The 288,358-nt window shown below is 37.5% G+C and overlaps 2 protein-coding genes across 4 annotated transcripts; both read right to left on the bottom strand.

Annotated features, from left to right (window-relative positions):
- Positions 1-20,638: 20,638 nt before the first annotated feature.
- LOC131028018 (uncharacterized) lies at positions 20,639-32,802 on the bottom strand. 2 transcript variants are annotated; one of them, XR_009102561.2, is made up of 5 exons: positions 32,560-32,784; positions 22,836-22,943; positions 22,503-22,748; positions 22,056-22,258; positions 20,639-21,374 (listed from the first exon to the last, which is right to left on the bottom strand). XR_009102561.2 is itself a non-coding variant. In XM_057958140.2 (5 exons), exons 2-5 carry the CDS (start codon positions 22,878-22,880, stop codon positions 20,983-20,985), a joined length of 870 nt encoding a protein of 289 aa, XP_057814123.2. In that variant the 5' UTR covers positions 22,881-22,943; positions 32,560-32,802; the 3' UTR covers positions 20,639-20,982. The 2 variants fall into 2 exon arrangements, 1 of the variants encoding a protein (XP_057814123.2); XM_057958140.2 differs by having other exon boundaries at positions 22,056-22,242; positions 32,560-32,802.
- Positions 32,803-104,248: 71,446 nt separating this feature from the next.
- LOC131028019 (zinc finger CCCH domain-containing protein 18) lies at positions 104,249-218,479 on the bottom strand. Of its 2 annotated transcripts, none has more exons than XM_057958141.2 (5): positions 218,326-218,479; positions 218,091-218,227; positions 204,158-204,478; positions 106,176-106,236; positions 104,249-105,566 (listed from the first exon to the last, which is right to left on the bottom strand). In XM_057958141.2, the coding sequence occupies exons 2-5, from the start codon at positions 218,214-218,216 to the stop codon at positions 104,542-104,544; spliced, it is 1,533 nt and encodes a 510-aa protein (XP_057814124.1). In that variant the 5' UTR covers positions 218,217-218,227; positions 218,326-218,479; the 3' UTR covers positions 104,249-104,541. The 2 variants fall into 2 exon arrangements, with proteins under 2 accessions (XP_057814124.1, XP_057814125.1); XM_057958142.2 differs by having other exon boundaries at positions 218,340-218,478.
- Between the last annotated feature and the right edge of the window lie 69,879 nt (positions 218,480-288,358).

Genomic DNA, 288,358 nt, shown 5'->3' on the forward strand with positions numbered 1-288,358 from the left:
ACTATAGGTCTTTTTGGCCAATTTGAAACATGTGGCATCATCCCACGATGTCGCGGTCCATAACCACCTCGCAACTTCCATTGCGAGAATATGGGGACCGTCCGATCTGTTCAATCTTTACCACTTTGCATATTGCATGTCAACTCCTCCAAGACTTAAAAGTCGAGCACCTTTTACCTCAGGACAAAACATCCTCATTCATTCTGAGCACACGCAAATTGATGGGATTGTTAGTAGACCGACCTTTACCGCCTGCGAACCAGTAATACAAAGCTTTCGACTAGTTATGATGCTAACCCTGTCGGTTTCCGCCAATAACACACGGCACAATCTCGCAATGCCACGGTCATTAAAATTATCGTATCTCTGATTGCGGGGAAGCACTAGCCATTGGATCTATCCTTTCTTTAACAGATGGTCGGGATATTTAGCACTTGCCAGACTTAGGAAAATATAAGCGCAGGCATTAAATATTTAGAAGGAGAGCGGTAATAGGGAATTTCATGTGGATGGCTTAGGAGTAGCATATTTCACGAACCAGTTAGCCAACATTTTGCCTAGAGAATGAAAATGGCCCCGCGAACGAAATTAGAACCCTCAGCTTTAAGTGAGAAAAAGGCAACAGTAGAATATAACAGGGACCGAAAACTCACTTTCAAACCACTTTTTAATCATAACAAACACAACCTTTATAGCCTTAAACTCTGATATTCTGACCAAGGGCAAAATAGAACCAGGATGACCAAATTTTGCAAGACACAATTTTAGGTCCTATCATCCTACACACAGAATTACTGGAAACGAAGTTCATCTTGAAACATCAGACAGTCCTACAAACTCAAAATTTTACATACTTGTGACCATAGGCAGTCCTTCCATAGTCCTCATTTACGTCCTTATTATAATCCTTAGAAGTTGCATAGGTCCTCATTTACATTATCGTCCTTAGAAGTTGCATAAGTCCCCATTTACATCCTTGTTATCGTCCTTAGAAGTTGCATAAGTCCTCATTTACGTCCTTATTATCGTCCTTAGAAGTTGCATAGTCCTCATTTACGTCCTTATTATCATCCTCATATACGTCCTTAGATTTGGCCCTTACTAGATTTCATATACATCTGTCTTAGTCTGTCATCATTTGCATAATCATCCTAGAAAGTCATAGCATGCATCTTAATGGGTCTCCTAGGTGATGGTTTGCTCCCCTTCGAGCAACCTAATCTAGTGCCAAACGGCGATCAATGAGAAATCATTGATGGTTTAGGTAACTTGGCCTGGCAATTAAAGAGAAACCCACCTCATTATATAAGAGTCGAGTACAAGCTAAATAGAGATTATAAAATTACCCGTAGAATTGATAGAGAAAATGCTACAGAACTTCTAAGAGAAGAGCTTGAAAAACTTGCGTTGCAAAAATCTCGAAATACTCAACAAGTCTCACGTCAAAATCCTCAATAGAGAGTCTAGTCTAGTGTTGCATACTCCATATTTAGGTCTAGAGTCTTACATTATTGTCGTCTTCCATTAGGTTCTAGACCATCCTCATATAGAAGTCTTAAATGCCCGTCACAAGGTCACAAAAGGCAAAAAGTAAGATGGACCCAAACAACGACCTGTCAATAAATCCAACTCGGAACATGGACATATCAAGTAGTCAACAATCAAATCCTTAGGCAATGCCCACAATACATGAGCTACAACAAAATTTAACATGTGAAGAGATTGAATCAGCTCAACGGGACCCACATGTCCTTATGATCTTAGACGCTCTTATACATAATGATAGGGACAAATATCTCTCATTGTTATTACAAAATAGGGCCAAATTACCTGAAGATTTTGATATCAAAACAATCTTACCACTAGGAAATACTTTAGGTCCAAATAGCAGTCAAATACCACATATGACACAAACGCAAGCGATGACCTCAAGTTTTCCTCAGAATGCACCAACATCATCTATACAAACAAATGTCATTTCAAACGTGACTTCTCAATCAAGTGCATCATCCTCAACAATAAATGTTAGCACACCAACACAGGCTATCCTAGCCTCTCACACAATATCAATAATGTCAAGTGTCTCAGCACCTATTCAAACACAAGTTCCTCATACAATAAGTGCAACTCAACCTCTGGTTTCCTATTCCATAGGATCTACATACAGTCATCAGAATACAAACCTAGGTTTCGCTAATACAGTGAGTACAACCTAGTCAAGCATGGGTTCACATGTCGCTTATTTCACAGTACCTAGCGGAACCCATAACACATGGAATTATAATTATAGTACCTTTCAACAACCTCCTAGTTATACTACCACGAATCCTTTTGTGGGAAATATACAGGCGCAAAGGGTACCCTGACTCAAACAGATATTTTGTCCCAATAGGTACAAAATCTGCAACAACAGATGGCAACTATGCAAACCGGTAACGATAATAAGAGCTACACAATGCAAGACTTATGTCCTTATCCTTTTAATCACACATTATACATGTCGCCTTTCCCACCACATTTTGAAACACCAAAATTCGACAGATACCGAGGGAAAGGTGATCCTAGAGATCACATCAGAGAGTTTTTTACGGCATGTATAGAGGTTGCAACTGAAGACACTTATCTAATGATATTGTTCCCTAAAAGTCCAGGAGGCTCAACCTTGGAGTGGTTTTCACATCTACCACCAACTATCACATCATGGGGTGAATTAGCTGAACACTTCATTGCTAACTTCTCGCATAACATTGAAACCCCAGTCACTTTGATGGACTTATGTGTTGCGAAACAATATGAGAATGAAACATTCACGTCCTTCACACAAAGATGGAGAGCTCTATATAGAAGGTGCGAGACTATTATTCCTGAAATGGAGCAAGTTGACATGTTCATAGAAAACTTAATCCCTAAAATCAAGTACCTGCTACAAATGCAATGTTTGACCACATTTAAACAAATCACTGAAAAAGCCTTAAAGTGTGAAAAAGGACTAGCAAAACAAGGTCTCATAAAATATGGCAATAATAACAACAATGATAAATCCAAATTTTGGTCAAAAAATAAAAATGTGGCCAACGATGGTGTTGTAGATGCTCGTACAGTGAACAGAACTCAACCGATTTTGTCTTTACAAGGCCCAAGTCAATCATTTAGTCCACATACAAAGAATAACACTGAATCGACCAATGTAAACGTTGTGCAAACTATGAACACAAAATTCTCAAGGGTAAATGCTCCAAAAAGGAATTACACATCTCTAGGGGAACCTATTGAATCAGCGTTAAAAAAGTTGATACAAACAAACATGATCACTTTGCCAGAAGTAAGAGTATATGAACCAGGTCATTTCAAACCTACATGGTGGAATGATAGTGATTTTTGTGAATATCGTCGTACTAAAGGTCACAAAACGACAAGCTGCTATAAATTGAAAAACTTAATCCAAGACATGGTCGACCAAGGTGACATCACAATTGACACCAACAAAACTTCAACAAACACGAATCATACCATCTTTAAGGATCCATTTGTCAAACATGATAAAGGGAAGGCATCTACATTGGGAACACAAGATAATACAGCTAACTACACAAAAGTCTCATATCACTATACTATTCATGCCATTAGCTCAGGAGATGTAGTAAATGATGATTTACGAGAAGCACTTGATAATGATGAGCAATATCAAGAGACTTACAACTATGATAACCAAATCAGTATGCTGTCAGAAGCACCAAAATATGATGAAGACAAGAATCTGTCTTATGGACCGGGGGCATGAAGAACCGTTTCATTCGAGATGGTTTAAAGATGAACTTATAGCACATATCATGGATGTCAGACTTGCACATAATGACTATAGGAAGGGATATGAAATGAACCTTGATAACACAGCATATGGTGTAGACAATTCCCTCACAAGAGATGATACAGTGGCTACAATCACGATAACTCCTAGAGACAGAGACTGTGCAGTAGTTACTCGCAGATCTAAAGTAACTTTACAAGGAGTACCATCAAACCCACCGCCAACAGTAGGGACCTATAATGTTGTGGACCAACTCAAGAAAACCCCAGCACAGATATCACTCTTTGAACTATTGTGTATATCACCAACTCATAAAGTTATCCTAGACAAAGCACTTCAAGTTTCAGTAGTTGACAGAGATATAGATGAAAATGCCTTCCAATCCATGGTGGGGAATTTGGCTAATGGTACTCATATTGTATTCAAAGAATAGGATATTCCCAGTGATAGACTTCTCCATAATGACCCGCTACATCTAGAAGCTTACTTACATAAGAGAAGAATCAGAAGAGTACTTATAGATGGAGGAGTTGGTCTCAACATTTGTACATTAAAGTTGGTTAAGGCATTAAGATATTATGAGCTTCACATTGATCCTTCAAAAAGAATAAACATCAAAGCATATGATGATGAAAAGCGTCCTTCAAAAGGTATAGTTATGCTACTAGTGCAAGTAGGACCTATAACAATAGAGGTTACTTTCTAAGTGTTGGACAAAGAACTAGGGTACAACATGTTATTGGACCGCCCATGGATTCATACCATGCAAGCTGTACCATCAACATTTCATCAATGTGTTCAATTCTCGTATAATGGCATTGAAATCACCATAAAGGGTGATCCAAATCCATTCCAGCACTATAATCACTTAAAGGCAAGTGTAGATAACCAGGTACCCATTAATCAAGAAGCACCCCTCACTACACAAATGGAGTCATTGACGATCACAGAAATACAGAAGAATGCGCCTACAACATCTTCTTTGCAGATTAAGGATGTTGGTTGTGGGGAATACTCTATTTCAAGTACCTCAAATGGAAAACAGATATCTCTTTCTCCTAGGTCTTTTGGGAAGCCTCAAAACACAGTAATGAAACAAGACAAAGGAAAAGAAATACTCAGATACTCAAATTCATGCTCTTTCATTAGGTGGGGAGATTTACAAGAAGAATCTCTGAATGAAGATGTTAATCACTAGATATACAGAGAAGAAGATGACATGACAATACCCAGGTTACCTTTAGATCAATATGGCAACAGATTCAAGATGCTACAAAAACATGGGTATGATGGTACCACATGCTTGGGATTACAAAAGCAAGGAAGATGAGAACCCGTTGTACCAAATGAAAACCCAAATAATCAAGGGTTAGGATATAAACATGTACCAAATATAATAGAAGCAAGACAACGTACACTAGATATACTGAACAGACCTAGGCTATTGTCAGAGTACATATCTCAAAGTCAGTTGTCAACACGAGTATTTTCCTCTTCATCTCAAACAAGAAAGAAAGCACCAACATCTCCTAGTACGGAATCATATGGTGAAGATATGAGACAACTTCTACAAGAACCCAGCACTGAGTCACCCAACAATACAGTATCTGAAACATCTGCACAAGCAAATATGGTAACAGACATAGGCTTAGCACCAGTAAATGAGCCTAATCCTTGGTTGTTGTCAATAGTATTGCCAAGAGAAACAACGCAAGCTACACCCAATGAATCAGATGAAGAAAGACTACAATGACTTATACCAGGCTTAAGAAGGGTGACCACTATACAAAGGAGGCTCGCAAATCTACAACAAAATCAGATGCAAGAACAAGAGGAGATAAGCGATACAACCTCAGAAGATGAAACATACATAGAAAGTGAGATAGATTCTCACAACTATGAATTCCTATCTGATCATGGTTCTAGCCCATGAACAATTAACATGATAGAGGATCACAAATCCCCTATAGATGATGAAAATATATCAGATCACTCAAATAACCAGGTATGCATGTTATCAGAATCTGTTACAACAGAAGGGAGCAATGAATTACCCATTGTACACTCACATTTTATCGATTGGGGACGAGAAGGAAAACCAACTCTAGATTGGTTTGAGAACGATGAAGCTATTGCAGAATTCCTTGGTGTTAGAGAAGGGTTTCCACAAGGGGATCACAAGGTAGGATTTGTTGTAGACCTAGATAGAATTACATACTTTGGAGAGGCAAGTGCCTCTGTGACAGAAGATATGGATCAAAGTGATCGCAATGGCAAGAGTGAGTTAGACAACCTCCATATTGAAAAAGAGAATTCAGCATTACTCATGGAAGAAACTAACAGGTCAAAGCTCCTAACAGGGCTCATCATATTAAATCCCTTAACCGGGTGACTCCTAACTGGGTCTTCTCCTAAGAGGGCATATTTGTATCCATGTTTCTTCTTTCTAAGATAGTAAGATAGTAAGAACTATGGTCTATATAGTTGTGAAAATACATGGTGCAATCTAGGCTGATGTAAGGGATTATCCTAATGGTATAAAAACTCATCTTCCCGTCTATGGATAACACAAATAACTTAATAATAAAAAAGAACCATAGCTGATTCAGCTTACTTTAATTAAACGTTTAAGAAACAATTCAGCCATTGGTAGTACCGTTGCTGTTATTAAAGAGTGATATAACTGAACTTAAATATCCAAGTTAAAGAGGGAGTGATAATCAAATAACTGATTTATCTCAAGGTTAAAGCAGACTAACAGACTGCTTTGAAAGCCATATATTTATACGAGCCACCATATTCCAAATTTCTTCATGGCACTTTTGCAACCATTCTAACTGGGAGAATGGCACATCCAAAAAGAAGAATAGAATCATTAATTGTTTTGTTTGAATGAAGGGTCCCTACATATTAAGGATCCAATGGATGAGATTTTTTCTTGGAGTGTAGGCAAATAAAAAGTAAGGAATAATCTGCAAGACATGAGATAAGCTGGTAAAGGGATTCCCTGACACGTATCTAGATGATGATGCTCAGAATTTGAGCATGTACAAAATTATACAGCACCTTTATTAAAATATATGCAAAACTTTTTAAGCTGTGGACCATCATTGCCTTTTTACATTATGGTGGTAACCCACACCAAAATGTTTCATAGCCAGAACTTTTGGGTCAAACAATGGTGTGACTGTGGTTCACCCTAGTCATGGGTAGTTAACATATAAAGAAAGTGGAATTGATTTTACCGCAGAACCCCTAAAAGAGCATCTAGCCATGGGGACCTAAAGGTCCTAAAAAATTGCAGTGGAAAAAAAGTGTAGTTTTTGTATGGTCTAAAATTTTGTTGGATAGCATGTTAGAAACTTGAAAGAACTTAAGCTCTGAAATGAATAGAAAGGGATAGGTACATTCATGTCTGTACGTTTAAACTTAATCTAAGATTTTGGATTTATTATAGAGTGAATGTTAAAAAATAAAATCGTATGATTAAAATTTAGTTGAATGGTATCAAAACATAGAGAATATCAAAATATGGAGATCATCAAAATTACGGTGTTGACTTCAAAAAGTCAAAAGTTTAAAGGGCAAATAAACACAGGCCAACAAAGACCATTTACCACGACTCAAATCAAGGTTGGGTAGAGATTTTGCCGATTATTTATGGAAGAGTTTGGGAAGAGGAGGAAGTCTTGGTGTTGGAAATAAGCCACACCTGGACCGACGATGGACTGGTCCAAGAGGGGCCAATAGCTCAGTGGTAGAGCACTCCAGCAGCGTATGGAAGGTCCTAGGTTCGAGTCCTAGCCGGTCCATGTCTCAACATGGTATCAGAGTCAGGTCCAGGCTAGGAGTCCCAAGCACACGAGAGGTGTGGCTTAAGGGGGGGTATTGGTGTTGGAAATAAGCCACACCCGGACCGACGATGGACTGGTCCAAGAGGGGCCAATAGCTCAGTGGTAGAGCACTCCAGTAGCGTATGGAAGGTCCTAGGTTCGAGTCCTAGCTGGTCCGTGTCTCAACAAGAAGAACGTCCTTCCCTCCTGCACCGAATAACAGTCCATGCAATGCAATCATCTAGAACATCATTACAATAGAAAGCATGAGGGGAAATCGCCCTAGAGGGTCTATCAGCAAAAGGCTGGAGCTGAACAGGAGCACCAAGCAGAGTAGGATCTGGTAGGTCAGAGGAGACCACACGAATGGTATGCTCAAAGCTGAAAAAATTTGAAGTTCGGGAAGGAATAGAAACGAATACATGCATGCATGTTTGTGTGTATGTTTAAACTTTAATCTAAGATTTCAAATTTTACTAATGGTTTTCAATATAATGAAAGTTAACGAGGAGGTGGGTTTGTCTTTTTTGTGTATAGGGGAGAGGATTCAATAGTTTAGCATGTTTCAAATTGTAATAGCATTTATTAATTTAATGCTTAATATTTTTAATAGTATAGCACTAGTAATTATGACTTTAAAGTTGTTTGTGTTGATCATGAGTATTCATAATTGAATGACATATATTTTTTAGATTTAACAAGAAGCAATTCATGTGGAGCCACATAAGTACACAAATAAAACATGATTTAATGCACAACTATCTATCTATTCTTTTTGGGTTCGTTTTGACACCTCAACAAAAAACATGTTGATGTGGAATCATATTTGATGATGTGAATATGAAACCTTATGCGTAAAGGCCTTGTCAAATAAACTAGTGTAAAGGCCTTGTCAAATAAACTAGTGTAACTAATTAAGAGGCCTTGTCAAATAAACTAGTGTAACTAATTGAGAGATTCAAAATTACCGAATATAATTTTGAAATGCATAAAAGTAAGATAAATTATTTCCCCTATTAGGGGAAGAATATAGATCCAGTAACCGTTCACTCCTTGTGCACCTAATCCCCCAATTACTAACTTTAAAGAAACCAAAAGAAATGATAACTAAAAACCCATTAACAAATTTCACATGTACCAATAGCTGCCCATTTTTTAGCAGTTTTGGACAGTAATTGGCCCATTTGTGCACAACTAACTACTGGGGCATTTGTGCATAAGTATTGACAATTTCAAGTGCACAGTTATTGAGGTATTTTTAAGTAGGTATTGGGACATCACTTTGAATGTGTACTTTCTGACCTTTGCAGGTATAATGGGTCTCCCAGTGTGCATCCTTACTACCTTCAAAGCCAGAATAATAATTATAAGCAGTTAAGTTGCATACGGAGACAACAAAAAAAAATCGTCGAAATCCGATGTACCATTTAGAATATGTGAATGCACGAAATTAGCTGTAACAACTACCGATACGCTTCCCCTATGTGCTAATGTGCATAAAAATGTTTTTGAATTGGATATGTGTGAATCTCAAAATCAGATGCATTATATATGGTTGGTATGTATGTCCTGCATCCTACCACAACGCAGGGGGATTTTGTGTCGGTAGATTACATATTTTGTAAGCGGGCAATGTAAATTTTAAAGCGTTCCGACTTTCAGGGTTTATGTTCCAAAAGTTTGATGTCTTTGGGAGACAATGTTGGATGTCAGAGTCTGAGTCAGAGTAAGATGGTTAAAACAAAGATTGTTGAATGATGGGTAGCTTGTGGACGTCACAATCAGGTCACCTTCCCGACGTTGATAAGTCTGCAGTGTGACAAGACAGCATGGATGGTTGCTGTCTTGCATTATGAATATAAAATTTGAGTGGAAAAGAAGTTAGGAAACTTCAACAAAATCCAAAATCCCACTGAACTCTAAGTCGGATTTCTCTTACAACAAATAAGACTTGTCTCCCTTGTGGGACATGGTCCTTCAATTAAAAAAATATACAAGCTACAATTTCAACCATGAACATACAGAAGTCACATCGTTGAAATCTATTGGGCTTGTTTCTTTTCAATTTTCTTACGAGTGAATGAAGGGGTATGGGGTAGGACATACATAGAAGACTTAAATGTCCTTCAAAGGCATCAAAGGTACTTTTCCTTGAAGGTAATAGGTTTCCATTAAGGGCAACTAGTGCAAATCCTTTTCATTAACAGAGGCATTGCTCTCAAATCTGGCTACATCCCACTTTGCCTCTGAATATAGTCCATTCCATCTAGTTAAATTCACATGGGTATGTCTGTCCCACCTATATCTATGCGGACGTAGGCAAGACCCATAGGGCTCGTGAAGGGGAATCGTTGAATGTATTTGGGTTCTATCAACAACCACCCAAAAAAAAAAAAAAAAAGGGGAAAGAAAGAAAGATAAAGACAAGAACCAAACGAAAAGCAGGCTGTAAGCGCTATTAATCACTATTATAAGAGGCTGGGTACATAAGGATGGATTTGCATTTATTTGATGTTTTCATCAACTCCAGATCAACTTTTGCCCATACCACACACACCTTACTACATGTCGTGTATGTGGAGTCTCGGCAACTTAGACGTTTCGATACATTTCACTTCTTGTCGTAGATTCTCATTAATAACATTTTTGTCTTGGTTCAAATTTTTTATGTATTTTACGTAGATCTAACATTGGTGTCAAGGTTGAAAAAGAGTTCAAGTGTATGTTTTATATGATGTGGTGAGACATTGAGATCAAAGTCACGGACTTAAAAAAGATTAAGTTTTATGTTATATATGATGAAGAAATTGAGATCAAGGTCACGGACTTAAAAAAGATTAAGTTTATGTTATATATAATGTAGGGTGGGGCGCAGAGATCAAAGTCATGGACTGATTAAGATTAAGTTTATATTATATATGATGTGGGGTGTGGCACAGAGATCAAAGTCATGGACTCATGGACTGATTAAGATTAAGTTTATATTATATATGATGTGGGGTGTGGCACAGAGATCAAAGTCATGGACTGATTAAGGCAGGCATAGATTTCTTGCAGAAGATTCTGGCTGAACTAGTTGCCTCAGATCTGGTCATGTGTATCAATTTTGCATAGGATTTTAGATGACAATTTAAGGTAGTCTGTTTATATTAAGGAAAAGGATCATGTTTCAATAGTTGTCATTTGTTGATTTAATGTTCAATATTTTTAATAATATTGCTTCAATAGTTGTGACTTTAAAGTTGTTAGTGTTGATGATGACTACCTATAATTGAACGTAATGTATTCCCTAGATCTAAAAAGCAACAAATTATGTGATGCCACAACAGCACACCAATAAAACATGACTTAGCGCACAACTGTCTCGTTTTTTGGGCCATTTTGGACACCTTGACAAAAAGCATACTGATGTGGCATCATATTTGATGATAAGGTCCCGAACCTTAGTTATAAGCAGGGGACTTGCCAAGTAAGCTTCTACATAAGATTTTGAGAATCGTGAAGTTGGGGTGCTCAACTATTAGATCACCCCAACCATTAGATCCTCCCTTATAAGCATCTTATAGTCCAGAAATTGTGTCTCGTTTTTAGCTATCGAGTACTTTAATTGCAAGCTAAGGGGAATTCATTTGGGACATATTATCTTACAATATTCTCATGAAAAAGAAAGGGCAAAACTGGGTCTTTCTACAGAAACTATGCGCATTTTAAATTATGGTGGCAATTTTATTGCATTTGGTCCTGTTGACGTGTATTTTATACACCATCATACACAGAATAAAATACCAATAGGCATCTTATCCTCTCTTGAAAAAAAGCCTCTAACTGCTGAAGATTCGCATAAAGGATCAGTTAGGATGACTCCAAGGTTCTGGTTAGTAGGGTCTCTACGTGTGGACAAGCTTCCAGCGGTATGATGTGATTTGCTGTATCCTTCAAGGGGTCTTACGCTTCCGAAAGTTCAAGATTTTACTAAACTAAAGAAACTTTCAAAAAATAACAAAAGAGTAGGGTTTGAAAGAGGTCTAATCTAATCTAACCCTAAGAATGACTTCGTGTGAACAAGACTTGGCAAGATTCAACCAACTTCAATTTTGCCATAAGATAACAACTTAATTGAAATTGATGCGATCTTCTAAGGTAACAAATGATTTTCAATGCATCAAAGATCAAAGACACTACCACGAAGCTACATATCTAAGATACAATAACGATTGAAGATTAAGGGATTCAAAGTATTCTCCAGTCGACCACGCAAGGCGTTCCTACAATCAGCAAGAAGCTAGTGGTTTGGATTACGAATCCTACCAAAGATCAAGTTTCACACTATGTCCTTCAAACTAACACACTACTTTGATTGAGCATGATTCAAGTAAATTGAACAACCATGAAGATAACCAAGAAAGTTGCAACAAAACACCATAACTTCAATATTTCATTGATTTCCAAGTCATCATATACAACAATTGCTTGAATCCCTTTCCTCAAAACTCAATCTTGCTACAAAATAAAATTGCTTCTAACTTCTAATCTCTTAGCTATCTCTCTCCTCTATTACTCTAGTTCCAAATGAAATGAAAAATGAGGGTATAAATAGCATCCTCAATTACAATGAATGGTCCAGATTGAAAGTAGATCAACGGTCAAGATCATGACACCTAAACCCTAATTAGGGTTTGTTACAAATGGCCTCCTTTTTACTAAACAATATTAAATGCATAGCCAAATATTAAATTTGGCACAAAAACCTAGGAGACATAAACCAATGACAAATAAGATGCCATGTCATCTATAACAACCTATCATCTAGAATCTTATTCCCTTTCCAATTCTCTTTTTTAGCATATGCAATGAATCTGGATACGATTCCTTCGATTTCTGCAATTGGAATCTCGGGAAGATTCTTCATACTCTCTTCCAAGTGGATGACCTGATCGAATGCATCTAGAAGAGCTGTGTCCCAAGTAGGTTCAAGTTCCTTCGTTCTTTCAATCAGGAGCATGGTGGCAAACATCTGATCATATTGCTCATCTGTAACATTAGCGTCCTTGCAAAAGATGACCTTGATTCTATCCTCTAATTCCTGCATATCCACATCTGTCTCGACCTCGATCCTTCTGCCAAGAATGGTACGAAGTACCCCAAATACTCTGTCCTGGATCAGGTTGATCACCTCCTCAACTTGACTGCACCTAGTACTGATGTCCTCGAAGAGAACACTCTTCATATGGAGTAAGGTTGACCACTGAAGCAAACTGTGAGGTCCTCCATCCATGATTTTCTCTTGCGCTAAGACCTTCCTTGATGTGTGTCTAATTACTTTCAAGACAGGAATGACAACATCTTTGGTATGGGCAAATGCGGTTACTGTTATCATCAAATTGTGGATTATCTCAAGAACCTGGATAGCTTGATGAATAATCTTCATCATCCTTGTTACAAATTCTATGGCCACTGTATGAGATTTATCCATCCAATTACTTGTACGCTGGACCATATTCCTGAATCTTTCTGCCTCATTGATTGATTGAAGTGGAAGTGCCTGCACTGGTGATCTAGCTGGATCCTGACGTCCCAAAGGTTCATTGATGTGACTGAAATATGTCCTCCATGCACCGACCTCTCTCTCAAGCTTTCTATTCTTCTCCATTTCTTCTCTAAGCTTGTCCTTCAATGCTTCAAATGAATCGGTGGCATCATCCAATATCTGCTCTGCTGTGGATGGTCCTAGCTCAAATGTCTGTATATCATATTCCTCTGCTAAGATCTCTCCCTCATATTTGTCTACTGCCGGTGTAGCTATCTGCAGTTTTCTGGATCCAGTCTCATCTCGAATCATCTTGGACATCTTGGTAGCCTTTCTCTTCTCTGTTACTTCGTGAGAACGTCCAACAAGGCTCTCTAAATCAATTGCGTTGTCCTCGTCCTCTACTATGATCACCTTGGTTAATCTTTCCTTCAACCAATCTGGGATAGCCGATCTTGTCTCTTGAACTTGAATTTCTTTATGCACTATTTCTTCTTGTCTGGGAGGAGATGTTATTTCATTGTCTTCTTTATCTTCATCTAACTCATAATCTTGGAGAGATCCATCTGGTGACCCTTGCTGTGCCTGCCCTTCTTCCTGCCTGTCATTCTGTACCATCGACTCCATGGATTCTTCCACTTGAAGTGTCCTCTTCTCTGGTCTAGAAGATGTACCGGATGAACGATCTCGGTTGGCCTCTTGTTTCTTCTTGGAAGATTCTCTCTTTCCAGGTCTCTCTTTCCTCTTCGAACCTCTTGGATGGAGATTGCCCTCACTGGCACATCGAAGGTTACCTTCACCTGAATTTCTAGGATTAGGATTGCCTTCACTCACACTAGCTCCACCTTCGGCTGGTTTCTCTTCCAAAGTGAAAGTCATAGCTATGCCTTGCTCTCTCAACTTCTGATGCTGTACGTCAACCCATCTGCGAGTACAAGACAAGACTGGAGCCATCAAAGCATCTAAATCCACAACTTCGGGCTCATTCCAATCTAACCTAATTGATTTGCTTTCTCGATCATAGGATGACTGGATATGTCTGCCACTGTCCTGTGCTTGGTCGGCCACTCTGTAAATCCTGCATTTCCTGATGAAATCCAAAGGTAATCTAGAATGCATTTTTCGTTTCACTTCAAGATCATCTAAGAGATTCATCATAAAATCTTCAATTAGGTACTCATGCTTAAATTTCCTACCGACTGTCTCCTCTAAATGTCCATGTGGATCAAAGCTTTCCCTCAAAGCAAAGGTTGAAAAAGAATACAAGGCTAACTCCTTCTCTGCGTCATCCATGGCTAAAGCATTAGGACATACCTCAACTGAATTGCCCAAAATGATAGGTACTGGAACTCCATTCTGATGCCTGTGTCTGAATGCCTTCGCATATGCTGCCAACTGCCTTGTTACTTCAAGTAACACAATTCTGTCTGTCGGATATCTCGGCAACATGTATGGAGGTAAAGGACATCCATGCACTCTAATATAAGTGAACTTCGGAAACTGAATGAACCAAGCACCGTACCTCTTTATGAATTCCTGTGCATCCTGAGATAATCTGTTGTGAATTCCACCTTGCAACGTCCTTGTGATGTTCATCGTGAAGGTATCATTAACTAACTTGTAGTTGCTTCCTGGCGGATGATGCAAGTAGGCATAGGAATCACAAACTCTGACCTCGCCGGGTCCTCTTCCAATCACTCCTCTGTGAGGTAGTCCTGCGTACTCAAAACTCTTGATCAAGGCATAGATGACGTATGAACTCATGTGAAAGGACTTAGTAGCCTTGAGTCTCCTCAACTGTACGTCTAAGCAATGGCTAATCATCCTAGCCCAATGTATCGTACCCTTTCCCTGAACAATCACCTGGATGAAGTAGAACATCCACTTCTCAAAGTAGAAGGCCTGAGGGGCTCCTGTGACTCGGTTGAGCATCGTGATCAAATCTCTGTACTCCTCCTGGAAATCAATCCTGTGCGGTGTGTTCGGGATCTTGCTCAGACGGGGACGGCTCTTAAGTAACCAGTTCTTATTGATAATGCTTAGACAAGCATCTGGATCATCTTCGTACATTGACCTGGCTCCTTCTATGCTCTTGTATATCATGTCCCTGTGTTCTGGAAGATGGAAAGCTTCACTTATAGCTTCCTCTGAAAGGTACGCCAAAGTGTTTCCCTCATTGGACACGATCGTTCTGGACTGTGGATCATAGTGACGAGCACACTCGATCATCAACTCATGGCACTGAATAGCTGGAGGAAAGCCGGCCGCCTTAATGATGCCACTCTCGATTATTCTCTGGGCGACAGGTGATGGCTTGCCAATGTAAGGGACCTCTCGAAATTTCTTCGTGCTAAAGTTACCCAAGTTGGTATCTCCAATGTTGCTCCACTTAGACACGATCTTGGTCTCCACTTCTTCGGTCTTCTAATCTTCTTTCATGAGAGCTGAACGACTGGTGGATGCTCCCGCCTTTGGGGTTGCCATACCTACACAACATTTCATAATGAGAAACTAGATCTTGCAATATATAATATAGATTAGAGAATATTTTAGGAAACTTCATGATAAGCCTTAGAGTTATCATTTCCTAAAAAACGATTGAGCTAGGAATTCAAAATTCAAAATTCAAAATTTAAGCTATGACGATCTAAAACTTAAAACAATAAAACCAAATCGCCATACCTCACGAGAGAGCTAACTCTAGAATGCAAATGAATAAAATCGCCTAAGTCAAAATTGACGTTAGATCTCTCTTCAACGTGATTTCTTCTTTGAAATATCAACTTCGCCACCTTTGATATGTTCTTGATGTGATCTTCAAAGCAACGTTCCTCTTGTCAATTTCACCACCCTTCAAATCTTTGACGTGATCTCCAAGTTCGCTCAAATGTAAACTTCAAGTTCGCACTCCTTTGAATAATAGTTCGCACCACTTTGCTTGAAATGAAAGCTCGCACTTGAATAGTAAAACAATGATGTAAAAATGAAGGTTTTCACCTCCCTTTATAAGCGCTTACCTCTAATTTGCTTAGGCCGACTTTTGTAAAAATATAGCAATTAAAAAAAACGATTTTAAATCAATAATAAAGGCCGACCTCCATATCTTAGCGCTCCATTTGATTTTTTTTGATTTTTTTGATTTTTTATTTTTTAATAATTAATTATTAAATGCCTTTATTATTTAAATTAATAGATTTCGATTTTTTACAAGGCAAAATAATTAATTAATACCAAGCGCAATATTTAAATGCCATTTAATTGATTTTTCAAAAACCCTTTGAACTTAGCATTTAAAATAAATTAAAAATGTTTATTTAGCGCCAAAAATTTTGAAGATGGGAAATACATACCTCATCGCCCTGGTCCCTGACTGAGGGACAGGAGCGATCCATCACTTTGTCTTGATTCTTGCAATTTTTACGTCCAAGGTCTCTATCTCCACGTTGAATTTGCTATTTTTGTTGGGTCCTTCAAGCTAGATTGACTTGCATGTGTGAATGAGCGCCTTTGGATGTAATATCGCCCTGGTCCCTTGGAGAGGGACAGGAGCGATCTTAATGTTTTCACTTGAAATTCTCCATTCTTGATATCAACTCCCCTTTATTACCTTTCAAACAACGCTTTGAACCCTTTGCAACTTTCTTCGAAGGAAAATAAGTGCTTTGGCAAATATCGCCCTGGTCCCTTGGAGAGGGACAGGAGCGATCCTAGTGTTTTCTCCTTGATCTAGCATCTTTGATCTCAAATTTCCATCACGAGGTGAATAATAACCTTGTTTCTTCATTCCATACTTGTTCCACTTGAATTTTACAAGGCATTTAGACGTTTGGAAGGATCATCGCCCTTGTCCCTTGGAGAGGGATAGGAGCGATCTTGAAGCTCTAGCCAAAATGCGTTATCTTTTAACCTTGGTTCCTCGTTCATTGCCTCTTAAAGGACGTCCTTGATCTTGTGTGAACTTGTCTTGACATGCATTTGAAGGAAAACGAAGGATCCTATGCAAATCGCTCTGGTCCCTTGGAGAGGGACAGGAGTGATATAACCTCTTTGTTCAATTTGGTGATCGTTTAACGTTTGAAGCCTTTGTATATCATCTTCATAAGATGCCTTGGACCTTTTAACACCTTGCAAAACATTGACTTAACGTAATTTTTGCATGAATTGGCCAATATAATCAATATCGCTCTGGTCCCCTCCCAAGGGATAGGAGCGAACTTCAATATTTTGAGCTTGTCCTTGTTTCGACCAACTTGCAATCACTTTTATCGTGCAAAATAAAGTCCCTCGATCCTTCTTAGTCGCTTGATGCTTGATAAATTTTCAAAATTTATGCCTTTATGCAAATTTCGCTCTGGTCCCTTCCTGAGGGACAGGAGCGAACTGGGGTATTTCAGTGCAAATCCTTCGATTTGGACGATCATTGTGACTTTATGCTTGAGTAAGACGCTTCGAAATGCCTTTGCCACCTTGTTCTTCGCCTAGGAGTGTCTTAAATTTGGAGGAACGGCAATATAATCATCATATCGCCCTGGTCCCTTGGAGAGGGACAGGAGCGATATTGGTCCTGCAGGCTTCATTTCATTTTATCACCTTTGAAAATTATCTTCAACGGATCCGTTGTACCTCCTTTCATTCATCCATGCCTTGGGATTGATTGTAACTTAGCAAGAAATTTGTCTAAAACAAAAATCGCTCTGGTCCCTGCCTGAGGGACAAGAGCGAACTTGGGCATTTAGGTCCCTTGTTGACGTTTCATGATCTTCAATTTATCTTCAACGGGTTTAACTCATATCTTTTCTTGCCTTCAAACGTAAAACTTGCTTGATTTTCGCCAAAAACATGCCTTATGAAGAACTTCGCTCTGGTCCCTGGGAGAGGGACGGGAGCTACAAAGAACTTCGCCCTGGTCCCTGACTGAGGGACAGGAGCGATTTTTGCATTTTGGGTCATTCTTCTTCACGACGGCACTTCAAGTTATATTCATTTGGCAAAACACATCTCCCTGGACCTCTTCAAATCGTCAAGCCGTAAAAATCTTGCAAGGACAAAGCAATATTTAATTTTTAGCTCTGGTCCTTCATTGAGGGACAGGAGCGATTTTGCTCCTACAGGCCAAAATATCATGATTTCACAAGTTTAATCAATTCACGAGGCAAAACAAATCATTTCCAATGCCCGGGATCAAAAATCAAAAAAAAGTCAAAATTTGGTCAAAATTACTCAATTGGACAAAATTCATATTTCATCTTCAACACTTAGACAAATTTAAGCTCTGCACTCAAAATTTCCAATTGAAAATAGACCATTTTGGCAAATTTATTTCATTCAAAATTTGCATCCTACGAAAGGAGGCTCAAAAGCTCTCAAAACTGACTGGATTCTGGCCTGAAAAGACGGCAATTAAAACCCTAAGGCTTGACCCTAAATCCAGACAATTGACCGACTAATCAAAACCCTAAAAACGAAGCGAAAGGCGAGCGAAAAACAAGCAAAAAGAGGAGGTCCCCATTTTAAATGGGGCGATGTGTGAAATGGTCACAACAGGTCCCAGGGTTCCAGATAAGTTTAAGCCTATGCCATGTTTTACTAGAGCATTCACGGACAATCAATTTTCATTAAATTGCCTTGTAACAAATGGCAAGTGTTATTATGCAGATTGATCTCACTTAGTGTAACAAGTTCAAGCCGTGCTTATACTTTTATTGCCGTGTGTTCCCAAGTTTATGAGCATCTAGCTTGTACAGCTGAGTTGTGGATTATCAAGACGAAAAATTGTTCATCTCATATCACTAATGTGATACTGATTATTATTCATTTTGTTATTTTTTATTTATCTAATTAAACAGTTATCATTATTTTATACAATACTTTGATACATATTTTCAAGATGACACCACTTTATGGTCTGAATCTATCAAGCAAGTTCTAACAAATTTCAGTCATATGCATCTTTCATACGCTAAAAACATATGCCACATTCTCTATGTTGTACGTGCTAACCTCCTATAAAAACATTTGTGATGTGTCCATCCACAAAAACAGTGTTGCGCCATAGCAGGAGACCCCTTTCTACCACAATGAGAGTTGAGATTCAAGCATGTGGCTCAAATCCATGAGAAGTAAATATAATAAAGCATACTAACAACCATGCATTCCTGTAGTAAATCAATTTTCGGCTCGGTAAGAGATTTAGCCTGTCCTAGGTTGAATATGGATTTCTTCTTTTACAATGGTGCATTAGGGTTCTTGAGAAAATGATGTTGATGGTCAGTGCTCACCACTAAAATCTCCATTATCAATCAAGACCATTTCAACACCAACTTCAATGCCGATTCTACTATCAATTCTAACACTAGCGTTAATGATATGCAACAAATTCAACCTGACTTGGAGTTGGCATGTAACTCCAGACGCCTAAATTCAGCTTCATAATTAATCTCATTTCTATAAGCATCTTCAATTTGGCTCCACTCACCATTAAAGATAAACTGTTCTTGGTTCCACTGATTGCACACATCTTCAATTTGAACAGTCGATGCAAAACCAAATTTGTAACTATTATTTCACTTTCCTATTTGCCATACCTTCTTGACGCACAGCCTACGTATTATATAATAAACAACAAAAGTAGGTCATGTTTTAAATTCGGACCTCTCTAACCATTCATCTCCCCCATTCGTATAGGATTTGCATGCCTCTTCTAGACCCCTCATTGCAAAAGTCATTAAAATGTAAAGACTGGTTATGTAATTCTAAATTCTTATTTATTCGTTGGTCTTGTGCACTCTGAAATTGTACTGTGTTTGTATTCAAGCCTCTGATGCTATAAACATAAGGCACTCTCCTCCACTATATTGTGCTTCAAATATCTCCTAGAATTGGATAGATATTAATCAAATTTTGTGCTAATGTGACTCAGTGTAATATGGTGGAGTTGAAATCCCACAATTCAATAATCAATTGGACGTGCGGGGTGTGCTGGCTTCTAAGTTTAGGCAGGACCATTAATTGGATTTCTGGAGTTCGTCGGTTTCTATGTTAAGGATTATTGTCCTTCAAGATATCGGCCTTCTTTATGGAAGTGATTAAATCTATACAAGAACAAACGAACAACCAATAAGTGGGCAAGCAAACAGGTTTAACCAATACACCTTATAGAACATTGTACAAGGTAAATGTGAAAATGATCCCTTTGAAGGTTCAACAACTAAGGTATCATACAGCAAATTCGCTTCACCTGTGGCAATGACCCAAAAACCTACCTTCACCTATAATGTCACTACTAGATAGACCCTCCTAAATACATCAACGATTTACTTATCCATATGTACTTTGTAATTCTAAATCATTTGATAAATTTTGTTAAAGATCATATTCTTAGGTTTTCATAAATGCAAGATGGTTCTGTGTTCTCTTACTTCATTAGAATAGAGGACAATGCAAAGGAAGAACAGTACAACTGCAGAAAGATATGGAAATGATACTGAATATGAAAGTCACAATTACAAATATGATGGTGATGATAAATCCATATATGGTATTTACAATCAGAAAAAAAAAGCCATGCAAGTGGACTTTTCCAAAAAACAGCATATTGCAGTTTGTCCTTTTACTGGCCTAAGAATAACTTCTTTGAGACCCATTTACATTTTCCTTCATTTCCTGGAATTTTTGGATTCAAATTATATAACCTTCCTTTCTTTTGAAATGTGGAAACAATTAACTCTATCAGTAACCCCAGTAAATGTTAAATGCAAGTACATGCAGCATCCAAACTTTAATCCAGAATCTTATTTTGGGAACAACAATAAATCCTATATGAACAGCCTTGGCACAGCTTGATTCCCTGGATATTCTACATCCAATTGCATTATGGGAAGTTCATGATCTTCATTTTTCAAATACAAATGGCCTAGTCGTTGATTAAAATTATGATTTGATCCTGGCAAGAGCACCAGGAATACTAGCAATGTGTAAACACCTGGCTTTGCTGTCTTGCAAACATGATTCTCTTTACAACAATATCCAATGCTCACACTAGCATTCATTCCAAAAAAATCAGCTTGAGCATGGTTTCTTCGGCAAGATGGTTCCATGCCAGTCTGGAGAATTGATTCTAAGTTTGCAGGTGGTGTCCCATGAAAAACGTACTGGATTACATCTGTTGCATCAATCTGCCGCTTTGATATTATATTCAGAATTTGACCTGCACATCCATAATGAATTTGATGTCACGAGGAACTGCATGGAAATCTCAATGCACATGGTTGGAAAGGGAACCAGAAGTAAAGCTCAAGTTCCCCAATAGGAATGACACTTAGCTTCCCCACTATAAGCTGCATCTACCCTTAGCATCCAAGGGCCTATATTATGTGCAAGCAAATGACTCCACCAGATTAAAAAGCTAAGATAACTAGGACAAACAGAGTACTTTATATAATAACGGGTCTTCGTAAGACCATAAATGAACAAAATTCACATAATACACATCATATGCCAAATAAACAGTTTACAAGAAGGAAGCTCCCAAAAAATGAGACAAGCTTGTGAAAAAACGGCACTCTGATCTGTGTTTAATATATTTTCTCTCATTGCTTTCATAACAACTTTAAATTTCAATTTTCTTTTGCATAGAGGATTAATTCATATGTTGTCTACTACATTCTGACAATCTCATTCATGCAGTACAACCATGACAAACCAGAGATACACATTACAACTTTCTTCAGCCATAAATTGTACATATTAAAATAATTGCATACAATTCTAAATCACAAATTCGACTGAAAGTTCTGAACAACAGTAGTTGAACATTATCACATTGTGGTTCATAAAACTCACACTTATATTTTGCTTGAAAGGGCTCCATAACCATGAAAGTACGTACCCACTAAATTGGAATATTTGTTCATCTCCCTTTGCAAGGTATCTAAGAAAATCTCAAACAACTTGCTCCTCCTCAATGCATAAGGATTCAAGTATTTGTGCAAGATTGTGCAAGGATGCGCCCTTTTATTCAATATATGACTGAAACAATGTTCCTCGCACAGTTCTTCTATTAGCATTGATAACATCTGTAAATTACATTCACTCCAAGTTCCAACACAGCAACCCACAAAATTTAAATTTTCAATTGATAAAGGATAGTCAATGTCACCAGTATCTTTAGATAATTTAGACAAGAACAAAATAAGAAATATATATCTACAAGCAAAAACTGCATTATCTGGTAAATATAGATAGTTCTTCCATGAAGTGATGTTAATGATTCCATTAAAAATAATGAATTAATGACCATAATGGCATAACAAAAATCAGTCTAGACGGTTGTTACCTGTCTCTGTCCCAAAAAACACTCTAATTTGAAGGCAGCAACATGTAATGGCATTTCATCTTTTATAATCCTTATTGAAGGCAAATCTGATGAATGGGAAGGATGAGTTCTTTCAAGCTTGTTTCCTTGTTCCAAGGCTAAAGCCTTAGAAATTTCTTCACTGTATAGTTGTGATTCTCCTTCTTCATTATTATAGTAATAGAAGGTTGGCACCTCATCAAATGTGTCCTCTTCGTCACTATCAACCTAATGATTAAAAATGTTTCAAAATTGATTCAAAAGATTTGTGAAAGATACAAGGAATACTTCATCATTTGTGCAAAAGCCAAATACCTCTGAAAACTCTTCAGCAGATTCAGGTGGCATATTATCAACCATGATGGCAATCTGGATTGCTTGGATCTGTTTCTTCTTTCTAATGCAGAAAATCTATTCTGTGCACTGTTTCAATTTTTACATATCAATTTCAAAATCAAAGTTCCTTTGGTTATAGTTTGAGGCATAAAAAATTGCTTCCATCAGGAATGTACAATAAGATGAACTTGGAATCAAATCATTGCAAACACCTGCTAAGTTTTATAAATATTCAATCACCAAAAACAGCCTTAATAACAACCATAATTAGTCAAGTTCATAAAGAAGACAGCAGCAGGCAGATATAATTTTATATTTCAAATCTTTCTTTTGCAATGGTCTCTATGACATCTATGGTCTAATCCACATCAAACAGCAATTGAGTCTGAGAAAGGATTAAGTAAGGAAAAAAAAATGGAAAAATTCAATATATGTAATCCTTATTTAAAGATAAACGAATAAGAAGCTCCTCATATATGATGTGTTTTATAGGACAAGCTCCTTATTAGAGATACACACATATTACTCCAGAAGACTCCAACTGATATACAGTCCAGAAAAACTCCAGAGCTCAAAAATATTATATAAATTATTTTTTATGTTATTCTGAAATAAGTAATCAACATTATTAATTAATTTATATTTTCTTGCAATTCCGAGCCATCAGATATTTTTATAAATACAAGTGACTTACAGAAAAATTATGTATGTCTAAAAATTGTTAAACACTTAGTTGCAAAACAAAACTTTAATTAGGATTTCAAACCCTAAGAGACAAACACATGCACGCCATGGATAATAAATTTATTAATTTTGGGTTTCTTCTGGATCAAGAATCAACAATCCCTATTTTATCATATTGATTGTCATACCTCTCATGCCCGCTTAAGGGATGGTTCGTTTCATTTAATTTTAAATACACACTCTATAAGAATAAAAAAAGGACCATGTTTCCTGTTAAAGGGATAAGGTACTCAAGGTTTTACAAATTCACATCATCACAGAGCTTATAATGCAGCAGAAAATTTTATTTGCAATTTGTTGAGTGGACCAGAAGCCCCTTATGGCACTTTATACAGGCCTCCCCTCAGAATGGGGAAGGCTTGAGAATTATTTAAATTTTAAATCACCCTAGAGGAATCCTATCTCCTTAGGAATGTTTGGTCCTTTCACCAAAAACCGGTGTGTACTACTTATAAAGGGGATGACAATCAAAGGTAACTGAGGTGTAATATTAATTATTATTTGTGTGGATTGTAGCTAGCGCCTCCATAATAAGAGCTAACACATGGGAAGCAGTAGTTTCATGCAAGGTTGTGGTGGTGTGTCTTGTATGAAATGTTATCGGAGTGAATGCTTGCAGATTGGTTTTGGGCTGCTAGATGTGTGTTCCGAGCATCAGCAAGGTGCTTGTTGATCTCCAAAGTGACATGTAGAGGGCAATTTCTAAAGGCTCATAATCCCTACAGGCAAGGAGTCTCAAATAAGAATTCAAGAGCAATCTTTAATTGTCACAACATGCCTACTCTAAGGTTTGTAAAATCAATAATTGGAGACAGTGGGTTAGGAGTTTCAAGCTCTCTGCACCCCAAATCCACTATACGGGAGGATTTCATCTTAAAGATAACAGAGTTTATCCCCGATGCAGTGCAGTGCTTGTGGCTTCTATGCCTCCTATCACCAGCTCAATTCAGGGAAATGACAGTGTTGAACACTTGTATGGAAGTGCTCATAAATGAGGATCTGAGGTATGTTGGAAATTCAGAGCAAGGGAAGGACTCTCTGCCTATGAAACCTGTTGAAGGCAATGATTTGATGCTGGTGCTTAAGGCCCACCATGAGGATTTTAGGAAGCTGATGGACAGCCTCATGGTGACCCGCGATAATGGGCACCCTGAGATCTGGTGTACATATATGGTTCCTACCTTACGGACAGGTAAATTGTTCAAAGCACAAAGGAGCAAGGAGATATTCCATGGAATAAAGTTTCCATCCTTGGATGCATCAGCACAAGGTACTTCTTCTCTGGTTGGACGGTGTCAGAATGCAGTGATGGTGGGGGATTTGGCTGGCAAGGGTGTGGCTGATAATAAAGGCCTTGGCCATGAGGGTGTCTACTACTTTTTGGGTACTTGTTGATTGATGTTTTTTGCAGGGCTGTTGAATGGTGTTAGTGTTCGGCTAGTTTTTGGCTCAGGTTCTCAACTGCTGACCATTATGGTCAAATTTTCATATTTATGTTATGTTGTATTAGTTATTATTACAGGGTGGGGGGGCCAATAGAATCCCCCATTACTTAATCTAAATAAATTAATATAATGACCATGATTGATTTCTTTAGTTATAATCTGTCATGCAATTAAGATGGTTACTCAACTGTGCTCTGCAGACAAAAATTTAGTGCACTGAGGGTCCAATGTGCTTGAGAAAACATAGAACATTGAGAGGACTGATACTCGTAATTTTGGAAGAACTGGAAAGTTGAACAGACCAATCAAGCATTAATAAGTTGAGCAATGGAATGAAGAACCATTTCTAGAGCTTTTATAAAGATACCCTTGACAAAATTGGGCTCTACATATTGCAGCCCAGGTTTTTTACCATCAAGGAAATAAATGATTCACAGAAATTGAAAAAGACAATGAATCTAAAATTAGAAAGCCTCAAAGTTGCTATCAATTCTTGTTCTCCCATTCATCATTTTTCTCTGAGTTATTCTACCACTCATTTCATCAATAGACCATAGCTGTTTAATCACTATTCCTCCTCCGTGGCATCATTACTCTGCATCAAATTTCATTTGTAATGTCCCCACTTAGGAAGATTCTTCCTTTTGCCCTAAAATCACAAGTTTAAGGCAACAAACTGGTAGAATTTGGTGTAAACCCTGCAATAGTGTTAGCCAACATAGAAAATATAAATCATAAGACCAATTTACTCTATTAGTATTAGGGTTTAATAACAAAGAATTGCATTTATCAGCAATTGCATTAATGATCATTAGTGATAACATTGAAATTTATTAAACTTAATAAATAGGCAACATACTTAAATATGGTAATCAACCATACTGGAGGGTTGAATGAGGAAACATGATAAGGAGCCCAAAACATCCCTCATCTAAGCCCAAGGGTGTGACTTTGCACCCCTTGGCTCCAAGTGGCAGGCACTTTGAACATCCAGCATGGAATGGTCTACTTAGTGGGGGGGGCCGTTTCAACGTTCCCTATTCATGCTACTTCATTAACCCACATAAAAGTGTGTCCACCATCAATCAATGAATAGGTTGGAGAGGACGCCACAATAGGATGCCCAAAACATCTCATCTAAGACTAAGAGCGTGTCTTTGCATCCCTTGGCCCCAAGTGGCAGGCACATTGGACATCTAACATGGGGTGGTCTACTTAGAAGGAGGTTTCATCTCTGCTCTCCGTCTTTGCAATGCCTTACTAACCTTGCGATGATTGATTGCAGCAATAGACTAGATATTATATATTATTGCTTATATCTAATATATGAGAGGTTATGTAAAATATATTATCATGTTGCATACAATAAAGGTAATTAGGATACCAAATCACCTAATAGGATTGCCCATGCTTTTATCCAACTGTTTTCAGATGTGTGCAGATTACATGTAAGATTGCTCGTCTGATTGGATCTTGCTTGTTCTCCTTCGATCTGCATATCCTACCTTCCAAATCTGCTCAATAATATAATCATGTATGTTGTAATAATATATTTTTGTCTGCTGTAATGATATATTTATATCTGCTATAATGATATATTTATGTCTGCTCCGATTCGTATGATCTTCCTCATTCTCCTTTTTTCCTCCCATTTTATCTCCTACTTGTTGACGTGTTTTTTATGACAGCATCAAACACAGAATAAAGTTGCCCAACGGTCACTTTACTCTCTCTTGATCAAAGTACGATTGTATGCTAAGATTGCAGTAAGTTCAAACAATCGACTCCAAGGTTCCAGATGCAACGGATGTGACTCAGTTGGCCTGATGTGATATGCTGTTAATCTGAGGGGCCTTACGTTTGGGTTGTTCTTTCACTTCTTTGTTGTGGCGTGGAACTTCATCGTCAGATATGGCAATTTTGCAATGCTTCTGCTTCAGATGAACTGAACTAGAATCAAATGAAACTAAAGCGAAAAGGGTTTAGAAGGATCTAAATCTACTCCTAAGGGCAGTGATATCAATAGATAATGCTTTAGTGGACAAATCCCAAGTAAACCAAGCTCTGCTTTGCCAAGTTTAACTACAACTCCGCAAGAACCGGTGCAATCTTCTGAGGATGTTAGAGGATTTTCAAATCGAGGAAGTGCATTTGAATACCCAAAATGGCGCAATCCAAACGACTATCCACAATCGATCTTGGCACAAATTTAGGGGGCTCAGACAAACTTTACACTGCAACTTACAATCAGCAAGATGCAAAAAGTATGAACCATGGAAATTCATCGAATACTATTACATTCTCCATTGAAATCAAAGCACTATTCTACTTCTACTCTAAGTGAGGAAGGTGAAACCATGCAAGTTTTGAAAAATAACTTTAGTGGACACCATCAGAGAACAATGTTTCACTGTTATTATCTCAAAAATTTATCGCAACAGTTTCATACAAATCTCCTTTACAAATGAGGGGGCCACCCCTTTATATAGCTTCATGCCTTGGCTACATACAAAACCCTAATTAGGGTTTTCCCTGAAATATTCCCCACACATGATGCAACAAGGTGGGAATCAACAATAAATGCCTATTATGCCCATATACAATTAATTACAATCCTACCAAAAATGGCACCCATAAAGCATTAATTAACCATTACATTCAAAAAGCGCCCACTATGCAATGAATGCACCCTCATTCAAAAGATCGCCCATTGTGCAATAAAGATTCCTCCATGCAAAACTGCCCTATCATGCCATAAATGCACCATCATCTCCACATGCGACGGCAACATGCAAAAGAATCAGCCATGATGCCATAAATGTGGTGGCTACATGCAAAAAGATGCTCCATTAATTCAACATGCGTTGACCCGGCTGCCACTTGGCGAGAAACCCTTGGAGAGAGAAAATTCTTGGAGAGAAAATTTAATTCAGGAAGAATTTTCTTGAAGTTTTGAATTTTCCTTATCTTGGAGGAGATTTTCCATTGATTTTCAACATTTCCTATTTTTTAGAGATTTTTCAAAATTAGGGTTCTAGGGTCCAGGAGAGAATTATCTCACAAATCCAATCTATCATCATTGTGAAATTCGGATGATTTTTGATGACCGAAAATGGATTTTTCAAAATTTATCCCGGGGAAAATTTTCTTGTTCAGTTCATCCTTGATTTCTTCCTTGCCTTAAAAATTATATCTTCAATTCATCCTTGCGTGTGATTTACTCCTTGCTCAGAATTCCGTCTTGAAAGAAGGAATTTCCAACACTATCAAATTTTCACCTTTCCTGTAATTCTATCCTGAAGGAGGGAATTTCCAACACTTAGCCAAATTTTCACCTTTTCCAAGAACTCTGCCCTCAAGGAAGGAATTTCCAACACTTAGCCAATTTTTCACTTTTCCTTGAATTCTGTCATGAAGGAAGGAATTTCCAACACTTAACCAAATTCTCACCTTTTCCTAGAATTTTGTCGTGAAGGAAGGAATTTCCATCACTTAGTCATTTTTTTACCTTTCCTGGAATTGTCTTGGAGGAGGGAATTACTAACACCTAGTCAATTTTTCACCTTTCTTGGAATTTTGTCCTGGAGGAGGGAATTTTCAACACTTAGTCAACTTTTCACCTACCTGGAATTTCTTCTTCTTGGGCGCAATTCTTCCCAAAGGAATATTTTTGAATTTTGAACCTTTCTTCTTGAACCTTGATTTTTACGTCTTGCTTCCAACCTTGGGCACATTTTGGAACTGAAGAAGAAATTTTGGAAATTTATTACTTGAGGAAGGAATTTTTTCATGCTCTTTGAATTCATCATGTCTACAAGAAGCTTTTTGACCAATTTTTCACGTCTACTTTTTAGGGAATTTTCCAAATTAGGGTTCCAGGGCCAAGAGAGAAGAAATTCTCTCACGAATCCAAATCTGAAAAAATAGTGAAATTTGGATGAAATTTGATGCCTGAAAATGGATTTTTCAAAAATTTTCCCGTGTGGAATTTTCTATTCTGATTCATCCTTGACCCTCAATTTCCTTGCCTTGAATAATTTCTTCAATCTTTGACTTGGGCGTGGAATCCATACCTTGGAGGAATTTTCAACTTTTCAAATTTTCCCTTGATAACTTCATTTTGGCGCCCCTTACTTGACTTGGGCTCCACTTCACCTCGTCAAGGAATTTTGCAACTTTTGGATTTTCCATGACTTAGTCATTTTAGCGCTTTCTCCTTGTCCTGGGCGCTATTTTCACATTGTGGAGGAATTTTCCATTTCTTCCATTTTCCATGCCTATCCCATTTTGGCGCCCTTGAGCCACCTTGGGCGCTATTTTGCCTTGGAGGGGGAATTTTGACTTTTTACACTTTTCCATGGCAACCTTCTTTTGGGCGCCCTACCTAGCTCTTGGGTGCTGTTTCCACTATGCCATGAAATTTTTACTTTTTCAAGTTTTCCTTAACAAACTCATTTTAGCGCCCAAGACAGGACCTGGGCGTTGATTCCACTATGTCAAGGAATTTTGGAGTTTTGGATTTCTTCCATGCTTAAATCATTTTGGTGCCCTACCTCGGATATGGGCGCCAAAATCAATTGGTCAAGGAATTCTACTTTCTGCTCATTTTCCATGCTATCTTGATTTTGGCACCCTTCACTCTGACTAGGCACCATTTTGGCATGAGGAAGGAAATCTGACTTGCTCCTTTCCAGGCTAGACCAATTTTGAACATTTCCAGATTGAAATGCCATTTTGGTGAATTGAAGTGGATTTTACCAAACTTCTGGAATGGATGCTCACACTTAGCCATTTTTTAATCAATTTAGCCTGCTTTTTGACTTTTCCGGATTTAGAAAAGATTAGGAATGCTTAATTTTCAGTGTCTACTTGTGAAGAACCTACCACAAATAGACTTTCCAAAAATAGAAAGTGTTTCAGGATGTCAGAGTTAGGGAAAAACAAGACGCAAAGACACTTACTATGAATAGTAAGTTTGATTTTTGGCAAAATTAGACCAATCCGAGAGGTAGTGAAATCCCTAAAAAATAGGAACTTTCTAAAATTAGAAAGTTGCTCAAATTTCACGTGCAGGTTCCTTAAAGGGCCCTAATTCCAATGCAACACTCAATTTTTCAAAAACCCTAAAGGAAAGGCCTGAAATTCGAGTCTGAAGGTCAAACCCCTAAAACAGACAAAGCAAGCTCCAGACTTAGCCAAATTTGTTCAAATGACTTGCAGACTTGATCAAATTGACCCCTAAACACTTGCAAACTAAGAAGACTGATGAGATTGCCGCGAAAAGACCCAACAACCAAAACCAAAAGACCGAGAAGGCCTAAAAGATAGGGGGTCCCCATTTGCAATGGGGCGATGTGTGAAAACGTCACAACACTACTTACACCCTTTCAAAAGCTCAAGAGATGTGACTTTATGTAATATGGCGATTATTCAAGAGAGGTCGGCCATAATATTTAAACTTAATTTATTTTATTCCATTGCACCTTGCTTGGCCTTAAAAAAAGGTAATAGCCTTGGATCTTAGTCAGCCCCTAACAAAGAAGTGATAATATAATTTATTTTTTTATTCTGAGTCTGCCCTATATTAGTCATAAATAATTTACTTATTTCTTGAGTCTGCCCTCTTGTCACTCAATCAATTGCTCATGCTTTATATTTGATATTGTGAGTTGTGTTTATGAAGCCCTAATTTCAAGTGGTGCATGACAGTCCGCCCTTCCCAAAATCGCTTGTCCTCAAGCAATGTCAATTTTATCCAAATCTTTTCAATGTTAGGGTTCCTAAACTAACCCTTGGAGGTTTGTCATCCTTAGGTTTTCCATGGGATATAACTAGCTTCTTTTGTGCAACTTTGATATTAACTCAACTTGCAAATGTAAACCAAGATATGTTGTTGTCTTTGCTGCCAGGTGAGGTGTCCGAATAATTCTCAACAAAGTGAAGAAGAGTTGAGAATAATTCCCAGCTTCTTGTAACTTTGAACCATTTCTTCCTTCTCTCATGTTGACCGTGAGAAACCATATATTATTTTTTTTAAATTGTTTAAAACACAGTCACTAAGGAAGAAGTGGTCCAGGCGTTGTCTCTGTAACTGTAGCCATACCTCTTGGCGACTATATTTAAATGTAAAATGGCTATACTCACACTCTTATTCATGTAAGTTTCCTCCTCATACCCACACTTGTATCCCACATCTCTTGGTTGCTACAATTTAGAATCTTTATAAACTAATATAGCTTGAAAGAAAAGATACCCACTAAGCAATCTTGGAACTTCAGACTTGATCTCCTGAAAAACACATTTTTTTTGCTGATTAATATAACTAGACAATTAACCCCCACACTACAATGGAGTACTAAAGGCCATGATGACCCAAATTCAAACCCAATAACCTTGCCTCTAGTGAAAATTTAAAGTCTAAAGATATAACCAATGTATATTCCTCACTTAGCACTATACTAACAGCTCCTACAAATGTTCATAAGGAAGAGAATACTAGTCTCCAGAGGATGCTGAATCAGTTCAGACATTAGATAATCAGAAGAAAAAAGAATTCTTCTAGATCTAGCACCCACTGAACATCGAAGTCCTGCCATTTATTGGCACTATTTATAGAAAGTTCTGTTACCAGAAAAAATATAATGAAATGAAAGCACATCCAGATAATCAAGCTTATATAGCTATTAGACATTATACTAAACTTACTGCATGTATCCAGCACTACTTATATGCCTAAATAATTTATTTTCCGTATGAAGAAGCAAAATGAATCTCACTTTGCAGGCTAAATGTTGTAATGGTTAAGTTGTGGTGTTGTTATTCTTGTCATCAAGGTTCAAACCCTGCTGGGGTGCTATTGTTGATGTTTAAATAGAAATGAGATCCCATTTGTAACATCACTGATCCATAGCTCCGGATCAAAAACTACCCATCTAATTAACTTTTTGCGTAGATGAAGCAAAATCAAAATTCACTACAAATTTTCTGGCATTTCATACATACCCAACTAATTGATTTCTCACATAGACCAGGCAAAACAACCACCACTCAATCAATGCAGGAATCTTCTGTTATTTATAGTCTCCAGTGAAAAGCTAAACAATTTCCAATCAATACCACAACAAGATCAAGATTATAGAATCACCAGAAATTATACTGCAATATTATGGGTTTCTAGCATTACTAACACCCAAACAATTAGTTCGAAGCAGAATGAAACTCAATAACAAAATTCTGGCATTACTCATGTGCATCTTATAGTTTTTCAACACGGAAGTAGTAGATTTAAACCCCCTAAAAAAATGCAGTATCCTTTAAACCCATCTGACTGGTTTACCACAAATCTGGACCAAAAAGAACCCCACTAAAATTTTCTACCATCACTAATTACCCAAAAAATTGCTTTTCATAGAGATGCTTAGTGGGAAGAGAAAAACAAAAACCTTAAATTTTTACTTTAAATACCAACACAATTACTGAAACAATAATTATAGAGAGAGCTTCAGGGCAACTACCTATATAGCTTTTTGCGGATACTTCGTAGGTCGAAGAACATCAAAATGTGGAATTCAGTATACAAGTGCAAAATACTGAAAGCTTTAACGCGTTAACAGCAACAATTCAAACCATTTCATGAAAATTGTTGTGAAAATTTCATGTGCGAAACAGCGAAGAACATTTACATTGAGCAGGGGATGTGTACCGAAAAGGAAAGATATTTTGTCATTATCTTCAGTAGACTTGCAATGTGATGGTCTCTAGACCGTTTTTTAATTTTTAAAATATTTCTAATAAGCTTATTTTGAATAATTTTTAATATAATTTACAAACTTACTTTACTTTCAATTTTAGTAATACATTTAAGATTTTTATTTTATGCATAAATTTTTAGAGCATTAAAGGTAATTATTGTTTAAAGTTTTATTTTTATATTAATGTATATATTTTATTTTTATTGTAAATTTACAACTAGCATATCTATATTTTAAAAAATGTATGTAAAATATATCAAGGTTGTGGATATAGACATAAATTTTGTAGCCAAACAATTTTAGTATAAAATATTTTATATAAAAAAATTTATAAATTATTTTATTTTTGACAATTTATATTTTTCTGACAATATCAAATGAAAGAGATTTAAATGATCAAGTTATTATAAAAAATTTATATGATAAACAAGAGTAACATAAATCAAATTCCAAATTTGACTACATGTTTTTTTTTCAAATTGTCAAAGACATAATCATGCACTTAATATCTTCTTACAAACATAATTTATCTTATTTCCTCTGCATTATAAATGAGCTTATGTTCTCTCTCTTTTCTTATGTTCTCTCTAAATTGAGAGTAAGGGGAATATAGTTTTAGTTTTAAGTAGTGAATTGTGTTTAGAAAATAGTTTTAAAATTAAGTATGTTTGGATCTAATATAATATATTTTGAACAAGCTGGCATTCAATTATATCATTTTGAATTTATATTTTAGATAGAAAACTTTATTTATTTTAATACATATATTTATCAAATAGATCTCCAATAATTAAGATCATCTAAAAAGTTCAAATATATTATTATTGGTAACCTAGCAAACATAAGATCAACACTCTATAATGAGGGCAAACATAATTGAACCAAACGTGGCATTCATCAAATTGTAAACTCGATAGTTGATAGGGTGAGCATTGATACCAATAGTGTTAAAGAATCTGAGCGATAGCTCATTTAGTGGTCTTTATGTATTTACTTATATTTAAATTGGTTTTGTCAAATGTTATCTTGACTTTAAATTGTTAGAATCTTTTCTTCACTATTTAAATAGTAACTTATTTCTTAAAATTTATTAATATACAAAGTTCTAGTTCAATATTTATAAAGGTTTTCTAAAATGGGGGGTCACAAAGATTAAATTTATATAAATGTCAATTAAATATTTCTTTTGTGAATGATGTGAAAAAGTGGATCATGGATCAGTATAGTGAGAGTAGGAAATGGTGATGAAATGTTAGTAGGATTATATTATGTATGTACTATTGTTGTATAGCGGCGGGAGAGTACCTCCGCCCAAAAATGAAATCGACAGCATTCATTTATATTTATTTGTTGAGGCCAACTCTTCACCAAAAGTCATCTCTTTTTGTTTGTAAAGTCGCCTCATTTTGGAAGAGGGCTGACCTTTCATGAATGGTCACCATGCATGTATATATTCACTCAAGCAAATTCACTCAAGACATATTCGAATTCTCAAAAAAAGGCAAGTTCGTGTGACCTCAGGAAGATCGACTATCTTCATCATATTATCATATTGCTTCAGATCAATATTTTAAGGAGATATCTCAGCTTGTGTATAAATTGCTCCTAGGATAGGTGTTATACTCATTACTTGAGATCGGCCTAGTCTTTGGGCCAATTGTAAAACAGATTTATGTCTTCCTTAATATAACAATAAAATAGATTATTGTTGTTGGGTTTTTCTCCCTCCAGAAGGAGGTTTTTCCCAGGGTATTGACCCAGGGTATTGACTGTGTCTTATTGTTCATTATTGCTTTATCTCTGCTTAACTAAATTTTGATCATAAAATCAACATGTGTACAGTTCTGGTGGATATAGGTGTTTGGATCCTTTTGTAGTATTAGATGGTTAGAATGATGAAACTTTTAGCTCTTTTATGTAATTGAGATAAACTCTGAGTCTATTTTTGAAGTGTTTTAGTGGCAGCCTTTTGGCTAATATCTAACATTATGATCTAATTTTTGTATCATTTTATGAACTATCTTTAATATAAAAAAAAGTGAATCGAAATAATGAAAACAATACAATGTAAAATTCAAATTCACAATCCACACAACACACGAGATGGAATCTAAGATCTATGCATAAAATCAAAAGATAAACAATAATGCCATTGCAAAGACCTTAGGAGACTCCATTTCTACTTGAGATTTGTTTGAATGCTTTGGTATGTGGGTTCCTCTTCAAAATAGCTTAACCATGATTGCTCAATGAAGGATAGATGCTTCATAAATGTTTGATCGATGCTAGCTCTTGATCGAGAATCTTTCATAGATGCTAGTGATAATTTGACTATAGTGTAAGTACTCAAAAGCGCTAGATAGAAAATGAGGGGTTGAAGGTTTTATTTATATGTCCCACCTACATTTGATCAATGGTAGAGATTAAGTGGCAAAATCAACAATTGAAAAAATGTTGAGAGAGAGTATGACCTATAACACACATGGATTGATAAGGTGAGGTGTAAATGCATAGAGAAAATAAACAAAATATTGATTTTATTTATCTAAGGTAAAAAATTAAATAAACTATTTGAATTTATTTAAATTTTAGAGGGAAATATTAAATTTTATGGAGGGTAGGATCTAAAATGCACATGAATTGATAAGGTGGAAGGATAAGGTGATATGTAAATGCATAGAGAAAATAAATAAAATATTAATTTTATTTATTTGAGGTGAAAAATTAAATAAATTATTTGAATATATTTAATTTGAGAGGAAAGTGCTAAATTTTATGGAGAGTGGGATCTATCTAATGTCAAAATTCAGATTTGAGTACGAGGGTGATTTTGAGGTTATTGCAAAATGACTCTATGACATTAGGTGTATGTTCAAAAATATTTCTTTGTTGCAACCATGCATTTTCCTATGCCACATTTTTTGGCATAAGTATAATTTTGGGCCAAATGATTGTAATAGTGTTATGAAAACTTTGTAAGCATTGCAACCATCTCTCTCATTTTATACATGAATATATGCAGGTATGTTGTGACTTGCTACATACGGTTGTGTAAATGAGACTTTGTAATGTCCCATTTTATTTGACCTTAAAATTATAATTAAATGATTAAAAGTATGTTGTCAAGAATAAGTGAATTTAATGACGACTTATATTAATTACTCAAAAGGGTCATAAAAATAATTAATTGATTAAAAATTAAATATTTCTAAGTTTTTGGGGATTGTTCATATTTAATTAATTCAGTATTGAACCATGGTTGTTTATTAAGTGACTTATTTTATGTGAATGAAAAATAATAAGAGGGTCATTTTATGATTCCCATGGGGCTAAAGTTAAATATTAAAAGTGCAATAAATTTGGAATATCTTCTAGAAACTTCTTTGAAATGTAATACAAGGCAAGAGGCACATCTTGATTATGCTTGGTTTATTATTTTCTCTTAAAGAGCTCTAAGAGTTTATGGGTTTTGGTTCAACAAACCCTAGGACAGTAACTTTTGTTTTTTATGGATTGGATGAAAACCCAATTCCATCTTTGGGGTTGAATTCTTTATAGGATTCATAATTGCACTTCATTGTTAAATTTTCATCCAGAAATCTTATAGAGGATTCCATAGAGAAACATGATAATTATATTTTATTGTTAATGAGAACCTATGTATTGAAAAGTGAAGAATCAAACATGGTGCATGACTTTAATGAGGACCAAGTTGCTTGTTTGGGCGTGAATATTTTTCCTATGCTAGACATCAAAGGAGGGAAATGACCATTTCATTTCAATGCTCAAAGATAATATATGGGTGAATAGCTTATTGTAAAGCCACAGTTGGAAGAGGTAAGAGAAGAGTCATGGATCATTAATGTTAGCACCTTTTGTTTGACCTTAAAATATAGTTAAATGATTAAAATTATGTTGTAGAGAATAAGTGAAATTAATGATGACTAATATTAATTTTTTAGAAGGGTCATAAAAATAATTAATTAAATAAATATTAAATATTCTTAAGTTTTTTGGGATTATTGCTATTTAATTAATTTAGTACTCGATCATGGTTGTTTATTAAGTAATTTATTTTGTGTCAATAGAAAATTGTAAAGAGGGTCATTTTATTATTCTCCTAGGAATAAAATTATATATTAAAAATGCATTAAATTTGGAATATTTTCTAGAAGCTTCTCGCTTTTGGTTAATCAAGCCTTAGGATGGAAACCCTTGGGTTTTGGTGGATTGGACGAAAACTCAATTCCATCTTTTGGGGCTAATTGATTACAGGATTCACAGTTGCACTTCATTGTTCAGTTGTTGGAGGTTTCATCCAAAAATTTCACAAATAATTCTACATATAAGTTTATCAAATTTGTGTCCTATTTCATAACAAATTTTCAAAATGAAATATTAATTTATATTTTGATATTTTTTTGGTATTTATTTCTTGACACCATAAAAATATAATATTTCAATATGAACGATTTAATATTAATCTTGCTTCATTATTGAGTTGGATGTATAGAAACATGAGTATTATTATATTTTATTGTTAATGAAAACCTATGTATCAGAAAGTGATGCATGAGCATCCCTAGTTTTTGGCAATCTTGAATCAACCAAAAATATTTCCTTTATGTTTTGCTTTCTATTTTGCAGTTTTAGCATTTCATTCTGCATTTTCTGGCATTGGCTCATCGGATCTTGAGGAGCTGGATTTTGCTTGAGGACTTGATCATCTACCTTATTCCCAAACCGTGAAGCATTTGGATCATTTTCCGGCAAGTTATCACTACTGGTTTTCGAGACGGTTTTCTGGTACTAGTTGCCTGGACCTATTTGCATTAGTGATCTACCAGATCCCTTCCATAGCTTGCGAAGCCCTGAGCGTTGATTCTGATGTTCCTTGGTGTGTGGCTGACATTCCCTTTGATCTACACTTCATCCTTTGGATTTTCCAAATGGATTTCTTTGGCGGAGGCCGACCTTGTTGTTTTTACACGTTAGGTTTTGTTCTTCAGCATTTGATCCCTCTTTGGGCCGACTGGATCCCTTGGATCGTATAAATCATTGTAATTAAGCATTAGAATGCAGATTGAAGGTGGTAGACAAAACATATAAGCTAGATCTTAAGATTTGAGGTCCTGGTTGTGGCATGTTCTGTAATTGAGCATGTTTTAGTAGGCCAGTGAGTCAGTTTTTGTAACCTGGATGTTACTGGTTGATTGTAATCAATTTTCATGATATAATTCATTTTGTTCTGCATTGCCTCCATCATATCCTTGTGTTTTCGTTGTGCTTACTCTTGTTGACTGGTCTGAATTGATCTCTTTGAGGTCCCTCCTAACTGGTGACTGCACCAAGTGGTATCAGAGAAGACTTCATTTCGGAGATTGCGTGGTCCTGAGAATTTTGTTGTGGGGTGGTGGATTATGGATGTGACCTGTAGATGCAGAGGACTGGCGATAAGATGGCACGAAGAGGAAATAGGAATGGTGGAGCGCATGGGAATACAGACCCGGTTGTGATGGAAATGTTGAGAGGAATTGCAGCCCGGTTGGAAGTCGTTGAGACATCTCAGAGAAGGCCGACATATTGAAGATGTGAGTGAAGATGAAACAGAAGAAGTGTCGGTAGAACAAGAAAATCCATTAGCGATTTATCTGGATGAAGAGAAGTTCTTGAGGGTTTTGAGTAGGGCAAATACTAAACCTCATTTTACCCCACTAAAATATGATGGAAAGTTGGACTCAAATGAATTGATGGATTGGATCTCGGAGATGGAGAAATATTTTAATTTTGAGAACACTGTAGAGGAAAGGAAGGTGAAATATGCTTGTACCTAATTGAAAGGACATGCATCTCTTTGGTGGGAGCATTTGCAGGTTGATAGATAGAGAAGAGTTAAAGAGAAGATCAATACATGGGATCGGATGGTTGCTAAGTTGAAATCAAAATTTATGCTAGTTGATTACCAAGTGAATCTGTTCCGGAAGTTGCAGAATTTGAAGTAGAAGGAATCTAGTGTGAAGGAGTACACCGAAGCATTTTACAAGTTGAAAAACAGATCCAGACATGTTGATGATGAAGTTGAACAAGTTGCAAGATAATTGAATGGATTGCAGATGTCTATACAAGATGAACTCGGTTTGATCAAGTTGCTAAGTGTTGAAGAGGCTTATCAGTATGCCCTGAAAGCATAAGAGAAGCTAAACAAAAGGCATGAGCAGAGACAGAGAGGTAGAGGTGGAAGGTTTTCCAGAGGAAGATTTCAAGGAGGAAGAGGATATACAGGAGGTAAAGGGACCTGTACAGATCATAACAAGGACAAGAAAGTAAGAAAAGATGGTGGTTCATACCGAAAGGATGATAGAAATTTCTATCGAAGAAGAGAACCTGATGGTTACTGGAATGAGAATTTTGAAAAGGATGACAAAAGACAAGACAAGAGAGTGTTCAGAGGAACTTGCTTTAAGTGTGGAGAAGAAGGACATCATGCTTTCGAGTGTAAGAAGGCAGAGAATATCGGGAGAACAACAGTGGTGGAAGAAAGCCCCACCAGATCAACTAATAAACCGGAAGATGAAGAACTGTTGATGATGAGGAGAGCTTTAAACCGGAAGATGAAGAACTGTTGATGATGAGGAGAGCTTTGTGTCATACGGGAGGAGATGAAGAGCCCTTGCAGAGGAAGAATTTGTTCAAGACCAGATGTAAGGTATCTGGTAAGTGCTGTAAAGTTGTTATTGATAGTGGTAGTTCAGATAACCTTTTTTCAGAAGAGATGGTGACTAAGTTGAATTTGGAAAGATTGAAACACCCTAAGTCTTATTAGATAGCATGGATGCAAGATGAACATTGTTGGTAAGTGAGCAAGGTCTGGTAAAATTGAAAATTGGGAATTATCATGATGAAGTCTTGTGTGATATTATGCCTATGGATATTTGTCACCTTGTGTTGGGTGGACCTTGGTAGTTTGATAGATAGGCAATACATGATGGGAGAAAGAATATATACACTATTGTGGCCAATGGGATGAAGCAAACCTTGTTTCCCTTGGAGGAGCCTTTGAAGAGTGAAGTCTATACGAATGCTAGAATCTGTTTGGTGGATGGAAGGAAATTCCTAGATGGGATGAGACATGAGAATGTGTGTTTTGCCTTAGTTCCTAAGAAGACTAAGAATCCGCAGCATGAAGAAGAACAACCAAAAGAGATAAAAGAGTTGCTGACAGAGTATGAAGACATCATATCAGATAATGTGCCTGATGGATTACCACCTGTGAGAAGTATTAGTTATTGCATGGACCTGATTCCCGGAGCTAGTTTGTCTAACATAGTTGCACACCGAATGACACCAGTAGAGAATGAAGAGTTGAATAGACAAGTGCAAGAGTTGTTGAAGAAAGGTTTGATCAGAGAAAGTTTGAGTCCTTGTGTAGTATTAGTAGTATTAGCACCTAAGAAGAATGGAGAATGGAGGATGTGTACCGATTCTAGAGCAATAAACAAGATCACATTGAAATACCGATTTCCTTTGCCTAGGATGGATGACATAATGGATTGCTTGAGTGGAACCAAATACTTTACAAAGATAGACTTGAAGAGTGGATATCATCAGATCAGGATCAAAGAAGGAGATGAGTGGAAGACAATATTCAAGACAAATGAAGGACTGTATGAGTGGTTGGTGATGCCTTTCAGATTGACTAATGTACCGAGTACTTGCATGAGGCTAATGAATGAAGTATTGAAGAAATTATTGGGTAAGTTTGTTATTGTATATTTGGATGGCATTTTGATTTTTTAGTAAGACAAAAGAGGAGCATTTGTTGCATTTAAGAAAAGTTTTGCAGAGGTTGAGAGAAGAAAAGTTGTTGATAAACCTTAAGAAGCGTACTTTCATCAAGGAAGAGTTAGTCTATTTGGGATTTGTGATATCTGAGGATGGTTTGAAGATGGACCCTGAGAAAATAAAATCAATTGTTGAATGGCCTACACCGGAAAGCATTGGAGAGGTAAGATCATTACATGAATTGGCTAGTTTCTACCGGAAGTTTATCAGAAATTTTAGTTCTGTTTGTAGTCCTTTGACTAAGACAATGAGGGGAGATAGGAAGGAGTTCAAGTGGACCACCGAAGCAAACAAAATTTTTGAACAGTTGAAGCAGAAAGTGACTGAGCAGTCTGTGTTAGCTTTATCGGATTTCAACAAAGTATTTCAAGTGGATTGTGATGCAAGTGGAACAACAATTGGAGCAGTCTTGAGTCAGGAAGGGAGAGCAGTAGCTTATTTCAGTGAGAAATTGAATGATGCCCAAAGAAGATATTCAGTGTATGATCAAGAATTTTATGCCATAGTTCAAGCCTTGAAGAAGTGGAGACAATACTTGTTGCCTAAGGAGTTTGTGTTTTATACGGATCATCAAGCTTTGCAGTATTTGAACAGTCATAGTAAGTTAAATCAAAGACATATGAGATGGGTAGAATTTTTGCAAAGTTAAACCTTTGTGTTGAAGCATAGAAGTGGGAAATCTAACAAAGTTGTTGATGCATTCAGTAGAAGGAATTTGCTGACAGAGATCTGAGAGTGACGGTATTAGGATTTGAGGAGTTGAAGACCTTGTATCATCTGACTCGAATTTTGCAGATGCTTGGAGAGCATGTAGAGAACCGGTTACGATGGATAGAAGCAAGTGGTTGGATTACTTCATTCGGGATGGGATGTTATTCAGAGGAGTTCAGTTGTGCATACCTAAGATTTTTATGAGGGAGAATCTGATAAAGGAGAAACATGGTGGAGGATTAGCCAAACACTTTGGTGTTTATAAAACAATAGCATTGGTGAGTGAGCATTACTTTTGGCCCCAGATTCATAAGGATGTTAGGAAATTTGTGCAAAGTTGTAGAGTTTGTCAAGTTGCAAAGGGTAGTAGTCAGAATGTAGGATTGTAGAAACTTTTGATAGTGCTAGAGAGACCTTGGGAAGATATAAGCATGGATTTCATACTAGGACTGCTTAAAACATAGAGAGGAAATGATTCTATATTTGTGGTGGTGGATAGATTCTCAAAGATGGCTCATTTCATACCTTGTAAGAAAACATTAGATGCAGTGCATATAGCTAACCTATTTTTCAAGGAAGTGGTGAGATTGCATGGATTACCTAAGAGCATAGTTTCAGACACATATACTAAGTTTGTTGGTTATTTTTGGAGAACATTTTGGAAGAAGATGAAAATAAATTTGGAATTCAGTTCTACTTTTCACCCACAGACTGATGGATAGACAGAGGTAGTAAACCGAAGCTTGGGAAATTTGTTAAGATGCTTGGTTAGAGACAAAATCGGAAGGACACCTTTTGAGATTGTTACCGGAGCACACCCTAGAGGTATAAGAGAATTGAGAGATATCAACAGTAAAGACTTAAGAAGTTTAGAAGCAGAAGAATTTGTAAATCACATAAATGACTTACATATTCAGGTTAAGAAACATTTGGAGGATATGAACAACAAGTATAAGGAGAAAGTGGGTGAGAAGAGGAGACATAAGATATTTGAAATTGGCGATGAAGTGATGGTGTATCTAAGAAAAGAAAGATTTCCATAAGTTGCAGATGAGGAAGTTTGGACCTTGCAAGATTTTGAGAAAGTTCAATTCCGGAAATGCATATGAAGTGGAGTTACCAGATAGTTTGAGTATTTCACTTATATTCAACATTGCAGATCTACATCAGAATCATGAACCAGAATTCAGTAAGGACAATATTGCAAACTTGGAAAAACAGTTGCCCCAGAAGGAACCGGATCAGATTGAAGATATTTTGGACAGTAGATTGGGCGTAGTACCCGGAGCAGTCAGTATAAGGAGTATCTAGTGAAGTGGAAGGGCAAACCATTTGAAGACTCATCTTAGATTTCTCAGGCTGAGGTAGACCTCCTTGGTTTTCCTCTAACTCCAACAAAGTGAGAGACTCACTTTTTTTCAGCAACCCTAGATGTCTGATGTAGGAGCATCCTTGGTTCTTGGAAATCTTGCATCAACCAAAAATATTTCCTTCTTGTTTTGCTTTTTGTTATGCAGTTTCAACATTTCATTTTGCATTTTATGGCATTGTCTCACCAGATCTTGAGGAATTGGATTTTTCTTGAGGACTTGATCATCTACCTTATTCCCAAACTGTGAAGCATTTGGATCATTTTCTGGCAAGTTATCGCTATCGGTTTCCGAGACAGTTTTCTGGTACCGTTTGCCTAGACCTATTTGCATTAGTGATCTATCGGATCCCTTTCGTAGCTTGCGGAGCCCTGAGCATTGATTCTGATGTTCATTGGTGTGTGGCTGACTTTCCCTTTGATCTACACTTCATCCTTTGGATTTTTTGGAGGAATTTCTTTGGTAGAGGCCGACCTTGTTGTTTTTACACGTTAGGTCTTCTTCTTTGGCATTTGATCCCTTTTTGGGTTGACCGGATCCCTTGGATCATATAAATCATTGTAATTAAGCATTAGAATGCAGGTTGAAGGTGGTAGACAAAACATAGAAGCTAGATCTTAAGATTTGAGGTCTCGATTGTGGCATGTTCTTTCATTGAGCATGTTTTAGTAGGCCAGTGAGTCGGTTTCTATAACCCAGATGTTACTGATTGATTGTAATCATTTTTCATGATATAATTCATTATGTTTTGCATTGCATCCATCATATCCTATTACTACTTATCAAGTTGCCATTAGTTTTATATTCAAAGTCATACTATACATTCTAGTTGGTTAGCACTACCGAATCATGCAGTCGGTATATACACAGAGAAGTCGGTATGCACAGTCTAGTCGGTTACATAAGAAAGTAGTTACAAAATGCAGTACACACCGAGCTGTCTACCGAGTATCTTTTTAAGACTACCGAGCAGTAAAGATGACACACCGAGTTGACATACACAGAGTGAAACGTGTTACCAGATACATTGAACCTGGACATGCATATGAAAATGTGTTACAAGATCGAGGCACATCTAACCATTATTACATTGGAAATTGCACCAGAAGATTGTGTATGATTACAAGGACAATTTAACCAATGAAATATCTTGTTTAGTTATTCATTCGAGGAATCTTGTTTGTAAGATTGAAGCAATGAATTAGATCACCGTTTTAAGAGATCTATTTATACAACATGAGTTAAGAGCAAGGTATGTGCATGTATGAATGAAGGAAGACTGTTACAGAGACACAGAGGTCACCAAGAAGGTTTTCAGAGAACAGTCAAAGAATAGAGTAAACAGAAGGGTTTACCGAATTACTATATGGGTTACCGAGGTATGCTATAAGCAAGGTAATCTTATTCTGAGCACATAGAATCTGCTATAACATTTCAGATGTAAAGTTGCAGATATTTGAAATGATTTTATTGTAATATTGTGAAGATTGAAAGAGAAACCTTTAACAGGGTAAAAGACTCTAATCAAGTCTATAAATTGTAAAGCCTCTAACCAGGTGCAGCATTTAGAATAAATGTTGTAAAATCCTTTAGCAAGGTAGATCTAACAGATCTTGTTACTCATAACAGGGTAAGCTATCAGAAATAGCTAAATGTAGCTCTAACCGAGCATTCTTTATTATTGCAGTAGTGAAGTTGTGGGTGTCATCCCCACCACAGTTTTTCTCTCTAACCAAGAGTTTCTGCGTAACCAAAATATATGTGTTATGGAGTGAATCATGTATGATTGTTATCTATTTGTTTTAACTTTATTTTATGTTACTGCACTATTTTGTTTATGCATAACAGTAAGGTTATCATTGAAGAAAAGTTTTGGAGTATTGATTCACCCTCCCCTCTCAGTACATTAGCTTTCCATATTGGGCCTAACATATCCTTGTGTTTTTGTTTTGCTTACTCTTGCTGACCGGTCTAGATTGATCTCTTTGAGGTCCCCCCTAACTGGTGACTACACTAGAAAGTAAAGAATGAATCAAGGTGTGTGAGAACCTATGTATGAGAAGATAAAAAATGAAGCACGATGTGTGACTTTAATGAGGATTTGAGTTCTTGTTTGGTCATCAATAATCTCCTATGCTAGACCCTAAAGGAGGGAAATGTGCATTATTTTCAATGCTCAAAGATAATATATGGGCGAGGTATCAGCAGGGTCATGGATCATTAATGCTACCACCTTTCCTTGTTTGGTGACGCTAAGTTTATTGGAGGTTGAATCGTGAGGAAAATAGTAGAGAATGAACAATGGTGTGAGTTTGGGGGTCGTGAGATTTCATGTTGCTCAATGTGCCATTAAACTGGCCTATGTATCTCAAATTTGTTCAAGTGATACTGATTTTCAATTCAAGTCAAAATATCAAACAATTTTAGTATATTTCTCTTATTCACTGATGGGATTTCATGATATGTAATTGTCATACAATCCACATACATTTATTCTTAATTCTTATTTTATACTCAAGCAAAAATGCTATCAATTACTCTTGCAATATGAAGCAAACAATCAACTATCAATCAAATTGAATCACATAAAAAGAAAACGGTGACAATTTAGGCTAAAACTAGCAGGGACTTTACAAATTTTGGTTTTGGTTCTTGGAAGTGGAGCAACATTTTTAGAGCCAACATATTACTCTTGCAATATGAAGCAAACAATCAACTATCAATCAAATTGAATCACATAGAAAGAAAACGATGACAATTTCGGCTAAAACTAGCAGGGACTTTACAGATTTTGGTTTTGGTTCTTGGAAGTGGAGAAACATTTTTAAGAGCCAACATGGCTTATTATTTCAATATTTCATGGGCCTATCTTAGGGCTTGGTGACTTGTTGAATGTTTGTAGATTAATTTTTAAGGTTGAATTCTATATTAGAAGCTCTATAATTATTGGGGCGGTAGGAGTGGAAAAAATCTTTCTTAAGAAAAGTTGTGTATCACCTACCTTAATCACATAGGTTGGGTACTGAAGTATTTTATTTTTATATTTAAATTTAAGTAATTTATTCTTTAAGTGTAGGTTAGTAAAGAATATATCTAGCTTTGGGTAGTGTAGGAGTAGCAGTGTTTGGCATAATAGTTGATTGTTGTTGCAAAGGTTATGGCTACACCATGAATAGTTTCCCTTCCATTGTTGCTACCATTCATTATCTAGTGCTTTCAAGTACTAATTACAAAATTTTGATTGGTTTGGTTAGTTTTTTTATCCTCCTTATTGGGTGTCTGATTGAGTGGCATTGATTTTAGCAAGCTTGAGGAGGCATATAGTTTAATGGTGTATTATACTAGTTGTCAAAACTTAAAATTGAATTAAAAAATAGAGTATCAAAATATAAAGTATCTTGAGACATACCTTTTCATGATGGCTATTATCTATTTTATGCTTTGAATTCCTTCCTCTCATGCCAATCTTCTACAATGTTATCTACCCATTTTTGTTTTCAATCAATTTGTTTTGTTGACAATTGGAGAAATATTCAACTAATGTTGTCTCCACTTCTTGTTTGTTCCTTTTGAATGTAGTGTATCAATGTGAGTTGCCATGTGATTTATAATATCATGTTTAATGTATTTAATAAGGATGTTGAGATCTACTCTAGAAATTTTTATAGTAGTCTTTGTATAGGACTAAGTTATATGGTTGGGGGTCTCCTTCATAGTGGACCTTGAAGAGTTCTTACAAATTTTATAGACATTATCATACAACACCTTAGAAATTTCTCCACTACCAATCAAGTCCTCCAACATATCTACACATTCCTCATTGAAATCCCTCAACAATATAAATTTAAGTGAGTTCAGGGGCAACATGTTGTATTATACTTTTTTTTGACATAATAGAAACTAATTTACATAACTACCTAAAGCCTCATCCTATTTCCATATCACTCTAAATATTTCATCTCCCCTCATATAATAGTCTTGATATTTTATAAAAACTTATCTTTCATGGTTCTTCAATTTACTATTGCATTTCTACCTAATCCCATGAACCACCTTATGGTTGCATCCATAAGGGGTTTCGAGGAAAAGCTTCCTTTGTTGTGCATCAATGGTATAGTCATAACTTGGACAAAGGACATTGAATTCAAATAGGAATGTGTTTGGGTCCTCTATAATTAGGTCATAAATTTTGGTAAGGCAAAAAGTAAAATATTTTTCATGGCATCACATCTTGCTTGATTATAAAAAGGGAATTCAAAAGTAGAGGGTTCAATAAAATCTTCTGCTAATGCATTAGCCATTACGACTCAAACAAAAAATGTAGTTAGAGATTTCCTTGTTGAATGTTCTCCAGATGATTCTTTAGGGATTCAATTAGTGAGGTTATGGACTTTAGGAAAAAACTTATGGGGGTGTGCACTCCACTCTTAGTTAATGACAATTTATGGGAGGATTGGTGGAAACTATTACTTTAATGTGATAGGTTTTCTCTTTTTCCCTACTGCTACTATTATAACTTCTTGGCTATAGTGTCTTTCACAATTGTAAGTAATTCTCCATGGGTGGTTTTCATTGGATCATAATTGTGCTTTGGAAGGAACATTCTCATCGGGTCTCTTCTTTGTCACATACATTGTACCAAAGTTAATAGGTCATTCTTTCCTACATGATATTATTGGATATTTTTTTGCAAAAAATTTGGTTACTAATCCTAAGTTATATGAAGTAAATTTCAATCTAAGAAAAACAATAAAATCTAATTCAAAACTAAAAATTTCTAAAATCTTGATACCATCACTAGCAATGATGCCAATAATGATAAGTGTAGTCAATTCAAATTTGAACCTATGCAACTAAGGCTCACACACAATTTGAGGAATATGTTTGTCCATTTATCACTCCTCCTTTTGGTTCATGTTGCTACTTAAATTATATTTCAACCCAAGAACATATCTTTTGGCATAGTATTCTAGTATATATACAAAAATAGGTTCTTAAAGGTTTGAATTTAAAAATTTTTATACAATGGAAAGAAGTCAAACTTGTAAAATAATAGAATAGATGCTACTATTCAAAAAGGAAATCTATTATTATGCTTCTTCAGAATAAACTAGGAATTACATAGTAGATGTTATGGGTCGATACATATGCTAAAGTTAACAAAACTGACTAAGTCACTACAACAAAACATACTTAAACTAGAAATGCAAAAATCTAGGCTAACCAAGATAAAAGCTTAGTTACAGTCCACCTTAAGTGAACCCCTATTTGAATATATTCACCTTCCTTTCTTCCTTAGATAATATGTGTAATAGGGAATTTGAGCATAAGATTCATAACCTATATTAGCTAACCACAAAAACTAACAGGCTATGAAAGAAATCCCAATACATTCAATAAAGCTATGAGGACAAAGCACTTAAAACAAATATGAAAACCATAACGAAGTACTTCCTCCATGATTCTCCATTGTTTCTCTTTTTCCTCCAAATATGTGGTGCTTCACCTACAAAATGCAAGTGTGAGAAAGAGAGCAAGATTGCAAATGAGTTCGACAACATGAGGATATTCGAGAAGTGGTTCGACAAATGAATGAGAAATGAATCCAATTTATATAAGAATTAGGATTGATTGGATGGCCAAGATTGAATTGAGACTGAAAATAATCAACGGACAAGATTGAGTGCACAACAAAGCTGCCATTCAGGAAAGGATGAAAATAGAAGAAAGCAAATGAGAAGATATTATGAAAATAAATAATAAAATCTTTAATTATCTTCTCATAAATACCAAATTAGCAAGTTGAAAATATCAAGAAGATTTTAATAATTAAAAATTATTAAATATCTTCATTCGAAAAGATAAATAGAAGAATTAAAAATAAATAAAATATCCTATCACAAAAAACAGATTGTTGAAGATGCATACCTCATTTTTTAATTTAAAAATTAAGATTAATGAGATATTGCCAAAAAGATTGATTTTTGAAAATCAAAGAAAGATATTAGTTTCCAAATTTGAAAATTAGGAGGATTTATGAGAAGATTTAATAATTAAAAATTATTAAATATCTCCACATAAGAGGACAAAATGGAAGAATAAAAAATTAAGAAAAGCACGAAATAAAGATGAATTAATAAATAAAATTTATTAACTATCTTTATTTTGGAGGAAGATAAATATGATAAATTAATAAAAATGATTTATTAATTTATTACTCATATTTATGAATTAGTTAATTAAATAAAATGAATTCATTTAATTAATGGACAAAGGGCACATTTATTTAGGACTTAGAAGAATTGTTAGTAAAAGAGGGTTTAATTAATTAATTAAACCTAAGAGGCACTATGCGCATGCTATGTTAAAAATAGGAGACACATGTGTTGACCATTTTTTAGTGTCTAGATTTTGCCCCTCTTTGAGACAATGCAATTTTGAGCATTGTTTCAAAGAAAACTAAAAAAATGATCATGCCCCAACAAACTAAGGAATGGAGGTAGGATGTCCCCTCGAGAGATTGTTTATGTATGAAAGAAATATATGATCTCTCGAAAGAAGAGAAGAATGGATAGACAAAAGTGAAGAATGTTAATTGATTGTAGACAAGGGGTGAGTGATACCAAATGAAGAAATTCTTGATTGATCAAAGAGAATAGAGAGCATGATAATGATTGACTTGACGAAAAAAAAAAAGGATTCATGGGATAGAGAAAATGTTAGCCAGAAGAAATGCAAGCGAGAAGTGAAGAATGATTAATGTGATGAAATCTTTCTTTCACAAAAGCAACTAGTAGGTGAGATCTTTTATTTCATATGGCAAAACAGATGCAGCACACCATGACAATGAAGGCTAGGGTGATAATGCAATCCCTTTGCGTAAGACAAACATGTTCACAAACATGGAATGGTTAAAAAATCCTAAGACATACTTGCCCTAGAATGTTATGAAACACTCCACAAATAGAAGACAAAAATAATAAAGGACCATGAGCCATCCTGACCACTCTAAATCACTTAGTGACATCATCGAGCAACATAGGAACATGGTCGAAGCCAAAAATAAATCAATAAAAAGACAAGACTCGCAAATTCAAACAAGTCAAACAAACATTCTGATCTCCGTTGCCAAAGTGATAAAAGGACAATCATATCGTCTAGTTTCAGGGAATGCAGTACCCTGTCTAAGACAGGACACAGTCTGGTTTCGAGTATACCACACCCTATATAAGACCCATGATAATATTGACAAGGACAAATGATATTGATGTTGATTGATTGACATGACAATTTTGATCAATTTGAATGTCTGGTTTGATTGAAAATTTCATCTGTTAATGCATTATTTGTTAAGCGCAGTGTTGTAACATGTTATCTATTTGTCTATGTACAAAAGGGATAGTTTATTTGTGAAATAAAACAAAAGCAATTGTTTTTGAATTTTTAATGTTTTGAAATTTTTAGGGTTTTTGGACATTTTGATTTTTAGGGCTTTTTTTCAAGACATTTAATGAATGTTTTTGAATTATTTCGAGACATTTTTTCGATGTTTTTGGATTATTTCAGGACATTTTCCATTTTTTTAAAGATTTTTTTTAGGACTTTATTTTATTTTTTTGGATTTTTATTATTTTGCTCCCAGTGTCTAGCAAGGCAAGGAATATGACAGGTGAATAAATAGGCTTGCTAAAATGTTGGTAGATAGAGGGAAGACGAAGGCCTTTTATTATGGAGACAATACAGATACAATTTTCAAGGGCTATTGCGTGATGGGACAAGAGATTGGATATGACAATGTAAAGCAGTGACATGGCATGAGGGATATGTCAAGAGGTTTTAAAAAAAAAAAATTGCATTTCATTTCCTTATGTCAGATCAAGATCAAGGGACATAAAGAGTGTATGGATGATGATAGGATATGGACAAGATAAGAAAGATAAAAAATGGATAAAGGATATGAATAGGATAAGGATGTGATAGACTAAGGGATAATGACAAAAGGTTACAATAAGCCAAGGAATATGGACAAAGGGTTGGTGATAAGCCAATGGAATATGGATGAAAAGTTGTAATAAGCCAATAAATAAATGACCAAAAGCTATGATAGACTGAAAGCTGTGAATAGAAAAGGGGATATGTACATGAGGGACAATAGGATATGAAGGGTAATGACAGGGGTGCGATAGGATAATGGAACAATGAAGGACAAAAGGATATGATAGGATAAAACATGTCCCCAAGTATGGTATTCAAGAAGTTCATAGATTAAGCATGACACCTATTTGCCACATTTTCATTATGGTACTTGCCCAAGGCGTCTATTTGCTAGGTTTTCACCAGTGGATGAATTATTTTTGCTTTACTTTTTTTCTTTTTTCTTTGTTTCTCACTTTTTTTTTGTATTTTGACTTTTTCAATAGAAGATGGACACATGATAGGGGATGGAAGAAGGACTCAAGCATCTTTTTTTTTGGATAGTAGCCTTGAAAATAATAGACCATGACCTTTAAAAGTATGCTCAAAGACGTTGGTAGGATAAGGACATGGAAAATGAGATGAAACTAAGGCAAGGATTTATGCAAAGGATGGGATCAAATGGATCAAAGGATGGAAAATATGCATTGGATAATGGATAGGGTATTGGAAGAATTATGCTTGAGTGGATAAAAATGTTGGCAAGATCTACATTGGCACACACCTTGAGGGGTGATGGACTGATGGAGGAAAAAAGTATTTTGGATATTGAAATTTTGACGGAGGAAAGGCTATGGATTTTGGGACATAAGGGCCCAAAACAGATGAAGAAGCTGATGCAGGAATAGACTTGGAAAGTTTAGATGGAGGAATAGAAATTTTAGATATCAATCTGGGTTTTTCTTTTTATGCTTCAAGGAGCCTCTTGGGAATCCACATGGTTTTTGATGTTTCATTTTTTTATAGTTCCTTAGAGTGCATTGCTTGCATAAGGGATTTAGGAACCCATATAGATTTTGACTTTCCTTTATTTTTCTCAGTGGGCCTTTGTGGCCTTTTGGATATTTCTTTTTCTTTATAGATCATATTGTTCTTTGTTTTGACATGTCGATTATATTGGACTTGTTGATCCTTGAATACATGTGGATTGCTAGACTTATGACTTTTATACTTGGCATACAAATTGCTTGGAGGGGGAAAGGAATTCATGGATGGATATGAATGAAATGGAGTTATTTTGGATTGATGAAATTTACTCAAGGATGTGTGCCTTTGCTGACCTTGCATAGAGGAGGAAGGTATATAAGGACCTAAGATAGATGGAAAGTATGACGGGGAAGGTGTATGTTTTGATTTTGATGGAGGGATACCAACGTCTTGAGAGTGAGTTGTGTAGACATGACCCTTAAGATCTTCTTTGATATGGAGGGGTTCTTTCTCATGAAGATCTACCCCTTTGCCTTTATGAATATTTTGACTTGTTGGATACTTTGTGATTTTAGAGGAAGATGCAAGTCCATTATTAGGTGGACATGACATGAGAGAAATAATGAGATCATAAAGTGGATCGGAATTGACCAAAGTGGAAGAACCCATTGTGCATGTAGGGGGTTCATGAACATCTTGCACTAACATGTTAGAATCATGAGGGGGATCATGACCACTAGGGGGATCAGGATCACGAGGGGAACTAGGATTGTGTGGTGGACATGGATCAATGACAGGCTCTTCAAGAGATGGAATGGGATAAATAATGGGATCATCAAAAGAAATGAGATCTTGGAGTGTATATAGAGGATTAAGACAAGGAGATGGAGGAACAAAAGGATCTTGTGGAGGATTTAAAGGAATAATTTGATCTTGACAAGGAGGAAGATCATTGGAATCCTCTTTAAAGGTGCTTTGCTCTTGACTTCCAATGGGATCATCGGAAAGGATGGAAGGGATATCTTGATCTTTCTTAGGAAGTGGAATGTCAATGGGATTTGAAAGGACATTTTTTTCATGAAATTGAAGGGGGTCGTTTGGGATTGGATGGACTAGGATATCTTTATCTTGCTTAGGGAATGGAGTGTAAATAGGACTTTGGATAGGATGGACAAGAATAGAGGAATCATCATGAGTTTCTGGGAAGATGGGATCCTGGTCAACAATTGGATGGGATGATAAGGTTTCAGGATCTTGATCTTGATCTATTTCAAGACACATTTCTTCATGCTCTAAATTATCCTCTTGATATGGGGTTGGACTTTGGATATGCATGGGGAATTTTGGCAAGGGATCAATGCTTTGGTACAAGGGGGATGGACTTTGAATGGGACTCTCTAAAAGAGAAGCATTTGATGGCATTAAATCTTGCATTTCCAAATAGTACAAGGGATTTGTATAAAGGCATTGATTAGTATGTAATTTTGTGGCAAACAACCCTTGTGAGGATGCATTATTTGATGTATCATTTGGAGGCGATGGTGTAAATTACTCTTGTGAAACTTCAAAATATGATGGAATGGGAGGGCAAGTGGAGGCCACTTGAGGATCAAATTCTTGATGGATCGATGAGCCATTGCTAGACAATGGTGTATGATTTTGATCATCCTCAGGAAAATCACTTAGGACTCTCTTTAAGATTTGTCTAATAAGGCCACCTTTCTTTGGAGATGCATTTGAATCCTTGCAAGGTTTTGGCATGATTGGATTTGTATTTTGAACTTGCTTGGCAAGAATTTGGTCTTGGTTTGATGTCACGTTTTGATATTAGACTTGGTTCAATTGTTCTGACATGTTTGAAACTTGGGTTGGTGTGTGTTGCAACCTTTGTTTTTGAATGTTTGGTTATGGTTGTTGACATTGATATGTTGATTGAGCTTGTTGATATCCCACCATTCGTTGAACCATTTTTTGATGTTGTATAGTTGGTTGGACATATTGTTGAAATTGGACCATTGGTTGTGTTGGTTGTATATGTTGGACCATTGGTTGTGTCTGTTGGAAATGTTAGAATTGTTGAACAATTGGTTGTGATGGTTGAAAATGTGATTGATAGTAAACACCTTCTTTTTCTTGTTGTGGAGGCACATAATGTTGTTCTCTCTTTTCTTGAAATTGTTTCATCGTCTCTATTTGTGAGAGGAGAGCTGGTATGTTTGATCGTTTGATAAGAGATCTTACATCAATTGGCTCAATATTTGGATTTTGACTTGGAAATTTTTGAAACATTTTGGATATTTGTGATCTATTCTTCTCAATGTTTTTCACTTTTAGTTCCAATACCTCCTTTTCTTGAGCTATTTTATCCTCTAGTTTTTGTATTTGGACATTTAAATCATCATGATAAGTTTGATCCAAGTTCTGAGACATGTAGAAATTGGATTGACATGATTGATTGCTCAATTGTGATGGCATGACTTCATAAGAAGGTTGAGACCTCATTTCAACAAACATGTCACTATGCAATGCAACTAATGGGATTGACAAATGCAGCCTAAAAGGATGACAATGCAACTTATGTTTTTGGACTTTTGGAATTTTTAGAATGACAACTAGATGCAACTAAATGCAATGAAAATGTGACCTTGCTTTGGACCTTTGAATTTTTATGGTTTGATAATGCTATGCAACTAAGTGCAACCTATTTTTTTGTTATTATTTCAAGAATTTTTTGAAATGATATGCAATCTTAAGCAATGGTAATGCAACCTATGTTTTTGTTGTTTTTGAGGTTTTGACAAACCTTTGAAATGCAACCCTAGAGACGTGACCCTTGGGATATTGAAATGAAGTCTAGACCTTAAAGGACAAAAGACAAAATGACAATAGGATAAATGACATTGTCCCACCTATATGCTCGGATAGTAATCTAGGTTTGACAAAATGATGTTGACAGAATAAAAATGTTGGACAAGGTCAAGACTTCCTAACAATAACTTAGGGTTTAATCTAAAGAATTGAATCCTCAAGTACGAAAAAAACCTAATTTTTACACTAAATGCAAAAGGACAATGATCTAAGGTGAAAGCCTACAATATGATATGATAATGACCTAAGTTATGAAGAGAGACCTAGGGTATGCAAATGTGACCTTATATGATGATATAGACAAAAGCTGATTATGATACAATGATATGGCACTAAAGATGTAAATGAAAATTTATGATAATGTTAACCTAAGACCAAACTTAGGGTTAGACTATGAAATGATATTACCCTACGTGCAAAAGGACATATGCAAGGAATGAATTTTTGATATGCAAAGAATATGACCTAGTTGAAACTTAACTTTGGTATTTGACAATGATTATGAAAAATACAAACCTAATGTTGGTATGCAAAATGACACCTAAGAGAGGACCTAATTTTGGTATGCAAAATGACACGTAGGAGAAGACATAATAATGATATACAAGAGGACACCTAAGATAGGACCTAATAATGACATGCAAAAGGACACCTAAGAGAGGACCTAATAATGACATGCAAAACTTAGGAAAATGGTGTTAAACCTACATTCAAAATTAGGACACCTAACAATATTAGACTCAATCACTCGATCCAAATGTGGGTTCATCAAGAAATGCACCACCACAATATGAGACAGTACAATTGGGACCACCTCCATATTATGAACCCATATTTATGCTAATGAAACTAGGATTTGGAAGTGTTCCACCAACACCATCAGGGAGTGCACCATTCGATTTCAATCAATTAAATGAACAATATGACACGTAACCTCCAATTTCATATGAGGAATAAAACCTTATACAAGGATTTGGATTAAACCAAGACCTTCAAAAAGAAATTGATCCAAATAACCCATCAGATTCTGATGATTCGGATGATCTTGAAATGTTTATTAACAATCCAAAAATTGAAAAGAAAATGAACAAGTTCTTCAGTAAAGTATCTATATTGTTTCCCAACAAGTATAGAAGCATGCTTGAAGCCGCTACAACCTTGAATGATCAAACTAATGTACAAACACAACATGAATGCGGTAATATTTTGAGTTTTGAATCTCATCTAGATGAAACAAATGCACAACAGGAAGTACCAAGCACACCACTTGAGAAGAGTATCTCTAAATCCTTGGGTGTGAGTGATCCACTAAAATCAACCTTTGATACAATTAATAATCCATTGTTCAACACTACATCATTTCCACAAGATCAAATGGTGATGGTGAAATCATTTACAAACACAACATATCCAAAGACATCACAAGTTCTCCAAAGTGGATCACAAACACAAATGCAAGAGAATTTTACGACTGGAATGCCAAACATTACAGATGTCCAAACCAATCCAAGGATACAACAAAGTTCTTATGTTCACTCAAGTTTAGTACATGAGATAAATACACATTCACAAATGACACAAATTTTATCGACATAACCTTCCATTGTGAAAACAAAAGGAACAAATAGTGGCACACAAACGCAACAAATATTGCAACAATTTAAAAATGCACAACAAGCACCATCGAATATGCAAACATGTAATGCACAACAACAATATTATACTCAACAACATACAATAGTGCCTTCCATGCCACTACATATAATTACAAACTTGCAACAACAACAATCATTCAGACAAAATTCACAGGAAGTAAATGCAAGTGCCATTCCGCATGTAAAAGTGAAACAACCTAAGGTACATAAGCAAAGCTTCTTGAAATTAATGGGGTTTACGTCAGGACAACAACAAATGGCACAAAAGAAACAAACTCCAATTCAAAGTCAACAACATCAATATCAACAACGTGTGCCTCAATATGCACAACAAGGGCAAGCAAGCTATTACATACCTCAACAACAACAACAACAACAACAACCAAATGTGCATTACCAACCAAAAATGCAATTTCAACATCCCAAAGTACAATATCAACCACAGATGCAGATGTCAATTCCATCACAATGGGCACAACAAAATACTCAATACCAAAACATAGCAGTACCTCAACAACATGAGCAATTCCAAAATGAATATATGCCAGATACACCAAAGGCAGTGATTTCTGAACGTCAACAACCATTTGGAAGTACTATATGTAGTCACATAAATCTGTCCACTTAATTAAATGAATACTTAGTATTTATTTGATTATTTAACCATCAATTAATAATTAATTAAATTAATATTTAATTAATTCATCTTAACCCTCTTCTCCTATTAATTAAATAAATTATTCAATTTATTTGATTTAATTCACTTAACCAAATTCAGACCATTAATTAAATAAATAAATCATATTTATTTAATTAAATCTTCTCTCACATTTAAATAAATTAATATTTATTTAAATTCCCCCAAAATCCCACCTCTCACATTTAAATAAATTAACATTTATTTAAATCACCTTTATCCTCCACCCACTTGTATTTTCCTACAAATGCAAGTTGCACAATTATTTTAAATAAATAATTTATTTAAATCACCTTTATCCTCCACCCACTTGTATTTTCCTACAAATGCAAGTTGCACAATTATTTTAAATAAATAATTTATTTAAATCACCTTTATCCTCCACCCACTTGTATTTTCCTACAAAAGCAAGTTGCACAACTATTTTAAATAAATTATTTATTTAAAATCCTATTTATCCTCACCCACTTGAAGCCTTTAATGGTTTCCCTTAAAGTCTTCAAACTTGATGGCTTTAAAGTCTTCAAACTTAATAGCTTCCCTTAAAGTCTTCTTAAGACTTTAATGGTTTTCCTTAAAGTCTTCAAGCCTTTAATGGTTTCCCTCAAAGTCTTCAAGCATTTTAATGCTTTATCTTCCTTTTTCTCATTTAAATAAATTAATATTTATTTGAATATTTATCCAAATGCAAATTACACCATTTAATTGAAATAAATGATTTTATTTTAATTGAAAATACCAAAATTTCTCCCACTTGCATTTTCCTACAAAATCCACTTGCATGCCTAAACCCCTTCTAGATTCTTCTAAACCCTTCCTAATTAACCTAATCCATCCCCTAAATATTGTCACATTCCTAAGCAAATTGGAGTCACTTCTCAAAGACTTCAAAGTCTTTGAAAAGCAATTAATGCTTTGTGTGTTCAACAAATTAACCTCTAAAGTCTTCCAAACCACTTATGGCTCTTACATGACCATTAATGGTTAATTCCACTTGCACCCATGGTTAAGGACTTTGACCCCTAACTTAACCCTCATGTAACCCATGTGTCTCTTCAAAGCATTTATTTCTTTGACTAGGGTAACCATCATGTCCCCTCAAGCATTTAATGCTCCTTATCACTCCTCTCAAGCCTCCTCATGGTGACACTTGTCAACATGGAATTGGGTTGAAAGTCTTACATGGATTGAATATCTTTCAATCCTAACCCTTGTTAAGATTACTCGATCTTAACCCTTCATTTCTCCATTTTTTCTATAAATAGAACCCTTCTCCTCAAGCAAAAAAGAAAAGCATTAGAGTATTGTTGTTATACTGGCATTAGCATAGAGCTTTCTCATAGCATCACTACCTACACTTGCATAGCATTTGCTTATCATATTCAACTATCTTGAATCTCCATATGGCATCCATGGCTAGTGCTAAAAGCTGAGAGCTACACTCATTTGGGACTTGGAGAGGAGAGGAACAAGGGAGGAGCAACTATGAGCATCTTGATTAGCTATTTTATTCTATGTTTATATGCTTTCTATTTCATGCTTAATATCTCTCTTGATATGCCTATTTAGGATAATTTTTTGTTGCTAACACTAACGTTTGTTTCTTGTGCTCTTGTGTGTGTTGCCATCAAACAGATTTTCTAATCCTTTTTGCAGAGCATCATTTGGTGAACCCGACGTGAATCCAAACACCAAAAAGATCAACTTTTTTTTTTTAACCAATAACATGTTTGAATGTTGAAAATGTCACACAGGTTGCACTTTTGACGCTGTTTTGGCACATTTGACATTGTTTTGGCGCTATTCACCCTGTTTCAGCGCTTTTGCCTTCTTTGTCTTTCCCTTTCTTTTAGCGTGTTTGTGTTAAATAGTGCCTCTGTTCAAACGCAGACTAGCGCTATTGTAACAGAACGTTGTACAAATCACCTTGTAACCAAAAAAAAATAAAAATTAGGCTTGTAGAAGCCCACCAAATAGGCGGATTTTACTAACTATTTTTCTCTTTTGTGCAGATTTAAATTAGATTAAAAAGTAGATTTATATTTTTTACTAACTTGTTTTTGAAGTTGGTTTTAAAAATGAATTCACTTTTAATTTTGGTTTAAAATTAACTTCACATTTCAAATTTGGGCTTTTAAAAAAAAGAATCACACATTTGTTTGGGGCTCTTAAAAAGAATTTCATTGTTCCGAGGTAAAAAGAGCCACAAACTTATACAAAACAACTTTATTTCTTGCAAGTTAGGAAACAAACTTCGTTTTGGTGCTTAAAATCAACAAAACAAAATTTATTTTCTTGCATCAACTTAAAAGAAATTTACAATCAACACTTTGTTTTGGGCAATCTAAAAAGAACAAGTCATTTTTCCTTCAAGCTCAAAAACAATTTTACTTCAAGCAAGACGTGTTTTCAATTCAGTTGACTAGGATTTCAAAGTTCCTAGTTTACAAAATATTTTGCCTTTGAAGTTAAAAAGAACACCATGACTGTTGGAGCAACATCTCCAAATAGTTAGATCACATTGCAATGACAGATTAAAAAGAACAAGTGTTTTTCATGCTTGGCACACTTATGCAAAGAGTTGGTCGAGTGGTCCTACTTCTAACACACACTATCCTCTCCCTTGGCTTTCGTGGTCCTAGGTGCAAGAGAAAAGTGTTAGTAACACTCAATTTTATCTTTTTAAGAGAGGCCTGCCAAGGGATCGATACTCTTGGGAACGACCACAAGCGGTAAATCCTTTGAGCCGCTATAGAAATCAGGTGTGAGCGAAAGTTGTAGCCTTGGGTATAGTTGTTCCTATAGTATAACTGGCCGAAAGGACAAATGGGCCCCACCACCAGTTACAAGGCTCTTAAGTGAGTCATTGCAGAATGAACTTATGTCCAAAAACATCGAACATGACTGAACACCTTTAAGGAGTAGCCCACCCGTTCTATTGATTGAGGATATTTGCGATATAATTTAGTGCAAGAGCATAGATGGTTTTGCTCCCAAGATACTCACCATACATATTTCCTTGAGTAGAAACATAGCTTTTTGAAAAGTCACTGGTGGCTTGATAAAAGTGGTGACTCCCCCATCATAGGGATCATCTATTTGTTATGCTCGTGCAAGACTTAGTATATCACATCCTTACCTGCCACAGCGGGATTCATAAGGTATGTAATACCAAAGTCAAAGAAATATCAAGATGTGGGCTAAATTTATCACAACTGGCCATTTGACCTTAGGGATAAAAAGTGTTTGAAGTGTGTTCGTTTTAAAGACCAAGTACAAATTGAGCCGACTTCAGGCTTTGGAAATACACCTTAAAATACATTTAAAGGAAGGGTCATATACAAGTCCAAGGATTGGGTTGATCTAGACCCATACTCATTTGTGCCTTTTAGGCAACATTCTTGTGTTTGTGTGCTTGCTTTGTTTTCTTGTCAAAGAAAAATCAGAAAATCACTTCCCAAAAACAAAGTATTCATCCAACCAAACATCTATCAAAACAACCAAAAATATCAAAAACAAGGTACAAACAACAAAGAGTCAAATTTTATGACCATTCTTCACATCTTGCGAAAGAAGAAGCGTCATCAGAATATCAACTTGAAAAGAAGACCATTGAGCTCAAAGGCTTTGATCAAAAGGAGGAAATTCTTCTATATAAATAGACAAATCTTTGTCTCAAATAGTCTTTCTGCATCACATGTGTCTCTACCTTCAAGGGAAAACAAACGAATTTGACTCTGAATCATTGAACCGCAGAGCTTTTATGCAATATAGAGCTCTGAGTTATCACAAAAACCAAGGAGGAAAGATTAATCCCAACTTCTTCCCAAACGTCTACATCACCTACAACACAGCTCAAGAAATACCTCCAACACCTGAAAGGGAAGAGGTAGAGTTTGTCCCATTTGTGACGCAAAGTTTTTATTGAAGTTGAAAACATTTTCATCCATCATCTCACTCATACATCATCACTTCATCATCAATCCGTCTCAACTCTCAAAACATTAAGAGGTTCTTGTCCCAAGTTCTCTTTTAGATATTGCTTGAAATCAAACACATCACATCACTTTTTAGATTGTTTCTACATCTAGGATAAGCTCATCCTAAGAGACACATCTACACAGGTTAAAACTAGTTCATGAGTGAATCCTCTCATTACTAGGTAGTTAAATCTGTAACACATCTCAGATTTCTCTACACCTTATCACATCAAAACTTATCAAACAAACAAGCAATTCAAAGAAGGAATTTCGGTTACATCCACCTTAAAGGTGCTAGAGATCCATGTGCAACACAATTCACCAACCATCAATCTTTCATTTCATCAAAAACTCATCATCATTTTCACACAACTTCAACAAAAGCTTGTAAACAAAATGGCCCAAACCCGATCATGGTCAAGGCAACGAGAAATAGAAATGGAAGAAGAAGAAGAGGAAAATCTCAATGAATTTCAAGAAGCACTTGGAGGAAATGCAGATGATGAAAACCCAAGTACTCCCACTCCTGCAACAATAGAAAGGGCTCAGCATAACCCTCTCTTTAACAGACTTTTTGATGAAATACTGAGGAGCAATGCAGATGCTCACTTCTTAAGACTCGCTCAAGAAGGAGCGAAACTCCCCTCTGACTTTGATCTTGCCCAATTAAGACAAGCATCAGAAAGACAAAGTCGCCATGAAGAGGAAAGAGGTAGAGATCCCATCAGATATAACATTCCTCGAGGTAACCCACCACCTCCTCCTCCAAATGAAATGGAGATGTTGCGGCAACAAGTCGAGAATCTCACCCAACAGCTTCATAGTGGTGTCAAGACTAACCAATTCTCACTCAATGACATCTGTCCCTATCCTTTTGATAGGAATATTTACATGCCACCATTTCCACGAGGATTTGAAACACCCAAATTTGAAAAATATAGAGGAAAGGGGGATCCCCGCGATCATGTCCGAGAATTTCATTCCGCTTGTCTTGAAGTGGCATATGAAGACACCTACCTAATGCGCCTTTTTCCCCAAAGCTTGGGAGGAACAACCACATCATGGTTTTCCCGACTACCAGGTGGCATTAGAACATTTGAGGAACTCATCCAGAAGTTCCTAGCTCGTTACTCTCATAACATTGAACGCGACATCACCATGGCTGATCTGTGCAACACCAAACAAAAACCAAGTGAACAATTCTCAGTATTCCTGCAATGATGGCGTCAAATGTCTAGCAGACGTTCTCTTCAGTTACCTGAACGAGAACTAGTGGAAATATTCATTTCCAACTTAAACAAAGAAATGGAATTTCACCTGGATGTCAAAGACACAGAATCTTTTAATGATATGATCACCAAGGGTTTGAAATGTGAAAGGGCACTCATCAAGAAAGGACTCATCAAAATCTTTAATGAACCAAAAGATGGTCCTCGTCCACGCTTCAACAGCGATAAACCAAACTTCTAGAATAAAAACAAAAATATCGTCAATGATGGGGTTGTGGATGCCAGGACTATACAAAATGCACAACCTGTGGTTCGATTTGCTGGACAAAATCCTCCACCTCAAAACAACACAAATGTTCCTTCTAATCAAGGTCGCATCACATCTCAGGATGAACCTAGACCTCGTCAGCAAAAACAGAAACGCACATACACTCCCTTAGGGGAACCCATTGAAATAGTATTGCGACAACTCATTTCTCAAAATTTGGTCACTCTACCTAAACTATCAAACTATGAGCCTCAGGTCAAACCGGCCTGGTGGAGAGATATTGAACACTGTGAATTCCATCAAGGAAGAGGGCACAAGACAAGTAATTGTCACCGATTGAAAGATCTCATTCAGGATCTTATTGATCGAGGAGAAATTGAAATTGAAGGACATGACCCAAAAACAGCAAATAATGATCATCTGATGTTCAAAAATCCACTTCCATCACAAGATCAAAGGGGTCCTTCCACTTCCCGGCGAGGCACTCATACCACTGATTATACACAAGCTGCGTATAATTACACTGTAAATCATCTGTATGATGCCAATGAACAAGTTGCAACTATAACCTTCAAAAATCCCAACTCAAATTGCAATGTTGTTACGCGTCGCAGCAAAGCTACCATCAAGGCAGCTCCACAAGGCACCACCTCCATCCCAAAGCAGTACAATCTTGTGGAACAATTAGACAAAACCCCTGCACTTGTATCCATTTTAGAGCTTCTGCGCCTATCACCCTCTCATAAAACTATCTTGGATCAAGCACTCCAAGAGGCGTCAATCCCTGCAAATCTGAATACAGACCAATTTCAAGCCATGGTTGGAAGTCTAAAGTCATCACCTTGTCTCACTTTTTCCGAAAGTGACAACTCTTCCTTCCAGCAACCGCATAACACCTCACTCCACATCGAAGGATTTATTAACCAGCATCGGATCAAGCGAGTCTTGATCAATAATGGAGTAGGCCTAAACATTTGTACACTGCAGTTGGTCACAGCATTGGGATATGCGATCGAATCAGTGGATCCTCGTCAGAAGATCACAATCAAAGCCTATGATGATGCGGAGCGTTCATCCAAAGGAGCTGTGGTACTACCAATCTGAGTGGGCCCCATGGTAAAGCACATCATTTGTCAGGTTTTGGACCTTCCTCTGCCATACAATCTATTGTTAGGAAGACCTTGGATACATGCCATGCAAGCCGTTCCATCTACCTACCATCAATGTATCAAGTTCCCACATAACGGTGTAGAGATCACAATCCTGGGTGACGCAAATCCCTTTGCATATTGCCATAATATCAACCATCAACCAGAGATTACCGTTCCTAATAATAGAGAAGCCATTTCCTCCACATCATATATAAGTCCCGCCTCTCTTGCCCGTTCAAACACCACTATACCCAAGCAAGAAAAGATTAAGATGAAGATCGCAGAGGAAGGTCCTGGGGAATACAACTTGAGTCAACTCTTTTGTGTGGGACAAATGCCCACTTCTCCCAGAACACATGGTAAACCACAACAGGTACTCCAACAACCACTAAACATACCAGCATGTGCTTTGACGCGCTTCGTTCTTGGAAAGAGTCAAGAGGAAGAAACACAAGATGAGGACCTAGCGGAATGGATCTATAAAGATCCCATCACCACTGATATACCGCGAGTTACACTTCCTACGGAACAGTATGGCAAAGGTCTCCTCATTATGCAACGAATGGGGTATGATGGTCAGAGTGCTTTGGGATATTGCAAACAAGGACGACATGAACCCCTGCTGCCAGAATTCAAGCCCAAAGGTAATACAGGCCTCGGCTTTGAAAAAGAGATCTTTCCTAAACTCAAGTTCAAAGGAAAACCCAGCCAACAATTTTGTCCACCTACAGCAAAAAAGACGCCTTTTATCATTAAAGCAGCCTCAAGCACCATCCCAACTGCCCCACTGAGGCTCAATACGCCAACACAGCCATCACCAATGCCACTCATCCCATCAAACGAACCAGTAATCCCATCAGCAACACCATTAGCAGCAACAACTGTATCAGAACCTGCAGCAGCATCTATGGCACCAGTAGTTCTAGCAGAAGCCACTGAGTCAACATTACCAATACTCCCCATACCAGATCCTTTAATCCCCATCGACCTTCCTACAGCACCGATCATTACAAAGGTACATCAACCAATCACACCTGCAGTATTTAACTCAAAGGACATCCCAGTACAGCACCGATCATTACAAAGGTACATCATGTCAGATTTATGCAACACAAAGCAAAAGCCAAGAGAACCATTAATGACTTTCTTACAAAGATGGCGAGGCCTAGTTAGTCGATGTTCCATCGATATCTCGAAGGAACAACAAGTCAACTTATTTATTCAAAACTTGATACCAGAGATGATGTATGAGCTTAAATTGAAAGGTCCTAGTACTATTGCAAAGCTCATTAAAAAAGGAATGGGCATTGAGGATGATCTTATTGCTAAGGGGGTTATTAAAGTGAACAAGGACAACAATAATCCGACCAACTTGGGTGATAGGAATAAGTTTTGGTCCAAAAATAAGAATGTCACTAATGATGGTGTAGTTGACGCAAGAACTGTAAGCACTAGTCAACCAAAGTTTGTTATAAGAGGACCAAGTGCATTGAATTTTCCAACTTTCCAACATAATCAACAAACACAAAATCAAACAAGTAATGCTATCCAACAACCACAAAATCAACAATGTAATCAACAACAAGAAGATCAGAAACATAGAGCTTTCAGATCAAGAGATGGGCATCCTCATCAATTTACACCATTGGGAGAGCCTATTGAATCGGTAATGAAACAGTTGATTCAAGCTAATTTCATTAAGTTGCCAAATATCAAGGAGGAGCCACTAGTGAAACCCCATTGGTGGAATGATAATGCATATTGTGAATATCATCGGTCTAAGGGACATAAAACTACATCATGTTTTCATTTAAAACACCTTATTTAGGATTTGCTCGATCAGGGTGTGATTGAGGTAGATTCATCCGCTGGAACTTCTAACGTTGATCATAAAAATTTTAAGACTCCCTTACTTGATCATGAAAAGGAAAAAGCCTCCTCTTCAAATTCAAATCAACAAGGCAATTTGAATTATACCAACGCAAGTCATAACAATATCGTTAATTGCTTTCATGCATCAAATGAGTGTGTGTCAACCATAAGAATAAAAGAACAAGATTCCTCATGTGCAGTGACCACCCGCCGATCCAAAATAGTTTTAAAAGGAGAATGTTGTAATCCTTCTAAGCTAACATCAACAAACCAGTACAATCTCCTTGACCATTTGGGAAAAACCCCTGTGCAAATTTCAATCCTTGAGTTATTAAAAATGTCTCCCATGCATCGTGTTGTTTTAGACAAAGCCCTGACCGAGTCAACGGTACCTACTGATATTGATGTTGACAAATTTCAAGCTAGGATAGGACACCTTGCAACTTCCCAACATGTTTCCTTTTTAGACAAAGATATACCTTACAATAACACCCATCATAATGATCCCCTCCATCTTGAAGTGTTCATCCATAATTACAAAATCAGACGAGTTTTGATAGACGGTGGAGCAGGCCTGAATATATGCACTATGAGAGTCATAATTGGCCTTGGTTACTCTGAAAATGACATAGATCCTTCAAGGAAGATAACAATAAAAACCTATGATGATGTTGAACGCCCATCTAAAGGAGTGATTGTTTTTCCTACCAGAGTAGGTCCAGCAATAGAGAACACTTTGCTACAAGTGCTAGATTTGGATCTCCCTTACAATATGATCCTAGGTCATCCATGGATTCATGCATTGAAAGCAGTTCCTTTGACCTATAACTAGTGTTTGAAATATTCATACAATGGAACTGAGATAACAATTCCTGGAGATCCTAATCCATTTCAATTTTGTGTTAACCTGAAGGATGCTTTGCAACAACAAGTGCCAATAAATAGAGCAACGTCCTTGCCTAATTATGTGGATCCCAATACACTGTTAGAATCTATCAAGGGTAAGATGAAAATACAAGATCAAGGATGCGGAGAGTATTCCATGTCCCAAATATTCCTTATTGGCAAGTTGCCCCTGTCACCAAAATCACATGGAAAATCACTTTTGTTGCAAAAGGAATCCAAACAAATCATCCAATATCAACCTCCCACCGTATTTACAAAGTGGGGCGAACTGAACAAAGAAACTTTGGATGATGACGTATCAAGATGGCTCTATAAAGATGAAGAAGATGCAACAGACACTCCACCTATCAAATTGCTACTAGAACAATATGGCAAAGGATTTACTGTAATGCATAAAAAGGGATATGATGGATGCAGTGGTTTGGGACCTAACAAAAAAGGACGATTAAAGCCTATCATCTCTGAGATGAGACATAAAACTTTGGGGTTAGGTTTTGTACAATTGAGAATCGAAAACTCATCTACCAAAGTGACTACATGTGAAAAAGGGCGTGATTTAGATGATGAAACGACACCTAAGGACACCCATCCTAAAACTGACTCTAATGAATGGGAGTGGGACTCTTATTCCTCAAGCTCCCATGCCATTGATAATGTCTTCATTGAACCTGATGATTTGCCTATGGAAGACAAACATGAAATTCCTCCTCTCGTAAAAACATGTCCTAAAGCTTGGATAGAATCATTTTGGAATCCTCGCACTAAATCTGACACAAGTAGCTCAGATAGTGATACCACTTACATTCATATCTTTACTATCTTGATCCAAACCTTTACTGAAATCGATGATGGCATGCCCCTTGTATACCCACAACTTATCCAATGCAACCAACAAGGACCACTTCAGTTAGATTGCTTTGAAAATGATGAGGCAATAGAAGAGTTCCTTGAGCTTAGAGAAGGCATACCACAGGGTGATCACAAGGCTGGATTTGCAATTGATTTAGATTCCACAACATATTTTGGGGAGTCAACTCCATCTTCCAGTCACAAAAGTGAAAATGAAAATAAAAAATACAAAAATCAAAAGAATAGGTCTCTGGGTGAAAACTGCAAGGCACCCTCTGACCACAAAAAAGTAAAAACAAAGGACGTACTTGTGGATGAAAACCTCTCTGAGGTGCCCAAAGGTGGAAGATTGGACATAACCCCATCAAGTCAGGACAAATCAACACTTCTTGTACAAATGACGGAGGAGATAAATTTGGGTACAGTTGACAATCTTAAGGTCATTCATTTTGCTACTTCATTGTCGCAAGAAGAAAGAATAGATTTTGTCAACTTTTTCCTTAAGAAGAGGATCAATTTTGCATGGTCTTACGCAGACATTCCTGATCTTGATCCAAAAATAGTCCTTCATCATATGCCGTTGAAACCAGGTGCCAAGCCCGTCAAACAAAAATTGAGAAAAATGCATCTGCAAGTGGCCCTACTAGTCAAAGTTGAACTCAAGAAATTGTTGTATGTGGGCTTTATTAGACCAATTGATTATGTAGAGTGGATCTCTAACTTAGTGCCGACTAGCAAAGCAACTAGGGGCATCAGAATTTGCACTGATTTTAGAGACTTAAACAGAGCATGCCCTAAAGAGGACTTTCCTTTGCCAAATATTGATATCATAGTGGACATGACTACTGGTTGTGAGATGTTATCATTGATGGATGGCTTTTCTGGGTACAATCAGATCTGAATATCTCTCGAAGACTAGCATAAGACTGCCTTTACATGTTCTTGGGGAACCTACTGTTGGAATGTGATGTCATTTGGCCTAAAAAATGCAAGAGCAACATATCAAAGAGCCATGACAACAATTTTCATGATTACATGCACACTTTGATAGAAGATTATGTTGATGAACTCCTATGCAAATAAGTTAATAGAGATAGTCATCTGGCTATTTTAGGACCAATCTTTGATCGGATGGAAAAATACAAGCTCAGACTAAATCCAAAAAAATGTGTGTTTGGTGTTACCTCTGGCAAATTATTGGGCTACATTATTTCTCGAAGAGGTATTGAATTTGACCCTATAAAGGTCAAAGAAATCCTAGATATGCCTCCTCCTACCAATCTTAGTCAACTAAGAAGCCTCCAGGGCAAGTTACAATCAATTCGGTGATTCATAGTTCAATTGGCAGACAATTGTCACCCCTTCCAACATCTGTTGCATAAAGGGGTGATTTTTAAATGGAATGATGAGTGTCAATAGACATTCCAACCTTTAAAAGATTATCTTCTATCCCCACCTATTTTTATGCCTCCCATAGATGGAAAGCCCTTCATTTTGTATATCTTTGCAACAAATACATCATTAGGAGCTCTTTTGGCCAACAAGATGAACAAGGAAAAGAGCGGGCTATTTATTATATTAGTTGGACATTAGTGGGATATGAATTAAACTATTCTACTATTGAGCGAGCGTGCTTGGCAGTCATATTTGCAGCTCAAAAGCTCTGACATTATATGCTAAATCATAAGACCTTGTTGGTAGCCATGATTGATCCATTGAAATATTTGCTTAGTAAAGAAGCTCTGACATGAAGATTAGCAAAATGGGTCATGATTTTAAGCGAGTTTGATATTGAATACACTGAAAGAAAAGCAATAAAAAGACAAGTCATAGTTGATCAGCTTGTTGATGCACCTATCCAAGATGATCATCCAATGTTGATTGATTTTCTAGATGAATTAGTCTTTACTGTCACCTCTTCTAATGAATGGAAATTATATTTTGATGGATCCCATACTAAATTTGACTTAGGGGAAGGTATTTTATTTGTAACCCCTCAAGGTGATGCTATTCCCAAATCCTATAGAATAAATTTTGATTGCACCAATAATATTGCAGAATATAAGGCTTTGGTTACTAGACTCAGAATAGCAATTCAGTGGCATATTACACATCTTCACATCTATGATGATTCTCAATTAGTCATTCACCAAGTAAATGATGACTATGAAACAAAAGATGAAAAGATTCTTCCTTATAAACACATGGTAGAACATTTCAAGACAAAATTCACTGTTATCCAATTTAATCAAATCTGTCATCTTCAAAACGGATCAACAGATGCTATGGCGACTATTGCCTCTATGTTGGATATGCCTTAGAATATGGACAAATGTGAATTTCTGGTAGAGCAGTTGTTGGTCCCATCTTTTGAAATTCCGACATCAAATCTGGTGTGTGTCCTTGTTGGTCCTAACTCCTCGTGGTACAAAGAAATCTATGAATACCTAAAATCCCATTCCATACCTCCAAACCTTTCTACCAACCAATGTCGAGCATTTATTACACAAACTGCCAAATATGTCATCATCGGTGATACCCTCTACCGTCGATCCTTTGACCAAACCCTCCTCAGGTGTTTGGATTCTGACGAAGCACAAACGGCTTTACACGAAGTTCATGATGGTATATGTGGGGGCCATTTCAATGGTCTTAGCCTAGCTAAAAATTTATTCCGAGCTGGATACTATTGGTCGACAATGGAAATAGAAGCCCATGATTTTGCTAAGAAGTTTCACAAATGCTAAATGCATGGAGATTATATTCACGCGCTAGCACAAGAACTTCAGCCTATCATATCTCCATGGCCCTTTTCTCAATGGGGGCTTGATCTCATTGGAAAGATCCACCTGACATCAACAAACGGACATAAGTTTATCATAACAGCCACATAATACTTTACAAAATGGATTGAGGCTATACCCATGACCTATATCACTGATACACAGATTTCTAAGTTTATTCTAAATTAAATCATATGTCACTGTGGAGTTCCTCTTTCTATAGTCACAGACAATGGTCGTCCATTTAAAAATAAAGATGTTCGTGAACTCTATGAGAAGTTTCAAATTCAGCATCGCTTCTCAACCCCATATTATCCACAACGTAATGACCAAGCTGAGGCATCCAATAAAACCATTATCAAGATACTCAAAAAGGTTGTCAATGATGTTGGTTGAGATTGGCATGTGTAGTTAAATCCAGCTTTATGGGCCTATCGCACTTCTATCCGCACCCCTACTGGAGCAATACCTTACTCTCTGGTGTATGGTGTGGAAGCTATCTTACCTTTGGAGGTTGAGATTCCATCCTTGTGAGTCTCCTTACAACACCTGATAAATGATGAAGCATACAGAGTTTCTAGGTTGCATCAACTTGAGATGCTAGGTGAAAGACGCTAGACAAATTTGACACATTCGCAAGCATATCAAAACCATCTTCATCGCACCTATAATAAGAAAGTCAAAGGGCGACATGTCAAAGTGGGAGACTTGGTCCTGAAAGCCAACCCTAAGAATTCACAATCTACTGAGATCATCAAAGGAAAATTCGAACCTAATTGGGTTGGCCCTTTCATCATAACTGCAACATATGGTTCAAGTGCTTATCAGATTGCAACCTTGGAAGGAGAACCACTATCAAATCCTGTGAATAGCATGCACCTCCAGAAATATTATACATAGATTTCTTTTAGCAGTTCTTCAATATGATCCTGAAAAAAAGAAAGAAAAAAAAAGAAAGAAAAAAAAAAGAAAGAAAAAAAAAAGTGAGAAAGAAGAAAACATATCAAAAATAGTAAAGAAAAAGCATTCGCCCTCTAGTGAAAACCTGGCAAACAGGCGCTTTGGGCAAGTACCGTGGTGAAAACCTGGCAAACAGGCGCTTTGTGTAGCAAGTTCATCGCTTCACCATCTATCATGATTCCCTCTGTACATAGCACAAAGTTTTATCATGGCCATCCATTTTGATTTGATCGAGTGTCCTTCTCCAAGCTCGTGATTGGTCAGCATCAATGTCAATTTCTGTCAATTGCTAATCCTTGTACATATGTTTTTTAGCCTGGTCATTGTACATATTTTGGACCTCACTTGAGGGCAAATCCCTTGTCATGATCAATTGATGAAGTTATCATAATGAACAGCTCAGAGGCTACAACATGTACATAACTTTTAAAGTCCTAAAAAAATCCATAAAAATCAAATAAAGTCCTAAAAAAAAATTCCATAACAATATCAAATAAAGTCCTGAAAAAATCACTAAAAAAAAAAAATCATAAAATGTCCTGAAATAATTACAAAAATAAATAAATTCATAAATGTTCTGAAGTAATCCAAAAATGCCATAAAATGTCCTGAAAAAAGCACAAAAAATAAAAAATAAAATCGAAAGGTTCAAAACCCAAAAAACTTGAAAACATAAACAATCCAAAAACAATCTTTCATTTCATTTCGCCAATAAACTGTCCCATTTGTATATCAACAAATATTTTGAACAAATGTCAAATAGAAACACAATAAAACATTGTGCTTAACAAATCACGCATTAACAAATGAACTATTCATCCAATCAAGCATTCAAACTGATCAAAGTTGTCCTATCAATCAACAATATCAACATTATCGGTCCTTTTGTCCATATTATCACGGGTCTTATGCAGGGTGTGGTATACCCATAAACTAGATTGTGTCATGTCTTAGATGGGGTACTGCGTTCCCTGAAACAAGACAACATTATCGTCCTTTTAGTACAACATTAACACCTTTTAACAATGAAGATCAGAATGTTTATTTGACTTGCTTGGATTTGTGAGTCTTATCTTTCATTGATTTATCTTTGATCATGTTCCTATGTCACTAGATGATGTCACAAAGTGAGTTAGAGTGGCTAGGATGGCTTATGATGTTTATTTTTTTTGTTTTGTTTTCTGTTTGCGGAATGTTTCATAAATTTCTGGGGCACATATGTCTTGGGTGTCTATGATAAGTATGTTCGCTTTGTGAACGCCACACATACCTCGAGCTTTGAGATACATATTGTCTTAAGCAGTTTTTTACTCATTCCTTGTCTGCAATGTCTCTGTTTTATGCAAAGGGATTGCATTATCGCTTTGGCCTTCAATGCCATAATGCGCTGCATCCGTTTTGCAATATTAAATAAAGGTTCTCACCTACTCTTTGTGCATTTGTGAAAGCAAGATTTTTCTTCACCAATAACTCTTCTCCATCTAATTTCCTCTACCTAATATTTCTTTTGTTAGTCATTGTAGTCATCTTGGTCTAGTCCTTGTATTATTTTTGATAAATTGGCCTCTTTTCTAGATTTTTCCGGCCAATTCCTTGAGGGGGAATCCATATATGTTGTCATTATTTGGGGCATATTTCTTGATATTTCTTTGAAACAACACTCATAATCACATTGTCTCAAAGAGGGGCAAAATGTAGGCATCTAAAAATGGTCAACGCTTGTGGTGGCATACTTTAACATGTCTGTGTGACCTTATTTTAGGGTTTTCGCATCCTCAATTAGGTCTTGTCAACATTATCATTATCAATTGTGATCTTTGATCATTATCAATATTATCGTGTCAATAGAACATCGTCAACCCTTCTCAATGTCGAATTAGGCTTTTGTCTTGATCAATCATCAAATTTATCATTTCTTGTCAATTTGGCTCGATTAGTCATTGGTCCTCGTCAATTGGCGCCTATCAATTGCAATCCTTGTCAATTTTGATCAAATAGTCATTGATCATATCAACCCTACATCAATTATCTTTTGTCAAGACTGAATTGTTGTTCTTGCATTTCTAATTCATCTCCTCGGATTTTCTAATTTAATCATTTAATCATTTAATCCTTTTGTCATTATCCTTCTAGGTCCCTTTGTCACAATTAAATATTCTTATTTAATTGGCTGACTATGAATTAATGAATAAGGAATATTTATTTATTGATTCTTTCTAATTTCCTTTTTTCAAAACTTTCTAATTCTTAATTTCTTCTCATTTTCCTAATTTTTAATTCATCAATATCCAACTAGTTCCTCAACTTTCTATTTTGATTTTGCCAGCTAATATCCTTCCTAAAATCCTATTTTATGGATTTTTTGGAAGATATTACTCTATAATTTTCAAATTCAAGGATTTGGAAATCTTATCTTGGCATGATGCCTGTTTGTCAGGTTTTCATCATGGTACTTGCCCAAGGCGCCTATTTGCCAGGTTTTTACCAATCGACAAATTATTTTTGCTTTACTTTTTTTCTTTTTTCTTTTTTTTCTCACTTTTTTTTTTGTATTTTGACTTTTTCAATTGAAGATGGACACATGATAGGGGATGGAAGAAGGACTCAAGAATCTTTTTTTTTTGGATAGTAGCCTTGAAAAAAATGGACCATGACCTTTAAAAGTATGCTCAAAGACGTTGGTAGGATAAGGACATGGAAAATGAGATGAAACTAAGGCAAGGATTTATGCAAAAGATGGGATCAAAGGGATCGAAGGATGGAAAATATGCATTGGATAATGGATAGGGTATTGGAAGAATTGTGCATGAGTGGATAGAAATGTTGGCAAGATCGACATTGGCACACACCTTGAGGGGTGATGGACTGATGGAGGAAAAATGTATTTTGGATATTGAGATTTTGACAGAGGAAAGGCTATGGATTTTGGTACATACGGGCCCAAAACAGATGAAGAAGGTGATGGAGAAATAGACTTGGAAATTTTAGATGGAGGAATAGCGATTTCAGATATCAATCTGGGTTTTTCTTTGTGTGCTTCAAGGAGCCTCTTGGGAATCCACATGGTTTTTGATGTTTCATTTTTTTGTAGTTCCTTAGAGTGCATTGCTTGCATAAGGGATTTAGGAACCCATATAGATTTTGACTTTCCTTTCTTTTTCTCAGTGGGACTTTGTGGCCTTTTGGATATTTCTTTTTCTTTATAGATTGTATTTTTCTTTGTTTTGACATGTTGATTATATTGGACATGTTGATCCTCGACTGTATGTGGATTGTTGGACTTAGAACTTTTATGCTTGGCATCCAAATTGATTGGAGGGGGAAAGGAATGTATGGATGGATAAGAATGATATGGAGGTCTTTTGGATGGGTAAAAGGTGCTCGAAGATGTGTGCCTTTGTTGATCTTGAATATGGGATAAAGGGATATAGGGACCTAAAATGGATGGAAGGGATAATGGGGAAGGCGTATGTTTGGATTTTGATGGAGGGATACCAATGTCTTGAGGAATGTCATTGAGGCCATGACAATTAATATTTTCTTTAACATGAAGGGGTTATTTCTTGTGGAGGTCTACCCCTTTGCCTTTATGAATATCTTTACTTGTAGGATACTCTTTGCTTTGGAAATAAGACGTGAGTCCATTATGAGGTGGATATGATATGAGAGAAATAATCAGATCATGAAGTGGATCGGAATGGACCAAAGTGGACAATAATAATACCCTAAAAATGGTCATCTAAACCATGGGCCCCTAATCTTGACAACATCACCAAGGTCCTAACCAAAGGCAATTAAATAAATCTTGAGCACACAATTAATTCTTTAATCATCAAATGTCACATGGAAAATTAATCACTCAATATTAATTAAATATTTATTTAATTAATTAATCATTCCAAGTAACTCATTTTAAACAATTATCTTATTTATTTTATTAAATATCCTAGCATATTTAATTAAATAAATCAATTTGCTATTAAATCATCAAAAAGAGGAATTAATTCAAAAAATAAATACAAATTGTCATAAATATTCAAATAAGGAAACAAATCAAGAAACAAGAATTGGAAATTATGAGCACAAATCTTCAAAAAAGGAAATAAATCAAAAAAGGAATTAATTGACAAAAAAAGAATTAAAATTTGAGAAAAGAAATTAATTGGAGATAATCTTGAAAAAACAAATTAAAAATTGATAAATAATCTCAAAGAAAGCAATTAAAACAATTAAATATTAAAATTGAATGAAATAGAGAATAAATTAGTTGTTTTCTTGATTTTATCTTAATTTTAGTTCAATTTCCTTTAAAACTGAGAAAAGCATCCAATCACATCAATTCACCTGGATTGTGCTTCCTCTTGGAAAATCTTGACCGCTCATCATCATTTGATCTCAGCCATTGGTTTCTTTCTGAATTTTCTATAAATTTAGGCTCTCATCTCTCATTCAAAAAATCTTGGAGAATATATTGTTATTATGTTGTTTTTGCTCTAGGTTCATAGAGAATTTGCATTGAGATATTGCATATTAGCTATTTCATATTGCTTAAATCATTTAGCTTAAATATTCATATATTGTTTAAATCATGTTAGATTAATCTTGCATATCTAGCTTAAATCTTGAATCCATTTAGCTCATATTCATGCTCATATAGATTAAAAATCCTTCGTTTAGGTGTTGTCTAGTCACTGGATAGCTTAGAAATCTGAGAGCAATCTAAATTCGCATCTACTAGAAGGCAATGGGTCACTTTATAATGGTTTATTATTCATTGATTATTGATTTACTAACCATGCATCTAATGACTTAATTGAAGTGTTGTGTATTCAAGATATAGATACAGGTCCACTTTTCACACACACAGACGATTCATGAATATCTTGCTCCAAAATGTTAGCTTCATGAGGGGGATCGGGATCAATGACGAACTCTTCATGAGATAGAAAGGGAGAAATAATGGGATCATCAAAGGAAATAATATCTTGGAGCGTATATGGAGGATTAGGACATGGAGATGCAGGAACAAAAGGATCTCGTGGAGGATTTAAAGGAACGATGGGGTCTTGTGGTGGACATGAATTTGGAATGATACGTTGATCTTGACAAGGAGGAAGATCATTAGATTCCTCTTTAAAGGTGCTCAGCTCTTGGATTTCAATAGGATCATTAGAAATGATGGAGGGGATATCTTGACCTTTCTCAGGATGTGGAATGCCAATGAGATTTGAAAGGGTGTTGTGTTCTTGGATAGAATGGACAGGAATAAGGGAATCATTGCGAGTGTATGGAGAAATGGGATCTTGGTCAACAATTGGATGGGATGATAAGGTTTAAAGATCTTGATCTTGATTTTCATTAGGAATCATTTTTTCATGCTCTAAATTGTCCTCTTGACATGGGGTTGGACTTTGGATATGCATGGGGGATTTTGGCAAGGGATCAATGCTTTGACATGAGGGAGATGGACTTCGAATGGGACTCTCTAAAAGAGAAGCATTTGATGGCATTAAATCTTGCATTTCCAAATAGTACAAGGGATTTGTATAAAGACATTGATAAGCATCTATGGCAGACAACCCTCGAGAGGATGCATTATTTGATGTATCATTTGGAGATGATGGTGGAAATTTCTCTTGTGAAGCTTTAGGACATGGCATAGGAGGTTCTTGAGAAGCTTCAAAAGGTGTGGGAATAGACGCCACTAAAGAGTCAATATGTAAATGAGGGGATGAGCCATTGCTAGACATGAGCATATGATTTTTATCTTTTTTCAGAAAAATCACTTAGGACTTTCTTTAGGAGCTTTGTAACAGAGCCACCTTTCTTTAGAGATTCATTTAAATCCTTGCGAGATTTTGACATGGTTGGGTTTTTATTTTGGACTCGTTTGAAGGTGATTTGGTTTTGGTTTGGTGTTACGCTTTGATCTTGAACTGGTTTTTGGTTGAATTGGTTTAACATGTTTGAAATTTGTCTTACTGTGAGTTGCAACTTTTGTTTTTGAATTGGTGGTTGTAGTTGTTGATATTGACTTGTTGAATGATATTTTTTTTTTGGTATTGACAGTTGGTTGAACCAATTTTTGATATTGTATGTTTGGTTGAGCATAATATTGAAATTGTGCTATTGATTGTGTTGGTTGGATATGTTGGACCATTGGTTGTGTTGGTTGGAAATGTTGGACTATTGGTTGTTGTTTTGGGATATGTTGAACCATTAGTTGTTGTTGGATAATTGGTTGGTGTTGGATAGTTGGTTGTTGATTCAACATTTGATTGAACATAATTTTGTCAAATGAATTTTGACTTGGGACTTGGTTCAAATTTGTGTTTGTTTCTTGAAATTGTTTCATCGTGTCTATTTGTGCGAGGAGAGCTGGTATGTCTGATCATTCGATAAGAGCTTTTACATCAATTATCTCAATATTTGGATTTGGACCTGGAAATTTTTGAAACGTTTTGGACATCTATGATCTATTCTTCTCATGTTTTTTCACTTTTTGTTCCAAGATCTCTTTTTCTCGAGCTAGTTTCTCCTCTAGTTTTTGTATTTGGACATTTAAATCATCATGATAAGTTTGACCGATATTGCCTTGTTGTTGGGTTGGATATAATTGTGATTGCCTTGGATTAAAATTGGATTGCATTGTGTTATTCATTGGATCAATCATCGATTGATATGTCAAACTTGGTTGCATCATTGGAGCTTGGAATCTTGTTTCAATAGACATGTCACTATGCAATATTTTTGGGATTTTTGAATTTAGGAATGATTTATACGACTAATGCAACCTAGGTGATTGAAAATGTAACTAAATGTTTTTGTACCTTTTGAATTTTTGGAATGACAACTAGATGCAACTAAATGCAATGAAAATATGACCTTGCTTTGGACCTTTGAATTTTTATGGTTTGATAATGTTATGCAACTAAGTGCAACCTATTTTTTTGTTCTTATTTCAAGAATTTTTGGAAATGATATGCAATCTTAAGCAATGGTAATGAAACCTATGTTTTTGTTGTTTTTGAGGTTTCGACAAACCTTTGAAATGCAACCCTAAAGACGCGGCCCTTGGGATATTGAAATGAAGTCTAGACCTTAAAAGTACAAAGGACAAATGACAATAGGACAAATGACAATGTCTCACCTATATGCTTGGATATTAAGCTAGGTTTGGCAAAATGATGTTGAAAGAATAAAAATGTTGGACAAGGTCAAGACTTCCTAACAACAACCTAGGGTTTAATTTAAAGAATTGAATCCTCAAGTATGACATAAACCTAATTTTTACATTATATGAAAAAGGACAATGATCTAAGGTGCAAGCCTACAATATGATATGATAATGACCTAAGTTATGAAGAGAGACCTAGGGTATGGAAATGTGAACTAAGAAAGGACCGCAAAATGACACCTAAGAAAGGACCTAAGGATGGTATGCAAAATGGCCCCTAAGAAAGGACCTAATGATGGTATGAACAAAATTTGACTATGACACTAAAAATGTAGGTGCAAATGTATGATAATGATAACCTAAGACCAAACTTAGGGTTAGACTATGAAATGATATTACCCTACGTGCAAAATGACATATGCAAAGGAATGACTTTTTGATATGCAAGGAATATGGCCTAGGTGAAACCTAACTTTGGTATTTAACAATGATTATGAAAAATGAAAACCTAGAAAGGACCTAATGTTGGTATGCAAAATGACACCTAAGAGAGGACCTAATTTTGGTATGCAAAATGACACCTAGGAGAAGATATAATAATGATATGCAAAAGCACACCTAAGATAGGACCTAATAATGACATGCAAAAGGACACCTAAGATAGGACCTAATAATGTCATGCAAAAGGACACCTAAGAAAGGACTTAATAATGACATGCAAAACTTAGGAAAATGGTGTTAAACCTACGTTCAAAAGAAGGACACCTGACAACGAAATGGATTGAATGGAGTGCAATGACTATGTCCTAAAACCTAAGTATGGACTATGAAGGACCAAAACCCAAGTGACATAAATGTTGAGACAAATTTTTTCAATGTGTTTGAAAGCCATGTTTTGAAAATGTTTTGAACTTTGTTGGATGAATGCTCTTGTTTTTTTAACCTTGTTTGGACAATGTTTGGACTTGTTTGACAAATGATGTTTTGTGACAATTGTATATGATTCAACTTTTGACAATCACAAAAGACAAGATGTTTGGACTTAGACCCAAGACAATCATGCTCATTCACAATATATCATATGGCTGGTTGAGGCAATATCTGTTGAATCCTCTAACCATAAAATACAACAATCATTTGGATAGCTAGACGCTTGGTAGCACTAGCTCCCCCTTACAATGCACTCACATCTCGGGCATACCAAGCTTCGAGTTCAAAGGGGCATCACTTCCCAAGAACTTTCTATCTCTAACTGAGGAGCACATGAGAGGTGTCTTCAGTATGTGCATATCACAACGCCTGAGCCAACAGATAGAAGGTTTTTGGTCTCTACAAACAAAGGGTTCTAATTAAGGCATTCGTTCGGGTGGGTATTGATCCGGAAAATAAATCATCCCAATACCATTCCAGCACCCATTGTCTACAACTTTCATTGCATCCACAGTTATTTAGAGTGGTTTGGAAGGGGTTCATCTTCAACCCTGTCACCACTTAGGGTTGTTCCCTCTCACAAATTGGGGGAGGCAGGCCCACTATCTAAAGGCTAAAAACGCAAAAGCAAAATAAAAGAAGACATTACAAGCATTGATATAAATGAAATGAGTATATTGATCCATTTGCATCCTAATTAAGATTAGATGAGGTTAATTCCACATTAATTTGAAAAATATTTGATCAATTTAAGCCATGATTAAATGCAATTTGTTCATTTTAAACCCTTTGCATGCATGAAACATAAAATTTGTTGTTGTTCTTTGATCCAAATCCTAATTAAAACTATGTGAGAATTGTAGGATTCATTCAAACCTCCTAATTAGGCTATGTGAAGAGTTGTTGTTCATTAAAACTTTCTAATTAGGCTATGTGAAAAAATGTTGTTCATTAAATCCCTCTAATTAAACTATGTGAAGATTTGTTGTTCATTGCATGTTAATAAATTCTCCATAAATCATTATTTATACTCCATAAAACCCACATGCAATAATTGATCTCTCTCATAAAACCTGCATGCAACAACATATTAGTGCAAAAAACCTGCATGCAACAATGGATTAGTCCAAAAAACACACATGCAACAATGGATCCTCACATAAAACCTGCATGCAACAACAAATTAGTTTTAAAAACCTACATGCAACAATATATTAGGACAAAAAGCCTATATGCAACAATGGATTAGTCCAAAAAGCCTGCATGCAACAATAGATTAACACCAAAAACATGCATGCAAAAAGAAATCCACACATAAAACCTGCATGCAAATATTAGACTCACAAAATTGTCAGATTTATGTGTTCACATCGGGTTCACCAGAAAATGTAATAGAGAATTTGAGCATAAGATTCATAACCTATATTAGCTAACCACAAAAACTAACATGCTATGAAAGAAATCCCAATACATTCAATAGAGCTATGAAGACAAAGCACATAAAACAAATATGCAAACCATAATGAAGTACTTCCTCCATGATTCTTCATTGTTTCTCTTTTTCCTCCAAATATGTGGGCTTCACCTACAAAATGCAAGTGAGAGAAAGAGAACAAGATTGCAAATGAGTTCGACAACATGATGATATTCAAGAAGTGGTTCGACAAATGAATGAGATATGAATCCAATTTATAGATGAATTGGGATTGATTGAATGGCCAAGTTGAATTGAGACAGAAAATAATCAACGGACAAGATTGAGTGCACAACAAAGCTGTCATTCAGGAAAGGATGAAAATAGAAGAAAGCAAATGAGAAGATATTATGAAATAAATAATAAAATCTTTAATTATCTTCTCATAAATACCAAATTAGCAAGTTGAAAATATCATGAAGATTTTAATAATTAAAAATTATTAAATATCTTCATTCGAAAAGATAAATAGAAGAATTAAAAATAAATAAAATATCCTATCACAAAAAACAGATTTTTGAAGATGCACACCTCATTTTTTAATTTAAAAATTAAGATTAATGAGATATTGCCAAAAAGTGATTTTTGAAAATCAAAGAAAGATATTAGTTTCCAAATTTGAAAATTAGGAGGATTTATGAGAAGATTTAATAATTAAAAATTATTAAATATCTCCACATAAGAGGATAAAATGGAAGAATAAAAAATTAAGAAAAGCACGAAATAAAGATGAATTAATAAATAAAAAAATTTAATTATCTTTATTTTGGAGGAAGATAAATATGATAAATTAATAAAAATGATTTATTAATTTATTACTCATATTTATAAATTAGTTAATTAAATAAAATGAATTGATTTAATTAATGGACAAAGAGGACATTTATTTAGGACTTAGAAGAATTGTTAGTAAAAGGGGGTTTAATTAATTAATTAATTAATTAAACCTAATAGTCACTATGCGCATGATATGTTAAAAATAGGAGACACATTTGTTGACCATTTTTTAGTGTCTACAATATGTTGACTAAATTAGAATGTTGCGATTCTCATAACACAAAAATAATAAAAAGAATCATATGATCAAAGGCTCAATCTTATATATATTAAATAGATCTACATTACATTCTCACAATATATATCTCTTTTGTGTATCCTAGATTACATGGTATATTTTCGTTTACTTTTGTACATTCATTATCCTTCTACAACTAATTCTGCATATGTCTAATTACTTCCTATTAAATAAGAGGAGGACATCTCATTTTAACAGTTACAATGAAACTAGGAAACCAAGTCTTGAACAATTAGGCCAAACATTCCTATTAGTACAATACATCATGTGTATGAGAAGTTCATTGAGGAAAATAAGGATGAGTGACTCGATGTTTTAATTCTATGAAAAATCCATATGCTCTGTTGGAAACTCAATGCTCTACCACCTATTTAGGGATTCTTGTTGTTAGTGTGATTCTTCTTTGGTTGCATGGAAGAAGATGTCATGACTATAGGTGGGATATTATCACAATTACATGCGGAACAACTTAAATTAAACACAATAAGCTTACACTTCTAAACTTAAAAGTGTTAAACACTCAAAATTAGCTGACATTTTCTTTGCTTAATATCTTGCTTAAGGTGTGTGGACACACTAAGAATACACTTCTAGGCTTAAAAGTGTTAAAAACTCAAAATTGGCTAACATTCTCTAAACTTAATATGTTGCTTAATGTATATTATTTGCACGTTATAGTAGGTTAACCTTCATTCTTGTAAGGAATGGTTATTAATATTGACGCCTCAAAATTTTGTGTTCTTTATTTTGTGCTTCATAAGTTGCTCACCTTACTTTTGCTTATGGTCTATCAATGATATCTTATTCGACATAACAAGTGGCCAAAGACCAAACACTGTTGATATGCTCAATAATGTGTCTTCCACCTTGATAGACATTGTGGATGCCATGAATGTTTTGGTTTCAATCCAAAACACTGCACAAGGAATTTGAATGTTCGTATAGAAGCAATGCACATACTGTAGTTATTGTCTGCAAGCATGATACCATTAGAAACATTCTCCAAATCATTGATATTGTGAGCGATTTTTTCTTGCAATGCAATCAAATTCAGAATCTTGCAATGCTTGATATGATTAACTCGCAGAGGTGTCCTATCATTCTTTCTACGATCGTTCAATTTTGAATTTGTTTGCCTTTCTAGGTATAGTAATATGAAATTTTAATGACCTAACCATGTCCCACAAATTTGTAATATGGCCATTTTAAACCATTGTAGCCTAATTATTCAATAGAAAAATCAATCTTAGTTTGAATGTCTCCTTGAATGTGTAGATTAGTTTTTGCCATATGTTGTTAAGTTTCTCTTTGTAAATTCTATGTAATGATATTATATGGTGTCTTTTTAATATATTTACAAAGTCTATTTGTATAGTTGAGGATCAATAAGTAGATTCATTTATTGATCCGAATTATGGATTCGGATGACAACACCTGAGTGAGAACCTGCGGTATTGTAAATTCTGTTTACAAGAACCAGAAATCATCGAATTGAAGCAAGCCAAAAAGTAATCTATTTCATTCGAAAATCCAACATATAGAACTTCATGAGATTCCAAGGGTCACAGAGACCTCTTGAGAATCGAAGCCCAACAGTCACATTTGTTTATTACATAATAAAATCTAAAAACTACGAAATTTTCAAAAAACTATATGAAAATTTATCCTAACTTCAACTAGACATAACTTTCTGCTCGGGACTCAAAACTTCAAGCCGTTGATCTCGTTGGAAAGCTCTCTAAGAGATGTAGACCTAAATTTGAAAGAGGATAGCTTTCAAGGGCTAAAAATACCCTTAAGAACTTCAAAATTGCAAAATACTAACATATAGATAAACTAAACTAAAAAAAATATACAATTCAAAAATTCTTCTAATCATTACTTCCCCCTTGGAAAGAAATGGGCCCCATTGCATCAACACTTTGAATGAGATGAGGAAAACGTTCTTGAAGATGCTCTTTGGTAAACCACTTTCCTTGTTGAGCAATCTGCCCCGCTCGAACCACTTTGTACAAGTAAATCTGTTGTTGTTTGAGTGTTTTCACCATGGTGTCCACAATCTGATCGCATTGGAATGGGGCAGCTGCATTTGGATTCAATTCTGTAGTGGAGATTGGTTCTGCCACATCTGCAACATCTAATAGTGGAGGAAAATATGGCTTCAAGAGTTCCACATTGAAGACTGGATGAAGACCCAAAAATGGAGGTAAATTAAGCTCAAAAGCATTAGCGCCAACTTGCTTGATGATGGTGTATGGCCCATAACGCAGAGGATGAAGCTTCCTATTGGCACCCTGCAATCGTTCCTTCTGAATATGCAACCACACCTTGTCCCCAACTTGAAAATTATGAGTACGATGCTCATCATGTCTTGCCTTATACTTCTTATTGGTGTGTTCCAAAATTTCGTGAACTTGTTGTTGTAAATAATGAATTTTACCGATGAACTGGGTTGTCTTATCTTCCTCCTTACCAACATGTGGAACTAGATCAGGTTGAATAAGTGGTATGGCAATGTCCATGGGTGCAAGTGGCTGATAACCAAGACAAACCTCAAATGGGCTGCGACCAGTTGAACTGTGAATTGCCCTGTTGTAGCTATGTTGAACATATGAAAGACTTTCATCCCGTGTGTGGGGATGTTTTGAGTGATACATTCGTAGGATGTGTATGATCATCTAGTTCACTACCTCTGTTTGGCCATCTGTTTGAGGGTGGAAAGCAGTAGACTTTATCAATTTTGTGTCCATCTTTTCCCATAGTGTAGACCAAAACTTACTAAGAAATATGTTGTCTCTATCCGAGATAATGGTATTCGGTAGACCAAAATGAACCCAAATGTATTCAAAGAATAGCTTTGCAGTGTCCTCTGCATAAATGGTTTTTTTACATGCCACTATTACTGCCATTTTCGAGAACCTATCTACCACAACATACACACAATCATGGCCTCTTTTGGTGGTAGGAAGACCAAACATAAAGTCCATAGAAACTGAGTGCCAAGGTTTTTCAGGAACAGGAAGTGGTGAGTACAACCCAAGTTTACGATTGGCAGGCTTAGCAATAACACATGCAGTACAGGCTTGAATATATGAAATAAAATCATTCTGTAATTTTGGCCAATAGAAATACTTCTGAAGTATAGCAGTAGTCTTACCTATACCAAAGTGACCAGCAACCTTAATATAGTGAGCTTCCCATATCAACTTTTTGTGTTCTGCATTGGGCACAGAGATTTGGCCAAGGTGACAAAGCATTCCATCCTGCAAATAGAAATCATTCACTTGTTGTCCCCTCACTAATTGATTATAAACATCTGCAAATTCAACATCGATCTCATACAAACAAGCCTAGGCTTCAGTTTGATGACCACACGAGTTCAAAACCATTCTTATGGCTACAATTGGAGGCCTTCTCAAACAGTCTGCTACTTTATTAGTGCTTCCCTTCTTGTGGCAAATATTGAGGTGAAATTGTTGAAGATATGCTGACCATCATTGATGTCGATCATTCTACAACTTCCCTTGTGTTTGCAAAAATTGAAGGGGTTTGTGATCTGTGTGGATGACAGTCTCCTTACCCAGAATGTAATGTTTCCACTACTTACAGGCTTGAACAATAGCATACAGTTCCTTGTCATAAGTAGCATATCGACACACTGTATCAGAAAAGGTCTGACTATGATATGCAATTGGATGACCATGTTGCATGAGGACTTCCCCTAGAGCATATTCTGATGCATCTGTTTGTTTTTCAAATGGTTGTTGTAGGTCAGGAAGAGATAAAACTGGTGCAGAACATAACCTTCATATTAGCCCCTCAAATGCTTCTAGTTGAGATCTTGTCCATTTAAAATTTTCTTGTATCCCCCCCTCAATGATTGATTTAGAGGCCAAGACAGATGGGAAAATCCCAACACAAACTTGTGATAAAAGTTTGCTAACCCAAGGAAACTTCGTAACTCTGTGAGATTTCTAGGAGACGGCCAGTCCTTAATCACCTGTATCTTCTCTAGATCAACATGGACACCCTCACTGTCAATAACATATCCTAAGTATCTGATACTCTGTATACTGAAGGAGCACTTTTCTTTGTTTGCATAAAGCCCATGTTCTTGTAAGGTTGAGAGAATTTTTTCCACATGTTGCAAATGTTCCTCCCAAGTTCTGCTGAAGATGAGTATGTCATCCAGATATACCACCATGAAGGAATCAATGAATGGTCTAAGTATATCATTCATCATTCTCATGAATGTCGCTAGAGCATTTGTTAGACCGAAAGGCATCACTAGCCATTCAAACAATCCCTCTTTAGATTTGAATGTTGTCTTCCACACATCTGCTAATTCAATTGGTACTTGATGGTACCCTGATTTCAAATCAATTTTGGTAAAGAATCGGTCCCCTCTAAGCTGGTCCAAGAGGTCATCTATCTGGGGAAGTGGATACCTATTTTTTACTGAAATTTTATTCAAGGCCCTATAGTCAATACAAAGTCTCCAGGTTCCATCCTTTTTCTTTGCTAGAACAATGGGGCTTCCACAGGGTGATGCACTTGGACAAATATGTCCCTTCTCAATCAATTCTTGTATTTTCCTCTTAATCTCATTATTCTCTAATACTGACCTATGGTAGACTGGTTCATTAGGTAATGGAGTTCCTGGTATCAAATCAATAGTATGTCGCACTTGGCAGTGTGTAGGTACCCCAATTGGTAACTTAAACAGATTGTCATATGTCATCAAAATTTGATCCATTGATTTTTTTTGCAGTGTTGTGGTGTTTGTGATGGTGTGGGAATTATAAACAGATTTCCTTTCTTCTTCAGAATGAATCATCAATAAAATGAATGTTCCCGTTTTGGCAACTAACATCTTACATTGCTTGGCACTAATCAAAGATGTAGTGTATGTAGGGCTTACCTTTGGTATTCGGTATTTCTGCTCACGTAATCTGATGGTCACGCTGCGAGGCCTAGACTCATAAACACCATGTCGCTGGTACATATATGGTTGTCCCAACAGAACATCACAAACATCTAAGGGATCCACATCACAAATTACCTCATCTTTGAAAGGCCTTATGGAGTATGAAAGGCGACATTGTTGGTGCACCTGGATATCTCTTCCTTGACTAACCCATCCCATTGAATAGGGTTGTGGGTGGGTTGTTGTTTTCAGATTCAGTCTCTTCATAGTCTCTGTTGATATTAGGTTCTTTTGACTTCTGCTATCAACAATAAAGTGCAGAGCTTTTCCTCCGACCCACATTTGCGAATGGAACAATCTCTCCTCATCCTCCCGGGGCAATATCCTTGTAGTAGCTACCGTGGCATATGGATCAGCCTCAATGACCTGTTCGTGATTTCCTTTTGTGCATGTTTCTGCCACCTTAGATTTTGCCTTGTCTTCATGCATCTCCATCATTAAGCTTTTGATGGTTCTGCAATCTTTTGTATTATGTGAGGGACTCTTATGGAATTCACATCACATACCATTTTCTTGTGTCTTCTTCATACTCCATTTTTTTTTTGTGGGTGAATTGGGAGAGGGTTCCTTAGAGGTTTGTTTCCATGTAGTTTTGCCACCTTCACTCTTCCATCTGTTGTTTGTGAAATTATCTCTCCTTCCTTTCTGTTTTAATTTCTACTCAATTTTGGTAGCAAATTTATATGCACTAGGTAAAGTCTCTATGTTCAGGAATTCCATTTCGGTTTGGATGTACCTGTGGAGTCCACTCTGATATTTTAAAACTCGGTGCTTCTTAGAATCTCTGATGCCAAGCTTTGTTGTTAAGGCATGAAACATATTAATATATTCCTGAACAGTTTGGTCCTTCTTCTGTTGAAGCAATTGCCACTGCATATATTTTTGTTCATATGTGTCAATAGGAAAATATTCTTCCTTTATGTGCTCCATGAATTCTCCCCATGTGGGTTTTTGGTCAAAAATAAAAGTGCTGCCATTTTTTGTCGCCTTGGATGCTAACTTTGCTTCCCACGAATCTTTCACATGGTTTTCATCTTTCAGGAGGGCGAAAGTTGTCTTCTCTTCATCTGAAAATTGATTGACAGAGAAATATCTTTCCAGTTTTGAAACCCAATCATTAACAGCATTTGCATCAATCTTTCCTTGGAATGTGGGTATATTGAAATTTACTTGCACCTTGAATGGTGTATGCCCTATGAATGGTGGGTTTTCTTGTGACCCATGACTTTCTAGCATTTGCTTGAACTGCTCCATCATTTCTTCACGTTGTTTTGCTAGTGCATCTTCAACTAATGTTTTAATGTCATCATCTGTCTACAACTTAGCCATCTATGATCGCGTGCGTCTCAAAAGAAGGTAGTTTGAAGGATTCCTTATTTCCAAGCCCAATATTTGATATGTTGATCGTGTGTGATATGACATACAGGAGAGAACTTGCTCTGATACCACTGATCTGAATTATGGATTCGGATGACAACACCTGAGTGAGAACCTGCGGTATTGTAAATTTTGTTTACAAGAACCAGAAATCATCGAATTGAAGCAAGCCAAAAAGTAATCTATTTCATTCAAAAATCCAACATATAGAAGTTCATGAGATTCCAAGGGTCACAAAGACCTCTTGAGAATCGAAGCCCAACAGTCACATTTGTTTATTACATAATAAAATCTAAAAACTACGAAATTTTTTAAAAAACTATATGAAAATTTATCCTAACTTCAACTAGACATAACTTTTTGCTCGAGACTCGAAACTACGAGCCGTTGATCTCATTGGAAAGGTCTCCAAGAGATGTAGACCTGAATTTGAAAGAGGATAGCTGATTTCAAGGGCTAAAAATTCCCTTAAGACCTTCAAAATTGCAAAATACTGACATATAGATAAACTAAACTAAAAAAAATTATACAATTCAAAAATTCTTCTGATCACTTATTATTCGAAAACTAATTGTTTTCTTGAATGTATGTGTAAAGCCTAACATTCTTGTATGTTCAGAACAACATAGTCTTCTGTGATAACTTGATTAAGGTGTCATCACGGTTCTGTTGTTACATGTTTTATGAGATTTTAGAGATTTTGTTGCCCAACTTGATATAGGCACCAGTCTTCTACCTATTTCTCTCCACCCCATTCCTCAACACACTCAAAAAATCCATCAAATCAAACATCTTAATAGTTTTATTACTTTAGTGTTTTACTGCCATGTCTAAAATTGCATAACAGTGTAAGGGGTTATCATAAAAGGCATTTTTAGATGTTCATACGACAAGATATCTATTTATTAGATGCTTGTCCTCACATGTTCAAACTAGCACATAGATATAAAGTGATGCTAGTATTGGGATAAATTATGCTCCAAGTATAGTTTGCACTAAGGGAGTCTTCAAGCTATTTATTATTAGTCTAGCATCTTAGGGGACCCCCTTGGTCTTGCAAAGACCATAATGAAGAAGGTCTTAGCCACCTTAATCATTGATCCTTAGTTTACCAATCTAAAGAAAGATCTTTGGTAATTCTCTAAGGTTTGAAACCCCCTGGCACTTGAGAAATTACCAAGCCTTAGGGATTTGGGACTCACAACTCAAGTCACCAACATGGGGTAGATTAGGGGTAGAGTTGACCTCTCCCTTCACCATGGATTAGGCAATGTGCATAAGATAGGGGTAGATTGTGATTAAATTAAGAAGTTAGATTAGAGGCAACTGGGAAAATTTGGAGGATGTGACAAGAGGAGAGAGAAAAAGGAGCAATTACATAATTGTTTATTTAATTTATATGGGGAGTGAGATAAATGACTTAAGATAAACAAATATTAATTTATTGGAAGAAGATGGGTGATATAAAGATAAATAATTAGAATAAATTAATTACCTTAGGTTAAGGCCTAGGAGAATAGGCAAAAATAGGAAATATTAATTAAATAATAAAATATTATTTCATCAATATAAGCAAGGGGAATTGGATGAAATATGAATAAACTGACCAAATTTAAATGGTGTCTATAGAGACAAAGCTATCCAACCAATAATTTGGAGTCCCTGGATCTAAATAATGATGTTTACCATCTAGCTTAAAATCAAAACATCTAATTATTTTCTCACACTTTTTCTTTCTATTCATCTTCACAACCATTTAGCATATTATTATGTTGTTGATATGAAGTTAGCATATATTTTTGAAATAAAACCTGTCTAGGCCATGGTTAGGCAACTATAGCATAAAGAGAAAAAGTATTCATCCAATGGGGAGAGAAAAATTTTGGTTATAGGATTCCAAGTAGCTTGAGAAAATGATATCTATACTACATGCCCATTAATAGGGTGTATACTTTCTTCCATGTCATAGTAGGAGGGTTGTGCAAAATTATTATTTTTTTCACATAATTTTGTCAAATACTTGATAGAAAATGATTTGGTAACACAATAACCACTGTTAAAAGAAAAATTGAACTATAATAACCATGCTTAGGGGTAACATATTTATAACTCACATTCTAATCGACATTGACATCTCTATGCCTCTCCCTAGGGACGTGGTTCTTATTGTTGGGGATAGGCCATGGACTCAATCACTAGATTGTGAGGGCCTCACCTTTCATTGTCATAGATGCTTCGCAACTAGTCACTTAGCTACTGATTGTTCTATCTTGTGTCGTAAAGGTACTATTACTTGGTGGAACAATGTGCATGTTGATCATTTGATTGTCTATGCTTCTGATTCAAATGACTCTTCACATGCTCTTGATGACTCCTCCGGAGATGAGGTTGTGCCTCTTACTACTCTTATGGCCTCCATTGCCCCCTCAATCCTAAACCTGCTAATGTGGCCTCCTCTTACCCAGAGGTTTTTACTCTTGTTTCTCATGTTCTGCAACAATAGTTTGCCCCTATTCTGCAATAATAGTTTGCTCCAAGTGCTAACAAACACTCTAAGGGGATTTCCCTCTTTGATCCCACTTGTAATGATGTTCAGGTAATAGTAGTATTGCCTGAACTACTGTTTGTCGTAGGCAAAAAAGTAATTCTCCCCCCCCCCCCTCAAACTCTTTCGAGTTGAGTTGTGGGTGATTCCTCCCACTCTTGAGTTGGGATCCTAGCTTTCTGATAGTGTGTTGTTGATCATGGTTTATTTGGCCTTTGTTTTGTTAACAGTGGTTTTCCCACATGTTGTTAAGGACCTGTTCGACTTGAGTTTGTAATGGGTAAGCACCCTTGATTGGTTACCTTTCTTTTATGTTGCTTACGGGCTATTTGTATACAAGGTCAACACCCTTGTTTTGTTGCTTTTAATATCAGAAACAATTCCAATAGTATTAAATGAATCTATAAATTTAAATGGGGTTTTTTGAAATTGATATTAAAAAACATGAAGATCTATTTTAGAACATTGCAGCAAAACCATTGAACAAACCTATGTGTTCACTAGTCATTGATAAAGAAGAAGTCATAAAAATGAAACAAATTATGAAAAAATTGCATTCAACATGTACAAAGCTAGCTAGATTTTGTACATTTCTGAAAGAATTATATTATGATGAACAATATGAACATGGCATGATGCCCTTCATATTATTAAATAATTTAAAATCTACTTAAACCATATATAGTATTATAGTATATTTCAATAACTCTTATGTATATTCTTTCTCAAATGCCTCTTATGTATATTCCTTATTAGACATCTCTTATGTATAATCATTCTCATATATGTCAATTGAAAGGACAACAAAATAGTCATATACTTCTTATGTATATTCCTTATCAAATATCTCATTTGCACATTCCTTCTCATATATGTAAATTGAAAGTACGATGAGATAGTTTTGTATGATATGTTTTATTTATTTCCTATACCACATATATGTCAAAAATAAATGAAAATAGTTTTCAATTAAGAAAGCAGCAAGAACAAGGGTGTTGGCCCTTAATACAACAACCCACTGGCAATAAGAGAAAAACTAACCATGGGAGCAAGCCCCAAAACAACAAGGTCGGACAGGTGAACAAGAAAATGTTGGCATATGATGAATTGGTATGAGTATGATGATATGATGATAATGTATGTTGTCATTGATGTCAATAAGTACAGGTGAACCATTATGAAGATTGAAAGAAGTTGTTATTGATGTTAAAGTTGGAGAACTGGTATGAAGAGATGTAGTGAACCGGTGTCAGGGTTTCACTAAGTGTGACTACCGGTTGGTAGTCTCAATTCTAGGGTTTCCGGTTTGGCAATCTAGCTTGTGCGATGCAACCGGTGACATTCTATAATGAGTTAGCTAAGAGATGAGGATGAGAATGAGATGCCACGTCAGTTTTGTGCACGTGAAGGATTTCCTTGAGGATCTTGCATGTGAAGATCGATTGCATTAAATGTCTACCTCGGGAATGAACATTCTTCTTAGCGGTATGTGAAGAGAGCGTGATGGGTTACTGATTCCCATGTGCGGTGAAGAATGGACGATGCAGAATGACTTGTGATCTGTTTCAGATTGTTTTATTCTATGCAAAGTGTTTGAATGGTTAGGATTGGACCGCTTGTAATTGTAAACCTAAAATGTTTAGGGTTTAGGGTTTATGCTACTGACCTAATTGTTGTCTATAAGGTCGATGAGTTTTTGATATTTTAAGTTGTTGGCAAATGTTTTTTGTATCCGAGTGATGAGATACTTTCCAGACCAATGAGTGGAAAACTGCAGAGTGTGATTGCAGAGTAGAGGAGCTGAAAGGGATCTGCCTTAGCATATAGTGTTGTTATCAGATCAGAGCTTTACCTGTTGTCTTCTAACCATTTCAACAGTAGGAAAATCCCTTTATCGGGTAGCTTTAACAGGCTTATTGTAAATCCTCTAACCAAGTGAGTCAAGATCATTGAGTTCTTCAAATCCTCTAGCAAGGTAACCTTTAACAGGGTTTCAACCTTTAACAGGGTATATAGCCATCCCTTAATCGGGTGATCTTTAACAGGATCAGTTCCTAACATAACCTTATTGTAAAGTCTTTAACCGGACTAGGCTCCTAACAGAGCGAGCTTCAAAAGAGTTCAAAAACAAGCTTGTGGGTATTCATCCCCACCGTGGTTTTTCCCATTTGGGTTTCCACGTGAAAAATCTGTGTCATGAGTTGTGAATTTTTCATGTGATGATTGAGCAGACTTTGTTTAGGTGAATATGCATGCAAAGGTAATGGTTATGGTTTTACTGATTTAACACATGCATATGTATATGGTGAAGTAGTTATCAAGTGTTGAATGTTATTTGAAGTATTCAGTTTTACTGGTTTAGATGTATGAAGTCTTACTGTGTTTAACCGGTATTGCCATGGTTAAGTTCGGTAATGAAGACAACCGGTTATGATTGTTTTATTGATAAGTTGTTGAGAAGTTTTTGTCTGTACTGATTCACCCCCCCCCCTCTCAGTACTAGTTAGGGTATTTGTTGTTCATCATTATTCATCAATTGGTATCAAAGCAACTCTAGGTCCTCAGTGATATAAACTTAACTGCTTGAGCTAAAAGATCTTACTTTAATGATGTAGAGGGAAGGTCCTAAGTTCAATAGAGATAACTTCAAAATATGGAAGGACATAATGAAGATTTATATCAAGATTTTGGGTGCTCAACACTGGAGCTATGTTGAGAATGCCTATGTGATCCCCACTAGCACTCTAACCGATGATCAGAATAGAGAGATTCAAGAAAATGGGCAAGTCATGGAAGCCCTTATTAGCAGCCTGTCCGATATTGAGTTCATTAATGTACAAGATAAGGACACTCCTAAGGATTTATGGGACACATTGGAAACCATTTATGGCAGTGATGAGCATGTCAAGCAGGCTAAGGAAGAAAGCCTTATAGGAAAATTTGAAGACATGAGGATGGTTGAAGGAGAGACTATTCAGCAATATGGCATAAGGATCAAGACTATGGTTGGAGATATCAAGAGCACTGGTGGAACAATTGATGATGCCACCGTTGTTAGTAAAGTTTTGAGATCATTGTTATCGATCTATGCAATCAGACTTGCTGCTATTCAGGAGCTAAGGTCTATCGACAAAACCAAGGTATCCTTAGACTCTATCATTGCAAAGTTGACAACATATGAGCTGAATAGCTATGATGGCAGTGTTCAGAAGACTAAGTCGGCCTTTAGAGCATCTGCTACACCAACCAAAAAAGGAAAAGAAGTAAGTACCAGTTATGAATCCAGACAATGCATAGATATGGATGATGAAGAGATTCTGATGGAGTTTGAAGCTCTTCTTGCCAAGAGATCCAGACAATGCATAGATATGGATGATGAAGAGATTCTGATGGAGTTTGAAGCTCTTCTTGCCAAGAGACTTCCAAAAGGCACCGGAAAATAAGAAGAAGAAGAAGAAGAAGACCCACTTGATAGCAGTCAAGAGGATTTTTAGATACCTAAAAGGAACATTGATAGCAGTCAAGAGGATTTTTAGATACCTAAAAGGAACAGTTGATTATGGATTGTGGTATCCATACAATGGTGATTTTAATCTTAAAGTATTTACCGATGCAGATTGGGCAGGTAATGTGGACAATCGGAAGAGAACAACCAGTGGAGAATTCTTTTTTGGTGGAAGACTAGTCTCATGGACGAGTAAGAAGCAGAGTTGTACTTCCCACTCTACAGCTAAAGTGGAGTATGTGGCAACATTTATGAACTACACTCAAGCAATCTGGATGCAACATGTATTAGATGGTTTCAAAGTACCTATATCTAAACCAAACAGTATACTTTGTGACAACACAAGTGCAATCGATATTTCCAAGAATTTGATATTGCATGCTAGAATAAAGCACATTGAGCTCAAGTATCATTTCTTGAGAGAGAAGGTTCAAAACAAAGAGGTTGTATTAGAACATGTTTCTAGTAAGGAGCAGCTAGCAGACATATTCACTAAGCCCTTACCGAAGACTACATTTACCTATTTGAGAGGTGAATTAGGGGTTTTACCCCTTCATGAAGTGAATTAAAGTTGTGTGCTCCATATCAGTCAGGTACTACAATGTCAAATCTTTCAGGATTGATGTATTGAAGGATGCTACTCCATAGGGGGAGCAACATAGTGGAGAATGGGAGCTTGTGCCTCCACTTTGGCATTGTTGTCAAAGGGGGAGAAGATATCTGATGATGTTTGATATGGGAGAAGATATCTAATGATGAAGATATATGTTATAGTTGCACTGGTCTATGTTGTTTATAGTTGCAATGCTACACTGAGTATTGCCATCAATGCCAAAGGGGGAGATTGTTGGCATATGATGAACGGGTATGAGTATGATGATATAATGATAATGTATGTTGTCATTGATGTCAATAAGTACAAGTGAACCGGTATGAAGATTGAAAGAAGTTTCTATTGATATTCAAGTTGGAGAACCGGTATGAAGAGATGTAGTGAACCAATGTCACGGTTTCACTAAGTGTCACTACCAGTTGGTAGTCTCAACTCTAGGGTTTCCGGTTTGGCAATCTAGCTTGTGCGATGCAACTGGTGATATTATGTGATGAGTTATCTAAGAGATGAGGATGAGATTAAGATGCCATGTCAGTTTTGTGCAAGTGAAAGATTTCCTTGAGGATCTTGCATGTGAAGATCGATTGCATTAAATGTCTACCTCGGGAATGAACATTCTTCTTAGCGGTATGTGAAGAGAGCCTGATGGGTTACCGATTCCCATGTGCGGTGAAGAATGGACGATGCAGAATGACTTGTGATCTGTTTGAGATTGTTTTATTCTATGCAAAGTGTTTGAACGGTCAGGATTGGACTGCTTGTAATTGTAAACCTAAAATGTTTAGGGTTTAGGGTTTATCCTATCGACCTAATTGTTGTCTATAAGGTCGATGAGTTTTGATATTGTAAGTTGTTGGCAAATGTTGTGTTTTGTATTCGAGTGATGAGATACTTGCCAGACCAGTGAGTGGAAAACTGTAGAGTGTGATTGCAGAGTAGAGGAGCTAAAAGGGATTTGCCTTAGCATATAGTGTTGTTATCAAATCAGAACTTTACCTGTTGTCTTCTAACCATTTCAACAGTAGGAAAATCCCTTTACCAGGTAGCTTTAACAGGCTTATTGTAAATCCTCTAACTAGGTGACTCAAGATCATTGAGTTCTTCAAATCCTCTAGCAAGGTAACCTTTAACATGGTTTCAACCTTTAATAGGGTATATAGCCATCCCTTAATTGGGTGATCTTTAACAAGATTGGTTCCTAACAAAACCTTATTGTAAAGTCTTTAACCGGACAAGGCTCCTAATAGAGCGAGCTTCAAAAGAGTTCAAAAACAAGCTTGTGGGTATTCATCCCCACTGTGGTTTTTCCCATTTGGGTTTCCACGTGAAAATTTTATGTGTCATGAGTTGTGCATTTTTCATGTGATGATTGAGCAGACTTTGTTTAGGTGAATATGCATACAAAGTTAATGGTTATGGTATTACTGATACAACACATGCATATGTATATTGGTGAGGTAGTTATCAAGTCTTGAATGATATTTGAAGTATTCAATTTTACTGGTTTAGATTCCTGAAGTCTTACTGTGTTTAACCGGTATTGCCATGGTTAAGTTCAGTGATGAAGACAACCGATTACCATTGTTTTAACTTGATAAGTTGTTGAGAAGTTTTTGTTTGTACTGATTCACCCCCCCCCCCCCCTCTCAGTACCAGCTACGTTATTTGTTGTTCATCATTATTCATAAGAAAAAATCATGTCAAACCATTAACAACCTAGACCCAACTCAAGGAGGGGTAAAGACATCCAAGCCTTGCAAAGGAGGGGTTTGGGGGAGGGGGGAGGACTTCCCCTTCCACCTACAACAAACCATAGTCCAAGCGATACTATCATTAGGACCATCAAGAGAGAGATCAAGCGGGAAGGATCGCGTAGGGTTACAATCAATACCAGCATTAGAGTGTTGCTACAAAGGATGAACATCAAGAGCAGAACCAGTAGGAGTAGAACGGAGTTGCGAATCCTTGGGGATGGAAGGAGATACAACAATGACATTAATAGTAGCATCAACAATAAGAGGCACATCATCGCAGGAGGACAACTCATCCTCCTAAGAGGAGCCAAGCGAATCAGAATCAAAAGCATAGATAGTCAAGTGATCAGTTGTAGCATCCTTCCACCAAGTAGCAGTACCCTTGTGATGTGAAATAGAGAAATTCAAATCTAAATGACCTGTTGAGAAGCATTTCCGACAATGAAAGGTGAGGCCCTCAAAATCCAACAGTTGTATCCAAGGCCTATCCTCGACCATGAGAACCACATCCCTCGAGAGAGGTGAAGAGATGTAAATATCGAATAAGATGGGGGCAAAGGTGGAGTGGCCCATTGAGGCCATTGGTAACTCTATTGGCCGCTTCTTGAAGGTTGATGATGCCACGTATATTGACCATAGATTATTTTAACTATGTTGACAAAAGGAATATATTATGTTGCATGCCAACCAATTTGGAGAGTAATATTGTAGTTTGTATGTGTAAATTATTTATTATTAGTGATTATCAGTGAGCTTTGGGTTGGAGACAAATTTTTAGAATAAGTATTACAAAATGGATTATATTTTTATAGGTTACACCATGGCTCCAAAAACTATTTTCATACTTATTTTAGCTTTTTCTATGGTTTCTTTTGTACCTCAATGTACTATATTAAACAAGTTTTCCTACATTTTGATGACCCAAACATGAATCCTACCAATAATCCACATGATTGTACTACAAGAATCATTCCTATTCGAGCATGGCATCCTTAACAAGGTAGATGGACAATAAAGGCTAGAGTTACTACATAGGGTCAACTTTTTCATTTCAACAACACAAAAGGAGATATTTTTTTTTAATTTTGAACAGGTTGATTCTGATGATGGTGAAACAAGAGTAAAATATTTCAATGCTATTGCAAAATAATTCTATGATCACATAGAAATTGAGAGTGTTTACCATCTCAAAAGGGATCCTCGAACCTTAAAAAAAAAAGAATTTTAACCATTTAATGAACGAATGGAAATTATTTTTAGAAAGTAATTCCATAGTTGAGTTATGTTTGGAGGAGGATAACTTGATACCTCAAAGCAACACTTCAATATTAGACTAATAGGTGAACTTGTAATGATGGTCCTAACAATAGTATTGCTTGGAATTTTGTTTGTCGTAACCGAAAAGGTAATTCTCCCTCCCCCCCACTAATACTCTTCCTTGAGTTGTGGGTATTTCTTTCCACTCTTGAGTAGGGTTCCTAGTTGTACTAATAGTGTGTTGTTGAAGGTCTATTTGGCCTTTGTTTTACACAGTGGTCTTGTGACCTATTGTTAATGGCATGTTTGACCTAACTTTGTATAGGGTCAACACCCTTGTTTTGTTGATTATTTTTAAGTTGCATATGGGTTGTTTGTACACATGGTCAACACCCTTGTTTTATTGCTTTTAATATAAAAAACATTTCAATTATTCACATAACATAATTTTATTGTGAAGAACAATTTAGTCAACCACATAACAATATTCTATAGGCAAACTTGGTTATTTCTATATAAATGGATCACCTTGAAAACAATGACAAACAAAATTGGCATGCAATCTATCATTCTGTGTTAACATGAGAATTATAGATGACTTCCAAAAAATTGTTCACCCCTTACAATCTAACATTGTTCGTAATGTGTTTGCCCTGTGATGCTTTTTTATGTTATGTTAGGTTCTCTTTGGATGACCCTTGTCACTTCGTTGGTGCAAGGTAATACAAAGGTTGAATATGTTTTGACATTCTCCTATTTGTATCTCAATTCTTCTATTTGTTGTCCCTTGTGTTGTCTACTTGGGGAAGATGCAAAGCATTGAGATCTCTTTGGTCTCTTCGATGTTGACTCGATAGACACATGTTCCCTTCTTCCATTATGCTTGTGGTTCCACTACTTTTGGGGGATGGGGTCAATTCAATAAAAATATTTCATGATATACCTTATTTATCATAAGACCATATTGACCCCAGAGTTAGTGGATCACTTATGTGTTTTATGTTTTGTGGTCATTATCCTTTGATTTGTCCTTTCTTGGGGGCATATCATTGTGGTAATGTGCTTATCTTTTGGATGCATGCTACCTTAAAGAAATTGCTCCCGATAAGGCGTATGCAATCACTTTAACGTGGGGGTATACACTCCGCTCAATGTTTCACTTTATGCACACACTTTCACTTATCTCGATAGTCAAGTTACTTTACAAATTGAGCCTTTTGCTTTGTAATTTGGTATTTTTCTTTTTCATGACTAATGGTAAGTGAACCTTACTAGGCTAGTATTCATGATTCTCTCTCTCTTACCTCTTTCTTATGATGTCCCTTTTATCTTGATGTTGAAGTAGTAAGATCCTAAAGTCCCTTGGGGGCTTGGTGTATCTTGCCTCTTTGATGACTTGATCGAAGTTTTCAATGCAAACCTATGTACTTTACCGAGAGTATTCTTAGTCTCATACTCCTGCTAAAGTGAGGGCTAAATGTAGCGTCCTAAATTGTACTCCCTTACAATTGTGTCCTCATTTGGGCCCGCACCTTGGCGTTCGTCTCCTGAGACCTAATTGGAGCCCCGATTCTGCTCACACCATGCACCAAACTCAATAATTTCAACACCTGCGCTTTCTCCCCCAAAATTCTAAGTCCCTGATTGCTTAGGACCAGAGCACCCACACCATGGTCCTCAAGGACTAGAGCTCCCTCGCTCTAGTCCTCCCAATTAGGGCCCATTTTAGGGCCTCACAACGGTAGCTTGAAATGGGTGGGAACCTGGATCCTATGCTGGCTCATGTCGAAAAATTAAATTGTTTTACGATCAAGCATGTATAAAAGGAGGTCTACCCCTCTCATTTTGACATCTGATAATACATTCAATCAATTCAACATCCAATCAATCAAGCATTCATTCAAATTCAAATCAGTCTTCTTTCAAGCATTGGAGCAGAAGTAAAGTCAACATTCAAGCATTAGAGATGACATTCATGTTCTATGTTTTATGAAGACTACATGAAATCTAATTCCTTCTGAAGACAAACAAAACTTCATAAAAAGGTATATCATTAGTGTTTCGGACATTTTTCCGCATTTCCCTCAAAAGGAAATCATTTCCATTACAACAATTCATTTACATTTCAATTCTATTTCATTGTTAATTCCATTTAACCCGATTTTGGAATTAACCATAAAATGCACCTATTCCCAATAAATTTCCCTTCTCTATTTGTGTGCAGGACAGGTGCAAAGCTGCAATTTTCAAGATCGACATTATTCACAGAGACGAACATGTTCCCCTTTGGACATCAAAAAGTTCAAATGACCAAAGCAACAAGCATTATGGCCTTGACAATTTAGGATGACCTTTTGGGAATAGATCCGAACACTCACATATTGCTCAAATCCAAGTTTGTGGCTCTGTTTGACGATTATAGCTCACTGTTTATGCATAATTGCTTAAATTTCAACACATTTACCCTAATTTCAACTTTTTTACAATTCAAACTTAAAAAGAGGGAATCAAACTCCAACCAGTGAATCTAATCAAAATTCTCAACCCTACCTTAGTTGGATTGAGGCTAGATCTTTTGGATTTACCCCTCTTTAATGTAATGGTCACTAAACAAAAATAAGGTGTTTTACTAAATCATTGGGTGAAACCCTAATTTTTCACCATCACACCTCTACAACTCTTTTTAGCTCTTTCCAATTATTTCTCTTGTTTATCTTGTTCCCATTGAATCCTTAGTTGCTCCTTTTTTTGTTCCTTCTCTCTCCTTTGTTGAATTCTTTGTAGGTCAATTGGTTGTTGTTGAAGCTCTTTTTCCATTCTCTTGTTGTAATTCTTTCACGCTTCCTCTAGATTCCATCTATTTTCTCTTCCTAACATTCAACTCTTGAATTTCCTACCTTTGGTGGTGATGAGGTAAGCTTTGAAAATGTGTCCATAGTCAATCCATGCCAGAAAACACCTCAACTAATACTTTGAATGTGTTTGTGTATTCCTATATATAAATCTTAAACAACACCCTATAGTTTGTAATGATATGTGCTATTTATTTTAGATTTCAAAAAACCTTTACCTAGTAGTATAACATGCTCATTTAGTTGCATGTATAAAATGTAAACAATAACGATGTATTAAAATCATATTTCAATTCACTTCTACCATTAATTTCAAATGTGTTCCAATTTAAACATTCTTACATCATCTCTCAAATAAGGTTGCTACTTGCTCTGAAATGTATGTGTACTAATATTTCTAAAAGAAAGCATGACAAATATGAATCATAAACATATATGCAACCATTTAATCAATTTTATTCTATTATAAAACTTTGTCATGCACTTGAATGAAGCATATAAATTCATGTAATCAACGTAACATAAATATATATGCATCAATAAAACTTAGTCACACACTTGTATATATTAAATGATTACAAATATGCATACTTTGGAAGCTACAAAGGTGTGTTTGAAGTTGCAATAGTAGTAAAAAACTATGAGATGTGCAATGTAGATAGTTTTTGCATTTATTGCTAGTGTGAATATGGTTATTTCCGTTATACTTATTAGTTGGAACCTATTCACATGTTGAGTTTACTTAGATCCTAGCTTGCATCTTAAGTATCATTATCCTAAGTTATCCTTAGATCCCAGGTGGGGTTCTAGAAGTTTTCCTATAATGGGTTCATGTCTCATTATTTAGTTTTAGACATGGATCATTTAATATTTTCTTTAGGCATTTATTATTATGCATTGAGTATTTAGTGTGTGTATCAAGGGTAGTTGTCATCCTACCTCATCACCTTGCCTATATAAGAAAGGCCTATTGTACATTTGTGTTCATATTCAACCATTATCAATCTATGCATTATTGGTGCAACATATCTTGTCATTCTCTCTCGTGGAAGCTATTTTCCTCTAGCAAGGATCATTGGGGGTGTTGAGGAGTCACCTATCTACTCGTACATGGTATCGTTACAGTTTGTCACTCATACTTGCTTGGCTTGTGGAATCATCGTCTTACTTGGACAAGGAGACACATAAGCACTATTCATAGACATTATTAGCATTCTTGCATTCATCCTTGGTTTTGTTTCTTATGATGGGAGACAAGTTGTTTGTATGCATGGCATTACGTTTTACACATTTACCATTCTTGTGGGAGATTATTCATTATGGGGGGGCTACATAGTCTCTCTCTTTCCCTCTTATTGGGGTGGGTGCGGGCAGGTTATCATTCAGATTCTTGTAGTGGATGTAGTTCTTGGGGGGAATTGATATTGAAACCTCCATACATCACACCACTTCTATCACTTGTACATGATTTGCATCCTCTTTTTTAGAGAGGAGTTTTGTCCCACTAGATTTTCTCCTTTCTCTGTTTGTGAGAGATAAGTTGCAGGGTTAGTTGTAGATACATAACTAACATGGCTTAGTTGTTGGGACCCACATTGCATCATTATTTAGTCATGAATCGTTTGTATAATAATTTCACTCCCTAAGTTGCACTTAAGGTGGGTGTTAGTGTGAATATGGTTATTTCCTATCTACTTAGTAGTGGGAACCTATTCACATGTTTACTTAGGTCCTAGGTTACATCTTCACTTGTGTCTCATTATCCTAAGTTAGTTATCCTTATATCCTAGGTGGCATTTTAGAAGTTTTCTTATAATAGGACCATGTCTCATTATTTACTTTTAGACACATAGGTCATTTAATATTTTCTTTAGCCATTTATTATTATGCATTGAGCATTTAGTGTTTGTATCAAGGGTCGTTGTCATCCTACCTTATCACCTACCTATATAAGCAAGGCCTATTGTACATTTGTATTCAAAATCAACCATTATCAAATTATCTTGCCATTCTCTCTTGTGGAAGCTATTTTGTTCTAGCAGGGATCCTTGGGTGTGTTGAGGAGTCACCTATCTACTAGATTTATAGGTATTAAAAGCTTTCAAGTATCCAATTTGTTGTTTGAACTGTATTTACATTTTGTTCACTTGATCTATGTGCTTGCTTCTCATTTGTTGATATTCAAATTATAGGCATTTGATTGGGTAATATGTGGAGCAATGTGGAAGAATTTGAATTCATGAAGGAAATTCCTATTAGGCATAATTGAAATTAATGGTAGAAGTGATTTGAAAACTATTTTAAATGGGGTTGGCAATATTAATGTTTATATGAAGCTTGGCTCAGTAGCATTTATAAGTCTGATATGAAAGGTGTTGTAAAAATATTTCAAAAACAAAAAATAAATAGCACGTCATTATGAATTTAGAGGTCTTGGTTATAATGTTTTTTATTACTATTATGTTGTAAAACAATTCTTAATGGTGAGCATGAGAACTTTCTTTAGTTATTGCAAGGATTTGTCTGAAGAATTAGGGAGTGGATGGGCATTGTGGAACAAGAAGATGTTCAAGCAAGATTGAAAATTAATACACTTTTATTTGTAATATGATGCAAACTAGACGCATTTTGTTAATAATAGAAGAAATGTAGACTCCATTTGTTCATGTCATATCACTATTTTTATAAAAACATATATTATAATGAAAATATAAATATCTATTAGAAAATGGATAGTAAAACCCAAACATTGATTGAACCTTTGCTCTTTTTTAATTGAACCTTTACTTGACTTAGTAGATACTTTTGTTTGCATATTATAAGAAAAAGAAAAAAGACCAAAAAAAAGATCTATTTTATGATTAGCATTAAATATTATTCTGTTAAGTGGGGCCCAAGCTATCAACTCCTATCCTCACACTAGGAGCCCGCACCACCATCGACCCCTCTCCCCTATTTCACACCCCCAAAAAATGTTATGAAGCAGATTGAATTGGTTTCGGAACTTCACATTTTGCTATTTCACACCAACAATATTTTATAAATTAAAAGATTTCCAAATTAATACTATTGAACCAACAGGCTGAAGCATTTTCAAGCAATTAAAGAAAATATTTGAAGAGAATGAATATTTTTAACTTAAATACATTCATCTAAAATATATTGAGAGTATCAATTTGAAGCTACTTAAATGTTGAATAATTTTATTTACTATATACATGAACACAAAATTTTATTTACCATATACATGTAAACAAATTTTCTTGTGTTCTACATTGTTTAGTTTTTTAGTTTAGTTAATTATTTAAAGTATTTCTTCATTCAGTTTGTGCCCATCAAATTTTCAACTATAATTAATAAATTAAAAAATATCTCAAATCAACAAATTTAAAATATGAGCTTATGGGACTTTCTTTTCATATACGTAAAAAATCTTACAGGCCTTTCCTTTCTCTCTCTCACAAACATTACATTACTTATTTTGTAAAATATTATGTTTATGATTAGATATTAATATTTTGATATGTAAATTCTTGTTGTAGAAAGTCTCTCAACATTAATTAATTCAACACAAAATCCAACCCAAGCAGCCATTTTGAGTAACTATTTAAATCCTTTCTTAATCGGATGTAAAAAAATACCATATACAAAGGCCACCAATAAGACACATGATAAGATAATTCTGATGACAGAACTGCACCACAAATTGAATGATAAGATTATGTAGGAAAAACATACAGATGCACCAAACTTCATGTATATTGTAATTCCAAAAATACCCAGAACAAACAGCTTCCCCAACAGAGAAATAGTTCAAAGCATAACCATCACATATGCCAATAATCTCAAGCTATGTGAAATTAATTCAGGAACACAAAAATGAATTGAGTAATATTATATCAAATAGCAATCTACAGAGAACCTCTATTGCTACAAGGTATACTATTTCCTCGCATGTGGCAATAACATTCAATCTGATGAAGTGTTGCTTGCCTGTTTAACATTCAAAAATATGGCAACATCCAAAATAAATCCCTTGCAAAGTTTAAATACCCTTTCACCAATAGTAGTTGTGTATGAGCTGCCTCAACATCCTACACGAACTTACATTACAAGACAAGGCTGCATAATTAAATTATTACCGCATAATTAAATTATTAGAACTTCAACCATTTCTTCTCTCTTTCTTTGCTGTGCACAGCATTAGTAGCAGATACATGAGCTGTTTCAGCTTCTTTCAGGGCTTTGTGTGCCTCGTCCAATTTACGACAAACAGCGGCATAAACAATCTTTTCTTTGCGGTTACGCTGAGCCATTTCCTCCAATTTTTCAATCTTTTTCCTCAACTCCTTTACTTCATCCTCATGTGCAATAAGGGAGCGTCGACTTTCACTTGAGATCTTTTCCTTCGCCAGAACTTGACCTTTATATTCCCCCCTGTCAAACCGTTTATTCCCTTCAAGACTCTGTTCCGCTTCTCTTTGCATAGCAAGTTGATTGTTTATAAATCCAAATACGTCAGGCTGCCTCTCTTCCTCCTCTTTAGCAGCACGAACAGCTGCAGCAAACTTTTTGTCACGCTTTCTTTTACCCCCTCTGCTCTTTTTCTTAACAGTTTTGGCTTCATCTTTCCCATGTAGAGAATCTCCAATATAATCAAGAGACTGTTTTGAAGGTAGTACTTTTACTTGAACAGGATCAACAATTCCCTGTCCTGATTTACCCAGTCCCATTCCTTCACGATAACCCATATTAGCCATCATCTTTGAAGCAATTCCTCGAGTGTGCTGCTCCCATTTTGCAAATGTTACTGTTTGACTATGTTGTCCTGTTCCTAGTGCATTCAGGTTATTAAAACTTACTGCATGTGAACTTGAATCAGAATCTTCAAGTTCCTCCTCATCATCACTACTTGCAGATTCATTACCACTGGCATTGTCAGCATCACTTACTTCCGCATACTCTGATAATGACAATGCCTCAATCCCAAGCGCTAGCTGGCTTCCATCGTCCATAAATACAACGCAGCCATGCTGAAGTTTTTCATCCCAAGATTCAAGCTCGGCATGCCTCCAAATTCCATTATCTTGGTCAGAGGTTGCAAGAATACTTGACCCAGCTAATGATTGTTGCCATATTGTTGGAATATACTGCTTCAATGCCTCAACTGGCACACTAATACCTAATATCATAAACAGCACATATTTGAAATGTTGGGTTTCACATTAAAAACTTATATAAACACAAAAGTAGCTGCTTTAATAAACTGAACTTGAGAATCAGAAAAGAACCCAATTCAGAAATGCAAGTCTCAATTCCAACATCAAATATTTTTTCTGACACATAAACAAGCTATTTAAAAGCAAAGATTCTCTAAAAAATCAAACAGTAAATATATATTAATATTTTAAAAAAGGAAGCCAGCAGCTATACCCTAGAAAATGTATCCACCAGCAATCTCTCATAACAAACAAATAAACTGTACGACTCACAATCAAGATCTCCCTTAATACCATCTTATATATATCAGGAGATAAGTCCATTCAAATCCTTTTATAAATGGTTGTCTCGTGATTCCAGTCCCCATGTACCATATTTTAATTATAAAAGACTAAGTGGGAATAGTGCAGAATGAAGTCATACCAATTTCAAGACCAAAGACAAACCGAAAAGAATTTTATTTGCGTTGCCTGATACTAACTAAAAATATCAATTTGAGATATTGCATAGTTACTACAAATTTGCCCAGTGCTAATTGTCACATCTCAATAGCACCAACAAGGACACATACCATGTGACATGCGGCAGTTACTACCAAACCGGCAACGCTGCTGCAGATAGAATTTGCAAATCTGCACTTGGGTGGATTAATGTCAGTGTACAGCTAAGGGACAAATGTTTCAAAAGAGGTTTAAACCGGAATTATTAATATCTTACAACTATAAACAAGGGAGACACCCCAATAGGTTAGCTACTTAATTCTGAATACAAGATAGCAAAAAACATTTAATGGTTACCTACCTTTTTAAATTCTACCAGAGTTGACAAGCCACAGAAAATTTCTGCAGCTAGTTAAACATTTAGTGAAAATAAAATCTCATCATTAATTTGAGCCAACGTGCTTCCAAAGAGTGCAACAGGGCCTAGCTAAGACAAATAATTAACTGTTTGTACATATTATTCACCTTATTTACTTTGCATCTCCAGCTGGCTCTCACATGACCAAATGTTTCAAAATCATTACCCAAAGAAAAAACATATCTCATATGCAAAAGCATCCAATCTTGGTTCTATTCCAAAGGTAAAGCAAGTGCCATCAGAATTAATAACAAATATTCGTACACAGAACAAAATGTTACTGGAATTAACGAGAGCATAAATATCAGAGCAATTCCAAGCATGAAAATGAACAGTTCTCTAATACATTGCCAAATGAACGGAACTTTGTGAAAGAGAATACCCAGACAGATTTATTTATGAGACAGATGCATATATGTTTGTGTGTTGACACACACATGTATATACACACATAAATGCATGAATGTGAGTATATACACACATAAATGCATGCATGTGGATATACAAATAGAGTTACAATTAGACCAAAGTGTTCCTTTAGGTTTGAAAGATATCTACATACTGGCATGCAAACAGTATGCCACAAGTCCCACAATTTGTGGTCATAGTCCTCAGCATATAGAAGTTTGTTAATTCTCAATCATAGCTAAATATATAGAGCACTGTTGGAACACTTGAAAATTTTCTTTGAGCTTTTCTTTAAGTATTAAAGTCCAATATTGATAGATATACTATTTAATTAAACACCAAATAAACAAGTATTAAAACAGAAATATGGTTCTTTTGGGGATAGGTTGTCTCGTGATTTTGATTCTTTTGAGCGGTGGTGACCGTACTGTTGATGTGTTCGCTAGGCACATGCAAACTCAGAATAAAATACCAAAGTATCTTACCTTCTCTTGAACAAAATCTTTTGGATTCTGAAGATTTGCTTAAGGTTCATCCAAGAAAGATTCCAAGGTTTCGAATGTAAGATCTCTACGTGTGGATAAGCCTAGTTGGTCGTTGTAATTACTGTTTCATCAAAGGGCATTTATGATTCTAAAAGACTCAACAATTGATTAACAGATGGTATGCAGCAAGGATTTTCCCTAATACTACTAAATGATTTTCAAAAATGGGCAAAAGGTGAGGGTTTAAAGGGAATTCTAAACTACTCTAACATGAATGGATGAAGAAACGATATGTGAAACTCAACTAGTTATAGCATCGCCATACATGAACAACTTTGCTAGAACTAATGCAATCGTCTAGGGATGCTTTAAGGTTTTCAAATCACTGTCAACCATAGACACCATCAATTGAATGCATATCAAGGGTTAAACAATAATCGAACTTAAACACTTTTAAATGCTCCAGTTGACCACACAAGGCTCGCTTACAACCAGCAAGGAAGCTAGTGGTATGGATAACGAGCTTCACAATGTATCAAATATGACATTCCATCATGAACTCTAAGTACTGAAATTGAATTCAAAAGATTAAGCTTGAGAAGATAGAAGAACCATGCAATGAGCTTCAAGGATTGAGAAAAAACACCATAAACACCATAACTTCAATGTTTTATTAATCCAATGGCTAAACAACAACAATTCTTCAAGTCTCACTCTTGCTTCTAATGCTCTTTCATTACTCACTATTGTCTCTTCTATTCTCTTATTCTATTCTCATTTCTATTAACCTTACAAATGAAAATGAGTGGATCTTATATAGAACTTCGAAATACAATGAAGGGCCGAGATCGAATGGAGATCAAGGGCCATGATCTTGCCACCTAAACCCTAATTAGGGTTTGACATAAATGAAAACCCTATCTAGAAAATCATCACCATGAATCAACCAATAAGAAGGCAACATGTGCTAACACAAAAATCGAGGAAGCAACCTTGGTGCACGGCACCCATCTTGCCAAGTCACCCAGTGAGGCCTAAACCCTTCAAAATAGTGCAGCATTGGAAACCCCACTTGTACGGATAACCCAGATGCACTTTTCCAGTATTGTCTGTAACTTCCAAAAGGGTACTCGAATCCATGATTTATTTCTAGCCTTGTTTGGGAATTTTACAAGCTAAGACCCTAAAACCGCCAAGGGAGGGCTAATGCAATTAGGCCTATTTTGGAACCGGTAGAGACCTAGGAAGGGTAGGAAGCCCAAGCGATGGGTTTGATGACCCAAAAGGCTCAAAATGCTTTAAAGCCACCTGGTAGAAGCATTGGGAACCCATTGGAAGTGGTAGTGTGTTGAGATCCTTGCAGCCTTGCAGGAGTGGTTGGAGCCCTGGAGTGAAGTGTGTGAGATTGAGGTGGCAACCTCAAGGGGGTGGAGTTGATTGTCCAAAAACCATTGGCTATACCTAGGAGGCAAGCCAAAGAGGTTCAAACCTTGGAGGTCTCATTAGCATAACCCCTACTAAGTGCCAATGGATGGACTTGAGTAGTTGAAGGGTTGAGTAGGACAAGTCACTCAAGAAGGTGTATTGAACCAAGCTCCAAGACTCTCTGCATCAATCCTCCAAGAGAAACGCAAGATGCTACGTGGGATCATAACAATCTGTCTTCTAAAATCTGGTTCCCTTTCTCACGTTCATTCCTAGCATATTCGATGAATCTAGACACCATTTCTTCTATCTCCCTAATTGGAATCTCTGGTAGAGACTTGAGCTGCTCTTCCATGTGCATTACTTCATCGAAAGCTTTGACAATGGAGTTCTCCCATTTAGGTTCGAATTGATGAACCTTGCTTGTCAAAATCACATACTCGAGAATTTCATCTATTTGCTCTTTGGTTGCCATATCATCTTCATTGTTCCTGGATCAATCTTTCTTCTCAAGACATCTTGCGCTACTCCCACTATCTTATCATGAATATGATGCATTTCATCTTGAACTTGTTCACATCCTTTTCCAATATCTTCAAAAATAATCCTCTTTGTGTGAAGCAAACTACTCCACTGTAGAAGATTGGGCATTGTTCCTTCCTTTCTCACCTTTTCCTTGGATAAAATATCTCTCAGTGTCTTCCTTATTACTTGAAGTACCAGGATGATTACATCTCTAGCATGGTTGAATGCTTCGGAAGCCTCTATGAGCACATGAGTTCTTCCAAGAACTCTTATAACTATACCAAGGGTTTGCATAATATTTTTCATGAATTTGCTCACTTTCTTGTACGAATTTTCTATCCATGTATCCATCAATTGAGCTGAATTCCTTATTTTCTTTATATGATCCACCGATTCTGCAGGAAGCAAAGGAGGTGGTGTAGCTGTCGGGCCTTGTTGTGCTTAAGGCTGCTGAAATTGCTGAACATAACTTCTCCATACATCTATTTCCTTTTCCAATTTTCTATTCTTCTCAATCTTAGCCCTTAACATATCATGAACAACTTTTACTGAATCAGTTGCTTCGCCAATAGCTTGCTCGGATGTGAGTGGACCCAAGTCAATAGTCTCCATGTCATATTCATCATCGTGATCTCACCTTGATACTTCTCAACTCTTGGAGTAGCTATTTGTAATTTTCTTGATCCTGATTCATCTCTGATTACCTTTGACATCTTCGTAGCTTTCTTCTTCTCAATGACTTCTTGAGTCTGAGTCTGAAGGTTTGCTATGTCATATTTTTGTTCTTCTTCCTCTGCTATTATTACTTCTTGAGCGAGTCTCTCTTTAAGTAGCCATTCGGGAATAGAAGATCTTCCTTCTTCAATTTGTGCTCCTTCTACCATTTGTTCATCTCTTGGTGGCGAAGTAGCCTCATCATCATTCTCACATCTATCCTCAATCTCTTGAATAAGACGAGTGGAGTCTTCTTGCTCTTGTCATACTTTCTCTTTAGCTTTCGTATTATGCATTGTAGATTCAGCTGATTCATTAGCCCCTTGACTCAATTCCTTTTCAATTCTTAACTTTGGATGATCTGCACTTGATTAGTGTTTCTTCTTTACGGGCTCCTTCTCACCATGATCTTCTTTTCTCTTGGATCCTCTTGAATGAGATGGTTGTGCACTACCACTTGCACTAGCTTCATTATCTTCCATCTCCTCTAAGTGGAGTGTTGGAATTATGCCTTGCTCTTTCAATTTCTGGTGCTGCACATCTACCCATACGCGAGTGTATTCCAAGACTGGTTTCATCAACTCCTTCAAATGTTCAATTTCCAAATCTGCCCATTTGAATTTGATCTCCTTATCTTCTTTGGCATACACTCCTTGGAGATATTTACCACTGTCTTGAACTTGATCAGCTACATGGAATAGTTTGCCTTCTCTAATGAAATTGAGGGGTAGTTTGGAAAACATCTTCTTCTTCACCTCTATATCATTTGGAATATTGACCCAATAATCTTCTAAATGCCATAGGTGTCCACAACTTTTCCCCAAAAGTTCTCTTATTGTGAATAGCTTGAGTGAGTGACATGCTAATTCCTGCTCGACATCTTTTGCTGCATGAATAGATGGGCATGACTCAACGGAATCTCCAAGTGCGATAGGAAAAGGAATCCATGCTCCATGTCTGTCTATACGCTCTGACATATGCTAGTAACTGTCTTACTACTTCGAGCAACACCACTCTGTCTGTGGGGTATCGTGGCAACATGTAGGGAGGAATAGGAGACCCCTGAATTCTGATGTAGGTAAATTTCAGAAACTGTATAAACCATGCACCACATTGCTCTATCAAAGCTTGTGCCTCTGGAGAAAGTCTTTGTTGTGATCCACCTCGAAATATCCTCGTGACATGCATAGTGAATACATCATTCACCCTCTTGTAGTGTTGTTTCGGTGGATGTTTGAGCTAGGGATAGCAATCATACACTTTGATTTCTCCAGGTCTTCTTCCTACTACCCTTGTATACATGAGTCCTGAATATTGAAAATTTCTTGCTATAGAATACATGACATAAGAACTCATATAGAACGCTTTGGTGCGCATCAGTCTCCTTAATTGCTTATCAATATTATTGCTGATAACCCTTGCCTAATTGATCACCTTCTTATCTCGAGTGATAGTCTCAATGTAGTAAAACATCCATTCTTCAAAGTAGAAAGCCTCAAGTGCTCCAATTACTCGATGAAGTAAGGTGATGAAGTCTCTGTATTCATCATGAAAGTCAATTCTATGCAATTTATCCGGCCATCTACTTCTCCCTCTACTTTTTTTTAACCAAAATTTATCAATGATCTTCGCACAGGCCTGGGAATCATCTTCGTAGGCTGATTTAGCACCTTCTAGAGTTATGTAAGTCATCTCCTTGGATTTGGGTAGATGAAATGTCTCGCTAATAGCTGTCTCCGAGTGATAGGCAAGCACCTTCCTGTTGTGACATATTCACACATCGCCCCATTGCAAATGGGGACCTGTTGTGACCATTTCACACATCGCCCCATTTAAAATGGGGGCCCCCTCTTTTTGCTCGTTTTTGCTCGCCTTTCGCTTTGCTTTTTAGGGTTTTGGTAGTTCGTCAGTTGTCTGGATTTAGGATCAAGCCTTGGGGTTTCTGTTACTGTCTTTTCAGGCCAGAGTCCAGTCAGTCTTGAGAGCTTTTTGAGCTTCCTTTTGTAGGATGCAATTTTGAATGAAATGAATTCGCCAAAATGGTCTATTTTCAATTGGAATTTTGAGTGCAAAGTCTTAATTTGTCTAAGTGTTGATGATGAAAATGTGAATTTTATTCAATTGAGTAATTTTGACCTAAATTTTGAGTTTTTTGATATTTGGTCCTGGGCATGAGGAATGATTTGTTTTTGCCTTGAGAAGTGATTAAACTTGTGAAATCATGATATTTTGGCCTGTAGGAGCAAAATCGCTCCTGTCCCTCAGTGAAGGACCGGAGCTCGTTTTCAAAAATCTTACTATCTCTGCAGGATCAAGATGATTTTTCGAATGGAAGTAGTAAAGAAAGGCGTGTTCTTTCTGTTGAATATAAATTGAAGAATTTCACGAACACAGAAATGCCTCAGGAAGCAAAATCGCTCCTGTCCCTCAGTGAAGGACCAGAGCTTAAAATCAAACATCACCTCGTCCTTGCAGGATTTTAACAACTTGACGATTTGGAGAGATCCAAGGGAGTGCATTTTACCAGATGAATATAATTTGGAGGCCAAACATGAAGAAAAGTGGACTAGAATGCCAAGATCGCTCCTGTCCCTCAGTCAGGGACCAGGGCGAAATCCATTGTAGCTCCCGTCCCTCTCCCAGGGACCAGAGCGAAATTCTTCATAAGGCATGTCTTAGGCAAAGATCAAGCAAGTTTTAAGTTTGATGGCAAGAAAGGAGGTGAATTGAACCCGTTGAAGACAAATTGAAGATTACAAAACATCTACAAAGGACCCAAATGCCTAAGTTCGCTCCTGTCCCTCAGTCAGGGACCAGAGCAATTTTTACCTTAGACAAATTTCTTGCCAAGTAAGAGCAAATTCCAAGGCATGGATGAGTGAAACGGAGCATTACAAGACCATTGAAGATAATTTTTGAAGTTAGCAAAGTGAGATGAAGCCTACAAGAGCAAGATCGCTCCTGTCCCTCAATCAGGGACCAGGGCGATATGATAATTGAAAGTGGCATCATTAAGGCGGCCAGCTTCCCTCCAGCAGTACAGTGTCATGAGTTGATGATCGAGTGTGCTCGTCATTATGATCCTCAATCCAGAACGATCGTGTCCAAGGAAGGAAACACTTTGGCGTATCTTTCAGAGGAAGCTATAAGTGAGGCTTTCCATCTTCCAGAGCACAGAGATATGATTTACAAGAGCATAGAAGGAGCCAGGTCAATGTATGAAGATGATCCAGATGCTTGCCTAAGCATCATTAACAAGAACTGGTTACTCAAGAGTCGTCCTCGCCTGAGTAAGGTACCGAACACACCACACAGGATTGATTTCCAGGAGGAGTACAGAGATTTGATTACAATGCTCAACCGAGTCACAGGTGCACCTCAAGCTTTTTACTTTGAAAAGTGGATGTTCTACTTCATTCAGGTGATAGTTCAGGGTAAAGGAACAATTCATTGGGCTAGAATAATTAGCCATTGCTTGGACGTACAGTTGAGGAGACTCAAAGCTACCAAGTCCTTCCACATGAGTTCATACGTCATCTATGCCTTGATCAGGAGCTTCGAGTACGCAGGACTACCTCACAGAGGAGTGATTGGAAGAGGACCCGGCGAGGTCAGAGTTTGTGATTCCTATGTCCACTTGCATCATCCGCCAGGAAGCAACTACAAGTTAGTTAATGATACCTTAACGATGAACATCACAAGGACGTTGCAAGGTGGGATTCACAACAGATTATCTCAGGATGCACAGGAACTAGTAAAGAGGTATGGTGCTTGGTTTATCCAATTTCCGAAGTTTACTTATATCAGAGTTCATGGATGTCCTTCACCTCCATACATGTTGCCAAGATATCCGACAGACAGAATTGTGTTAGACAGTTGGCAGCTTATGCGAAGGCATTTAGACACAGACATGGAAATGGAGTCCCGGTACCTATCATATTGGGCAATTCAGTTGAGGTATGTCCTAATGCTTTAGCCATGGATGACGCAGAGAAGGAGTTAGCCTTGTATTCTTTTTCATCCTTTGCTTTGAGGGAGAGTTTTGATCCACATGGATATATAGAGGAGACAGTCGGTAGGAAGTTTAAGCATGAGTTCCAGATAGAAGATTTTATGATGAATCTCTTGGATGATCTTGAAGTAAAAAGGAAGATACATTCTAGATTGCCTTTGGATTTCATCAGGAAATGCAAGATTTACAGAGTGGCCGACCAAGCTCAGGACAGTGGCAGACATCTCCAGTCATCCTATGATCGAGAAAGCAAATCAGTAAGGTTAGATTGGAATGAGCCCGAGGTCGTGGATCTAGATGCTTTGATGGCTCCAATCTTGTCTTGTACTCGCAGATGGGTTGATGTGCAGCATCAGAAGTTGAGAGAGCAAGGCATAGCTATGACTTTCACTTTGGAAGAGAAACCAGCCGAAGGTGGAGCTAGTGTGAGCGAAGGTACTCCTAATCCCAGAAATGCAAATGAAGGCAACTTTCGAAGTGCAAGTGAAGGCGATATCCATCCAAGAGGCTCGAAGAGGAAAGAGAGACCTGGAAAGAGAGAATCTTCCAAGAAGAAACAGGAGGCCAGTCGAGATCGTTCATCCGGTACATCTTCTCGACAAGAGAAAAGGACACTTGAAGTGGAAGAGTCTATGGAGTCGATGGTTCAGAATGATAAAGAAGGACAAGTACCTCAAGGGTCGCCAAGTGGATCTCTCCAAGATTATGAGTTACATGAAGACAAGAATAATGACGAAGTAACATCTCCTCACAGAGAAGAAGAAATATTGCATAAGGAGATACAGGTTAGAGAAACAAGATCAGCCATTCCAGATTGGTTGAAGGAAAGATTAACGAAGGTGATTGTGATCGAGGACGAGGACAATGTGATTGATTTAGAGAGCCTTGTTGGACATTCCCAGGAAGTGACAGAGAAGAGAAAGGCTACCAAGATGTCCAAGATGATTAGAGATGAGACTGGATCCAGAAAATTACAGATAGCTACATCGGCAGTAGACAAGTATGAAGGTGAGATCTTAGCAGAGGAATATGATATAGAGACATTTGAGCTAGGTCCATCTACAGCCGAGCAGACACTAGATGATGCCACCGATTCCTTTGAGGCATTGAAGGACAAGCTTAGAGAAGAAATGGAGAAGAGTAGAAAGCTTGAGAGGGAGGTCGGTGCATGGAGAACGTATTTCAGCCATCTCAATCAGCCTTTGGGACGTCAGGATCCAACAAGATCACCTATACAGGCACTTCCCCTTCAATCAATTGGTGAGGCAGAGAGATTCAGGAGTATGGTCCAGCGTATGAGTACTTGGATGGATAAATCTCATACAGTTGCCGTAGAATTTGCAACAAGGATGATGAAGACTGTTCATAGGGCTATTCAGGTTCTTGAGATCATCCACAATTTGATGATAACGGTAGCTGCTTTTGCTCATACCAAGGATGTTATCATTCCTGTCTTGAAAGTAATTAGACAAACATCGAGGAAGGTCCTAGCGCAGGAAAAGATTATGGATGGAGGACCTCACAGTTTACTTCAGTGGTCAACCTTACTCCAGATGAAGGAAGTTCTCTTTGAGGACATCAGTACTAGGTGCAGTGATGTTGAGGAGGTGATCAACCCGATCCAGGACAGAGTATTTGAGGTACTACGTACCATTCTTGGCAGGAGGATCGAAGTTGAGACAGATGTGGATTTGCAAGAATTGGAGGATAGGATCAAGGTCATCTTTTGCAAGGACGTCAATATCACAGATGAGCAACAGGACCAGATGTTTGCTACCATGCTCTTGATTGAAAAGACTAAAGAACTTGAACTTACATGGGACGCAGCTCTTCTAGATGCATTTGATCAGGTCATCCACTTGGAAGAAAGAATGAAGAATCTTCCCGAGATTCCAATTGTTGAGATCGAGGGAATCGTATCAAGATTCATTGCATATGCTAAAAAGGAGCATTGGAAAGGGAATAAGATTCTAGATGAGAGGTTGTTATAGATGACATGGCACCCTAATTGTCATTGGTCTATGTCTCCTAGATTTTCGTGCCAAATTTATAATTGGCTATGCATTTAATGTTGTGCAATAAAAGGGGAACTTTTGTAACAAACCCTAATTAGGGTTTAGGTGTCATGATCTTGACCGTTGATCTGCTTTCAATCTGGACCATTCATTGTAATTGAGGATGCTATTTATACCCTCATTTTTCATTTCATTTGTAATAGAGATAGTTAAGAGATTAGAGAGAAAGTTTGATGTATTAGAGAGATTAGAGTTAGAAGCAATTTTACTTTTGTAGCAAGATTGAGTTTGAGGAAAGGAATTCAAACAATTGTTGTATATGATGACTTTGAAATCAATGAAATATTGAAGTTATGGTGTTTTGTTGCAACTTTCTTGGTTATCTTCATGGTTGTTCAATTTACTTGAATCATGCTCAATCAAAGTAGTGTGTTAATTCGAAGGACATAGTGTGAGACTTAATCTTTGGTAGGATTCGCTTTCCATACCACTAGCTTCTTGCTGATTGTAGGAACGCCTTGCGTGGTCAACTAGAGATATTTGAATCACTTAACCTTCAATCATTATTGTATCTTGGATATGTACCTTCGTGGTAGTGTCTTTGACCTTTGATGCATTGAAAATCATTTGTTACCTTAGAAGATCGCATCAATTTCAATTGAGTTGTTATTTTATGGCGAAATTGAAGTTGGTAGAATCTTGCCAAGTCTTGTCCACATGAAGTCATTCTTAGGGTTAGATTAGATTAGACCTCTTGCAAACCCTATCCTTTTGTTATTGTTTGAAAAGCTTCTTTAGTTTAGTAAGACTTTCGGAGTGTAAGGCCCCTTGAGGACACAGCAAATCACATCATACCGCTGGAGCTTATCCACACGTAGAGACCCTACTAACCAGAACATTGGAGTCATCCTAACTGATCCTTCATGCGAATCTTCAGCAGTTAGAGAATTTATTCAAGAGAGGATAAGATGCCCTTAGGTATTTTATTCTGTGTATGATTGTGTATGAAATACACGTCAACAGGACCCCTGCTTTTGCTTTCTAGGGTTTGTTTTCTAGGTCTTTTAGGGTTTTGTTTGTTAGCTTTTGCAGGATGAGTGCTGTCAAGGGGATCGTTGGATTACAGGCTTTGCTTGAGCTAGGGTGAGTCCACAGGGCCCCAGAATTAGGGTTTCTTTGAGAGTCTTAATTAGGGCCTGGTTTTGCTCTCGTTGCTCATTGTATCTTGCTTTGTGAGTGGATACCATTCTTGAAGGTCCGAGCTAGGTCGAGTTGGTGAGTGATGAAGTCTGAAATGTCATCCTGATCTTCAAATGCCCTGAAATTTGGCTAAGTCTGGAATGTCCTGATCCTGAAATTTGGCTAAGTCTAGAATGTCCTGATTCTGAAATTTGACTAAGTCTAGAAAACTGAAGAATCCTCCAAAAACTAGATTTTGCAATATAACTCCTGGAGGTCCGAAACCACTCTCAAACATCCTGAAAGTATATATGGAATATAACTTAAAGTATAAGTGATTATACTTAAATGTTATATTCCATAAAATGATCCTGACGGAGAGTCCAAAATGTCAAATTTTGCTCCTGACCCTTCCAAAGGGTCCAAAGCAAATTTCGCTCCTGACCCTTCCAAAGGGTCCAGAGCGAAATTCTCCATAAGACATTCTACTTTGACCAAAACCTAGAACTAATGCATTCCTAGGCTTGAATGAAGGTAAAAACGCTTGTTTGAATGAAGAAATGTGACAATGAAGTCAGGATCTTAGCCAAGATTAGGAATTTCGCTCCTGACCCTTCCAAAGGGTCCAGAGCGAAATTCCTAAAAGCTCTTATTTTTGCAATGAAGAAGATCAAGTTTTGATTTGTTATGATGTAGATGGAAGAGAAATAACTTGTCTTTGCCTCTTGAGGTCGTTTTGAAAGGGAGAAATGAAGAATCTAGCCCAAATTAAGATTTTCGCTCTGGACCAGAGCGAAATTCCTAAAAGCTCTTATTTTTGCAATGAAGAAGATCAAGTTTTGATTTGTTATGATGTAGATGGAAGACAAATAACTTGTCTTTGCCTCTTGAGGTCGTTTTGAAAGGGAGAAATGAAGAATCTAGCCCAAATTAAGATTTTCGCTTCTGACCCTTCCAAAGGGTCCAGAGCGAAAATCTCTCTAAGAGGCATTTCTTTCCTTATTTAACCAAATCTTGATGACCAAGACATGATGAGAAGAAGAATGAGCATGAATTAGCCTTTGAGAATGTTTGGAAGTTATGAAAATGAAGGATTCTAGCCAGGAAAGTGAATTTCGCTCCTGACCCTTCCAAAGGGTCCAGAGCGAAATTCGTTATTAGCCTACTTTTTTGACCTTTCTTGGACATGAAACCTTGTTCCTAGGGCAATGAAAGATGAAATCCTACCTTGCAAAGAAGTTTCAAGTTGAAAAAATAATGATTTTTGGTCAAGAATGAAAATTTCGCTCCTGACCCTTCCAAAGGGTCCAGAGCGAATTTTCTCTAAATCACCTTTTTTCCCAATTTTGTGCCAAGCCAAGTGCTGACTAGGGCGAGTTTTGATGGGAGAGGTCCTCAAGAATGACTTTGACTTAACAATGATTATCAAACTTGAAGGAATTGAGCCAAAAGTGATTTTCGCTCCTGACCCTTCCAAAGGGTCCAGAGCGAAAATCTTAAAACCACCTATTTTCCTTGCAAGTCTAGTCAAACGTTAGGTTTTCATGGCTTGGATGGGTGCGAGGAGAAATGTTCTTGCCTTTTGAAGTTAGTTGGTGTTGAAAATGATGGAAATTAGCCCAAACCAAGGATTTCACTCCTGACCCTTCCAAAGGGTCCAGAGCGAAAATCCTAGGATCACCTACTTTCTTTGCAAGACAAGTTGAAATTTTGATTTTTATGGCCTAGTTAGGAGTGAGGCAATGTGTCCTTAGTCTTGGAGATGAATTCAAGTTGAAATGATGGAGGAATGAGCCTAAAACAAGATTTTCGCTCCTGACCCTTCCAAAGGGTCCAGAGCGAAAATCCTCAAAACCCATCATTTTCTCCAAAATTTGTGCCAAGCCAAGCCTAGACCTAGGTAAGATAAGCCCTTAAGATTGCCCTTGAATGGATTTTGGCCACCAAAAATGTCGATTTTGAGCTAAGACAAGGATTTCGCTCCTGACCCTTCCAAAGGGTCCAGAGCGAAATCCTAGAGAGGTTCTGTCCCTGGCCATGATTTTGAGCAAATTTTCCCTTTTAGGCCTTCCGGGCATCAAGCAAATGTTGTCAAGTTGAAAGATAGATCCAATTGAGGGAGTCAAGGGGAGACAAAGTGAGAAGAATGGAATTGAGTGAGGGAAGACAAGTTAGGAATGAAAATTGCTCCTGACCCTTCCAAAGGGTCCAAGGCAAAATTCTTATGAAGCCTGTCCCTGGAAAGAATCTTGAGCAAAACTTCATTTGGATGTCTTCTTGTTGATGATTTAAGTTGAAAATGCTATGTTGAAATGAATTTATCATGTGTCCTTAATCATCTTTTGGTTTATTTTGGCAGATGAAAGAAGACCAGGCCAGGACAAGGACGACCTTCTCCAGCCCAGCATCAACAAGGACGACCTTCTCCAACCCAGCCTCATCAAGGACGACCTCTTCCAGTCCAAGATTTGAAGGAAAGGCAAGGTGGCATCCCAATCATCACTCCTCCAGTAGGGTTGGTCCACTTCAGCATGTCCAGATTCAATGTACCTAACTCATCAAAGATGGCACAAACTTCGATGTACCTACCCCGGTTATCCATTGGTCGAATATTCCAGAGAAGACATGTGTCCAAATAATGCAATTATTTCATTGGCCAGAATTGAGTTTGTTGTAACAAAGCCTAATTAGGGTTTCATTGTAAAATCTTGGCCATTGATCTCAAATTGATCTAAGCCATTGAATTATATTGTGGGCACTATATAAGCCTTGGCTCCTCATTTGTAAAGGCTAATAGTTAGTCAATGGTTAGCTAATAGACAATAGTTAGTCAATAGTTGATAGTAGGTGAATAGTTAGCTAATAGTGAATAGTCAGTTGATAGAATAGCAATTAGAGTAGGATAGTAAAAAAAGGCAAAGATTGTTGCCAAGATGTTGGTGTAAAAGACTTGTAAAACTTCATTGAAGAAATGGTGAAATCTATGGGTCGATTCAACAATTTGCACGGTCTTTATACTTCTCAGATTTGATTTCATGTTATTAGATGAGTGGAAGAAATGTGTTTGATTGATGGTGAAATTTGTATATCCATACTACTAGCAGTTTGTTGATTGCAGACTTGCCTTGTGTAGTCAACTGGAATCATTCAACTTAAGCTTAACTTCAATTGTCGCTTCTTCATTGATATGCATCAGCCTGATGGTGTCTATGCCTGTAGCGATGATTTGAACATCATAAAGCTTTCCTTCGAAGATCGCACTAACCTTGTGGAGATGGTCCTGGGATGTCAAGACAAGACTTAGTTAGAATTTCATCAAAGGTCATTCATTGCTCCTACATTCTTAGTATCAAAATTAGATCCTTCCCTCACCCTCATCCTTTTTTCCTTTTTTAAAAAAATCTAGGCTAGTGAAATCCTGTGTTCCAGCAATGTTCAAAGCAAATCAGACGTTTAGTCATCAAGTGTAAGTCCCCTTGTGATTCCAGCAAAATCACATCATACCACAAAGAGCTTATCCACGAGTAGAGAACCTACATACAAGAACCTTGGAGTTGCCTCGACTGATCCTTCAGCGAGATCTTCAGCTGTCAGGAAACTTTGCTCAAGAGAGGATAAGATACCTCTGGTTATTTTATTATGTGTTTGGTCATGTACAAAATACACATCAACACTTCCCATCTTTTGTAACGATTCTCCTCAACTCTGAGTCATAGTGTTGAGCACATTCCACGATGAGTTCATAGAATTGCACTCCAGGGGGGAAGGCGGCTGCGTTGATCAGTCCACTTTCAATCATCTTCTTGGCTGTGGCTGTAGGTTTGTGTTGTGACCATTTCACACATCGCCCCATTAAAATGGGGACCCCCTCTTTTTGCTCGTTTTTGCTCGCCTTTCTCTCTGCTTTTTTAGGGTTTTGGGTTAGTGAGTCAGTCGTCTGGACTAGGGTCAAGCCTTAGGGTTCCCGTTTTAGTATTTTCAGCCCAGGATCCAGTCTATCTTGAGAGCTTTTTGAGCTTCCTCCCGTAGGATGCAATTTTGAATAAGGTGAATTCGTCAGGTGGTCAAGTGAGTTGGTCTAGGTTCAGTCGGAATTTTGATGTAGAGTCCAATTTTTGCCTAAGTGTTGATGATGAGTTATGGAATCTTGTATGATTGAATGATTTTGACCAAATTTTGGAATTTTGATGATTGATCCCAGGTATTGGAAATGACCTAACTTTGCCTTGTGAAGTGATTAAACCCTTGAAATCGTGATATTTTGGCCTGTGGAAGACAAATCGCTCCTGTCCCTCACTGAAGGACCGGAGCTTGTTTTTCAAAATTTTATTTTCCTTGCAGGATCAAGATGATTTTCGGATTGGAGGAGATAAAGGGAGGCATGTTCTTTCCGTTGAATATAATTTGAAGAATTTCGCGAACATGGAAATGCGCCAGGAGCAAAAATCGCTCCTGTCCCTCACTGAAGGACCAGAGCTTAAAATCTAACATTGCCTTGTCCTTGCAAGATTTCAACAATTTCGCGATTTGAGGAGAACCAAGGAAGTACATCCTGTCAGTTGAATATAACTTGGAAATGTCATCATAAGGAAAATTAGTCTTAGAAGTAAATTCGCTCCTGTCCCTCAGCCAGGGACCAGGGCGAAATTTGATGATAGCTCCTGTCCCTCTCCCAGGGACCAGAGCGAAATTCCTTATAGGGCAAAAATTTGGGCGAAGATCAAGTGAAGATTAAGTTTGAAGCAAGCAAAGAAGGTGTAACGGACCCATTGAAGACAAATTGAAGATTGCAAGACACCGAAGCAAGGCCCATATTTGCCTAGGCGCTCCTGTCCCTCAGTCAGGGACCAGAGCGATTTCTTCCTTAGATCAAATTCGCAACAAGATAAAACGAATGCCATGCCAAGGATAAGTGAAAGGGGGCACAACGAATCCGTTGAAGATAAATTTGGAAGTTAGCAAAAGCACGATTGAGCCTACAAGTGTAAATTCGCTCCTGTCCCTCAGCCAGGGACCAGGGCGAAATATTAGTTATGTGGCTTTTTCTCCAAGTTTTAAATCACTCCAAGTCAGGGTACAAGGAAGCAATGATGTCTGGATCACCTCGACAAAGAATGAAGTTACAAAGATCGCCAAAGATGAAGGATTTGCACTATATGCCCAAGTTCGCTCCTGTCCCTCTCCAAGGGACCAGAGCGAAATGTTTAAATGTGTCCAAATTTAAGTTGCCACTCACATTTCAAGTGTTCGAAAGGGAGTAAAGAACATCATTTTGTGCCTCAAAGACAATTGCAAGTCAATATGATGAAGGATTTACACGATATGCCCAAAGTTCACTCCTGTCCCTCAGTCAGGGACCAGAGCGAAATCTCTATGGGGGTTCAAGTTTCGAATGTTAATCACATTTCATACGTTCACAAAGGATCAAAGGACATTGTTTTACATTGTGAAGGCAATTAAGAGTTGATAGGAACAAGGATGAGCCCAAGACAACAAGGATCGCTCCTGTCCTTCAGGCAAGGACCAGGGCGATATTCACCACACTAGCCAGTTCTTTCAAAAATCACGTCAAGGCAAGGACGTACAAGGTTGCACAAGGGCAAAAGTGTTCTTGAGAAGGTGACATGCCAGAAATCAAACGTCAAAAAGTGATCAACTTGAGCAAGGAGACAAAATCGCTCCTGTCCTTCAGTCAAGGACCAGGGCGATATTCACTAAATCTATCATTCGTCCCACAAGATCACGTCAAGCAAAGGTACACAAGATCGAATATGTCATTTGAAAGGTCATGAACGAGAAGTTAAGGTTAAAAAATGACGAGTTTTGGCTAGAACACAAGGATCGCTCCTGTCCCTCACCAAGGGACCAAGGCGAAAATCATTCAAACATCAAATGTGCCTTGTGAAAGACAAGTAAATTATGCGTGCTATGAAGGGATAACGTTGTTACTTGCCTCGTGATGAAGATTGGTGATCGAAGAAACGAGGATCAAGGAGAAACACAAAGTTCGCTCCTGTCCCTCACCAAGGGACCAGGGCGATATTTACCTTAAGAGGCATTTATCCACAAAGTTGAGACGATCAAGCTCGAGGTACCCAACGAAGATGCTAGTTTGCACGTGGAGAAGGTAGTTTTGAACGCAAAAGGACGTGAAAATCAAGAGCAAAATGAAGTTCGCTCCTGTCCCTCTCCCAGGGACCAGAGCGATATGGTTTGTATTTTTCATCTCCCAAATTTTGGCGCTAATGACATTTTTCAAATTATATTAAATGCTAAGATCGATGAAAATTAAAATATTTAATTAAAATTGGCATTTAAAATTGTGCATGAACATTTATTAATTATTTGTTGCCTTTAAAAAATCCAATTAATTAAAAAACGAAGGCATTAAATGAATTAATTATTATTTTAAATAAAAAATTGGGGCGCTTGGGTTTTATTTGCTTTATTTTATAAAGTCGGCCCTTAATTTTATTTAAAATTTGTTTTTTACCTTATTTTACCAAGTCGGCCTGGAGGTAATTGAAAGGGTGAGCGCCTATAAAGGGGAGGTAAATTATTTCATTTTCAAATCATCATTCAACCTTCATTTGCATGCGATTTGGAGAAGACAAGGAAGTGCGAAATTATCATTAGAGAGGAGTGCGAATTTCATCAAGGATACAAGGTGCGAACATCATCAAAAGGAGTGCGAAGTTTGGTTGGAGTTGAGCGAACTTGCCATCAAGACATTGAAGACCCCCCAAAGGTGGCGGAGTTGCTAAGGAGGACGTTCGTTTGAGGGAGATAACTTTGAAGTCATCAAGCATTGATTTTTGCCTAGGCGAATTTCTTTATTTTGCTTTTTTAGAGTTAGCTCTCAAGTAAGGTATGGCGATGTAATTCCTTGTCTTGAATTTTGAATTTTGATCGTCATAGCCTTAAATTTTGAAATTTTGAAATTTTAAATTTCAGTAGCTCGATCATATTTAGGAAATGATAACTCAAAGACTTATCATGAAGTTTCCTAAATTTAATCTCTAATCTATAGTTATGCCTTGCAAAATTTAGTTACTTATTGTGAAATGTTGTGTAGGTGTTACAATGGCGACCCCGAAGGCGGGAGCATCCACCAGTCGTCCAGCTCTTATGAAAGAAGATCAAAAGACCGAAGAACTGGAGACCAAGATCGTGTCTAAGTGGAGCAACATTGGAGATACCAACTTGGGCAACTTCAGTACGAAGAAGTTTCGAGAGGTCCCTTATATTGGCAAGCCATCACCTGTCGCCAGGAGGATAATTGAAAGTGGCATCATTAAGGCGGCCGGCTTCCCTCCAGCAGTCCAGTGCCATAAGTTGATGATCGAGTGTGCTCGCCATTATGATCCTCAATCCAGAACGATCGTGTCCAAGGAAGGAGACACTTTTGCTTATCTTTCAGAGGAGGCTATAAGTGAAGCTTTTCACTTACCAGAACATAAAGATATGATTTATAAAAGCTTAGAAGGAGCCAAGTCCATGTACGAAGATGATCCAGATGCTTGCCTAAGCATCATCAACAAGAACTGGTTACTTAAGAGTCGTCCTCGCCTGAGCAAGATCCCGAACACACCACACAGGATCGATTTCCAGGAGGAGTACAGAGATTTGATAACAATGCTCAACCGAGTCACAGGAGCCCCTCAAGCCTTCTATTTCGAGAAGTGGATGTTTTACTTCATCCAAGTGATAGTTCAGGGAAAAGGAACAATTCATTGGGCTAGAATGATTAGCCATTGCTTGGACGTACAGTTGAGGAGATTAAAAGCTACCAAGTCTTTCCACATGAGTTCTTACGTCATATATGCCTTAATCAGGAGCTTTGAGTACGCAGGACTACCGCACAGGAAAAGATAATGGATGGAGGACCTCATAGTTTGCTTCAGTGGTCAACCTTACTCCAGATGAAGGAAGTTCTCTTCGAGGACATCAATACTAGGTGCAATCATGTTGAGGAGGTTATCCACCCGATCCAGGACAGAGTATTTGAGGTACTGCGTACCATTCTTGGCAGGAGGATCGAAGTTGAGACAAATGTGGATTTGCAGGAATTGGAGGATAAAGTCAAAATCATCTTTTGCAAGGATGCTAATGTTATCACAGACGAGCAACGGGACCGGATGTTTGCTACCATGCTCTTGATTGAGAAGACTAAGGAACTTGAACCTGATTGGGACGCTGCTCTTCTCCAGGCATTTGATCAGGTCATCCACTTGGAAGAGAGAATGAAGAATCTTCCCGAGATTCCAATTGCTGAGATCGAAGGAATCGTGTCTAGATTCATTGCATATGCTAAAAAGGAGCATTGGAAAGGGAATAAGATTCTAGATGAGAGATTGTTATAGATGACATGGCACCTTAATTGTCATTGGTTTATGTCTCCTAGATTTTCGTGCCAAATTTAATAATTGGCTATGCATTTAATGTTGTGCAATAAAAGGGGAACTTTTGTAATAAAACCCTAATTAGGGTTTAGGTGTCATAATCTTGGCCATTGATCTTCTTTCGATTTGGACCGTTCATTGTAATTGAGGATGCTATATATACCCTCATTTCTTTTCATTTTGTAAGAATTAGAAACTAGAACTAGAAAAAATTAGAGATTAAGGAGAAATAAGAGAGTTTAGAAGCAATTTACTTTTGTAGCAAGATTGAGCTTTGAGAAAGGAATTCAAACAATTGTTGTACATGATGGCTTTGAGATCAATGAAATATTGAAGTTATGGTGTTTTGTTGCAATTCTCTTGGTTATCTTCATGGTTGTTCTTGAATCACTCTCAATCAAAGTAGTGTGTTAATTCGAAGGACAAAGTGTTGGACTTGATCTTTGGTAGGATTCGCTTTCCAAACCACTAGCTTCTTGCTGATTGTAGGAACGCCTTGCGTGGTCGACTGGAGATATTTGAATCGTTTAAACCTTCAATCATTGTTGTATCTTGGATATGTACCTTCGTGATAGTGTCCTTGATCTTTGATGTATTGAAAAATCATTTATTACCTTAGAAGATCGCATCAATTTCAATTGAGTTGTTAATTTATGGCAATATTGAAGTTGGTAGAATCTCACAAAGCCTTGTCCACATTAAGTCATTCTTAGGGTTAGATTAGATTAGACCTCTCGCAAACCCTACTCTTTTGGCATTTGTTTTGAAAGTTTGTTTAGTTTAGGAAAAATCTTCGGCGACGTAAGGCCCCTTGATGACACAGCAATCACAACGACCACTGGTGCTTATCCACACGTAGAGACCCTACTAAAAAGAACATTGGAGTCATCCTAACTGATCCTTCTTGCGATATCTTCAGCAGTTAGCAACTTTATTCAAGAGAGGATAAGATGCCTTTGGGTATTTTATTCTGTGTATGATTGTGTACAAAATACACGTCAACAGTTCGTTGGTGAATGATGGGTGATGAAACTTCTTCATGTCAAACTTGCCAATACGAGTGTCTGCAATTTTACTCCAACTTGACGTGATTCTACTCTCGAACACGCTCCCTTTCATATCTTCCTTGATGAGTGCTTGACGGGAAAGAGTCTTGTTTTGCTTGGGAGCCGCCATCTTCCTCCTACAAGAAGCGTTTAAGTTAGATTGCAGGTAGAATTCAGTTTTCACATCAATCTTCCTTGATGAATACAATTCTAATAATTAAAAAAAAGATTAATTTTTACGTTTAATATAGGCCTAATCCAATGAAATTCAACCTAATTTTAATTATGAGCAGATCTGAAATAAGTCAAAATTCCATAATTTCACCTCAGATTTTAATGCTTACACCCTATTTGGAGACAAAATGATAAACAGATTTGTAAAAAAATCAAGTGCAGATGACTAAATTCATCTCCAAAGAATGTATTTGCTGATCCTGTTGTGCATTGCACACGCTCCCTGTCGCCGACAGGGTCCCCCTTTCCAATTTTGAGTTTTTTTTTATCGTTATCCCGAGGATCCAAGCAGAGTTTCTCGTCTCTCCTCGAGCGAGTTCGTGACCAGTCCATAAGCTGATCGACGTTGGAATAATGAACCAATGAGTCCTCCTGACTGATCTGGCTTTTGGGCGTAAATGCCGAAAGCTTTGTTCCAAAATTTCAAGTTTAACATGATGCATCTCCTTTTCGGACCCCACGTCCGAACTTCGGCGAAAGTGTAAAGTTTATAACATTATGCAAACACATTTCGGACCCCAGGTCCGAACAAAACGCGAAGGCAAAGCTTAAAAAACCTAATGCGCTCCTTTTCGGACCCCACGTCCGAACTTCGGCGAAAGTGTAAAGTTTAAAACATTATGCAAACACATTTCGGACCCCGGGTCCGAACAAAACGCGAAGGCAAAGCTTAAAAAACCTAATGCGCTCCTTTTCGGACCCCAGGTCCGAACTTCGGCGAAAGTGTAAAGTTTAAAACATTATGCAAACACATTTCGGACCCCAGGTCCGAACAAAACGCGAAGGCAAAGCTTAAAAAACCTAATGCGCTCCTTTTCGGACCCCAGGTCCGAACTTCGGCGAAAGTGTAAAGTTTAAAACATTATGCAAACACATTTCGGACCCCAGGTCCGAACAAAACGCGAAGGCAAAGCTTAAAAAAAAAAACCTAAGGCGCTCCTTACTTCCAATTTACACTCCGAAGTTTTAACGCAGAGAGCAAAGAGGAAACACAAGGAAAAACGCGAAGCCAGTTTTAACGCAGAAGCACGAAGGAAAACGCGGAGGTAGAAGTGAGGCACGTTGATGAAGTCCGAGTTTCGGACCATTTAAAAACGCCAAACACCCATCTTCGGACCCCTGAAGATTAGGTTGCGGAGCTCACATTTCCAACCCCAGCTCCGAAGTCCGCAAAACTTTTTACCGCAAAACCCAGCCTTCAGCGCAAAACGCAATTTTAAACCACGGAACCGAAGACCGAGTAAAGCCAGGTTAAATCCGAAGCCTTCAATTTTGTCAAAATTCAAAGTTAAAAGGAATGCAATTCAAAATTTGAAAGGGCTCTCAAATCCGAAAAACAAGGAGGTAAGACGCCACATTATCCTCCCATCAACCATTTAAAATTCAGATTGCTAGGCATAGAACCATGTGAAATTGATAAATCCTCTTTCATCCTCCAAACCACGAAAATTTAAATGGGAAGGATAACCGTTGGGACTCAAATTTTGCAGGATCGTCCGTTCGCCTCGCGCAACCAGGTTGGGCAATCTCTCGTCATTCGCTCCCATCAGGTAAGTACCCTTTAACGCGTATGGTCATTTAAAATGTGTAAATCAAATAGGCAAATGCGCAAAGTTTGACATGCTTGGAGTCTGCATCTCCTTTTTATAAAACGTTATTCGAACATCCGAAATTTAGGATTCATTTCCGAGGTTTAGCCAGAAACTGCATCTCTTTTCAAATTCAAACTTCTCATGTTTTGCCCTTTGTTGAAAATTAATCCAAAAAAAAAAAAAATTCGGAAATGAGAATGCATAGTCATGAATCTTCAGGGATATGATGCTCAAATTGTTAGCCAAAATGATATTTAAACTAATCCCGGTCTGTTGAAGCACTTCTGTTATTATCTAACCCGCATTATCGTTCTTGTATCACCTTGTAATCCGTGTCTGGCTGTGCAGGATAAATGCCTAAATCGGCGGCAGAATCATCAAAAACACCCGCTGCAGCCGAAACCTCACGAGCATCCAAATCAGACATCTCGCGGAAAGTTGAAAGAATGAAGTATCAGTATCAGAGGGGAGGATTAAGGGAGTCAAAGGTCCAGAGCGTCTGGGACAACATTGGTGACACCGACCTTGGCCACATTGATATTCAGGATTTCAAGGATCGGGTCTTCTCACCCAACGCATATGGCAGGCCTAGGCAAATGGTGGAAAGTGGCATCGCCCAAGCAGCAGGTTTTCCTCCAGCAATCCAGAACTATGAATTAGTAGTGGAGGCTGCTCGGCATTACGAACCAAAGTCCAGATTAGTGCTTCTGGAAGATATAACTATCGCCGACTTCTCCCCTGAGGCTATTGGTGATGCATTTGATATCCCCTTTCCAAATAATCCCATAGCTACAACAATGGACGAGGCACAAGGGGCATATGATATGAACCCGGCCCGATGCAGGGCATTGATTAACGAAGAATGGTTCAAGGAGAAAAGGCCTTCAAGCACCAGGATTGTGAAAAAGACCCCCAGGAGTGACTTTCATAATGAACATGGGGACATGGTCACCTTACTTAGCCGAGTCATGGGACTTCCTAAGTCCAACTACTTTGAAGAATGGATGTTCTATTTTACAGAACAGGTCTTTGCCGGAAAGTCTAAGTTTGACTGGGCCCAGATCATAAGTGATAACATCCACGCTCAGCTAATTGAACTCGAGACAAAGAAGTATTTCACCATGACCTCCTATTTGGTCTATATGTTCGCAAAGAACCAGCCACTGCCAGGGTTAATAATGAAAGGTGAGATCGGGAATGGGCCTGGTCAAGTAAAGGTTTATGACTGCTACCCGCAGCTGCACTACCAGGATATAGCTCAAAGGGAAAAGAGCAGCCCGGCTTACGCGGTTGGTCAGTACGAACGCGTCAACGACGCCTTCACAATGCGCCTAGTCAGGCTAATGCAGGGAGGGTTACACATAAGGCTCTCGGAGCAAGCTACCATTTTAGTGCAGAGGTATGGGGCCTGGTTCATTCAGTTCCCAAGGTTCTCCTACATCCGAATAGCTGGTTTCGAAGGTGCCCCCCTTCGACTTCCGCGGTACCCAACCGATAAAGTAGTCCTCATGGAGGTGGCAAGACAATCACGCCCTGCCGGCATATTATTACGAGAGAGCAAGCAGGCTGGATTCGCATTTCCAATGATCATAGGCAGCCATGATGTCCAATTGAGAACCCCCACCCTAGCAGAGGAGTCCCTTGCAGAGCTAGCCTCTTATGGCCTACAGGAACATTTCCCAAGGAAATGTTTTGATCATGACAATTTGGCAAAGAGAGCTTATGGTAGGCGCTACAGAGCAAAGGAGTCAATTGAAGATTATTGGAAAAATTGCTCCGATGACTACGAAGTCAGGCGACGGGAATATTCTAGATTGAGTGTGCAGCAAATGCGACTCTTTGAGTACCGTCAGGTCCCGGATCAGCTCACAGACTCGGGGAACTGTCTCCGAGTCCGAGAATTCGAAGCAGTAAGACACCTCTTGCCAGGCGTTGATTGGTCTCAAGACCCAATCACGGATTTCGAAGCAGTCATGGCAGCCCCGGCAAGATACACAGATCAATGGTTACATCACCAGATCGAGAGGCTAGTCCATGAGGGGGTCCAGTTTACTTACCATCTAATGGGCAATTTCGACTCTCAGTCTTCCGAAGACGAAAGGTCATCAGCTGAAAAACCAGAGAAAAGGAAGAAAGCTAAGGCTTGCAGAGGGACTCGGACGTCCAAGAGAACAAGAAGGGAGAAGATTCCCATAAGGAGGCCAGAGACCACTTCATCTTCAAAGGACCCCAGTTCGTCCGACGACGCCATAGATTTGGATTGCATACCTCCCCCGCCTTCCCAGAGCGACATAGAGGCATTCCAAGCCAATAATCCTCCTGCTCCAGATATGCCGGACACCGAGCAAAAGGGCCCCAATTCGACCAAGCTGGGTGACCAAATAGAGGAAGGAGAAATCCCATCCACCCAGGAGATCGAAGTGCATGAACTTACCCAGCAGAGCCGTCATGAATTGCTACTCCTCCATGCAGCCAAGGACGACTCGACTGTCGAAGGGGAACAAAGAACAGACGAGATTCATGAGCTCGAGGGAACCAAGGAGCCACCGTCACAGGAGGATGTCAGACAATTGTTCAGTGAGATAGGGGAGAACTCAGATGCAAACAAGGAGCTTCCTCCTTCTTTCACCCCTCCGATGGCGGGACAGCTGCTAATTTGTGATCAGCCGGTTGAAAGCATGGGAGAACAAGGTGCTAACTTAACCCTATCCTCAACCCAGACAGTGCCTCAAGAGTGGCTGATCGCCAGAGCTCAGCGCAGGGCCGCCACCAAGGCACCCATCGATCTAGAGGACATCTTCTCACGAATGGATCAAGCAAAAGCGAAAGGGAAGAAGAAACCAAGAACATATTCTAAGGTAACCAGGGATGAGCAAAGGAACCGCACTCTTCATATTGCCACCCCGCCCGCGAACAAGCCAGCAGATCAAATAACACTGGCAGATTATAGCATCACGACTGTCCCCATCGGACGAGCTACAAAAGAGCAAGAAAAGGAGGAATTTAAGGACTCAGTGCAGAACATACTTAGACAGCTCGAGGAAATCACTGCCGAAAAGGATATGTATCGGGCCCGTGCTGAACAGGCCGAGGGATACATCGATAACCTCCTACGGCCATTACACAACCCCTCTGAATCCCATATTCCCCCAATGGCATTGGCGCAAAGGACCACAACTGAATTTGAAGGAATTCGGGATACCGCAAAGGCCGTCAAGGAATGGGTGCAGGACATCAAGAAAAAGGGAGAACAGATCCTCAAAGAAGTAAAGGAAATGGCTCTCCATCGAGAGCTCACTCTGGTCAGGTTGTTGGAAGTAAAGAGGGAATCCCTTCACATGTATGAAGTAGCGGCCTCTACCCTTCCCCTCCTAAGAGCTCTTTTTTGGACACATACACAGATTCCCACACTGCCTGACATCCTAGATCCCCATGGCATCAGTGTTCTCAAGGAATGGTACTGGACCGTCACCATGAAGAATGACGCCCAGGAAATTATTGACAAAGAAAATGACGCATGTGAGGCAATTCTGGGGAACATGCAAGAACTAGGCAAGACCATCCTCCGATCAATGGTTTCGGGGTGGATAAATGACCTATCCGACAGTGCAATCCGGCCGGATTGGGAGGAAAGGTTGGGAGCAGATAAGGTTTCTTATTCCATTGAAGACTTGAGTTTTGCTGGTCAGTTCCATTCAGACATATTGTGCTTCGAGCGTAATCGCTCCAGCTGGAAGGACGGTTTAAGGCACGTGGACCAGTATCTCGAAGGCATGCAGTACAAAATTCGCCACCCTCCCATGCCACCTTTTAGTCCCCTCTTCCAATTATGTATCAAGTTTCAGGAATATGTCCGCAAGGAACGAACAGCAGGTCGCGATTTATGGCGAGAATACCTGCACGGCGAAGACCAATTTCTACAGAAAGAATGTGAAACCAGAATAGAGAAAGTAGTTTCTCAAAAATGTCTTTTTCCCTCCAAATCTTAAAAGGTGCACTTTTGTCCCAAAAGGTGACAGTTGACTTCTGGTCAACATATTGTAAAAGTTTTTGTACACCTCCTTTTTTGGATTATTCCAATTGTTGTAATTATCCTTTTGGTAGTTATTGCTCCCTTTGGGGTGGTTGTAGATATTTACCCCCATTTATGGGTGTGGGTCCCTCTTTTTGTAAGGATGAATCTGGGCCACTTGTCTAGATTAGATCTTGGCCATTCATCCATTTTTGGAAACCTATTTAAGGGGACTGGTTTTCCCTCATAAAAGAGGAAGTTCTTGGATTGTTGCGAAAGCTCTGAAGGAATTTTGCAGGAATTAATACAATGGATTAAAATTACTTTCAAATTTCCCTGTGAGTGCATGGTCTCCTTCTTCATTTAATTTAGAAAGCTTTTAATTATGTCTACTTATTTTGCACAGCAGTTCTTACCAAGCATCTGATAGAACCTTCACAGTCCATACCATTAGAGGATAGCTGATTGCTTTTTTTCCTTTCTGCATGGTTAATCTGGGCTATTTTATGATTCAGTTCGATTATCAAATATATACATATCATGAATGTAGAAGTTCTAATATTGTATTTGGTAATATGAAAATCTGGTTTCTCCTTTGAAGATTGCACTAAGTTTACGCAAACATTGTGTCTGAATGACTGATGATGCTTAATTTGGTTTCCTGGAGGTGTCTGTCTGCTTGAGTGAATCTGCTGTCCTAGTTAGAATTTACAGTTCTCTTTCTCCCTATCCTTCCTTTCTTTCCTCCCAATTTTATCCCCTTTTTTAGAAATCTGCAGTCCTGCTAAATCAGCTTCAAATTAACCAACGTAACTTGAAAGAAAACCGTAAAAAGTCCCCGGGAATTTATACATGGAATTGCCAATCAAACGTAAGTCCCCTTGTGTTTCCAGCATAAACACATAAAGCCACTGAGAGATCCCACAGTCAAGACCTGACAAAAGAAACCTTGAGGTAGTCTCCTTTGATCAAACTTAGAAAACAGCATTAGAGACTTCCTTATCTCAAGAGAGAGTAGGATAATCAGTCGGCTATTCTATTCTGCGTTGGCCGTATGGAGTTTGCAGCAATGCGATTTCAGACTCGTCAACAGATCCTTATGTGAATTTTGCCTTGATAAAGAGGCTGCTATCAGCAAATTCGATCTGTGTTTATGAAGTTCGCTGATTGAAATTTGCCAATTGTTGATAAACTTTGCTTACAAAAGAAGGGATAATTTGTTTGTTTTGATGTTTGAAATGATTGCTTTGACCCTCCTTTATAGGCGATGAAGTGAAAGGTCATGTCTTTTCCCTGAAGGCTGACTTTCGATTTGTTTTATTGGTCTCACATACTTTGTTTAGGCATGTTTGGGAATAGGAATCGTTCTTAATGTCAGATCACTCCCTCACATCTCATATCGCTTTCATCGTTCAACTTACGAAATTGACATATGCTAAATTCAAGGTGATAACTGCCTTAGTGAAGTTGGTAATTTCACTTACCGCTATTCAACTTGTCTCATGAAGTTTATGCATCGCTTTCCTCTCTCAACTCGCAAAGTAGTTTCATCGCTCACCTTCTCTAATACATGAAGTAAAGTCATCGCTTGGTTCCCTTGATACATGAAGTTAAAAAATTTCGCTCCCTTCTCTTAATACACGAAGTTGATTCATCGCTCACCTACCTCAATTCATGTATCACCTACCTTCTTGATAACTCTTCAATTCTCGAAGTTGGAAACCACTTACATCTCTTAATTCATGAAGCAAGTTTATCGCTCAGCTCTTGTTGTCCATGAAGTAGTTCATATCACTCCAAAACCTCAACTCAGGAAGTAGATCGCATCGCTCCTCTCCTATAGAAGGTGAACTTAGCACATCGCTCTTCTCTCTTTGTGCACGAAGTAGATCATATCGCTCTCCTCACCCCAAACATGAAGTAAGGTCATCGCTCTTCTCTCCTCGAACATGAAGTTGGGCTTCGCTCATCTTCTCTTGTGCACGAAGTAAGTGTTCCGCTCAGTTCTTGTTGTGCACAAAGCAGATCTCATCGCTCATATTCGTTAAAAGATGAAGCTCTCTTTTCGCTAACTTTAGAGAGAACATAAAATTGAATTCATTACTCTTAGCTCGTTGTAGTTGAAGGTTGCATCTTTTCGCTTATCTCTCTTAGAATATGAAATCGATGAGTCGTTCATATACCTTGAAACACAAAGATCGCTCTTCATCTTATCAACATGAAGTAAAGTCATTGCTGATATTGCTCTCAACCTGAAGTTGAAGTAGGATCATCGCTTATCTTCCTCAACTCATGTAGTTGAATTCACCGCTCACCTTCCTTTGAAATTGAAGTATGCATTTGGCTCACCTCCTCTAACTCATGAAGTTGATGCAATCTGCACTTTTAGGATCATTTTTCTTCACTTACATTATGAATTTCACTTCTCATTGCAGATCGCTCTCTTTCTCTTATACATGAAGATGTGAATTCGGTCTTCAACTTAACAATTCAGAATTCAGGGCAAACTTACACATTCGAAGGCTCAAATTCCTACTAATTCAATCAATTCTCAAACAAGAGACTCAAGACAAACCAACTCGACCTAAGAAAATGGTGAATTGACTAACCTCCAAGCTGGATCCCTGATCAACCTGACCTGAAATATAAACTCAAAAAACTCACTCAAATCAATTGAAAGCAGAAAGAGACAAGGCAAGAAGAGACCAAAAAAAAGGGCGGGGGAGGGGGGGTCCCCATTTTGATGGGGCGATGTGTGATGTAATCACAACACGTACATTTTCATTGGCCTAAATGTATCCATAATTAAATGGAAAATAGCACAAGATCCCACACTAATTATATGAAAGAAGAAATCAGAATAAGTTCAGCAGCAAAACAGAATAGACAACACAAAATTTACCCTTAGAAAACCCTTCCAGAAAAATCCAGCATCAAAAGCACATTCAATGTATTATTAATTTCAAATACACGGTAACAATACAATGCTGAGATCGGTGCTTCAAATAGAGATTTTCAACACTGAATCTGAAGTCAAAATGACAGATGCAACTACAATAAAAATCTCATACAATCTTCTTCCCAAGCCTTCACTTTACAGACTAAGGAAATCAAGGAAACTATTAATAGATTCCCAAAACCACTGGTTTAAAATCTAAGCGGAGGTTCCTTTCCAAGCTGAAAACTCAACATGATCAAGCCATAATCGATAATGGAAGATGGATTCATTGGTCCAACAATTTTCCTTGTATACTTTTTGGAAGATTTGTGTCAAGTATATAGCTTCATTCGGATTGAAGCAAGTAATATATAACCACATTGAACGAAGGGTCATGTCCCTGTAGGGTCATGACTCTACGTGGCATAAGCAACGTAGAAGTCATGCCCCTACGTGGACATGACTCTTCATCCTTTTATTTATAGGCATTGAAACTTGCTATGAACTGAAACCAATAACTGTGGCAGTTTCACAAACCAGCAAGCTGTCGATATTATCATAGAAGATTAATAGTTAGAGTTATATATATATATATATATATATATACACATCGGAGGTAAAACATATTCATTGCAGTGATCTTATTAAAGTCTATCCTCACTACATATTACCAGACTATTGTATTCTCTATCTCTAATCTAAATTCCTTAACATGGTATCAGAGCCACGTTGGTAGAGAAATAATAAAATAGTGACACCTCTTTTCTATAAAAAATTCAGACTTGCACTTAGAATCAAAGGAAAATCAATCATGGTGAACAGTGTTAGAGTGGAGGATAGACTCGAAGGCACATCCAACTTCGTCTCATGGAGAATTTGAATAACAACAATTCTTCAAGAACTCGAACTAGATGCATACATAGAAGAAGATACTAAGATGCCCGAAGACGAGCCAAAGAAAACCTGCTGGAAAAGACACAATAACAAGGCTAAGAAAATCATAATTGATGTTGTTAAAGATCACATTCTCCCAACCATCTCAAAACTAACTACAGCTTATGATCTGTTCAAGACCATTCAAAACTCATATGAAATAAATAATGCAAGCAGATTGCTCACTTTTAAACAACAATTAATGCATATCTACATGAACAAAGGAGAAACAATCACATCCTATTTCACGAGGATTTCAGTATTAAAAGACCAATTGCCAACTATTGGGAATAATATAGATGATATGGAGCTATCTCTAATAGCACTTAATGGATTACCATCTAGTTGGGAATCCTTTATTCAAGGCATTAGTGCTCGTCCGACACTACCAAAATTCGATCAACTCAAGAATGATTTTACTCAAGAAGAATCTCGCCTAATCACAAGAGGATTGGGTCCAAACAAAGGGGGAGAAATTCAAGCACTACATGCTAACACAAGCAACAAAGGGAAGAAAAGGAAGTTCAAATGGAAGAGAGGAAATAATCACAAAAGCAAAGACTTCTCTAAGATTCAATGCTACAAGTGTGATAAATTTGGACACACTCACAGGTTTTGCCCAGAAAGAAAGAAAGCTCAAGCAACCATAGTTGCAGTCAAGGAAGTAGAGAATCTTCTATTTTTCTTAGCCTTATCATGAGAACTAAACTCAAACAAACATATGTGGATAATCGACAGTGGAGCATCTCGACACATAACCGGTTTTAGAGATTAATTCGAAACCTTTCAAGGCCACTCAACTGAAGAAGTTACAATAGGAGACAATTCTACCTATCCAGTTAAAGGAATTGGGACCTGCTCAATTCAATTAAGAACAGGAGTTACATTACAATTGAAAGATGTTCTCTTTGTACCAGATATCAAAATGAATTTGGTCTCTATTTCAGGACTAGCTGATCAAGGATATCGTGTCACCTTCCATGAAGATAAAGTTCTACTTTGGCCTAAAAACTCTAACATGAAGAATGCTATTCCTATAGGATCTAGAGATGGTAGTTTATACAAATTATGTAATACTCAAAAACAAGCACTAAATCATGAAGTATCAAACTCTAACGAAATTTGGCATAGAAGATTAGGACATCTTCGATTTAGTGCCCTACCTTCTATAGGAAAAATTACCACAGGATTACCCAATCTAAAATCTGATCATGTTGGAACTTGTAAAGGATGTTCTCTAGGGAAGAACTCAAAAGGGTCCTTTCCCTCAAGTGAACACAAATCAAAAGTTGTACTAGAACTTGTCCACACCGATTTGTGTGGTCCAATGTCATTACCATCACTAGGGGGATTCTTGTATTAAGTGATATTTGTTGATGATTACTCTAGGAAAACTTGGATCTATTTCATAAAACTCAATGAATCAAATGAAGTGCTATTGAAATTTAAAGAATTTAAGGCCCTAGTGGAAAATCAAACTGGGAAGAAAATAAAGACTCTAAGATCAGATAATAGGGGTGAATATATCTCTGAAAATTTTAAAGAATTCTGCATTTTTGTTGGGATTAAGAGGGAGTGTACTGTACCTTATAATCCTGAACAAAATGGAGTTGCAGAAAGAAAAAATAGAACCATCATCAAAGCTGCTAAAGCCATGATGCGTGATCAAAATCTACATATCTCATTTTGGGTTGAAGCCTCAAATACAGCTCTGTACATTCAAAACAAATGCCCTCATTCAATCCTAGAGAACATAACACCTGAAGAAGCCTTTACAGGAAATAAACCAGATTTAAGCCATCTAAGAATCTTTGGTTGCCACGTGTATATTCACGTTACTAAAGAAAAGAGAACCAAACTAGAACACTCCGAGAAGAAAGGCATATTTGTTGGCTACAGTGAAACCACTAAAGGATACAGAGTCTATATTCTAGGACGAAGATCCATTGAAATCAGTAGAGATGTCAAATTTGAAGAAGATGTTGCTTATAAACTATCTCTAAGTGCAGAAGATGATCTAACCGCAGAATCAAATGAAAATCCTCCAATTGAAATCAGAGGGAGAATAGCATAGAAAATCATGTACTTCAATCACCTAATTTCGAGAATGCTGAAAATCCTAACAAGAAGAAAAGACCACTATGGGCAAGAAAGATGATTGAAGAAAATAATGTGGAACCCGATGAAATCTTCAAAGAGAATAAGAAAACAAGAAGTTAATCATGCTATGTTGCCCTTATGACCGAACTTACAAAATCTGAACCATCAAATGTTGAAGAGGCTTTAACATGTCAAGCTTGGAAAGATGCAATGATTGAGGAATACCAATCTATCTTAAAAAATGATGTCTGGGACATTGTACCTAGACCAAAAGACAAATCAGTTGTCTCATCAAAGTGGTTATTCAAAATCAAATATGCACCAGATGGTAGTATTGAAAAACACAAAGCCAGATTCGTTGCCAGGGGGTTCTCTCAAAAGGCTGAAATTGATTACGAAGAGACATTTGCTCCAGTTGCTCGATATACTTTTGTAAGAACCATCATTGCCATTGTAGCTTCCAAAGGGTGGAAGATACACCAAATGGACGTGAAGACCGCATTATTGAATGGTGTTATTGAGGAAGAAGTATATATAGAACAACCTGAAGGCTTTGCTACACATGATAGAAATATTTGTGTGTAAACTAAAAAAAGCTCTCTACAGCCTTAAGAAAACTCCCAGGGCATGGTACGGAAGGATAGATAGTTATCTCTCCAAACTAGGATATTCCAAAAATGAAGCAGACTCTAACATATACTTCAAAATATCGGATGGTGACATGTTAATACTTGTTCTCTATGTTGATGACTTGTTGATAACAGGAGAAGATCACCTCATTGCAAAATGCAAACAAGATCTTGTGGCTGAATTCGATATGAAGGATCTAGGTCTACTGCACTATTTTCTGGGCCTAGAAGTATGGCAAAAAGATAATTATATTTTCCTAAATCAAGGAAAATACACCACTGATATCCTAACCAGATTTGGTATCATAGTTTGTAAGCCTCTATCCATTCCAATGGAAACAAATCTTCATAAGCTCAAAAGTGAAGCAGTAGATTCAGAACCTACAGATCCTACATACTATAGACAAATTATTGGATCTCTTATGTACCTGGTAAACACTCGCCCTGATATTTGTTACGCTACAAATGTGTTAAGTCATTTCATGTGCGAACCTAAGAAGATTCACCTAATGGCTGCTAAGCATATTCTGAGATACTTGCTTGGCACTATTGGACTTGGCCTGAAGTATAAAAATGTTGAGATACAACTCCAAGGGTATTCTGATTCCAACTGGGTAGGAAGTTCCATTGATCGTAAAAGTACAACGAGATGTTGCTGTAGTCTTGGATCAGCTATGATATCTTGGTTTAGCAGAAAACAGTCAGCAGTTGCTAAGAGTTCCATTGAAGCCGAATATATGGCTGCCTCCATGGGAGCACGTGAGGCAGTATGGTTAAGGAAATTGCTAGTTGGACTATTTGGGAAGCCCCTAAACCCCACTGTGATTCACTGTGATAATCAAAGTTGCATCAAACTTTCTGTAAATCCAGATTTTCATAATCGATCCAAGCATATAGAAATCCCATACCATTACATAAGAGATATAGTAGACAGAGATGTCATCAAATTGACCTACATCAGCACTGAAGAGAAAAGTGCCGACATATTCACCAAACCTCTTGCAAAGTTGAAAGAGGAGTACTTTAGAAGTAAACTTGGTATGACTAAATTATAATGGAAATTTCTGATATTAATCTTAATCATATGTAATTGATATATTCATGAATATCTTGAATGCAATATTGCATGTATGTGTTATGTCATGGAAGGTGATGATCTTTCATGTGATGTAATAGTAAGATCGCTATTGTAAGGTGACGACTTTCACAATAGCTTGATCTATTATCAAGATTGACTACATTAAGTTGTTGTCCCGAAATGTGCCAGAAATCTTGATACTAAATTTGTTATGATGAGTTATTGAATTGTTATCATTAAATGATTGTTCCGAAATATGTCGGAAATTATGATAACCATTATATCATGATTGACTACATTAATTTGCTGTCCCGGAATGTGCCGGATATCATGATACTAAAATTATTTCACCTGTGATAATGACATTGTTACAATTGTCAATAGAATCAAGGTTGTAATCTGATAAGACTTCAAGTAGTTGTTGTCCCAGAGTGCTGGTTATCAGATAATCCATATCTCTCTGAGATAGAGATATGAAGTATTTCACTAGAAAGTGTTGTTACCAAGTGAATGATCATGTCAAATGAATGTGTATATCTAGAATGTTGTTCCTTAAAACTTAATTATGAAATTCAATCCTCTTTTGCTAAGAGGGAGTGTTCAGGATATAGCTTCATTCGGATTGAAGCAAGTAATATATAACGACATTGAATGAAGGGTCATGTCCACGTAGGGTCATGACTCTGCGTGGCATAAGCAACGTAGAAGTCATGCCCCTACGTGGACATGACTCTTCATCCTTTTATTTATAGGCATCGACACTTGCTGTGAACTGAAACCAATACCTGTGGCAATTTCACGAACCAGCAAGCTATCGATATTATCATAGAAGATTAATAGTTAGAGTTATATATATATATACACATCGGAGGTAAAACATATTCATTGCAGTGATCTTATTAAAGTCTATCCTCACTACATATTACAAGACTATTGTATTCTCTATCTCTGATCTAAATTCCTTAACAATTTGAAGGTGTAATTATCTGTGTATCTGTTTTATCATTTTATGCTTAGCAGCTTATTTGAAGTTTCAGCTATTTTGTGCAATTGTCGCAATGTTCAGAAATATTTTTTTCTGCTGTTAAATAAGTTTGTATTTGATCTATTTAACTAGAGAGACATTAGGACAGCAGTCACCTGGAGTTGGAAATTCTTCATGATATCAGAGCTAACGCAAGAGAAAAATCGTGCAACCTTGAAGAAGGAATTTTGAGAATTTTTCTTTCTGAAAATCACACAGGATTTCCTTGTAAAACTTGAGCAAGATTTTTTACCAAAAATTGCACTGACAGAGGACCAATGAAATCACCAACCATTTTTAGTCAGACATCACAGGATCTTATTTTATGAAACCCTGGTTTCTTTTTTATGTAAATTGCACGCAGTATTTTTGAGGAAATCACAAGGTTGTTTGATCCAAAGTCTTGAGCCGTTTTTATGATAAATCATGGGGAATTTTATTCCCCTGAAAGATTACACACCAGATAGGAGAAACTGCAATGAGATAAAATCATGAATTGATTTTTGAACCACTTTTTCAAGAATGGCTAGGCAAACAACACAGTCAAATTCTAGAGAAATCAATGGTAGATTTTGCAATCTAATTTTAGGACATTATTGTTAAAAGGTTAACAAAATCACTATTGCTTAGGTGTTTTAAAAATGTTTTGAACACAAAATTTACTAGGGTTTGCATGTGGATTTGAACCATAGCTACGATTTAACTGCAGCGACTAGGAGTGTGAAGTATTCAAACAAAACCTAGGGCTTAAAACAAGAAATTTTGAGCAATTTTTTTATTATTTTTGAGATATAGAAGTTTGTTGAAAGAAAAAAATATCTTTGAAGGCATTAGCTAGCCTCAAATTCAAGAACAAACTAGATGGTGCATTGAATCTACTACCTTTTGTGACCTTTCCACACATCGCCCCATCACAAATGGGAACCCCTAGGGTTCTTAGCCGCCAATTTCTTTGAGAGTTTGGAGTTACCGATTCAATCTAATCTATTATAATAATAATAAGCAGAGTTTTCCCTTTATTGCTTGCTTGTCTATGGGCGGGTGAACTTATGGTTTTGGGACCCAGTATGGGGAATGACAGACACATGCTCGAATTCGGTTAGACCGAAGAAGCCTAACTTCTATAGGGGGGGACCATCCCCAAACTGTTTCTCATGCTATTGCCTGGGGCTGAGGGATGGATGGGCCCTCTAACCGGAGGTGTGGGAAGGACCCCCGATAGCTATAGTTTATCCCAACGTTCGAACGAGGAGTTAAGCAGCCAGTTGCCTTCCACTTCGACTACTCTCTCCATACCTTCATCTTCTTCTCGCTACCCAATTAGAAAGTCCTATTTCGAAAGCCGTTTCTCAACAATCTCCTCCGGCAGTTCGTTCGGAAGCTAGACTACCTATTCTAATCTCGCTGAAGGCTTGGGCTCGGTTGAGTGTTAAATAGAATAAGGCGGCTCGGCTGAGTCCCAACAGACGAAGTTTTCAAGAGGTCATCCAGGTCAGTCAAGGAAATCATGCTCAGAACAGTGTCTAGACATATCATCAAAGTGTTTAGAAGGCCCGAGGAACGAAAAACGCAACTGCTTCGGGTCAATTCTGACACCTTCCTATTTTTGTGGGATTCTGTTTTTTTGCTTTTTGCTTTTTGGCACTTTGGGACCAATCCAGGAAGCAGCTTTTTCACCTGCTTTTTTTTGCTTTTTGCTTTTTTTTATTTTTTCAGCTTTTTTGAAAGTTGACCTAGGATTGGGTCACTCAAGTCATGGCAACAAGGTTCCTATCTTCGAAACCAAAAATTTGTGTCTCCAAGTGCAAAAAGCAAGGGGAAATCTCCAGACAGGGTATTGATCTAGATGTTCCAGACAAACATGAATTATTGATCAAGAAAATTCATCCAAAGTTCATGGTGAAAATGGACAGGACCACGTCTCAGGCTAAGATGAACTCCGCCATGGATAAGTTGGACGTAGCTTGGGCAATGGCAAGTCCGACATGATTGAAAATGTCCTGCCAAGGCTAAAGTCCCCCATGCCAAGTTAGCAAAATCAGTGAAGCATTAATCGTTTGGGGAATTAATCGGCAAAACAGAAGTATAAGATTTTTTGAAAAAATCGTGGAAAAATTGGATTTACAAAAAAAAGTAAAAAATTGCAGAAAAACAATCAAAAAATACTTTTTTTATATATTTAAGGGCATTTCCATAGCATAGAGATATTGTAGGCAAATAAAATAGACACTTCAACACATGAATTGTAGAAAATAGATTTTCGTTGTTTATATTCATATTGATGAATATCTTTATATTCATAACTTATTCTACCCTACTTTGTTGACTACAGAGAGTTTTAGTCAAGTTTATCACTAGGTAGTTTGGCGACAACCTAAAATGAATTGCATAAGCTAGAAGTCATTGTCTTCTGTCACCTTGGGATATGCCCCTACTTGTATTTAGGGTATGATTCCCTTCAACCACACTCTGAAGTTTAATTTTAGTCTTCCACTTGACTTTTAAGCTTAATTTTCCTATCTAGTCTATTTCTTTTACCATGCGTTTGATATTGGTCCAAACAAGGGATTTTATTCCAAGTTGTGGACATATAACTGTAATATATCATATGACTGTATGCATTTTTTAAATAATACAGTATTATTTTAGATACTGTAATGTATCATACGACTGTATTCTCTATCTATATTACTGCATTTTATTTACAGACATCTATTAATAGATTAACAGATGACTATCTAAATAAAATAAAAAATCTATCTATTACAGTCATATATTACTGTATTATTGTAATAGATGACTATCTAAATAAATAAAATATAGTAATATATGAGGTAATTTAGTCTATCTAATATGACAGTAATATATGACTGTATTGTGAATTGTCTATTACAATAATTTAGATAGACAATATAGTCATAATTTAGTCTATCTATATTACAGTAAGATAATACAGTCTATATTTGTGATAGACTATCTATATTAATTTTTTGTAATATATGTATTATCTATTATATTGATAATGATACTGTAATAGATAATACATATATTACAGAAAACTAATTTAGTCTATCACAAATAAAATATATTAATTTGTAATAAATATAACTAATTTGTGATAGACTAGATTCATTTTCTGTAATGTTACAAAAAATGTGATAGACTATATTACAAAAAAAGAATTTAGTCTGTAATATAGGGTAACCCGGCAAATAAATCGCAGCTTGCAGTCAGCTCTAGTAAATTCATGGATCCCTGCGTCTGCCCTTGACTTACACAAAGAAATTTCCATATGCCCTCGAGTTCGTTAAATGAAAAACAAGCGTCGTATAGGGCTTTTGCACCGTTTAGGTTATGTGTTTTTTTCCACGATTTTTTATGCGTTTAAATCGCATTTTTTCACCTTTTTATCAGAAAATTTGTTGACCAAGGTTGACTGATTAATTCCGATTTTTTGGGGGAAAAAATTGGCAAAACCCCCGACTCCCGATTAATCGGGTATAATTGCGGCTTTTTTCCAGATGTTTGCTTCTTTGAGAAAAATGGCTATCCAAGGTTGAAGTCCACCAAGGAAGGAGGCAAGAGGAGATGGCATGGCAATGGCCAAGTCCACCCTAGAGCGTCCAAGCCAAGATGAAGTCCGCCCAAGGTAAAATGCAAGTTTGTCTTGCTAAGCATGAAGTCTGCCCTCCTAAGCAAGTAATGTCCAATGACTCATGAACTCCGGCCAAGCTTGGCAAAACAATGTCAAAGTCCGCCAAGGAGAAAGTACAGATGGCTGGCCAATGATAAAGTCCGCCACCTCTAAGGCACAAAATGGCACATGAAGTGCAAACTTCGCTCAAGAATGGCATGAAGTTGGTGAACTCCGCCCTAGCACAAAGGCAATGTCCAAGACAAGTTGAAGTCCGCCATGGCATGAGGGAGATGTCCAACAAGATGCAAAGTCCACCCTCCATTGGAAGAACGTCCAAAACAAAGTGAAGTCCTCCATGGTTTATGGCCTAACAATGCTGAAGCCTCCCATGCCATGTATGGCAAATGGCTTGGAAACTATTGGCATGATGATGTGCCAAGTCCGCCAAAACATGAGAAATTGTCTCAACACATGAATAAATCCACCATAGATGAGGTTGGTCAAGTTTGAAAGGGTTAGAAAATTTATCCTACAATAAGAACAATTTCTCAAAACATGTGCCATTGTGAAATTGGCATGATGATGTGCCAAGTCCGCCAAAACATGAGAAATTGTCTCAACAAATGAATAAATCCACCATAGATGAGGTTGGTCAAGTTTGAAAGGGTTAGAAAATTCATCCTACACTCAGAACAATTTTCAAAATTCAACACTTAAGAAAAGAATTTATCATAAGATGAATCTAGAGGATTCCATGCCAACTCATTCGAAGGGAAGATATTTTGGCTAAGTGAAAGATGGCGCCCAAACAAGAATCGAAACTTTCTAAGTCATACATGGATGAGGTTGAAGTGGCACTAAGTAAAAAATAGAAGTTTTCTTTCGAACTCTTTTGTGGAGATTAAGTTGTCATTTTAAAGGAAATAAAAGAGTCTAAGTTCGCCCAAACAAGAGGTCCGCCTAGGTGAAATTGGCATGATGATGTGCCAAGTCCGCCAAAACATGAGAAATTGTCTCAACACATGAATAAATCCACCATAGATGAGGTTGGTCAAGTTTGAAAGGGTTAGAAAATTCATCCTACACTCAGAACAATTTTCAAAATTCAACACTTAAGAAAAGAATTTAACATAAGATGAATCTAGAGGATTCCATGCCAACTCATTCGAAGGGAAGATATTTTGGCTAAGTGAAAGATGGCGCCCAAACAAGAATCGAAACTTTCTAAGTCATACATGGATGAGGTTGAAGTGGCACTAAGTAAAAAATAGAAGTTTTCTTTCGAACTCTTTTGTGGAGATTAAGTTGTCATTTTAAAGGAAATAAAAGAGTCTAAGTTCGACGAATCTAAGGAAAAAACATGGAGTTGCCAAAAGGATCGATTTTCTCCAGCCTTATATCAATTCGACTTGTCATTTTCATTTCATTCTTCTTCAAAGTTCGAAATTGAAGAGCTCTCTCTCTCAAGGTTAAAGAAGATAAAATTTTGAAGGAGGATTTTTGAAAGATAAAGTAAATTTTCCGAGTAAAGAAGAAATTTACCAAGAATTTCCAAAAGTAAAGGCAGATTTTTTGTCACGATATCCAATCAAAAGTATAATTTCGAAGGTTCAAAATCTGAGTTTGACTGATTTCTTTCATCCTTCTTCTGTCTTAATCACTTATTCTCACAAAATTTGCTTCAAGTGTTAGGCCAAATTCTTCCATTTTCAGTCTGATTTTTCCAGAGTATCAAAACTCGTCGCGAGTCAGGTGAGTTTCCCGAGTTGGCAAGTCGAGTGAAGCTCGGCAAGTTTTGGTAGCTCATGGCTCGGACTCGGCGATTTTTTCACATAACTCGCACGACTCGCGAATCAAGCGAGTTATGGACAAACTCGCCGAGTCTGAGCTCCAGGACTCGCGTCGCGGCAGGTCACGTTTTGACTTGCAAAAAAAAAAAAAAAGTTTTTGACATGTATTTTTTTTGTATTTATTTTCCATTTAACCCTTAAAGGTCTTCTAATTGCTAGTTGTGAGAAGAAGAGTGGAAAAGTGAGAGAGAGGAAGGACAACAAGAGGCCATAGGTTTGCAACCAGCAAGGAATAGGAGCATCAAGGAGACCACAAATCACATTGGGGAGGCCATAGGCTTGCATTGAGAGCATCAAGGAGTACATAGCAAGACTTCTCAAATCATTTGAAAGAGGCGAGTGTTAAACTTTGTAGATTTTGTTGGTTTTTTTTGGTACGCTAATGGATTTTTTCATTTGTTTGTTAATTTTTTTTAGTTTAACAGTTAACTTTCCAAATCTTGTGTTTTTAATTTTTTAGTTTAACTTCGATAAGAGAAGTAGAATAATAGCAAAGTGCAAACCCTACATTTTTTTAGAAAAAAATTGTAAACATGTATTTACAATTTTTTCTTAGAAAAAGTAGGGTTTGCTGATTTTTTCTATTAGTTTATAACTTTATAAAATTTTCTTCTTGCAGCAGCCTTCACATTTTAAAATCATTCATTTTTCACAATGCCCAAAAAGGATGAGGCAGACAAAACAATCAAACAAATTTTTTTTTTGTAAAGAAATTAATTTTGGTGGCATCAATAGATTTAAAAACCATATTGCCAGCATACTTGGCCATGATATTGAGGTATGTAAAAAACAAACTGCTGAGGCAAAACGTTTCTGTTATGTCCAATTAGAAACACATGAACAATAAAAGTTAACTAAGAAGAGGCAATCCAAAGAGTTAAGTGCTATTGGCTCCCATGCACCCGCATCCGCATCCACATCCACATCCACATCCACATCCACATCCGCAGGCTATGTTGGAGAGGGTTCTTCCATGCCTCCCTTTCGTCCTAGTGCTTCTACTAGTGCTAGTGCTTCTACTTCTACTCCTCCTAGTGGCACTATTACCTTTGGCCCTAGAGTCCGGAAATCTAGGTTGGATAGTTATTTTGTGCCACGCAGTACTCCTGAAGCACAACCCTCGCTTGAGAGCATGGTTTGGAACAAGGAGGTTCATGATGCTGCAAGAAACAAATTTGCAAGTTTTGGTACTTTTGCAACATTCCATTTATTGTAGCTAAGTAATTCTTTTTTATTTGATTGCTTTAAGTTTAAAAGTAAATTTATAGTTTGAAGTTGAACTCTACTTTGGCTACTCAGTCATCCAGGACCTGCCTTAGACGCCTTTGTAGGAGGCAGACAGACTACTTTGAGGCTGAGGTTGAGGATGGGCTAGAGCCTGAGCCATAGACTTGTTTTGTTTACAGTTACATATATGTTTGGGAACATTTGATGTCATGGATTTTATATACATTTGACAACATTTATAACTCTATATATCTATGTTTTCTATTTCCTTCAGCTACAACTTACATTTCTACGCATGTGATGGATGTATGTTTATGTATGTGATCAAATTAGCTTCTATTTGATGATGTTATAGTGTCTTTAGGCTTTATTCAATAATGGGTGCATGAAACAAGTTTTAAATCGTTAAAAAACTCTAAATTTCAAGGGTTTTTTTATTTTGCCGAGTCATAGCCGAGTCACGAGTCGAGTCGGCCTTGCCGAGTCCGAATCTAGGAAATTTGGATTTTTCAAAAAAATTTAGCTTTTTGACAAGCTGAAGGTAAAAAATTGGGACAAAAGGTCCATAATCAGAGTTAAAACCTTAAATTTTCTTGAAAGTTATGTTAAATTTTTCATGTTTATTGCAAGTTGATGACCACTAAAGGAGGACTTTCAAGAAAAGTCCAGATGAAGTTCGCTAACAAAGGGTTGCAGCCTAAGTCAAAGATCAATTCCAAGTGGAAAAATGTTAGAGACACCAACCTTGGTCACGTAGACTTCAAGGGTTTTAAAAAAAGAATGTACGAGCAAGATGGATTCCTACCCACACCGATTGCTCGTTGAATGATGATGAATGGCCTTGTCCAGGCAGCTAGATTTCCACTAGCTATGGAATGTGTTAAGTTAATGGTTGAGTGTGCTATACATTGCAATGATCAAGAAAGGCAAATTGTTGCGCCAAATGGGAGAGTATTGGCTCATCTCGTAGAGTTAGCCATTCAGGAAGCATTCGGAATTCCAAGTTACAACCGAGCTTCATATAAAACTAAGGAAGAAACCAAAAGACTTTACGAGGACCAACACAAGCTTTGCACAACAAATGACAATAAGTTGTGGTTGGAGAAGCTAAGGCCTACCCTCAAGAAAGTGCCAAAAACATTGCTTTGCACTGACTTCAAAGAGGACTATGGTGATATCATTTTACTGCTGAACAGAGTAATGGGCAGCCCTCAGAGTGCGCCATTTGAAACATGGATGTACTATTTTATTGACGAGATCACCTCAGGTGTCAAAATGTTCAATTGGTCTCGAATAATCAGCAACAACCTTAATGAACAATTGAAAATTTTGGTAAAAACGAAGTCCTTTTACATGAGCTCCTACATTGTTTACCTACTGGCAAGAAACTACAGATATACAAGACTGATTTGCAAGGGCATAGTAGGCAATGGCAAGAATGAATTTAAGTACTATGACTGTTATCCACAGCTGCAGCTTAGCGAAAAGGCCCACTTTAAAAGGGTAAATGATGCATTTTTTATGTAAATCACCAAGTCATTGGAGGGAGGAACTCATCAGAGGCTCACTTGAGAGGCCAAGAGCTTGATAAGCAAGTATGGATCGTGGTTTATCCAGTATTCAAGATTCACATACATAAGAGTCCAAAGATTTACCGGATGTCCTTATCAGCTTCCGATTTATCCCACTAATAAAATGATCTTGTTTGAAGTCCTCAGACAATTGGAAACATATCAAGGCTGCCAAAGAACAAAGCAAAAGGCAGCCATTTCCTTTCCATTTTTCATTGGAAATATGTTGAGTCTTGCCCAATGACATAGGCAGCTAAGAGTGCCAGGTTGGAAATGCAGTGGTATCCATTCACATTTTACCGGTCCTGAGCTAATTTCGATCCTCACAACCATATTGGATCGGTGAATGGAGAGAAGTACAGGCATAGGGTTGATCTGGAGGTTTTTTGGGCAAATGTTGTGGACGAGTTTGATATCAGGAAAAGACTGTGGTCTAGATTGCCAGTAGGCTTGATCAGAACGACCAAGCTTTTTCGTGTGCTTGATCAGTTAGAGGATGATGGAGAGAACACTCAGCCGCGCTTTGATGAGAATTGGCCTCTTCCTTCTGTGAAATGGTTAGAACCAGAGCTCACAGATTTAACCACCTTAATGCAGCCAATTGTCAAATATTCACAATGGTGGGTTGATCAGCAAGTCCAAGTGTTAAGGCAAAGAAATTTGACTCTCACTTATAACTTATGGGCGAAATGGAATCATATTCTTCGAATGCAAGAGCGTCCCAAAGTGTCGAGCCAATTGAAAGCGTTAATTCCAAGAAAAGGAAGGAGGCAGTTGAGGGCTCTTCAAGGTCAAAAGGGAAGAAAGTTGTGAATGAGGAACCTGCTCAGAAGAAGCAGAGATCAAAGCCATCCCATTCTACCACGTCCAAGAATGTGAACGATGTATTAACTGAGGATGAGTCATTGGTTGAAATGAAGATTTTTTTCTCCAATCCATGAGGGAAATGTGGAGTCGATCCAATAGGAAGACAAAGAACCCCCATCTCCTACAGGCACAGAGATACTTGAATCAAAAAATGAGATGGATATTTTGGGCGAGGAATTTCAAGAGGGAATGATTTTCGCTCTTCGAGGAGTTCAGGATATTACATGTGAAGAAGGTAATCAAGAAGAGGGTGGCATTGAACAGCCTACGATTCGTGATTGGTTGAAAGAAAGATTGAAAATAAAAGTACCTATGGAAGTCCAGGAAGAAGATGACACGACCAATTTCTTGACCAGATTAGGGAAGGATGCTGCAAAGAAGCCAGCCAAGAGGTTTTCCACAATTCAGAGAGATAAAATGGGTTGTCATATAGTTCAGATTGCTATGCCGAAAGTGGACAAGGCGAAGGAGGATATTACTCCTCAGGAGTATGAAATTACTACAATCGACTTGGGACCAACTACAATAGTTCAAGAGGTTGAGGACTTGGACAATTCGGTCACTTCTATGAAGGCGAGATTGGAAAAGGAGATAGGAAAGAAAAGAAATTGAGCACCTGAAGGAATATATTCAGCACTTGACTAAGCCTCTTAATCAAGGCGATCCAGTGGCTCCTCCATTTTTGAATCCTTCACAAGAAAAATCAAAGATTTTGAAGAAGAAAAAGGTGAAAGCCAGAAAGTGGATGGCGAGCAAAAGTGAAGAAGCAGCCACATTTGTGGGAAGATTAATGTTGGCATATGGACAGACTTCCTTTTTGCTTTCCAAAATTGCGAACATGGCGAAAGAATGGGATGACTTTCATGATGTTCAGGACAGAATTATCCCATGCCTTAGGGTGTTGAAAAGAATTCCTAAGCAAAAATTGATTGGTGGAAAGGTAATCGCAGCAAGGGCTGCATATGATTTCAACACATGGTACTAGGCATTGGTTGCACGAAGTGAATAACTAGAAAAAGTGAAGGCTGAGGAGCAGATTGGAGAGATTCCAAAAAAGATTTTCCTTGTAACGGCTGATGTACTTGAGAAGGAGACCATCCGAGAAAATGATATGCAGGTGGAAAATCTAAAGCTCAGAACTCGAGATTTTCTTTGCCATCACTGGACTAGTCCTGAAGGAAAATTTGACTTAAGGCATTGAGTTTACTATCCATCTGGGATGCCTTCCAAAATCAAGAGTTGGAATGGGAGATTGCTTTTGCCACATGTGCAAATGACTTGGATGGAGTGAAATTCAAGGTGAATATGCTGCCACATGTCACGATGGAGGAGGTCAGCCCGATCGTGTCTAGGTTCTTTGAACATACCGCCACTCAAGAGGATAAGGATGCACCTTCCTAGGAGATAGCTCCTTGCACCACTTGTCCTCCATGCATTCGTCCTTGATGTTATTTTGGGAAATCCTAATTAGGGTTGTTATGTTTTAATCTCGACCGTTGATCTTAGATTGATCTTGGCCTTTCATTTGTTTTCCGTAATTCTATATAAACTCCTATTCTCTCATTTTGTTGTGTGGAGAGATTTATGAAATTGTTGCTAAGACCTACTTTGGTAATATAAGTTTATTTGCAATTTGCTTTGAAGCCTTATTGTTATCACATGGTTGCATATTTCCTTCAACATAGAATAGATTTGCTTTTAGAGTAAATTTGCTTTTTCAAAGTTGTTAGATGAATGAAGGATTTGATAGTATAGATTGGTGAAACAATTGCTCATACTTTCCTTGAATAAATGATTTTTGTTCAATGTGTAAAGTTAGCCTGAGCTTATATCATGGATGCTTTAACTTCTACTTTGGATAAATATTGTTCGTTGGATGGTATTATTCGCAGTATGAAAATCTCAAGCACAACCCTAGAAGATTGCACTTACTTTGTGTAATTGTCCTTAGTGTGGCGAAGCAGAGTATTGTTATTGGTTTCACCTAAACTTTACCATCTCTTGAGTTCTTAGGAGTAGCATAGAACTTCTAAACCCTTATCCTTTTTATCCTTTTTTGAAGTCCAAAACTGAAAATCCAAAAAGAAAGAGAGCATTTACTGTCAAATTCGTCGAAGTCCTAACTTGTGAATGATATTAGTTGAGTGTAAGTCCCCCTTGTATTTTAGCATACATCACCAAGGAAGCTATCCAACATAAAGTCGCTCGTTCGCACATATAAACCTTGGAGTCGCCGTATGGTCTTCATGCAATCTTGGCATATGTAATGATTTTGTTCAAGAGACGGTAGAGAATCCTTGACATTTTATTCTAATGTTCGGTGAATGATAAAACGTACACCAACACTACCTTGAAAAGTCAAGGTGACTTTGTTGTTGGAGGAAAATGATCTTTGAGAACTCATCAAGGATGTGATTCCTACACCTACAAATGCTTAGTAGTTAGCAACTGACTCACAAGAAGAAAGAGATAAAGGCCAAGTGGATGATCATGGATGCAATGTAAAATCATTTAATTCCACTTGTTTAAAACCAAAAACAAGAAGATGTTTGATGCTCCAACTAGTCTTATCCAAAGTGCAAACATAAACGGGAAGATGATATTGAGAACAAACTCAAATCCATAAAGATAACTAAATCAAACACAATTACCAATTACCTGATGAAGGTCACACAACTTCATGACCAACATCAACAATTGGAGAGAAGATTGAAGATGCAGAACTAGTGAACTTAGCTTTGAATGGGTTCTCATCTTCATGGCAAGCTTTTGTTCAAAGTAAAAACTATGGGATGACTCTATCCAGGAGTAAACTAGAATGGAGTCAAAAGCCAACAAAAAGGGTGATGACAATAATTTAGCCCTCTTTGAACAAATAGAGGGAAATTAAGGAAAAGAGCAAAGCAAGGGTAAGGGAAAGCATGAGAATTCATTTTAACAACTAGAGAAGAAAGAATTGAGTAAAAATTAAAATCATGTGCTTTATTTGTCATAAGTATGCTCATTATGGATCTCAATGTCCAAAAAAGAAAAACTAAGGAAAGCAGCAATAGAATGAAGTAGCAACCTCTGCATAAACTCAAATGAACAAGTTAGCTGCCATGTTTGAGGAGTTCTCAATGTTTTCTTCTCTTTCTACCAACACAATTCCAAGGAATGCTTGGTATGTGGTGTTGACATGTTTTTTAGGACAGGTCTAACATAGAATAAAGTTCCCAACGGTCAATTCACTCTCTCTTGATCAAAGTTACACTGTATGCTAAGATTGCAATAAGATCAAACGGCTAACTCCAAGGTTCCTTCATGCAATGGATGTGACTCTGTCGGCTGATGTGTTTTACTGGTAATCCAAGGGGCCTTACGTATTCTCCAAGAAGATTCTGACAAATTTGCGGGTTCAAGGACAACTTTGCGAATGATTTGCAATAAAGGTTCTCTTCTTTTTTTGGATTTTGGATAAAATATGCAGAAAGTAAAGAGAAAGGGTTGAGAGATGCTATTCTAATCTAATCTAAACCTAAGAACAAGGAGACAGGGACTGCTTAGGTGAAAACCCAAACAACACTCTGCTTCGCCACTAGGATACAACTACATAGAGGCAATGCAATCTTCGAAGGTTGTGAAACAGTTTTTCATATCACCAATGGTAGCCATCAATTTGAACAACATTCACCTGATGATCGAAGTTAAGTATCTATGTAGAAAAGCTCAAACTAACCTTGCACAGTTGATAACAATCAGCTACCAACCAAAGGTATGAGCAAGGTTATGCACCATAAACAATCTCATCAATCCAGTTCATCTATTGACTTGAAAGCAAATCTAACCTAATGAAGAGAGCAAGACCATGCAGATTGGTAAAATAGAACAAGAATACACCATCAAATTAAACAATGTATTAAGTTTGCTACTTCAACAATCTTGTCGCAACAATCTCAGAAAACAATCTCTCCTCCTTACAAATGAGGGGTGTCACCCCTTTATATAGGCCTCAAATCCTGAGGGCATGCAAACCCTAATTAGGGTTTTCCCCAAAAGATTCTCCACTCAAGATGCAACAAGGTGGGAATCAACAATTAATGCCCATTAACCCCATATACCATTAATCCAAACATGTCCAAAATAGTACCCATTTGTGCATTAAATGCACTTCATCAAGTTTGTCCTTCATGCAATGAATATTCCCCATGCAAAGAATGTTCCTAAATGTCCACCACTCCATGCGATGACAACATGTGCAAGGAATCTGTCATAAAATCATAAATATGGCGGCTGCATGCAAAAGATGCTCCATAAATTTGCCATGCATTGACCGGTCCACCACTTGGTCAAAATATTCCTATAAAGTGTGCCACCACTACTCGGTCAAAAGATTCTCGTCCAAGAATGGATGTCCGTTGTCACGTTCATTAATTGCATATGTGATGAACTTGGAGATGACGACTTCCAATTCACCCACAGCGACACTTGGCACACTCTCAATCTGGTACTCCATCAAGGTGATTTCCTCTTCCCCCTTGGAGAAAAAGTTCTCCCGCTCTACTACCATTTCTTGTGCTTTGTTCATAGTGATGGAAAATGAAGAAACATTTTCAAAGTGTTGTTTGGAAAATGATCCGACAAAGAAGAATTCATGCAATTGAGCCCTCAAGAAATTCACCGTCACTTCGTTCTCATTCAGCGTCTTTGCGAACAACACTTCAATCGCGCTAATGATTTCCTCTTGCACCCTTTTAATTGAGTCTTTCAAAGTTAAAGACTCCATGTTGAATCTTTCAAAGATAATCTTTCTGGAGCAAACAGTGCAAAACCACCACAGGAAGTCGTAGATTTCATTCTCCTGGATTACTTTCCCATCAATCAATGTTTGCTTTGGAATCTTTATCAAAGCTTTGAATCGCGGAATGGTGAGGTCTTGATAGATATGAACATCCTCCCAAAGACCATCTGGTACTTCCAATTTGTTCAGAAGGGCAACAAGTCTGGAATGAAGATGAGACAAGTCCTCAATGAACTTCCTAGCGGCAGCAAAGACATCTTCTACTCATTCCTTAGCGTCATGGGCTATTTTCCTAATTGTGTCGGCTTCATCAACGTCCTCTTGAGGAGGAGAAGGAGGAATGAATGAAGGATCAACTTCACTGAGTGGTTGTTTAAAACCCTTGACATAGTCGCACAATGCCCTATTTTTAGTTTTCAACCTTTTACATTTTTCCTTCAGTTTCTGTATTTTCTCCCTCATTGCCAAGGAAGACCCTTCAAATTCTTCCACAACCTGCGTTGTGGAGGCGTGCCCTAAGTCAATTTCTCTTATCACATAGTCACTTGGCACAATTTCATTCTTGTCTTTATTTGCCACGGGCTTAGCCAAATGTAGAGTCTTGGATCTGGACTCATTCCTCATGACTTTGGAAAATTTTCGAGCAGCCTTCTTCTCTGCTGGCTGATCCATCCTTTTAAGGAGTTCCTCTAATTCTCGTGTCGGATCAGTTTCTTTCTCTGTTTCCTTCCTCAACCTGTCCCTTACCCAATCTGGAGCAACTATCGGTAGATTTTGAATCTCCATGTGTCCGGGCTCCTGTGATGTTTCCTCCATTTCTCCGAGGATTGTTTCTATGAAACCATCTTGGCGAGGTTCTTCCTGATGGGGAGGAATTTCTTGTCTTTGATTTCCTGGCTGATTGGGTCTATGTGAAGCACTGGCGCTAAGAACATCCTGTGCTGGAGCACTGTCAAGAAGATTGCCTTAAGGTAGATTTACTAGATTTTCCTGTGTAAACATTTCTACCTCGTGCACACTGGAAGAGCTGGTTGGTGATTGCATCCCGTCCACTCTTGCTCTTTTCTGCGCGGGTTCTTCCTATGGGATTTCTTGCTGAGTACTCAGTTGAGTATCTTTCCTCTTTATTGTTCTTGGCCTTTTTGGAGCACTCCTTCCTTTACTAAGCTCAACTTCCTTTTGTCGAATTTCTCCTTCCTCAACCTAAGCCTTTGAAGATCCTTCAATAGCTTCACTATGGGAATCTAGACTTCCCATCAACTGGTAGGTCAGGTGGACATTTCCTTCTTTCAACCTCCTAATATGCCGATCTACCCAATGTTTGGTGAATTTCAAAAACAGTCTAGCCAAAATATCTAGATCATCAATCTCTAGTTCCGACCAATCTGGGAGCTGATCAAGTTGCACCAAGTCTGAATCCTCCTTTACTTGATCCGGCACCTACATTATTTCACCTATCCTGATCATATCAAGAGGCAGCCTAGAAAACATTTTCTTCCTGGCCTCAAGATCATCCTTGGCACCTGCCCAATAATCCTCTAGGTGAAACTTATGTACAAATTTTACAGCAACCGCTCTGATCTTACGATATGGATCGTAGTGAGATCTGGAGGTGTAGAATGCAAAACGGTAGAATGCCAACTCCTCCAATGCCTTCTCAGTTGTTGCCAAGTTTGGGCACACGTCCACATAGTCCTCGAGGACAACTGGGAATTCAATAGATAGCTTCTTTTTCTTCTTTTGAATTTGATCATATGCCATCAACTGTCTCATAAGCTCCAGCAGCACTAGTTTATCGGATGGATACCACGGTAATTTATATGGCTGGAAAGCGAATCCCTATGTGTTGATATATGTAAACTTTGGAAATTGTATGAATGTGGCCCCAAATTTCTGCACTATAGCTCTGGCTTCTGGCAACACTCTTGTATGAAGTTGATTCTGCATCATCCTGGGGAGGCACATAGTAAAAGTATCATTTGCTAGTTTGAGAGAATTGGTATTGTAGAGGTGAGGCTGAGGATAACATTCGTGCACTTTCAGCTGTGCCAGTCCGCAGCCCATGACTCCTTTTCTCGGCAAACCGTCGAAACCACCCATCCTTGCAAGCATATAAATTACATAGGAGCTCATGTAGAAGGATTGTGACTTCCTTTCTTTCAAGTCTGTCAACTGTCCATGCACATTGTGGCTGATTAATCTGGCCCAGTCCACAAACCCATTGGCATTCATGATTTTGCCAATGTAGAAAAACATCCATGGCTCGAAAGTTATGGCATATGGACACCCCATTATCCTGCTTAACATCATTATTAGGTCCACATACTCTTGCTTGAATTCGAAAATGGTGAGTGTCTTAGGCATTTTAGAGATGTGTGGTCTAGGCTTCTACAACCAATGCTTGTTGATCATATTTGCACATCTGTCAGGACCAGTTTCATACACTGCCTTAGCTCCATTCATGGTCATGTAGATCATGGAATGATGAGTGGGGATTCCAAAGGCTTCCTCGATTGTTTCCAGAGTCAAGGTGGCCAAAAGCTTGCCATCTGATGTTGAAATTGTCCTCTCTGGATTTTAATGTTTCGCACATTCCAGGATCAAGTCTGGACACTGAATAGAAGAGGGAAAACCAGCTGCCACAACAATTCCACTTCTGTCAATTCTGGCAACGGTAGGAGATGGACTATGCCCTGCTATACCAAACATCCTGATTTTGAAGGCAGCCATGTTGAATGTTCCTAGATTTGTATCATTGATCTCCTTCCACATGGGCACCATCTTGGATTTTGAAAGGAATCCCTTCATCTCATCTTTTATCTGTGTCTGTCTGGTGATAGTTGCCACCTTGCTTGAATCTACCATTTCAGGAATAAATTAGCGCTTTCTGTGAACACAGCCTCCTGAAAAGAATAAAATATTATGCAAGTCTAACTTCTTTTCACTTACTCTCCAACTCTTCTTTCTCCAAATTCGCACGTGAAGAATGAATTGCGCTTGTGCGTTTATATAGAATTCTTCCAACACGCTGCTAATTTGGCAAAGGTCAATTTAGGCAATTGTTTTCATGACGCGTCATACATTCCTTCCCAACACGCCATGCAAATGGGCTCCACCATCGTAGTTAAGTTCTAAAATGAAATTTTCTCTTAATGCATCAAGTTGTGCGTCATGATTTGGAATATTCTCTCGCCAACCTTCCATTTTTTGAATTTTGGAGGGATTTTGGAAGATTCACTCGAGATTCTCCTTATCCATCCACTTGGCAGAAAACTTCAGGAGAGAATCTTTGACTCGAGAAGACTTTCCTTGAAGTTTTTTCAACTTTTCACACCTTGAAGGAGATTTTCAACGTTTTTCCACCATCTCCTATTTTTTAGTAACTTTCTTAAAATTTAGGTCACAGGTTCAGGAGAGAGAGAATTATCTCATGATTCCAAATCCGCAAAAATTTTGAAATTCTAATGAGATTTGGTGTCTAAAAATGGAATTTTCTAAAAATTTCCTGAGGGGATTTTCTACTTTTTCATTCCATTCCTAACCCTCAACTTGCCCTTTGCCTCGGAAAATTTCTTGAATTTCTGACTTAGGCGTGGAATTTTGACCTTGATGGAGGAAATTTCATCTTGAAGCACATTCTCCTTGCCTAGGTGATTTTGGAGCTCCTCTACTTCCTTAGGCGCTATTTCCACTTGGAGAAGGAATTCGTCAAATTTGGAGTTCTCCATGACCCCTCTCCTTTAGCACCCTAACTCTTCCTTGGGCGCATTTTTGACTTCATGAAGGAATTTTAAGTTTTTGGAGTTTTCCAAGGTCAATTCACTTTGGCGCCCTTTCCTGTGCATGGGCATTGATTTACTTTGGTCAGGGAATTTGACGACTTTAACATTTTCCATGCTTGCCTTGTTTTGGCGCCATTCATCCATGTTGGGCGTTGTTTCATGCTGATGAAGGAATTCAACGTTTTTCATATTTTCCATGGAGACTTCATTTTAGCACCCTACCTGACTCCAAGGTGCCAATTTCACTTCATGAAGGATTTTGCTCATTTTTCACCTTTCCATGACCATATGGATTTGGCACCTTCAATGCCTCTTTGGGCGCTAGAAACACTTCATGGTGGAATTTTGCCATTTGAGGATTTTCCTTGAAGACATCATTTTAGCGCCCTTCACTCATCATGGGTGCATTTTTGATAGGGGCATGAATTTCAACTTTTTAACTTTTTTCCATGAAGACTTTATTGTGGCGCCCTTCCTCCTAGCGGACGAATTTGATCATTTCTTAGTTTTCCTTGCCTTGGGCATTTTAGCGCCCTCCTACTTCCCTAGGCGCTATTTTCATGCTGGCAAGGAATTCACATCTCTTTCTCCAGACTTAGCCAATTTGGAGATTTCCAGATTCAGGATGCCATTTTAGGAATTGAGGTGGATTTTCCAGACTTAGATTATTTTCTTCAACGTTTCCACTTCTAAAAAGAATGCCCACACCTAGCCATTTTTTATCAACTTTGCCTGCTTTTGACTTTCCAGATTTAGACAAACCTTCAGGAACGCTCAATCTTCACTGTCTACCTGCGAGGAACCTGCCACAAATGAACTTTACAAAAGTAGAAAGTGTTTCGAAACATTAATGTGAGGGCAAAACAAGACATAGGGAAACTTTCTAAAAATAGAAACTTACTAAAAATAGAAATTGCTAAAAATAGTAAGTTTTATTTTTGGTAAAATGAAGACATTCTAGGAGGCAGTGAAATCCCTAAAAAATAGGAACTTTCTAAAAATAGAAAGTTGCTCAGAATTTGCTCAAATTTCACGTGTCAGTTCCTTAGAGAATCTTGACTCCATTGCAACTTTCAGTTTTAAAAAACCCTAAAATCTAGGACTAAAGGAAAAAACCCTAAAACTGACAAAACAAGCCCTAGACTTGGCCAAAATTGCTCAAAGGAGTTGCAATCTTGATCAAATTAACCCCACTCACTTGCAAACTCAGAGACCCCGATGAGACTGTCGCAAAAAGACCTAAAAAACCAAAATCAAAAAATCGAGAGGGCCTAAAAAGTAGGGGGTCCCCATTTGGGATGGGGTGATGTGTGATTAGGTCACAACATCTGGCCAATGGGGCTTCTAAGCATATGACATTAACACAACATTTTACCAACTTAACAAAGCATAACTCTAGAGTTCAATTTGATCTCAATGATGGTGCCAAGTATCCAATAGTAGGAGTTGATGCAGTTCCCTTTCGACTTCAATCAAATAACTCTTTAGAGTTTGATAATGTTTTGTTTGTTCATTAGCAAGTTCTTATCAAACCAAAAGGATCTAACCTGAATACAACATAGGTTATGGGGGTTAGAGAAGACAATTTGTACAATTTATAGGGTGAACATTTTCGAGTAGCAGTGATGAGTAACATCATGGATTTAGAGCCTTCCAACTTCTGGGGACCTATAGACTAGCAGGTTTGGTGGGATGCCATGGTGGAGCACACTTTCATCATGAATGTATGGTACATTGTGCAAAGACTACAAAGGAAATTAGTTGTGAGTTCTAGGTGGCTCTACAAAAACAAGCATGTTGTAGATAGCAACATCGAGAAGTTCACCGTGACGTTTGTGGGGAGAGGGTTCTCTCAAAAAGAGCGAGTAGACTATCACGAGACGTTTGCTCCAATCCTTACATAGACTCATATCAAAACAGTTATGTTTTAGTTTTGTGAGATTTTGCCAAGATCAAGAGCTCAATAAAAAGTACAAATAGAGACAAAATATAGGACAAGAATAAACTGTATTCTCATCAATAGATAAATGATCAAAGTTGTTATATACAATGTAGATGAGCCTGCATATATAGGCAAGGCTATATGGATATGTGAGCACACAAACATGACATGTGGCTCAATAAGAAATAAGGGTAGGTATGAAATAGGTGTGGTAGGTAGGAGAAACAATAAAATATTCCACATGAGGTGGATCACCCACCAAAGGTGGAATTATCACTCCACAATAAGTGGATATGATAGAGTAGTAACAAGATCACACACCATAAAAGGTGGAAATTCTCCTACACACACTATCCCAATGTGGCACAAACACCCAAGTGTCTCATACCCAAACTACTATGAAATGCATTTCCTAAGTAAACTTAAGTAAGGTGTAATAATATCCAAGATGAATAATTATTTACACCAACAAGTTTCATGTATGGGATGGAAGATATATCAAATGGATGTTAAGACATCTTTTCTTAAAGTTATCATTGAGCAATAAGTATATATCAAGCAGCCTCAAGACTTTGAGGTAACTAGAAAGGAATCCCATGTTTGCAAGCTTAAGAAAGCCTTGTATGGACTCAAACAAGCACCGAGAGCTTGGTATTGAAGGATCAATAAATACCTACTAAGTATGGGCTTTACCAAGAGTGAGGCAAATCCTAATCTATATCATATAGTTGTTTGATCTAATCTGCTCATTTTGGTATTGTGTGTATATAATTTGTCCATTACAGGAGCGAAAAAACTCATTGCAGGGTGTAAAGAAGATTTTACCGCTGAGTTTGAGATGAGAGACATTGGCCTAATGCATTACTTTTTGTATTTGAAAGTTTGGGAAAGAGCCAAAGACCAATGGAGATTTTCCTTGGGCAAGGTAAGTATGCAATTGGGATAATGAAGCAATTATAGATAATGACCACAACTATGATCACTAATTTGAAGAAGGTGACATCTTCAAATTCAAAGTTGATTGATCCCACATTGTATAGGCAACTAATAGGTTCCTTAATGTAATTGGTCAACACTAGGCCAAATATTTGTTTTGTATTGAAAGCCTTGAGCCAATTCATGGTGAAGGTAAAAAAGAAACATTGGGTAGAAACAAAATATGTGCTCAGATATTTGAGGGGCACAATGGAGCATGCTTTGAGATATCTTGGAGATGATGAAGTTGTAGGGGTATACACTCAAATTAGGTAGGTAGTGCAACACATAGGAAGAGCACCCCAAGGTGTTGCTTCAGCTTGAGTACAACATTGATATCCTAGTTCAATAGGAAGCAGACTTAATTGGCACTTAGCTCGACAAAAGTAAAATATGTGGCAGCTAGCACCACCAATTGCGAGGCCATTTGGCTTCGCAAGTTACAAGATTAGTTGATCAAGAGTTAGATCCCACAATCATTAACTGTGATAATCAGAGTTGTGCCAAACTCTCAAAGAATCCAGTGTTTCATGACAGATTCAAACAGGAGTAAAGAAGCTCCACTACATTTCCACAAATCACCATAGCTAACATTCTAAGCAAGTCCTTAGCAAAAGGTAAGTTTTTAATTTTCATGCACAAACTTGGATTGGTACAGATTTCCTTCCTTCCTTACTAAGAGGGAGTGTTGAGTTTTAAGCTCGAGTAGAAACTTCCTCACAAGTTCAGTTTGAATCTGTTAGAAAGTAGTTCATGTGGTTCAAGTTATTATATTTTGTATTTCACTTTTAAGGATTAAAGTGGAAGTCTTTTATTTAGCTAATCGAGTCTAATAAAGCGTAGATAAACACTAATGACTTGAGCATATCTTCCAACTCATCTCTTGTAAGAAATAAGGATGCTTTTTGGAAGGTTAGATTTTTAGTTGAATAATATAAGGATAGGAGCAAAATAGAAGAATGTAATATACAATGAATTTCTGTACAGCTGTGAAATGTATGATTTGTAGAGGTTTGTAAGTTTTTTAAAGGAATGAAAAACCAATTTGCAGATGTAATTATCTGTGTATCTATTGCCAGAGAAACGAAAAATCGCCAAACTCGGCGAGTCCGAGTCCGAGACAAGCTCGCCTAGTCTCTGGGACTCGAACTCGAACTCATCTGAGTCTGGCAAGCAACTCGCCGAGTTGGCGAGTTTGGCAAAAACTCGCCAAACTCGGCAAGTCCAGTGCCTGAAACTCAGCTACTGGCTGGGTTACATAAATTGACAAAAAAAAAACATTTTAAAATTTTTTTTTTAAAATAAATGGTCTTGTCTTTGTTCACTACAACCTCTGCTTGAGAATGAGAAAAATTAGAGTTATAACATGTCAGCCAATAGAAAAATAACACCCAACGCCTTTATTAAATAATAAGTTTAGCTACATTTTCAGAGTTTCTTTACTAAATTGTAGCTGAAGGAAATGTCAACTCTAAGTTTAGCTCCAGATACAAATTGTAGCTGAAGGAAATAACAACTCTAAGTTTAGTATACATCTATGTTTGTTAGTTCCTTCAGCTACAATTTGCGTTTATGCTTATGTGATTGATGTATACTTGTGTATGTAATCAAATGAGCCGAGTTTGATGATGTTATTGTGTCTTTAAGGTGTATTCAATAAAGGGTGCCTGAAACAAGTTTTAAATCTTTAAAAATCTCTAAATTTCTTGAGTTTTTCACTTTCCCGAGTCCAGCCGAGTCTGACTCCGAGTCCCGAGTCCGAGTCCGATTCGGCCTTGCCGAGTCCAAGCTGAGTCCGAGTCCCGTTTCTTTGATCTATTCTATGCTTCTGCATTTGAAGTTTCAGCTATTTTATGTGATTTTTGCTATGTTCATAAATTGTGTTTCTTCTGTTAAAGAATTTCTGGTTTGAGTTGTTTAATTAGAGAGACATTAGGATAGCAGTCACTTGGGATCAGAAATTCCTCACATCAATCCTGGGGCGACGCTCTAAAGCCTCTTAATAGCTTTTGCAAGGAAGCTTTTGAACCACCTCACATGTATATATCAAGGCATGTAGGAAGAGGTCAAAAAGTTTTCATTGATCCGTATGAGAAGCACTAGTGGATGAGTATAGAACTTACCTCCACTAGGTCAAGAAATTAGCCATTAACTCGTTGTCATGATTAAAGGATTCCTTGGCCCCTATTGCATCTTAATGTTGCATGCTCCACACCACTGGAGGCAAGACCAATCCTCCATGCCAAATGAATTTGTCATCAAGCAGATAGGGTAAGGACTCATTAACAAGTATGGACAACTAAGCGCACATTCATAGGAGTGGATGAACTCTCCTTCTCTAGGCTCTACTAGGCTGGGGGGTATTCCTTAAGGCCATCAAACAAGACAATGGACGATGAACACACACTAGGCCCTTCACAACTACATCCAATGCACTTTGAACTCCAAAATATGTCACTTAGCTCATGTCAATGTTGGCTGCAACTAGACCATTAAGACCTCCAATAAGCAAGTAAAAATCATCCGTGCACCTACACCAAGAAATAAAAACAATTTGCATTCCTAAATGTAAATCCCCATATACAAGCATATGTGCAAGAAGATGGCAAAAATATCACCATGGTTCTCTAACAATTGATATGTTTCAACTTACAAAGGATGTGGCATAAATTATATTTCTAAACCATGAAAGCATGCAAGCAGCAAGACATACTCTAATTCCTAAGTTACCATATCAGCCATTCCCTCCACCTAGTCCAAGTATGATACATCCCAGAATTGGATACAGTTAAAAAAACCTCTTGCAAAATTGCCTATGGTTCACATCTGTGCAACCTGAAATGTTTTTTGATCCATGACAAGATTTTGACCCATTTTAGGTGTTGATGTGATGTCCCCTTTTTGTTGACATCAGATAGTCAATAAGATTAGCCTATTACTGACCCTCATATGCTAATAAGATTGAATAGAGGGTCCTTTGAAGAATGCAGCTTCTCCAGTGGATAGAGTTTTGCAAGGTTGGCTTTCGTTTGGCTTCATTCGGACTCCGTATGCTCAACTTACTATTTATAGTAAGTCAAGATTTGATAGAGAGGGACCCTTACTAATTTTAGCAAGGCGTTTGGTCATGTGAAGCTTCATCTGCTTAGTCCCCAGTTCAGACGACGTTCAGTGTTATTGAGTAATTATGGAGATATTAATGTTTATTTGGTCAAAATAAACATTAATGGTTTTAAAGGATCATATTATAAAGTTATAATGTAACTTTATTTCATAACTTATTTGAGGGTCAAATCATCATTAAAGGGGGGGGGGGGAGGGAAATTAAATGATTAATTATTGGGTGCCAACTCCAAAGTATTTAATGAAGTTTTTAAAGTGCACATGTTATATCTATTTAATTTTATTAAATGCAATTTAATGGCTTCATGAGAAATCGAAATATCTAGGAAAAGTATATAAGGCTTTTGGAAAAAGGGAGAAGAGGGAATTATGTGATTGGAGATTTTGATTGAAGTTTCTCTGGAGCATTGAAGTTTAGAATACCAAGGGTTTCTGCAGGATTCAAGGCTTGTCGGCATTGGAGAGCGTGGCTTCTTCATTGTAACAGCATATAGAGGGTGTGCAATATCATCTTATTATGCTTGTGAGAGTTGGCTTCATTCAGGAGTCAATATTGAGCTGATTGGAGGGTTTATTTCAGAGTTTGTTTGCAGATTGAATGAGACTACAGTGCCGTGAACAGTATGCATGAACAATGCGCTAGAGTAGTTCGAATTCTATAGAAGGGGATTTAGAAAGGTGAAAAGCTATATATATTTGACAAGGGCTTTGCATATGAGTAGAATCAAACCAATATATCAAGGCAGCCATTGAAATTCCAGGTTTTCTATCTATGGTCATTGTACTAGATAATCATTACTTCATTGCATCATTTGCTATTATGATTATATCATGAAATACTTGGAGGTTGCATATGTTTAATGGAGATATAAGTTGCATATTCCACATTCATGGTAACATTCAACATTGATCAGCCACTTAGCTTTCATGCCAAATGTTGCTTAAATGCCTAATGGCTGTAGGTATACATTGGGATGCATGACAAGTGTTTGTCTTAATGTCCACTAGCTGTACTAGTTAATTTCAGTCATTACATGTGTCTGTAAAGGTCTAAAACAGATAGTAAATCATGTCTATAACAACCTTGCATTGTTAGAAGCTTTCCATAACTTTATTTGCAACCTACAAACCCAAAGAAGACAATAAAAAATTCATAACAGCGGCTGCAAACATTTTATGCCAAGTGTTTGACAATATTCCTTGGGGTTCAAATAAGCGAAACAGGGTCAGATTAGCCTAGGGTTACTACAGTGGTATCAAAGCGGTTTCCTGCCAACCTATTGGGTGGATTGATTCAGCTAGTTAATCATGGTTACTTCGGGTACCCAGAATCAGTGGGACCAGAATATGAAGCAAGTGTATTGCTCATTGGAAAAGCTAAAACAAAGCCAGAAGAAGCTGGATGAATTGATTTCAGACTCTCCAAAACTTGATAGAATTGCTCGGAATATGACATCTCTTTTTAAGGGGAAGGAGAAACAAGAGGTCTCTACAGGGCAAGTATCTAGAAACCTCTGTAATGAATTTTTAGCAACCCGTGACCAGCATACAGCTGAACCTATGGCGAGCAAAAATCAGACTTACATGGAGGAAGATGTTGGGCACAAGACACTTCATGATGACTCCAAGAGTGAGGAGGCACATGTGTAGGAAGTGAGGGTCAGATTTGAAGAGAATGTTGACACTGATAGCACTTTAGAAGTCGTTATTAGTCATGATAACAATTCTGATTTTTGCAACAGCAGTCATATTTCATTGCCTAATCGTGAGTTAGCAGCCAGCTCAGGTGAGATTGATGGTTGTGTGGAGGCACCTAATGCAAACAATCAAGTTACGAGTGATGTTGAGGCCATAGGTGTTGTGGATTCAAACCACAACAAGTCTGATTTTTCCAAACAGACCATGGAAAACAAATCAGAAAATTTGCCTAATGGTGATGGTTTCGAGGATTGTTTGACCGATGTGCACACATCTATATGGATAGGGGACGTGAGCATTGATATTGGCGGTTCAGCAGTCTCTAACATGTTATTCGAGCCATCCCAAGAGGTACATGACATCGGTACACTTGTTGAGGATGTGTGCGAAGTAGATAGCACACATGATGATGCTTACCACTTAGTGAGAGATGACGCCTCCGCCTCTTACCAAAGTGTAGATTTCAAACTAGGAAATTTGAATGGAAGTGAGAAGTTCCAAGATTTTCACCATTTAGTAGGGCAACTGAAGGTGAACGAAAGTATGATAACTTCAGCCTTAGAACACTTCAATGTTGTGCAGCAATTGGTGGCACATTGTTGCTGGACTCCTAGTATATGTGAGCACTTGGATGGTGGGCTTACCCTTGCAGAGTTTCAGTCACTCAGAGATGTCGTTGGAGTAATGCGGAATCATTACCTACAGATATTATCAGATAGAGATCATTTCCTTATGCTTGACAGTATCTTTTATGATGCATTGAGGAGGAAGGAAGAGGAGGTTGACGAGCTCACTCACGAGCTCGAGGTGACTTCGGACTCGTTGGAGAGCACTCAATTGGCCCTTCAGGAGTCGCAAGCACGGGTTGATAATCTTACTGTGGAGTTGAGTAGAGCTCACTCTTCACCAGTTACATATACAGTACAGTCTCCTACAGTGGCAGTTGGTAATGGTCTTATATCCATGGATCATGGATGTGGTGATGGATATGTTAAGGATGTTGTTGTCTCCATCACTGAGTCAGGTGCAGTTGATTCAGATGGGATGAGCATCTTGGTTGAGAGTAGTGGAGAACCACATGTTGCACCAGGTTCTTCAGTGATTGGTGCTACGACAGGTGATGCAGGTCAAATTGTTGATAGTGCCAGTATGGCAGTGATGGGTTCTCCAAAGAGTTGTGAGTTGGTGCACCGTGATACTCCCTCATATACACAAGTGACTGGTAGAGCGTTAACTGGTTGGGAGTATGGCTCTAACACTGATTTGTTTCCCTCTCCTGGAACCAAATATGTTTCCTCATCCCATGCAGTTGATCTGGGTGGACAGTGTGTTGCGACTCAGAGTCAAGAGTCATTAGCTGCAGGTTTCTGGAGATAAGATTGACTCAATCTTATTTCATTTTTACGGCGCCAACTTATTTGTTCAACACTTACTTGAGAGTTCCGAGTTTCAAGATGGTCTGTATGGAGCTACCGAGGATACTCTCATTCGAGGTTCTCATGCCATCAGGCGTCTTGTGGGAGCAATTGTTGACACTTTGGCTACAATGCTTCCAAATAGAGATTTTGCAATTAGGTTCGTTGAGTAGGTTGCCAGAGGCCCTACCCAATCCGCTTTCCGGGGCCAAAGTTTGGAGTCATCTTTTCATTCCAGAGCTATTAGTGATGAGTCATTGATCAAGGTTGGAGCCTACTACAGGAATTACATTGTGAGGAGTACTCACCACTTTTCCTTTGATCCACATGTGGAGGACTTGGTGATGCATCAATGTGGATTGGCTTCGAGGGTATACCATCCATTGTGGGATGGAGAGTTACTATCTTCCGTAGATGGAATTAGCAGTCGCAAGTACCCGACTCAGTTGTTTGTTGGGGGCTACTTACTGGATCAGTGTTATGAGTTGCCTCCACTTGAGACTCTCACTCCAGTAACACCAGATGGCAATGATCAGTTGATTCAGCAGGTTTAGCTTGATGTGTCAGGGATACAAGAGTCATTTGTTGATAGCAAGGACATTGCGCAGGTCTTCACTTGGGATCCAGGTGGAGGGGTCTATTTGCCGTCGAGATTGCTTGGGGACAGACAATTTCAGGAGGGGCGGACTGTGATGTCCCCTTTTTGTTGACATCAGATATTCAAGGAGATTAGCCTATTACTGACCCTCGTAGGCTAATAAGATTGAATAGAGGGTCCTTTGAGGGATGCAGCTTCTCCAGTGGATAGAGTTTTGCAGGGTTGGCTTCCATTTGGCTTCATTCGGACTCCCTATGCTCAACTTACTATTTATAGTAAGTCAGGATTTGATAGAGAGGGACCCTTACTAATTTTAGTAAGGTGTTTGGTCATGTGTAGCTTCATCTGCTTAGTCCCCAGTTCAGATGACGTTCAGTGTTATTGAGTAATTATGGAGATATTAATGTTTATTTGATCAAAATAAACATTAATGATTTTAAAGGTGTTGGCATTATAACAGACAAGAAGAAGGTTGCAATTCCAATTACAATGAGAGATTGTTGGCATTTCAATAAGGATATTGAGAAGGTTGTTGATGACTATGGATATAACTGATTAAGGATGAATTACTGTCTTAATATTATTATTTTGTCATTGATGTCAAGAAATTGATTTTCTAATTCAGTATGATGTTGCCATATCTTAAGAAGTATAATTTGATGAATATAAAGATGTCGGTAAAAGACACAGAAAGAATATGATGAATAAGGGGATAAGTTATTTAATGGGCAACTATTACCGAGTTAGACAATGATGAGATCATGATGTTTAGATTGTTTTGATATCCTACATATGCTATTATTTGAAAGGTTGATACTATACTATGTTACCGAGCAAAGAACCTAGTCGGTAAACCCTAAGGTTATCGCTATCGGTTAATGAAGGCAAAATGTCTACCGAGTGAAGTTTAGTATTCATCGAGTTGTTACCGAGTTACAACCGAGCTATAACAGAATGCATTAAATGTTTACATGTGATATTTAATGAAGGAAGCTGATGAGCTGGAGCGGATTAAATGATTGGTAAGCCGTGTATGAAGATTGTTAAAGAATCTATGGTAAAGAAAGATCGGCAGGAAGATCTACAGCTCAGATTGAACCGCAATACCCTAACACAAGTTCCAAGGTGAAAATGCAAGTTCCAAGGTGAAAATAAACATTTTCAGATCGAAGGATACATTGAACCTAGACAAGATTGAAGATCTGATGGCTATGATTGATCATGCGAAATGTGATCAAGGAGATTAAGCGGTTGGAAGATTGTTTATAAATAGGAAACTGTTGATAAACAATGTATGCGGGCAAGTGTATGCACAGGGATGCTACATAGTGATTACCAAGCACAGAAGCTTAAAGACCTGTCTTGATAACAGAGTATAGAGCCCAGCAGAGGGACAAGATAGGTCTTATGAATTGATTGTATTGAGCAAATAAGAATCTGCTTAAGCATTTTAGATGTGAAGTTGCAGACATATTTTTATTACTGTTATTTTGAGAAGTAGAAGAAAATCTCTTAACCGAGCGGACTTAACAGTCTTATTTGTAAAATCCTCTAGCAAGGTGACATTCTTATTGAGTGTTTGAAATCCTTTAACAAGGTCACTTCTAAGTTCTAACAAGGTAAAGATCCTAACAGATCTGAAGGAAATCCCTTAACCGGTTCACATCTAGCAATGTGTTTGTAATCTTTAACAGGATTTGCTTTTAACCGAGCATACTCTAGAAGAGTATATTTCTTAGTGGGTCCGGAATCCCACAGTGGTATTTCCCTATTTGGGTTTCCACATTAAATCTGGTGTTGCGAGGTTTATATTGTTCATATGCTTTTGAGTTTGCATGTTTGACAGTTTTGGTTATATGACTGATATATATGTTACCGAGGTTGAATCTGATGTTTTTATGGATGATTAAGTTTGTATGATTCACCCCCGCCCCCCCCCCCTCTCATCTTGTTGGCTATTGGATCTGTACTTATATTAAGTATCAGAACTATCAATTGGTATCAGAGCTTTGGACTCCGGAAGAGAAAAGTTTCAAGGCATTTGAGTTAAAGATCCAAAAGATGTATAAGAGGGATGCACCGAATCTGAATAAGTCAAGTTTCTCTACATGGCAGAAAAGGATGAAGCTGCATCTATCAGGAATTGGAGAATATGTTGTCTATTATCTGGAGAATGATTTCATCACACCGAGCACCTATCCATTGACAATGGAAGAGATAAAGGCGAAGCAAGAACATATTCAAGCAATGATTGAAATAACATCTGCATTGACTAATTCAGAGTTTAATGATCTAGAAGGATGTACTGATGCAAAGGCAATGTGGAATAAGCTCATATCTGTATATGGAGGAGATGAACATGTTCAAAGAGAAAAAGTGGATAGTCTAAGAGGGCAACTTGAATCTATGAGGATGAATGAAGGTGAGAACCTAACCCAGTATAGTACAAGACTAAAGGAGATTGTAAATCAAATCAAAGGAGCAGGAGGAACTATTGAAATCTAATGATTACAATGAAAGAAAGTATAAGTACTCTGAAGGAGATCACAGTGGAGCAAGTGAAAGATTTTGGAAGAACATGGAAGTAGTGCACAAACTGTATGAAGAAATCAGTAAGCAAGAAGAGTTTGAAGCACTATTGGCCAAAAGGTTACCGAGAGGCAAAGGTAAGTATAAAGTTAAACTACCTTTGAAATGTTTCAATTGTGATAAGATTGGACATATGGCTTCTAACTGTCCTGACAAAGATTTTACTGAAAAGAGATATTACCGAGATGACAGACAGAAAGATAATCATTACAGAGGACACCGAGACTTCAGGAGAAGAGATAAAAAGACATGCCTAATAGCTGATGAGGAATCTAATGATGATAAATCAGATGAAACTGATACAGAGGAAGTTGTTTATGTGGCTATCAAAGATGGATCAGATGAAGAAAGGTATGAAGAAAAAGCTTTAATATCTCATATAAATATTAATGATTCTTGGATCATAGATAGTGGTTGCTCACATCACATGACAGGTGATAAACACAAGTTTATTAAATTAGATGATTATGATGGAGGCTATGTAAGATTTGGTAATGATGCACCATTTCCGGTAAGAGATAAAAGATCCATAACACTTCTTGACAATGCTAAATGTAATGATGTTTATTGGGTTGAAGGTTTGAAATACAATTTGTTGAGTGTAGCACAGCTAAACAACATAGGTTACCGAATAGAGTTTGAAAAAGGAATTGTCAAAGTTCATGACAAGCATGGAAAGTTAGCTGCTACCGAGACACAAACAAGAGGTAATACATTTCATCTTGACTCAACTCGGAATAAATGTCTATATGCAAGGATAGATGATACCTGGTTATGGCATAAAAGGTTTTGTCATGTTAATTTTGATAATCTGATCAAAATAAGTAAGAAGCACCAAGTAAGAGGTCTACCGAGTCTTGAAAAACCTAAGAATGCTATGTGTCGAGGATGCCAGATGGGTAAGATGACAAGATCAAGCTTTACAAGTAAGTCCTACACTTCTAAGGGAATTTTAGATCTTGTGCATACTGATCTTTGTGGTCCTATGAAGTTCAGAGCTATTATGGTGATAAATATTTCATATTATTTGTGGATGATTACTCAAGGATGATGTCAGTAATGTTTTTAAAAGAAAAATCAGAAGCTTTTCAAATGTTTAAATGGTACAAGGCTAGAGTTGAAAATGAAACAGGAAGACAACTGAAATGTCTCAGATCAGATAGAGGAGAGTTTACTTCTGATGAGTTCAACTTATTTTGCAATGATCATGGTATAAAAAGACAAGTCTCTGCACCGAGAACTCCACAGCAGAATGGGATAGCAGAGAGAAGGAACACATCTATTGTGGATTGTGTCAGAACCTTGATGATTGAAAATAAAGTTCTACAAACATTTTGCAGAGAAGTAATAAGCAAAGTTGTTTACACCTTGAACCGAGTTCAATTGAAGAAAGGAACTTTGAAGACACCTTATGAAATCTGGTATGACAAGAAACCTAATGTAAGTTATTTTAAAATCTTTGGGAGTAGATGCTATGTTCACAAAGATGATAGAAATGGTAAGTTTGATCAGAAAAGTGAAGAAGGAACATTTCTAGGTTATTCTTCTAGAAGCAAAGCATTTAAATGTCTGATCAAATCATCTAACAAAATAGTAGAAAGTGCAAATGTGAAAATTGATGAATTTGCAGAAAGAAATGATGAAGGAAACTCTAAAGAACCAGGAGATTATGAAGGATTTGTCTACGTTCAACAGAGAAGTCCTACCGAGAAGACTGCTAAAGAAAATGAAGAGAATATCCAGTTACCGAGTGACGAAAAAGATCATACAGAGCCTACCGACCCTGTATTAGCCAAGTATGTCAGAAGGAATCATGCACCAAGTCAGATTATAGGAGATAAGAATGATCTAGTGATGACAAGGAACAAACTAAGACAGAACACATGTCTAATATCTGAATTTGAACCGAGAATAGTGAAAGAGGCATTTAACAGTGAAGATTGGATAAATGCTATGACAAAAGAGATTGATCAAATCAAGAAGAATGACACATGGACACTGGTCCCAAGACCGAAGGACAAAAATGTAATCGGTACAAAGTGGATCTTCAGAAACAAGCTAAATGAAAAAGGTGAGGTCATTCGAAATAAAGCAAGACTAGTTTGCAAAGGTTATGCCCAAGAAGAAGGAATTGATTATGGTGAGACTTTTGCACCTGTGGCAAGACTTGAAGGAGTAAGAACATTGTTGGCATATGCTGCTTACAAGAATTTCAAGGTATATCAAATGGATGTCAAATCTGCATTTCTGAATGGTATATTAGAAGAAGAAGTTTTCATTGAACAACCTGAAGGATTTGTTGAAGGAGAAAATAATGATCAGGTATGTAAATTGAACAAAGCTTTATATGGTCTGAAACAAGCACCTAGAGCATGGTATGAGAGATTGCACTCATATTTGATCAAAATTGGTTTTATAAGAACAAGTGAAAACAGCAATATGTACATGAAGAATGATGAAAATGGAATACTGATCTCAGCCATATTTGTTGATGATATTATCTTTAGTGGAAATGACTCTCTATGCAAGAACTTTTGAAATGAAATCAGTAAAGAATTTGAGATGTCATTAATCGGTGAGATAAAATATTTCATTTGTCTGCAGATACTGCAAATGAAAGATGAGATTTTCATTACCCAATCCAAGTACATAAAGGAAATCTTGAAGAAATTTGGAATGGAGGATTCAAAACCAGTAAGTACTCCTATGACTACCAACTGTAAACTATCAAAGAATGATGAATCTGCATCTGTTGATGAGACACTTTACCGATCTATGATCGGAAAGTTGCAATATGTTGTTCACAGCAGGCCAGATATAGCACATGCAGTAGGTATTGTTGCAAGATTTTCTGCAGATCCTAAGGAAACACACATGACGGCAATCAAAAGAATTTTCAGATACTTAAAAGGCACTGAAGATTATGGCTTAGTATATCGGAAAGGAAATGTTTTTGATTTAAAAGTTTATACTGATGCTGATTGGGCAGGCAACATTGATGACAGGAAAAGTACAAGTGGAGGAGCTTTCTTTTTAAGAGAAAGACTAGTGAGTTGGCTTAGCAAGAAACAAGGTTGTGTTTCTCAGTCAACAGCAGAAGCTGAATATGTTGCTGCAGCACTGAATTGCACCAATATAGCATGGATCAAACAACTGTTGGAAGGTATAAATGAGAAAGTTACCGAGCCAGTAACTATATTATGTGATAACACTAGTGCCATTAACAGTTCAAAGAATCCTGTTATGCACTCTAAGACAAAGCACATCTCTATCAAATATCATCATCTTAGAGAAGAAATTCAAGAGAAGAAAGTGGTTTTGGACTATGTTAGCACAAAGGAACAAATTGCAGACATCTTCACCAAGCCACTGCCAAAGGACACTTTTGAGTATCTCAAAAGTCAGTTAGGGGTCCTACCCCTATCTTCCATTCACTGACCGAGTTTGGTGAAAGCATCAATTCAATGACTCTACAGAATATCTTTTAGGAGTTGATGTTGATTTACACACTTTAGGAGGTTTTCTAAAGGGGTGCAGGAAACAGGAATTGAAGACAAACTGCTCTGACCAAGACTGAATTGATACATAACAACATAGAATTCACTTCTCAGAGGAAGAAATTATGTTTTTAGTTCTTTTCATTTTTGGCATTGTTGTCAAAGGGGGAGAAGACTAATGTATGGGGGAGAAGTCTACTGACCGAAGGAGAAGACTACATTTCAGAACTGGGGAGAAGACTAATGACAGAGGGAGAGCATTTCAGAATTTCACAGCAATCTGAATCCGAATCAATAAAGTCAAATCAATTGGTTTTGCCATCAATGCCAAAGGGGGAGATTGTTGGCATTGTAACAGACAAGAAGAAGGTTGGCATTCCAATTACAATGAGAGATTGTTGGCATTTCAATAAGGATATTGAGAAGGTTGTTGATGACTATGGATATAACTGATTAAGGATGAATTACTGTCTTAATATTATTATTTTGTCATTGATGTCAAGAAATTGATTTTCTAATTCAGTATGATGTTACCATATCTTAAGAAGTATGATTTGATGAATATAAAGATGTCGGTAAAAGACACAGAAAGAATATGATGAATAAGGGGATAAGTTATTCAAATGCTATTGTTTGAAAGGTTAATACTATACTAAGTTATCAAGCAAAGAACCTAGTCGGTAAACCCTAAGGTTATCGCTATCGGTTAATGAAGGTAGAATGTCTACCGAGTGAAGTTTAGTATTCACCGAGTTGTTACCAAGTTACAACCGAGCTATAACAGAATGCATTAAATGTTAACAAGTGATATTTAATAAAGGAAGCTGATGAGCTAGAGCGGATTAAATGATTGGTAAGCCGTGTATGAAGATTGTTAAAGAATCTATGGTAAAAAAAGATCGGCAAGAAGATCTACAGCTCAGATTGAACCGCAATACCCTAACACAAGTTCCAAGGTGAAAATGCAAGTTCCAAGGCGGGGTAAAACGTTTTCAGATCGAAGGATACATTGAAACTGGACAAGATTGAAGATCTGATGGCTATGATTGATCATGGGAAATGTGATCAAGGAGATTAAGCGATTGGAAGATTGTTTATAAATAGGAAACCGTTGATAAACAATGTATGCGGGCAAGTATATGCACAGGGATGCTACATAGTGATTACCGAGCACAGAAGCTTGAAGACCTGTTTTGATAACAGAGTATAGAGCCCAGCAGAGGGACAAGATGAGTCCTATGAATTGATTGTATTGAGCAAATAAGAATCTGCTTAAGCATTTTAGATGTGAAGTTGCAAACATATTTTTATTTCCCAAAGTTTCTATTTTTGGAAAGTTTATTTTTGACAGGACCATTCAGGCAAGCAATGAAGATTCAACAGTCACGACTATTTCTAAATTTGGAAAGTCAGAAAGCAGACAAAGTGAGCAAAAAGTGGCTAAATGTTGGCATCCATTCTTGAAGTGGAAAGTCATCAAAAATCACCCAAGGCACAAAAATCCACCTCATATCCTCAAAATGGCATTTCAACCCGCAGAGCATCCCAAATTGGTTGAGTCAGGAAAGTAAGGAGGAAAATCCTTCACCAAACTTAAAATGTCCCTGTTTGGAGGAGTTTTGCATCAAGGATGGAAATGTTGAAATTCCTTCCACAATGCAAAATTGCACCCATGAAGGGAACAAGGTGCCAAAGTGGAGGGTCCTTGGAATTCAAGAGAGTGATGGAATTCCATCTCCAACTCAAAATTCTGCCCTAGTCTTGGATAGGGCGCCAAAAGAGACATTCCATGGAGAATGTGAAAAGTTCAAAATTCCACGCCTAAGATGAAAATGCGCCCAAGGAGTGCACAAGGCACCAAAACCCCATGATCATGGAGAATGCTCAACAAGATGAATTCCCTCACTAAGTCAAAATTTCGCCCTAGAAAGGAATAGGTCGCCAAAACCACTCTACCATGGAATTCATGAAAAGTGTGAAATTCCCTCTCCAGGCCAATCTAGCGCCCTAGACTACATGAGGACGCTAAACTAAAGCACTGATGAAAAAATTTGAAAATCATGAATTCCATGCCTATGGCAAATTTGCGCCCATGCCAAGTTAGGGCCGCCAAAGTGAAGGTGACATGAAAAATTTCAAGATGGTTGAATTCCTTTGTAGATGGGAAATTGCGCCCTAGACTATTGGATGACACCAAAGCTAGTTGATAAGGAAAACGCCAAATGTAACAAAATCCTTGCCTAAGTCAAAATTGTGCCTTGGAAGGATGAATTTCCTCCATCAAAGTCAAAATTCCACGCCTAAGTTGGAAAACTGAAAAATTGTCTAAGACATGAAAATCCAAAGGTCAAGGAGGAATGAAAAGCATAAATCCCCTCGGAAAATTTTTTGAAATTTCCATTTCTAGGCATCAATTTTTACATATTTGGACTCGTGAGAGACTTCTCTCTCTACTGGACCCTGGTCCTAAATTTTAGGAAAATTCCTAAAAAATAAGAGATGGTCAAAAGGCGTGGAAAATTCCTTCCAAGGCAAGAAAAGTCAAGCCAGGCGGATAAATCAGGTGAATCTTGAAGAATATTCCAATTTCGCTCCAAAATTTGAAAGAATGGAAAGTTGGTGAGTTGGCAAGGAATATTCTAAGTATGACACATGACTTAGTGCATTAAGAGAAATTTCCAAATTTGAACTCAACAACAAGGAAGATTCCATGTGCATGGCGAGATGAATGGGAAAGTATGACGCATAATGAATACAATTGCCAAATTGATGCTTCCCAACTTAGTAGCACGATTTGAGAAATTCTATATAAGCATGGAGACACATTTCATTTCTCACGTGCGAGTTTCAAGCAAGAAGAGTTGGAGAAGAAGTAAAAGGTCATACTTAGTGGATTTTTCATCATTTTCAAGGAGCTTTTCAGGATGGCGGAATCAATCAAGATGGCTACCATCACCAAGCAGGCACAGATAAAAGCGGAGATGAAGGGCTTTCTTCCGGTTTCCCAGACAAATTCCAGGTGGAAGGAGATCAACGATACAAATTTGGACACATTCAACCTGCCTGCCTTCAAGATTAGAATGTTTGGAACAGCAGCACATAATCCATCCCCAACATTTGTCAAGTTTGTCAAGAGCGGAATTGTTGCGGCAGCTGGTTTTCCTCTTGCTATTCAGAGTCCAGATTTGATTTTGGAATGTGCAAAGCATTACAATCCGGAGAGGAAGACAATTTCAACATCAGATGGCACACTACTGGCGACTTTGACTCCAGAAGCAATCATCGAGGCTTTCGGAATTCCTTCACACAATTCCATGACATACAGGACCATTAGCGGAGCTCAAGTAGTGTATGATGTGGGTCCTGCTAGATGTCTGGATATAATCAACAAACAGTGGTTACTAAAGCCTAGGCCACATATCTCCAAAATGCCAAAGACTCTCACTATCATCGAATTCAAACAAGAATATGTGGACCTAATAAAGATGCTAAGCAGGGTAATGGTATGTTCACATACCATGAATTTTGAAACATGGACGTTCTTCTACATTGGCGAGATCATGAATGAAAATGGGTTAGTAGATTGGGCTAGATTGATCAACCATTACTTGCACGAACAGTTGAGGGATTTGAAAGAAAGGAAGTCCCAATACTTCTTCATGAGCTCCTAAGTAATTTATATGCTTGCAAGAAGAGGAGGATTTGATGGTCTGCCAGCAAAAGGAATCATGGGTTGCTGACCAGCACAGCTGAAAGTGCATGAGTGTTATCCTCAGCTCATCTTCACAATGTTAATTCTTACAAGCTCGCGAACGACACCTTCACTATGTACTCGGCAAGACTTATGCAGAAAGAATTGCATACAAGGGTGTCGCCACAAGCTAGGGCCCTTGTTCAGAAGTATGGAGCCACGTTCTTACAGTTTCCGAAATTCGCCTATATAAAGACACAGGGATTCGCACTCCAATCATACAAGTTGCCGAGGTATCCAACTGACAAACTAGTACTTTTGGAACTCATGAAGCAATTGACAGCTTATGATCAAATGCAGAAAAGGAAGAAGCGGTCTATTGAATTCCCAGTTATCCTATGTCATGTCCCCTAATAAGTGATTACGAATGTATAGAATATTAATTATTTTATATAAAGTTCCCATTCACTTATATAAATAATTAATATTTATAAGACATATGTTGCAACTATATGTAATTCTTTTTAGCCGTAATTAGTCTAACTATTACGGGAATTCTCAACCAACTCTTGTCAATAAAGGATGGGCTCACGATACGAAGAGCATCGGATTATATACAAAGTTTGAAGTGAAAATTGATTTCTCTGTGAGATATCAAGCGTTTGAAGGGATTCCTTTTGCCTGCTATACTGGCCTAATGGAATTGTGAAACAATGTGAAGTCTATGGCTTGAGTGTTGATGAAATCATTGCCACCCGTATTATTACACACAAACTGGAGATAAAACACCAGACGTATCAGCACGAAGACTACAGAGGCACGTAAATTATATCCTACCTACCTGTTGATGTGTCTTTTGTACACGACCAAACACAGAATAAAATACCTAAAGGTACCTTATCCTCTCTTGAACAAAGTTTCCCGACTGCTGAAGATCTCGCCAAAGGATCAGTCGAGGCAACTCCAAGGTTCTTGTATGTAGGTTCTCTACTCGTGGATAAGCTCTCTGTGGTATGATGTGATTTTGCTGGAATCACAAGGGGACTTACACTTGATGACTGAACGTCTGATTTGCTTTGAATGTTACTGGAACACAGGATTTCACTAGTCTAGATTTTGAAAAAAAAGAAAAAGGATTAGGGCGAGGAAAGGATCTAATTCTGACACTAAGAATGTAGGAGCAATGAATAACCTTTGATGAAATTCTAAGAATGAATGTAGGAGCAATGAATAACCTTTGATGAAATTCTAACTAAGTCTTGTTTTGACATCCCAAGACCATCTCCACAAGGTTAGTGAGATCTTCGGAGGAAAAGCTTTATGATGTTCAGATCATCGCTACAGGCATAGACACCATCAGGTTGATGCATATCAGTGAAGAAGCGACAATTGAAGTTAAGCTTAAGCTGAACGATTCCAGTTGACTACACAAGGCAAGTCTGCAATCAACAAATTGCTAGTAGTATGGATATACAAATTTCACCATCAATCAAACACATTTCTTCCACTCATCTAATAACATGAAATCAAATCTAAGAAGTATAGAGACCATGCAAATTGTTGAATCGACCCATAGATTTCACCATTTCCTTAATGAAGTTTACAAGTCTTTTACAACAACATCTTGGCAACAATCTTTGCCTTCTCTTTCAATTCTACTTGTTGTGACGTTTTCACACATCGCCCCATTGCAAATGGGGACCCTTGCTTTTTTTGCTTTTTAGGGTTTGTTCTTTAGGTTTTTTTAGGGTTTTGTTAGTTGGCCTTTGCATTTTGAGCGTCGCCCAGGGGATCACATGGATAAGTAAGTCCGGCTTGAGTAAGGTCCTGATCCTGAAATTTGGCTAAGTCTGGAATGTCCTGATCCTGAATTTGACTAAGTCTGGAAACTGAAAAACCTCCAAAAACTAGATTTTGCAATATAACTCCTGGAGGTCTGAAACCACTCTCAAACATCCTGAAAGTATATATGGAATATAACTTAAAGTATAAGAAAGAAGAAACATAGAAGGAAATGCCACTTATACTTAAATGTTATATTCCATAAAAATTATCCTGATAGAGAGATCGAAAAGTCAAATTTCGCTCGTGTCCTTCACCAAGGGTCCAGAGCGAAAATGCTTAGTTGAGCCATTCCTGACCTTGTTTGGACGAATGGAGACATCAAAGGCATGGTGAAGGACGAAATGAGCATGATAGAACATCCAGACTTGATCAAAAAACAATGAAATGATGAAGTTTTCGCCTAGAGGGTCAATTTCGCTCCTGTCCCTCACTGAAGGACCAGAGCGAAATTCTTCATAAGGTACGATCTGGGCAAAGATCAAGCAAGTTTTATGTTTGAAGGCAAGGAAGGAGGTGAAATGAACTCATTGAAGACAAATTGAAGATTACCAAATGCCAACAAAGGACCAAAATGCTTAAGTTCGCTCCTGTCCCTCAGGAAGGGACCAAAGCGATTTTTGTCTAAGACAAATTTCTTGCTAAGTTACAATCAAACCCAAGGCATGGATGAATGGAATGGAACATTACGAGACCGTTGAAGATAAATTTGGAAGCTGGCGAAGTGTGATGGAGACTACAAGTACAAATTCGCTCCTGTCCCTCTCCAAGGGACCAGGGCAATATCTTAGTTATGTTGCCTTTTCCTCCAAATTCAAGACACTTCAAGGCGAAGTACAAGGTGGCAAAGACATTTTAAGACATCTCCATCAAGCGCAAAGCATCAAAAATCGCCAAAATGAAGGATTTGCACTTAAAAACCTAGGTTCGCTCCTGTCCCTCTCCAAGGGACCAGAGCGAAATCCTCATGAAGCTCTAAATTTTGAAAGTTTATCAAACATCAAGTATCCAAGGGGATCAAAGGGACTTCATTCTACGCGATGAAAGTGATGGCAAGTTGATGGAAGCAAGGACAAGCTCAAAAACTTGAAGTTCGCTCCTGTCCCTCTCCAAGGGACCAGAGCGATGTTGAAGGTATTGACCGATTCATGCAAAAATCACGTTAAGACAAGGCTTCACAAGGTCATACAAGGTTCAAGGCGTCTTTTGAAAGTAATATATCAAAGTTTGGAACGTCCAAATGTTATCAATTAAGCTAAGGAGTCTATATCGCTCCTGTCCTTTGGACAAGGACCAAAGCGATTTCATCAAAAACACTCATGCTCCTTCAAAATCAAGACAATGCAAGGATTGGCGAAGTAAAGGACGTCCTTTGGAAGACAATGAACGAAGAACGAAGATCAAGTGTTTGCAAATTTGAGCCAAGATACATGGATCGCTCTTGTCCCTCTCCAAGGGACAAGGGCGATGATCCTTCCAACGATTAAATGTCTTGTGGAATTCAAGCGAAATGAGCGTGGAATGAAAGAATAGTATTGTTTGTCCTTCACAAAGATGATTGAGGCTCGAAGTTATAAAGGTCAAGGAGAAATTATGAGGATCGCTCCTGTCCCTCTCCAAGGGACCAGGGCGATATTGGTTAGAACACTCGTTATCCTTCCAAGATCACGTCTAAACAAAGTTGCACAAAATTTAAAACATCATTTGGAAGGCGATACAAAGGGAGATGGACGTTAAATATTACCAATTTGTGCTTGAAATGGAGAAAACACAAATTCGCTCCTGTCCCTCTCTAAGGGACCAGGGCGATATCACCACAAAAGGACATTCAATCGCAAGGAAAGTCAATCAAACTTGAAGGACCCAGCAAAAATGTCGATTTGAACGTGGAGATGAAGACTTTGGACGTCGAAATTGCAAGAATCAAGACCAAATTGATGGATCGCTCCTGTCCCTCAGTCAGGGACCAGGGCGATGAGGTACGTATTTTTCATCTTCAAAATTTGGCGTTCAAACAAGTTTTTTTTTGAATTTATTTTAAATGCTAAAATTCGATATGTTTTGAAAATTCAATTAAATGGCATTTAAATATTGCACTTAATATTAATTAATTGTTTTTGCCTTCTAAAAAATCGAAATTGTTAAATCAAAAAACGTTGGCAAATAATAATTAATTATTTTAATTAAAATTGAATGAAGCGCTTGGTATTTTAAAGGTCGGCTTTGTTATTTGTTTTAAAATCGTTCAAATTGCCTTATTAATTACCAAGTCGGCCTTAATGAATTGATGGTGTAAGCGCTTATATAAGGAGGGTGAAAGATTTCATTTTTACATCACCATTTTATCATTCAAATGCGATTAAAGGGAGAAGTGCGAGGTTGTATTCAAGGGAGCGAATTTTGTTTCAAAGCAAGGTGGTGCGAACTTAAGGTTTTCATTTGAGCGAATTTGCCAAGGCTTGAAGATCACGTCAAAGACATATCAAAGGTGACGAAATTGCTATTTTGAAAAAGGGGATCACGTTGAAGAGAGATCTAACGTCAATTTTGCCTAGGCGATTTTGTTATTTTGCATTTTAGAGTTAAGCTCTCAAATAAGGTATGGCAAGATCTCTTGTTTTAATTTCGAATTTTTGATCATCATTGCCTTAATTTTGAATTCATAGCTCAATAGTCGTTTTTAGGAAATGATTAATAAAGGACTTATCATTAAGTTTCCTAAAATTTGCTCTCTAATTTATGTTATGTATTGCAAAATCATGGTACTAATTTTGAAATGTTGTGTAGGCATCAAATGGAGATCTCTTCAAGGAAAATCAAGCCGGATCAAGGACGGTCTTCGCCAGGACGGTCTTCGCCAGGACGATCAAGTAAGGACAAGGGCGACCTCTTTCAATCCAGCGTTCCAAGGCGAGGTACATCATCTTCCTGCACATCAAGGACACAAGGAGTTAGAATAAAGGGCTCGTTGAAGAAGCAAATAATTCCAGATGAATTAATTAAAGTAAGCTTCTCAACAACATCAAGTTGAATATCTACCAAGTTACAAGTGTCAAATGAGGTGGCGTCCTAGTCATCATTTCTCCAATCAGTGAGGTCCATCTCAGCATGTCCAGATTCAATGTACTTAACTCATGGAAGGTGGCACAAACTCCGATGTACCTACCCCGGCTACCCATTGGTCGATTTTTCTAGAAGGGACATGTGTCCAAGCAATACAATTTTGTCATTGGTCAAGCATTAAATGTTATGTAATGGTTGTAACAAACCCTAATTAGGGTTTTCATTGTAAAATCTTGGCCATTGATCTTGAATTGATCTAAGCCATCAAATTGTATTGTGGGCACTATATAAGCCCAGGCATTTCATTTGTAAAGGATAATTAGCAATTGTTAGAGATAGTATGTAAATAGTTAAGATAGTTAGAGAATAGTTGGAAGTAATTAGAGTAGAATAGGAGGACAAGGCAAGAAATTGTTGCCATTGATTGTAAACAAACTCCATTTTCATTGAAGTAATGGTGAAGTGTGTCGTTTCTTGCAATTTGCATGGTTTCTTGTTGAGTCTTCAATCCTAGATGGTAGATGATTAGATGAATGGAGGAAATGTGATTAATTGATGGTGGAATTCGTATATCCATGCTACTAGCAGTTTGTTGATTGCAGACTTGCCTTGTGTAGTCAACTGGAATCGTTCAGCTTAAGCTCAATTTCAATTTGTTGCCTCTTCATTGATATGCATCAACTTGGATGGTGTCTATGTCTGCGGTGATAATTTGAACATCATAAAGCTCCCCTTAGAAGATCGCACTAGTCTTGTGTAGATGTTCCATTGATGTCAAAACAAGATCTAGTTAGAGTTTTGTCAAAGATCAATCATTGCTCCTACATTCTTAGTATTAGGATTAGATCTTCTCTTCGCCCTTATCCTTTTTCCATTTTTTCCAAGTCTAAGTTAGTCAGAGCCTGTGTCCAGCAAAGCAGATCGGAAGTTCAATCACCAAATGTAAGTCCCCTTGTGATTCCAGCAAATCACATCATACCACGGAGAGCTTATCCACACGTAGAGACCCTACCAAAAGAACCTTGGAGTCTACCTAACTGATCCTTTATGCGAATCTTCAGCAGTTAGAGACTATTTTCTCAAGAGAGGATAAGATGCCTATTGGTATTTTATTCTGTGTATGATGGTGTACAAAATACACGTCAACACTACTCTAATTGCTATTCTATCAATTGACTATTCACTATTAGCTAACTATTCACCTTTTAACTACTAACTAACTATTCTCTGACTATTGACTAACTATTAGCCTTTACAAATGAGGAGCCAGGGCTTATATAGTGCCCACAATACAATTCAATGGCTTAGATCAATTTGAGATCAATGGCCAAGATTTTACAATGAAAACCCTAATTAGGGTTTGTTACAACAAACTTAATTCTGACCAATGAAATAATTGCATTATTTGGACAGGTCTTCTCAGGAATATTCAACCAATGGAGAACCGAGGTAGGTACATTGAAGTTTGTGTCATCTTTGATGAGTCAGGTACATTGAATCTGGACATGTTGAAGTGGACCAACCCAACTGGAGGAGTGATGAGTGGGATGCCACCTTGTCTTTTCTTCAAATGTTGGACTGGAAGAGGTCGTCCTTGATGAGGCTGGGCAGGAGAAGGTCGTCCTTGTTGATGCTGGGCTGGAGAAGGCCATCCTTGTCCTGGCCTGGGCTGGAGAAGGTCGCCTTTTAACTGCAAGACAAACAAAAAGATGATTAAGGACACATGATAAATTCATTTCAACATAGCATTTTCAACTAAAATCATCCACGAAAAGATATCAACATGAAACTTGCCCAAGATTTTCTCCAGGAACAGACCCTATAAGAATTTCGCCCTGGACCCTTTGGAAGGGTCAAGAGCGAAATTCCAACTTTAACTCAAAATTCACATTTTTTGAAGGTCAAACATCTTTCCAAGGCATTCCAAATAGCTTTTCTCACCCTAGTCCGTCACTCTCAGGGGCAACTTCTCCTTGAATTTACCTTAGCCCACACTTGATCTAGCAAAAAATTGATAGCAAAGAGAGGTTTTGAGAAAATTCGCTCTGGACCCTTTGGAAGGGTCAGGAGCGAAAATCTCATTCTTGACCCAAAATCATCATTCTTTCAACTTGAAACTTCTTTGCAAGGCAGAATCTCATCCTTCATTGCCCTAGGAACAAGGTTTCATGTCCAAGAAAGGTTAAAAAGTAGGCTTATAAGGAATTTCGCTCTGGACCCTTTGGAAGGGTCAGGAGCGAAATTCCAACTTCTTGGCTAGAATCCTTCATTTTTTCAAAGCTTTCAAACATTTCCAACGTCCAAACATGTCTACTCTTCCCTTCAAAATGCTTTGCAAATCAAAATTTGGTCAAATAAGGCCAGAAATGAATCTTAGGTTGATTTTCGCTCTGGACCCTTTGGAAGGGTTAGGAGCGAAAATCTTGATTTAGGCTTTAATTGCTCATTTTTCAAACTTCAATCTTCTCCTGGAGGCAAATATAGATTGTTTTCCACTTGAGGAACCAGGTTTTAAGCCCATTCAAGGTAGCAAATGAGGATTATAGTGAATTTCGCTCTGGACCCTTTGGAAGGGTCAGGAGCGAAATTCCTAATCTTGACCAAAATCCTTCACATTTCTACGTTCCATCACCTCAAAAGGCAGAGACATGTTATTTCCTTCCCAAATTCGCCCATGGAACAAGGTTGGTATCCAAAACAAGGGAGCAAATGAGGCTTATGAAGAATTTCGCTCTGGACCCTTTGGAAGAGTCAAGAGCGAAATTCCTATTTTTGGACAAGATCCTCACTTTTCAAAACACTTCTCAAGGCAAGAACACATCAAGACTCACACACAATGCCTAATGAACCAACGCCCATCCAAAACAAGGAAGGAAAATCAGAGTTATAAGGATTTTTGCTCTGGACCCTTTGGAAGGGTCAGGAGCGAAATTCCTCTCCCAGGCTAGAATCCATCATCCCAAGGTCTAAAATCTCCTCTCCAAGGCAAAGTTGCATCAAACCTTCTCAATTATGCCTCAAAAGTCTACAAACTTGGTCAAGCTAAGGAGAAAAATAGAGGAAACATGAATTTCGCTCTGGAACCTTTGGAAGGGTCAAGAGCGAAATTCACCCTAGGCCATGATCCTGACTTCATTTTTTCGCATTTCTTCATTCAAACCAGTGCTTTTGCCTTCATTCAAGCCTAGGAATGCGTTAGTTCTAGGTTTTGGTCAAAGTAGAATGTCTTATGGAGAATTTCGCTCTGGACCCTTTGGAAGGGTCAGGAGCGAAATTTGACATTTTGGACTCTCCGTCAGGATCATTTTATGGAATATAACATTTAAGTATAACTTATACTTTAAGTTATATTCCATATATACTTTCAGGATGTTTGAGAATGGTTTCGAACCTCCAGGAGTTATATTGCAAAATCTAGTTTTTGGAGGATACTTAGCCAAATTTCAGGATCAGGACATTCCAGACTTAGCCAAATTTCAGGGCATTTGAAGATCAGGATGACATTCCAGACTTCATCACTCACCAACTCGACCTAACTCGGACCTTCAAGAATGATACCTACTCACAAAGCAAGACACAATTAGCAACAAGAGCAAAACCAGGCCCTAAGGAAGACTCTCAAAGAAACCCTAATTTTGGGGCCCTGTGGACTCACCCTAGCTCAAGCAAAGCCGGTAATCCAACGATCCCCTCGACGGCACTCATCCTGCAAAGGCTAACAGACAAAACCCTAAAAGACCTAGAAAACAAACCCTAGAAAGCAAAAAGCAGGGGTCCCCATTTGCAATGGGGTGATGTGTGAATACGTCACAACACTACCGCATCAAGAAACCCGATATCGGGTGTGGTATGAAACGAACATTTTGTTCGTTCAACGTTAAGACAGAGGATTGACATCGGGTGTATTACCGTCCCGATCAAGCATTCACGAAGACCAGCGGAATGAGCAGAAGTAACGCAGACATTGGTTCAACGGAGGTATTCCGCGGAAGTGGCATAGCAGAGTGGAATTGACAGGCGTGTCTTCGTCCAACAAACCTGATATCAGGTCTACCCTTGTTCGTTCTATACTCATGAAGACGTTGTGCATAGCATATGCCGTGAAAATATATTTGTATAAACCTGACTAGCTGTGTGAGGTGGATTGCGGAGAAGTGATCCAGACAAATCATTGTTTCGTGAGGGTGAGAGCAGAACGATCACCAGTGCATTCAAAGAAGATCTTCCGATAGCAGACATCCACGTGGTTGGCATCAACAGCCATTGCAACTTCAACAGGTGCATCATGATTTTTATGGTATTGAATGTTATGAAATACTGTTTAAAAATTGCTATGTAACTCATAAACATGAAGTATAATTAGAGAACAGCACGAGTTATATTTCAAAAAGACATTTATAGGCCTTTAATGTTCAACTGGTAATCAAGTACTATATAAACTGGAAAAATACATCTAACTGCAGTCAGTCCTAGTAAGGAATTTTACAGTGGTATCAGAGCTTTGAATCCTGCCAGCCTGTAGGGTATTTTCAGGAAAACTTAATGCACAGTTGAGTATGCACCAGGGAAATTACAATTTCCTGAGTACTAGGGCCCGTCAAAACAGATTTCCAAACTCTCCTTTAGCACAGAGTAGTTCATCTATTCTGTTTGAAATTGAGGATAGCCACACAGAAACTGACAAGGAATTTATCTTTGAAACCAACATGGGAGACCCAGATAACAATAGGGATCTATTGGCTGCACTAATCAGAAGTCAGCAAGATATGCAAGATAACGTTAACAGAATGACCAACTTGATGACCCAGTTTATGGCCAATAATATAAATCAGCACCAAAATAATGGAAGGCAAAATAATCAACATCAAAATAATGGGGGAAACAATGGGGGTAGAGATGAACAGTCAGTTAATAATCAACCAGAAAGAACAGAAACAGCTAGACCATTTATGCCTACATTCACTGCTAGAAACCAGCCACCTGAAAATGAACCTACAATAAGAGAAATACAGGAAGAAATACATCAGGACTGGTTAGGTTCCGATGAAGAATTCAGATCATCAATGACATTTAGAGAATATTTAGATGTCAGAATGAAACATAGGCCAAGAGGACAGCGAGGAAATAACAGTGAATTGCAAAGAAAAATTGGGAAAATGTTCATTCCTTATTTTGATGGTTCAGGTAAGACAGCTGCTCGGGCTTGGGTGCAAAAATTAGATACATACTTCCAATTAATTCCTATGTTGGAAGAAGAGGCAATTAAATATGTTGTGTTACATCTTGACGGTGTAGCACATGAATGGTGGCATCATGGGCAAATAACCTTGGGTCATAATTTGATAGGCACTTATGTTGAGTTCACTGAGAAACTTATTGATAGGTTTGATTCTAAAGATCCTGAATTACATCTTAAAGATTTGACTCAGCTTAAGCAAACTGGAACTGTTGAACAATATATTTCTGAATTTGAAAAATTGGCTGTCTTAGTTACTGAAATTTCAAAAAGACACAAGATTGTGATCTTTATAGATGGATTGTCTGATTCCCTCAAAGGGTGGGTTAAATCCTTAAACCCCCTTACTTTACAAACAACTGTCAAAAGAGCAAGAGAATTAGAACCATCTTCAAAAGGAAAAAAATTTAACAAAGGACCACCTCCTAAACCGGAAAAAGACAAACAACCTTTCAACAAAGATGATTTCCCTAAAAACAGGCTAGATAAAGAGGAAAGAAAAGAGCTCAGAAGGAAAAAACTATGTTTCAGTTGTAGGGAAGCATGGCAGCCTGGACATAGATGTTTAGGGAAGGGGAAAATTCATTATATTGAGGTTATGTCGGACAATGAGGATGAAGAGAATGTTGACCCTAACATAGAACGAACACCTCAAAACACTGAGTCAGAAACAGGTACCAAACAAGGAGAAGGAGTAATAGCATCCATGACAGGAACCCCACATTATAATATTTTCAAAGTTAGAGGAGTTTTGAATGGACAGCATGTAATTGTTATGCTTGATAGTGGTTCTACACATAATTTTATAGATGCAGCACTTGTGGAAAGGCGTGGCTTGCAGACTGAAAAACATGAGGGATTTGATGTTAGAGTAGCAGGAGGAACTAATTTATCTAGCACTCATAAAGTTTCTAAATTGAATATCACTCTTGGCAATTACACTGTTACTGATGATTTTTATGTGATTGATTTGGCTGACACTAATGTTGTTTTGGGCATACAGTGGATGGAGACATTAGATGAATATACACAGAGTTTTAAAAGAATGGAATTCTCTTTTAAAATTGATGATAAGAAGGTAGTTCTTCGTGGTATGTCTAACAGTGGTCCCAGGATCGTCAGTGCTAAACGAATGGAGGCTATTTTCAGACATGGAGATGTGGCGTGGTCAGCACAATGTTTAATCTCCAACAAGGTATCGGGCTTTGAATCCAAATCTTATCAGAATGATTTGTTAACAGCATTAGATTCACATCATTTGGTTTTCAGTGATATTCCTCCAGGAGTCCCACCTGATAGAGGATTTGAACATACTATTGAATTAGAAGAGGGTGCTAAACCAGTTATGACTACTCCTTATAGACACCCTAAAACATTCAGGGATGAAATAGAAAAAGCAATTAAAGAATTATTGGATATGGGACACATCAGACCTAGTTCTAGTTCTTTTGCATCATCTGTAGTGTTGGTCAAAAAGAAGGATGGAACTCTTCGAATGTGTATTGATTACAGAGCTCTTAACAAGAAAACAATCAAAAACAGGTATCCAATTCCTCGAATTGATGAATTGTTAGATGAATTACATGGTGCTATTTATTTTTCTAAAATTGATTTGAGATCAAGGTATCATCAAATTAAGTTAAGAGAACAAGACATTCATAAAACTGCTTTCTGTTGTCATTATGGTCATTATGAATTCTTGGTTATGCCATTTGGTCTAAAAAATGCTCCGGCAACATTTCAGTCCTGTATGAATCATATTTTTAACAAACAATTAAGGAAATTTTTGCTAGCATTCTTTGATGATATATTGATTTATAGCAAAACTTGGGAAGAGCATTTGAAACATATTGATATAGTCCTTGGTATTATGGAATCACAATCATTGTATGCAAAGGCGTCTAAATGTGAATTCGGAATGACTGAAATTTTGTATTTAGGGCATATGATCAGTGCAACAGGGGTACAGGTTCATCAAGAAAAGATAAGGGCCATTTTGGATTGGCCACCACCACGGAACCTTACAGAATTAAGGGGATTCTTTGGTTTGTGCAGTTATTACAGGAGGTTTGTCAAATGTTTTTCACAGCTTGGGGCACCCTTGACAGATCTTACCAAAAAGGGGGCATTCAGATGGACTGAGGAAGCTCAACGGGTATTTGAGAAACTTAGAGAGGTAATGAGTTCTTGTCCAATACTTGCTCTTCCAAATTTTAATCAGCCTTTTGTGTTGGAATGTGATGCTTCTCGTGATGGAATAGGGGCAGTTTTAATGCAAAACAAACATCCTATAGTTTATGAAAGCAAGAAACTTAATAAACTTGAGAAATTATATTCTCTCTATGATAAAGAAATGTTGGCAATCATGCATGCATTGACAAAATTTAGACAGTATTTGGTTGGTAGCAGATTTGTGGTAAAAACTGACCATAACAATCTGAGATATTTCTTGGGACAAAAAGATTTAAATGACAAGCAACAGAAGTGGATAAGTAAAATTCAAGCTTATGACTTTGAGATTGAATATGTAAAAGGTAAAAATAATGTTGTTGTTGATGCTTTATCTAGAAGGCCTGAAATCAATGCGTTACCTGTTGTAACAGCTGATTGGAAATCTTTATTGCTGGTCGAGTATTCAAAGGATTCTTTTGCATGTGATTTGCTAGATGGTAATATACAGGATGATAAATATAAAATTGTTAATGATGTTATTTATTACAAGGACAGGATTTATTTAACTCCAGGATCGAAGTTAAAAGAAAAAATTCTCCAATCTATGCATGATATTCCTCTAGCAGGGCATCATGGATACTTCAAGACGTATCGTCAAATAAGAGAAAGGTTCACTTGGAAAGGCTTAAAAAACGATGTCCTACGCTATGTCAAGGAATGCACCACCTACCAGCAAAATAAAGCAGAACAAACATATCCTGTCGGTTTATTACAGCCACTACCTATACCAGATCAGAAATGGGAAAGTATATCCATGGATTTCATCACAGGTTTACCGAAATCCCAAGGATAAAGATTGTATATTTGTTGTGGTTGATAGATTAACTAAATTTGCACACTTCTTTTCTATCACTACAGAATTTACAACAGTTCAGATTGCAGAGTTATTCGTCAGAGAGGTTTTCCGATTACATGGTTTACCAAAGACTATAATCAGTGATAGAGATAGCAGATTTTTGAGCATATTTTGGGGGGAGCTTTTCAGATTGACAGGTACAGAGTTGAATCATAGCACCAGTTATCATCCGCAAACCGATGGCAGACGGAAATAGTGAACAAGTGGATTGAAGGTTATCTTCGTAACTATGTAGCTGGTCATCAGAAGGCTTGGGTTTGTTGGTTATATTTGGGTGAATATTGTTATTATACTATCTTTCATATGTCAATTGGTATGTCTCCTTTCAAAGTATTATATGGCTATGATGTACTCTCCTTTCTTGACCTTGCTTTTGAACAGAGCAATGTACCTAGAACTCGTGATTGGGTTCAAGAAAGTCGAGACATTGTGTCAGCTCTTAAGAAGAATTTGCAATGTGCTCAGAATCAACAGAAAATCTATGCAGATAAAAAGCGAGTTGAACGCCATTTCGAAGTGGGATATTTGGTATTCCTCAGGTTGCAACCTTATCGGCAATCTTCTCTCAAACGTAGTGGATCCGAAAAACTAAAGCCTCAGTTTTATGGTCCCTATCAGGTAGTACGGAAGGTCGGTACAGTTGCGTATGAACTTGATTTACCGGTAGATAGCAAAATACATAATGTATTTCATGTATTTTATCTCAAGAAAGCTCTGGGGCAGCAGGTGTCAATATTCGAAGACTTACCTCCCTTGACTGATGAAGGGAAACTTGAAATGATACCAGAAGTAATTTTGGAAACACGGGACAAGAAACTGCGGAACATGACTATCCGGGAATATCTCATTAAATGGAAAAATCTGCCTCAGGATGATGCCACTTGGGAAAATGAAAGAGTTTTGGAGTTGCTTGAGGCCAAGCAACACGAGGCAGAGGAGACTGTCATGTCCCCTAATAAGTGATTACGAATGTATAGAATATTAATTATTTTATATAAAGTTCCCATTCACTTATATAAATAATTAATATTTATAAGACATGTTGCAATTATATGTAATTTTGTTTAGCCGTAATTAGTCTAACTATTACGGGAATTCTCAACCAACTCTTGTCAATAAAAGATGGGCTCATGATAGGAAGAGCATCGGATTATATACAAAGTTTGAAGTGAAGATTGATTTCTCTGTGAGATATCAAGCATTTGAAGGGATTCCTTTCGCCTGCTATACTGGCCTAATGGAATTGTGAAACAATGCGAAGTCTACGGCTTGAGTGTTGATGAAATCATTGCCACCCGTATTCTTACATACAAACCGGAGATAAAACACCAGACGTATCAGCACGAAGACTACAAAGGCACGTAAATTATATCCTACCTACCGCATCAGGAAACCCGATATCGGGTGTGGTATGAATACGAACATTTTGTTCGTTCAACGTGAAGACGGAGGATTGACATCGGGTGTATTACCGTCCTGATCAGGCATTCACGAAGACCAGCGGAATGAGCAGAAGTAATGCAGACATTGGTTCAACGGAGGTATTCCGCGGAAGTGGCATAGCAGAGTGGAATTGACAAGCGTGTCTTCGTCCAACAAACCCGATATTGGGTCTACCCTTGTTCGTTCTATATTCATGAAGACATTGTTGTGCATAGCATATGCTGTGAAAATATATTTGTATAAACCTGACTAGCCGTGTGAGGTGGACTGCGGAGAAGTGATCCAGACGAATCATCGTTCCGTGAGGGTGAGAGCAGAACGATCACCAGTGCATTCAAAGAAGATCCCGATAGCAGACAACCATGTGGTTGGCATCAACAGCTACTGCAACTTCAACAGGTGCATCATGATTTTTATGGTATTGAATGTTATGAATAACTGTTTAAAAATTGCTATGTAACTCATAAACATGAAGTATAATTAGAGAATAGCACGAGTTATATTTTAGAAAGACATTTATAGGCCTTTAATGTTCAACTGGTAATCAAGTACTATATAAACTAGAAAAATACATCTAACTACAGTTAGTCCTAGTAAGGAATTTTACATCCTAGGTGATTTTGTGTAAGTGTGCCCAGGTTTGGAAGCGGCTGAGAAAGCAGCAGAGGAACTAGCATTCTATCGCCTGGCATATTATACATCCAGAGCTCAATATGATCCTTATCGCCAAATCAAAAAGGTTGCTCGAGTGAAGTTCATACACAAATTCCACTTAGAGGATTATTGGGCAAGTGCTAAGGATGACCTTGAAGCTCGGAAGAAAATGTATTCCAGACTGCCCCTTGACACCATCAAGATAAGTGAAATTATCCAGGTGTCGGACCAAGTAAAAGAAAATTCGGACTTGACACAACCTAAATTCGAGAAAGTGAAAGATCAGCCCATCCAACTGCCAAACTGGTCGAAGCCCGAAATTGATGATTTGGGTATCGTGGCTAGACCTATGTTGAAATTCACTAAACACTGGGTTGATCAGCAGATAAGGAAGTTGAAAGAAGGAAATGTTAACTTGACCTATCAGTTGATGGGAAGTTAGATTCCCATAGTAAAGCAACTGAAGGATCTTCACAAGCCCAGGTAGAAGGAGAAGGTTGGCTTGATAAAGGGAAAAATGCTCCAAAGAGGCCAAGGACGGCAAGGAAGAAGGATGTTCAGCAGGAAGTTCATCATGAAGCCCAACAGGAAATCCATCAAGAAGTTTATCAGGAAGTTCAACAACAAATGCAACAGAAAGAACCTCTGCAAAAGACAGCAAGGGTAGAAAGGGTGCAGTCACCAGCAAGTTCTTCCAGTGTACGGGAGGTAGAGATGTTCGCGCAGGAAAATCCAGCGGATGCACCTCCAGGCAATACTCCAACACCGGATATACTCAGCATCAGTGCTTTACACAGACCCAATCAGCCAAGAAGTCAAAGACAGGAAAGTCCTCCGCACCAGGAAGAAACTTGTCAGGATAGTTTCATATAAGCCATCCTTGGTGAAATGGAGGAAGAATCGCGGGAGAAAGAGCAAATGGAAATCGATAATCACTCCATTCCCACTCAAGATTGGCTGATGGATAGACTAAGAAGGGAGCCGGAAAAGGAAATTGATCCAGCCCGAGAATTAGAAGAGTTGTTGAAGAGGATAGATCAGTCGGCAAAAAAGAAGGCTCCTCGGAAATTTTCCAAGGTCGTGAGGGATGAATCTGGATCCCGAACCTTGCAAATAGCTGAGCCTGCAGTAGATAAGGACAAGAATGAAATAAGGTCGGAAGATTATGTTATCAGACAAGTTGATCTTGGTCATGCTTCCACGAGACAAGTAATTGGAGACTTTGAAGGCCATGAAGGAAAAGATGCAGAAAACAAAGGCAAAATGTAAGAGGTTGAGGGAAGAAAATAGAGCCTTATGCGAATACATTAAAGTCTTAAGCGGCCGCTCAAGGAAGCAAGTCCCTCATTCATTCCTCCTTCCCTCCTGTTGACGTGTTTTTTATGACCACATCTAACACAGAATAAAGTTGCCTAACGGTCACTTCACTCTCTCTTGATCAAAGTACGATTGCATACTAAGATTGCAAGAAGTTCAAACAATCGACTCCAAGGTTCCTTCAATGCGTGGAGGTGACTCAGTTGGCTGATGTGATTGCTGGTAATCCAAGGGGCCTTACGTGTGCATCCTTCTTTCACTTCTTTGCTGTGGCTGGAACTCCATCATCGGGTATGGCAATTCTGCGATGCTATTGCTTCGAATGGACTAAAATGAACTGAAAGTAAAAGGGAAAGGGTTCAAAAGGATCTAAATCTATTCCTAAGGGCCATGATATCAACGATTAATGCTTTGGTGGACAAATTTCAAACAAACCAAGCTCTACTTCGCCAAAATCAACTACAACTCCGCAAGAACCGGTGCAATCTTCTGGGGATGCTAGAGGATTTTCAAATCGAGAAAGTACATTTGAATACCCAAAACGGCGCAATCCAAACGACTATCCACAATCAAACTCAACACAATTTTAGGGGGCTCAGACTAACTTTACACTGCAACTTACAATCAGCAAGACGCAAAAAGTATGAACCATGGAAATTCATCAGACACCATTACATTCTCCATTGAAATCAAAGCACTTCACTATTTCTAATCTAAGTGAGGAAGGTGAAACCATGCAAGCTTTGAAAAAATAATTTAAGTGGACACCATCAAAGAACAATGTTTCAATATTATTTTCTCAAAAACTTATCGCAACAATTTCATACAAAACTCCCCCCTTTTTCAAATGAGGGGGGTCACCCCTTATATAGGCTTCAAGCCCTGGCTACATGCAAAACCCTAATTAGGGTTTGCCCAAAAGATTCTCCACACATGATGCAACAAGGTGGGAATCTCCAATTAATAACCCATCATGCCCATATACAATTAATTCAAAAGTACCCAAAATAGCATCCATTGTGCATTAAATGCACCACCTCCTTCAAATTCGTCCAACATGCGTTTAATATTCATCCATGCAAAAATCACCCCACTATGTCATAAATGATCCATCATTTCCACATGCGGCGACTGCATGCAAAAGGAATCTGCCATAAATTCAACATGCAATGACTGGGTCGCCATTTGGTCAAATATTCTGGTAATGAATGCACCACTCTACTGCCACGTGTTCAATAGATCCTCGCCATGCAAGTGGACCCCGCCGTCGTATATCCGCTGCTGCACATCTGGAATTGTTGGAGAGGGAAAATTCGATTCAGGAAGAATTTTCTTTAAGTCTCTTCAACTTTCCTTGCTTAGAGAAGGTTTTTCATCAATTCTGCACATTTCCTATTTTTTAGGAAAATTTCCAAATTAGGGTTCTGCGGTCCAGAGGGAGAAAATTCTCCTACGAATCCAAATCTGTAAAACTTTTGAAATTTGGATGTGATTTGATGCCCGAGCATGGATTTTTCAAATTTTTCCCTGGAGGGGAAATTTCTTGTTTAGTTCATCCCTGATTCCTTCCTTGCCTTAAAAATTTTATGTTCGATTCATCCTTGGGTGTATTTCTTCCTTGCTTGGAATTTTGTCCCGAAGGAAGGAATTTCCAATACTTAGCCAAATTTTCATCTTTCCTGGAATTCTATCCTGAAGGAAGGAATTTCCAACACTTAGCCAAATTTTCACATTTCCAAGAATTCCATCGTAAAGGAATTTCCAACACTTAGCCAAATTTTAACGTTTTTCAGGAACTCTGTCATGAAGGAAGGAATTTCCAACACTTAGTCAATTTTTCACCTTTCCTGGAATTATGTCCTGAAGGAAGGAATTTCCATTACTTTGTGAATTGTCCATGTCTCTTTTTCAACATCCCTATTTTTTAGGGATCAACCTAGAATTTAGGAGCCAGGTTCATTGGATGAAGAATTTCACCCCAATTCTGAATCTATAAAATTTTCCATATTTGGTCGGAATTTGGTGTCTAAAAATAGGATAATCGAAAATTTGATCAAGGGAAATTCTACTTTTTATTCCTCCTTGACTCCTTGGATTCCGTGCCTTAGGCAAAATTTCAATTTTTAGCTTGTGTGAAATTTTCACCATGCCAAGGATTCATGGATTTCCCTCCTGTGAATGCCTTCTTGAATGCAGCGCCCCAGCCTAGTCTTGGGCGCATTTTGGCCATGTCCATGGACTAGTGGATTTTTCCACTTATGAATGCATTTTTGAAATTAGCGCCCCAGCCCAGTCTTGGGCGCATTTTGGCCCTGTCCATGGACTAGTGGATTTTTCCACTTGTGAATGCATTTTTGAAATTAGCGCCCCAGCCCAATCTTGGGCACATTTTCACCATGTTCATGGATTCATGGATTTTTCCATCATTTCAGGCTCTTCGTCAAGATATATATATGAAATATAACATTTAAGTATAAGTTTCTTATACTTAAGTTATATTTCATATATATTGTCAGGATGTTTGAGAGTGGTTTCAGGTCCATAGGAATCATAATGCAAATTCTGGATTTTGGAAGATCTTCCAAATTTCCAGACTTAGTCAAATTTCAGGCCATTTTCGGATCAGGATGACATTGGTGGATTGATGTGAATTTCTGGACTTGGATGATTTTGCATGCTTTCCTCTTCTGGAATAGGAGTTCCAAACTTAACCATTTTTTATCCAACTTGTCTGCCTTCTGACTTTTCCGGATTTAGAAATGGTCTTCAGGAACGTTCAGTCTTCAGCGTCTTCGGAGATATTCAGCTTTCAGTGTTTTCCTATGAAGATCCTGCCAAAAATAGATAAGTGTTTCAAAATGTCAAGGTTTGGGCAAAATAGGTCAAAAAAGCACTTACTAAAAATAGAAACTTACTAAAAATAGTAAGTTTGATTTTTGGCAAAATTAGACCAATCCGGGACTCAGTAAAATCCCTAAAAAATAGGAACTTTCTAAAAATAGAAAGTTGCTCCGTTTTGGCTCAAATTTTACTGGGAGGTTCCTTGAAGGGTCCTAATTCCAGTCGTATGTTCAGTTTTTTCAAAACCCTAACAGAAACCCCCTAAAATCTAGGACAGAAGGCAGAAACCCTAAAAAGGGACAAAACATGCGCTAGACTTCACCAAACTCGCTCAAACGAAAAGCAGACTTGATCAATCTGACCCCCGAACACTTGCAAAGCAGAGAGACTGCAGAGACTGTTGCGAAAAGACCCAAAAAACAAAGCCAAAAGACCGGCAAGGCCTAAAAAGAAGGAGGTCCCCATTTGCAATGGGGTGATGTGTGAAAACGTCACAACACCTCCCTAAGGAAGTTGTTAATGACACGAAGGTAATCAAAGCAATGGCACAAAGTTCCAAGGAATGGGTAGAGGATGTCTACACTACAGCAGGAAAAATTAATTGAGGACTTGGCTCAGCTTCATTCTAAGTTCGTGGCCCTTCTGAACAGATTGGACGTAGCGGAAGGACTGTGGGAAGATGTTCACATATATCAGGCTTTAACCATTCCGGGCTCTAATGAAGATTCCGAAGGAAACACTGATTGATGGGAAAGTAATTCAAGAGAACAAGGTTTATGACTTTCCTCAATGATTCTGCGCAGTTTGCTCAGGAAAGAATACCTACCTTTAACAAATTCAGCATGGAGTCTTTAACTTTGAAAGACTCAATCAGAAGGGTGCAGCAAGAGGTCATCAATGTAATTGAAGCGTTGTTCGCAAAGAAGCTCAACGAGGATGGAGTAACAGTGAACTTCCTAAAATCCCAGTTACACGAGTTCTTCTTCGTAGGTTCATTCACTAGGGAACATTTTGCAAATGTTTCTTCATTTTCCAGTACAATGAAGAAGACACAGGAAGTCATGATGGAGTGGGAAAGCTTCTTTTCCAAGAGCGAGGAGGAAATTACCTTGATGGAATTTGATATTGAAAGTGTGCCCAGTGTCTACATCGGGGAGTTGGAAGTCATCATCAGTAAATTGATTGTGTATGCAATTAATGAGCGGGAGAATGGTCGTCCATTCCTGGATGAGAACCTTTTGGCTGAGTAGTGGCGGCACATTTACTACTAGTATATTTTGACATAGCGACAGCCTGGTCAACGAATGTTGAATGCATGAAGAATCTTTTTACATGCAACCGTTTTATTAATGGTTTTATGACAGATTCTCTACGCATGTAGCCGTCGCATGGGGGAATGATGGGCATTTATTTCTTGCATGGGAATATTTGTTGTATTTTGGGCAAGTTTGACATAATGGGGTGCATTTAATGCACAAATGGATGCCATTTTTGGGCTTATTTGAATTAATTGTATATGGGCTTAATGGGTATTAAATGCTGATTCCCACCTTGTTACATCTTGAGTGGAGAATCTTTTAGAGGAAACCCTAATTAGGGTTTGCATGTACCCAAGGCCAAAAGCCTATATAAAGGGGTGACCCCCCTCATTTGTAAAGGAGGAGAGATTGTTGTCAGAGATTGTTGCTAAGAATTTTTTGAAGCAAACACTTAATACATTGTTCTATTGTTGGTGTGTTCTTGTGTTGTTTTGAAGCTCGCATTGTTCTATTGTTGGTGTGTTCTTGTGTTGTTTTGAAGCTCGCATGGTCTCACTCTCTTCGTATAGATTAGATTTGCTTTCATATTGTTAGCTTAACTGGATTTGATAGGGTTGCTTGTTGCAAAGTCCGTGCCCACACTTTTGGTGTGCAGCTGATTGCTGCATACTGTGCAAAGTTAGCCTGAGCCTCCGTTATATGTGTATGCTTAACTTTGATTATCAATGGAGATTGTTCAATTTGATGGTTTCCATTGGTGATTTGAAAATCTTTAACACACCCTCTGAAGATTGTGCCGCCTTCGTGTAGTTGTGCTCTCCTGGCGAAGCGAAGCGTGGTTGGATTTCGCCTAAGTAATCTCGTCTCTTTGTTCATAGGATTAGATTAGTCTTAGCCTAGTTTTCTAAACCCTTCACTCATTTACTTTCCCCATATTTCAAACCCAAAATTCAAAAAATCTAAAAATCAAGCTTTCATTGCAAATCATTCGCGTAGAAATCCTTGAACCTGTAAGTTTGTTAAGATCTTTTGTGAGCATACGTAAGGCCCCTTAAGTTAACAGCAAACCCATCAACTAACTGAGTCACGTCCATGCACAAAAAGAACCTTGAGATTAGCCATTTGATCTTTCTTTGCAATCTTATCATATGGTCTAATTTTAAACAAGAGAGAGAGTGAAGTGACCGTTGGAAACTTTATTTTGTGTTCGGTGTAGTCCTAAAAAACACGTCAACACTACCAAGTATATTTTTATTAAGTATTTTAATAAATATTTCATTTTTATGTGCATACTTGTATATATTTGTGATTTTTATATGTGTTTTGTTTGGCGGTACCCAAACGTACCCAGGCCCCCAAAACAATTGATAGTCCAAGGTAATGTAGTCATGTACCATAACCGTACCAGTAACAGCAACATAGTCTAATCCTAAGCTACAAGAGAGAAGGATGATTGAATTGAAATATGTTTGGCCTTTCACCTTCTAGACTAGGACCTACTCCAATAGGCAACTGAGTCAGAGTCTGCAAAGGGGAAAAAGAGCATACCCGCAAACCACCAATGGAACTAGACTTGCATGGACATACAAGCCAGAAAATGAAAGACATCTGCACTTAAAAAATGTTTCATGTTATCCATCTCATAAAATCAGCAATCCATATGCATGAGAAAGACCACCACAGGACATTTCATAATGCATTAGAATACTGTCACACTAATATCTAACTCTCATTTCACCAGACCAGCAAATGCTGCAAGGAAGAGCTAGTAGCTGGGCTCAAGGACTCCCATAAAAAGTTGCAGACTGCCATGGAGATATTTACTTACAAAAATTCCTTCCTTGACTAACCCTTCCAATGATTTACAAAGTATGCACTAAGCTCTCACAGAATTTGAAGTGAGCTTTTTGTTACCTTAGACTAACTTGAGACACTCTACAGCCAGAAAATTAGTTCCAGGACCAACCCATAATACATCTTATAATCATGCATATGTAGAAATAAATTTTACAGCTAGCCTCTTGGGTGCAGGAATTCGATCAAATCATGCACATTACATCCTCGCCCAGCCTCAGCAACATTTGTCATGATTAGCTCATGCTGCAGAAAGTAGGTTTGCACTTGGATGGAAGAAAAACCCTATCTTGGCTCACAAGTAGGTACTTAGGATGGAGTAGAAAATCTGTTACAACTGCACAAGTCATTCGCAATCAAAAATTAGGGCTGCAAGAGTACAAATCAGTGTGCTTTTGTACTAAATTCAGTCCACACAGCCCTTTGTAGTCCTGCTGGCAAATCACAGCAGCAATAAGTAATCCATAAATGGAAGCAGCTCAATCAGCCCTGAGAGCACCACATTTGGCATATTGAATGCATTTATGCAAAGGAGTAGGCCCCAAATAAATGCCTACACACTTGCAGACCGTTCTTGAGAAGAGATGGAGCCACATGTAGCAAAGACACAGCCCACATGAGTTATAACTTATAATACATTTGCATGCACATACATGCACATCCAGCAAAGAAAACCAGAACATGACGAAGGCCAACTTGGATACTCATGTTATTGAACAAGCTAGGACAAGCTCTCACCAAGGATACTCATGTTATTGAACAAGCTAGGACAAGCTCTCACCAAGGAACTTCATCATTGGGACCTCTTACCCTCTAGCATATCATTGGCTACATTTGATTTTTTGAAACTTTGTACTTAGTTTATAGGTTGACTTTGTACAAAGTCACAAACTATACCGTAATTGACATTTTGACAACTATCACCATATAGTTATCATTTATATTGTTGTGGTATGTTTTGTGCAATGTAATCAGTGATATGAATATAAACAACAAAAACCTATTTTCTACAATTCATAGGTTCAACTCTCTATTTTATTTGCTCTCAATATCTCTATGCTATGGAAATGCCCTTAAATTTAAACAAAAAAGTAGTTTTTGACTGTTTTCTTCATTTTTTTACGGTTTTTTTATAAATCTGATTTTTCAAAAAATCTAATACTTTGGTTTGCCATTTTTTACGAAAACAATTTTTGGTGCAATGGCACGTACAAATGGTTGACCTTGGAAGAACAAGGAATACTAACTGGTATTGGAAGACAAACTATTAAAACAACTGTTAGTATTTTTGTTTACTCAGATGCACATTCTCTTATCTTAACTTTACGAAGCAGGGGTTCAAATATTTATTAATTTGTTTGTGACCGACATCTCGGGCTTGGTAGAGAGTGGAGGAAACAATGAGGGTGGATTGGTGGAGGATGTTCATTGTAATAAATTTTCATAAATGTTTGTGAGTTTCTGCTGATTGCTGTAAGGAATTTCTAAAAATTAATCTACTAGAATTAAGAAAACAGAGGAGAAAATAAATAAAAAGATTCAAGAATGACGATATCCCTGTCTTCAACTGCACAGCCCTTCTCATTTAGATTAGTCAGATTCTCTAGCTTCACCGTAAGTTCTCTAAAGAATGAAGATTTGATCAGAAATAGTGAGGAATTGGTGTCGAAGAAAATATAATGATAAAATTACAAATAGAGTCTGACATAAAGGTTTGTGTGGTTTCAAACACCTTAATTTGAGGTTGGTGGCAGGGGCTCTGCCCCTGAATTCCTCCCTGTATCACAACAGGGAATGCACCAGAGGCGCTGCCCCCCAACCTCATTGGGGGCATCACTCTCAGACCCCACTCTAACTTTTAATCATATAATATATAGATGTATAGATATTTGCATCACCAGTCATTCTCACCCTGCATCTGCAAATTTGGGTCCATGGTCCCCATATGTCTGAAACCCATCCCGTCTTCTAGCCCCAAACCCCATGGAACATAGGTGAAAACCCCAGAAGAAACACAAAACTTTTGAATCTATTCAATCAATAATGCAGTCTTTGAGTCATTCGGTAGAATTTAGTACAATTCAAATATTGCCAGATATTAGTTCATTTGCATATTCAAATCAGACCGTGCCTTGGCAGTGATAACATTAGAAAGTTTACGCATCTACAGGAACCAAATGAAAGAAAATGAGATCAAACTACTGAAATATGAAACAAAAAGCATGTTATCAATGATTTACGAATTTTTTGTCAATTATTTATCATCTTAAATCTAATTGCAAAATAAATAGATGAGAACTGGGCTAATATGATGCTTCTATAATGATTGTAATGTTATATTCAATTACATGTAAAATAATATCTTCCAGTGTCAATAGGCTGCTTTAGTTCTAGGACATAAAAAAGCAACCTAGGATTTAGAGTAACTAATTAGAACATATCAACGATGAAAAACTCTTACTCAGCAATAAATCTTTTGGCCCAAAATTTTTGAAAACTCGGGACTCGGAAAAAAACCGGAAAAAAATCGGCAAATTTATTGAACATTTGAAATATATAATTCTTTAAATATTCTTGAAAAACACACATATACACTGAATTTGTAGAACATATTACTGATTTCCATAATATATAAATCACAGTTTGAGTTAAATACATATCATATACCAAAAAATAAGTGCAATCTCCCTGATTTTTTTCAAAAAACTCGCCCAAGATTTTTTTGCAGATAAAATCGTGGTCATCAATGACTCGTGAAAAAACGGGAGTTTAAAGATTTTTTGCAGATTTTTTCATCTATGGAACATATTATACAGGTGATGAGAACAGAAAAAAATCACTAGAATGTTTATACAATCCTGATCCGAAAAATGGGACTATATACAGAAAAATTTAGAGGTATCGTAATTGATCGATGGTATAGAAATCAAATATTACAATAAACGCAAATTTCAAGCCATCAAATGCCTTAATATATTCATATAGAGATAAAAACTTAAAAGTAGCTTTGCAACTTTGACTAAGGCACATTAAAATTGTGAACTCAAGAATTAACTGTAAGTTGAAATGCTGAGACAACAAAAATATTTTATCAAATGTACCAACCTGCATGCTCTCAGATGTCGGAGTCAAGAATGAAACCCTAGCCAACTTGTCATGTTCCATTTCAAACACTCTACCATTATACCACCGGCCATCTATGTACCGAAATCGACATTTGGAGCCAACTGCAAGTGGAAACATATCTACAGGCTCTGCTTCGTCCACTGGTTCTGATGGCTCAACTCTGGCGTCTTCAGACTCCAACATGGAGCCAGTTGTTCCCGTATCCCTCATATTGTCAACTTCTCTAAGGAGTCGTGCACGCTTCAAGTGTAAAAGGCCTTCCTCTGCAGCCTTGAGAGCAACAACAAGCTCCTCTCGCACCTTCAAAAGCAACATACAAAATAAGTATTTCTACAGCATATATGCAAGACCACTTTGGCTAAGTTGCCAATTTGGGTTCAGGTCTGGATTTTGGGTATGCAAGTTTGACATATTTTTAAGACATGTTCAGTATGGCTGGGTACATCCAATGTAATTAAAAAAAAAGGCATAGTTTGCACAAAAAATACAAAATTCTATACAGAAAACTGCTGACAATTGATAATTCAATGCCAAATGGTAAACATTAATTAAAATGGTTTACGTATGTTCAAAATACAGCAATACTCAGCGGTTAATTAAGTAGTTGGTTTTAGGGTTGGTATTATGTGCATCTAGCCCAGGTCTGTACCCAAAATGTATCCAAGGTGTACCCAGCCAGGACCTATACCCAATACAGGTACACCTTGGGTACTTTTCAAAACAAGTAATAGAAGACTTTGGACTAGTCATCCCTTTGGTATAAAATAAAATGGAAAAACAAATTCCATATTTTGGAGCTCTCCATTTCTGTAATGATGTTGATGGAGCAGAGAATGATTGAGCAGCTTAAAATCTCCATGCACATTAATGCAATAAGAAGCTTTAAGCATCCTATAATTATAGCTCACTGATCTTAATAGTCAGTGTAATGTCCCATTCCCAAATTAAGATTAGTTCTCATGAGCATTACCCGCTGAGATCATTCAAATTCGAGAAGTTTCCCATGGAGACGAATTTGTAAGTAAGATTTGCTACATCAATCGTAAAGGGAGAAGATCAAATCATGTGTGAAGGACATCATTAACAGAATAAAAGAGACGAAGGGCACATCCATATCAAGAAGATCGACCACCCCTGCAAGACAGAAGATGATTGCAAGCAGCAATTAACGATCTCATAAAGATAATCATAATCAAATGATACACCATTCTGGAATACGTAGAGCAACCCCATGCATCCAATAACAATCTTACTTAAAGACATATTATTCACTTAGCATTCATTATATTGATAAGAAACGATACGAGGGATGTGTTGTGATGTATTCACACATCGCCCCATTGCAAATGGGGACCCCTGCTTTTTCGCTTTCTAGGTTGGTTTTCTTGCCTTGCTCGTTTGGTTCTTGGCTATTGATCGTTGCATTCGAATTGCCAAAGAGCTTGCTTGAATAGGATGCTCTCATTAGGTTGAGATGAACCAATGGGTGGCCCGGGTCAGAGTCTCTTTGAAAGCCCTCTTTAGGTCTGGCCTTGGTCTAGTTTTGAGGTTAAGTCTTAATTAGGATGATGAAGTAAAGATCAAGTGCAATCATGAAGGAGGGAATGGAGGAAGTTAAAGATTTCTTCACTTAGTTTGATGAAGTCCTTTTACTTCTAGGCTTTGATTGGCATGGAACTGACCTATTTGCCCTTAGAAAATGCCTAATGATCAAGTCTAGACTTGAAAGTTTGACAAGATGAAGAGAAATTTGAGCTAGAAAGCCAAATTCGCTCTTGACCCTTCCAAAGGTACAGCAGCGAATTCCTCCTAAACTCCCTTTGCCCTCCTAATTTGGACGAAACCCCACTCTAGAATGATTAATTGAGAGAGATTGGCATGAATTCACCCTTGGGGATGCCTTTAGATAAACTTTGACTTGGTAATTTGGAGAGAAAGTCAAGAATTTGAGCATTATTGCAAAATTCGCTCCTAACCTTTCCAAAGGAACAGGAGCGAATTCCCTTAGACTCTTCTCTTGCCCCAATTTCGATCATGAACCTTCTTCCCATGGTTTAAGTGAGAGAGAAAATGATCTATCCATGCCTTTGAAGGTGAGTTGATAGGAAGTTGAGCAACGAAATGTGAAGAATTTGAGCTCTAAAGTCAAATTCGCTCAGGACCCTTCCAAAGGGTCAAGAGCGAATTTTCTTAAAACACCTATTTGCTCCTTGTTTGGGTCAAAATCTTTGTTACTATGGAATGATCGAAGGAGGATTGATGTGTACATGCCTTGAGAATGAATTGGAAACAAGATTGAATGATAAAGGTTAAGAATTTGAGCTCAAATGCTAAATTCGCTCCTAACCCTTCCAAAGGGATAGGAGCGAATTTCCTTTAGATAATCTTGCCCCCATGACGTAAATGAAAGAATGTTAATGCATTGAAAGTGAATTGAAGAAGTTAAATGCACTTGGAACATGAAGAAATTGAGAATTTGAGGCTTACAGGTCAAATTTGCTCCTGACCCTTCCAAAGGGTCCAGAGCAAATTTTCTCAAAGGGTCATGTAACTTCCAAAGGTACCAAAGCGAATTTCTCCAAGAGCACCTTCTTGCCCCTTATTTGGATCAAATTCATGATTTTATGCCTTGAGTGAAGGGGACTTGATTCGTACATGCCCTTGAAGTGAATTCAAACAAGGTGAAGTGATGAAATATGGAGAATTTGTGCAAACTTGACAAATTCGCTCTTGGACCTTCCAAAGGGTCCAGAGCGAATTTTCTTAGAGGGTCATGTACCTTTCAAAGGGTCTAGAGCAAATTTCTTCAAGAGACCTTGTACCTTGCTCAAACCCTTGAACCAACCTATTCCTAAGCAATTTTAGAGGCAAATGACTTGATTTTGATGAGGAAAAGGTTGAGAGATAAAGTTTTATGAAGGAAAAATTGAGCAAAATGCCAAATTCGCTTCTGACCCTTCCAAAGGGTCCAAAGCGAATTTTCTTAGAGGACCATGTACCTTTCAAAGGGTCCAGAGCGAAAATTCCATTTTAGGGCCTGTCCTTGGAAAGGGTCCAGAGCGAAAATTTCATTATAGGTCCTGTCCTTCCAAAGGGTCCAGAGCGAATTTTCATTATAGGTCATGTCCTTCCAAAGGGTCCAAAGCGAAATTTTATTATAGGTCCTGTCCTTCCAAAGGGTCCAGAGCGAAAATTTCATTATAGGTCTTGTCCTTCCAAAGGGTCCAGAGCGAAATTTCATTATAGGTCCTGTCCTTCCAAAGGGTCCAGAGCGAAAATTTCATTATAGGTCCTGTCCTTCCAAAGGGTCCAGAGCAAATTTTCATTATAGGTCCTGTCCCTCCAAAGGATCCAAAGCAAAATTCCTTAGGAGAGAGGGTTTAGCTAATGAAATTGTGTTGAAGGTCTTCTTAAAGGTGATTTTAGTGTTCAAGCAATCTTAAGAACTATGAATTTGAGAGCGCTTTCATTTGAAAAGTTGAGACAACTCCTAATTCGCTCATGTACCTTCCAAAGGGTCCAGAGCGAATTGATCCTAGTGCCTTCTTGTTGATGGTTTGAAGTGTGAAATACCATGTTAGGATGAATATATCATATGTGCTTGACACCATCTTTTGTTTTGCAGGTCAACAAGATCCAATTGGAGGGAGATTAGGCCAAGACAAGAAGGACAGCCTCTTCAAACCTCATCATCATTAAGGACACCTTAAATGCATGGAGGAAGACTCAAAGTGCTTCTAAGTTGAAGGACTTCAAGTGTTCAAGGGATTGCAAGCAATAGAACAAGTTATCCTCAAGATCTTCATTCTACCACATTAAGAGATCACAAAATGTCAAAGGAGGGATCATACAAACATTTCAAGGCAAGATGAGCTACTAGAGAAGGTGACTTGACCATGACTTCCTATCACCATTATGCAAAATCAAGAGGAGGCTTCATCAAACACAAGAGAGTCAAGGAAGGGTACATCATTCATCAGGTACATCAAGGAAGAAGAAGGATCAACCAAGGTCAGTGCAAGGGAACGTTGAAGAAGCAGATAGTTTCAGAAGAGTTAATCAAAGTTAGCTTCTCATCATCATGACATTGAATATCAAGAGATACAACATTCCTTGACCAAGCGAGTACCAGACAAGGTGGCATCCTAGTCACTATTCCTCCAATCAGAAGAGTCCACATCAGCATGTCCAGATTCGGTGAACCAGGCTCATGCATGAAGGCACAAACTCCGATGTACCTACCCTTGGCATCTATTGGTTCATAAATATTGAATGTAATTATTTCATTGGCTAAAGGAGTTTGTTGTAGCAAACCCTAATTAGGGTTTTGTTGATTTGTTTTTTATGCACATGCGAACACAGAATAAAATACCAAGGTATCTTATCCTCTCTTGAACAAAGTTTCCCCAAATGCTGAAGATTTTGCCTAAGGATCAATCAAGGCAACTCCAAGGTTCTTATGTGTAGGGTCTCTACGTGTGGATAAGCTCTTGTGGTATGATGTGATTATGCTGGAATCACAAGGGGACTTACGTTTGATTGCCTGAGCGTTTAATCTGTTGGAGCCTGAGTCTTATCTAATCATCGGGAAGAATAAAGAAATAGCAAAAAGTGAAGGGCTCAGAAAGTCTACTCTAAGAATGTGAGAAGATAAATGAACAACTAGGTGGAGTCCTACCGGGTTGGGTCTCACCATCAGGTTGAACAATCTGACACCAACTCAGTGCGATCTTCTAAGGGATGTTTTGAATATATTCAAATCGTTACACCATCAGACACTGATCACCATTCAAGTTAATGAATGAACAATAGACACGTAACGACTCGAGATTAAGCTCATTCTATGCCAGTTGACCACGCAGGGCGCACTTATAGTCAATAAGAGGCTAGTGGTTTGGACTAGGCGGATTCCACACGAGTGCATTCAATAACTTCTTTCATTCAATCTACTTGTTTACCATCTAAAACAAAGATTCAACAAGAAACCATGCATATTGCAAAGAAATAACACACTTCACCATAATTTCAATGAAAATGGAGTTCATTTACAATTTAGGCAACAATTTCTTACCTTTTCCTCCTATTCTATTCTAATTGCTATTCTATTTTACTGACTATTAGCTATTCTAACCTCTATTAACCAACTATTCACTATTAACCCCTACAAATGAAGAGCCAGAGCCTTATATAGAGAGCTCTTTACATTTCAATGGCTATGATTGATTTAGAATGAATAGCTAGGATTACAAGATGAAAACCCTAATTAGGGTTTGTTACAACATACTCCTCTAGCCAATGATAAAATTACATTTAATGCTTGTGAACCAATAGGAAACCGAGGTAGGTACATCAAAGTTTGTACCATCACTGGTGAGTCAGGCACATTGAATCTGGACATGCTGAGGTGGACCTATCTGACTAGAGGAACAGTGACTGGGATGCCACCTTGTCTTGCGTTTGTGCTTGGTCAAGGAACTTTGTATCTCTTGATATTCGATGAGAAGCTTAACTTTGATTAACTCTTCTGAAACTATCTGCCTCTTCAACGTACCCTTGCACTGACTTTGGTTGATCCTCCTCCGTCCTTGATGTACCTCCCTCGACTCTCCTGTGTTTGATGAAGCCTCCTCTTGATTTTTGCATAATGGTGATAGGAAGTCATGGTCAAGTCACCTTCTCTAGTGGCTCATCTTGCCTTGAAATGTTTTTCTTCTGATATATTGTGATCTCTTTGAGGATAGTTATAATACTTGAAGTCCTTTGATTTTAGCAACACCCTGGGTACTTTCCCATGCATCTAAATGTCCCTGATGATGATGAAACTTGAAGAGGTCACCCTTGTCCTAGCCTGATCTCCCTCCAACTTGATTTGATTGACCTGCAAAACAAACAAAAGATGATTAAGAATACATGATATATTCATTCTAACATAGCATTTCTTACTTCAAACCATTAACAAGAAGGCATTAGGATCAATTTGCTCTGGACCCTCTGGAAGGACAAGCCCTATAATGAAATTTGCTCTGGACCCTCTGGAAGGGTCAAGAGCGAAATTTGACAAGGTTGCTTAATTTACCTTACATAGACTTCATTTCAACCTTACCTTACCAAGATCAAATCATTCGCCTTCAAAAATGCATAAGAATAGGTTTCGCTCAAGGGCCTAGGCAAAACATTAGACCTCCTAGGAATTTCGCTCTGGACCCTCTAGAAGGACAGGACCTAAAGAGGAATTTCGCTCTGGACCCTTTGGAAGGGTCAGGAGCGAAATTTGCTTCTTTGCACAAATTCTTCACTTTTTGTGACGACAACTCATTCAAATGCATGCCTAAGGATGCTTCTAAGTTCAATCCACCTCAATCAACACTAGGCTTGATACAAAATTGGGAGCAAAAGAAGATTTCAAGAAAATTCGCACTGGACCCTCTGGAAGGACAGGAGCTTAAGTGAAATTCGCACTGGACCCTCTGGAAGGACAGGAGCTTAAGTGAAATTCGCTCTGGACCCTTTGGAAGGGTCAAGAGCGAAATTTGTGATTGAGTCTCAATTCTATCATTTCCTTTGCTCCAAATCACTTCTCAAGGCAAGTATACACCAACCCTCTCTCAACCACTCCATAGGAACAAAGATCTTGGTCTTCAAACAAGAAGTAAATAGAGGTTTAGGAAATTTCGCTCTGGACCCTTTGGAAGGGTCAGGAGAGAAATTCTTCCTTAGGCTCAATTCACACTTCTTTTCTTTCAAAACACCTTAAACTTGACTTATCAAACCTCCTTCCATCATGATTATGCAACTAGCCTCCATCCTAGCTCGAAACAAGGTAAAATAGGGAGTCCTAAGGATTTCGCTCTGGACCCTTTAGAAGGGTCAGGAGCTTAGAAAAATTTTGCTCTGGACCCTTTGGAAGGGTCAAGAGCGAAATTCTTCCTTCGGCTCAATTCACACTTCTTTTTCTCCTTTCTTTGCTTTGAATTTGTCAAACCCTCCTTCTTATCATACTCAAGCCAACTTGCTCTCAAAGTGGTGTCTACTCAATACTTTTGGTGAGGAAATAAGTCTTTCCAAGGATTTTGCTCTGGACCCTATGGAAGGGTCAGGAGCTTAGAAAAAAAAAATCGCTCTAGACCCTTTGGAAGGGTCAGGAGCGAAATTTGGAAAATAGAGCTTGTCCTTGATAAAGTTTTCTCTTAGCTTGCTTGTTTAGCTTCAAACCATCTTAGGAAAATACCTTGAGGGGAATTTGCTTTAAAATTGTAAGGAAAATACATGCTTTTGAGAAATTCGCTTTGGACCCTTTGGAAGGGTCAGGAGGGAATTTGTTTCTCTAGACCCAATTCTTCCTTCTTTTCACTCATCTGGCTTTAGACTTGTCTTTTTGAATCCTTTCCTTGCCATGTATGTCCACCATTTGATGTCCCTAGTGAAGAAATAAGTCTTTTGGAGGATTTCGCTCTGGACCCTTTGAAAGGGTCAGGAGCGAAATTTGCAATTAGGCTCAAATCCTTCACTTTCCATCACTTCACTTTGTTTCACACATCAATACTCTCTCAATAACGCCACAGGGACAAGGCTTATGAGGCAAGTTAGGACCAAGAAGGTAGATATAAGGAAATTCGCTCTGGACCCTTTGGAAGGATCAGGAGCAAATTTGAGGAATTAGTCTTAGACACCATCCAAACACTCAGACTTCACCCTCTATCACATTGTTCTCACCTTAGGACACGCCAACAAATCACCTTAAGGAAGTGCCTAGTCAAAACGTTGAATGAAAAGTGCATCTTAACAATTTCGCTTAGGTACCTTCGGAAGGACAAGAACTATCTAGGAATTTCGCTCTGGACCCTTTGGAAGGGTTAGGAGCGAAATTTCTCTTTTTGCACAAATTCCTCACATTTTCATCATCCAGTCTTGTTTGAATATGCTCACGAGGCATAAATAGGTCATTCCTCATTCAATCAAGGTGTAGGAGCAAGGATTTGAGGTCTTAACTGGGGCAAGAGAGGAGTTTAAGGAAATTTGCTCTCGACCCTTTGGAAGGGTCAGGAGCAGATTTTGCATAAATGCTCAAATTCTTGACCTTTCTCCAAATTTTCAAGTCTAGGCTTGGTCGTTAGGCATTTCTAAGGGCAAAATAGGTCAATTTTATACCAATCAATGCCTAGAGGACAAGAACTCATCATCCATTGACTTGACCAACTCAAACCTTTAAAGGGAAAATCCTTGATGATACTCACTCACAAACCTTCATTCACTTCCTTAACTCAAAGACATAGGTCTCAAAAGGCAAGACTCCTAGCAGGATATAAGGACTTCCTCAAACTCAATCAAGACTTAACCTAGAAACAAGAGCAAGGCCTGACCTAGAGAAGGCTTTCAAAGAGACCCTCACCTGGACCACCTACTGACCCACCTCAACTCAAGCAAACCCTGCTATCCTAATGATCTCTCTGGCAACTCTCCAATGCAAAGGCTAATAGCTAAGAACGTAAAAGACCAAGAAAACTAACCCTAGAAAGCAAAAAGTAGGGGTCCCCATTTGCAATGGGGCAATGTGTGAATACCTCACAACAGGTTTACATCTTGAAATCCTAGCCATTGGTTATAAATCAATCTGAGCCATTGAAATGTAAAGAGCTCTCTATTTAAAGCTTTGGCTCTTCATTTGTAAAGGTTAATGGTTGGTTATCGTGAATAGTTTGTGAATAGGATAGAAGAATAGAAGCTTAGATAGTAATTAGAATAGAGTAGGAAGAGAAGGCAAGAAATTGTTGCCTTGGTTGTAAAAGACTCCATTTTCATTGAAGATATGGTGAAATATGTTGTTTCTTTGCAATGTGCATGGTTTCTTGTTGAATATTCATATTAGATGGTAAATGATTAGATTGAATAGAGAAAGTTGTTGAATACACTCGTGTGGAATCTGCCTAGTCCATACCACTAGCCTCTTACTGATTGTAAGTGCGCCCTGCGTGGTCAACTGGCATTGAATGAGCTTAATCTTGAATTCTTATACATACATTGTCCATGCATTAACTTGAATGGTGATCAGTGTCTGATGGTGCAACAATTTGAACATATTCGAAGCGTCCCTTAGAAGATTGCACTGAGCTGGTGTCAAATTGTTCAGTTTGATGGTGAGACCTAGCCCAGTAGGACTCCACCTAGTCGTTCATCTATCTTCTTCCATTCTAGGTCTTAGATTATACTCTATAAACCCTACACCTTTCGCTATTTCTTTATCTCAAAGTGAGTAGTAGATAGGACTTAAGTTCCAGCAAATCAAACACTCAAGCATTCGAATGTAAGTCCCTTTGTGAATCCAGCATAATCACATCATACCACAAGAGTTTATCCACACGTAGAGACCCTACATACAAGAACCTTGGAGTTATTTTGATTGATCCTTAGGCAAATCTTCATCATTCGAGTAACTTTGTTCAAGAGAGGATAAGATACTTAAGGTATTTTATTCTGTGTTCGCATGTGCATGAAAAACACATCAACAGGATGGAAGACTTAGTCAATCATATTATCATTGAGGAAGATCGATCACATATGCAGATGCAAGAATATCGATTAGAGCAAGACTTGTATAATATTAAGCAATATCGGGTTGAGGGAGTAGATGATGATTGATTAGATCATTAAGAATGATAACAGACATATAAACAACAATTAACATCCCTTAATCATATTGTCAATAACAATCAAGTATATCTAATCAATGATTAGAGAAAACATAAGAATAATCGATATTAGGGACAGCGATTTTAATTTTATCAATTGGGTTATGAATGTTGAGACATGGACCAGCTAGGACTCGAACCTAGGACCTTCCATACGCTGCTGGAGTGCTCTACCACTAAGCTACTGGCCCCTCTTGGACCAGTCCATCGTCAATCCGGGTGTGGCTTATTTCCAACACCAACACCCCCCCTTAAGCCACACCTTTCGTGTGCTTGGGGCTCCTAGCCTGGACCTGGCTCTGATAACATGTTGAGACATGGACCAGCTAGGACTCGAACCTAGGACCTTCCATATGCTGCTAGAGTGCTCTACCACTGAGCTACTGGCCCCTCTTGGACCAGTCCATTGTCGGTCCGAGTGTGCCTTAAGATAGCAGCGATTATGGCAAACCAATGGTCGTGAAGAAGTCTGATTAGAAGAGAGGTGTCGCATCAAATTCCAAAGGATGCCATCCTTTCGGTTTAGGAGGTATAAGGACATGTTCAAACACATTCAATCCTGCATCGATCAGTGGATCTTTTATTCTTTTATCCATTTTGGATTTGCTCTTCTAAGAGCAGTTGCCTTTGGCATTTCGATTGCATAAGGAACACCGTCATACATCAGAGACAACACCATCTTAAGCTGCAAGCACATAAGTCTACATCAGGAGCAGCAAAGAATCACCATAAAGTGACACTACTATCTATAACCTGCATATTTCTTCAGTGGATCAGATATACCAGAAAAGCCAAGGAGGATCATTGCATAAGCCACATCGACATATCAAAAGAGCACATAAAACTATTCATCTTATTGCAGATCGGAATATCATCAATTGGCATAGTTCACAGGATCATATCAGGCGCAACGTTATCTTGTCATTCAATCTGTATCCCTTATCAATATAGGTGAAAGGGAAAGTTTATTGACATACTGTTCACTCAGTATATTAATTGTATAAATCAGAATATCATCAATTGGCATAGTTCACAGGATCATATCAGACGCAACGTTATCTTGTCATTCAATCTGTATCCCTTATCAATATAGGTGAAAGAGAAAGTTTATTGGCATATTGTTCACTTAGTATATATTATTTGTCATTATATTATCAATTATATATGTCACAAGCAAAATCGGATTTTGTAATTCATAATAATTATAAGGAGTTCAAGTGACTGTCCCATAATTCTAAGATATCCTAAAAGGGGACATTACAGTCAGTCCTACTGACCAACTTCAGTCACTTATGGAGCATACAGTTTAATGACATTTCAAATAATTGCAAAATGTCTCAATCAAAATGATGAGCTAGATGACATTAGTTTCTAGAACCCTTCATCTGCAGCAAATAACATTGTGGTGTAATCCCTTTCTATGGAAAATCAAAACTAGTAGAATTGAAAATCATCTTTTCCAAAGAAATCTTTGCACTTCTGATTTTTTTTTCATTTTGAGCACTTCACACATATGAAGGATGCAATTTCCATCCATTGTTGGGAAATGCATAGAAATTATAGGTATTATCTCTTCGTTTAAGAAAATGAATTATGATACAAATTTCATATAAAAAAGAGATGCAAAACCTACTCCATTTTTCTTTTCATGGTGCATGGAGTTATGATTATAAGTTTAATCTGTTCATCTCTGCATAGATTAGAACTTCACTCACAAGTGTCAGCACAATAAAGAATCATCATGTGAGTTTCAAACCAATCCATATCTTTTCTGACAGGATCTCAGTGCTTAATTCTGTGAACATCAAAACTGAATTCACACCATGCTTGTTCAAACAAAGGCCCCCAGCAAAAATAATGGCCAGCTTAGTGAGGACAAAGTGGGGCCAGTTTGATCATTGATGTGATGGACTTCCATCAGCTGGATATGACCATAATTCTGTGGGATTTAGGAGATTATTGAGTAGTTTCCAACTATTCTCAAGGAGTTCCCAAAGTTTTAAGCACTAAAATTCTAACATGGAGCATTCCTGTGTCCAGACATGCCCAGCCATACCGCACCCAAGGGAAAAAAATTGTTGTACTGGCATACCATAACCCTATACCCACCCCCATACCAGAACCAGCAACTTGGGTATATATGATATATGCATATGTATATGTGTGTTTGTGTGTCTGATTATCTGATATAATGAACAGTCATCTAACCAGGCCCCATACAATCCATCCAGCTTGAAAACGATGACAATAAGTTATCATATGAATGAATTTACAGTGATGATAATTTCTTGTTCCACTAAATCTGTTCATAACTTCAGTCGTGTGCATGGTATTTTATGTCTAAATTTTTGCTTTTTTCCTTTCTTGCAAATTCTGATGTGAATCAAATTTTTTCAACAAATTCTGCCATCACAGGATGATTGAAATGTCAATGGCACTTCTAAATATAAACCATAGTAACCATGTTCAATAAAAAGAAAAAGAAATGAATTCAAGCAAAGAGATTTAAGGCAAATGCATGAAAAAATGATGTTTAGAATTATTTTAAAGTAAAAATTACAGAGCATATGAAACTTCCTTAAAACAGAATTTGTTATTTAATGCCAATCAGCATCTGTGAAAGTGGGTCAATGCTGAACCCACATTGAATGAAACTCACCAAATAAAACAAGCATTTTTACATACGATTGAAAAATAGAAAAAAAAACAGAATGGGCGTTTTTTCAATTCGTAGGTTATCGGCTCCTACAATGCTAGCACAAGCCCCACATAAACTAGTCGGAATGTTTCTCCAATAGGTACTTCTTGCAAGATATCACCTTCGTGTCTTTCACTATTCTTTAAAAATTACTGAAGCCAAGCAAAATTGAGAAAATTAGGATTTGTCGAATTCGATACATATAATAACCTATGCAAAAACCTGAAATACAATAATGAATAAGGGCTAAGAAAACAGATACATTTCTTCAAAAAATTTAGATTTGGGAGATTGCCCAACTTAACTTTGAGAGTGGCCTCCACGATTATTCAATTTGACGAGGTGAAAGTAAAGTATCTTGGAGTTATTCAAATCTAAATCAATAGAAGAAGAAAGGAACAATATTGTTCTCAATGTTCGGTGTCAAACTCTTTTGGCAGTTGCATAATTAGAACCATTTCATTTCATAAAGCCAAAAGCCCACCTACTCTGTGCGAAACAATGTTCAAAACCAATAAGAGATTTCTACAATCTATAATATCAAGAGAATGTTGTTTCTAGATTCAATTGTGGTCATGATTCCTTTGACTCTCTTCATCCTGATGATGGCTTCATCTGAGTGTGATCTAAAACATTGATGCAAAAATCTTGAGCACAATTGAATTCAGAAACAGCATTCTTTTAATGTTCAAAACATCAAAAGAATGTAATAAACTGACTAGCAGTAGACAAAGGCCATTTATGAGCAAAAGACCTAGGTTCAAAACCCAGATGACTCAGCACTCATTACTTAAGAAATAAAAGCTCAGCACCCATTACGTAAGACATAAAAGCTCGGACCCTCTAATTAACAAAAAGAATAACAAAGGAACACATGTCCTTCAAGTTTCCACCAGAGCTGAATTTCATAAACCAAGCCCAGGCTAATTTCAGAGAGTAAATATCCCTCAATCGTTGGAACCAACAGCTAGGACACAAACTATCCATACACCCAATACAAGGATGATAATTTTCCTCCAGTTAGGGGAAAACAACGATTGACCCTAATTTACATTCAAACTGCTTAAAGTGGCCTAAACAACTGGCGTACGGAAATGTGCAGATTCATTTCAAGACGTTTAAATTCCACAAACCCGGCCTAGGCTAACTTAAAAGGGTAAATGAGCCTCAACCATTGCAATATCTAGGACATCAATTACCCAAACACCCACTACTAGGATACTGTTTTCCCTCCAGTTGGGGGGAAAAAGCCATTAACCCTAATTTATATTCAAACTAAGTGGCGTACGAAAATCTTTAGATTCATTCCAATCCCAAACAGCTTAGTATCAATCCATTCAGCCCCTACCCATTTTTTTGGAGTCACTTTAATGATTACTATTTACAGTCATCGTACTGGTCATAAATCTTAAATATACAAGGTTCACATATTCCATCTTTTTAAAACAGTTATATCCAGAAGCTTTTGTCCTCAAAATCTTCAAACATTAATGTACGATGGAAGTTTACAAGCCTTTAATTTATGTACCATCAAAAGCTCAGAATTGGCGGGGTCTTCCACTAGGGCTTCGTCCACGCCAGCGAGAGAGTCTGTCTGCTCTACCAGCTGAGCTTCCAGCTGCTGCTCCAGATCAGCCTCCTCTTCTTCCGCCATTATTATTCTTTCTAAATACAAAACCCTAAAATTAATTGGGCGTATGAATCCTAGGCCAAATTGGCCGAATACGTGCTTAAATTGAATGCAAAGTAAGGAGAATTCTTGCCTCTGGTTTCTTACTATTAGAAACGGTTTTTAATATTAATCTGGCATAAATTTGGTCAGAACTCAACAGAGAGCGTAGATTGTTAGAAAGCACGTATTAATTAAGGACCATAGTTCCGACTGTGAGTTTTTTCTATTCATTTGGGTAGAGCTCTAACCATACAAAAATTTATCTAAACGTATTCAGGAGTGTTAATTTCATTTAAGTTATATACATAATGTTGTGGTGTTTTATATTTATTTATTAGTATAGTTATATTTTTAAAAAGTCTACGTAAAATATGTGGAGAGATATCCTTTTTCAATGGTGTATATTTAACATATAAAATAGAAAATAAAATTAGTGATTCATTTTAATTTTTTAACATTATTTAATAATTGATAGTTGATGATATATATAAGTATCTCAATGTGGAATCATTATGTCATTAAGGGATACATTCTCTTGCTTAATCTACATATATATGTGAGTAGAATTGAAAAACGTACTAGTCTGAATATGTGATCTTGGCCAGAGGACAACAATTTTTATATTAATAAAAAAATGTGGGCATCTAGCTATCTCAACATCCTTGGAAGTTGGAACAAAGGGTTTAGTTTGGACATATCCCTTAAATTGTGCATGATAGGAAAGAGCATGTACACGATATGGGGGTTGGATAGAAGACGTGTCCCCATTTAACATAGCCATAAATAGATAATTTTTATAAGCATCAACATATGCTAGCTTACTAGAGATGAACCTTACATTCTTTTTAATAATAATATATGATTTTTTTTAAAAGCACCAAAAACATACAAACATGGTACAACCATACAACAATAATGACTTTCTTGTGCATGTTCCACATTTTGTGAGAAAGAAATTGATGCAGAGCCAGGCAACAAACTAGGTGATAACCTTCTCTCACCCACAACTACTATGTCCAAATCAAGTTCTTTAGTTTGTTCAAGTTGCCAACAACACACATACCAAGTACTCAACTCACACAACAATTTATGTGACCGGATCCATACCGATTTAGTATCTTCTGGTACCCATGAAATGAAAACACTCTACCCTTGTGTGAATAGCAAACAATCTTCCAATACCGGTGGGATGAAAACACTCTACCCTTGTGTGAATGGCAGACAATCTTCTGGTACCAGTGGGATGGAAACCTATTGGATATTGTCTATTGGTGGTCCAACCAACACAAAACACCCATAAGATCTAACTATCCAATGGGTTAGGGGGTACTTGTCTCACAATTGTCCTATTTGTCTAGTAGCCCTATCGGTAGACTAGTAGCCCTATCGGTTAAGTTCTCCATACACAACTTAATAAAATTCCCAAGGACAAGGCAAACTAAGGGATGATTCAAATACCCTTTATCAAGTTACACAAGTCCCCAAAGGCTTAGACTCTAACCACAAGTTTGAAAGGTCTATACCCTTACTGTCCTTCCAGACCTAATTAAGCTAATTAGGCCTAATTTACAAAGCAAGTACCCCTTGTATTAGTCCCTCGGCTAAACCAACACTTCTACAAGGTGGGGTAAGGTGTCAAACCACCAAATCCAAGATTTTTGGACTTGATCCCATCTTCTTTGTCTACTGCAAGGGATTTTTACTTCTACAATTCAGGCGGCCACATAGAGATGCCTGTCTAGGGTCAATTCAATCTCTTCGGGCTTGGAGCCTCACTGCAAACCAACACCAAAATATTATGGTACAACGGCCCCTCTAACATTTTCCTGGAGGTTGTTTGGTCCTCTGGTGAAAATGTCAGATTAAGGGCATCTTTACTGTGAAACCCTAAGTGTCGGTAGGGTTTGTGACCAATCCGGTTAGATTTTGATGGATCTCTACAACTCGATTGTTACAAGACCTCAAACTTGATTCAAATGAAAGGTAAGAGACTTCCCTAACTCATCTAATTGGTTTCAATCATCCACCAATCCTTACCGGTCAGAAATGAACATCAAAAACGAAAAAAATTCAGGAAACTCCAAATATATTTATTGCTCCAAACTCCAAAACATTACCAATTTCAACAACTTCAACAACAATACCAACAACAGCCTTGGGATCGATCCAAGTTTGACATAATATAGCCTCCCTAACGGTTTCCAACCATTTTTCAAACTTTGGAACCATTGGAGGATTAGTTACCCCTTTTTTACAACATTTTGCAATGACAACGAAAGTTGTCAACTTGCACTTTCAAATTTGGCGACTCCAAGGTGTATTCGGCCTATTCTAAGGATTGGTCTGATGTTTCTAAGACCAATATTTATTTGTCTGACTCATGCCTAGACTCCTACTAACTCACATGGTCATTTGTCCATGGTGGCTTATAAAATGCAACCATGACAATGCCTTATATCAATTGGGTCTTATTGACTCACAAACCTATCAACCTACTACATATGATCATTTTCACCTCATGGGTGATATTAGACTCTTTTAGGCTTCATTTGTGTCTTTGAGTGCTCCTGCACCAGAAATAACAACATTTCCCTTCTATCATGTATAGAGCTTGCAACCAATGGAGTTATGACCCTCTAGAAGTATGGTGTTTACCCAATTCAACCCACAAACAATAAGAAACACTTCACAATATCCTTAAATAAAAGGATAAACATCATCCTAATAAATCTAACACAAGAAGGAATATGCAACATGTCAAACAACAAAGAGATGGTTGTATGATCCTAATGTTTGGCCTCGTAAAAGAAATGTAGGTCATCTCCATTTGCCATTCATACAAACATAATTGTTGCAAGACACTCAATCCATTAGAATGCCACCATATGGTTAGCAATTATCTAATAATATTACAACTAAAAAATATGTTAAAAATGAAATTCATTTAAAAAATTGTTAGAATCTTACAAAATAATAACTTATTAATTAATTGGCAAGCTTCAACCCGCACGGGTAGTAGAGTTGACTTGGGTCATGGGTTTTCTCCCCATTGTTTCTGAGTTTGACTTTGAGGCCTAGGCTTACCAGATGCATGTGATTTGTGAGCTATTGTGTGCATCCCCAGGAGATTAGTCTAACCCCAACTCGCCCCTTCCTAACCCCAACTTGGCAATAAGTAAGACCAAGGTAAGGATGGTAGGGTGTTGGCCTGGGTCATGAGGATGCCCCTGCGGTTACCAAAAAAAAAAATAATAATAATTGGCAAGCTTCAATGAATATCTAAAATATATGATTCCTTAATTGGAACCCAATAAGCAGATCATTTTCTATGGAAAACAACAATATGTAATAGCTTGCTAGGGATAAACCTTACAAGTTTCAAATAAACATATGAATTTATACTAGTATGTTAAATTATAGTCTCAGTCGTAACACTCAGAAAACTAAATTTGTTTCTCTAATTGTATCAGCGCACATAATACTAATTCTGTTATTTACGATTTAATTGAGATTGGAATTTAGTTAGTGTTAACTAACAAATTAGTTTTGCAAACATTTAGTTTGGTTAAAGTAATGAACGTCGGTGTAGAGGATCGTTGCTCCACACAGGGGTCACGGCCCTATGTGGAACCACGTGGTTCCACATAGGATCGCGAACCTCTGTGGGGGCAGGATTCCATGAAGACAATCGCATATATACGCCATCCTCCCTATTGAACTTGGTGTTCGAATTGAATAATAAAAACAGATAGAGATCTGTGACCTATATATACATTTGCCTTCATACCTATAGAGGCAAATCGATAAGAGACATAATCGATTTTCATTTCTTCGATCTGACCCTAACATACCAGATTTTGAAGCTACAACAAATCTGATTGCACAGAAACAATAACAGTCTATTTTACATTTACATGGTATCAGAGCCTAACTATTTAAAGATCCGAATAGATTAAAAGCGAAGTTTACAAATTAAAATCGAAGATTTCTAAAATGGCGAACACAATCAGATTCAAGGACATACTCGAAGGAGCAGCAAATTTTGTGGCTTGGAAAGTCAGAATTATGATAGTATTAAAAGAGAACAAAGTAATCAAATTCATAAAAGAAGACAAGCCCGAACCTAAAGACGAACATGAGAAAATTGTATGGAATGAAGGAAATGATAAAGCTATAAAAATCATGATAGATGCAGTAAGGGATCACATAATACCACTTATATTAAAATATGACAACGCATATGAAATGTACAAAACCCTTGAAAGGACGTATGAGATAAACAATCCGAGCAAAACCCTAGCTCTAAAAAGATAGTTGAACCACATAAGTATAAATAAAGGTGAATCAATAAACTCATACTTCACGAGGATAGGTTCACTCAGAGATCAACTGCAAAAACTTGATTATCATGTTGAGAAGCAAGAACTATCAATGATTACCCTAGACGGATTACTTGAATCCTAGGAATCATTCAAACAAGGCATAAATGCAAGGGATAAATTCACAAAATTTGATCAACTAAGGGATGACTGTCTCCTTGAAGAATCAGGGCAAATGAAAGGGGGAAATCACAAAACCAAAGATGAGGACCTCCACATTCTGAATACCGACTCCCGTAAGAAAGGCAAGAAGAGAAACTTCAAGAAAAGAAAATCCCACCATGGGAAAAGCTTTCATAAGAAAGACATGTCAAAAATCAAATGTCACAGATGTGATCAGTACGAACATATGTCATTTAATTGTCTTGACAAATTAAAACAGCTGGCATCATTCGCCAAAGTAGAGAGGAACACAGAACTTGAATCTGAGAAGTTTGTATTATATTCAGCACTATCAAGTCAAGCTTCAAACAAGTCTAATACTTGGGTGATAGATAGTGGATTGTCAAGACATGTCACCGGATTCAGAGAATTATTAGACTCAATGGAAGAGGGATCAAATGAAGAGGTAACAATAGGGGATGACTATGCACATCTAGTAAAAGGTGTCAAGACATGTACAATCATACTAAAGTCTAGAATCTCAATTCAACTCACCGGAGTACTATTTGTACCGGGTATCAAAAGGAACCTAGTCTCTATCTCTGCACTTGAGGATGATGGATACAGAGTCTCGTTCATAGATGGAAAAGTAATGGCATGGCCAAAAACATCCACCTTCAAAAGAGCACAAGTGATTGGTTACAGACAAGGACACCTATATGAATTGTGTAATGAGCCAAATCAAACCTTACTTCATGAAGTCACAGATCAAACAAAAATTTGGCATAGAAGACTAGGGCACTTACACTTTCGTGCTCTACCCTCTATGGAGAAATTAGTCACGAGACTACCTAAACTAAAGCCAATTCATTCAAGTGTTTGTAAAGGATGTGCACTAGGGAAAAACACTAAAAGTTCTTTTCCCTGCAGCTCTAGAAAAACTAAAGGAGTACTAGAACTAGTTCACTCTGACTTATGTGGGCCTATGTCTGAACCATCACTAGGAAACATTTTATACTATGTAATCTTTGTAGACGATTTCTCTAGGAAAACTTGGATTTATTTTCTTAAAAGGAATCTGAAGATATTCTTAGGAAATTTAAAGAGTTCAAATCTATTACAGAAAATCACTCTAGTAGGGAAATCACTCTATTACTGACAATGGTAGGGAATACACATCAGATGTATTTAAAGAGTTTTGTAAAGATGCTGGGATTAAGAGGGAGTTCACTGTACCCTACAATCCTCAACAAAACGAGGTTGCTGAAAGAAAGAATAGAACAATAGTAGAAGCGGCAAGGGCTATGTTGTTGGATCAAAACCTAGAAACTGCATTGGGGAGAATCCACTAATACCGTTGTATACATTCAAAACAGATGTCCCCACTCTCATGCTGGTAACAAAACTCCTGAAGAAGTCTTTACTGGAATTAAACCTGATATTAGCCATCTCAAAATATTTGGATGTCCTGTTTATATTCATGTACCTAAGGAGAAAAGAACTAAACTAGAACCTATTGGGCAGAAAGGGATTTTTGTAGGATATAGTGAAACATCTAAAGCCTGCCGAATATTCATCCCTGGACAAAGACAAATAGAATTAAGTAGAGATGTCATATTTGAAGAAGATGTAGCCATTAACAAAACAAGGAGTTCCATCACACCTAAGATCCCAACTAATTCCATGAATTTGGAAGAAGATTCTCTTTCTGAAACTTAGAGGGAGCATCCTGAGGAAAACACCTTGGAACATGAGAACACTACAACAAAGAATCCCAGGAAAAGACCACTATGGGCTGCCAAAACAGTATAGGAAGCAGAATCCTATGCAACACCAAGAGGAACATTTAGAGAAAGCAAAAGACCTTCAAAATTTTCTAGCTATGTTATTCCAATAACAGATCTCATAAATGTTGAACCCTCAAGTGTCAGAGAGGCTCTTAAACAACAAGTATGGAAGGATGCCATGATAGAGGAATATCAATCTATCTTAAAGAATGATGTATGGAAAATTGTGCCTAGACCTAAAGGAAAATCAGTTGTATCTTCTAAATGGCTCTTTAAAATCAAGCATGTTGTTGATGCCAGTATAGAAAAACATAAGGCAAGATTTGTTGCTCGAGGCTTCTCACATAAGGAAGGAATCGACTATGAAGAAACATTTGCACTTGTTGCACGATACACTTCTGTCAAAACAATCTTGGCTATAGTAGCATCTAAAGGATGGAAAGTTCATCAAATGGACGTAAAAACTGCATTTTTGAATGGACCAATTGAAGAAGTATATCTAGAGCAACTTGAGGGATTTGAGGTAAATAATGCAAAAACAAATGTATGCAAGTTAGAGAAATCACTGTATGGGTTAAAACAGGCTCCCAGAGCATGGTATGAAAGAATTGATAGTTACTTATTAGGGACAGGTTTCACTAAGAACATTGTTGATCCAAATATGTATTTCAAAACAATCAAAGGTGAAAAGTTGATACTGATATTACATGTAGATGACTTATTAATTACAGGCGAAGATCATCTCATTGCAAAATGCAAACAGGAACTAGCTTCAGAGTTTGAGATGAAGGATTTAGGTCTACTCCATTATTTCCTTGGATTAGAAGTATGACAAAGATCAGATGGTATTTATCTAAATCAAGGTAAATACACCATTGACATTCTGAAGAGATTTGGAATGATGAATTGCAAGCCAATGTCATCTCCTATGGAAACAAACCTTCATAAACTAAAAGAAGCTATAGCAGATTCCAAATTTGCATATCCAACATTATACAGATAGATTATTGGATCACTAATGTACCTAGTCAATACCAGACCTGATATATGTTATGCAATAAATGCACTCAGTCAACACATGGTTGAACCCAAAGAAATACATTTGGTTGCAGTAAAGCATATATTGAGATATCTACAAGGTACCTTGGACTATGGACTTCATTACGAACACACTACATTGAACTTACATGGATAATCTGATTCAGACTGGGCTGCAAGCGTGATAGACCGGATGAGCACTTCAGGATGCTATTTCAGCTTAGGATCAGCTATGGTATCTTGGATCAACAAAAACCAATCATCTGTAGCTCAGAGCTCCACAAAAGCTGAATATATAGCTGCATCCATGGCAGCTAAGGAAGCTGTATGGTTGAGGAAACTGATAGTAGGACTATTTGGTGAAAGTCTGAAGCCTACAATCATTCATTGTGACAATCAGAGCTGCATTAAACTTTCAGTGAATCCAGTTTTCCATGATAGATCCAAGCACATTGAGATCCCATATCACTATGTGAGAGATATGACAGAGAGAAAGGTAATAAGATTGGAATATGTCAATATAGGAGATCAGACAACTGACATTCTCACCAAACCCCTAGCAAGAGTGAAAATTGATCACTTAGGAGGTATCTTGGTATGGTTAAAATATAATTGATACATATAAAGATGTTTAAAATTATGTAAACTTCTTGGTCATATAATTAAGTATATGAAGTATGCAACCTTTCTCTGTGTACATTTCTAAAGGATGACGATTCCTTAGTTAATGAACACTTGTATTTAAACATTGTAAGGTGACGATCTTATAAATGTTTGGAAGATCATATAAACTGAAAATCAGACAATTTGAATATCAGTAATATGATAAGTTATAGTAGACATTATGTAAGCGGATTAATGTTAGTGCACATACTATAACAGGGATATCAAAGTGAGTATATTCTTAGTATCACAGGCTGATACTTAAACAGGGATATCAAAGTGAGTATATCCTTAGTATCACAGGCTGATACTTAAACTTGGATATCAAAGTGAGTATATCCTTAGTATCATACGTTGATACTTCACACCTAGGTGATGTGATTCTCATGAGATTAGTGATGAGCTCAATTAAAGTTTTAGGCCTATACTCCTAAGACTAAGAGGGAGTGTTAAATTATAGTCTTAGTCGTAACACTAAGAAAACTAAATCTGTTTCTCTAATTGTATCAGTTCACAAAATACTAATTTTGTTATTTACTATTTAATTAAGATTGGAATTTAGTTAGTGTTAACTAACAAATTAGTTTTGCAAACATTTAGTTTGGTTAAAGTAATGAACGTTGGTGTAGAGGATCATGGCTCCACACAGGGGTCATGACCCTATGTGGAACCACGTGGTTCCACATAGGATCGCGACCCCCTGTGGGGGCATGATTCCATGAAGACAATCGCATATATACGCCATCCTCCCTATTGAACTTGGTGTTCGAATTGAATAATAAAAACAGACAGAGATCGGTGACCTATATATACATTTGCCTTCGTACCAACAGAGGCAAATCGATAAGAGACATAATCGATTTTCATTTCTTTGATCTGACCCTAACATACCTGATTTTGAAGCTACAACAAATCTGATTGCACAGAAACAATAACAGTCTATTTTACATTTACATAGTAGCTCACTAACTAGCCTATCCATATTGATTATTAAGTACCTTGACAAGGATTTCTAACTAGGCCTTGATATGGACAACTTAACATGCATTAATCAAGATTTTTCCTCATAAGAAACTTTGTCGGACTTAAAACATTGATTTGAGATAGCATTACAACATCCCATGTACATCTAGGGAATATATTATTTTAAATCATGACTAAAGGCTAACGACAAATGAAAGACTTGTGATCAACATCATAAGTATACATTGGGGTCAAAATTCATGATACTTGTCGATCCATTCTCGGCTAGTGGTACGGTACCCCACTTGCCTTATGATTATAAGTATTCCAAAACTTGCACACCACCATCTGATAATCCAAGTGTGAATTGATTTGGTTCATAAGGATGTGCTCTAGTAACAAGTGGGTGTACACTAGAGCTACAAAATAAAATGAGACCAAACAAAGTAAAAAATTAGATCACAACTCAAATGATCCATGACAATACCATCTCTTTTGAAACTAAAACACAAAACCATGGCATCTCGTATCCCAAAATGCACAAGAAAACAAACTACTAAAGCTAATCTGCAATTAAATGTCTAATATACACTAGAAGTAAATGATTCTTGCAAAAATTATTGATATTTGGTACAATGGATAATTGTAAAGGTGAAAATATATATTTGTAAAAATTATTGATATTTTGGTACTATAGATAAGTGTAAGGTGATGAAATATATCTTTGTATGTGTCTTCTAACTTGTGTTAGTAATACAAGTCTACAAGATTTTATTGGTCATGAAAGATGCTTTAAATTTTTCCTATTAATTTTTAGAGATGTCCCTATTGCCCCTTCTACCACACCATCTAGACTTATAACATGTTTGGCCCCACAATATTTTTGTTAGAGCATATTTATCTATTAATTGTTTTTTTACAACTAGTTATATTTTTTGTTGTTGTTTTGTTTAAGTTCACTTAGGAGTGTTTATTTTAGGTGTGCATCTAATTTAGCTTTTATGCATCTAGTTTAACTAGAGTTGAACTTTATTTTGCTCCTCATGCTTGCACTTTAGTTCCCTTTAATTTAGCTATGTGCTTTCTTTATAAGCACCTTATTGTATAATTGTAAATTATTTTGTATTCTTTGTTTTTTAGTTATATAGCATTCTTTTATGTAGCTCTCTTTTGGGGAAATTGTTTGTGTTTGTCGTTTGATCTTGCAAGTGCTTGTGTTCCAAAATTTAACATGGTATTAGAGCTCAATCTTTTCTCCAACGTGGTACTAGAGCATGAATTTGGCAAGCCCCTTCTCAAGTTTTGAGGGTTTTCTTTGCTCAGAAGCATTGCAGGGTCACACATTTGTTTTTTTAATGTATCTAGAGGTGGGCAAACTTTTATCAGTTTTGGAGCAAAATGGACATCACCATCGCATTTGCAGCATTAAATTTGTTTTTTTATAGATCCAAAGGTGGGCAAACATTTTATCAGTATTAGAACAAAACGGGCATCACCATCGCATTTGCAACATTAAAAAACCCAAAGATTGATTGTTATTTCATCAAAATTCGAGCAGTTGAAATTTGGGGTCAAATTTGTTGTTGGCATGAAATACGAGGCAAAATCTAAGGGTAGGTAAAAAAAATTGGCAATTTGGAGCAAAATAGAGGTCACCATCGTGTTCAGGAGGCCCGAGCACCCTAAAATTACCTATTAATTTATCAAAATCAAAGATTGAGGAATTCTTTGCAAAAATTTTAAGAAAGTTTCCATTTCCGAAATTTTCCATTTTTGGAAAGTTTTTGTTTTCGACAAGTTTCCATTTTTAGAAAATTTTCATTTTTCGAAAATTTTATATTTTTGGAAACTTTCTATTTTCAAAAAATTTCTATTTTTGGAAACTTTCTATTTTCAAAAAAATTGTTTTTGGAAAGTTTTTATTTTTGGAAACCTACTATTTTTGAAAACTTTCTATTTTTGGAAAGTTGCTATTTTGGGAAATTTTCCATTTTTGGGAACCCTTCAAGCCTTTTAAACCATAAAAAGTAGCAATCAATTTTTTGCTCATAACTTGGTCATACAAGCTCTGTTTTTCAACTTCCACATATTGTTGGAAACCTAATTTTGGCACCAGTCCGATTCAATAGGTATTTTTATTAGATTATGTTATTGGTGTCTGCTACAGGCCGTTGATGTCAACCTTCTTTTTTGCACTTCTAGGGCCATAACTTGGGCAAATGGACATTATTTATCAAATTCCACATATTGTCGAAAAGCTCTTGGAGTCATATATATTCAAATCTTCTGTTATCTTTTCTAGATTTGTCTTCATGTAACTTTTATTCAATATTTTGTGTTTTCACTTCATGACTGATTACTTGGTCATTCAAGCTCTTGGAATCTTTATGTTTGTAGTGGATGACTTCTCTTGGGCTCTCTTACATGTATTTGTAGCAGTTTGCCCTATTTGAGCATTTTGAACATCTTTTTCATGCACTTATTTTCTTGTAGATGTATTGAGATAAAGTGTCACTCTTGTGTATGGTTTTTGCAGATTTTACACATTATGTTGTGCCTTTTTTTGTACATGCATTATATTATAAAGTGCCATTGGTGTTACGTAGTGCCTTTTGCTTTTCCTTCACACCTTTGTCCAGTGAGTGTCCCTCCACAACAACATCAACTCCTTGTGATTCTTGTCCCATTTGTGTGTGCATTAGTTGCATACCCTTTTTAAATTGCAGCTACCTTCTTGAGCCCATTCAAATTCTCCTTTGAGCACTTTATGTTGACATATAGTTTTAGTGGATCTGTCATGTCTCTCCCTTGTCTATGTTATTAAGGGGTTTCTATTGTTGGTGTTAATGCTTCCTTGGTTTCGTTTTGGAGTTAAACACTCTTGCATTCCAGTTTTGTGGAGGCAACCTTCCATATTTTGTTGATCAATGTTTTTCAAACTATTGGCACCTGTATTTTCGACTAACGGTTTACTCTTACATGGTTGAGCAGTGTCGTTGGGTTCACTCATGTAGACTCATGTGTTATCTTTATCTTTATCTGACAGACATTTTTGCCTTTTTTTGTCATCTAATTGTTTGAGTGGTGTCATTGGGGGCATTCATACATATTGTTGTCTTCTTGATCCTGATCATCATCTCGGTTTCAGAGGAGGTTATTCATTCAACACTATAGCAATTTTCATTCAATAGCTGTTTGTTACTTCTTTGTGCTTCAAGGATGTTCTTCATGTTCCTATTCTTTTGGGACATTTTCTTGGAGGCTTCTTAGTCCTTCCTTCCTTTTGTAGCAGTTTTTTTTTTTCATGTATTGCATCTCTCGCTTTTGGAAAGAGGTTTTTTTTCCACATGGTTTATCTCCTTTTTGTTGGCAACAATAATGAGAAAAATGAGAGAGGGGGGTGAATCAGTTTTCATCGAATCTACAAGCTTAATCACAAAAACAAAACTGATAAACTGTAACAACAACAAAGATAAGCAAATTGATAGCACCACACACAACACCAAGATTTTTACGTGGAAAACTCGATTAAGGGAAAAACCACAGTGGGAACCTACCCACATGATGTAGTAGTATATGTAAATATTACAATGGGGAATGCACATGCATTCAGGCACACTACCTAGGGTTCACTGCTCAAAAGATAATGACCCGAAAGGATACAACCCTCAGGGAAGTCTCATTGACTTACAACAGGATCTCGACTACAATCTAGAAGGAATGAATTGCAATAATAGCATCTCCAATGCCCGATGACAATTTCAGTTAAGCACAATTATCTGCTCTACAACGCCAATCTCTGCTCAATCACAATGTCGAAGGATGAATCACTATTCACACATACACCACTCTCTGATAATGCAAACACAACCACGACACCTAAATTACATGACTATATCACCTATTTATACAATTCATCAACCTTGACAACAAGGTCGGCTAAACCCTCAACTCACAATTACAAAATTACATCACACGATACAAAGATCAACCTCTAGACCAATATAATGATTTACATGACATAACATGGACCTAAATCAAATCTCCAAACACGTAACACCACCTAAAATCATGTCAAGATCAACCGCAACATGCTACACCACCAGGAAAACCGCATAACACGAAGAATATTACCAATTCAGCAAAATCACCAAGAACTCGCACAACGATCAATGTGGATCATCAAAACAAATAGGAAATACTTAGGAAACACCAACAAACACGTTAGAATCATCAACAACAGTTGCACCAACACCACTTATCAAATCTTCATCGATCAACATCTGAAACTCAAGAAAACTCAAACAACAACAACTATCATGGAGAAAGATAACTTGCGAAGCACCAAATCACGAACCATCTAAAATGAAAATACACAAGACCATCCCAAACAATATCCCAAAATCTCAAATCAAGATCTGATCACATCGGAATATACCAAAGGAAATGTTGAACTCTGCAAAGTACTGATCAAATAAACTAACTACAAAACCGGATCATATGATATAATTGTTAGCAATATGGTGGAATTGATTATGTGTTGCATTGATGTTTTGTCATTGATGTCAACACTAGCTGTTTTGGTTGGTTATCGACAGACAGGTTTTGGTTACTGGTAGGAGATCTTGTGTTACCGGTAAGGGTTTAAGGTTTTACCGACAGAGCTTTCACAGAGAATCTTTGACAGGATGTGCAAGTGGTATTGGTGCGGCTTCTAGATGGAATTCGAGATGCAGAAGGTGATCCTTGATCGTGCCTCAACCGATTGGAGACATCACTTTGGCGTGGTGGACCTAGATTAGGTCTGGTACCTATCTAAATTATGGACCGGTATCATGTTAACGTGATCTCTACACGTTACCAGGATGATTTATGGATTGGTTATTGTTGTTTTGGTCTAAAACCGACAAGGCATATCATTGTAATATGGACGTATGTAATGATTTATTGTAATATCTTTTAGGTGGTCGACCTAATTGGTTTAGGCCTTAGGGTTTGTATAAATTGATGTAAGATCTCATTGTAGATCATGGGAATGGGTATATGTGTGTCGTGGTCGTGGAATGTAATATCATATGTAAAGGAGATTTGGTCGATCATATGTGATCGAATTGGGTTTAAGTAAGAGGTCAAAGACCTCCAGTATTGAGCTTAACCGAGACTGTAATCAAGCATGGTAGATGCTATCTCTGGTAGTTCATTCTTTTGGATTGTTGTCCAATTATCTTGAGGTGGTTATAACCTCTCTGTAGTTAGTGAGACTCTTTTGTAATGAGCAGTACGCTCTAGGCAGTGTGCCTTCCTACATGTGCAGGCCCCTTATTGTATCACATACTTTCTGTAGAAGTATCATCTGACCGTGGGTAGGATTCCCACCGTGATTTTCCCCTTTACCGGGTTTTCCACGTACAAATCATGGTATTATGTGGTATGGTTGCATTGTGTTAATTCTCAATTTCATTCTTAAGTTTTATTACTTATTGGTATCTATTTCTGCTATTCCGATATTCAATGTTTATGTGCTCCGGTTAAAGGTTATAAAGTGGTTTGATTAATATAATCTGTTGATAACTGATTCACCCCCCCCCCCCCTCTCAGTTGTCCAGCGGTTATCCTAACAATTGGTATCAGAGCTTGGTCCTCTTTTGCAAAAGCTTAATCGCTTGAGGTAGATCCTATGGTAGCGAATACTTCAAATCCATCGGCAACTATTTTCAGAAGAGAAATCCTTAAGCTTTATGGAACAAATTATGGGATATGGAAAATCCGAATGGAGACTCATCTTAGATGTCTTGGAAAGGATATTTGGGAGATCACCGAGAAAGGATATACACCTTATGATCCGGCATCTGGTAATCCTACTCCTATAGACCTAGACAAGAATATTGAAAATGATTGCAGAGCTAGAGAAGCCCTCTTGTGTGCACTTACTGATCAACAAATCATGGGATTGATTGATAAATCCTCTGCAAAGGTTATGTGGGATAAATTGCAAAATCTGAATGAAGGTGATCCTACTGTCAAAATTGCTAAACTTGATGGTTATCAAGTAAGATATGAGAACTTGAAGATGGAAGATAATGAAAGAATTGCTACATTTATGGAAAGAGTAAATGAGATTGTTATGGGAATTCAATATTGTGGAGGATCTCTGAGTGAAGATGAAATAGTTTCCAAAGTCTTGGGAGCCCTTCCACCGGCTTACAAGATGAAGACAACTACAATTAATGAATTGAGAACAATGGCAAACACTTTAGTTAACAAAGACATTCTAATTGGGAAATTATCTGCTTTTGAGCTTGAAGAATTTGGACCTTCTGGAGCTACAAAGTCTGAACCTGTTTTTCATGCATCATCATCTACAAACAAAAGTGATTAGAAAGCCTTATATACAAAAGAATTAGAATATATGAGGAAAGAGGATGAAGAATTTGAGCAACTTGAAGCCTTATTTGCTAGAAAAGTACCTAAAGGACCGACAAGAAGTAAGTATGAAGGAAAAACACCTTTTAAATGTTTTGCATGTAATAAGATTGGTCATTTTGCATCTAGATGTCCTGAAAGGAATGCAAGATTTGAAGAAAGAGTTAAGAAATCATTTAAGCCTAATCAGAATAGATATAAGTTCAAGAAAAGTAAACAATGCTAGGTAGCGGATGAGGAAGGAGTATGTGATGACTCTGAGGATGAACCAACAATAGACTCTGCTAGTGTATCCGGCAATGGAAAGAAATGGGTGTTCTATGCTTTAAAGGAAGATGAACTAGAACCAGCTATCATGATTGAAGAAAAGGCCCTGGCAGCAAAAGTTGAAGACAAGGATGAATGGGTAATTGATAGTGGATGCTCACATCATATGACAAGAGATAAAGAAAAATTTTGTCCCTGCAAGAATACAATGGTGGTCAAGTCAGATTTGGAGATGACAAAGCATGTATGATCAAAGGTAGAGGTATTATTTCTCTGGATGGCAAGCATAATACTAATAATGTCTATTATGTAGAAGCTTTAAAGCATAATCTTTTAAGTGTTGGTCAATTAGTGGACAAGGGATTCCAACTTCAGTTTAAAGATAGAAAATGTAAAATCATTAACAAAACTTGTTTGGAGATTGCAACCGATACTCAGACTGGAGGTAATATTTTTCACTTGAACATTGGTAATAAGACATGTTTGATTGCTCATATTGATGAGAGTTTGTTATGGTATAAGAGGTTGTGTCATGTTAATTTTGATTGTATTGTTAAGATCAGTTCAAAAAAGGTAGTTAGAGATATACCTAAGATTATAAAGCCTCATAATCCAAGTATGTAAGGAATGTCAATTGGGAAAGCAAGTTAGAACTTCTTTTAAGAGCATGCATGATAAATCTAATGATGTGCTTGATTTGATTCACACTAACTTATGTGGTCCAACAAGGACTAGAAGATTTCAAGGTGATAGGTATTTCATGCTGATAATTGATGACTATTCTAGAATGATGTGGGTGACTTTTCTTAGGGAGAAGTGTGAAGCTTTTGAGAAATTCAAGATCTTTAAAGCAAAGGTGGAAACAGAAAGTAGATTGAAAATCAAATGTCTGAGATCAGATCAAGGCGGTGAGTTCACTTCTCATGAATTTAACAGTTATTATGAGACAAATGGAATTAGGAGACAGTTATCTGCCCCTCGGACTTCTCAATAGAATGGAGTAGTGGAAAGGAAGAATAGAACCTGATGCTCTACAAAAAAAATAGGGTTAGAAAATCTGTTCGAAGACAACACACACACAAGAGCAAAAACGTTAGTGTTAGCAAGAAAATATTATTCTAAACAGGCATATCAAAAGAGATACTAAAAGCATGAGAGAATATTTAACTAAGTAAGTAAATATGATGAGGCATCTCCAAATGCCTCCTAACATGCTCTTAGCTCCTTCTCCATTGTTCCTCTCCTCTCTAAGTTCCAAACTAGTGTAGCTCTCAATAGCTTTTTGCACTATGGATGTCTATGGAGGTTTGAGATTGAAGTATTTGCTCTAAATGTGAATAAAAAGGTAATACTAGATGCTATGATGCTAAAATGATTTATTTTAAACCAAAGTGACAAGATATTTAGTGATTTATGCTAAATGCTCTCTAAAATTCTCTATATCTTAGATGCATACAAGTTTTCAGGATTATGACTATGAATGCAAAATGCTTGAGGCTTTGAAAATGAGGAATGTGAGTTCTATTTATAGGTAAAATAGAGCAATGGATGGTTGAGATTGAGTAATCTCAACAAGGGTCAAGATTGAATGATATTCAATCCATGTGAAGGCTTTCAACCCAATCCCAGGAGGACAAGTGTCAATGTGAGATAGGTTGAGAGGAGAGGGCATAAGCATTAAATGTTTGACATGACTTGAGAGTTAACTTGGGAGTTAAGGTCAAGGTTAGTTGAATGAATAAATTCTTTATTCAAAGAATAAAGCTTTTATCCAATGGATAAATTTTTGTGCAAAGGCAAAAGGGATAACCATGGTCAAAGCAATAAATGCTTGAGGAGACACATGAGTGCAAGTTGAAATAACCATAAATAGTTATGTAAGAGCCATTAATGGTCATGTAAGAGCCATAAGTGGTTTGAAGACTTTGGAGGTTAAATTGTTGAACACACAAAACATTTAATGATTTTCAAAGACTTTGAAGTCTTTGAGAAGTGACTCCAAGTTGCTTAGGAATGTGACAATAATTAGGGGATGGATTAGGCTAATTAAGAAGGGGTTAGAAGAATCTAGAAGGGGGTTTAGGAATGCAAGTGGATTTGGTGGGTGAGGGAAAATAAGTTTTTTATTTAAAATAAATTTATTTATTTCAATAAATATGTGCAAGTTGCATTTGTAGGAAAATGCAAGTGGGGGGGATAAATGATTTAAATAAATGTTTGATTTAATTTATTTAAAAGAGGAGTAGGGGATTAAATGAAATAAATATGATTTATTCATTTAATTGATTTGTGAATTTGGTATAATGAATTAGTTAAAATAAATTGAATAATTTATTTAATTAATAGGAGAATGTTTGAAGATGAATTAATTAAATGTTAATTTAATTAACTGATGGCTAGTGGATTTTTAATCAAATAAATACAAAATATTCATTTAATTAAAATGGACAGATTTATGTGACTACATAACCATTTTGGATGCAGCAAGAACCATGATGATGAAAGCCAAATTTCCTCACATCTACTAGAGAGAAGCAGTGAGTACAACAGTCTACACATTCAACAGAGTTCACATCAAAGGTGAAACCGGTAAGACCCCTTATGAATTATGGTTTGGACATACACCTACTGTTAAATATTTTAGAATTTTTGGAAGTAAATGTTATACCGAAAGGGATGATTCAATTGAGAAGTTTGATCCTAGATGTGATGAAGGGATATTTCTTGGATATTCAATTCAGAGCAAAGCATATAGATGTTATAGCAAAAGATTGCAGAAAATTGTGGAGAGTGCCAATGTGAAAGTGGATGAGCAATACAGAAATCAATCTATATCATATGACAGGGAACCGATAGTGGAAATGATCATAACTAAACCGACAATGCCTCAATCGGTACAAGACACTGAGACAGTTACACCAGTACAATCAAAAAATTCAACTGTGATTGATGATCAGAATAGTGAACCTGAAGTTCAGAAGACACCAAGGTATGTAAAGTTAAATCATTCTGAAGATCAAATCATTGGACATAGGAACAAGGGAGTTATGACAAGAAGAAAACTAGCAAATGAAGAGTAATGTCTTATTTCTCAAATTGAACCGACATTTGTTATTGAAGCTTGTAAAGATAAACATTGGTTAAAGGCTATGGAAGATGAATTAGATCAGATAAAGAAGAATGAGACTTAGACTTTAGTTCCCTGACCTAAAAATAAGAATGTTATTGGAACTAAATGGGTTTTTAGAAATAAACTAAATGAGGATGGTCGAGTTGTAAGAAACAAGTCTAGATTGGTTTGTAAAGGATATTCTTAAGTGGAAGGAATTGACTATGGTGAGACATTTGCACCTGTAGTTAGAATTGAAGCTGTTAGACTATTTCTTGCCTATGCAACTTATAAGAACTATAAGGTCTATCAAATGGATGTTAAATGTGCATTCTTGAATGGTGAACTTGAGGAAGATGTCTGCAACTTGCTCAGAAGTGGGAATCAATGCTTTGTTCTTAGAGCCTGAGAGCGTATCCAACTGAGAAAGATGAGACTGCTCACGAGACAATCGCTCATAAAAGACATCAAAGCTAGGCATAGTGAAATTAGTACCCAAGCCATCCATGGTGGAGTAGAAAGCAGAGGCAAAAAACTGAAAGTGACCTTGAAGCTTCGAAAGAATCAAATGAATGCACTCTGTATCAATCTTGTTCTTTCCACATCCCTGAAGAACAGATCTAGTAGTCTTGAATTTGTTCAAAAAATCCTCAATAGTGGGAAAGGAATCAGGTAACAAAGAACTCAACTCTGCCTCAATCTATAATGCCCGAATCTCATTGACCCTCCCGAAGAGAGAATCAAACTTCAACCACATATCCCGAGGAGTAAGTAACTCATCAAGGTGAAATAGAAGACTGTCGGAGACATGCAAAGAGATCAAACCCATGGCCTCATCCAGCTTGTTCCGGTACATAAGAATCTCATAAGGACGCTGTAGGTCTGGTTAAACCTCATCCAAAGAAGCCCACAACCCTCGTGACCTGAGAAGCCTAGTGATGCGGGGCTTCCAGGTGTGATTGTTGTGTGAAGTCAACAACTCAACTGAAGGATCTGCCACGAGAACAAAGAAAACTCTGCACCTGCACCTGCTTGTTGGTTGTTTTTATTATGTGATCTTTCAGAATAGACAGAAGATGCAGAAGGGTTTGTTTGTTTTGAGAGTATAGGTGTTCTTGATTTCTGATATAAATGATAGAAAGCGAGAAAAAAAACACCCCCCCACAATAGAGAAACCCAAACCCTAGTACATAGTAATGAGAAGGAAGTAGTGCATAAGAAAAAAAACTTCAAACTGATATCTCATGTACCTGGTGAAAATTCTAAGAAAAAAGATCACAAATCTGAATAAAGCATGCTGAGAGCTTTCCAACGCCTATTCGTTTTTGAAAAACGGAGTCCGTTTGCCCATTCTACGACCCCGGAAGTGAAAAAAAGAAGCCCAACTTTGACTGGTAAAAAACACAGTCAAACAGCAAATTCATGAAAAAATTCCACCACCACGAGGTCCGGCTGGGAATCACCTTTCCAACGCCTATTCGTTCACCAAAATCTGACTTTGGATGCACCGTCTAGGCCAAAAAAAACCAACCCTTGCTTAAAAAGGGTTAGAAGCCAAGGTCTGGTGGTGCCTTGGTGGAGCAGTCGGGCAGAGGTGGTGGCGTTGGGGGAGAGTAACCGACGGAGCGGAGGGGCCGGCGGCACTTGTGCGAAGCAACCAGGGGCCGGGCGGAGGTGGCGTGGTCCAGCTGAGCGGAGCGGGGGCTGCCAGTGGGTGGAGGCCGGAGCGGGGTCTACCGGCGGGAGGCTGCCAGAGTGGCGACTGCCGGAGAGGGGCTTCCGGAGCCAGCTGGAGGAGCCATCGCCATGGCCGGAGTCTGCAGCCGGAGCAGGAGGTCTTTGCCGGAGCGGGAGTCTGCAGCCAGAGTGGGAGCGGGAGCCGGGGACAGCCGGCGGCACCAGGTGGGGCCGGCCTGATAGGTCCGCAGGGCCGTACGACGCCGGACTGTCAGGTCCAGTTCCCAAGAAAAAAAAATTTGAAAAAACTTTTTTTCGCCTTCCCTTTGTGGGATTTTTAAATTTTTTTGTGAAATTTTTTTTTAAAAAAATCAAAACAATCCGGCCTGCATGCCATAAAAAGGCAATTTTTTTTTTTCAAAATTCTTTTTCTCAATTTGCGTGCCAGGGCTGTATGACCTGGCTAGGAGAAAAAAAATCACCCAGATACTCAGGGGTCAAAAATAGACAAATTTTATATGACTGTAGGGGTTTTTGGGTCTTCTGAGCACGATGGTGAGATCTGTTTAGGCCCAAAGTGCTTAGAAAAAAAAACATTAACCCTAAGCACACAAAAAAAATGCCTGAAACTCCAGATCTGTTTCAAATGCAAAATTCTCAAAAACAGGAACAGGAAGCTGCAGATCTGAGCTCTGATACCATATAGGAATTGAGAAATACAACCCCACAGTAGCCTAAAGATCTTCTGCAAGTCGAATAACCTATTACAAGGAGAAGCAATGAAGCAAAATCTGAAGAACATACAAAAACACAGAAAAATATTCTCAAAATATGAGAGCTCCAATTCACCAAAAAAATGTATTGTGAAAAGATAATACAATGAAAAGAAAAATTAACCTCTAATAGGTTAAGAAACCCTAAAAAGGGAAAACTCTGGGCTTGCACATAATAATTAATTATATGCACCTAATGTTAGCTTAAGTGTAAAAAGATAATTGGGAACTTAAAGAATTAAACAAATATTGTTTAATTAATCAAGTAAAGATCCAATTACTCTAACAAATTGGGCAAGAGATACTGATGACAGGAAGAGCACTTCTGGTGGAGCTTTCTTTCTTGGAAATAAATTGGTTTCATGGATCAACAAAAAATAGTCATGCATTTCTTTATCTACTGCAGAAGTTGAATATGTTGCAGTAGCAACTAATTGCACTCAAGTCTTATGGATGAAGCAACCGTTGAAGAATATCAAGGTAAATTGTAGTGAACCGATAGTTATCTATTGTGATAACTCTGCATCTATTGACATGTCTAAGAATCCAATATTTCACACTATGACTAAACACATATCAATAAAATACAACTTTCTGAAGGACAAGGTGGAAAAAAAGGAAGTCAAATTGGTTTATATGAACACTAAAGAGAAGATTGCAGATATATCCACTAAACCATTGTATAAGGAATCTTTTGAGTATTTGAGAGATAGGTTAGGGGTATCTACCCCTCCGACAGAAACTTAATTGATGGAACAGATCATCAATCCGATATGCATCATCAGCTTTATCCTGTGCTCCAGGTTGATGTAGTGGTGCTACTGCTCAGGGGGAGTAGTCAGCTTTGAGATTGAGAGGCTTATATTCTTGCTTTGATATTTTTGTCAGATTTATGGCATTGATGTCAAAGGGGGAGAGATAGTGATGTGAAAAATTGGTGCAGGAGCACCAAGAAGGACATGTGTCTACTTCATTTTTGCATGTGTTTACATCATTTTGATTCATGTTTATGCTTCGGAATAGAAGGTCCAATGTGTGCGTTTGTAGGCCTATTAATTAGGCCTAGGCAATGTAATAAGCCCTAAGGCCCCAAAGTGTGTCAACTTGGTCAAAGGCCTTGCATGGGCATTCTATAGGCATTTTTGTTGTTTAGGGGTCTACAATGTGTAGTATGTTCATTCTTGACCTTTGGGGTGAAGGCAAGATCAATTTGTAAAAAGTTGTCAAAAGTTGCAATTGTTGTCAAGCAACTTTTTTTGCAACATTTTCAAAATGTGGTTACTCCAATGGGTGGTTGGTTGCTTGTATGCGTTGAAACAGTTGGAGGAGTTCCTTGGCATGATATAAGCCTGGAGGAATGATGCCTTCCAGTTAGAGAAGTTGGAGAGATGATTTTGAATGAAATTCTTGTCTTCAAACAAAATGGTTACTGAGTTTTTCTGCATTTTCCTTGAGTTTCTTGTTCTTGCATGATTCCTTGTGAATGGTGGGCATGAGTTAAGCATCTAAAAATTTGTAGCAAAGGTTCATTGATCATTAGAAGTTATTCTGAGGCCTTGAAACATTCGGGCTTGAAAGAAAGAGAATTTTCAATCCCACTGGTCTGGTAGAACCCTCAAACCAAGGGTTTGAATGCTAATAGGGGCACAAATCAACATCTCTTCATGGGGATGATCTGAAACTTGGGAGTATGTTGATTTGGCATGTATATTAACTATTCTTGGTGGTTTTGAAGACAAGAGGTATCATTTGACTACCCTAAGATGAGGCCCTAGGCTTGACATCGGTCATGTGGCAAGCCTGAGCAGTAGCAAAAGGAGATAGAAAACCTGAACAACATATTGGTGGATAGTCAAACTAGGCATGTGAAGGACTCTTGAGTAGGTGCAAACCTTTGGCAAGTGTCATTCTTGCATTCTTTATGACTGGTGAAGCTTTTGAGAGCCTAAACCCCAATACCAGCTAAAAGAGGCAAAATAGGGTCATTAGGGTTTGACCATCCGTACTCAAAACTCAAATACAAAAGTTTGGAATCTTGTAGAGGGCCCAAAAGGGTATCCAAATATCAAATTTATTCAAGGGGTTATTCAGGTAGGTTGTGAGAAAAATCAAGAAAACTAAGAAGGGAGGGCTAATTGCTTGTAGCCCTACTTCCTAGCTCTAAAAGGGGAAATGTTACAAAAGGATAATAAAAACCCATCTGAGGGGTCAAGATCTATGCAAATGCCATATAACACGTGTAAACATTCACATAGGGCAAATTCCACCTTGTGAGTAAAGATCTTGTTGCTTAGGGTGTGGGGTTGTTAGGTGTCTTTGGTTGAAGGGTTGGAACCTAAGGGGTAGGAGACTCCTATTCAATTGCGAGTTGTCCCGAGTGGAGAGGTCTTTGGGAAGGATCTAGGGCAGCTCTAATAACCTGGGGAAGGTTAAGGGCATTGGTCCATTGGGTGACACCTAGTGGAGGCCCTTATTGAGCAAAAACCAAATAAAGTGATTGAACATCCCCATCCCTCTGCATCAAAAATAAATTCAGAACTTTACAAAGATATTATTCACAGGGGGAGAGTTATTGATATTCAGAGCTATATGCAGGAGATTGCAGGTTGTCTTCCATCGGGGGAGACTTGTTTGGCATTTTTTGGTACTTAGAGGTTTTTCACATCCAATGTTGCCATCAATGCCAAAGGGGGAGATTGTTGACAATATGATGGAATTGATTATGTGTTGCATTGATGTTTTGTCATTGATGTCAACACTAACTATTTTGGTTGGTTACTGACAAATGAGTTTTGGTTACCGGTAGGAGATCTTGTGTTACCGGTAAGAGTTTAAGGTTTTACCGACAGAGCATTCACAAAAAATCTTTGACAAGATGTACAAGTGGTGTTGGTGTGGATTCTAGATAGAATTAAGGATGCAGAAGGTGATCCTTGATCATGCCTCAACTGATTGGAGACATCGCTTTGGCGTGGTGGACCCAGATTAGGTCCAGTACCTATCTAACTTTTGGACATGTATCATGTTAACGTGTTCTCTACACGTTACCGAGATGATTTATAGATTGGTTATTGCTATTTTGGTCTAAAGCCGACATGGCATATCATTGTAATATGGATGTGTGTAATGATCTTATTGTAATATCTTTTAGGTGGCCGACCTAATTGGTTTAGGCTTTAGGGTACGCATAATTTGATGTAAGATCTCATTGTAGATCATGTCAATGGGTATATGTGTGTCGTGGTCAGGGAACGTAATATCATATGCGAAGGAGATTTGGTCGATCATAGGTGATCGAATTGGGTTTAAGTAAGAGGTCAAAGGCCTCTGGTATTGAGTTTAACTGGGATTGTAATTAGGCATGGTAGATGCTATCTCTGGCAGTTCATTCTCCTGGATTATTGTCCAATTATCTTGAGGTGGTTATAACCTCTCTGTAGTCAGTGAGACTCTTTTGTAATGAGCAGTACGCTCTAGGCAGTGTGTCTTCCTACATGTGCAGACCCCTTATTGTATCACATACTTTTTGCAGAAGTATCATATGACTGTGGGTAGACTTCCCACTGTAGTTTTTCCCTTTACCGAGTTTTCCACGTACAAATCATGGTGTTATGTGGTATGGTTGCATTGTGTTAATTTTATGTTTCATTCTTGATTTTTATTGCTTACCGGTATTTATTTCTGCTATTCCGGTATTCAATGATTATGTGCTCCGGTTAAAGGTTATAAAGTGGTTTGATTAATATAATCTGTTGACAACTGATTCACCCCCACCTCTCAGTTGTCCACCAATTATCGTAACAATGATCAATTATGCTTCCTGGATCACCAAAACCAATATAGAAGAATATAATGATACAAGAAATACTCCATACATCAAACCATGATCCCAATAAACCAATCTACAATCACGGGAGTAGGAATATGTTGACATCAATGAAAACAACATATCCTAGTAGTAATATTGTCCAACAATCTCCCCCTTTGACATTGATGACAACATATGAATGTGAAAAACAATCAATGCAAAGAAAGAAATTAACTCCAACAAACTCTCCCTAAGATCAAGCAGATAAAATAGTTTTTCACATGCTTCTCTCCCCCTTTGACAACAATGCGAAAGATCTCAAAATAGAAAACCAAACATGAATCTCTCCCCCACATAACCAAACTACTCCACTAGAGGAGTAGCACCAACTCATCAATCTGGATAAAGAGATAAGACTATGAAGTACACCAGATTGATGCAACTCAATGCATCTAGTTCTCATAAGGAGGGGTAGATACCCCTAACTTGTCTCTCAAATAGACAAATGTATCTGCGGGCAAAGGCTTAGTGAAAATATTAGCAAACCATTCCTTTGTAGATACATATTCTAGTTTCACTTCCTCTTCACTGACTTTTTCTCTCAAGTAATGATATTTGATTGACACATGTTTAGTTTTTGAATGTTGCACCGGATTCTTTGACATGTTAATAACACTAGAATTATCACAGTATATGATAATAGACTCATCATAGATAACTCTGATATCCTTCAACATTGGCTTCATCCAAACCACCTGAGTGCAGTTACTAGCAGCAACAATGTACTCATCTTCAGCAGTAGATAAGGACACTGAATCTTGTTTCTTACTAGCCCATGAAACTAATTTCTTACCCAAAAAGAAAGCACCACTAGAGGTACTCTTCCAGTCATCAACATCACTAGCCCAATCAACATCAGTGTAAGCACATAACATGAAATCATCATTCCTCGGATACCACAAACCATAATCAACAGTTCCTTTCAAGTATTTGAATATTCTCTTCACACCAGTGACATGACATTCTTTCGGATCAAATTGAAATCTAGCAGCCATGCACACAACATGCATAATGTCCAGCCTAATTTGAGTAAGATATAGCAGTCCACCAACCATAAACCTGTACAAGCTCTGATTAGCTTTTGGAAAATCATCATTCTTAGACAACTTGCAGCCAGTCACCATAGGAGTTCCAACCGGTTTGGAGTCATCTAACCAAAAAAATTTCAGCAATTATTTCACATATTTAGTTTGAGATATAAAAGTACCTTTCCCAGTATGTGAAATCTGCAAGCCTAAGAAAAATTTCATCTCAGCTATCATAGACATCTCAAATTCTTTTTGCATATCACCAAAAAACTTCTTGCTCAAGTTATCATCACATCCAAAAATATATCATCAAAAAAGACCTCAACAATCAAGATGATGCAAAGGCCTTCAGCAGTAGTGTGGCAAACCCCACACCCACACTCTCCTACTCACACAATCTCAAGCCTATGAAGGCTTCAACTCACACTCAAAACCAAAAATTGAATTTTACTCCTCACAAGGGTTGGCAAACACCTTCACTATGTCCTTAGGTCCTAACAAGACCTTCCACAACCTTCTTGTCTCACAAGTATGGTAAATTGTGTTCTTTATCCCTATTTGCACCTACTCGGCTAGTAGCCCTATTTTACTGCTTTTTCAGTCTTTACTCCAAAAAGTGCCAAACAAGGCCTAAAACAAATTGTAGTTTCAAATACCCTTTTGGAACTTCTTTCAGTCTCCAAAGAAACAGATCCCCAATTTGCTCTAGCATTCCTAGACACCTACTTGGGTCACAGACCTAGTTGATCAAATTAGGCTTGGATTACAAGGGAAGTGTATGGGAATGGGATCACAAGGAAGATCCAATGCTTCATAGGGCTTGTATAGTGTTTAGATGCACCAATTTGGCTATCTAACTCCTTCCCCCAATGTCTTGCATCTTGCAACCAATCAATTCTTGATTGTTCTAATCTAAACCCTCATAAAGTTTAGACTAGGGCTTGGTGGCAAAATGCCAAACCAACTCCTGTGATCTCGCCCCTTTGGAATCCCATAATACACCCTCCTAACTTGCATCCTACCAAAGGCCGTTGAAAACTAATGATAAGATTGCAAGTTAGGGTCTCATCTTTGCAACACTCTAGGAAAATTAAGGGTTTTCGGACCTGCATAAGCAAATTGTCAATATCTCCTTCCAAACACCACTTCAAGGGGTCGGACCAAATTCATTTGAAAGGTAACTCAATTCTCTATTGTGTTAAGCCAAAGTTTTACAAAATCATTCAATGTTCTGTACAGACAGTACGGAAAAGTCACATAATTTTGTCAAAATCAGATTTGTTTTATTTTATACTCTCCACCAAACTTCTCCAAAGCATTCAATACCTTCAACAACCTTTCTCATCGGTTGTACAAGAATAAATAGGCTTCTGTCAATGACCACAACCAACTTTGAAATGGTTGTGACCGTTGGAGAGAAGTTACATTCCAACCGACAACTTTTCAAAAGTTGCTTTGACAACTTTTATGCAACTTTGAATTCCTAAGCACCTAAACCTTACCAAACATATCTAAGGATATCATTAACCTTTAAAACACTTAAGACAACATTATAGGATCATAAACACAAAATTTCATGATTCAAACCCACATGACCTAATAGACCTCTAGGCTTATATGTGCACTTGAGAGGTTATTGACCACATAAAGGCATTTTATTACATCTAGGGTGATCCTTGAGATCCAACCCATTATGGCAACATAAGTAAACACAAAAAAACACTAGACACCCCTAATGACATGAAAACACCATGAAAAAAAGAGGTTCCCTACACCACAAGATGTTATCATTTTCAATCTTTAAGTACAAATTACTATTAGCAATCCCTTTATTAAATCCTAATTTCAGCAAATACTTATCCAATTTAGCATATTAGGCTCTAGGGGCTTGTTTCAATCCATAAAGAGCTTTCTTCAGTTTACATACCATGTCACCATCATCTGATAATAAAAATCCATCAGGTTTCTCAATGTAGACTTCTTCCTCAAGATCACCATTCAGAAAAGCTGACTTGACATCCATGTGATATACCTTGAAATCTTTATAGGCAACATATGCAAGCAACAATCTAACAACTTCAAGTCTAGCTACCGGAGCAAAAGTATCCTCATAATCAATTTCTTCTTTCTGTGAATATCCTTTGCATACCAATCTTACTTTATTTCTGACAACTTCACTGGCTTCATTCAATTTATTCCTGAATACCCATTTAGTACCAATAGCATTCTTATCTTTAGGTCTAGGAAGAAGCTCCCTTGTGTTATTATTCTCAATCTCATCTAATTATTCTTCCATAGCTCTCATCCAATTTTCATCTTTACAAGCCTCAACAACATCTTTAGGTTCAATTTTAGAAATCAAACATACCTCTTCAGCAACTAGCCATCTTCTAGTCATCACACCTTTATTTTTATCTCCAATAATCTGATTTTCTGAATGATTCAATCTTACATACTTTAGAGTCTTCTGATTGTTCTGATTTTTAGGTTCCTGCACCTCTCCATCGGCAGCAACAACATCTAGATTAACCATTTCTACCGAATCATTATGCTTCAATTCTTTAGTCTGAATAGGATTCAGAACAATGTGTTGACCATCATCATATCCACAAGCTCTGATTTCTTTTCCAAGGTTTTCATCCACCTTCACATTTGCACTTTCTATTATCTTTCTCAGTCTCTTATTGTAGCACCGGTAGGCTTTTCTCTTTGTTGAATATCCCAAGAAAATTCTTTCATCACTTCTTGCAAAAAACTTTCCTATGTCCTCATCTCTCTTGATACAACATTTGCTACCAAATACTCTGAAATATCTCACAGTAGGAACATGACCAAACCATAGCTCATAAGGAGTCTTATCGGTATCACCTTTAATATTAACTCGGTTGAATGTGTAAACAATAGTGCTAATAGATTCTCTCCAATATATCTTCAGAACATTCCCTTCAATTAGCATAGTCCTTGCAACATCCAAAACAACATTGTTCTTTCTTTCAACAACTCCATTTTGCTAAGGGGTTCTAGGAGCAGATAATTGTCTTCTAATCCCATGCTTCTCACAGAATGAATCAAATTCATCGGAACAAAATTATCCGCCTCTGTCAGATCTCAAACATTTCACCTTCAATCCTGACTCAGTCTCAACCTTTGCTTTGAATATCTTGAATTTGTCTAATGCTTCAGATTTTGCCTTCAAAAAGACAACCCACATCATCCTCGAATAATCATCAATTAGAAACATAAAATATCTATCTCCTTGCACACTTCTAACATTTGTATGTCCACACAAGTCAGTATGCACAAGATCTAGCAATCCATCAAATGTATACTACTTTCTCTTGAAAGAAATTCTTGTTTGCTTACCCAATTGGCATTCCTTACAAATCGGATAAACAGGCTTAACAATTTTAGGCAAATGTCTAACAGCTTGTGTAGAGATGATCTTAAACATATAATCAAAATTAGCATGACACGTTCTCCTATGCCACAACCAACTTTCATCAATCTAAGCAATCAAGCAACTTTTCTCACCAGCATTCAAATGAAAGATATTACCTTCAGTCTAAGTCCCAGATGCAATCTCTATACCAGAGGCATTTAGGATTTTGCATTTACCATTCTTGAACTGTAAATCATAACCTTTGTCAACCATATGTCCAACACTCAAAAGATTATGCTTCAAACCTTCAACATACAAGACATCATCAATATTATGCTTATCATCAAAAGAATTAGAACCTCTACCACGGATCCCACAAGCTTTGTCATCTCCAAATCTCACTATTCCACCATCATACCTTTCCATACTCACAAATTTGCTTTTATCACTGATTATATGATGTAAATAACCACTGTCTATTACCCATTCATCTATTTCCTCAACTTTAGCAGCTAAAGCTTTCTCCTCAATAGTGCAGCTAGTGAAATCAATAGGTACCGATCCATCTTCCTTAATGGAAAGAAACACAACTTCATCTCCTTTTGATTCTTCATCTGTAACACCTTCATCAGAAGCATAATATCAGTTCTTCTGATTCCTATACCTCTGGTTAGACTTTTAAGGTTTATCATACTTCTCATGCTTCTCATATCTATCATTTATGTCATGCTTATCAAATTTATCATGCCTATCATACTTAGTCATTCTCTTCGGGCACCTAGAAGCAAAATGTCCTACCTTATTGCAAGAGAAACATTTCAAGGGAAATTTTTCATCATACTTACCAAATCCTTTACGCAATCTCTGGGAAATCGATGCTTCAAGCTCATCCAATTCTCTTTCTTTCTCTTCCATCTCTCTTCTTTCTCTTTCATATCTAGATACTCTGCATTCTTCAGGTTCATACGTCTGCTTACCGATTACAAATGCTCTAAATGTTGTCTCAGATTTTCCATGTGATTCACCAAATTCGTTTAGCTCAAATGCAGCAATCTTTCCAACCAACATATCTCTTGTCACTGTAGTCACACTCTAGATATCATCAATAGCAACTACCTTGTGTTTATAAGCAGGAGGCAAAGATCTCAGCACCTTAGCAATAATTTCGTCTTCTTCAACGGTTTCACCGACACATCTGATACCTAGGAAAAGATCATTCACCTTAGCCACAAAGGTATTTATGTTCTCATCTTCTCCCATCTTCGACATCTCATATTTGCCTTTCAAACTCTGCAACTTAGCAACTTTCACTTGTTTATCTCCTTCATACAGTGTCTCAAGCTTCTCCCAGATCTAATGTGCGGTATGAAGTCCCATTACTTTGTCATTTCTAAATCAGTCAGGACACTCAACAATGCTTCCTTTTCTCTAATGTTATATTCAACTTCCTTGATCTCATCAACTATAACCGGTCCATTCAGAGGAGTAGAATAGGCATTCTTTGTAATCTTCTCCAAGACATCTCAAGTGCACTTCAATCCGGTTCTGCCATATAGCATAGTTAATTCCATCAAATCTTGGACTCTCCTTCTTAAAGATAACACTTCCACTTCCAATTGCCATCCCAGATCTCCTGAAGTGGTTAATCTTCTTTCAGAGGATCTAGCTCTGATACCAATTGTTGGCAACAACAATGAGGGAAAACTGAGAGGGGGGTGAATCAGTTTTCTCCGGATCTACAAGTGAAGCAGTCACCGACGAGGAGGGACCTCAAAGAGATTAATTCGGACCGGTCAAAAAGAGTAAATACAACATAAACACAAAGATATGATGGAAGTAATGCATAACAGATTGTTTTATTGCATGAAAATTGATTACATCCAACTGATAACAACCGGGTTACAACATACCCACACACAGGCCTGGTAGAACATACATTATAGGTCACAACCAAGACCTTGAATCGTGAAATCTATCTTCTATGCACAGTCTAGCTACTTGATTCTCTGCTTGATTTATTCTAATGTGTAATTACAAAAATATATATCGATCCAAAAGATCCAGTCGGCCCAAAAGGGATCAAAACCTGAAGAACAATACCTAACGTGCAAAATAACAAGGTCGACCTCTACCAAGAGATTTGTCCATAAAATCCAAAGGATGAAACGTAGATCGTAGGAAAAGGTCGGCCACACGCCAAGGAACATCAAAATCTATGCCCAAGGCTCTGCAAGCTTCAGAATGGGTTCTGGTAGATCACCAAAATAGGTCTAGGCAACTGGTAACAGAGGACTGTCAACCGATAACAGGAAACTGTCATGGAAACCAATAGCAATATCTTGTCGGAAAATGATCCAAATGCGATGTGATCTAGAAGCAAGAAAGATGATCGAGTCTTCAAGTATAATCCAGCTCCATAGGATGTAGTGAGCCAAAACCGGGACACATAGCAAGGAAAACTGAAACTGCAAACAGAAAGTAAAACAAAAAGGAAAGTGTTTTTGGTTGATGCAAGATTGCTATGAATTGGGGATGCTCCTGCATCAGACATCTGGGGCTATTGAAAAAGCGAGCCTCTCACTTTGTTGGGCTCAGAGGGAAACCAAGGCGGTCTACCTTTGCTTGAGAAATCTAAGATGAATCTTCAACTAGTATGTCCTTCCACTTCATAAGATATTCCTTATACTGAGTGCTTTGGGTACTACGCCCAATCCTACTGTCCAAAATCTCTTCAATCTGGTCTGGTTCCTTCCGGGGCAATTATTTCTCCACGTCTGTAACACTATCTTCACTGAATGCTGGTTCATGGTACCCATGAAGATCTGCAATGTTAAACACTGGTAAAATACTCAGACTATCCAATAACTCCACTTCATATGCATTTCCAAACTGAACTTCCTCAAAATCCTGCAAGGTCCAAACTTCTTCATTTGCAACTTATTATAAGTTCCAAACAGAAATCTCTCTCTTCTCAGTTATGCCATCACTTCATCACCAACTTCAAATTCCTTATGTCTCCTCTTCTCCTCTTCTCCTCTTCCTTCTCCTTATATTTGATATTCATGTCTTCCAAATGCTACTTAACCTGAATATGCAATGTTGCCATGTGATCTGCAAAGTCTTCTGCTTCTGAACTCCTCAGGTCATCACTGCCAATGTCTCTCAATTCTAATATACCTCTAGGATGCACTCTGGTAACAATCTCAAAAGGTGTTCTTCTGGTACTCCTATTCATTGAATTGTTGTAGGCAAACTCTGCTTGTGCAAGGATCAAATCCCGACTTTCGGTTTTATCTCCCACTAAACATCTCAACAAGTTTCCCAAACTCCGGTTAACAAATTTTGTCTGTCCATCAGTCTGTGGATGAAAAGTAGAACTGAACTTCAAATTTGTCTTCATCTTCTTCCAAACCGTTCTCCAAAAATAGCCAACAAACTTAGTATCTTTGTCTGAAACTATGCTCTTAGGTAATCCATGCAATCTCACCACTTCCTTGAAAAATAGGTCTGTTACATGCAACACATTTGATGTATTCTTACAAGGTATGAAATGAGCCATCTTCGAGAATCTATCCACTACCACAAATATAGAATCACTCCCTCTCGATGTCTTAGGCAATCCAAGTACAAAATCCATGCTTATATCCTCTCAAAGTCTTACCTGTAGTGTCAAAGGTTTATACAATCCCACATTCAGACTACTACCCTTTGCAACTTGACAAAATCTACAACTCTGAACATATCTCTTAACATCTTTATGAATCTGGGGCCAAAAGTACTGCTCACTCACCAATGCTACTGTTTTGTCAATGCCAAAATGTTCAGCTAGTCCTCCACTATGTTTCTCCTTTATTAGATTCTCCCTCATAGAACTCTTAGGTATGCACAACTAAACTCCTCTGAATAATATCCCATCCTGAATGAATTAATCCAACCACTTGCTTCTATTTACCGTAACCGGTTCTCTACATGCTTTCCAAGGTTATGCAAAATTCGGGTCATCATCATACAAGGTCTTCAAACCTTCAAATCCTAATATTGTCACTCTCATCTCTGTCAGCAAATTCCTTCTTTGACTCAATGCATCAACAACTTTGTTAGATTTCCCACTTCTATTCTTCAACACAAAGATGTAACTCTACAATAATTCTACCCATCTCATATTTCTTTGATTCAAATTACTTTGGCTGCACAAATACTGCAAAGCTGATGATCTGTATACAACACAAGCTCCTTAGGCAACAAGTAATGTCTCCACTTCTTCAAGGCTTTAACTATGGCATAAAACTCCTAATCATACACTAAATATCTCCTCGCGACATCATTCAATTTCTCATTGAAATAAGCTATTGCTCTCCCTTCCTGACTCAAGACTGCTCCTATTGATGTTCCAATTGCATCACAATCCACTTGAAATACTTTATTGAAATCCGGTAAAGCCAACACAGGCTGCTCAGTCACTTTCTGCTTCAACAGTTCAAAACTTTTATTTACTCCGATGGTCCACTTGAATTCCTTCTGATCTCCTCTCATGGTCTGAGTCATAGAGTTACAAACTAAACTCAAATTTATGATAAACTTTTGGTAAAAATTAGCCAATCCAAGAAATGATCTTACCTCTCCAATGCTTTCCGGTGTAGGTCATTCAACAATTGCTTTCACTTTCCCAGGGTCCATCTTCAAACCATCCTCAGATTTCACAAATCCCAAATAGACTATCTCATCCTTCATGAAAGTATACTTTTTGATATTGATCAACAACTTCTCTTCTCTCAACCTCTGCAAAACTTGTCTTAACTACAACAAATGCTCCTCTTTTGTCTTACTGAATATCAAAATATCATCCAAATACACAATAACAAACTTATCCAAGAATTTCTTCAATGCCTCATTCATCAACCTCATGAAAGTACTTGATGCATTAGTTAATCCAAAAGGCATCACCAACCATTCATATAGTCCTTCATTTTTCTTAAATGTTGTCTTCCACTCATCACCTTCTCTAATCCCGATCTAATGATATCCACTCTTCAAATCTATCTTTGTAAAGTATTTTGCTCCACTCAAACAATCCATTATGTCATCCATTCTAGGCCAAGGAAACTGGTATTTCATTGTGATCTTGTTTATTGCTCTGGAATCCATACACATTCTCCGCTCTCCATTCTTCTTAGGTGCTAATACTGTTGGTACTGCACAAGGGCTCAGTCTCTCCCTGATCAAACCTTTCTTCAACAACTGCTACACTTGTCTATTTAGTTCTTCATTCTCTGTCAGTGTCAACCGGTGTGCAGCTTTGTTAGGCAAACTAGCTCTGGGAACCAAGTCCATGCAATGACTAATACTTCTCATAGGTGGCAATCCACCAGGTACATTATCTGAAACGATGTCCTCATATTCTATCAGCAAATCTTTTATCTCTTCCGGGTGTTCTCCTTCCGGTTCCGGTTTGTAAGTCTTCTTAGGAATTAAGGCAAAACACACATTCTCATGTCTCAATCCATCTAGGAATTTTCTTCCATCTACCAAACAGATTCTAGTATTCATACAGACTTCATTCTTCAAAGGTTCCTCCAAGGATAACAAGGTTTGTTTCATCCCATTGGCCACAATAGTGTGTGTATTCTTCCTCCCATCATCAACTGTCTGTCTATCAAACTGCCAAGGTCTACCCAATAAAAGATGACAAATATCCATAAGCATAATATCACACAAGACTTCATCATGATAATTCCCAATTTCCAATTTCACCAAACATTGTTCACTTACTAACAACTTATGTTTATCATGAATCCATGCTATCTGATAAGGCTTAGGGTGTTTCAATCTCTCCAATTTCAACTTATTCACCATCTCTTTTGAAACAAGATTATCCGAGCTACCACTATCAATAACAACTTTACAACACTTACCAGATACCTTACATCTGGTCTTGAACAAATTCTTCTTCTGCAAAGGCTCTTCATCTCCTCTGGTATGACACAAATCTCTCCTCATCATCAACAATTCTCCATCTTCCGGTTTATCGTCTGATCCAGTGGGGTTTTCTTCCACCAATGCTGCTCTTCTGGTAGTTTCTGTCTTCTTACACTGGAATGCACGGTGTCCTTCTCCTCCATACTTAAAGAAGGTTCCTCTAAATGTCCTCTTGTCTTGTCTTCCAAAAATATCATTCCGGTAACCATTTGATTATCTCCTTCGATAGAAGTTTCTATCATCTTTCCGGTATGAATTACTTTCTTTGCTCACTTCCTTGACCTTTCTCTGATCTGTACTGGTTCCTCTTCCTTCGGTAAACCTTCCACCTCTGCCTCTCTGTCTCTTCTCATGTCTTTTGTTTAAGTTCTCTTATGCCTTTAGGGCATACTAGTAAGCCTCTTCAACACTCTCCAATTTGATCATACCGAGTTCATTTTTTATAGACATCTACAATCCATTCAAATATCTCGCAACTTGTTCAACTTCATCATAAACATGTTTGGATATGATATTCATCTTGTAAAATGCTTCGGTGTACTCCTTCACACTAGATTCCTTCTGTCTCAAATTCTGCAACTTCTGGAATAAATCTACTTGATAATTCGCCAGCACAAACTTTGACTTCAACTTAGCAATCATTCGATCCCATGTCTTAATCTTTTTTTTACCTTTTCTCTGTCTATCAACTTGCAAATGCTCCCACCAAAGAGATGCATGACCTTTCAACCGAGTACAGGCATATTTCACCTTCCTCTCTTCTGCAGTTTTTTCAAATTCAAAATACTTTTCCATCTCCGAGATCCAATCCATGGGTAAGTGCACAAAATTGTGTCCACTTAATGTGGAAGTTTTACACTTAGAAAAAAATGGCAAATCACACGAAGCGCATGAAAAACGAAACAGGATCCCGAGCCAAAATTTGAAACGGGATCCTGTTTAATGTCGAGATCCCAAGCCTAGATCTAAGAAACGAGATCCCGTTTTTTTTTTTTTTGAATTTTATTTTATTTTATTTTTATTTTAAAAAAAAAACAAGCTATATGTACATGAAATATAACATTTAAGTATAAGTCACATTTCTCTTTGTCTTTTTTCCTTTCTTATACTTTAAGTTATATTTCATGTATATATTGGCAGGATGTTTGAGAGTGGTTTCAGATCTCTAGGAGTCATAATGCAAATTCTAAATTTTAGATCTTATAAATTTTCAGATCATCAAATTTCAATAATCAACAGTTCAATATTTGCTTACTATTTTTTTTTATCTCAATCTCTTAATCTTCCTTGAGCTCTAGACTCATCTCCCTCCATATCTATATTAGCAGGATGTTTGAAAGTGATTTCAAATCTCCAGGAGTGATTTTTGTAAATTCTAGATTTTAGAAGATCTTATAAATTTTTTTACTTAGTCAAATTTCAGTAATCAACAAGCTCCTATCAACATTTTCTAATTCTCTTTATCTTTCTTGAGCTCCAGACTCATCTGTCTCTCTATAGGACTCTTCCTCTATCCCCTCTCTACCTCTATATCTCACTTTTTTCTCTCTCACATCCCTAACTCTCTACTATATGTCTCCTCTCTCCCTACACACCTCCCCTCACTCCCTATCTATCTCTATTTTTCTACATATATACCCCTATGTACCTTTGTTACTCTCCCTACCAACTTTTCTTTCTCTACATACATCTCTCTTCCACTCGAGATCTCTCTCTCTCTCTCTCTCTAACCATCCCTCCTCCCCTCTCTACTTTTATCTCCCCTCTATCTCCTCACTACCTCTCTATCTCACTCTCTCCTTTCTCTCCCAAATTATAGACTTATCTCTACCTCTCTCTCACATACTTAGCTCTCTACTCTCCATCTCATCTCCATCTACACTTCCCCTTACTCCCTACCTACCTTTATTTCTCTACATATCTCTCTCTACATACCTTTCACTCCCTCCCTACCAACATCTCGCTCTCCCTCTATCTCTTCAAACTTCCCTCATTCCCTCTCTACTTTTATGTCCCTTCTATCCCCTCTCTACCTCTCTATCTCAATTTTACCCCTCTCCCAAAATCTAAAACTGTCTCTACCTCTCTCTCACATCCTTAACTCTTTACTCTTTATCTTTGCTCTCTCTATACACCTCTCCTTACCCCCTACCTACCTATATTTCTCTCTATATAGCTCTCTATCTCTCTCTAAACGTACCATCTCTCTCTCCCAACCAACTTATATTTCTCTACATATGTCATAATAGGTCCTACTAAGGGGTCCTATGTCATAATAGGTCCTAGTAAGAGGTATAATGTCACAATAGGTCCTCTTAAGGGGTCTTATGACATAATAAGTCGTATTATGACATAATAGGTCGTATTATGTCATAATGGGACCTATTATGTCACAATGGGATCTATTATGACATAATAGGTTGTATTATGACATTATAGGTCCTATTATGACATAATACCCCTTAATAGATCCTAGTAAGGAGTATAAAGTCATAATAGGTCCCTTTAAGGGGTTTTATGACATAATATGACCTATGATGTCATAATAGGACCTAAGATGACATAATATGATCTATTACATCATCATAGATCCTATTATATCATTATTAGTCCTATTATGACATAATACCCTTTAACGGTCCTACTAAGGGGTATAATGTCATAAGAGGTCCTCTTAAGGGGTCTTATGACATAATAGGACTTATTATGACATGACATGTCCTCTTAAGGGGTCTTATGACATTATAGGACCTATTATGTCATAATCGATCCTATTATGTCATAATAGGTCCTACTGAGGAGTCTTATGTCATAATAGGCCCTAGTAAGAGGTATAATGTCATAACATGTCCTCTTAAGGGGTCTTATGACATAATAGGTTGTATTATGTCACAATAGGACCTATTATGACACAAAAAGACCTATTATTGTTAGAGTAATCAGGTCTTTACTTGATTAATTAAACAACATTTGTTTAATTATTTAAGTTCCATTTATCTTTTTTTACACTTAAGCTAACATTAGGTGCATAATAATTAATTATTTTATTAATTATTATGTGTAAGCCTTGGTTTTCCCTTTTAGGGTTTCTTGATCTATTAGAGGTTGATTTTTTTTTCTTTGTATCATTATCACATTACACATTTTGTGAATATTGAGCTCTCATCTTTTGAGCATATTTTCTGTGTATTTGTTTTTTTGTTATTGCTTCCTTGCATCTCCTTTTAACAGGTTATTCAACTTGCAGAGATCATTTGGGCTCCTGTGGTGTTGTATTTCTCAACTCTCACATGGTATCAGAGCTTCAGATTTGTAGCTATCTGTTCTTGTTTTGAGATTTTTTGCTTGGAAGCAGATCTAGGGTTTTTTAGAAGTTTTTTTATGAACCTAGGGATAGGCATTTTTTTTCCTGAGCACTTTGGGCCTAAAAGGACCTCACCATCGTGCTCAAAAGGCCCCAAAACCCCTATAATCATATAAAACTTGCCTAGTTTTGACTCCCAAGCCTCTAGGGATATTTTTTCTTCAGTACCAAGTCGTACGACCCTGGCACGCAGTTCAAGAAAAAAATTCAAAAAAAATAATTTTTGCCTTTTTACGGCATGCAGGCCGATTTTTTGATTTAAAAAAAAAAAGAAAAAATTCAAAAATAAAAAAGGCGAAAATGTTTTTTGAAATAAATAAATAAATAATCAACTTTTGGTTTTCAGTGCAAGTTTTTGTACCCTGCCAAACTGACAGTCCAGCCGTTGGCCTGCTAGTCCGGCGCCGACCCTGTCAGAGTGGGCCCTGCTTGCCGGTCGCCGACCTCCAGCCCTCTGCCAGCCCCCGCCTAGCTGGCCCCTGGCGGCCCCGGCCTCCGGCCCTCGTCGGCCTCGGCCCCCGTCAGCTCCTGTTCCCGCTGTTGGCGCCTGTCGCTCCCCCCCCCGTCGGCTCCTGTCCCCGTCGCCGACGCCTGCCACTCCGCTCGCTAGAGCCAACCTTCCCGTTGCCGACGCTTGCAGCTCCTCCCGCCGGCTACCTTGGATCTCCCTGCCGTCGCCACTGCCTCTTCGCCGCTCCACCCCGGAGCACCACTGGAGCACCACCTCTGCCCAACCCTGCCACCCGACCACCACCCTCTTACCTCTTTAAGGGGGGGTTCATTTTTTTGCCATATCTTTAGCATACGGAGTCATTTTTTTGAAAATGAATAGGCGTCCGAAAGATGGTTTCGAGCCGAACCTCATGGTGTTGGAATTTTTGCTCGATTTTGCTATTTGATTGTACTTTTTTTCGATCAAAGTTGAGTCTCTTTTCTACACTTCTGGGGCCGTAGAATGGGCAAACGGACTCCGTTTTTCGAAAATGAATAGGCATCGGAAAGCTCTCAGCACGCTCTATTCAGATATGTGATCTTGTTTCTCAAATTTTTCATCAGGTACACGAGATTTTAGTTTGGATTTTTTTTGCTTATGCACTACTTCCTTCTCATCAGTATGTACTAGGGTTTGGGTTTATCTATTGTGGGGGGGTGTTTTTTTCTCACTTTTTGTAATTTATATCAGAAATCTAGAGCACCAAAACTCTCAAAACAAACAAACCCTTATGCATCTTCTATCTATTTTGAAAGATCACATAATAATAAAAAAAAACCACAAGCAGGTGCAGGTGCAGAGTTTTCATGGCAGATCCTTCAGTTGAGTTGTTGACATCACACAACTATCACACCTGGAAGCCCCGCATCACGAGGCTTCTCCGGGCACGAGGGTTGTGGTTTTGTTTGGATGAGGTTCAACCTTTATTGCAGCGTCCTTATGAGATTCTTCAGCACATAAACAAGACGGATGAGGCCACGAGTTTGTTCTCTTTGCATGTCTTTGACAGTCTTATGTTTCACCTTGATGAGTTGCTCACTCCTCGCGCTATGTGGTTGAAGTTTGAGTCTCTCTTTGGGAGGGTTAATGAGATTCAGACATTACAGATTGAGGGAGAGTTGGTTTCCTTGTCACCTGATTCCTTTCCGACTATTGAGGATTTTTTAAACAAGTTCAAGACTACCAGATCTGTTCTCCAAGGATGTGGCAAGATCAAGGCAGACACAGAGTGCATTCACTTGATTCTTTCGAAACTTCGGGGTCATTTTCAGTTTTTTGCCTCTGCTTTCTACTCCACCATGGATGGCTTGGGTGCTTGTTTCACCATGCCCACCTTTGATGTGTTTTGTGAGCATTTGTCTCGTGAGCAGTTTCATCTTTCTCAACTGGACATGCTCTCAGGGTCCAAGAACAAAGCATTGGTTGCTCAATCCTCTAAGGAGAAGCAAAAGCAGAAACCAAAGCCAAAGAAGAATTCTGTAGGCAGTGAGCATTCCTCCAAGCCACCTCCTAAGTCTGATTCTAAACCACCATTTCCTCCGAAACATGGGAAATCTTCACAGTCTGGTGAGTCTTCCTCCAAGACTAAGAAGAAATCAGGAGACACTTGCAATTTTTGTGGCAAGAAAGGACATCCAGTTTCCAGGTGTTGGAAACACTTAGAGGCTTTAGAGGAAGCCATGCAACAACATCACGTCTCCTCACCTCAGGTGTCTTCTCCTTCCATAGAGAAAGGTCACGCTCTCACTGCTCGGGATTCGACCTATGGGTCCACTTGGATATTAGATTCTGGTACTTCTCACCATATGACTCACACTCAACAGTTGGTTACTTCTCTTGCCTCTTGTGGTACTTCACATATTGCAGTGGGTGACTCGGTTCAGCTTTCAGTCTTGGGTTCAGGTTCTGTCTCTTTGGATGGGGGTACTCTGTAGGATGTTCTGGTTGTCCTTGACATCTCGATGAACCTCCTATCCATTTATCAGATTTGTCATTCTGGCTCTGGTAAGACAGTTGAGTTCTCACCACATGATGTGGTTATTCGGGACCTCCATGACTCTGATTTGATTGTGGCTACTGGGAGTGTTGATACTACATCTCGTCTATACAGATTTGATGGATTTGAGCCCTCTGCGGGTGTAGGTTCGTCTCTTATAGCACATGCAAATTCAGTGAGTAAGCTTTGGCATGAGCGCTTGGGCCATGTCAATTACAGATATCTTCAACAGATGAGTACATAGACACTTGTTCTTGGGCTCCCACAGATTTCCTGCACTGATGGTGTTTGTCATGGTTGTGTGCTTGGCAAGCATCACCGGGATCCCTTTCTAAAGGGATGAGCCCCTCGTGCTTTGACACCCTTAGAGTTGATTCACAGTGATCTCATGTCATTTCCTACTCTTTTTTTTGGGGCCAAGTATGTACTCACTTTTATTGATGACTTCTAGAGACGCACATGGGTGTACTTTCTTAAGTACAAGTTTGATGTCTTTGATTCATTTCGAATCTTCAAGACATTTGTAGAGAAGCAGTTTGGTTATTCTATTCGGCGGATATGTACAGATAATGGGGGGGAGTATGTGAATCAGACTTTCAAAGATTTTTGCATTGAGCATTGTTTGCAGCATCAGTTTACTATTCCCTACACCCCTCAGTAGAATGGTGTCGCTGAGTGCAAGAACAAAACTTTACGAGAGATGGTGAATTGTATGATTCAATCTAGGTCCATGGATTCATCTTTTTGGGCCGAGGCAGTCAATTGTGCCAACTATATTCAGAATTGGATGCCTCACAAGGCGATTCAACATATGACTCCTGAAGAGGCCTGGTCTCATGACAAACCCGATGTTTCTTTTTTCTGAGTGTTTGATAGTAAGGCATGGGCTTTTATTCCTGATGCTCAGAGGAAAGCAATGGAGCGGAAGAGTCGACCCCTCATTTTTGTTGGCTACTGTGAGGATGTTAAGGCATACATGTTGTTTGATCCTGATTCCAGAGAGGTCCTGTTTCGACCAGATGTTTAGTTTGATGAGTGCCTTCCCACAGTGGATACCCTGACTCTGGTGTCTACTCCTCTGCCTACTCCTCCCACTGCATCTCTTCAGGAATATTTTGAGGATGACTCTGATGATGCTGCTTATGATCCACCATCCCCACCTCCATCCCCACCTCCACCCGCTACACCTCAGATGCCCAAGTGGGCTCGCTTCACTGTTGAGGCAGCAAGCTCTATGGCTGGTGATCCTTCAGATACTCGTCACACCCGTTCTCATACCGTGGGTTCTAGTCTTTTGAGTCATGCCTTTTCAGATGATCCTCAGAAGTTTTTCAGAGGCTACAGGTCACCCTAAGTGGGATTGTGCTATGGAGGAGTATTCTTCTTTGCCGAGGAATCATACTTGGGATCTTTGTTCTCTTCGTAAGGGCAGAAAGATGGTTAGGTGTCGCTGGTTGTATTGCACTAAGTATGTTGCTGATGGTTAGATTGATAAGTACAAAGCACATCTTGTTGCAAAGGGTTTCTCGCAAGTTGAGGGTATTGATTACTTCGAGACATTTGCCCCTGTCACCAAGATGAACTCTAATCGCTTTGTACTATCTCTTGCAGCTTCTCGGGGATGGCCCGTTTTTCAGATGGATGTGAAAAGTGCTTTCTTTCATGGGGACCTACATGAGGAAATCTTTATGGAGCAGCCTCAGGGATTTGTGCAGGACAGTTATTTGGTTTACAGACTTCAACGTTCTTTGTATGGTCTCAAACAAGCCCCTCGGGCTTGGTATGAGAAGATGGATTCTTTCTTGCTCTCCACTGGTTTCACTCGTAGTCATTCCGATCACACAGTATACATTCAACTTCTTGAGGGTGAGATCCAGATTCTTGTGCTATATGTTGATGATCTCCTCCTCACAGGTAGCTCATCCTCTATGATTCAACATATTCAGTGAGCTTTGATGGACTAGTTTGAGATGACAGATCTCGGTCTTCTGCACTATTTTCTTGGTCTTCAGGTGATTCTGTCTTCTAATGGGATCTACATTTACTAGCAGAAGTATGCTCTTGACATGCTTCGGTGCTTTGACATGCTTGATTGCAAGCCTGCTCCCACTCCTTTTCAGTCAGGGGTTGTTTGATTACTACTTGTCCCACTCCTTCAGTAGATTCTACACTTTATAGGTAGTTGGTTGGCAGTTTGTTGTACCTGACACACACTCATCGTGATCTTTCCTTTGCAGTTGGCCTTGTCGCTTGATTCTCCCATGATCCTAATGAGAGTCATTGGCAAGCTGCCAAACGTATTTTGCAGTACATTCAGGGCTCTATTTCTCATGGCATTCACTACACATCAGGGGAACCTCACATTGTTGGCTACACCTACTCAGATTGGGCTGATGATGTCATTGATCAGAAGTCTACTTCTGGCTTTGTTTTCTGTCTTGGCTTTGGTCCTATCACATGGTCTTGCAAGAAGCAGACTGCTCATGCATTATCATCTACAAAGGCTGAGTACCAAGCTGTTGTGCTCACTAGTCAGGAGATCTTACGGCTTCGACAGTTGATGATTGAGTTTGGTTTTCCTCCTGATAGTCCCACTGTTCTTTGGTGTGACAATCAGAGTGCTATTCATATTTCCTGCAACCCGGTAGAGCATCAGCAGACGAAGCACATTGAGCTTCACATGCATTTTATTCGCCAGTTTATTCAGGATGGTTCTCTCATTCTGGAGTACATTCCCACTGCCGAGCAGGTTGTAAGCATCTTCACGAAACCTTTTGCATCACCGTGCTATCTTCAGTTGCGCTCTATGCTTGGGGTGAAGGAAGTTGTCCTTGGGGGGTTTTTATGAGGTCTTCCTTCCCTAAGTTTTCCCTTTTAGGGTTTCTTGACCTATTAGAGGTTAATTTTATTTTCTTTGTATCATTATCACATTACACATTTTGTGAATATTGAACTCTAATCTTTTGAACATATTTTCTGTGTATTTGTTTTTCTGTTATTGCTTCCTTGCATCTCCTTGTAACAAGTTATTCAGCTTGCAAAGATCATTTGGGCTCCTGTGGTGTTGTCTTTCTCAACTCTCATAATTATGTCACAATGGGACCTATTATGACATAATAGGTTGTATTATGACATTATAGATCCTATTATGTCACAATAGGTTATGTTATGACATAATACCCCTTAACAGGTCCTACTAAGGGGTATAAAGTCATAATAGGTCCTCTTAAAGGGTTTTATGACATAATAAGACCTATGATGTCATAATAGGACCTATGATGACATAATAGGTCCTATATTGTCATCATAGATCCTATTATGTCATAATCAGTCCTATTATGACATAATACCCTTCAATAGGTCCTACTAAGAGGTATAATGTCATAATAGGTCCTCTTAAGGGGTCTTATGACATTATAGGACCTATTATGTCATTATAGATCCTATTGTGTCATAATAGGTCCTACTAAGGGGTCTTAAGTCATAATAGGTCCTAGTAAGAGGTATAATGTCATAGTAGGTCCTCTTAAAGGGTCTTATGACATAATAGGACCTATTATGACTTAATAGATCGTATTATGTCATAATAGGACCTATTATGACTTAATAGATCGTATTATGTCATAATAGGACCTATTATGTCACAATGGGACCTATTATGACATTATAGGTCCTATTACGTCACAATTTATAAGATCTTCTAAAATCTAGAATTTGCATTATAACTCCCAGAGATCTGAAACCACTCTCAAACATCCTGCCAATATATACATGAAATATAACTTAAAGTATAAGAAAGGAAAAAAACAAAGGGAAATGTGACTTATACTTAAATGTTATATTTCATGTATATATAGCTTGTATTAAAAAAAAATGAAAAAAAGGGAAATGGGATCCCGTTTGCTAAATGTGTTTTTAATTATTTTAAAAAATGAAATGGGATTCTGTTTCTAAAAATTTCAAATTTTGGTTCGGTCGTACCTTCAGTTTTGGCTTGGGAAATGGCTTGGAGAGCCGACCCTTTGGCTTGGACCTAGTTTGACTTGCAACTTGAAGACTAAATCAATCTTTATATAAAAAAATGACTTAAAAAATATATCTGAACAACAAATTTTCAGATTTTTTATAAACAATGAAAACCCATTATAGTAGAGACTGTCTAGATTCTAAATATGTCATTGTTTTAAAAAATGGATCAATATTTTTATTTTTAAAATAATTACTAATGAAAGAGTTCCATAAACTTGAAATAACAAGGTTTTTTAGTTTTTTAATAACTTTTTTGTCTCTAAGTTTTTTGGAAAAAACATTATATGGCATCAAACTAGAGACAATTTTATACAGTTAAAAAAAAAAGTTAAGTTGAGGTCAAATTATGCTTGCCGTACACGATAATTTTTCAAAACAATGATTAATGCCCAATAGAAAATTAACAAAAAAAATATGCAAAAAAAATTACAAAAAAATATTCTCGTCAAAGGTGAATGAGTTACAGATCTTTTCCCAAAAGGATTTATAAAAATACTTTCATTTAGGTCAAATTATGCTTGTCGTACACATGCATGGTATGGTCCTGAAAAGTGACTTTTAAACTATAGGTTTTAGTAAATGCCTATTCAAACTTCATTTTTAAATCTAGGTATTAAAATAAATTACATATTTGGAAAGTAGACTTCGAGCACTACATTTGCTATAAAATATTTTTTTCAAGATTCATTATTTAAATGCCTCAAATATTTAGGTCAAACAATACAAAATCGAAAAAAAGGGAAAAAAACTTCCACTTTTTGGCCAAAAAGGACACAACTTCTTGCAGGCACCCCCATCAATTCATCTGAATCTAACTTCCCATCATATTCTGGTGGGGTAAAATGAGGTTTAGTATTCGCCCTACTCAAAACCCTCAAAAACCTTTCCTCATCTGGATCAATCGTCCGTAGATTTGCTTGTTCTGGCGGGGCTTCTTCTCCTTCATCTTCACTTACATCTTCAATATGTTGGTCTCTTCTCTAGGCTGTCTCCACGGCTTCCAACCGGGTTGCTATACCTCGAAACATCTCCATCACAATAGGATCTGCATTCCCACACACTCCACCATTCCTAGCTCCTCTTCGTGCCATCATTCACGGTGGTCCTCTACAGCTACAGGTCGGATCTACAATCTGCCTCCCTACAACAAAATTTCAGGACACACAGTCTCTGGAATGAAACTTCGTTTTGATACTGCTTGAAGCAGTCATCGATGAGGAGGGACCTCAAAGAGATTAATCCAGACCGGTCGGCAAGAGTAAACACAACGAAAACACAAATATATGATGGAGGTAATGCAGAACAAATTGTTTTATTGCATGAAAATTGATTACATCCAACCGGTAACAATAGGGTTACAACATACCGGTTCACAGGCCTAGTAGAACATACAGAATAAGTCACAACTGGGACCTTGAATCATGAAATCTATCTTCTACGCATAGTCTAGATACTTGATTCTCTGCTTGATTTATTCTAATACACAATTACAATTATATATCGATCCAAAGGATCCAATCGGCCCAAAAGGGATCAAAACCTAAAGAACAAGACCTAACGTGGAAAATAAACAAGGTCGGCCTTCGCTAAGAGATTCCTCCAAAAAATTCAAAGGATGAAACGTAGATTGCAAGAAAAGGTCGGTCACACACCAAGGAACATCGGAATCAACGCCCAAGGCTCTGCAAGCTTCGAAATGGGTTCCGGTAGATCACCAAAATAGGTCTAGGCAATCGGTAACAAGAAACTGTCATGGAAACCAATAGCGATATCTTGCCGAAAAATGATCCAAATGAGATACGATCTAGAAGCAAGAAAGATGATCAAGTCTTCAAGTAGAATCCAACTCCACAAGATCTGGTGAGCCAAAACTGGGACACACAACAAGGAAAACTGAAACTGCAAACAGAAAGCAAAACATAAAGGAAAGTGTTTTTGGTTAATGCAATATTGCTATGAATCGGGGATGCTTTTGCATCAACAAGCTTATTCACAAAAATAGATCTGCAGTAACAACAAAGATAAGTAAATTGATAGCACCACACACAACACCAAGATTTTGACGTGGAAAACCCGATTAAGGGAAAAACCATGGTGGGAGCCTACCCACAATAAGATGATACTCTGCAATAGTATGTGTAAATATTACAATGGGGAATGCACATGCATTCAGGCACACTACCTAGACTTCACTTCTCAAAAGATAATGACTCGAAAGACTACAACCCTCAAGGAAGTCTTGCTGACTTACAAAAAGATTCAGACTACAATCTAGAAGGAATGAATTGCAATAATAGCATCTCCAAATGCTTGATGACAGTTTCGGTTAAGCACAATTGTCTGCTCCGCAATAGCAATCTCTGCTCAATCACAATGTTGGAGGATGAATCACTATTCGCACATACACCACTCAATACTAATGCAGACACAACCAGGACACCTAAATTAAATGACTATATCACCTATTTATATAATTCATCAACCTTGACAACAAGGTCGACTAAACCCTCAACTCACAATTACAAAATTACATCACATGATACAAAGATCGACCACCAGAACAATATAATGATTCACATGACATAACATGGACCTAAATCAAATCTCCAAACACGCAACACCACCAAAAATCACCTCAAGATCAACCACAACATGCTACACCACCAAAAAAACCACATAACACAAAGAACATTACCGGTTCAACAAAATCACCAAGAACTCGCACAATGATCAATGCGGATCATCAAAACAAATAGGACATACTTAGGAAACCCCAACAAGCACATTATAATCATCAACAATAGCTGCACCAACACCACTGATCAAATCTTCATCGATCAACATCTGAATCTCAAGAACACTCAAACAACAACAACTGTCACGAAGAAATATAACTCGCGGGTCACCAAATCACGAACCATCTAAAATGAAGATACACAAGACCATCCCAAACAATATCCCAAAATCTTAGATCAAGAACTAATCACACTAGAATATACCAGAGGAAATACTGAACTCTGCAAAGCACTAATCAGATAAACTAACTGCAAAATTGGATCATATGATATGATCAATTATGCTTCTCGGATCACCAAAACCAATACAGAAGAATATAATGATACAAGAAATACTCCATACATCAAACCATGATCCCAATAAACCAATTTGCAATCATCGGAACAGGAATATGTTGACATCAATGACAACAACATATCCTAGCGGTAGCAATGTCCAACACGTTTCTCTGCTTAGAGAGACTTCATTGGTTTGTACATGGGTACCTAATCAAGCGTTTTGTTGTTGGGAACCATTTATGTATTCATGCGTTTAGAGATTTTCTATTCACCCTAAGTTTCACTTAAGGGGGGTGTTAGAGCATATTTAGCTATTAGTTGCTTTTTTACAACTAGTTATGTTTTTTTTTGCTTTTTAACTTAAGTTCACTTAGGAGTTCGTATTTTATTTGTGTACCTAGTTTAGCTTTTATGCGTCTAGTTTAGTTAGAGTTGAGCTTTATTTAGCTCCTCATGATTGCACTTTAGTTCTCCTAAATTTAGTTCTATGCTTTCTTTATAAGCACCTCATTGTACAATTGTAATTCATTTTGTATTCTTTGATTTTGAGTAATATAATATTAATTTGTTTATCTCTCTCTCTTACAGAAAGTGTTTTTGTTTGTCGTTTGATCTTGTAGGTGCTCGTGTTCCAAAATTCAACATGATATCAGAGCTCAATCTTTCTCCAATAGTTTTGTGTTAAATAAACCAAAAAATTTACCTAAAGGACATTCAAACATCTAATCAATCTTTCAACCAAATGTATTATGCATACATAGAAAATCCATTAAGAGCTTGCCATTGGGATAACAACCTATAGATTTTTTACCATTACAATTCATGCAAAATGTTGGGTGGTTTGCTTTTACTTTTGTGGCAATGAAATCATTGTTTGTATCTAATCCTCAAAGGTAAATAGAGTGGGAACTTTAGGTTTAACATTATTTGCTCCTTCATTGCCTTTGCCTATGTAAGTGAGAGTATACAAAAAATGAGAAGCTTGAAGCCTAATATGGTATGTCAATATAGTCTAGCAAATTAATACAAACCTTTATCTTCATGTGAAAGTAATGGTGTCTTTTCACTATCCGTGAAGGACCTAGAAGCCACACTATCCATTACCTTCCCATGTCTCATCATCTTCCATTACCATTCATTACCACTTTTCGACTACTGTCACTCTTCCATTACCCTACTAATCCAATGGTTACTTACCAAACTATCTTGTCAGCTCAACTCTTTAAACAAAGAAATAGATGTCAAATTTTCTCAAATTTCAAAATGTTTACTAATACTTTTGCTACCACCATAGAAGGCCTTTTGGTGTAATAAGTAGTTGCATATATAGATCTACAAACTTGCATTGGAATGGAATACTAATCAAATCCGAATGACAAATAACTAAATGGTTAGGTGCATAGATGGATGTGATAAGACAAATGAATGAGGGAAAAAGAGTGTGTCTGGATGAATGGATAGGGTAATGTTAAATGTATAGAGTTGTGTGTCTATATAAATGGATGAATAAGACCAACTTTATACAATATCATGCCACTTTGTTGTTATGTATTTGTATTAAGACACTACCTCAAAATAGATACAAAATTAAATAAAAATTGACATGAATATACAAATTTTTACTTACAAAAAATTATCTAAAAATAGTCAAGTGTTTATTTCATTTAATTTATAAATAGATAATATTGTGGTGTTTTTATATTTATTTACTACTATATTTATATTTTAACAAATTTATGTAAAATACATGAGATATCTTTCTCTAGATCGTGTATACTTTATTAGTTGACAAAAAAATATGAAATAAAAAATAAAATTAGGGTTTGGTGATTCATTTTATTTTTTTAACATTTTCTTAATAATTGAGGGTTGATAATATACATAAGTATCTTAATATGGAATCATTATGTCATTAAGGGATACACTCTTTTGCTTAATCTACATATATGTGTGCATAGAATAAAATATATGTACTAGTGTGAATAAGTAGTGCTAGCCAAAGGACAACTTTTTTCGGTAGAATAAATGGCTAAGTAATAATATGTCATTATATATTTTCTATATCAATAAAAAGAATGTGGGCATCTAATTGTTCTAGATATCCCTGGAAATTGGAACAAAGGGCTTAGTTTGGACACATCCCTTAAATTTTGCATGACAGGAAAGAGTGTGTATTGGAAATGGGGGCTAGATAGAAGACTTATCCCCATGCAATATAGCCATAAACAGATAATTTTTTTTTAATTTATTAAAGATAGATTGAACTCATTAGAAAATCTTAAGTGTAAATTACAAAAACTAACTATATTATTGTAGCCACATGGGGCTCATTATATACAAAGTGTCAATATATTAACAGTTTCATGTGCGTTCAATTCCTCCTCAATCGGCTTGAGTTCCTTTCAATTTACGAAAAATATTAAAAACACTCTGGAGTTGCAGAATTTCACATTCATTAAGAGGGCTTTGGACAAACATCACAGAGTTATTAGGCATGAGATGACAAGCATGATTAAGTAGAATAGTGAATGCACTTCTTATCTTACTTAGCGCTCCTCATGTTGACGCTCGGGTTCCTCCTCATCAACCTTCAACCTCTTAGGTCACTCCTTTTTCTCTGTCAAATCTCAATTATTTGCCAGTGATGGTAACATCACAGGGTGACGCTGAATTTGCCTCCACTTCTCATGAGCCTGTTGTTTGTGTTAGCTCCTCACCCTTCGAGCAATTAGCTGATCATGAGTTGGCTCCAGCAACAATGGTGGAATAAGTTTGTGTTTATTTCCTATTTTGGACCTCTATGAGTAAATCGTTGGTCATTTGCTACAACTCTTCAAAAACTATATGGATTCCAATGGCCAATTTTGGCAATGTAATACTTATTGATCAATGTGTAGCAAGATTAGGCAAATAGGTTATCATTTCGGTTTTTGAGTTCCGGTATAACTCAACCGGTTTTGGTGGCATTTTTCTTCAGAGGACCAATTTATGCATCTGCTCATTGGTAATTTCAATCTACCAGTATTCTCATTTGCTCACCGGTAACAGGTGTTGGTCTCTTTGTTTATTTCCACAGGTACAACAAAACCGGTAGTAGAGACATTTTGTTAACCAACTGGATTGTACCGGTAATGGAGGCTCTTTTTGAACCGGTTAATACAACAAGAATTCTGGTATTAAAGTTCTGGTATAATACATCCGACAACCGGTTGTGGCAACTTTACTTGGTCTCTTCTTTTATTTCCACCGGTACAACAAAACTGGTAGTAGAGACATTTTGTTAACCAGTTGGGTAGTACTGGTAATGGAGGCTCTTTGTGTTGATATATGTAGCTAGGTCAGAGCCCTTCTAAGGCTGACCTAGCACGTGTGGATGACTAATGGGCCCATGGCCTTAGTCATGTCCCATAATCTTTGTTTGTGTAACGTGTGGACCTAATTTGGCGTCACCTTAATGCATTTGTTTGTAATTAAATGTGTTCCTTATGCTAGCCGACTTGGAGAATCAAAAGGTTGTCGCCTATATATACAAGTCAACATTCATTGTTCAAAATCATTTTATCATCACTCAACAAATTTATCCTATCAACGAACTACCTCGGTGATCAACGAATTATAATCAGAGCTTAGTGAACTGCATTTGGAGGACAATGAAATCCCTTGAAGGACTGCGAACTGGTTTGAAGGAGGCAATGAACATCATTTGAGGGTCAACAGATCAACCTTGTAGACAACAACTTCAATCTGCCTTCCTCCTTGTCACATTGACAGTTGTATTGCAGATAAGTTTATAATTGCTATCTGCCCTAGGATTTTGTGCATATTTACTAACAGTTTCATGTGTTGAAGCTCATTGTAAACTCAATTGGTTATTGCCTAATCTAGATCTTTTGGTTGCTGGGTTTTTCCTCCAAGAGGGAGGTTTCCCCAGGGTACATGTGTGTTATGTGCATGATTTACTTAGCATTCTGATTTTCATTCTACATTGCTAATCTGATTACTTAAAATTCAACACTTTGAACTGGTTTATACGAAAGGAATATCGGTATTAAAGTTTCGGTATAATACAACCGACAACTGGTTGTGGTAGCTTTACTGTGTTCCAATAACCAGAATCCTGCTCCCCAAGTTTTCATGATATTTGGTTGTGGGGGTAGTTTTTTAAGGTTTCTTCTAGATTTGTCTTGTCCCGCTACTCTCAACTTTGGCCTCTATGAGGTTTGTACTATGGGCAGGTCCTATTTTTCTCTTTGGATCTTTGGGGGGTCCCTTCTTATAGCTCCGACTTCTCTTTTCATTGTATTTGAGCAAGGACATAGGGTTTTCTTCCTGATTCTTTCCCTATTGAGCTCTTGAATCAATTATCTTATTAATATATATTTATCAGTGGCTTGCCACTTTTGCCAAAAAAAAAAACAGTTTCATGTGCGTACACATATATTTGTCTAAATTAACCATTGATAAGCTCCTACACATATACACATGTACACTAAATAATGTTGTTCTATTAATCTCCTTCATTTTCCTCCCCCTCTTGATTGTTTTCATTGTAGTCTTTCCTAAACTGGTGGAGACCTCTCACAAATGATTGGTATTCTTCCTTAATGTATGCCCATAAATGCCAATAGAGAATGTCTAGAGTATAGACCCTTGTTGTGCCATCCGGTTTTAATTTCTCCAATTTGTACCTTTCCTCCTTCATAGTGTTGGTAACCTGCATAGCAACATTACGAAATATGAGTCTCTTGAAAGACTTAGTAAGTGCCCTTCTACAATCCCGAAGCTGAACCTTATTTCTAGAAATCCAAATTTGTCATATGATCTCATTTGTGAGCATTAACCAAAAACTATTACAATACTTATTTAAGTCATGCACAAACCCAACAACTACTTCAAGATTGATGGTGTTGTTGTCCCAACCAATTAGATTAGAGCAAAAAAAAATCAAGATTTCTTTAGCAATAAAACACTAAAAAAAATGTGTTTAATAGTTTCCTACAAATGTTGCACATATCACAATCTATGTGAGTGCTTTTGTAAGGAAGTATTTGTAAAATAAACAACCATCTAAAGCATGGCTTCTTAAGCTCTGAATCGGTGTACCAAACCTTACATAAGATATACTGCCATTGTTTGTTAGAGTAATTGAAATTCCAAATTTGATTAAGATAATTAATTAAATCATTATTATTGCATAAAGAATTATAAATCATTTTAGCATTAATCTTAAATAAGGCAAATCCATCATACTACTTCAAGGGTTTAAATCTTGTTGCGTGAATATTTTGTCACCAACGTACTAATGACAAAACATAAAATTCACACAATGCTATGCTAAGAAATTAATCTCTCCTCTCATCAAGGGGAGGTTCCCTGTGAAATTTCTCCTCTAATTAACAAGAAATTAAATTTGTGGGTTGGTGTTGGGCATATAACTCTTTTTTTTCAAAGTTTATGTATTCTCCCTTCACCTAGTTACAATTTCCCTACCTCTTTATATACTTAAAGAAAAGAACTATTAATCTAGCAAACTACACAAAGAGTTACTTTTAAGCAGCACAAAGTCTCCTTTACGGTAACACTAATTCACACTGATCGTTACAAATCAAACAATTAGAAACTTAACTTAAAGCACAAAGTCTTCAAGTATAGATTTCTAATCCATTAAACTACTAATAACCGCAGCAATACAAAGCTTACTACAAGTTACTTCCTTTATCAGTAGATTTTTCAAGTATGCTAAGAGCACAAAGTCTATTGGCAAGATTTGAGAGCTCTTTAACCATGTAGCAATATCTTAAAGATCAAATAAGTAAAGATAATATGTATTCAATGGACATAGGAACATTAAATAATATAAACAAATTTATTGATACAACACAAAGTTTGCAATCAACAAAACTGTTTTCTTTATTTGTTTGATTGAATTCTCACCACAAAATCCCAAAGTCTTAATTGGGATAAAAATCCAACAGAGTTTTTGCTAAGCATGAAAAAGATAAAATATTTACAAAAAGGTCCTCCTTATATAGGAATAGAAGTTGAGAAAAAGGTGGGCATAGTTGACTTGATCAACCACACAGTCCCATTTTAATACAACTACTACATAAAGAAAACATGCAGCTGCATAAAAATTGACAACATCTATTGGTGCAGTTGCATGAAGAAAGAGTGCCAAAAGGGGGAACTTCATTCTTGATTCTCTTCTTCGTTGGATTTCTGAAAACCTTCGAACTTAGCGAAGATGGCTTTGACCTCTGATTCGTTCGGCATCAAGGTAGAACTTGTGATGATTTGAACGTGGGACATTACATCTTGAATCTTCATGTGCTTCTTCTTAACATCCTTTAGCATGGATGCGAGTACTTCAAAGCTGACCTGAATTTCTAACAATTTATCAAATGTATCAAGCGAGAAGTCTTGTCCCGTGCATTGGTCCATCAAGGAAAGAAATTCTTGGGTGATGACTTCAGCAGTGACGAGATTTTGATCACCATCATACAAATAGCAAGGGAGATCACCTACTTTAGCAAAAATAAGGTCAACCTCGTCATCACCTTCTTTCTTTTCACGATCCAGCTCTTCAATCATTAATTTCATTGTCTCTTGTTTATGAGACAATAATGACAAGATCTGAATATACTTCTCCCTTGTGGGAATTACCTTGTTCTCAACCAAGACATCTATCCTGAAATCCTCCATTTTGCTCCAAAGGGTAGTGCTTTTCACAACTTCCTCAATTTCCTGGGATAAAGAGGTTTTGAGTCTTTGCATCCGACTCTGGATCACTTCATAATCAGACAATAGTTCCACCGTTGAACTCAGAAGATGAGAGCCTTCTGACCTTAGCCGTGAGATCCATTCATCCATTACTCGACCTTTAGCTCCTACCTGCTCAATCCTCTTGAGAGCTTCAGTATCTATTGATGATCCTATAGGTTCAACCTCTTGAGAAGATTGTGTTACCTTTAAGAGGACGTTGGTCAGCTGCTCACACTTCTGCTTCAGGTTATTTTTCTCATCCCTCTCCTGATCCAGTCTTCTTAACAAAGAATTAAGGGTTGTCTGAGAATCTAATTTCACACTTTCATGTGTCTCCACTCCGAGCTCCACAACCTGCATGGTATAATCTTCTGATCGTATGTTGCCTTTGTCCTTGTCTGACGATGGCACCATAACTTCAGCGTATTTTCTTTTGGAAGCTGGGTCTACTACCACCCGAGATATTGTCTTTGGCTTCTTCGTTCCCTTAGGCTTTGGAGGAACCAAAAGTTCAAAGTCAAATTCATCAGGAGATATTACCTGTTTTTTCCTCTTAGGGGCCACTACTTCCATCCAAGGGGGTAGTTCTGGATTGGATGATGGAGTAGTAGCTCCTTGCTGACTTGGGGTCGAAGATTCTAGAGTAGGTTGACTAGAACTTGGAGTAGTTGTGAGTGTAACTGATGGTGCTGATATTGAAGCATCTAGTGGAACATTTGTTGCTACTACCTCTTCAGTTACAGGTGGGAGAGTTGAGGGTGTTGTGAGTGTAACTTCAGCACTTACCAATGAAGGGATTGTTGTGACAGTGGTTGTAATGGTGGGTAAATCTACCGAAACCCATTCTGCAAGTGCATCTTGCAAGGTTTCATTAAAATCCATCATGGTAGACTCAAAAGTAGATGAAGGGATATCATCTAAAGTAGAGAAGTTGGTTATTGTAAAAAATTGACCAGCGGTCTCTGATTGCGGCATGCTCATACTTAGATCTCCATCTTCATGAACATCTTCATCCTCTTGATCAGAGTCAAAGTCAGAATCAATAGAGTGAATGACTACTTGTGAGATAACCGGGGCATCAACTTCAGCTAGGTGTGATACTTCTTCTGCCTGTACTTCCTCTTGTTGAGGAATTTCACCTTCTTCGACCTCTTTTCCCTTTCCAGCTTCACTGGCAGGCGGTTGTTCTAACTCTTTCGTCACTACTTCCTGTGATGCAGATGATGATTCGCCCTGCTTCGACCCTTTAACTGTAAATTTAATTTTAGGTCCTTTAGCCTTTGATTGTACCACAGGAGCTGAAGATAGTGCTTGTGAGTCTGCCCTGCTCTTGGTTCTTGTTTCAGTTGTTGCTGTCTTGCCCAATGGACCATCATTGTTGTCATCATCTCCTGAACTAGTAGGAAGTTGTTTCATCCTGAGATTCTTCTTTAGCAACCAAGCATTGGTGTTTGCTAAGATGGGAGAGATCCTTTGCGTAATGGACTTGCTTTCCTTCTTTGACCATTGCACAAGTGGAAGTGGGGAATCGACAATCTTCTTCTCATAATAAACAGGATCCACTATGTCATCTGTGTCTTCCATAGTCATTGGGATCTTAGCTAGATCCAGATTTTCAATTTGTTCTAGAGTAAGGCGGCTGAAATCCATCCTTCATATATCTTCCTCATTCTGATAATCCGCCCAAACATCCTCAAACCTATAAACATGAGTGTATGTCCTTTTGAGTTTGCTCTTTATACCCCGAAAATCAAAATCGGTTCAGGCCTTGAATCTTCTCATGGTATTCCACTGCATTTCCTCCATATTTTTGGCTTTGGGATTGGTTAGCATGAAATCCCTGCCAATTGACTCTGGGAATTTTAGCCCAGTCTTATGTGCTTGTGATTGTTTCTCATGCACACTAATCAGTTGTCTGCACAACTCCATGAGGATGATTTTATCTAAAGGAAACCTTGGAAGGATGAAGGGCTCACCTGAGAAACATCCAATTCGGATATAGGTGAATGTGGGAAATTGTAAAAAAACACACCCAAAATGAGACACCCTATTGTAAGCAGCCTCTGATATTCTCCTCTTCTGTAGGCCTTTATCAAAAATGCACTTCCATACAACAAAGAAGGCATCATTAACCCTCCTGTAATGATTACCTTGATTTTTGATAGTTAGCTGATCATAGTACTCCCAAACGGGCACCACTCTTCTGTCACCCTTGGTTGACAAGCCTGGATATTGGCTAATAGAAGCAGCTGCACAAACCAGGTATGAGGTCATATAAAACTTCAGTGTTACCTTGACTTCTTTCAATTGGGCGCAAAGCGCATCACTGATTTGTTCTCCCCAGTCAATTCTTGTAGCTCCCTTTCTGATTATATTCATGTAGTAAATCATCCAGCTTTGGAAATAATGAGAGTCTTTTAATCCTCTCACTATGGATAACATGGTGACCATGTCATTATATTCCTCATTAAAATCACTTCTGTGGAAAGACTTAGGCCATCACGAGGTGAGGGAAGATCTAGCAGTAGAGAGATAAATAGTATTGATCACCTTTTTGCATTTATCCTCATGTTTCTCATAGTACGCTTGAGCACTCTCTTGAGAAATATTAGCTACTTCTTCAGCTGATGAGCCTTTGAAAACACTATTGAAGAATACACTGCCTAGAGCCGTGATGACCTTCTGATCATCATCTTTTACTTGCCTTGTGCTTGGATCAAAGTGATCAACCACTGCTAGTACAAATTCAGGATCGTGAGCCGCGACTGGGAAAGATGCATACTTATGTAGCTCAGATTTGATTAAACTGGTCAGGCGTGCAGGTTCCTTCTAAACCCGGTCGACAAATTCTTGCATGTCAACATGCCCAATTTCGGTGTCCCTGATCTCCTTAATATTTGAGTCCACTGAACTCTCAGGGTACATATTCAAGTACCTGTCGTACTTGTATTTCATCTTTTTTGATAATGCTTTACTTGGAGATGGTTGTCCTGAGGAAGACTCGGGCTTCTTTGACATTCATGCACAATGACTGCATTCAATACTAATGATTAGCTATTCATCATAATCAAAATCAACTTTTCTCAAACGAATCAAAAAATGGGACTCAAAACAGGGTTAGGAGTAAAACTGCCAAAGACAGCAGGTCGGAGAAAAAAGTCTGATCTGCTTCTTCACAAACAAAACATGCACATCGGAGTTTAAAACCCGATGGGCAGACTTAGGATAGGTTATCGGCACAAACTCCGATGTGTAATCTGGAAAAACAACCTGCACACCAGAGTTTAAAACCCGATGTGCAAGGTAGGGAAAAACATCAGCACATCGGAGTTTAAACTTTGATGTGCAGGGAAAAACTTACAATAAGCACATCGGACTTTAAAGTCTGATGTGCTTTTAAAAGGGATGAATAATTGGTTGACATGTGGGGTTTTGAAACTTGACATGTCAACCCCTACCCCTCTGCATATTGGATTTTAAAGTCCGATATGCGAAGGTACAACTCTTCGGCTGCACGTCGGAGTTTAAAGTCCAGGGTGCAGGGAAGATAAGGGTATCCGAAGGACAATCGGGTTTTGAAGTCCGATTGCTCTCCGGATCAAAGGAGGCAATCAGACTTCAAAATCGATTGTCCTCCGGATAGAAATCCGAAAAACAAAAACAAAAGTGAAAGGAGAACATGAAAACAAGTAAACAAAAGCAAATAAAAACCCGAAAACAGAAGAACTTACCTCTTCTACTATGATAATCGAAAAAATCGAGTATGGAGCGATCCGATCAAGCCATGGAGAAGAAAAAATCCGAGTTGCAAAGGAAGAAAACGGAGGGGCGCGCAATAAAGACCAAAATGAAAATAAAAATGCAAAAATTAACTTTAAAAAGCTTTCTAAACAAACACTAATAACAATTAATACAACATTAATTACAACTCGCAGTTGCATGTCAGGCTTTAAAGTCCGACATGCAAGCTAGGAACACTTGCACGTCGGACTTTAAAGCCCGACATGCAAGCTAAGACAAAAAACCCATGCAGTTCGGACTTTAAAGTCTGAACTGCAAGCAAAGACAACATGCAGTTCGGGTTTTAAAACCCGAACTACAGTCAAAAACCAAACTGCAGTTCGGACTTTAAAGTCCGAACTGCAGACCACAACAAATCACAAATACATTTCGGACTTTAAAGTCCGAAGTGTTATTCATTAACAAAGAACCCTGTAGTTCGGACTTTAAAGTCCAAACTGCAGGTTAAACTGCAATCCTAAGAAACAAAGAAAACAATAAAAACGAAAAGCAAAGAACGAAACGAACTAACCGACCAAATCGATTAAGTTCTCCTGGAGACCATAAGGTACGAAACAGACCAATTTCGTAGGGTTGCCTCACGATTTTGGCCACACTGAAATCGAGGACAACAAATCTCTCACTATTCCATGAGCAATTCTTAGAAAGGTATAGTTGGTTACAAGCATCTCTAAGTACAAAATACGTTCTCCAATTGGAGAGAGGAATGTCAAACTCTTGTCTCAATGTAGCCCAAGTTTTTAGCTGCCCATCAAAGATGACATCGTTAAAACATTGGATGCCTTCAAGATGCCAACTCTTGGTAGTTAACCTTGTAAAAGAGCTAGGGGCTTCTCCTTATGTAGGAGATTCCACCATATGGATCTCTCACCGCATATATTACTACCATCAATAATGACCCTATTGTGGACAAAAATAGATAATTATTAACATAAAACAATAACATACGATAGCTTGCCATAAATTAATCTTACAATTTCCAATAATAATATATGATTCTAAAATATAACACCAACAAAATGCAAATGTGGTACAACCATACAATAATAATGACTTTCGTGTACGTGTTCCACATTTTGTGAGAAAGAAATAACAACATTTGTCTTCTAGCATGTATAGAGCAACTTGCGACAAAGGGAGTTGTGACCCTCCAAAAGTAGGATGTTTACCCAATTCAACCCACAAACAATAAACGACACTTCACAATATCTTTAAATAAAAGGATAAACATCACCATAATAAATCAAACACAAGAAGGAACGTGCAACATGTCAAACAACAAAGAGATGGTTGTTTGATCCTAATGTTTAGCCTAGTGAAAGAAATGTAGGCCATCTCCATCTACCATTCATACAAGCATAACTATTGCAAGACACTCAATCCATTAGAATGCCACCATATGGCTAGCAATTATCTAACAAAATTATAATAGAGAAATATGTTAAAAATACAATTAATTTCCTATATTGTTAGAATCTTGCAAAATAATAACCTACCAATTAATTGGCAAGCTTTGATGAATATCTAAAATATATGATTCTTTAAATGGAACCTAATAAACAAATAATTTTCTACATAAAGCAACAATATGTAATGACTTGCTATGGATGAAACTTACAAATTTTAAATTAAGAAATGAATTTTTATACTGATATCCCACAAACCAATCTATAAATATTGATTACTAAGTACCATAACAAGGATTTATGGCTACAGCTTGATATGAACAACTTAACACGCATTAATCAAGATTTTTCTTCATTAGAAACTCTTCCAAACTCAAAACATTGATGTGAGTTAGCATTACTACATTACATGTATAGCTATGGAATAAACAATGCAAAATCATGACTAGAGGCCATACAACAAATGAAGGACTTGTGATCAACATCATAAATATGCCTTGGGGTGAAAATTTAATTTTTGATACAAATCACCTTGGGGTTTATTGTGAAGTAGGAATTCCAAATGTTTGAACAAATGGAATGTTACTAGATTATCCATTTTTAGTTGGTGGGGCAGTGCCCACTTGCCTTCTAATTCTAATTATTCCAAAATTTTCATGCCCCCATCTAACAATCCAAGTGCGAATTGATTTAGTTCATAAGGACGTGTTACAATAACAAGTGGGTGTACATTAGAGCTACAAAAAAAAAAAAGAAAGAGAAAACAAAGTAAAAAATTAAATCACAACTCAAAAGATTCATGACAATACCCTCTCTTTTGAAACTAAAACACAAAACCATGGCATCTTATATCCCAAAATGCACAATACAATAAACTACCAAAGCTAATCTATAATTCCATGTCTAAAATATAGGTATACACTTGAAGTAAATGGTTCTTGCAAAATTAAATTATTGATGTTTGGCACAATGGATAATTGTGGAGGCGATGAAGTGTCGTAAATTGTACTCCTTTAATTATGAGTCCAATTTCACATTCTCCTTAACACTCATTTTAGTTTTCCCATTCCTTTGGAAGCATTTTGGGACCATTTCTTGCCTTGATTTTTTTCTCAACTTAAGAATATGGGTCCTATCTTATTTCAAAACTTCAACACATTCCTATTTGGGTCTTTACTTTGTTACCTTTCTCCTATATCATTTTAAGTCTATATGGGTCAAATCCTATTTTAAATTTCAAATCAATTTTCTCCCACTTAAATATCGTCAATAGATCCAATATTAGGGCACTATTATTTCACTTTCCTTAAAATTTGGGCCTATTTTGCCGAGACTATGTGGCTTAGCCACATAATCTAGTCCAACACTTTTTTGGCTGAAATTTTGGGACAAGTGTGTTGACCTTAACATTTTCGAAACTGGTCTCAAAATTGGGATATGACCATTGTAAGTCAACCTAAAAGTGAAAATACCTTAAGAACCCTATATAAAACATCACTCCTAATTCATTTCATCATTTTATCTCATCTCATCTTCACAATTCAAGAGCAAATCTAAGTACAAGGAGCATCAAGCTATAACAAGACATCTTCAATTATGTTTTCATGATGGATTTTGTGATGATTTATCATGTTATTGCATCAAAACTTGGAGGACTTATTCTAAGAGCATTGCATTGAATCAATCAAAAGTATAATCATTTCATTTTAGCACTTCAATTTAACATTTCCTTCATATTTAACCTCTTCCCTACCAATGGTAAGCTCTCTTTTTCATCATCATTGTTGTAGTTTTAATTCCAACCCCGAGTTTGATTTAGGTTAGCCCCTATACAACCCAACACCATTTTCCTCTCCTTTTTGTGCATGTGCAAGTTCGGAAACAAGTATCAAAGTCTGAAGATACAAAAGTTCTCAGGATCAAAACATAAAGTCTCAAAAAATTGCAACCAAAAAGGGGTGGACACTGACAACTAGTGCCACACTCCTCTAGGACTAGGGTACCTAGTGCCATATTCCAAGTGTTTTGACTTGAAAGTTGAATAGATGACAATTTGAAAGCTCCCGAGACCAATTTGACCCTTGTTCTACATTTGGATTTTTATCATATATTCTTAACAGGGTACAAGTAAGAGTGAATCACACAAAGATGCCTTATGAACTATGGCATGGAAGATCACCAATAGTAAAAAATTTCATTATTTTTTGGAAACAAGTACTACACCAGAAGAGATGAAGAGGATTTGAGAAAGTTTGATACAAGATCAAATGAATTTTCCAGGATACATAAAGTTTGATTTCCAATAACATTTTTCCATCGACAGAATCACAAGTTTTGGTAACCTTGCCATTGATAGACTCCAAATATATTTCAAGCAGTTTAGAAACCTTAAATTCTTATCTCTGCCACATGATAAGTCTTCACACCACTTGAGATATTAAGTATACCATTTATCAAAAGTCGTAGTAAGTTTAAACATCACAAGACAATTATTACGTTATAATACTAAATTAAAATATAAAACTTCGAGCCATTGTTGATACCATTGACTCCCCCACTTTTAATTTGGCTAACTAACTAGAAAAGTTGATATCACCTTTAGTAGGTAAGTCTGACTTTTACCCATTAAAGGCTCAACCCATTTTGTTGATTTCATTAAGGATAAATAAAATTAACGAATATAACCTTCTGGTTAGCTTTGATGTTCTCACTCTTCACTAAAGTCCGCATTTCTAACTATATCGAAATAATTAAAAGGAGTCTTTGGATGAGCTTGCCTCCTTAGTTGAACCTTGTCTTAAGTCTGCTTTTTTATCCTTCCAAGGGGCCTTCTATTTACAAATAGATGGAGTTGTTATGGGCTCCCACCTTTCCCCTATTGTCGCCAACCTCTATATGGAGCATTTTAAGGAGGTTGCCCTCCATTTTTTCCCCTTCAGGTCCAAATGGTGGAAGTGCTATGTGGATGATACTAACATTTGTTATCTGCATGGAAAGAGAACCTAGAAAAGATTGATTCCCACCCAAACAACATTGCTGAATGCATCTTTTTTACCAAAGAGTTGGAATCAAATGGTCAATTTCCCTTGATATCTTTTTTATTAAAAAAAAAGGATGGCTCTCCTGGTCATTGGGATTTTAGAAAAGCCATCCATACTCATCTCTACCTCCATTCCTCTTTCCATCATCATCCTTCCCAAAAGATTGGCATTCCAAAAATATTAGCTACCAAGGCTTTCCATATTTGTATTGATGATTCCATAGAGTTAGAACTCTCCTACCTCACCAAGGTCTTCAAGCTTAATGGTTATAAGAGAAAACATATTTCTATAGGTTTTCATCAAGCTAAGTTGCATTCTAAACCTTTATCAAAAGTTTCTAACACCTCTCCCCTTCTTATTGCCACTATACATATTGTAAAGTGGAAAATGGGATCCTAGTGACTCCCCACCTAGGAGAGAGAAGGGAAGCCACTAGGATGATTTTCACTAGGGAGATACTTTACATTCAAAAGAGGGGCTTGAATCCACTAGATCCAAATCCGAGGGAAACAAGGATGTGAATTCTGAGTGGATTGCAAGCGGTTGATGTGTGATTTACCCTCTTTTGTAAACGAGAAAGTTGACTTGTTGATTATATGGAAAAGAGAGAGGAAATGAGTAAAATGTGAGACTACCAATTCGGGATCTCAATGTAACTTCGGATTTGAGCTAATTAGATTGATATGGAGCCGCCTTGCAAATTTGGAGAAAAGTCGTCAGGACCATGGTGGGAATGTACACGGTCCTCCACAAAATCCACGAAACGAAAAGGGTTCTTCCATCTGTGCAAATTAAGAACAAACCTGCAATTATAGTTGCGCACCTGCAACCCCCGGTTGAGGAATCAACCTTGAAAGAAAGTAATTGCAAATGCTTGAATGTAAACAATGAAAATGTATACCTTGTAGATCTGCAACTTGTTGGTGACGATTGCTTTGCTTCTTGAATGTACCCACAAATGTTGTATGAAATGGCATGTAACATGACAAAACCCTAACACACACACATGCTTGCAAATGAATGTTGTAATGTCGCTCCAATGGATGAATGAAGAAGACTTGAATGTTTAAATGCTTGATGGTGACCTTGAAATCTTGTATCTTCTCCTTATGCTCCTTATCTGTCTCTCTGTTGTCCATCCGACCATGAATGAGGGTATTGATTTCCTTTTTATACATGCCTCAAGGATTAATTTTCAACCACTGAAGGCCAACAAAGAGGAATTGCAAACCCCGAAGACAAATTATGCATAGGAGATCGGGCAGACCTGACCTAGGGCCACCCTAAGGGGTGGGGACAAGGGTGCCACGCCCCTGTCCTGCCCTATTTTGGGGCCCGAACAGTGTCTAGAGCAGACACAAGACATGAAGGAAGAAGGGTGAAGGGGTGAGAGTGCAAAAATAGGTCTCAGTTAGGGAAGATGTCGTTGCCAAGGTGAGGACCCAAAATGTGGTTAAAATTGCAGGGGTCGCAATTTTATGACACTACACATATATCGAAGGCCTTGCACAAAAAAGCTCCAAGATTCTTGTTAGATAAGGTATTAGAACTAGCTTCAAACCTATTCCCCCTTTTCGCAACTATTTTTCTTCCATCAAAAACATTGTGTACCCCTTAACTCTAGTGTGTACAAGATCATGTGCTCTTGTGGTCTCCCCTACACTGGTGAGATTGGTTGTTCTTTTAAAATTAGACTCAAAGAGCACAATGTAGACATCAATCATAATTGTGTCACCAAGTCAGCTCTTCTCGAGCACTCCTTCAACTCTAGACATCATATTTGCTTAGCAAAATATCAAATAGCTAAGGAAACAAATTTCTTCAAAAGGAACTCCTATAAGCTATAGAAATTGTCAACCACCCTTCCAACCTCAACTGTGATGATGGCCAATCTTTGAGCCTCTCTTGGAAACCCTTGCTTGCCCATCTCAGAAACTTAGTTGTCTCTCCCTTAAATTGATCTCTTCCCCTTCATGTTGGCTCTTCTATCTCTTCCCTCCTTTTTCTTGTCTCACCTTTCTATTTCCCTTCATTGTTAGCTTCCTTCCTTTTTCCTCTCCTTGATTCTCTCCATTTTATTTGTTTCATTTATGACATTAATTCTTCTATTTTTATTTCTTCTTGTTTTTGCATTTACTTAGGTTCTTCTTTCCTATCTTTCACTATCTATTGTCTTTCCATTTCACCCTTCTATTTTTTCCCTCTTGCCATGCATGTTTCTTTTTTTAAATTTTGTTTTATTTAATACTTCTCTTCTTTGTTTTTTGCTATTGCCTTTTTTCATCCATTCAAACTTGAAATTGTATGGTATTCGATGATTAACAAAGGAGATCAAAGCTCCTTAAGTAACAATTCACAAATGATGTGTCTATAAGAGAAACAATCGCGAACTGAAGCAAATAGAAAATTGCCAAAACTAATAAAATGACCATTGCATACAATAATTACTTTAATACCCTCCCTTAATGGTCATTATTAACTAGACCAAGTCGGCCCCTAAATTTTACAAATTTGTTCGGGCTCAGAGACTTGGTTAGAATATTTGTAGTTTGGTCCTCAATTGGAATATATTGCAAGATCACAGTTCCATCTTAACAAGTTGTCAGATGAAATGACAATGAAGCTCTACATGTTTGGTTCACTCATGAAAAATTAGATTCTTGGCTAGTTTTAGCACCCCTTGATTGTCACAAAACAAGGGTGGAGGCCCTACTTAGACATTTTCACGTCAGAAAGCATCCTTCATAGCCACACTGCCTCACATGTTGCTTTAACAATATTTAACAGTTCCCTAATATTTTGCTTATATTGAGGAAAGAGCTACTGCCTGTTGCTTCTTATGGGTCCATGTGATTGCACCCCTACCAAGACTAAAGACATGCCCAAAAGTAGACTTCTTGTCATTAACAAAACCTACCCAATCTAAGTCTGTAAAACCAATTAGTTGAGGATCTTTGGTTCTGTTGTACAAAATGCCAAAGTCAAGTGTCCCTTTCACATATCTTCGTACACGCTTCGCTGAAACCCAATGTTCTACCTTAGGGGCTGTCATGAAACAAGATATGCAACTCACAACATAACTTAGATCGGGTTTAGTGGTTGTTAGATAGATGAGATTTCCAACTAGATGCCTAAATGCAAATTCATTCACCACTGGCGAATCTAATTTCGCTGATAGTTTCAACCCTTTCTCATGGGCGTAGAAGAAGGTTTGTAATCTTGAATCCAAAACTTATCCAGCAAATTCCTAGCATACCTCGACTAAGAAATAAAAAAGCTACCACATGTTTGCCAAACCTCTATACCAAAACAATAATGCAGAAGTTCCAAATCTGTCATATCAAATGCCTGGCACAAATTTAGTTTGATTTGCTCAAGCAATTGTGCTCCACTACCAATAATGATGATATCATCCACATAGATGACAAGAAAAATGATGTCATTAGTAGCACTCTTGACATACAAGTTGGGATCCAAAGGACTTACCTAAAAGCCCTATGCAACCAAATATTGATCAATCTTGATGTACCATGCCCTGGGGGCCTTCTTTAGGCTATAAAGAGCCTTCACCAATTTGCATACATGGTTCTCTTTGCCTATAACCTTGAAACCTCGAGGTTGCATCATGTAGACTTCTTCCTCCAAATCACCATTGAAAAAGGCACTCTTCACGTCCATTTATTGGACTTTCTAGCTAGATTGTGCTACAATGGCTAGAATAGTTAGATGGTGCTCATCTTTGCCATAGGAGCAAAGGTTTCCTCATAGTTGACGACTCCTTTTTGTGAGAAGCCTTTAGCTACCAACCAAGCTTTGTCTTTATCAAGAGTTCCATCAACTGTGCACTTCACTTTATAGACCCATTTGCAACCAATGGGTTTCTTCCTTGGTGGAAGATCTGATAGAACCTAAGTGTTGTTTTTCAGAAGATTGTGATGTTCAACTTCCATAGCCTTTTCCCATTCAAGTTTACCTTTTGCTTCTGAATAAGTCTGGGCCTCATAAACACACTAAATTTTGGCCATAAGAGCAAAGTTCACTGCATTTTTCTTCTTGCTCTTGCCTCTAGATGATCAACCCTCAACAAGCTCATTATCTCGAACATCATCGATGAGCTTTCCCCACCACTTAGGCCAGAGAGTAGAACCATCTTCTTCCAAATCAAGAGGATCATGACTTGGGCTACTTGAAAATAAAATCATCTAGATGCTGATCCAAGTTGTCCCGAGGGAAATCTAGTGGTATGAGGTCATTCCTAGGAGATTCCACAAGTTTAGATTTGGAATCATTGGAATCCCTCCCTTCAGGTGGAGCTAATGAAAACCTAACACCCAAATCTTTTGTCTACATAAGCTGATCTTTAGGACACTAAATGGGAGAACAGAGCAAAAAAGGCCCACCTTCTTCATCAAAAACCACATCTTTGCTAAATGTGAGACTATTAGTGTCCACATCAATTAGCCAATAGGTTTTATGATTGTCACTGTAACTTGTAAGCATCAACCTCTGCCTTTTGGAATCTGATTTTGTTCTCTTTCCATCTAGAATCCAAGCATATGTAGTCGAACCAAAAACCTTGAGGTGGCTGATCTTTTTGGTTTCCTCCTAGACCATGCTTCCTCAAGAGTCATCTTCTTGACGACCTATGTAAGGGATCGATTTAGAAGATACATTGCAATATACACTACCTCAGCCCAAAACTTCCTAGGCACATTCTTGTTTTCTAGCATGCACCGAGCCATTTATGTTATGGTTTGGTTCCTCCGCTCAACATCATTCTACTGAGGGGTATTAGGGTGTGGTAAAGTGGAGGCTCCATATTGTGTGTAGCACATAAGCTCATGAATTCAACGGAACATAATTCAACCCCATTATTTGACCCAAGAGTTATGATTTGATGTCTTGACTATTTTTCAACTAATGCCTTAAACTTCTAAAATTCATTAAACACATCTAATTTTGCTTTTAGAAAAAATAACCACATTTTTCTACTAAAATCATCAACAAATAGAAGAAAATGCCTACACCAGTGGTCAATGTCGTATTCATTGGTCCACAAACATCTGCATGAACCAACAACAAGACCTTGGATGGTCTCCAAGCTTGTCCATCGGAAAATGGAGTTCGATGCTACTTCCTTGCTTGACAAGCTCCACACACACACACACACACACACACACACACCATGTGTCTGTTGCTAAATCTCAGGTAAGCCTTCTCCCCAAATTCTCCCTAGCCCACTATGAGAGATATGATAGGTTGAGATGCCCATACCATTGATGCCAAAGAGTGTCGATGGATGAACTCTTTACAATCATTGCAATCTCCTAAGACTCTCCAGTATCAACTAGCCTATACAATCCATGATCTTCGAGGTCAACTAAAATTGTTTTCTTGGACTCCTTATCAACAATGTGGCACTTGTGTGCATTGAAGATGACATCCAACTTCAGACAGTGTCATATAATCTGACTTACAAAAAGTAGATTGAGCTCCATGCCCAAAACATAGTATACATTGAAAATTGTAAGATTTCTCCCACTAGATGTAATCTGAAAGTGTCATTGTTGACAATCGTATACTCTTCACCTCCGCCAAAGATCACTGAAATAGAGCAAGCCTTGTACTTCGTGAACCAATCTCTCCTATGTGTAAAATGTTACGAAGCCCTAGAATCAATGTGCAAGGCAAAAGATTTGGCATGGTCTGCTGGTATTTTGGTGGTAAGTGCATAAAAGGTAGACTCCTTCTACTTAGTATGCTTTGCAACATGGGCCTTCTATTGATACTTCCCTGGTTGGATTTCTCATCAACCAACAATTTTTTCATTGTTTCTTCATATGGCCAAGCCTACACAGTAATGACATGTGATAACCTTCTTGGAGTTGTCCTCAAGTTTGTTTTGTCATTTTGGCAAAAAGGACTTGCCTTTGCCTTTGCCTTTGACAATAAACACTTGTATTGTAGTTGATGTTTTGTTGCTACTCCCAAACTGATGCTTCCATTTATCCTATTGCAAAAGCTTATTGCACAGGTCAACAAACTTCAAGTCAACAATGGTGGACAAAATGTTGAGCATTTCAATTAAGTGTTCGTAAGATCATGGTAAACTTTTTAGCATGATAACCATCATATCCTCTTCTTCCATCTTGCAACCACTGAACTCTAGCTGATCATGAATATCTTTGATCTTTGTAAGATGCTCCTACAAGGACATCTTTTCGTCCATCATGATAGAAAACAACATATTCTTTAGAAAGAATGCTCTACCATTGTCTAACATTTCATGGAGATCCTTCAGATGCGTCAAATCTTTGCAATTGTCTTGCCAAACGACACTTGTGGAAGCAAGTCATCGATGACTGACTTAATGAGCATAATCACTTCCCAATTGCGCTCATCGAACTTGTTCTGGTCTTTTCCTACTGTTGAGGGATGATCAATTTTACCCAAAACAATTTGTTTCAGGCACCAGTATTAAAAAATGGTGAGCATTGTTGGCAAGAGACACTACATAGATGAATAGATGTTGTCATTTGTGGCAACTTATGTCAGAAATTCCATCCGCATTTCATGATTAGTTCATACCAGAAGTGTGATTGAGTTTTGGTAAGGTCCATTGAGATAGAACATTGTATCTGACAGTATGCAGTATTTTGATTGGCGGTTCATTGTGGTTGAATGTTTTGTGTTGCGGATTTTGGAGAAGCATTGTGGATGTGTAAT

This window comes from Cryptomeria japonica, chromosome 5 (genome assembly GCF_030272615.1).
Source record: "Cryptomeria japonica chromosome 5, Sugi_1.0, whole genome shotgun sequence".
Taxonomy (NCBI): Eukaryota; Viridiplantae; Streptophyta; class Pinopsida; order Cupressales; family Cupressaceae; genus Cryptomeria; species Cryptomeria japonica.

Excerpts from the sequence above, each read along its gene's own strand:
- LOC131028018 (XM_057958140.2), bottom strand. The coding sequence starts at position 22,880 with ATGGTTGATAATATGCCACCTGAATCTGCTGAAGAGTTTTCAGAG. Across the intron at positions 22,749-22,835 it reads CTGCTGAAGAGTTTTCAGAG|GTTGATAGTGACGAAGAGGA; the intron begins GTATTTGGCTTT and ends TTTAATCATTAG. Across the intron at positions 22,243-22,502 it reads GTTTTTTGGGACAGAGACAG|ATGTTATCAATGCTAATAGA; the intron begins GTAACAACCGTC and ends TGTAATTTACAG.
- LOC131028019 (XM_057958141.2), bottom strand. The coding sequence starts at position 218,216 with ATGGCGGAAGAAGAGGAGGCTGATCTGGAGCAGCAGCTGGAAGCTCAG. Across the intron at positions 204,479-218,090 it reads CCAATTCTGAGCTTTTGATG|GTGCGAGAGGAGCTTGTTGT; the intron begins GTACATAAATTA and ends TTGCTTTTGAAG. Across the intron at positions 105,567-106,175 it reads TAACTGCCGCATGTCACATG|GTATTAGTGTGCCAGTTGAG; the intron begins GTATGTGTCCTT and ends TTATGATATTAG.